This window comes from Calonectris borealis, chromosome 2 (assembly GCF_964195595.1).
Source record: "Calonectris borealis chromosome 2, bCalBor7.hap1.2, whole genome shotgun sequence".
Classification (NCBI taxonomy): domain Eukaryota; kingdom Metazoa; phylum Chordata; class Aves; order Procellariiformes; family Procellariidae; genus Calonectris; species Calonectris borealis.
In genome coordinates, this window is record NC_134313.1 from 293,879 (window position 1) to 569,591 (window position 275,713).

Below are 275,713 nucleotides of genomic sequence, written 5' to 3' on the forward strand. Positions count from 1 at the left end.
GCTGAAAGCCAGCCCAGCGACGCCGAGGACCGGTGCAGCCAGCCTCCGCCCCGGGGGCTCTTCGCCTTCACCCGCGAGAAGCGGCATCCGAAGGGAAAAATAACCCCAACTTTTATTTATATAGCGAGAGCTGTGATGGTTTCCTAAATACTTTATCTTTGCAGGCACACACACGCTCCTAACTGGCAGCTGCTGGATATCAACTTTATAATGTGAGACATTATTAGGAAAATACTTTGAAAAAAGCTTATGCCACTGTGTAAACTTCTGCGAGGCATAAACATTTCTCTTGACTAGTTAGACTAAAGACGGTATATGAAGGCAATCGGAAGTATGAGATGGGTTCTCTATAAAGAGCTCAAGCAATGCCTACATTCAGAAGAACATGAGTCAAGGGGGACAAAACAGGCTTGTAAAACACGTGCTGCGAAAGGAGGAATAAAGAACAGCAATTGCCATCTCCATCTCCCCCGCACACAGCAAGGCACGATCACGACAGTAGGTTTAACGTCTACATGTGCATTCAGTTCTGGGACATGTGGCCTGAAATGTTGCTTTGCGACAAAAGCTTGAAGTCCAAAGTAAGTTGTTACCTCTAAGTTGTCCTCCTTGTTCTCGTCCTGTATTGCTTTCACAGTTTCCTGGTCTCTTTATCACTCTTGATCTTCCTTGCCCAGTTATTTCCACTCATTTAGGTTTTTCACCCCTTAATTTCCCACTGCCAGCCCGGCTGTGTCACCCGGTCATTACACTCATCTCTCCAAACAAGATTCTCCATCCCAGCTGTCTTTGCCTTGCACACAGGTCTCCACCTCCACACCAGTTCTTAGAGCGGACATTTATCTCACAGTAAAACTTTTAAATTGTTCATTCCTCACTGTTTGCATGTGGCATGTCTTCACACACGCACTAGTGTGACACTGGGCAGAGCCCAGCACCCCGGGAACAGCCTTGGGCACCGACCAGCCCAAGGCAGTAGCCAGGCTCCTTCTGTATCCTCTGCTTTCCTCATACTGCAGAGTCAGAAATATTTCTGCAACAAATAGAAGAGTGAGGCACTGGCACTTGTGAAAAGCAGGAGGTGGTTATCCAAGCTACTGCAGGGTCTTTCAGCCTCACCATTAGTAATGGGCAATGGCTGTGAAATTCTGAAGGAAGGAATTTTTAAAATTTTAAATTTTGGGTTTATTAATCTTTCATTTGCGTCAATTGGAGTGTATTCTATAATAGAGAATCCATGCCGCATGACTTAACACAATTTTTTTTTTCTGGGCAAAAGTAAACTAGTGTAATGCATCAGTTGGGGTAGTACCCCATCGGAAATCACGAAGGTAGCTAGGAAAAAAATGGGGGTGACTACAGGAACTGTAAGATAGACGATGTATCAGCCATCAGGAAATAGAAAGATGAGATTTGAATTTTAGGACCAGCTCTTAGCATTTGTACCAAAATGTAGGAATGTCCCAGCTATGTTTCCTAGAAAATGGAGGGGCAGCACAACAAAGCAAAAACTGTGATATTTTGACGACGGTTTCATTAATAAGCCTGCCTAAATTTCAGCACAAGTGCAAGGTTGTGTTAGAGACAAAGAACAAGAATTTCCGTTATGCATAAGCTCACAGGTTAGACATGGTGTAGGAGAAACAGAAACAATTCACCCAGAACAGAAAGCAACCCAAAAAAGGTGCCTGTGAGGGAGCTGAAACTACGAGGACTGGATGTAGTCATTGGAGGTATCCAGTGACAGTAGACAGGTAAGCAACTGATCACAGAGGTACTTGTAGACATCTGAACTGCCTAGGTTCTGGTCACTTACAGTTCAAGAAAAAATGAGCTTACAAATCGTGTCCCTGTTCAGACTGTCTTCTAGAATGATCAGAATAACTGAAAACTCTTAAGGAAGGAGATTTTATAAATTTGATTCACCTAGCCTACTAAACCACCAATAATAGCAAGAAATCATATTCTATGAAAGTACACAAATAAGGGTAAAAACAAAACAAGACCCATCTAAGCTAAATGAAGATGTTAATACAAGAGCAGGTATGAAACTGGTTGCTCATGTGAGGTTTCCAACTTGAACAAGTTGGAAAAATCTATCTGTAAATCTCAGCATTTAGGATCATGAACTCTGCACATCTTCCCAGTGCTAACTTCATTTTGATACTATTCTCAAGGGCTCTGTAAGTGGGAAGAAGATGGTTTTATTAAAGAGTTAAAATCTTCAAGGTAGAGCAAAAATTCTGTAATGGCTTCAAGCAATGGAAGCCATTTAACAGCAGCTACCCCAACAGGAAAGCATTTGCAAGCCCAGTTATGGAAGCTCTGAATGCACCTAACATTGCTCGTCTTCCAAACCATTGAGAGATGGAGATGCCGCTGAACCTGATTGATCCTCAACAAAACAAGGATTTGATGTGCTTTTCTCTGGAAGCCTATCTTCCCTAATTGGTAAAGAAGGAAACTATTTTCTGTTTGAGCTTCTCTTGCTCTATCCAGCTGTTACAGGTGCAGCACTGAGCCAGCTCTGCCTCCCACACGCTGAACCGCTGTCAGGGTTTTATCATCCCACCACAGGAAGGCTCTGATGCTTTCACACACTGACTTGCAAACCAAACTGAGGATAAAGGTTATCAAAGATTACTGGAAAAGTCCACCACAGCCTTGTCCCCATCTCTGTGTGGTGCTGTCTTAATTTGCAGGACGAAGTTTCTGAGACAACCAGCGTTCTGTGACCATGCTTCATTATACCTGAATGCTTGGCTGCTGCAGAGCAGACACTGTGTAGAAGAACGCTGTTCCTCTGCCCTGCAGCGCTTGAAAATTCAAGCCATTCTGTTTTCTGTTTTCACGGGAAAACTGCACCCTATTTGCCACGCAATTTCATGAAATGACAGGTTCATCAGGAAGCTTGGACCTGGAGCACGTCCTGAAAAATAGCCAGACAGCTCTTTCTGTTGCAGACTGCTGCCCTGTATCCGCTGGTTTTGCGGGTACTCTCTTCCTTCAGCCTCGGAACCCCCATATAATGTTGTTAGATCTATCACCCATGGAGGCATCTGGAACAGCTTCAGTGGGAAGTCTACTGAAACAGGCCCAGAGGAAAAAACTCTTTTCTAAGAAGCCCCAAGTACTTCAGCTTCCTAGCCAACTGGAGGAAGTCAAAGAAAGTGGGAGAAGCCGAGCTGTGTACAAAGGGCTCTGACGACAGCCACCCTTGACTGCTTCAGGGGAACTTGCATCCCAGGGATTCACCAAGGGATTCACCAAGTCCAGTGCTGCAGTGGAAAACTGAGGATCTAGCTAGTGGTGCAGGGATTGACACAGCCTCTAATTTAGGAAAACTCTTACCTGTAAGTTGTTGGCATCGGAAGCATATTCATTCCACGCTTGCCCTATTCTACACTTTTGTCTAGGAACCTGCACAGGCCACTGCCTTGGGCGGGATGGGCCCTTCATCTGAACAGCAGAGCTGTCACCTGGTGCAAGTCCACTTGGTTTATTCGGTAGGAAGTAAGGACTGGGCTTTGGAAGAACAGAGGCAAACCTCAAGTGATACAGTCCCTTTTATGGAAAACTAACCAATTGTCCAGGCAGTTTTATCAACACTGTGGGGAAAAAGACTGTCAAGGTGAGATGAGCTGGGTCAAAGAGAATAGGAAGACCCACAGCTTCAAGGCTCAAGCTCTTCTGTGCCAGACCCCAGGAATTACAGGTTAGATCCAAGAGGAAATATGGGTACCCCCAGTGCAATATGCGCGTGCGAGAGAGAGATCTTTGCCAGCAGCAGCTGCACCAGGTCTTTGCAGGAAAGAAGTATCATCACCAAGAGGTCTAACGTCAATGGGAACAGAAGGGATAAAGCTGAAGCTCTACTTCAGGATGTGTGAGAGAGATCCAGGCATGGATTGTCAGGAAAGACTGACAGACTGCTTTGGTAGTAGCTCTCCACAGACTTGCCAATGAAGTCTGGTCATTAGCTCATACAAAAAATAAAGTAAAAAAAAAAAAAATCCTTGGCTGTAAATTCAGGTTATTTCAACTACTCTTGTGTTTAGCTAGAGATAAAGGACTATTGTTTTAGAAGCATGAATACTAAGCCTTCTACAGTACTATTAACTCCTCTTTTCTTGTTAGGCATGCTCTTTTAGAAGGATGGGACACTCCTGCCTGTGTTCGCAATATACAGTCCTGTCATTCTGGCTGTCTCCCTGAGAGCCCAATAGCCATAAAAATGAAGATCTACACAAGAGGCAGCACATACAGGAAAATGCTGACAAATCAGGATTTTACTTTATTCATCACTTTATGAACCATTTACCTGGCGTGAAGATGATATGGACAGATGGTCTATCCAAGTACTGACGAGATATGAAAAAAAACCTTCTTGTGTACCTATTTTGCCTCAGACTGCCACTTCCCAAATTATTTGGTCTCTTCCTGCTCATCTGCTCTGCAGGAATACACCAGTAATCCACCGGATTTACAGACTTTAAACTTGTACACCAGTCAACAACAGGAACTAGACGAAGAACAGCATCGCATGGGTTAAGCCCCTGAAACTTGAGGACCTGGGCCAAATAAAACATCAGTGGTATGCAGCTCTATAATTAGGTGTATATATGCAGGATTTAAGCTGGGGATTAGTTATCCCTTTTGCCCAAGCATTCAAATCTAAAGGGAGTCGGGAAAAAGTGTTTCAAAACTGGGGTAGGTAGGGTGGGGAGAAACAGAAGTGACAGATAGAGGAACGGCTGGAACCAGTTTAAGATGGATTTAGATGAAAGTCTCCCAGTATCATGAAATACCTGACTGAGCTCACTCGAGCACCTGTATCCACCGGGGTGAGACTCAAGCCTTGTTTGTCAGGGAAGCAGTCCTACGGAGGCAGGAGAGGTTTCTCAGCAGAGAGCATAGGTGCAGGAGCTCGCAAGCTCTCTTTTCTGTGTTACGCTGAAATGATCCAATGCAAAAACCTGAGAACCAATCCTGCACAGCTGGTACCAGGCTTCTGTGGTGCAGTTATTTTTCTCACCTCCTCTTAAAGCTGCATCCTCTTTAAACCAGTGCCTTTGGGCCTACAGAGAAGGCCCACAGTCTTACAAGAGCTAAAGTTTCTGACCTCTCTGCTGACAAGGAACCAGTGACAGAGTCAAGACGTGAAAACCCATCTAGAGCAGCCTGCTGGCCTCTACTTTCCACAAATGCTGTTTCCTTTAGGGATTAGAAAAGTTGAACTCTTTCCTGGTTGGGCCCATCTGTAAGCTCCAGCACTCAGGCAAAAAGGTTTCATCCTTACCCCAAACATTTTTGGGATGTTTTCAGTAAAACTTAGAGCCTCCTCTGACAGTTGCCACCAGACAGAGACATTCAATAGCTTGTGCAGCTGCACCCAAACAACTTGCTGCTATAAATACGGCAGCAAAGCATCCCAGCTGCTCAGTTCTGCTTCTGTTCCATCAATTCTGGTACTAGGTAAGTTACACACACTCTGCTTCAAGATATATATGGGCCTCTGCGACACACCACAGCTGCCAGTATGATTATCATTCCGTATCGGCATACCTGAACATACAGACTCCAGGAACTACGGGAAAACAAACTTGGACAGGTTAGGCCTTCTGTCCTTCGGGCAACTACTGCAGACCTGTGCCTGAATCTTAACGGGATCAGCATGGTTCTCTGTTGTAATTTAGGCTTGCAAACCTAGGAAAGTCCATTGGTGTGGAATCACGTGGCAAGGTTTCCAGATGTTGAGGTTGTTTCTGCAAAAAGACCATTCTGAATTGCCCACATTTTTCAAATAATTCACCCTGAAGACCAATGCTGTCAAAGGATCAGTTGAGAAAGCCCTACACAGATAAAGCTAGCTGAAAACTCTTACTCCGCAGAGGGGTGTATTCTGTCAATAGGAAAAGTCTGGAAAAGCCTGAAGGTGAAGTAACTTGAAGACACCTTGTTAGTTAGTCATCCTATCAGAAAACTGTTCAGACTACAACCATTTAAGAGGAGTATCAAGAAAGATTGAAGCCTGACTAATAGGCTAATGTAGAGGAACCCATTCTTCCGTCTATACTCCTACCAGATCCATGCTGCACCTGAAGACATCTACAACTTTTTCCAGTTTGCTGAGAAAGCATGACACGAAATACAATAGTTGGAAGAATACATGATGAAATGGGAGTTGCTGATTGCACAGACATCTCTGAAGCATCATATATGAGGGAACGGGGAAGGAATGGTGAGAGGCCATCAATAAATTCAGAGAAGGGTCCAACACGATCAGTGTTCCTGGGGACCAGCAGCCTGCCGGTTTCTCCAAAGGGAGGCTCTCACAGCGCAACTTTGTGCTCCTCTGGTCACACATGTCATCCTCTTAGTCACCGACAGCTTTAGGCTTGTACAGTCACCTAGAAGGCTAACTGTACGGATGGCGAAACCCCCAGAACTTGCCCCAAGAGATGAACGCCACAACATCCAACACCACATCGCACACCCACCGATTATCCCCGTAACCTTCTCATCCTTTTCCAAGTTACAGCTTTCCAAGTCAGAATCCCCCATTGCTGAATAAACCATTTTAAACACAAAACAAAGCAGACTATATCCATTTATGCCAAGCCTAACATGCTATTGACCTGCCATGCTAGCCTGATAAATGCGTATTTCTATACCTGCTTCAAAATCCTACATCATTAGAAACGTCTACATTTGGCCTAAATCAGATTTCTATTAAGATCTATTACGATATTTGGGTGTTGGACTGGATGACCTTTAAAGGTCCCTCCCAACCCAAACTGTTCTATGATTCTACGATCCCAGGGAAAAAAAGCCCTTCCTCATTCAATGGTTTGATTTTTTTTTTCTATTTAGGATTGTATTTTTTTGGTCAGCTATTCCTTATTAATTTGTGTTTAGCTCAGGCTATAGCATTTTAATTACAACATCTGATCTTAGATTCATAGAATCACAGAATGGCTTGGGTTGGAAGGGCCCTTTAAAGGTCACCTAGTCCAACTCCCCTGCCATGAGCAGGGACATCTTCCACTATATCAGGTTGCTCAGAGCCCCGTCCAACCTGGCCTTGAACACTTCCAGGGATGGGGCATCCACAACTTCTCTAGGCAACCTGGTCACCTGTATCACCACCCTCATTGTAAAAAATTTCTTCCTTATGTCTGATCTACGTCTCCCCTCTTTCAGTTTAAAACTGTGGCCCCTTGTCCTGGCACTACAGGCCTTGTCTTTCCTTGTCTGTCTTATAAGCTTCCTTTATATATTGAAAGGCCACAACAAGGTCTCCCCAAAGCCTTCCCTTCTGCAGGCTGAACCACCCCAACTCTCTCAGCCTTTCTTCACAGCAGGTGTTCCAGCCCTCCGACCATTTCTGTGGCCTCCTTTGGACCTGCTCTAACTGGTCCATGTCTGTCTTGTGCTGGGGACCCCAGAGCTGGATGCGCGATAGTGGAGTAGAGAGGGAGAAATCCTTCCTCGACCAGCTGGCCACACTGCTTTAGATGCAGCCCAGGTAACACTTGGCTGTCTGGGCTGCAAGCGCACACTGCCAGGTCATGTTGAGCTTCTCATCAATCAACACCCCCAAGTCCTTCTCCCCAGGGCTGCTCTCAATCCATTCCTCCCCCAGTCTGTACTGATACTGGGGATTGCCCCGACCCAGGTGCAGGACCTTGCACTTGGCTGTTGAACCTCATGTGCTTCACCCTGGCCCACTCCTCAAGCCTGTCAAGGTCCCTCTGGATGGCTTCCCGTACCTCCAGGGTATCAACTGCACCACTCGGCTTGGTGTGATCTGCAAACTTGCTGAGGGTGCGCTCAAGCCACTCTGTCATTAATAAAAATATTGTACAGCATCAGTGCCAGTATGGACCCCTGAGGGACACTGCTCATTACTGATCTCCATTTTGACATGGAGCTGTTGGCTGCAACTCTTTGGATGCGGCCATCCAGCCAATTCCTTATCCATCTGATAGTTCATCCACCAACCCCCTCTCTCTCCAATTTAGTTACAAGGGTGTTGAGGAGGACTGTGCCAAAGGCCACACAGAAGTCAAGATAGATGATCTTTTGTCAGACATGCGACTTGTCAAGACGTTTACGAAGTTACTTTTCTAAAATATTGTCTTGTCAGCCAAGTAGGATTAATCGTGCACAAAATCTTTTTGATTAACACTTAGGCTGTCATTCTTTAATCTATGTCTCCCCTTGCATCGTTTTTATCCACTTTGTTTTTTTAAACCATCAACACGACAAGGAAATTTCTAGTGCAGTCTTTATACTCCTAAATCCAGCCAACAGAACAGGAGCAAATAGCAGAAAATAGAACTAGACAGACCAACTAAGTCATGGGAGAGGTGTTTTGATTTTCTTTAGGAGGAATAATAAAATTCTGGAACAATTAAAAATAGTGAATTTTCTCCCGCATCACAAACAAAACCAGCAAAGAAGCTGTGCTGCATTGAGAAACTGGGGCAACTGTGAGCTACCAGTGTGCTGTGGCTGTGAGAGAGGTCAGTGGGATCACAGGTGGCTGATCATCCCTATCAGACGGGACGACGCGTTTCCAGCAGAGATAAGGACAAATGCCACTGTACAATATATTCAGCAGGTCTAACCAACTGCTTTCAAGAAAAGGAAATTCAAGCTAACAAATGCAAAGAAGGGCTGCGAGGGCAGATGACCAGGGAAAGAACAAGCTGATCCCAAGAGATTTCGGCTATCAAAAGACAAGTTGAAAACAACAGGCTTGCTATTAACTTAGAAGGGGTATAAAAACAGGGAAGAAAGGTTATTTAAACTAACAGGCCATATTAGTACAAAAAGAAGTAAACATAGATTAATCATAAATAAAGTTAAACTGCAAATAAAAATTTCTAACCTACAATAGAAGAAAGGTTCTTTTGAGTGTTTCAAACAAAACAAAAAAATTTAATTTTAAAAATATCTCCAAGCTTAGAAGCAACCCACAGCTGCAGGCTCAACTCAGAATTCCCTACTGAAGTTCCTTTGAGATCATTCTTCCTTTATTTAAATTTCTAAACTAAACCGATTATTTTCTTCAGACCAGTTATGCATAACAAGCAATATAATAGCCCCTTACATACTTAAAATATTTAAAATAATTAACATAAGCTAATTCTGTTCCTACTCATTAACTAGACAGAAAAATTACTAAAATAAATGCATTTAAGCTTTGTAAATATTACTAAAGCTTTGAGTCCTCAACAAAAAAACCACCCCAAACTTTCCTTTCAGGCAAGGCACGTGTTCCGTACCACTGTCCATAGTACAAGGGCTGGATGTTTATTTCGTAAATGCAGTTTAGGTGCTGCAAATCAACACTACTCTTATTCTCAACCCAGCTGCGATGCCTGCAGCCTGACTTGCTATTCATATTTTGGCACATTAAGGAAGGGTAGCTCTGACCCATCAATAAAACTGTGAGGTCCAAACTATGGTATCAGAACAAACATGACGTGAACACTGCAAAAAGGCTCAGCTGGTTCAGTTCTGGGCTCCGACCCGTATTTGGGCTCCTGAGTCCAAGCTCAACACGCAGATCCTCAGCAGAAAAGCTCCCTCCCAGCACCACCCAAGCTACCCTCCTTGTTGTCAATACAGCAGCATTCAGGGTGCTGCTGAAATACTCCATTCCAACCATTTATGGCCCATCTCTGAAGAGAACTGCTATTCCAGCCCCTAAAAGCTGCAGTGGGATCTTGACCTGAGTGTTTCTGAAGTGACCACAGTGTAAGCAGAAGCACAAGCTGCAACCCCTCTTCAGGCTCTGGCCCCGCTCTAGGTGGATGAGGCCAGACCCTCGCCAGACTCAGCTGACGAGATGTCAGCCCCTTTAACACACACACAGATGCACACAGCTTGCTTTGCACTTTTATCCAAACTACAAGTACATCACAGAGATTTGTGCCCACCCTGGAGCGTTCTTTACACATGGCTAAAAAAACCCCAGACAGGCAAAGGGGGCAGGGGCGAAGTCTTTCAAGTAGAGTTCATGCTGACAGGTCACTGTTGTCAAATCTCTCCTGGTCATACACCTCTGCTACCACCTTTCTTCCTGCAAACCAGCGCCCATTCAGAGCCTGAATGGCTTTGTGAGTCTCTGACGCCATGGAGAACTCCACAAAGATCTTGACAATGATCTCAGCATCCTCCTCTTCTCCTTGCTTCTCCTGGTAGATGATGACCCTGTTTACAGCCCCAAATTTGCCACATTCTTCTGTCACTTCTCCCTCTAGGTCGTCATCAATGTCCTTTGGATCCACCATGTTGCGAAGCACCATCACAGTGGACTGCAGAGAGAAGGCCAAGACAAATTAATTAATATGCCTAAGAGACATTGAGATTAAATTTGCAAAGCCACATCATATTATGCAGCATGCCTGAGCACCAACAGATATTCCAGTGCTATGTCATTACAAGCATATTCCATGAAACCACTAACGTCTGGAGTTCTCAGGGATAAATCAGTAAATTTTCTTCCCAGGCATCAGAAGCATGAACAGATCTCATTCACTGACAGCTGTGCTGTGGCGGGCCTCAGTCAAGAAAGCTGTGTGCCACCTCTTGGGCTTTTCTTAGACATATCTTTGAAGCACAAGTGACCTGGAGACCTCTGTAATTTCTTCTTGTGCTGTTCCTATCCAGTTATTTTTTTCTTTCTTATCTTCAATATCACTTCCATGCATTTTTTAAAAAATTTGTCCTCATCTCTAAATAAAGTAGAAGGATTAACCAGGTCTTTTACACCTCTGACAACTGATGGTTGACCAGGTACTTCCATTACAGGGGATAATGACATACGAGTCCGTCAGAGTGCCTGCAACATAGCCCTCATAGGCCTCCTCCCATCAAGCCCTTTTGTGACTGAGCATCTCTATCACAGAATGGTTGAGGTTGGAAGGGACCTCCGTAGGTCACCCGGTCCAAGCTGCCCTGCTCAAGCAGGGCCACCTAGAGTTGCCCAGGACCACGTCCAGATGACTTCTGAATGTCTCCACAACCTCTCTGGGCAGCTTCTGTTTTTGTGCATTACACTCAGCTCCACCACATCTCTTCCTCACAGCTCTCGCCGTGCCCAACATCATAGACCAGCAGACATGGCATTCCAGGCTCAGTATAATTTTAAAATACTTGTTCCAGTTCTTATTCACGTCTGTATAATTGCCTTTAACAGCCTACTAAAAGAACAGCAAAACCAGAAGGGTACTTATAGGTTGAGAATGCTAAGCAGCTTTGAGAATGGTGTAGTTTAAGACTCATTTTCGACACTGCTAAGCTTTTTTCAAGCAAGTATGCCAAATGAACTGGATTCTTTGGGAAGGGTACTTGTGACAGAGGAAAATTGGCAGAGGAAGTCAGAAGCTCAAAGATGTATTTAAAATTACGTACCCTTTGAAAGTAAAGGAGAACACTCACTAGCTAACTCATTGTCCTGGTCATTGTCTGGGATAGAGTTAATTTTCCTCCTAGTAGCTGGTAGAGTGCCGTGTTTTGGGTTTAGCATGAGAAGAATGTTGATAGCATGCTGATGTTTTAGCTGTTGCTCAGTAGTGCTTATGTAGTCAAGGACTTTTCAGCTCCCCATGCTCTGCCAGGTGCACAAGAAGCTGGGAGAGAGCATAGCCAGGACAGCTGACCCAACTGGCCAATGGGGTATTCCATACCATATGACATCATGCTCAGTATATAAACTGGGGGAAGTTGGCTGGGGGGCAGCAACTGCTGCTTGGGGACTGGCTGGGTATTGGTTGGTGGGTGGTGAGCAGTTGCATTGTGCATCACTTATCTTGTATATTCTTTTATCTTTATTATTATTATTATTATTTTCCCTTCCTTTTCTGTTCTATTAAACTGTCTTTATCTCAACCCCTGAATTTTACTTTTTTTTCTGATTCTCCCCCCATCCCACTGAGGTGGCAGTGAGCGAGCAGCTGTGTGGTGTTTAGCTGCCTGCCGGGTTAAACCCCAACACTCATTTGCGTCCTCCCTTATGAAATGCATGTCAGCATTATCCCTATTTAGCAAACACCGAAGAAACATTGAGTGTTAAATCTCAGGAAATCTGTGTGTCAGACAGGAAACTCAATCATGCACAGGAACAAACCTCTGGTCATGCCCAAACAAGAAGCCTGATGAGATTATCAATACAGCCCCCTCCCCCAAAAAATCTATGAATCTATTTTTCTGTTTCATGTTCTGACTTTTCTGTCATTCATTCTTGTCCTCTTTCCCACGGTAACTTCTGTGAAATTTTGTTTTATAAACACCTCAGAGTTTCATCCCACAGTAACAGGTTGTGGGGAAAAGGTGGACTCAACCGTTTGGAATAGATTGCCCCTGACCATGTGCCAGTCTCACTTCTTTAAATATAAGCCAAAAGGCCGTCATGGTTTGCTTTAATGATGCTAAGTAAACAGTTTAAGCAGAGACACTTCCTAGCCAAGCCTCTTCTGGCCTAGTGACTGGTCTGAATCCTCAGAGAAACTCCGAGAAGATCCTAAAGGAAGAATAAGAACCATCGCAAGCAGTTCATAAACAGGTAGCCTTTGTAGCCCCACATGAGCCCTGTGGGGTACCTACCATGTGTGCTGCAGGAAGCCTGTTCCACACACAAAACCGCATAGCTGTACTCACACTAAGACAGACCTAAACCTAGTAGTCTCATTTGCTGACAACTGGAACCGGCTCAGGGCAGTCACATCGCACTCACCTCCTGTTTACGAAGCAACTTCTGCATCACCATATGACGGGCACTGCTGCCAGATATGCTCATGTGCTCCTGTTCACTCAGCATCTCTGGCCTCTCCGACTCCTGGAATACCTCCTCTTCTTCCTTCTCCTTTTTGACCTCCATCAGGCCCAGTGCTGGGGGACTAGCCAGGATAGGATTCACAACTCCCACTTGTGGAATAGTAACAGGAATGGGGGGTCGGGCAGGGGTTACACCTGTAAGAGTACAAACTCTGTAGCATAAAGAAAAGAAATGATGTTCTGCAAGATTTGGGTACACACCAGCCAGTGATAAAGAGAACCTAGATGGTTTTATTTGCTCTGCACCGACAACAACCAGGGAGACACAAGCAGCAACTTAGTCAGCATATAGGACATAAGCACTCAATACACGCATCATATACTTGCCCAGAAGGGAGATAGAGTGCAGGGTTTTGCATGGAGTAACAACGATCCAGATTTTCACTCAGAGTGCCATGCACTCCTGCTGTGAAGTTCATGTCCCTGTCGTATCTATTATATACCAAAATACATTCCTGCTGTGCTGCATAAACAAAAAAGTTCTTGACAAAGCAGGGCAGGGAGGAGGATTTCAGCTTCAAATTCTCCTTAGTTGTGACCCTAGCTGTAGAGAACCGTGCTTTGGTAACAGGTACACAAATGACGAAATGAGGAGTAAACATACCTGTAATAACTCCTGGTGCTTGTGCTGCCATTACAGCCTGTGGCAACGCTCCTAATGGCTGGGCCAGAGTCAGTGCTGGAGATACCAGCCCAGGGGTTGCCAAAGTCCCAAGAACCGCAGCTCCTGCCACTGCTTCCTACAAGACAAAAAAACCCAACAAAAAACCCGTAAGTGTTAATTCTGCATCAAGAAGTCATACTATGGGTGCATTCATCTGAGGCTCAGCTTTTTTCACACCTAAGAAATATCAGATGTATAGATTCTGAGGATGACAGCTCTCCAGCGCTACTGTAAAAGAAAAAGAGTATGCCACCCAGCCCACCAGGGAAACATAGAAACTACAAGACACCAAGCCTTGAAGAAAAACGTTCTCTCTTGCAATTCAAATCCACCCATCCTCTCAAGCCGCTAGGTCAGTTACTGAATGAAAGACACCAAGGGATTCAATACATGGTTTGAAAGATACAGGCAATACCAGCGCAAGAGGAATCTCTACTTGCTTCTACCTTCTACACAAATAAAGCTTTTTATTCATGCCATGGAATATGATCCATTTAAAAAGATTGACGGGAGCTCCCATTCCACCCCCTGTGATGACAGCACCAGGACTCCGCGGCCATGTGACAAACCAGGTGAGGGAACTATTACAGCTTAAGTTTTTCCTAAGTGATGTGGTGGAAGGGTAATCCTTGGAAGACTGTATTTCAAGGAACACTGTAGTCAAACACACTACTGCAAGCACAAGGGACAGGGCAAAAGAGAGCACAATACTGCTATTTTCAAAAGCTGCACACTTTTAGAGCAGTTTAAACCAAAACTCTTATCTCTCTACTTCATCCTTTAGGTGCAGACAGCAACACAGCACTGAAATTGGCCTTCATGATCATGGCAGCTACAAACAATTACCACATTAGTAAATTTCTCAATGAGACAATCATGTAACTAACTTTTGCCACCACCGTTTTTACTGGTAAGACCCTACTGAACTTTATCGCTTTCGATGACTGGAAACTTTCTCAAACTTCCAGCCTTGATAACTGAAACATTTTAGAACCACTTCCTTTCGTCCGTGTTGTCTGTACCTCTTCTCCCATCCCATTACCTACTTGCGTCCATACAGACTGTACTTAAGCAAAAATCTGATGCACCTTTCAGCATTCTTCTACAGTGATACCAAGCCAAACTTTTCTAGTTTCTTCCTGTATTTCAGGTTTTCCAATGCTCCCAATAATTGCAGTACTTCTCTATACCTTCTATAATCCAAATAAACATCCTGACTCTAGATGACCAGAATTCAAACAACTTTTGAGAAGAACACTTAGTTAAATGATAAAACACTTCCATATAACTACTGAAAAGAATATGCCTAAAATATACCCTAGGATCCCATTTTTTTTTTGTTGCTTTAGTTACCCAGATCCTTCTCTTCATTGTTTTCATGGGGCTCCTATAAGCGCTGACACCATGAAGCAAAAAATTCTAAGTTTTTTTCCTTAAATGCAGTATCTTGTACTCTACTACTAAATTCTGCATATATTTCTTACTCCAATCTGCTGCGATATTCCAATTCTCTACATTAATAATGCATCTCACCTCTGTGTTGCCAACTAATTCCATTAGTATTATTCTCCTAATGCCTAGATTAAGGCCACTGATATTTTTATTGGAGATGAAGTAAGACCTATCTGTAAGTAATTTCACCAGCAGAGCAAAGGGTCAGCAATTTCCAGCATAGCTCATGGCCATCTCTTCTTCTCACTTCATTGTAATAGTGTTGGTCTCGTCTAACAGCTTCTCATAGGAGTCTCCACCAACTCCTGAACTGTTGATAGGATATGCTTTAATCTTTTTTTTTCCTAACGAAATATAACAGTAGCCTTATCAAAGAAACTTAAGTTCATCTAGCAGGGGTATTTCCCTAAAACACCCAAACATTTTGCATATCTGTTTCTTCTGAAAATTTTGTCCTTCCTTTAAAGCTTGTTTTCAATCTTTCCCTACCACTGGGGTGAGAACAAAGTCTGCAGATACCAGTTTTCCATGCTACCTTAAATGCAAGTTTGCTGTTCTTCAGCCATACAGCAATAGCCCTGACATGACAGACTTACTACAAAACCCCCCCCAAAACTATTAAGTGCACATCTGCACATGACAAACTCCAAGCTTCACACCCACCTAGGATGCATCATTAGCCAGTCTGCCTTATGCTTCTAATGAAGGGAGAAAATGCTTATGTAACCCTTCAGTGCTCTAACATGACCATCATAATTTTTGACCACACTGGTCATTAGCTGCCCCCACTTTTTACTTAAATGGCTAAAGAAACTTTTCCGAATAGCTTTAATTCCTTAACTTCTTTTGCAAGACTGACTTTTTTACTGTCATTGTCAAGACATTAACTATCTGTGCTACTCAATACTTCTCTCTCTTCATAGTTTCACTTAAGTGCAGAGACACGTGCTCCTTCCTTGGCTGGCATGCTAATTCCAGACTAAAGGTGCAGTTCTGATTGCAGATCCAAAGTTATATCTCTGACTTCAGTTTCTCATGTCCATGATTTCTTTAGCTGCGCTGAGTTTACTGATTAGCTTGTGTTTAAAAAAATTGTGACATTAAAGCCCTTGCAGACCATGACTGCGTATGTTCTCATTTAAAATAAGCTGCTCCATACAAGAACTATGCTAGGAGCATAAATAAGAGATATTGCCTTCTGTAACTGTTCTTACTCTTTTCCCTAGTCATTTACAACTACCCACATGGCAAACCAGAGAGGTTACCTAGATGTGTACCATGTCTAAGTAAAGGCAACAAGACTGCCGAGTATCTCTGAGGTCTTTCAGAACCTTTTTTCTATATATGGAATTTTAACTTTTCCTCACAGTAATAAATCATGCAGTATTTTGCAGAAAGAAACATGTCTGTAACAGATCTCTACCATTTCACTTAAGAGAAGAGTTAATAGTTCTTTCCCAAAGTGATTTTGATCCAAAAAATTCTTCTAGCCATGCTTCAACTTCCTTCCTTAGCTGACTGCAGAGGTTCCCAGACTTTGTGGACTTTTTACTGGGGACATACAAACCACCTGAGAGTTTCACATTAGAGGCAGCTCCTCCCACTTCTGCCTTTACCTTGTGATTCAGAGACATATTTTCAAAGAAAGAGCTGTTTACAAAACCATCAGTGCCTACTGGTCATAGTCAGGAGCTTCTGTTACTTCAAGCAAACTAAATTTGAGAATCCCTAGGCTCCTGCATCAACATCCAATTCTGCTCCATCACTGCATTTCCTTGATTCTGAACAGCCTAAAGCCATTACAGTCATCTTCCACCTTACTACACAGGCAGAGTCTTTTCAACAACAGAGAGTGCTGCTCATGCGACTATTACTGCCCTCCTTAGTCTGCCCCCTTTCATGTACTTTCATGCATTCTTTTAGCCTCTACTATAACCATTTCCCTAATCATTGGTTTGCCTATCCAGACAAGGAACCCCCTCCAATCTTCGCCCATCATTTCTTTAAATAAAGTCCTGATCCGCTGTGCCAGAATCCACTGCAAAATGCTGGTGTATCAGATCCTCACAAGTGTCAGGGGCAAGCTTCTACATGTGAAGTCCTGGGAACAGAGTAAGGTCTAGGCCAAGGGCTTTCATTCAAACTAGTGAATACAGCTGGCTGGAACAGTTTGTATGCTTGTTTCTAGCAGGGTCACAACAATCATCCGCTTGGTTGAGTCATACCAGCCCATGCCTTACCTGTGCCGTGATCTTTGCTGTAGCAGCTGCTGCAGCGACAGCGGCTGCTGGAGGTAGTCCTCCTGGCGTAGCAGGTGTCAGGAGAGGCATTGGAGGAGTCACAGCTTTACCAACTCGGAGATACTGACCCCCAAGGTCAAAGAGGTTCATAGAGGAAACAGCATCTTGAGAAGACTGTGCTTTCTCATATTCTGCAGTGAGAAAGAGGAGTATTTACAAATGATCCTTTTTACTCCTAAACTCAGCCGCTTCTCATCACATAGTTGTGATTTGTATTTGCACAAAACGACTGCTTAGGGTTCCAGTGAGAAGGGTTCCCCTCAGTGCTTAGCTCACTCATCTCACCCCTCTGATCACACAAGCATTGTTGAGAACAGTCAGAATAGCAAGATCTCTCAACCTACATAACAGTGAGTAAAAATACTGGCTATTAATTATATTTCTAAGTTCAGGCACAGATCTGCTCCAAATTTATTTCTATCCCATTGCTTAATGCAATTCTTCCACTAGAGTTTTTAAAAAAAAAAAAAAAAGAGCGCGATAAGGATGTTCCCAACCACTCTCCCTACCCCACAGCAAATACCAGACAGCCGTTTTACCAATGAAACCATAGCCTTTGTGTTTTCCTGTCGTGGGATCCCTGGCTAGTGTGCAGGATTTAATCTTCCCAAAGGCCTCAAACACACTCTTGATGTCATCATCTGAAAGGTCCTGATGAACAGATGCCACATAGATGCGGTTGAAAGCCCGTGCCTCTTCTGCTAGCTGGTCTATAATTGGTTGCGCCTGACCTATATTACTAGGTCTCCCAACCTACAGAGAACACAGCAAACAGTCCATTAAGCATTCTGAAGAGCAGCAGCATGACTCACCAAAGTTCCAGCAGACAAGCACTCCGCCACCTGACCGTCTTTTCAAACCAAGTAACACTTCATAAGGCCATAATTAGCAAAGGGCAACAGCTGACTCAGCTCTGGGATACAACCTGCACTGCAGGGGATTCTAGAAGTACCGAGAGCCTGGACAGACTCTGCTCTCTCTTCCACTATATTTCCCACATTTATGTTCCTTGACCTGCCAAAGACTAACTTCCAGGAATTGAAAGCAAAACTGATTGCTTCTACATCCTTCTTTCGAAGGTTCCTAAAACCCCCCTAGAAATCAGACACTGCAGATATGCAGAGGTATCAGAGATACAAATGCAAGATATAAAACACTTTGCAGAAAGTGCTAGTTTCCCCCTCAGTTTCAATCCCCAAAGTTTCACCTTTGCAAGATCCCCTCTTACTGCCTGAAAAAACACAGCTACAATCCTTTGTTCCTTTCCGTTTGTGCTAAGTGCCTCCTTTTTGTATGGCAAGGGTGGACCTCTACTTGAAGTCCCTCACACTATCGATAGGCACAACTTATGATACTTATCTACCATCCACACAATACAATATAAGAAGAAAGCGTTAAAATATCAAGAATCACCTTTGTTTCGTCCTCAAGAGACTTCCATTCTGTGTGTGGGCGGAAAAAACTGAGCTAGCTTACCAGAAAAGTTTCTCGGTTTTATTAGCATGCTGAGGGTTTCTCCTCAGGCAGAAAGGGACTCAGAGCCACTATGTACTCAATGGGCTGAATATCAAGGTCTATCAAGGGACAGACTTCAGGTTACCGTTCACATTACAGTGCTGAGGGAAGCACTTCTAGACATAAAATCATTATTCACAGTAAAGAGAACTAAGAATTTTCAGAACATGCCTACTACTCACCTTTATATTTCTTCCCCCCAGCATGACAGAATTCATCTGCTCCAAGGCCAGCTGAGCGGCTTCAGGTACCTCATATTCCACAAAAGCAAAACCCTAGGACAATAGGATACACTTGTTGAATCATACCAGCTGTATTTTGTCTCGAATCTAGTGCCAAGCTAACGCAGCCAAGACTTCCCACGTACCAGATTCCTACTATCATGGCCTGAGAAGATGTTTCCTTAAAGAGGCTTTTTATTAAAGCAGAAAATTGCATGCAGAAGCACTGACACAAGGCTACCTGCTTCCAGAGCCTCTCATACTTGGAGGCCTAATAGCAAAACGCCACCGCCTACAGGACTGCTAGCTGTTTGGCACCTTTCATGCACACCAACCCCTTGCACATCTGGTTCCCACTAAAGAATCCCGCAAAGCTAAGTAGAGCAGGCAGCTATGAACGTTTATTTCAAAGTTAAAGTGCTAAGAGCAGCCTGCTCTCTACAAGGATAAAGGCTCCTTCTTCTCCTGGATACATTCAGGAAGGCCTTGGAGAGAAGAAAAACACATCACTCAAGGGCTGTTAACCAACCTTGTGTTTCATCGTAACAGAGTCCCAGGACATATCAATGCTTTTTATAGGTCCAAATGGGGCAAAGGCCTGACGAATGGTATCTTCTCCCAGTTCATAGTATATGGAGCCCACATACACACGACACATGATGGCCAGGGCGCGCTGCCTCTGAGCTGCCATCTGTATTGGAAAGAAGAACTGGCTGGTTAGGTCAGGGGGTGGTCATGGATGTCAGGACCTCTTCCCCTTCCTCCTTCCCTCCCAGGAGCTATGACCCAACATCAGGTAGCTCCTCACTGGGCTGCAGCACAGCCTGGCACACGTAGTAATAAAGAAGTATTTTCCTGCTCAATGCACAGACTGCTGGAGCGGATAAGCAGTACAGCTCACTCCCAGGGGCAGTCAAATCTTTGATGGGGTCTGCCACCTCAGGAGCCTGAACTCCAACCCCACCGATAAGGTCTAGCCCTCCCCAGCCTGATCACATCTCCAGCAACACTTGCAGGAGGAGGAAATAACTTCATTCTAGGACAGCTTCCCCCTCCAGGCAGCAAAGGTCTCAATTCTAGACACTATTAGCAATCCCTCCCATTCCCTCCCGCAAGGGGCAGCAAGAGATCCAATATCGGGCACCACCTAGTCACTCCCTCCCCCCACCCCATCCTCCCAGGCAGCAAAGGATCTGGAATTGGGTACCTCCTCCCCGCTCCCTCAAGCATCACACACCGCCTCCTCCCCCACCCCACCCCAGGCAGTACGAGATCCAGTACTAGGCACCACTTCCACCGCACAGTTCAAAAGCAAAGCAAAAGAAATTAAATGGTTAAATGAAACTTCTTAGGTAAGTGTGTGGTGCTAGTACTTATCACTGCCTGTCGTTACTGGCTCAGATAGTGGTGCAGCCCCCAAAGGCTCCGCCCTTATCAGTTTCGGTGCAGAGAAGGTCTCTGTGCTACTTTCTCCTAAGTATGCCTGAAAACCTGTTTGCAAGACAAATCCAGAAATTTCTTACAGCAGGTATCCAAAAAAGCAGTTTTTCACCCTTATTGCAATTCTAGAATTGCTACTACTAATGAACATTATTCTAGGAAGACGCTGCCTGCGAAAAATCCCAGGTTTGGCCAGCATATCCTAGCAGCACGTCTTGGGACCAAGGCAGAAATTAGGTCTCTGTAGAGGCAGCTCCCTATGATCAGCAAGACTGAATTACAGTGCGTTGGAGATATGCACAGGGCTTCATTCCTGTTCTGCGTGGAACAGATGGAACAAATGTAAAGCAGTAAGGGCTACGGACTGTTGCAGAGTAGGCAAATGCAGCTTTAAGCTCGATGCCTCTCTCTTCCCAGCACCACAGTGCTTGGCACCAAAGCAGGGAGCTCTGAACAACCACCTCTTCCCCACCAACACTCTTTAAGAGGGTCTTTAATCAAGGCCTTTACAGGAGGCCTACTATTCAGAATCTGTAACAAGCATGAGCACAATGAGCTCTGACGTGTCCAGGGATGCTGCAACTCAAACGGCAAAATAGAAGGGACAGCATTTTATCTGTGATAGCCACAGAAGCGTGGACACAAACTGTACCTGAGGAAATCCTTCTCCCTCATAGCACCCACATGTGAGTGACACTGACCATAGGAGGAAACAAACTGTAAAGGTTCAACTCCTATTATTCAATACAGCAGGGATACTATAAACAGGAATGGTTCTCACCCCATACTGCTGCTCCTGAAGTGATATTAAGCTTGCCTCTTGACTGGGTTTAAGTATTTCACACAGTTAAAAATAAGCTGTTTTTCAATTTACTCTGCAATGCTGTGACTAGGAGGACTATGGCACGTGTACACGCAGGACAGCTGACGTGTTGTCTCCCAGGTTCTCCAACACATTCCCAGCTTTGGTGCAGGAAAGCCAGTGATCAGTAGCCCCTCAGTCTGTGTCGTGTGTCCATTTATGGGTTCAGAGCCATCACCGTTCTAACCCAAAGTGTCCGAGTGAAGTGCCTCACACCCATGGTGCCACAGACTGTGATAAAAATTTAGTGTTTTACTAGGAGTGCTTCTAGACAAGACACTGCAGCCTTCACCAGGCAGAGGGATTTTTTCACCTTCTGAAGGGTCTATATATACACAAAGAGGACATTCCCTTCTTTTCAGTTATCAATGCAACAGGTGCAAGAAAAATGGCATTTGTCCTCTCCCATGGCAGCAACCTTTACAGGAGGAAATCCACATCTTACCCTGCTGAAGAGATCCTAACAGAATAGGTGGGGTGGAGCTAGGAGGACTCTGTTACATCAGCAACATATTAGAAATTTGGACCTACAAAACGCAGAATTGAGGTGGACCATGATGCCTACAGGCATATGTGGATCACTAACAGGAATCAGTAGCATCAAGTTAGGGGAATGATGCAATGTACACCTGTGAACTAAGCAAATGACAGTGTCAGAAACTCATGACGAGAAATCTCATTGTTTTCACTAGCTACACTAAGTAGATTTTACTGGCCACTGGCCCTCTTTTTCCACTTATAAAATGGAGTTTAAAGCATCTGCAACCTTCATAAAGGCAGCAGCTAATAGTTGTATCTATGTAATGTTGCTGTTCAGTGCTTGTGAAGGTTATTTTAAGGACAGGCCAAAATATCATCTTGGAGTACTTCTTTAAACAAAGGAGGTGATGCAAAAACATAACCACTAGCTTCAATTTTAATACAACAACGCCAGGAAATTGTGCTCATCTTGCTGAAGTGACATGGAAATTTTGAGCTGTAATACTTGAAGGATTAAGTAGACAGGAAGCTTTAATCTCAGGCACTAAGATACCGCAATAGGAAATTCAGGCTGCACTTCCTTCATGTAGGAATTGATGAATCTTGTCAACAGGAAAAAGTGTTGGGCAGAGGTCTGTTTGCATTTTCTACATTCCTGATGGGCTTTGGGATAAAGCATTTGCTGAGGACAGGGTATCCTAACTACACTTGAACTGCACCATAGCCGAATGATTCGGAGCAAACTCCTGCTTCTAGGTTCTGTCCCATCAGCAGTAGTCTCTGATTCCCTAGAGAGGGAGGAATGTCTTAGGAAAAAGGATTCACAACACTGACTATGCCCTCGAGGCTAATGAGAAATTAAACATTTCCTGTTACATTATCAGTACATGCTTTTCATCTGTTGCCCAGCTGTGAATAATGAGCCAAAAATTTTTTTAAGCAAATTGATGGAGTTATGCTATTAAGTAAGCATCTACATTAATTGGTAGAAGTTTCTTGGGCATGAGGGTTCAGAAACCAGCTATGCCAAGTTCACATCAAGATATATGCTTCTATTCCATTCCAAACTTACACACCCCCATAAAATTTACTTTGGCTCCCCTGCTGACACACTACCTACTGTGGCAGTGTCAAAGGAGGGAAAACAGGTGACTTTAGTTTTAGTGCATCTTTCATTTTGGAGTACAAGCCTCCGGTTGCATTTTACACCAAGCAGAAGTATTATATTCCAGCACGACGGAAAAATATTTACAAATTTTCAAATGAATTTACAAATGAACGTTTGCATGCAGAGTGAAGCTTATAGGACACTTTCTGCAGTGGCCATCGTCCAACACGTCTAGGAAAATGGAGGGGATGGATAATCCCAGGTAATTAATTTGTGGCATCTGATTAGAAATTCCAGCACTAAAGGACTGCACAGGTTCTCTGAATAGTCCTGCAGTTCTGTTACTTCCATTCTGCTTTTACTTTACTTGAAACATGCCATATTCACCTAGTCTGGAAACATGCACAGTAAGAGCAGTCTTACACCTGGGCTACAGTATGTTCTGCAAACCTATAGTGCCCCAGTCCTCCCCAGCACCTCAGCTGCCAGGTCTCCAGTGCTGTGAGTTTGCTTCGTAAGAAATTGCCCATTTGTGAGTTACCTTGGCAGTTAGTTTTAGGTCAGGACCTCAGAACTGTAGCATCCCTAGAAATGCAGCTCCCACAATTTCACAGGTGTGTTCAGAACTGTTCGAAATCTAAAGCTTTCTTTGCCAACTGACTCCAGGACCCCGACTGCCAGTGTCACAGCAGACTGCACCCAGCCTAGGGTCTTCCTCTGGGGAGTTTACACTTTGCCTCTGCTTGTTGTGCTTGTCCATAACAGGTGGGTATGTGGGAGGGTTGTGCTGGGTTGAATTAAGAGCATTGTATTACCACTACATACTTCCCCACTCTAGGCCCTGACTAAGACAAAGTGCCCAAGAAGAAGTGAATATGTCTATTGACCGATTGTAAAGGTGAGAGAGGATCTCCAAAGCCCATTGTCACTGCTGCCATCTGAAAGACAGTAAAGACAGAGTTCAGTCTGTTGGAGCTGAGCATACTACGGCTGTTTGTAAAAACTCAAGCAGAGCGGCGGCACAGGGAACCTGCGAGAGAGGCCTCTCCTTCCTTGCCCCTCACTGCCTGGTCCCAAGGACTGTCCGGCGCTGGGACCCTGCAGATTCCAGTCCCACCAGGTCAGGGTGGAGTTGTGCTGCTGCCACTGCCTCAGGAAGCAGGGTCTTCTCCCAGGGGGGACTCAAGGCAATAGTAACCTCTGCAACCACTGTCGTTGATTCACCCCCAGCATTTAAAAAGGAGCCCCTCAACTAGGTCAGACACTCAGAAACATGCACAGCCCTGAAAGGCCAGAGCTGCCTAATGTGGCAAGCCCACCCACAGTGATTCTTCATTAAAAAAAATCCAACATCCCAAAGCCATTATTCTGGGTTTCCTAACTTTGAGTGGGAAGTAAGGCAGTGAGATGTGTTCAAGAAACCTCTGAAGGAAGGGAGATTTAAATATCAGTTAAGGGCTCTCCCACTACATAGGCATTCCAGCATTTGCAGGAATAGCCAACGCAACTTCTCTGAAATTGAGAGAGCACCTGGGTGAAGGGGAGGGACATGGGGTAGCACTGTCAATAACACAGGAGAGACAGGTACCCTCCCCTCAAGCAGAAGAGATGGTGAAAGGACACTGTTCCCAGTAACCCTAGACACCACCTTAAATCTAAGTTGAAAGTGAAATCCACAGCAAATCCTTTGGCTTCTGGCATTTCAAGAAGCATTTGCCAGCCAACAGGAGAGAAACTCTTAAAAATTTACTCTTTGAATGAGTGAAATTTGGGGGCAATTTGTGCAGGTCAGTAAACGGGGTTTTTTTAGTGGGCTGAAGACAGTATACTTCCATTTCACTGTGGAAACACCAGTGCATGTACCTGGCTCTGGGCAGGCCTCAGGGCTGTGCTCTGGTTCTAAGTGCAAAAAGAACTCCACCTTGTTGGGGAGAGTAAGACACAGAAGGAGCATCTCAGAGGGTCTCTCACCTGAAGGTTGGTGAGCTGCTGTTGCTGGTGGGCGATGGTTTGCTTCACCAGCACACTCTTGATACTCTGCTCCATCGCATACTTCTTTGCCTAGAAAGAAATACAGACTCTGTAGTCACGGGACAATACCACAGAGCGGGGAACGATGTTTGATTTTACACCACAGTTCCCCAGAACCACACAATGGGCTGCCAATGGAACTTTCCGGCGCTCCAGCCCTAAGCACTAACGCACTGTACATTAGCCAGCGGCCAACAGCTTACTAACATCTTGGTCTGCATCTCGGAGTCGTGAGCCCTGAAATACAGCATAATGCTTGAGCAGAGGATTGGATCTGCAGCAGACGCAATGTTAGGAAAGCAGCATGCACTACACACTTAGCATTTCCCCTCTTCCGCCCTCTGCCCCTTAGATCCCACCATAGCACCTTACCTGCTGGGATGAGGGCAGGACAGAAAGCCTCCTTCAAGTCCTTTCCACTCAGAGAACATCTGGACAAAGAGGTTCTACAAAAGGGAAGGGGGCTCCAAATCCCCATGTCCAGTGTCTTGACTGGGCACTTCCCCTCTCTTTTCTTACCACATCTGGCCTATTCTAGTTTGGAGAACCCACTGCTTTTGTTCACTAAAATACTCCAGCTCTCCTTCTCTGGTTCCTAGCCTGCAGACACAAGCCTGATTTGTCTTTTTCTTTCAGTCTTCTACAAATTTGACAAAGCCTGAGCTTTACACCCAGTGGTGTTGACGTGGAGGCTCTTTGTCAAGGGAAACCTAATACCCACATATGTGCCTATTCCCAGGGGACGGTACAAACACATTCAGCCAACCCCTCAGGCACCTGCTTTCCATGGCTGTACGTGTTTGGGAGGTGCCAGGGAACGGTAGGCTCTAAACCGTGGATTTGAGACGTGTGCTTCGGAAACCTGGAAACGGACAAGGGGATTTACATCTGTCAGCTACGGAGAAGCCAGAGGAAACGAGGCCGTTTCACACTGTGAGCCAAACAACACACACACAAGCAACTTCAACATTACGGGAACATTCACGCGAAGCCTACGTAGAACAATACTATACTTGCCTCACCAGAATACAGAAGACACCTAGCCCACAGTTCCCACATCCCCTGGTTTTGTTTTCTTTCCCCTCTTTTCCCAACTCTGCTCTCCTCTCAGTAAGCCAGGCCTCACTCACTCCCATCAGGAAAGTGGGGAAGAAGTCAGAATAACCTCCCCACCGGCTGCATAAAACAGGACCAACAACCAGAAATCAGAGCTGGACTGAAATTTTATCTACATTAAAACAGGTTGGCTCAAATGGGTTGAAAATACTTGCTACTGGGTCTCTTTACAGCAACATGGGAAAGAGCGTAAGGGAAAAACTGAGATATTTCGTGATGTGTTCTTGTGTGGACAGAATAAAAGACCAGCTGGAGCTTATCAGAAACCTATTCCTTGTGGAGTACAGGCTGCTCCTCGCAGTAACTTTGTGGCAGTTGCATATTGTCTTAGAATTACAGTGTGATCTTAAGATGTTATTTACTTATTATTCTGATTTTTTTTTTTTAATTAAAAACACTCTCCGCACCCCAACAGAAAATTCCGTATCATGCTCCCCAAAAGCATCTATAAACTCTAAACCGAAACAAATAGTTCTTGGGCACAAATTTGAAAGCCAGAATCCACACACAGCAAGGCCATTACCCCCAAACATATTCTTGGTAGGTGAGTTCCCTTTTATAACATCAGTAACAGATGCTCATTTGAAAAAAACAACAAACCAAAAAAACCCAAACAAACAAGAGTGCTAAGAAGCAAATTCACATCAAGTTTACTCACTTTCTGGAGAGCTTCCTGCTGTTCTGGTGTGAGGGGAGGAAGCCCCAGCTTAGCTGCCGTGCTTTGTCCATTTTCCATCTTAATGGACTCTGTACCCTGAGAAAATAAAAAATACTCATGAAAAAACTGTTCTCATGAAAGTGACCAATTTCTTCATTCCCAGAAACCCAAAACACTTAATGTCAGAATGTCATAGTTGGCTAAAAAGTCTTCCCAAACCTAGTAGTAATTAATGAAAACCTGTTAATATGCTAGCCACTCCTTATGGGAGAGTTATCCCATCAATTATACAAAGTGATGAACATGTTGGATACTTAAAGAGTTCCCTAACCACCAGATTTTCAGCTAAAAGAAAATTAAGTAATCCCCAGTCTTCACTCACATCATCTCCATCCTACCTCTCAACAGTCAAATGTACCCATCTATTTTCTCCTTCCATCTCTTCCTATACTGGTTTGTCACCCTTGGTTTCTCAAGTTCTCTTTTCAGAGATTTTAAAACTTTTCCAAATCTCACATACTGTTCCAGGTGCTGAGTAACATAGAAGAACTATTCTCATACTTAGTATAAGATGCACACTACTTGCCCAAGCAGATTCCCAAACCCAACATCGGAATAGGTCTAGAAATAAGCTTCTGGGCCACTGAACCGACTTGTAGCTAACAAATGTTAGCCCTCTTTGTGTTTTAGGTATTCTACTGACTTCTCTACCTCATGCTCACGTTTTACACTGAAGTGTAAAGTCCATTCCTGTGAAACAACTGGTCAATTATTCCTACCATGTTAAGTAACAGTAGGTTTCTCCAAGGTATACCTATCAACCTGGTTTTGGTTAAAGTGATTCAGCAGCTTATGTCTTTCTCGTAAGCATCCACTAACTTGTATCCTCAGGGTATTATTCTTTGGCATCCCCAAAAGTGCCATCACATTATTTCCAGTCAAAATAGGGTTCATCACTAAAAGCCTATGACAGATGTCTCAGTTCTCCAGTAAAAAAAAAGAGAGAGAGAGAAAAGTAAGCACTCTGTAACAAGCACAGTACAGAAAAAAGGAACAGACCCATTCAGATGGCAAAACAAAACCAGCTCTGCCGGCACAGGAACAAAGCTGTCACTTGGAAAAGATATAATATCAAAGTAATTGGCATTTTAGCAGAAGGAAAGCGAGTATTCCCTCTAATTTGGTTGCCATTCATTCAGAACAATCGCTTGCTCATGGCACTTGCGGTACTGGCTAATGACTTAGACATTTCCTGTGGGCACAAATGTCTCTGAAAGACCACTGATGATCTCCTCCAGGAAAAAAAAAAATCTTACAGGTACATCAAGGTCTTACGAATGTAATACCAAAATGCAGAACAGCAAAAAGCTATTTTTTGGCTATATCTGAAGCCTCAGAGAGAAAAACATGTCTTTCAGAAGCAAAAGATCCTACATCAAGGTTGCACACAAATTGCGTGTTTCACTGCATCCTCTTTATCCTACCACAAGGCAAAGGGGAACACACACTGATAAAAGAGATGAGCTGCTGCAACAACTCTCAACAAGACATAACAGAACTGTCAGATACACTTAGTGATAGCAGAATGATTCAGGTAAAAGTACACACACATTTCCACGAGGAGAGCCACATACTGTACATCTGACTCCTCAAGAGAACACCAGCCCAGTTCCTGCACTGTGTCTACTGCGGTAATAGCCAGTAGACAACAGACCAGTCACTCATTTCCTCCAGAATCGCAAGTTCCCTGACAGTCCAATTTTTCACTTACAGTATTTTCATATTTTTTCTATATATTGATATGTAGAATGTTCTGTTTGTGACGGGGGGGAAAGCGCAAAACAGTTAAGATACTTTAACCACATGAATTCTTTCCACAGTAAATGACAGCTACCACCTGAGTATAAATGAAGCTCAAGCACATTCACATGGTATTCTCAATTTAGAGTAATAATTTAGATTTTAAAAATTACTATGGAAATAACAGAAATTGCCAAGTTCAAGAAGTAAACAGCAGCAGAGAGGAGAAAAGCAGCAGCTTCTCAGAAGGCACCTTGGCCCAGGCCCAGGCCGAAAGTAACAATCCTCAAGTCCTCCCACTAAAAAGGAGGGGAACGCAGAGCACAAGAGCCCCAAAACTCAAGGCCTCCTAAGTGTCTGCTTTATCTATAGTAATTACAAGTTCTAGCTGTAAGAACAGAAGCTTCAATGTGACAGCCCTTCCATTCCAACACCATTAAGTCCCTACCATGAAGGCTACAATCCCCGGCTGTATCTACTGGCCCATGTGCTCTTGTTGCCCGTACACCGGACGCAGGACTGTGACATTATGGAGCTCTGCACAATAAACCTCCCCAGCTGACATCCCTCCAAGCTGCCAGAGGGACTCTGCACCTACTTTTCCCTCCAGGCAGGGCTGCCACCAATCGTTTCCCCCAACTGATCAGGGGGGATTAATGCTGAATCCTGCTCAGTCAGCTCATTAACCAAATTTTTTTTTTTTACTCACTGGGTATAAAGTAGGGTCCCATTCCTTTCAAACAGATAAACTCTAATTTGTGCATGCAGTAAAAAAAAAGCTATTTTACAACCTGTCACAGTGCACACATAATCAGTTTATTTTCCCCACCATACACAATTACTTTGTATGTTCTAACATGTTAAATGCAACATTTGCCACCACATTGCCGAGTCATTCTTTATCTTGAGATCCTCTGGCAATTAATTTACCTAAGTGGCAGTGACTACTGGACTAGAAACAACTTTTCATGAGGTAAACTGAATTCATCTTCCCAACAGAATCTTGTCCATTTCTTGTGAGGATGCAGAGCAGCACTGGTCTGACTGATTCACACACTGCACCATGGGGGAACTCTATTTTCCTACCAAATCAATGCAACAGAGGAAGAAGTGAGAGTGTGACTACAGCACGATGGTCCCATCGTTGGAACCATCCACTTCGCAACCTCACTGCCTTCTCAGCTTAAAGCAGCAGGACCTGGACCTGCCCTTGTTGTTCACGGTAAGTTCTGTCATCAACATCCATCAAAAGCAGAACTAATTTCTTCTGTCAACTCAGTGTTCACCGTCAACCACTTAAAATACCAGAATGGACAAATACCCTAATCTGGTCAATAGTAGACACAGATTAGGCTGAACAGACTTCTGTCTGTGAACACTACTGGTTTCAGTATAAAAATTATCATGGGAAAAACCTAAGTTAATAGTAGAAAACAAGAGTTTTTTGAGCACTTCCTTTACCAACTGCAAAGTTTCTCCCAGATTAGCCCACTTGTCTCAGCCTACTGGCGGCTGCAACCTGCATGCTGCCTCCTACCAGGCTACAATGCTTCCTTTGTTCTTTAGTCAGACTATTAAGGGTGAGGAGCAGGAGGAGCAGGAGCTCACCTACCTTGAAAGTAAAGAAAGCTGCAGGATGAGTTCGCTGATGTTCAGAGAGGTATGTCCTAGATCATTCTTACTCTCTATTTTATAGCAACAATTGAGACTTCTGGATTTATGCATTCAGTCTCAAGCTCACCATAAGGGGTTTGTGAGCATTTTCTAAGATCAATGAACATAGAGCAGATGCAAAATAAACCCCCCTAACATAAAAACATATTCTACAAGTATCTGCATACAATGTTCTAGAGTTGCAGTTACTTCACTGGTCCCTTCAGTTCATAGCTACACTGAGTAACACACAAGGACCTAAGGAGAATAAAAGTGCAACAAAAGCAAGCTGACACATGAATAAGAACAGAGGTAGTTGGAACCATTTAATGGCTGCAAATTGGGACACTCAAGTGCACACTACCAATCAAAAGATACTATTGCATAGTCCACATGCAAACTGGAAACAAGTATTAGCAAAACGATAATAGTGATGGTGATCTGTTTGGTACAGGAAGGCTACATCATCTCCAAGATTCATTTTGATTGTGGAATATTCCAAAAATAATTAAAAAAAAAGAGAATCATTCTTTTTCTTAACCAACTGGCTGGAAAAAAAAAGTTTTCTACCCAGCTCTCCTGGCTTCCCTTCCCATTTGTTTACATCTTACCTATATGCTATCATACAGTTAACTCCAGAGACTTCTTTAGTTTTCTGCAGACAATTTTAAAAGCCCACACCTTTTTCTATTGCTATTTCCATTTCCTCTCAGCTTTTAAAAATTGAATTATTGCAATTTAGGAGCTATGAGACTTGGGAGAAAAAAAACATAGTGGAAGGGCTATCAAATTTAACCATTCACAATAAAAAGAGCTACTCCATTTATTATAATTTGTTATGATTCTTTAAAAATAAAGACTATTACATATCTACATTTAATGTAATTTAGACATTCGAGCTCATTAAATGGCACAGCTTCCGAAAACTGGTTGATAACATCCAATCTCCAGCATGCAGGGTAAAATCAAAACTAGGGATGATGAAGTGATCTAGAAGTGACGAAGAATATCCAACCAGCCAGACCCAGGCCCTGCTGGTTCCAAGCTCTTTGCCACCATACAACCCTCTGGAAAGAAACCAAAGATACGTGCCTTTGCTGATCGATGGTACAGCTGTAACAGAAATTTATCATCATGTACCCTTTAACACCGAGTTTCTTCAAGGAAGACTACAACCCTCTGTTACTCCAGTCTATATGAAAAGCAACAGATTGTGTAAAATAATCCCAATCTCTAGTACCATTCACAGAGAACCGAGACTATTGCTTCTCTCTTCCCTGGCACCTTAGGGTAATACCACCACCAAGAAAAGGCCCAGCACAATTAATTTGAGTCTGCTAGGCAGTAATGTAACAGTAACAGTTGAAAAGCAGTTGGTGCTTTATACTAAGGCTGGCCGCCTTGAAAACTGCCTTACTTAAATGCACTATAACAGTTAGGAGGGAACAAAAAAAATGGGAGAGAAGTTGACAACAGAAGCAGGAGAACAGGGGCTTCTTTTGAAAGAGAAATAAATAGAAACTGTATACCTGTTGCTATGAACATTGCTTCTGACCGTTGCTTGGCCCTTTAAGGTGGTTTGAACTCCAAGAGTTCAGGCACATTCGTTGGAAATTTATTACATGGCTGAGAATTTCTCTGAAGTATAAACACACACAAGAGAAAGAAAAACACAGAATCTTGTTTATTTTAGGAACCATAACAAGCAAACAACACAAAGATCAAATAAAACAGAGGTGGAAAAAGGACTGATGAAGTACCTGGCCAGTATACTCAGTTTAATCCTTGCTCTACCACCTGCATCAGTGCTTCGGAACCTGTATTCATCTGAGCATTTTCATGCTACAACACCCCACATCAGTAGTGACGCTGGAGGAAGCATCACCTGAGCACCTGGTCAAAGGCAATGTTTTTACTTGCACAATAGGTTATTTTTCAGAAAAGGTCCTTCTTCATGTATATAAATACATTTAAGTATTTTTCCCCTATTTACTGTCTAAATCTTTGTGGATTCAGCTGTAAACTCTGTACCTTTGCAAGCCTTTCTGTGCACAATGACAGTTTACTATTCATGTAGTTCTTTAGCAACTGCTCCTTTCCACCCCCTATAGAATACTTTTTTTTTCAAATGGGAAAAGCAGTGTAGCAAGTTAATTCTTTTGTTATTGTTAGCATGTGCAACTAATGTACTGCCAAAATCTAGAGCATGGGGCACGTGCAAGTTTTTTCCACCATCCTACCAGATGTGTACTATAGAGAACAGGAAGGGGTTAAAACCTTTCAAAATGTGTCATTTTTCTAGCATCTCATGACCAAACCGTTTACATGCCTGCGTATTTGGCCAGTAACATCTCTTCTGTTTAAATGAACAAGGAGATTCTATGACAAATTTCACTAATGTTGTCCAGGAGCATAATGTAGTTCTTCCAGAGCACCAAATTCTATGCAAACCCAACATCTGAAAACATGAAGTCTTAAATACATGCACACAAGTAACCTATGTACCCTTGAAACAATTCCTTGTGATGCCTTTTTACCGCGTTTGACAGAACTCCTCCCCACTGGATCAGCACTGAGAAATTTAAAAAAAAAAAAAAAAATCTTCTGGACATTACCTTAATGCTTTGCATTATCACTTATCTGTCATGGAACTCAGAAATCACCTGCACCTCAATTTTCAACTCTCAAAGGAAGAAAATTACTGTTCCTGACAAACCACAACACAGTACTAAAATATATCAAGACACACATGATCCTCTGTCTCGATTACAAACAGGAAAGTAAGACACAAGGAAACATATTCCTCTCCCCCAAAAGGGATCACCACTTTCCCTCACCTTGTTACCGACGAACCCTTTAACTAAGCCTTCTCCATTTAATGCAGCAACAGACAACACAGTAAGCGCAGCGAGGCAGCTTGCATATAATTTCCATGCTGGGTTCCTGTAAACCACAAGTCCTCGCCATCACCTGCTCTTAGCAGAAGACAGCTCTCTTGCTGTTATTTGACACTGTCAGGCTCCAAATGACTTTTGCCAATGTGAAACACGATTGAAACTCTTGAGATTCCCAACACAGCTTATGTCGTACATATAAAAAATTTCTGCCAATAAAAAGCTAATGAAATCCAAGGAGGACAAATGCTACATCCTGCACCTGGGACAGACTAACCCCCCGCAATGGTCCAGGCCAAGGAGTAGCTCTGTGGAGAAGGAACTAGGGGTCCCAGTGGTCAGTAGGCTAAACATGAGCTAACCCTCCTTGCCGCCAGAGTGCACTAACAGCAGCACCCTGGGCTGCATCAACAGGACAGAGCCCACAGATAGAGGCAGTAGCCATTGCCCCTCCACTCAGCACTCCTTAGACCACACCTAGATACCGCATCACTTTTGGAGCCCCTAAGACAAAATACTGATCAACTGGAGCAAGTCCAGCAAAGGGCCACCAAGACTGTGGAGGGTTGAAGCGCCTGCCCTGTAAGGAGAGGCTGAGGGAACTGGATTGTTCAAATAACGCTCAGGATTGCCACAGTACCTGTGATGCTGCAGGCAAAAAGCCCATTAAGAAGTATCCAGTAACCATTTCCACAATTAATCCTTTTAGGACGAGAACCTCGTAAAGGGTGCTAAGTTAAAGCCTCACAAACAGCTGGTCCAGAACCCCCCCGGGCGGTGAGGGCAAGGAGGCGGCCTGAACACGCAGAGCAAGAAACTCCTCAGACTGACTGCAGGCTGCTCCTCTCTCCTGCTCACCCTCCAAGTGAAAGCTCCAGCCGTCTCTAGCGCCAAGCTGAGCCGGCAGGCACTACACCCATACACAATTTCCCCTCCTAATTAATTCTCAGCTCTGTTTAAAAATTAACCACCCTGATAAGGAGTATTCACAGTAATTTCATCTTAGCCTCATTAAAATACAAACACATTCAGTAGACAGATCTCTTTTCCCAAATCAGTTAAAAGAGAATCCTGCGGTTACATCAGTGCTCCAGAACTGCACAAAACATCTAAGTGAACTTAATTTTGGTTGATAAAACTTACTGTCACTGAAGTCACCAACAGAGAACATGCAGCCCTCCTGCGAGAAAGGACAAATTATCTAACTCACTTGGGATTTTAGGAATGCAAAAAGAAAGACAGGCAAGCAACCGCACGAGTGTATTATGCGATGGCAAAAAGGGCTAATAATACTACTGAATGCACAGAAATAACACTGTAGTGTTTTTATCCTTAAAAATGGAACTGGCAAGACAAATAGAGACATACTGTAACCATTTTTGGTGTGTATATATACATATTTTAAAGAATGTCAAGAGTCTAGAAAAAGTCTAAGGAAAAATACAGAAGTCATGCAAAAAAATTCACAAGACCAAGAAATCAGATAGATACCAAAACGAAAAGCACTGCACATCATCATTCTGAAGTACCATCACAGGGGGTGAGGAGGCTACCATGCACTAAAGGAGCATTTACAATGGAAGTGTATCAAGGACCAGTGCCTCAAGCTGTTACATACAGCACTTTCACCGTACTGATATCAAAGCAGTGGCACCAAATGTCTCAGACTATTTAATTGGTTTAAAAATATAAGTTTCTTTAGCAAGACATTAACGATTTAATCAGTTATAACAGGTGATTCCATTTCTAACACTAAAAGGTACCAATCAAGTTATTGAGAAATTTCATTGGAATTATATTAACTTACTTTCATAAGAATTTTGCATTGTTGCCCACTCAGTCGCCACAAGCAGCACATATAAAGAGTCCACTGCACGTTACAAGCATATCTTGCTTGTGGCAGTAATGCAGAAACGATGAACTATTTCAATCATGCAAGAGGTTTTAATTAGATGAGGTTTAAGGACTACTTCAGGTCAAAAGAACAAATATATGCAGTCTTGAAATAACTTGTACTGGTCCTCATAAGCTTCATGGGGAAGTTAATTACCTATTCCAGGCTAAGAAAATTTATCCCATAAATACCTTAGTTGAATTTTAGATCTCAAATGCAGATACACAACTACTTCCGGTAACACATGACTTTGCAGTCAAAATTAAGAATGGTTAGTTTAACTTTCACAGTTAAAAGTATTTGAGGATGGCCTATTGTTATTAACATCTTTATTGTAGCTGCTTGCTGCTGCTAATTGTTTTCTTGCTGAACAATGCACATGTGCATTGTTGATGTTCTTAAAAAAACCCCTCCAAATTCACATGCAATTAGTAAACTGCAAATTTGTTAATCTGTAAAATGTTAACTACTGGAAATATCTGTGCAGGATTGCCCTGCAGTAATTCTGATCGCTCTCAATATGGTGGACTTACTACAGAAAACAATCTTGCAGATGTTTCAATAAATTACTTGCGCTGCCTGCAGACTGCATGTTCCTTATACCAAAGGCAGCAGCAAGAGCAATCTAACAATGCAAAGGTGAAGTAATTTCAGTAATGTTAGGAGAAGGAAAAAAAGCTGAAGCTTAGCTCTCCCCCAGTCAAATCCTCTCCCAGACACGCTCTATCTTGTCTTACAGATTCCCTCAGCAACTAAATTAAATGTCTGCTACATTTGTCCTAGATGTACACTTTAACTGACTCCCACAGTTACTGATGAGAAGCAGATAAAATACTTACTTGTTGGGAAGATAAAGTTTGCGCTAGGAATAGCATATGGCAGTCCTTTCCCTAACTACATCCCTCACAGGGACACGGAAAGGTACTTCCTTTGCTCTGTGAATTAACCCACATACTCCCACTGACAATTGGGCAGTGGTGAGTGAGTGGCTATAAATTAAAAACAAAAAAATATCCCATGAAATGAAACAAAGAAAAAGACCCCTTGGAATTACTGAATTTGTATGTGTCCCCAAAAGGTAAACTTTATCATCATGATCATAGTTTCAGTGCCACTTAAGGACCGTGCTGGGAAAAAGAGAAGGGTGCTGAGAGTTCCACTTGGTTCTTGGCCCTACCTCTGTATGGCCTGGCACCTGCCACAATTACATACGTGGTTGATGATTACTTGGACGCTGAGGGCACGAGACACCAACAGGAAAGCAGCACATCCCGCAGATTTTTCGTGAGAGGTAGCTGTAGGTCCAATGGGGAGCCACTATCATGAAATAGCTCAGCAACTTGTTTCTCTTCCTCCTATCCTTAAGTAAACCAAACCACTGAACAGTGCATCAGATGCACCTGAGGTTGTCCAGATTTTAAGGAATACCTGGGAGGGGGACGGGTGGTATTGGGCATTGCACACCTTCATCTTACATGCACATACACTGCTCATGCAGACTGACTGGGTGTCCTGGTTCCGGCTGGGACAGAGTTAACTTTCTTCCCAGTAGCTTGGGGGGTGTGCTGTGTTTTGGGCTGGCCAATGGGGTATTCTATGCCATGTGACGTCATGCTCAGTATAAAAAATGGGGAGGGAGGGTCAGGCAGCGGTCGGCGAGTAGTTGCATTGTGCATTGCCTGCTTTGTGTATTCTGCTCTTGTTGTTGTTATCATTGTTATTATTACTGTTCTACTTTGTTTTATTTCAATTATTAAACTGGTTTTATCTCAACCCACGAGTTTTCCTACTTGTGCCCTCCCGATTCTCTCTCCCATCCCACTGGAGGCGGGGGGGTGAGCGAGCGGCTATGTGGGGTTTAGTTGCTGGCTGGGGTTAAACCACGACACTGGGCACATATGCAGACTACGTGCAGAGAGGAAAAAAAGTGTTACAGCTCTGACATCAGGAGGAAGAGAGCTTGCCATATGGGAAATCTGCCTGTATCGCAAGCTGAGGGGCACCGCCTATGGCAACAGTGTGGGATTCAAAAGCAAGTGTCGAGAAAAAACATGCAGGTGGAAGAACAGATATAGCCAGTAAAGCTAATGCAGGACAGCAATGCAGTGTGCCACAACTGGGCAACAAAACACAGTAGTACAGACCTGTTACTGTAATCAATAGCGTTTGGCACCAATTAAAATTATAGTTGCCAAACTACTTCAGAATAAAGTCTAATTCTACCTAAAATTCAAACGAGAAATAGGGACACTTTTTCTCAGTGGCAGGAGGACTAGAAAAAGAACAGGCCAGGTAAAGTAGTGATGATTCCCATCTTGTATTCTAATCAAACTGCATGGCTTTCCCATAAGATGCATTCAATAAATGTTTACTGATGGACTCAATGTAACGTAGATTTATGACACCTGATAAGCATATGCTACACTTGAAATGCATCAAACATTGTGGAACTCTGAATTATGATACTAAGACCCAACTCAGTCTCTTTACAAGATGCGCTCCTTTTGACAAACAAAAGCCCTCTGCTTCCTATTTTAATTATTTTTCCTATTTAACTGTTTCCAGTACAACAGCAGAGCCTGAACTGCAAACCTACTTTCAGAAAGTTAGCTGAAAGCAAAATCTAAGTCTACCAAATTCCAGAACTGGGTTCTTCTTAATTGAGGTTACTTTGACCTTAATTCTCAAGCTTTTCTAGCCAGCGTTCATGATTTAAATTGTCCCAGAACAAAGTAAATGTTGCAGTGTTGTGATAAAACTGCAGAAGCACTGGACTTTCTTTAGGCCAATTTCCTGGTCACATCATAGAGCAGCCAATTTTCTTTCCAGCATGGAAAGGAGATTTAAAACAGATGGAGGTACTTGTGTTGAACTCAAAAAGAAAGAAGCCAAGGATCATGCAAAAGGTGCTTCTGGGGACATTTGAATTGGGTCTTCATTTTAAGGACTATTAAGACTAAGACCACGTGTCAATTCTTCAAGCACAGCAAGGTAAAACACATAGTGGCAAAAATGCTGTTGAATTAACACATGATACTGGATGGTCAGATTCACCTTATTTCCAACAAGATGAGAACTAAACTCGCATAAAGAACACACAGTTTATGAAAGATCCTATTTGAAAAAAAAGTGTTTTAACTCATTGTGTGAAGCTGGCAAGAATGAATGCTCTATTTAAGATGTTTAACAGCCCTGAAGTTTAAAATAAACATCTTCCAGTCATACTACAAAAGCCCATATGGAATAAAAGCATGCAATACTCAGTCAAGCTGGAATTCTTGTTCCTGGGAGGCTGTCTCTTACACTATCTCATTTAAACACTGAGATACCACCTAGTCTGGGAGCAAGTGAAATAAAAAAGCTACTCCCTTCCATCTCATGGCTTGTATTCTAACACAATCTTTCGTCTAACTAATCCTTTTCATTTTCTTCGCTCCTGATATCTACTGCCTCTTGTCAAAACATGCTGGAAGTGACAGATGTACCAACAGAGACAGAGTTTACATCAGCTATTCTGAATTCTTTTGTAGCCAACGCTGCTGAATAACGTCAGCGTATTCAAAATATGCATCTTGTTCCTCACCTCCCGTATCTGTCACAGTACTTGCACACTTCCTTCAGTCATAGGACTGCTGCTGCCAATTTCTTGTGCTCATCTACAGGCCATCGCTACCTCCTTGCTCCTGCTGATACAGCCACCCACTACAGCCACACCAGCTCTGAAACTAAATTTCAAGTTCCTGGGGCCCGCATGACTCTTGCTTCTAGCCCCAAGAATAATCACAGGTCCCTCACAAAGGCGATCAGCTCCGGTGCAGGTGCGTTCCACAGCAGAGTGGGGGATCTCGGTGTACAGGGAAGTTTCCTGAGCCGGGGAAATCCCAGGGGAGCGCAGAGACGGGCCAGGAGCCAGCAGTTCTCATGCGAGGGGCTGACGAGGCATGCGCGAGGCCAGGAGTAACGGCGGCCGCCCCGCACTCACACAAAAGGCAGCCCCAGGGAGCACGGGCAACCAGGAGCGCTGCAACCAGGATGGGCAAACAGGGCGTGGCGCGTCAGCCAGGGCGTGGCGCAGCAGTTTGCGTGGCAGTTTGCGCAGGGAGGCGCCTCTCTGAAGGAGGGGCATTCTACTGGTCGAGTGGGAGACCTGAAGTACACATAACCCAGCAACCGGGCACCGTTCTGTGACCATCTGCACAGGTCAAGGGCACTCATCCTACCTGACCCTCAAGGCAGAATGGCGGGCACTCGTCTGAGAGCAAAGGCCACGGCTCCGGCTGGGTGGTCTGCGCCATCCACCCCAGCAGTGGCCGATGCCTCTGCCCAGACGGAGTCGCTGAAGGGAGAGGCTGCAGTGCAGAGCTCAGACTGCAGGAAGTGCCTACATCTTTCTCCTGGGGCAGGGACAGGCGGCAGACCTGCCTGCAAAAGGGTGCCCAGATGGAGGACCTCCTGCAGCAGGCGGCTGAGCTGCAGGAGGCGGTGAGAAGGCTGCATAACATCAGGAAGGCTGAGAAGGAGTTAGATAACTGGTTCCAAGCACAGTCTGCAGCGGACCCACAGCGCACGGCCAAACAGCCAAAAACTCCCCTGCCGGCACACACAGAAGGAAGGCGGGGCAATAATGCAGAAGAATGGATGGTTGCAACGGCAAGGACCAGCAGGAGGAAGAGACTTCCCCCGAAGCCTGAGGTGTCTTTGCAGAACCACTTCACCGCTCTGCAGGCTGAAGAGGAAAGACCTGTCACACCAGGAGAGACGCTGCAGCTGAGTAAGGCAGCCCGATCTGCCCCCGTGTAACAACCAGCGCAACTAAGAAAAGGCGATGGGTGATAGTGTAGGCAACTCTGTTCTGAGAGGTACAGAGGCACCCATTTGCCGACCTGACGCACTCTCTAGAGAGGTGTGCTGCTTTCTGGGGGCTCGTATCAGGAATGTCACCAAGAGACTATCAAGCCTCGTACAGTCCACTGACTATTATCTGCTGCTGTTGTCTCACGTGGGTACCAGTGATACAGCCAGGAGCAGTCTGAGGAGTATCAAGAAGGATTACAGAGCCCTGGGAGCAACGATAAGGGACTCTGGAGCGCAGGCAGTTTTTTCATCAATCCTCCTGGTCAAAGGGAAGGGGTTTGAAAGGGCCAGTCGAATCTGGTGAATCAACAAATGGTTACAGGACAGGCGCCACAGACAGGGGTTTGGCTACTTAAGAGCATGGGACTCGCTTTGAGAAACCTGGTCTACTAGGGGCTGATGGGGTCCATCTGTCAGAGAAGGGGAAGAGCATCTTCGGTCATAGGCTTGTCAAACTGGTGAAGAGGGCTTTAAGCTAAAGTTGCCGGGGGAGGGGAACCTCAACCCATCCCACTCCTACCAGTTTGATGCCAGTACCAGCAATAGATGCCCAGAGCCTGGAGGAGGATCACAGGTCAGCAGGAGAGCACCTGAAGAGCAGCACAAAGGAACTCCAGCCAGTAAGTCAGCTTCATGGGGGGCCCAACTTAAGTGCCTCTATGCAAACACACGTAGCATGGGGAATAAACGAGAGGAGTTAGAGACGTGCGCACGCAGACGTGGAGGGGCTCCTGTGACTGGAGTGTTGGAACGAAAGGATACAGGCTCTTTAGGAAGGACAGGCAGGGGAGACGAGGAGGGGGTGTTGCCCTCTATGTCGAGGACCAGCTGGAGTGCATGGCACTCTGCCTGGGGATGGATGAGGAGCTGACCAAGAGCTTATGGGTCAGGATTAAAGGGAGGGCAGGGACAGGTGACATTATAGTGGGGGTCTGCTACAGGCCACCCGACCAGGAAGACTGAGCGGATGAGGCCCTCTATCAACAGATAGGAGCAGCCTCATCTTCACAAGCCCTGGTCCTCATGGGGGACTTCAATCAGCCCGATATCTGTTGGAGGGACCACACGGCAGGGCAGAAGCAATCCGGGAGGTTCCTGGCATGCGTCAATGATAACTTCCTTCTCCATGTGACAGAGGAGCCAATGAGGAGAGGTGCTATGCTGGACCTTGTTCTCACCACCAAGGAGGGGCTGATGAAGCTCAAGGGCAGCCTTGGCTGCAGTGACCATGAAACGGTGGAGTTCAAGATCCCTAGGGCAGCGAGGAGGGCGCACAGCAAGCTCACTACCCTGGACTTCAGGAGAGCAGACTTTGGCCTCTGCAGGGATCTGCTTGGTAGAGTGGCACGGGATAAAGCCCTGGAGGGAAGAGGGGCCCAAGAAAGCTGGTTAATATTCAAGGATCACCTCCTCCAAGCTCAGGAGCGATGCACCCCAACAAAGAGGAAGCCAGGCAAAAACACCAGGAGGCCTGCATGGATGAACAAGGAGCTCCTGGACAAACTCAAACACAAAAAGGAAGCCTACAGAGGGTGGAAGCAAGGACAGGTAGCCTGGGAGGAACACAGACAAATTGTCCGAGCAGCCAGGAATCAGGTTAGGAAAGCTAAAGCCCTGATGGAATTAAATCTGGCCAGGGATGTGAAGGGCAACAAGAACAGCTTCTATAGGTCCGTTGGTAATAAAAAGACGACTAGGGAAAATGTGGGCCCTCTCCGGAAGGAAACAGGAGACCTGGTTACCTGGGATACGGAGAAGGCTGAGGTACTCAATGACTTTTTTGCTGTGGTCTTCACCGGCACGTGCTCAAGCCTCACCGCCCAAGTCGCAGAAGGCAAAGGCAGGGACCGGGAGAATGAAGAGCCGCCCACTGTAGGAGAAGATCAGGTTCGAGACCATCTAAGGAACCTGAAAGCGCACAAGTCCGTGGGACCTGATGAGATGCATCCGCAGGTCCTGAGGGAATTGGCAGATGAAGCTGCTAAGCCACTATCCATCACATTTGAGAAGTCATAGCAGTCCGGTGAAGTTCCCGCTGACTGGAAAAGGGGAAACAACCCCCATTTTTAAACAGGGGGAAAAAAGGGAAGACCTGGGGAACTCCAGGCCAATCAGTCTCACCTCTGTGCCCGGCAAGATCGTGGAGCAGATCCTCCTGGAAACTATGCTAAGGCACATGGAAAATAAAGAGGTGATTGGTGACAGCCAACATGCCTTCACTAAGGGCAAATTCTGCCTGACAAATTTGGTGGCCTTCTACAATGGGGTTACAGTGTTGGTGGATAAGGGAAGAGCAACTGACATCATCTACCTGGACTTGTGCAAAGCATTTGACACTGTACCGCACGACATCCTTGTCTCTAAATTGGAGAGACATGGATTTGATGGATGGACCGGTGGATAACAAGTTGGCTGGATGGTCGCACTCAAAGAGTTGCGGTCAACAGCTCGATGTCCAAGTGGAGACCAGTGATGAGTGGCATTCCTCAGGGGTCGGTATTGGGACCAGCGCTATTTAATACCTTCGTCAGCGACATGGACAGTGGGATTGAGTCGACCCTCAGCAAGTTTGCCAACAACACCAAATTGTGTGGTGCAGTCGACACACTGGAGGGAAGGGATGCCATCCAGAGGGACCTTGACAGGCTTGAGAGGTGGGCCCATGCAAACCTCATGAAGTTCAACAAGGCTAAGTGCAAGGTCCTGCACCTTGGGTTGGGGCAATCCCAAGCACAAATACAGGCTGGGTGGAGAATGGATTGAGAGCAGCCCTGGGGAGAAGGACTTGGGGGTGTTGATTGATGCGAAGCTCAACATGACCCGGCAATGTGCGCTTGCAGCCCAGAAAGCCAAGCATATCCTGGGCTGCATCCAAAGAAGCATGGCCAGCAGGTTGAGGGAGGTGATTCTCTCCCTCTACTCCGCTCTCGTGAGACCTCACCTGGAGTACTGTGCACAGCTCTGAGACCCCCCAACACAAGAAGGACATGGACCTGTTGGAGCGAGTCCAGAGGAGGGCCCCAAAGATGATCAGAGGGCTGGAGCACCTCTCCTATGAAGACAGGCTGAGAGAGCTGGGGTTGTTCAGCCTGGAGAAGAGAAGGGTCCAGGGAGCAGCCTTCCAGTACCTGAAGGGGGCCTATAAGAAAGCTGGAGAAGGGCTTTTTACAAAGGCATGTAGTGATAGGACAAGGGGTAATGACTTTAAGCTGAAAGAGGGTAGATTTAGATTAGATATAAGGAAGAAATTCTTCACTATGAGGGTAGTGAGGCACTGGGACAGGTTGCCCAGAGAAGTTGTGGATGCCCCATCCCTGGAAGTGTTCCAAGGCCAGGCCGGATGGGTCTTTGAGCAACCTGGTCTAGTGGAAGGTGTCCCTGACCATGGCAGGGGGGTTAGATCTAGATTATCTTTAAGGTCCCTTCAAACCCGAACCATTCTATGGTTCTATGATTCCATGATCAAGACTCGCTTGGACTCGATGCAATGCGAATGTTCATTTTAACGTGACAGTGTAAGCTAACATGTTTAAGCTTGAATGCCTGGTGTTTGAAGTCAATCAAACAAAAATAATCAAACTCCTTACTCTCACTGTACTCTGCTCAGCTCTTAATACTCAATCCGAATGGCAGATTTGTAGAAAAGTAACACAATAATTTCTTTTACAGTGTTGATTAAATTTGTTTATAATAGCTAATATACATAGATAAATAGAAATTCTGAAGCAAGCTCTTTATCTTTCTGTTTACGTTGTAAGGCCCTGATAATTTACTGTAAACACTCTTGCAACTCTGACAGGCACCGCATCATTTCACTCCCATGCAGCAAAACCATGCAGTGGCTGGCAGCTAATTATGTTGGTTTTGAAATGTACGCATTGTCATTTTTAAATACGCATATACCAAACTACACAGTGACAGTAAACAAACTGGCAGAAGCAGTGTGCTATGAAATAAAGGACAGACACTACCTTACCTTTGAGGAAAAACAAAATTCGATGTCCTCACACATCCTAAACAATATAACATTCCTTTGGTTTTGACGTCTTTGGAATGATATTTAAGCTCACATGCTCATTACTTGGAATACTCATTCCCAGCGTTAATCTGGCAAACCTCCTAACCTAATGAAGTCCTAATTAAGCAAAGATGAGATGGGAAACAAAGTGAGAGTGATTCATATTTGCTCCCAATTATGAGCACCAATATTTGTGAATTCAAAAAAGGAATACCGTGAAAGACAACTCCTTCAGGGTTCAAAGGCAGACCCTTAAAGAAAAACAGAGCATCTTTAGAATTAGATCTATTCATGAGAGAAATCCAATATTTTCTACGAAAACAATGATGGGGGGAAAAAAAAAGGTAGAAAACACAAACACATTAAGAAACATCCTGCTGTGTAACACCAATGGTCTATCCAACCCAGTACTCCATGTGCTCCTCCAAGTATCATCAGATGCTTATCAGCCTGGCCACCCCCCTTGTAGTTCCCTAGCATCCACAATTATATTACAGACTACCTTCCCTGGAGGCTTCACACTTAAGAGATCTCATATTTCCATTCTACACAATTCCATAGTTAGTCAAAAATAAAAGGACTGGTCCAAGGAAGGCTGAATAGCGCCCCAGTGAAGTACTTTAATTTCTTCTATTTAAGGCTAAGTCACAAAGAAAACAAACAAGCCTCTGAAATGAGAGTGGTGCACTGCTTTCTTACAACATTAGCAGTCCATTCAGGAAAGCTCTAAAGAATGTTCCCGAAAACACAAAGAACTCTTATAAAAATCAATACTGTTGGGATGCTTTCATGAATGCATAAAAGAAGCAATAGGAAATATAAAAATAACCACCACCCATTGGGCACCTAACCCGTTTTGTCAGGAAAGGTGACCAGCAGTTCACATTTTAACCTCACGCTACAAGGCTCTGGGAGAGAGAAGTCTCTGCTAAACACTTTTTAAAAAAGCCCCAGCACCTAGCCAGATCTTTTTAAACAAGTGAATTTTTGAAACCAGCAAACAAGACCCAAAAAAGTAACATGCACGTATCGTAGCACAGTGAAAACCTACTTCCTCAGCACCAGTGATGGTATGAAGCACGCGCTAGATACCGACGGTACCTGGAAAGCACACGGCCTGCGATGGTTAAACCCCAGCGGCCGCCCCGAGGAGCCCCGCACCGCTCGCTCGGGCCCGCCGCCGGGACCCCCCGGCTCCAGCCCATTTCAGCCAGTCACCCCGGCGAGCTCCGGCGGGTCGGCCGTCCAGGACAGGCCGCCCCGGGGCGCCCTCCCGGCAGAGAAGCCACCGCTAAGGCGAGGCAGAAGCCCCATCCGCTGCACCAGCGGGACCTTCAGCGACTCGGCCGCCAGAGGCGGAAAGCCGCGATCTCCCTTACTCGCGGGCCCCAGGAACGGGCCGGCACAGGCGGAAAGGCCGCCCGCGAACGACGAGAGGCCCGCAGCACCCCGCGGCAGCCGCCCCAGCCCCCCGCGCCCAGTGGAGCAGAGGCCCCGAGCGGCGGCCAGGCCCGACGGGACCCCAGCCTGCCGCACGCCCCCGCACCGCCAGCCCGCCCCACCGGTCCCCAGCGGGGCCGCAGGCGGGCCCAGCGGGGCCAAACGCACACGACGCCCCGCGGCCGAGACGAGCCGCCCCCCCACTTCCGGCCCTACCGACGCTGCCCAGAGCGGGTGGGCCTGAGCCCGCCACCCCGGCTCGCCCGCAAGAGGGCGGCGGCCGGCCTGCTCACCAGGGAGATGGTCGTCGTAGCCGCCATCTTGTCCACCCCGTCGGCAGTCGGCGCGGGACTCTCGCGAGAGCTCTGCAATGCGCGCGAAACGGGAAACTCTCGCGAGTGCTCCCGCGGCGGCGGGGAGAACGTCTCGCGAGAACCCCGGGGAGTCACGTGACGGGGGCGAGGCCCCGCCCCGCTGCCACCAGCGCCGTGGCGGGACGGGCCGGGGCGGCCGCGGGCGGGGCTCGGGGACCTGCGAGCGGGCGGAGACCCTCAGGTCAGCTCGGCTCGCTCGCTGCCGCCGTCAGTGCCCCGTGGGCTCGTCTGCCCCGCCGCCGGGGCGCGGCGGGAGCCCCGGGGGATCCCGGGCCGCCGTTGTAGACGCCTGTACGGCGCCGTTGTCACCCCCGTCGGCAGCAGGTGCGGGACTGGGGAGTCGGAGCCTGCAGCGATGCTGCTGCCGCGGCCGGAATCCCCTCGGCGGGGGAGGGTCCCGAAGCTGTTGCTGCTGCCAGCTGCAAGGCTGGCCCGTCCTGCGGGCAAAGGCTGTGTTGTAACGTGCTAGAGGCGCTAAACACGGGGCCCCGACTGTCACCGGGCGATCCTTGGTCGCCGCGGGGCATCCAGAGTTAAGAGCCCTAGTTACCTGCTGTGGGAGATGAGCAGTTCCTGAATATGCAACCTGAGCGCAGATCCAGGACCCATCTGCTGAGAACTGCTGAAGTGGAACGCCACGCCGGTATCTGGGTTTGTGCCCGGCCTGTCCCTGTTACGCGGTTCTTTTCAGGTTGGTCCAATCTCTGGCGTCCAAACTTCAAGGCAAAGGCAAGGCCAAACAGCCTGGCAGAGGTAATCTCTGTCAGAGGGGATGGAAGTGCTGCTCTGAAATAGGAAGAGCCCCAAAAAGACGTCACTTCCCAAGGTGCGTTTCTGCTTTGAAGAGAAAATGCCGCTAGTGACGGACAGATATATGTGCTGTTACACCTTGCACTTAATTAAACTGGCATGGGAATGTTGTGGCCTCTTGGCCCCACTACAGAAGAGATTCAAGACTGAGGAAAATCTATGAGAAGTTTACAGATTCTGAAAGCCTATCTTATAAAAGATTTAGAAAGTTCAGGCCAATAAAGCTTATCAAAAGCAGTTAAAAGATGACTTAACATCTAATTACCATTATGATAAGAAAGTCCTGCATTGCAAAAGTTCTTTTCATCTAGGAGATAAAGGTACAATATCTGAATCGGAACATAAAATGGTGTGCCTTATTTCTAGCCTAAATTTAAGTGACAGCAGTTAACCACTGGAAAACATTATTATTGAGACATAGTGGATTCCTACATATGCAGTCTTTAAAGTAAGACTGGATACTACTAAAAGGTGTGCATACGGCAATTACAATATATGGGCAGGAATTACAATCCTAATTAGCTGATCAGACTTGACTATCAGTGTCTGAGGACACATCCCCGTTCCTGTATGACAGGACTCCAAACAGTCGTGTCTGACTTGCAAGTGTGAGGGCAGGATTTCCATTCTTGTGCTGGTGCCAGCTTTGTGAAGAAGGACGTGTCGTGCCGGACACCAAGCTGACTGTGAGCCAGCAATGCACCCTTGTGGCAAGGAGGGTCACTGGCATCCTGGGCTGCACCAGGCAAAACCGTACCAGCTGGCTGAGGGGACTGATCCTTCCTTTGCTCAGCACTGGTGAGGAGGCCACATCTGGAGTGCTGAATCCAGTGCTGGGCTCCCCAGGACAAGACAGACATGGACTTACTGGAGCAAGTCCAGTGAAGGGCCACCAAGATGCTGAAGGGATTGGAGCATCTGTCATAGGAGAGGCTGAGAGAGCTGGGGCTGTTCAGCCTGGAGAAGCCTCGGGGAGGATCTCATCAATGTGTACAAATATCTGATGAGAGGGTAAAGAAGATGGAGCCAGGCTCTCCTCAGTGGTGCCCAGTGACAGGACGAGGCAATGGGCACACATAGAAAAACGGGAAATTCCACTTGAACGTAGGAAAACACTTTTTTTTTTTCTGTGAGAGTAGTTGAACACGGGAACAGGTTGTGCCCAGAGACACCCCATCTGTGGAGATACTCAAACCTGACTGGACATGGACCTCGGCAACCTGCTTTAGCTGACCCTGCTTGAGTAGGGGGGTTGGATTAGATGACTGCAGAGGCTGGAAGGGACCTCGTGAGATCTGGAGCGGTCCCATCCAACCTCAACTGTTCTGTGATTCTGCGAGAGCAGCCTGTCGTGTATTGGAAACACCCTGCGGTAGCTTGTTAATGAACGCATCATTGCTGAATGCAGCACAGCCATTAGCAGGGAAATCTATTGGTCAAACTGAGCTGTGACAATGTTAAATCAAACAAAGACTTCAGCCGGGTGAAATGTGTTAAAGAAGAGCTAACTAGCTCATCAGGGAAATGAAGCAGTTGGTATATGAAGGAATTTCTGTTTGCAGAGGCAAGTGCAAGCTTGTTCTGGAGAAAGAGTGATTTCTGATTCAAGCAGCTGTATGTTTCTCCACTGAATTCCTTCTCTACCCATTTGCCTGACTTTGTGGGTAAGTGTTGAACTCAGGGAAGCTATTTCACATCTTCTTAGTTTAACTGTAAGAGTGACTAAGAAATGATTGAGTGGTTTGCTGAGTGGAGTGCTCTGATGAGATAAGCTACTTTCAGTGGCTTTATTGATTTGTCAGTTTGTAGAGTTGGCACAGCATGGCACAGCATAGCACAACTGGGAAATACAGCACAAGTCGGCAGCTTAGCATCCTAGCATGGCAAACCCAGCCTGGCATGATACAGTTGGTGCAACACTGCAAAGCACGGGCAGCGTAACGCAGGCAGTACCACATGGAGGGCCTGGCACAGCGCAGAACACCAGCACAGCGCAGCATGGTACAGCGGGTTCCACATGGCACAGTGTGAACAGCATGGAGCAGCACTGCATGGCTTTTGCGACACAAATAATTCCTATTTGCACTTTTCACCAACTGAACTTGATGTGCGCAGCAGCTAAGATGATTGCCCCTTTCTCTGACTGAAGTTCCAAACACCACAGGAGAAACAGGGAAGGAAGAGACATCAGGGTTTTTCCCCTTAAGATGCCGTGAGATTTTGGAAGGCCGTAAGACAAACTGGGGAATGACAAAGGTTCTGTTCAGCACCAGTGAGGTTTCCGCTGATACGTATGTTTGGATCCAGCTAGTGGGTTTGGATTTCTGGAATTTCTTCTCATGCCATATCAAGTCCAGCTCACAAAGTCCTCTCTTTAGCTTACACCAAGATGTGCAATTCTAATTACAAGGCATCACAGTGGTTCATCTGTGCTGGGGAAGCCTTAACAAAACAGGAGAAACTGGGTATAAAGATTGGAATGTGGCAGATTGGAAACTGTGCCAGAGCTTTCCAAGCCTGCTCCTTTCCTCCCTTCCGCAAGTATTAACAGCTGGCAAAGAGGAAAAAATAGCTTTGGGACCTGCAGTGAAAAAAGCTATCATTCCCAGAGGGAAATTTATCAGTTTGGGCGATTCTTGCAGCAGCTTTGCATCTTCACAATCACCATGGGGAAGGGGCTGCAGGGGGTGCTACCCCACTCCCCCACACCTCACAACTCCCTTTGGCTTGCTGCTTCAGGAGTGGGGGCCAGAACACGTACTCCTGCTTGGTCCCGACTTCTCTTGATGCACATGTAATTTCTCGTGTTTGCTGATTACTCCTCCACTTGCTGTTGTCTTTTCACACCACAGCCCAGACGTGCACCTCTCATGTAAAGGTTCAGTCAGGAGTGAGTGCCCGGTCAGTCCTGCTGGAGGAATTTCGGTCAGGAGCCCTGCAGTTTCTTTTAGTCTGGTACACTTTCCGTCCCCTGGGGTACAGGGGGACCACTCTGTCCCAGACTGCAGTGAGGTGACTCACAAGGGAGGAGACCGGTATTTGTGGAAGGCATTTTCCAGGAAGTTCGCCAGCTTTTCACAGTCGTCCTAAAATAAAAGAAAAAACATGCCAACAGATCAGTTTGGCTTGGCTACCTTGGACATCTCCTTCCTTATATGATTGCATCCCAAGCCACCAATTTCACATCTGAGTTTTGGTATGGGAAGAGAACAACTCAGAAGCACATCTGGAACATACTACCAGTAAATATCATATTTACTGAATAATGCCAAATGACTAATGAAGAATGGAACCTTTTTGTGTCAGGTGCAATATAAAGGCAAAATAGCAGACAGTTCTTTGGAGCTTCCAATCTGAAGGAACAAAACAGGTCCAGCTTTTGTTTGGTTTAATTTCAACTTAATTAACTGACCACTGGATCTAAAGTTATTTTCTATGGCCATCTGTTTTATAATATCCTCACTGCTAACAAAAATAAAAATTAATGTCACTTTTTGTTGGTCTGGTAGCTATTTTGTACACAAATCTCTTTTCTGACACATTCAGGAGTAGGTGGTTTCTACATAATTAGAATGTTTATTCCTTAAGAAAGAAATGACTGAAATACACAATGATATGTAAAGGATGCAAAACACCTCCACCTTGTATCATAGAAGGGTTTTGGAATTGCCAGAAACAAACTCAAAATTCTCACTCAAGTGAAAATTGCAAAATCAGTTGTTTTCTTGTTGCTTAGAGGCACTCCTTTGTCACTACTGCTGCTAAATTACTACTTTTCTTTTAAGAAAAACCTTGGATTTTGAAGACAAGATTTGTACAGCATAGGTGGTATCTTTTGTTAGACCAACCACTATAGTTGGAAAACCAGATGAGCATTTGGGTACACAAGTCCTTCAGGTCAGAAACAAGCAGCATACTTCCAAGCTAAATACAGGCTCAGGACATTAGCTCAGAGTTTAATATGGCATGAATCAGTTATACCATCTGAGAGAAAAGGTAGTCGGTACCTGTGGAGTAGAAAAGATGTTAAGAGAGGGGAAGACATGTTAAAAAGAGGTTATCTCCTAGGAGAAAGAGAGAGAAAGGTAATTTACAGTCCATGGAACACGGACCTATGCGAGGTATATTCTACATACTAGGTTGCCCCAAATGCCATGTATTTTCCAGAGCACAGGAGAAAGCACCCCAGTGTGTCCGTGCCAAGCTGCACAGTCTCCATGCTCAGATGAAGAAAGGAAGAACGTCTAAGTGTACTTTTTTCCAGATGTTCTCACATAAGTTTTTCACTCAGTGAAGCTGACCCCTTCCTTGTGTAATGTCAGCAGCCAGAATGAGGAATTCTCCAGAACTTTGCCTACAGCCCCAGAATTCCTAACTTGTACAAAATAAAAATAAATGTATTTTTAATTCTCTCCATGCTGCCTTTCCTGGAGGCTATGCTGCTGAGTAGTCTGAATGACTGGGCTGCTCTGAATTATTTCTTGTGACTGCCTGCAAAAACCTAAGGGAGAGCCTGGAAGGTTGATACTGGGGTAGGCCATCTCTTCTGGCCGGCAGAAATGCAACGTGAGTTAAAAGCAGCTGTCCAGGCAACACCAGCTATTGGCACAATTCCTCTGGGAGATGGGAGGTAGCCTCAGCTTCCTTCCCTTGGCACTGCTGGTTCTCGCATTCAGAATCACTGCCAGGTTGAGGTAATTAACCCTGCCATCACAATATGACTGTGCCTCAAAACAGCAACCTGGAGTTAGGCATGAGCGAAGTATGGAGGAAAAAAAACCCACAATGAAAAAAGGATGCGTTGTCACTCCCTGCAAGGGGAGCGAGTACAGCACAGCGCTGCGGGCTGGCCTCTGTGACCGCTCCCGGGCTGCTAGATGGGGAGTGGGGGAGCGCTCACTCCTCGGAGGCATGAGGTGTCACACGGACTTGGGGACCGCACTGGGTAGCACGGTGCTTGCACACCAGATGAGAAGGAGTGGCAGGAGGCTTACCTCGTGGATGAATCCATAATGCACCAGCTCTGTGGCCAAGTCCTTGGAGTTATCGGCTGCAGAGACAAGGAACGGTGAGAACGTGAAAGTTCATACGTGTCAGTTCCTTCTCTACCAGAGCCCCCATCCCAACCCGTGGCACACCTGCGTTGTGCTTCACCATGCTCTAGGGGCACATGCTGTATAATTCTGGTTGGCTAAGTAATTGCTAAGTAATCCTGGGGCAAACAGAGCACAGAGGTGGACAGTGAATGGGAGTTGAACACGGTACTGGGCAGGAATGAGCTCCAGTCCCAAATCACACAAAGCACAACAGTCTTGGCAATGTGTCACTGCAAGATTTTTTGCTTGTTTTGGCTCAGCATAAAAAGCAGGCAGGCCACTACCTGTGGGCAGAGAAACACAAGGAGCTGGTGAAGCAGCAACTCCCAAGCAGCTTTATGCTTTAGCTTTGGCTGTAAGGCAGTCAAGGAACCCCAGCTGCGTGGCCTCCAGAAGGCTCCTGCATGTTTTTGGAAGGAGCCTGCTGGGCTAGACCTACTCTGAGGAGAAGCACACTTCCCCAGAGCCATGGGGCTTCCTCAGAGGAGAGGCCACTTTCTCCTTGGAAAGGTATTGCAGAGACTGCACCAGTGTTGGCAACGAGGGAAGAATTCACCAGTGTTACCCCACGAACTGCATGCCACATGTCCCAGGGTGAAATGCGTGTGCTTGATGGCTGCTCACTGGACGCCCAAAGTTCACTTTAGAGTGCAGGTTACTACCACATGCCAGAGGCTATAAGCTCAGTGTCCGAGTGGACATGAACTGGTACCAGATAGATATCAGGGTTTAGTCTGCTCTCCCAGTACAAAAAGGAAAGAAAAGCTGCCTGTAAATACAACCTGTATCTAACAAAATCTGAGCCTAAACCTGACCAGGGCCACCAGACAATACTTCTGCATTCAAGCACAAAAATTTACTAGCAAATAAACCTACTGGGCAGCAAGTCGTAGCTCAACTGTCGATGCAATTTGTCCTCCAGGATCAGCAGAAGAGTAAGCTGCAGAAAGAAGAGAGTGCTCTTTACAAACACCAGTTTCTCCATAGGAGAAAAAGGTGCTGACTTTTCCATCACACTAGAAACTGCTGGCAGTGGTGAGCAGGGATGATGTTGATAACTACCGAGATGCTGGCTGTCTTTGGCAGGGTAGTTTGAGTGTCTTATGACACTCAAATGTTCTCTCAACAGTTACAGCTAACCTGCAACTGTTAAACTAGAGAGAAGTAGAGTTAAAAGATGTCCAGACAAAGATATCAAGGTCTTCCTGTCCTGCAGCCAGAGAGGGCTGGTGGCTTCATTCTTCCTCAGGCTTCTTTGATTATAAAGGGACAAGAGTAAGTCCTTTGGGTACTGCAGCACACCGGCTGAGATGAAACTTTGTCCCAGTCAGATGCCAGAGATGGGTACAGAGAGCAGGTCTTGTAGTGCCTCATGTAGAATAGGAGCTGAATACTTACGTGCCACTGGGTCTTGTCTTCATTCAGCTCCATGTTACATTGCATTTGCACCACCTAGAAGAGGCCAAAATCAACATCAGCTTGGACACAGTCCCTCTGGCTCCCACAGGCCTGCTTTACTTCTGCTGTCCAAGCATGACTCTCAAATTCCTACTTAAACCAGCCTGACCTTCCACTTCTTCCCACATTTCTAGGAATTGTCCAGGTGGAGCAGCTGAGGGTTAATTTAGTCCAGTATCCAGCTATGAACCGTGGCCATCATCAGCTGATTGAGAGGTGGGCAAGGGAGTCCTGTGCAAGGTGCAGTTCTGGGAAAACTTTACAAACCAGGATGGATTTCTTCTGCTCCATTTGCCAGGGGTAGGCTTCCCCCTAAAGCTCTGCCCAAACTCTTGGGTTACGTTTTAATATTGTACTTGTTCATGTCCTTATGGGATGACCAATCCTTAAATCAGACAAAAGAGCAAAACTGAAATCTTGAATATTATTAAAATGACATACGGATTTTCTCTGGAAACCCCGCATTGCATCACAGAACATTCAAATGTGTTAGATAAATATGGCATTTTATTAGTATGTCAGCTTCAAGTTCCTATGAAGGAACTGGGTCAGCCTCAAGCTGGATCAGCTTCAAGTTCCCATGAAAATGGTTCACACCAGAAGTCGTGTTGTCTGGGCAAAGGAAAGCCAGAGAGAGCATGCAATTGGTCAGCCCAAAATACAGGAAACCCAGCGAAGAATCAACATCCCTGTTTTCTACGCAGAGTTTAACAGGGTTTCATTTATATTTCTCGATTTCAAGCTTATGCTCAGAGGTGAATTATGTGCTTGTTCCTTCCTCTGATCCAGCACCCCTCTACTACAGCTCCTCCCTGTGACAAACATCCCTGGGCATTTAGCTCTCTCCGTCAGGAAACTCGCTGTCCTCTGACCTTTATCATCTCCAGGCCATCCATCGCTCTGAGAAGAGCTGACCAGTGTGACTGTATGGCCAAGGTGGGTGCTCTGTCCTTACTCACTGTCTGGCCATGTGCTCCTTTATATACTGAATTACACTGAACTGCGCAGCATTTGCAGACATCATGTAGGTGGGAAGGGACATCAGGAGGCCTCTAGTCCAAGCCTCCGCTCAAAACAAGGCAAACAGTGAATTCAGACCAGGCTGTTTAGAGCTCTACCCAATGGGTTTTGAAAATCTCCAAGGAGATCCCATAACCTCTCTTAGCCCCTGGTCCACTGTTTAATTATCCTCACCATGAAAACAATTTCCTTGGATCCATCCAGCATCCGTATTCGGGTGCCTCCCAGAATAGACAAAGAGTCTGCACTGTAGCTACACTCATTTGGGACTTGCAGGTTTGTCCTGCTGCAAGCTTTTGCAAAATCTGTAGAAACTCAGTGCCTCTGAGATTACTAGTCCTTTGTCAAATCGGGTAAAAAATACACATTGGTCAGACAACGCACTTGCAGAACTCACCTTGGGGCACTAGGTGAAAAAGCAGCATATAAGAAATGCAAAGAGGAGGAAAGACATAACCGCGTAGGTTTACATTGATATTTCTCTAATGTCTCCGATTGATCACCACAGCACTCTCACTAAAAATAAGCACTGAGCAGTATGAATAAAGCATAAGTTAAGTGCACTGAAAGCTGATTCTCAGACAGATATGAAGAAACCACTGCGGACGTGCTTTTGAAGGGAGGCGTTTCACGGGATCTTGCAGAAATAAGAATTAGGTTTAACCCTACAGAGCAATTTTAACAATTCAATGCAAGTGTGAAATTGCATCCGTACCATCCGTGGTAACACAATGACAGTGCCACAGGTGATTAGTGATGAATGACTGCAAGTGTCGTTACAGGGAAATACCTGCACAGGGAAATACCCAGTCCAAAATGGGTTTTTAAGACAGAGAGATGCACACAGACCGATGAGTTGCTCTGACTGCTCTCAACGATGGCCGGCAGTTCAGGAGACAGAAGCTGTTGTAAGGAGTGCCATGCCTGAGGTATGCCCTGATGATGGTGGCCAACAACCTTGTCTCCCCACATGCATGTCAGCAAGGACAAATGCCAACTCCTGCCCTTGGAAAGGAATAATCCCTGGCAAGGACACAGGCTGGGACTGCCTGGCTGGCAGGAAAGTTTTACTAGCTCTGCTGGAAAGACTCTGGGGTCATGGTGGGCAGCAGGTGGGACATGAGCTGCAATGTGCCTTAGCAGCAAGGAAGGCCAACAGCATCCTTGGGCACAGCCAGGATATTGAGGGAAATAATTATTCCTCTCAGCACTCGTTAAACTACATCGAGCTACTGCATCTAATTTTGGGCCCCCAAAACAAGACAGACATTGATAAACTGAAGCAATGGAGGGCCATCAAAATGATCCTGGGCTGGAGTGCTTGCCCTCTGAGAAGAGGCGGAGGGAACAGGGCTTGTTCAGCCTGGAGAAGAGAAGGCTTTGGGGGCCGTAACGGCAGCCTGCCCATACCCATGAGGGGGTTAGACTGTAGCGTTGAACTGCTCTGTTCAGCAAGGGATTACACCATGCTTTTGGAAGGCTTCACTTCTGCTCCAACACCCCTGCACTGTGTCAGTCCTTCCCTGCCCTCCCTGCCTGGCACCCCCTCCACTCCCCTCGGGGGTCCATAAACCCACCTGCAATGACCTTCCTGCCCATGACTTCAGTGTCAGGGTGTGCAGTCCCACCCGTGCAGTGCCAGGCAGAACAGGGCCTGATCTCAGGTGGCATCTCAGCATGCCGCTGCAGCGTCAGGATCAAACAACGATGGGATTTCAGATCTACACCCCAGCAACGAGGCACAGAATACGCCGTGCCACAGAGCTGCCTGTGGATGCGCGAGGAGGGAAGGCAGGGCCAAAGAATCGGAGGCAATGGGGCTGCTCCAGAAGGTCTCAGGTGAAACGGACCTCGCTAGTTCAGCCAAAGGGATTGTCGCAGTCCTGGAGCAGCCAATGCAAGGAGAAGAGCTCTCACCTGGGCTGGAGTTCAGAGCACGGCTAAAGGGAGAGGCGTTCCTGCAGCAGGGTGTCAGGAATGGAGACCGTGCACCTACTCCCAGCAGAAACTCTGTCCCCACCTGATCTGACCTTACCTTCCTGGTCTCCACATCAAAGGGCTCTGGGGTGGGAGTCTTGGCTTTCTGAGGGTCCTCCTGGGGCTGGGAGAGTGCACGTGGGAGGGCATGGGGTCTGGAAACAGCGAAGTTCATCAGGGGATAAATCCCATTCCTGGTACAGACACAGAGGGAGGACAAACAGCTGAGCCCTGTCCCGCTACAGCCCTGGCAAAGGTCAGCTGTGGAGGGCCACGACCCAGACCCGGGATCTGCACCCGCAGAGGGGCAGCGCTGGCAGGCAGGCAGCATGTGAGGAGCTGGCAGGCCACAGAGCTCCTCTCGCCTGGCACTGCAGCCCAGGTCTGCTCGCCCCGCGGGGGGACCGCAGAGGGGATCACACACAACCGAGTACCGCTGTACAAACGGGACGCTCTACGTGTGCTGCAGCACAGTCCCTTGACCCGGGCTCCATGCGGCCCAGGGAGCCGAGGGCAGAGAGACGCTGGGGACCAGCGCTGGGTGGACACGTTACAGGTCAGCCAGCACCACCTTCACGTGTGCCATCAGGGCTATTTCTCTTCCTGGAGCTGAAGCAGTGCCAGGAGTGCTGCAACTCAATTGTCTGTGCTTTCAAAGGCTTAGCGTGGTCCCTGGCACGGCTGGTCCAGATCAGCTGCCGCCCTCCCAAACAGCCCCCAGGAGCTAGGAAGGAGCAGGGAACAGGCAATTCAGACGTAGGTGCTGTTCCGGAAAGAGAACTTCTCAGCAGGAACACAGGCCCAAAGAATGAGGTGAGTGAAGGAATCCCAGGGACATGCCCACCACCCACCTGACATCTTCTAAGAATTTGTCGAGTTCCAGGAAGGAGACCTCTGAGTACCTGGGAGAGAAACAGGACAGGAAGATTACTGGCGGAGGCAGGAGAGAAGAGCGGTGTGAAGGACTACTATGCCATGACACCGGGATCACCAGGCTGGGTGCAAGTCCTGGGCTCTTTGGCTGTGGCTGCTCTGAAATCTCGCCACTAATCCTCACCTCCACTGTGCTCCAGGCCGACCCTCTCTCCGGATCTCTGCCATCACCATGTTCAGGTCCAGTTCCTTTATCTTTTCCTCCACCACATTCTCTGGCATCAGATCTAGGGCAGAGGCAGAAAGGGGCGGTCAGCTAGGAGGTCCTGTAAAGTGGACTCTGCAGCACAGACCTCAGGGAAGGTCTGTGAGTCACTGCCTTTCTCCCAGGCTCTTCCACATCCCCAGCTCTGCTGGGCAGCAGTACAAGCTCAGATAGGACAGGGTGGTCTCATGGTTACTCACACTGGTTGTTGATGAAGCAGTGTGCTGCCAGCAGCTTAAGGGAATGGACCTCAAAGAGCACCCGGTGGAAGAGCAGGTTATTAGCTGTTGGTCGCTTGTCTGGGTTGAGCGTCAAACACGACAGAATGAACTCCTGAGGGTCAAAGAAAAGGCATAAACTGGAGGCAAAGCAGGACCTTCCCCTGCTTCATCCCCACTGCTGCCAGCCCCAGCTCCCTCTCACACTGCATTTCCCGGGAAGCAGATCTGAGTGGCTGTTTCTGCCAGTGGGCAGCCCCAGGGCAAGGCAGGCAGCGTACAGAGCGCCCAAGCTGAGGGAGGCAGCAGTGCTGCGGGCGGGCAGCATGCTGCTGGGTACCCACCAACAGCCTGGCCACAGGACCTCTGCTCCCTGCTTGTTCTCATCCAGGGAGGAGGCTGCAATGCAAGTCCAGCAAAAGGCTGTAAGGAGAACAGGCAGGGGTGCATCCCGGCTGCCACCCCGGATCAGCTCCGAGAGCAGCAACCCACCAGGAAAGAGGCCGGTGGGAGGAATTTCTGACAACGGCAGGATGGGAGGGACACATCTGCCCGTTTCTGCTCATTGATGGCAGAAAAGCAAGATCCTCTGCCTCTTCTGCATGCTGCATTCTGGGGCCTGTCCTCTTTAACTGCTCTGTACAGGTCTCTGGCTAGGGCTATTCAGAATAGATGGAAAGACCAAAAAATCATCAGAAGGAAGATGTCAGGGCGGGCACCCACACAACCTAACCCCTCCAGATCTGATGGCCCCGAAGACCATCAGAGGTGAACAGTGACACCGTTTACCCCTGGTGCTAAAGGCTCATCAGAAGGAACACTCTCTGGGACATCATGCAAACAAGGGGACTACTGCATCAAAGGGGTTAGGATTTACTGTGGGGGGCCTGGGGGAATTCTGAGATCAAACGAGAGCATTTGTGGAGTGTACAAACTTACGATGGGATGTTTTGGAGATGGGCCAAAAGAAGAGCAAGGGAGGGGTTGAGGTAGGTCAGGGAGGAAAATGGAGGGGGATAAAAGGTGCCAGCTGCCTGTAACCACGCTGCTGGTCAGTACACTTGTCTGGCTGAGCCCTGCGTCTGATCGCCTCAGTCTATCCTGCCTTCTTATTAAACGCTATTCCTAAGTATTTACAGTGTAAGTTTGCCCTCTATTCCCTGTGAGTGCACGTGGTCCTCTAGTGAATGTCAAGCTGGACCAGCTGGTAAGTGAGATGAAAGCTTGGGGAGGGGGCGTAGCTACCAGACAGACCATGGGTCTGATCGATAACAGGTAGACCCGTGAGACGGGGCCAGATGCCACAGTGACCTGTGAAAGGGATTGCCCTGAGCATCGATAGTTAGAAGCAGAACCCGGCTGTTCATGCTGCTGTGCCCACGGACACGGCACTCCCCTGTCTGTGCTGAACGGTCTGCAGCGGCCATGTCTGTACGGAGCATCTGCACATGCACGCGCGTGTGCACCTATTGGGAATTCGCACTCAGCCCTCCTGCTGGTAGGGCTGGCAAACAGGGGTGAGGACCAGCCTCTCATCTCGACCAGCCCAGGACGGGGCAAATCCCCCCGTCCTTCAGCCCACCAGATTCGGCTGCCCTGAGGTTTGCAGTAGGTTGTTGTCTCTGTTCCCCTTTCCCCAGCACTAGCGTAACCTGGAGCACGCAGGCATGCACACAGGCTGGCTCTGACGTTCCAGATACCAGCCAAGGGGAAGGGCGCTTATGGGGAGATTTACACCCCAGGAGGGACGCCTGACCCATCTGTGGGCCAGACTACAGCCCGGTGGCCCTGTCGCCGAGGCTCGGCCAGCTGCACTCACCCGCATGTTGGGATCGTCCAGAGAATGCCGTGCCCGCACTATTGCCTCCTCCGAGACCCGCGTGTCCCCGTTAGTCTGGATCTCCAGCACTGCCATCTGGGGAAGAAGGAGTGCAGCCATGTCTGCACACAGCCAAGCCCCGGGTCAGTCCTTGAGGGCTTCCCAAAGGGACATCCCTTGGCAGGGTGGCAGCCGTGGAGCTCCTCACCAAGACACACAGCCTGGCCAGGCCTGCCTCTGGCTCTGGCCACAACCCTGTCCAGAAGGTCCAGATCCCCTGGGCTCCCCAGGGCCCCCTGGCTGCCACGTCCCTGCCCTCGGGGCCCGTTTCTTGCCTACCACAGCGTTCCAGGCTGCTCACAGCTTCCCGGCAGGGCAGACACGGGAGGCTGCTCCCTGAGCATCGTGCAGACAGGGGGACAATGCAGACAGCACCAATAGCCCCACAGTCTGCCCCAGCAAGCTGTGCTTGGCAGAGCACGTTCTCTCGGAGCACCACCGTCTGTCCCTGCCCTCTGCGCCCTCCCCTTCCCAGGGCTGTCACAGCCCGAGGAGGAAGAGGAGGCACTGGCAGAGACGGACGAGAGGCACCAGCCGAGCATAGGAGAGGTGAGCTAAGCCTGTTACTGCACCCAGGGCAGGATGGGCCATGGCAGCAGAAAATGTTCTGCTGAACCCAGCAGAAATGTCTCCATCGCTGCAAGGGATCCCCACAGCTCACAGTGAGGTCTGGAAAAGGACAAGGAGACTCCTCGGGAAGCCCCCCAGGCCACTGCAATCCCCAGCAGGCTCAGCAAGAACAATCCTGCCCTGTAACCAGGGCGTCACTGCAGGTTCCCAGGTGCTGCAGCCACCCTGCTCCATACCTCCAGTGCACACATCCCGAAGGAGAAGATGTCCACAGCAGTCCCGTCAGCCTTTTCTGCAAAACCAAGCCAGAACGACATCAGGCCAGAGGTACAGGCCACCACTCACTCACTCTGGGAACAGCCCCCCGAACCCTGCCTCATCCCTACAGATGCCTCTGCCCGCACACCCCTGCCCTCACCCCTGCCCACGCCTGACCCCCCTCTGCCCACGCCTCTGCTTATGCCTGCTTCCCCCACCCCGGCACACATTTTCTCACAGTTCCCTGCACAAACCTTTCCCATTTATTCCCATCAAATTTGCACCAAAATATTCAAGATGGGGATCACAACATGAGTTTTCACATGGCAGAAAGATTCTTTACTCCTTTTTCCCTAATTGTAACATTTTACATGCTTTTGAGTGTTCCTGAGCCATAAGCTGACCTTTTCAGAGCTATCCGTGGTCATGCTGAGATCTCGTTCCTAACCAGTAATTGCTAACGCGGTCCATTCCCACGTAGGCACAGCTGTTTTCCCACGTGCATAGCTCTGCACTAATCAACACTAAATTCTACCTACAATGTTATCACGCAGTCATTCCTTATCACAAGATCTTCTATGACTCATGGCCAACGGCTTTAGTTATGAATGCACTGAATAATTCTATATTGCCGCAAACTGTGCCCGTGCCTTGCACAGGACCCCCCTCCACGCCCCTCTGGGCACCCCCGGCAGACAGACCCCGCACTCACGGCCATACTCTGGGGGAAAGAAATGCAAGTTGCGTAGCTCTTCCCTCTCAATCTTGATGGGGCTTCGCAGGTCGTCCGGGAGGGCTGCCTCGGGGAACGAGAAACGTTCTGCGTCACAGATCTAAGCTGTTTCCCCAGGGCCGTGAGCACAGACGGTGCTCCGAGGTAGCAGGGACGTCTGTGTGCGCTCCTGCCCACACAGAGCACCCGCGGGGCACTCGCTCCCCCCGGAGACCCCTCTGCTCCCACGACGGGAGCAGCAATTCCCTGGGGGACAAAGGTCGCCCCTGCCTGCAGAGCCCAGGACTGCTCCTCCGTGCCGCAGCGCCTCACTGGTGAGGGGTGCCCAGGGCCCACGGGGGGGGAAGATTGACCCAGGGACAGGACTGATATGCTGGGAGAGGTGACGGAGGGACACTCACCATTTGCAAACACCCTGTGCCAGACTGCCGGTCAGTGCCGATCCGGAAACAGACGAGTAAGGAGGCATGGAGCAGAGGACACAAACAGAAGAGAAGGTAACTCCGAGCCTTGCACAGGTGATCCCCTGAGGGACCCTGCAGCTCTCGCCTCTTCTGCCCAGCTGGAACCCCCTCGGCACACCACCCCGCGTGACCCCGCCTCGTCCCTCGGTGGGCAGCTTCCTCCTGCTGACTCTTCTCATCAGCACTTGGAGCCGCGGGCCTGCGGCTTCCTACCTGAACCAATCTTGATGAGCCCGTTGTGCTGGATGAAGATGGTGTCGCTGGTGAGGTTGCCGTGAATGATGGGAGGCTCACAGGAGTGCAGGAAGCTGGGGAAGGACAAGGCTGCCCTGAGCACGGTGCCTGTGCCCAGCCTGGCGAGAAGCAGGACAGCTGGCAGTGCAAGCGACGGCAAGCTTACCTGAGAGCAGACAGGATCTGCGTGCACCAGCGCTTCCAGGCCTAGAGCAGAGACCAGAGCTCTCCGTCAGATGAGACGCCCATCAGAGCCCAGCAGCCGGATCAGGTCATTCCTACCTATTAGCCAGTGACTAGGGAAATCAGCCCTCCACTAGCCCTGCAGAGACCTTTGCTCAAAGATGAGCCACACGCTGTCCCAGCCACAACAGTCTCCTTTCTAACCCCTGTTCAAAGAACACCATCAAAGCTGAGAATTCAACCTTACCGGCAGACAGAACTCTCCTGAGCCCCAAAACCCTGGTGGAAGCATGGACAGGCACACCACAGAGGGAGCAAAGCTAGCTATGGTTGTGGGGTCCATGCATATGGTTTTCTCTGTACACACCAACAGTGAGTCGCAATTCTAGGAGTGCCTAAATGCACTGGTGTGATACTGAGCTCAAACTTCATGGGAGGGCTTGCAAGGTCAAGCACAGGGCCCCCAGAACGGTCACGCAGCTCCTCAGTCACAGCCAGCTGAGACCTGCCTGCAAAACCATTAGTCAGACCATACTGCGTGGGTTTGCAGGTGCAACTGGTCCCTTCAACCCAAGTATTAACCTAGTCACAAGCCCACCGTCCCTCGTTGAGGGTGGTGGAGATGCAGGCCTCCCGAAGCATGATGCAGACCCAGAAGCAGTCAGCATCACGCAGCTGAACCTCGCTGCGGCAGCTTCCAGCAGGTTCCCCACCCTCGGGGTCAGATCCTGAAGCAGGATCCATTTCTGGGCTGTCCTGGTGAAGTTCTGCTCTCGCTCCGGCCCTCACCAAGATGCCATCTCCCTAGAGTGGAGTGTCCCTGGGTAACTCAGGGAGCAAGCATACCGACTTGCTGTGCCTTATAAGAGACCAGAGACCCCCGCTGTGCCAGCAGGCACAGAGCTACCCACTTCACCTGGGACATCCCGTGCTGCTCCCAGGGAACCTACCCTGGCATTCATGGCCTTGTGGTTTTTCTTGGTTTTCTTCAGGAACTGTTTCAGGCTCCCTGAGGACACATATTCTGTGATGAAGATGACCTGGGAGGGAAGAGAGGCGTCAGCCTCCCTGCAGAGCCAGCGCCGTGTGCAGCCCGGGGGCTGCAGCAGCCAGCAGCACGCAGCCAGCACCGGCCCCGCAGGCGGCTGAGAGCGGGCTGCTGGCAGCAGAGTCCTGGGGAAGGAAGAGGAGTCCTGGGGAGCGGAGAGAGGAGCAGAGCTGGGATCCCCACCTGGCTCCCACCGGCATCCCTCCCCCAGCCTGGGGACCCCCAGACATTTTGTCTCCCTGAGTCCTCCCTACCCGCGCCTTCGAGTCTTTCACATCCAGCCAGTATTTGTGGAGCTTTACAATGTTGGGATGATCCACAAGCACCAGCTGCTCAAACATGGTCTTGATCTTCTCCTGCGGGCAGAGAGAGGACAGGTGAGGTGGCAGGTCCTGGGACGTGGACGTGGCCGGACACCTCTGAGAGCAAGGGAACCCGGGGCTGGGGAGCAGGCTGTGCCCCTGGTCACAGGGAAAGCTCTTTTCAGGGTGCAGAGGACACAGGGAGCTGTCTTTGAGAGAGAAGCCAAGGGAAAGCACAATGCCACGCAGACAGGCGCACAGCACGACAGGCTGTGATTAGCTCTGCTGACCAAGGTGTGCTGCTGCCCACTGTCCTGGTTTCGGCTGGGGTAGAGTTAATTTTCCTCCCAGTAGCTGGTAGAGTGCCGTGTTTTGGGTTTAGCATGAGAAGACTGTTGATAGCACGCTGATGTTTTAGCTGTTGCTCAGTAGTGCTTACATAGTCAAGGACTTTCCAGCTCCCCATGCTCTGCCAGGTGCACAAGAAGCTGGGAGAGAGCATAGCCAGGACAGCTGACCCAACTGGCCAATGGGGTATTCTATACCGTATGACGTCATGCTCAGTATATAAACTGGGGGAGTTGGCCAGGGAGCAGTGACCGCTGCTCAGGAACTGGCTGGGCATCGGTCAGCAGGTGGTGAGCAGTTGCATTGTGCATCACTTATTTTGTATATTCTATTATTATTATTATTATTATTATTATTATTATTATTTTCCCTTCCTTTTCTGTCCTATTAAACTGTCTTTATCTCAACCCACGAATTTAACTTTTTTTTTTCCGATTCCCTCCCCCATCCCACTGTGGGGGGGCGCAGAGTGAGCGAACGGCTGTGTGATGTTTAGCTGCCTGCTGGGTTAAACCACAACACCCACGAACAGAGGGACTGGCGCTGCCGCCCAGGAAGGTGCAGTGGGTGGTCTCATGGGAGGTGGGCATGGTCCCGCCGGGGAGGGATAGCTCACCTCGTGTGCTTTAAATGCCTTCTTGTCAGTGAAGAGCAGCTCGTTCCACACCACCTCCACGCCCTCCTCTGTGTCCATGGCAAGGAAGGTACTCTGGATGCCCGGCATGTTCCCCTGATTCACCTGTGAGGCACGGGAAGGCATGAGACAGCCCGGCTGCAGCCCTGCCGATGGCTCCTAGCCCCACCAGCAGCCCCTTGCGGACGAACGTGCTGTGTGGACGGGTCTCTGCTACCGCTTCTGCGGAGGACTCCAGCCTGCAGGATGCTCTGGCCAGGACACAGCAAGTGGAGCAAACCCCCAGCCCGCTGCCTGTCCTGCCCTGCCCTCAGGACCTGCCTGCTTGGGAGCTCAGGCATCGCAGCAGCCAGCACCATTTCTCCAGGACGTGAGGGCACAGGAGAGAGCCAGCAATTCGGAGCAGTTCCCATGCCAGCCCCTCTCGACTCTTCTAGCCCAGTGAGAAGCTGGCAGTGATAGTCACCTGCTGGCTGCACTCCTGCACAGGGATGGGGACCCCCACGCAGACCCCACTTCCCAGCAGCTGTGGGGGAGCAACACACACCCACAGCTGATGGTCACACTCATGTTGGACAGGGCAAATTAGAAGGTCCAGACAAAACAAAGCCAAAACATCATCTCTTTCAACATCCCGAGGAGACTGGGGGCAAGCCCCCATGCCCCAGGGTCTGTCTGATGAGTTTCCATCCCCAGAGGCCACAGAGCTGCGTTCCAGGACCCCACGGAGAGCAGCTCTGCAGACATCACCTCCACAGGCCACGTCCAGCACAGACCCAGCCGTGGCAGCCCCGTCCCGCTGCTGGGTCTCCGCCGATCTGGATCTCTGCTCTTGAGGGCAGCACCAGACCACCGGTCCCCAGGCCAGCCAGGACTGCAGAGTCCCGGCTTCAGCCCCGGTAAAACCTGCTCAGAAGGAACCCGGTTCTGACAGGGGCTCAACAACACAGAGACGCCCCACGCCAGGACCGGGGGTCCTGCCTCCCGGGAGCGGCACCTGCTGCATCCCAAACCGCCGCCTGCACTGGGGTCTGCGCAGTCGCTGCCCTTGCTCTCCCCTCGCAAAAGCATCAATGCACGGGAGCAGGCCTGCAGCCCTCAACCTGCCCCCTCCCTCCTCCAGCGGGCCCGGGGGCCGCCCGGGGCTGGGGCCGTCCCCCGCTTCAGCCCCAGCAGCTTGGGCAGAGGCAGCGCTGCCGTGCGGCCGGGGCAGCGCGGAGCTGCCGGCAGCCAGATGAAAAGGGGGATTGTTCTGCTGCTTCCAGGGGCCGGTACGCAGCGTCCTGCTGCCGGGGCTTGGCCTGCTGCAGCACGGAGCAGCTGTGGGCGCAGGCGCGGGTATGCAGCACCCCCAGCTCGTTAGCAGGGCGCAGACGGGCAGCTCGTGGCCCAGTTCCTGCTGCAGACACACAAAGCACCTCTGTTACTTGTTCTCTCCACTCGCAGGCTCCACACGCTTCACACAAAGCCCAGCACGGACAGCCAGCGACGCGGCCAGCTGGCCTCACCGACCACAGCCTTCCCTGCAGGTCCCAGCAGCCTCCCGGCGCTCCCAGTGCAAACACGGCCAGCGCGGGAGCGCCCAGCAAGGGTACTGCTGGGGGAGCCACGGCCGGGGCGCAGCGGGGAGACGGCTCAGCCCTCACCCGGATGCCTCCACAGCAGGGCCGTCACACCAGTCGCTGTGAACCCCCAGCCACGGTCCTTCTGGAGAGGCTGACGCTGCTGGTGGGAAGCAAGGGTGGGCTGCGACAGGAGGGACTGCCTGGCCAAGGGGGGTCAAACCGCCCAGCGGGAGCTCTCAGCAGCTAGTGCCAGGCTGAGGCTCAGTAGAGGCTGTGCCGGGAGGCAGGGCGGCCGGGGGCAAGCGCCCGTGCACCACAAGGGTCCACTGGTCACAGGGCACTCTGTGAAGCTGCTCTTCCGTCTCTCCCCAAAAATGCCACTGGAAAATCAGCTCGTGAAAAATCCTGTCCTGAAACCAGTGAGTGGCCACAAGGCTAACAACAAGGAGTCAAATCATAGAATCATAGAATCACAGAATCATACAGGTTGGAAAAGACCTATATGATCATCGAGTCCAACCGTCAACCCAACACCACCATGCCCACTACACCATGTCCCTAAGCGCCTCATCTACACGGCTTTTAAATACTTCCAGGGATGGTGACTCCACCACTACCCTGGGCAGCCTGTTCCAAGGCCTGACCACTCTTTCAGTAAAGAAATTTCTCCTAATGTCCAATCTAAACCTCCCTTGGCGCAACTTGAGGCCATTTCCTCTCGTCCTAAATGGAGAGCACAGACCCAAACAGCCTTTCGGTTACCACAAGGACATGTGGGAGCAACATAGCTCTGCACAGAGGTTACTGATGCCCGGCTCGAAGGCACAGACAGGTCTGAAAACCTCAGGTGCCACCTCCTCACCTGCCTCGCTGCAGGACCACAGTGTTCCTGTGTGCAGACACTGAGCCTACGGCGGGACCCAACCTGCAGGGCCACCTCACCCCGTGCCTCCCGTCCCCACGCCTGGATGAACTGCGTACCTGCCAGCCCCCTCCCGTCCCTGGGCAGGCAATGCTGCCTCCGCTTCCTCAGACCTCGACGTGAGAACAGCCAGGCTGAATCGGACCAGCCGCCTGTCTGAGAGTGACCCACAGCAGAAGTCCGGGGTCGTCCCTCCGCCGCAGCCTCCCAGCTTTGAACAACCTGCTCTCTGCGCCCGAAGTGGTATCCTGGTGCTTAAGGCTCCAGACAGTGGATCTGCTGGTATCTGGGAGGCTCTGGTATGTGGCAAGGAGCATCAGACAGGCCTACAGGGGAGGAAACGTTCCCTCTTCCATGCAGACGTGAACATGCTCAGTCTTGTGCTGAATGACAATAAAACTGATACTGAACAGCTGTCTTGTGCACCGAGCTCTGAGACTGCATACATGAATAAACAAATGCTGCATTATAATCACAGAGGTGACTGGGGACAAAAGCAACCCGCCACAGGTCACCTTGATTATCTCACGCCAGGAGTTCCCGGCAGCTCCGCGTGCTGCTAATGGTGGACACCACGTGGAACAGGCAAAGCTCCAGAGCCAGACTGGGCAAACTCCCTGCTAGGCTGCTTCCAGAAAGCCCTTGGCAGGAGCTGAGGCCAGGCTGGAGACATCACTGGGGACAAGTAAGCGAAGGTTTACAAAATATCAGATTGCATCTTACAATGAATCGCTCCCTTTTGAGCTTTTCACGTCAGCAAGGACTGAAACAGTCCACAGAAAAAGGCTTAGTGATCCAGTCCTGGGGCCCTGGGAGAAGAGCTGTTAAACAAGGCAGGCGTGGGGCTGGAGAGCAACGGATAGGCACTTCTGCTGCCACTGGCATTTAGACCTGATTTGGAGAAGACAATAAGGACAAGGCGGGTTGTTACCTTTCTTGGGCTGCTCTGGGAGACTGGGGAAAAGGCATGGCCACGGTGCCTGGAGAAGAGGGCACTCTGCTGGTCCTCTGCTTCTCCCCAGACACCCGTACTCACATCCTCAGGAAAAGCACATCTCTCCGCAGGGACATCCTGCTGCCCTCCTGTTCCCCCCAGAGCACCCCTCCACACCCCTGGACCAGCACACCCCAGCCACCCATGGGACACTGAGGACAGAGCTGTCCCAGAGGCCTCCTCTGCTGGTGGCCTTGCTCCCGGGACCTCAGCTCGGGAGCAGGACCAGGGCAGACAGCTTCTGGGTGAGGGAAGCGGTCCAGCCCCCAGCACAGCTGTGGGGACCAACCACTGGACCAGGGCACTCTCCAGTGCCCAAGCCCCTGTCTCGCACCCTCAGCCCCCAGCACAGCTGAGGAGACCAACCACTGGACCAGGGCACTCTCCAGCGCCCAAGCCCCTGTCTCGCACCCTCAGCCCCCAGCACAGCTGTGGGGACCAACCACTGGACCAGGGCACTCTCCACTGCCCAAGCCCCTGTCTCGCACCCTCAGCCCCCAGCACAGCTGTGGGGACCAACCACTGGACCAGGGCACTCTCCAGCGCCCAAGCCCCTGTCTCGCACCCTCAGCCCCCAGCACAGCTGTGGGGACCAACCACTGGACCAGGGCACTCTCCAGCGCCCAAGCCCCTGCCTCGCACCCTCAGCCCCCAGCACAGCTGTGGGGACCAACCACTGGACCAGGGCACTCTCCAGCACCCAAGCCCCTGTCTCGCACCCTCAGCCCCCAGCACAGCTGTGGGGACCAACCACTGGACCAGGGCACTCTCCACTGCCCAAGCCCCTGTCTCGCACCCTCAGCCCCCAGCACAGCTGTGGGGACCAACCACTGGACCAGGGCACTCTCCAGCACCCAAGCCCCTGCCTCGCACCCTCAGCCCCCAGCACAGCTGTGGGGACCAACCACTGGACCAGGGCACTCTCCAGTGCCCAAGCCCCTGCCTCGCACCCTCAGCCCCCAGCACAGATGCCTTTCTCCTGCACCTGCCCCCCCCGCCCTCCTGCCTGCCAGAGGCAGGAGAAGCACCCAGCGCGGCTCCCACCCAACGGGCAGCCCCTCTGCGAGGCAGGCCAGTTCCTGCCTGCAGGTACTTCACCCAAATAATTTCCAAAGTCTGGTGTAAGTTTACTGCTCCAAGGCAGCCGAGCAGGCAAAGCCTCAGCCCTCGGCCCCCATGAACGCCAAGCAGCAGCGGGGTCACGTTACCAGCCCCGGCTCCCCGGGACCATTACAAGCCACACAGCAGGCCCTGCCTGGAAACCTGGCTTTGGATCGGGCGCCTCACTGTGCAGAGGAAGGACAACCTGGAGGTCGCTCAGGAACGAGGCAAAGGCACTGAAAAAGCTCCCTCGGCCTGGCTCGGCAGGGGCTGCTGGGGAAACGCAAGCGCAGACCACGCCATCGGCCGGGGCGAACGCCAGGAGGGAAGGCGGCTTCCCGCGGCACCGCAGGAGAGCCAGCGCAACGGTGCAGGCAGGGCAGGCAGGCTGGAAAGGGCGTGCCAGGCAGGGGGCTGCAGGGGCGAGCGGTGGGACAGCAACCCTCACCCCCCATTCCTGCAGGGTCCCTTTGCTCCCGCAGGGCTGTCGGTGCTGGGCAGGGGGTAAGATGCAAAGCAGCAGCGGGGAAGGGGAGGGAAACAGCGTGTTTCCTTCTCACCTCCTGAGCCCGGGCATCGCCGTCACATAACCATGCCAAAAAAGACTGTACCAACAGAAACACAGTAGGGCTGTTAGAGATGCCACCGGGAGACACCCGACCAGGCTGGAGGGTACACCAAGAGGCTGACCCACAGCCTCCGTGCATCCTGAGGCTGGAAGGAAGAGGACCAAACCTCTTCAGGGATTTTCTGGACTGGGGCTGACCCAGGGGCCAGGGGAAAGGTGAAGCTTTGGGATTCAAAGGTCCATGAATGGGCACAAGAGCAAGGCAGCTGCCAGCACTCTGCACACCTGCCTTGTCCACGCCAGAGCCGAGACGAGTTCACCTCCTGAGCTGCTGCCCACCTCCTGCCTGCCTGTGGCACACAGGGGCACGCAGCCCGTGCGGGACGGAGCCCTTCCTCACCCACTGCAGGCTGGCAGCAGCCCTGCAAGCACCCGTAGCCCTGCCGCCTGCCCGTCTGCTGCGTAGCTGTCCCTGGTGCAGCAGCCACCACCCCAGGTGCTGCGGATGGCCCTGGGGACAGAAGGCCAGGACATAAGAAATGGCACCATCTGGAGGACACAGGGCAAAGCCAAAGAGACACCCAAAGAGAGAGCCAAGCAAGAGGAGGAGCGGTTACCTGGATTACAGGGCCCCAGGCTCTTCAGGCTCACTGAGACCAGCCATGCCATGCTGGCAAGAGCACCAGGACCCATGTGGTCGTACGGCAACAGCAGACACGTGTTGATGCCACAGGTCACAACCCCCACGTGCTTCTGTCAGGGGAGCAGTGCCAGTACTGCTCTGCCACAGAGCAGAAACCCCTGGTTGCAGGTAACGAGAGGAGGGCTAGCAGGACATGAAGATGGTGATGCTCACGGCGTGCAGTTTACCTGACTCCTTGTGACACTGTGACGTTATCCCATTTGGCGCTGGGAACTGGCAGGATTTGCTGGGGCCACAAGGCTGAGCACGGAACACGATGTGCCTGGGAGAGCACTTTTGCAGAGTAAATCCCAACCTGGCTCTCCGCTCCAGTATCTCATAAGCCTGGGTGACAGTAAAGGCTGTGTCTGGGCTTCTCAAGGGACTCCTGTTCAGGTTACAGTTAGCAAGGGGGTGCGCTAAGGCACGGGGACGCACCCTAGGCAGCAGAGAGTGTCCTCCCAGAGCACTGTGCGCAAGCAGCAGAGACGGAGGGCTGTGCCTCTGCAGGGACTCCCTTTCCAGCCCGCTGCCTGAAGCTGGCCTCCCCTGCCTTCTCCAAACCACGTTCCCTGACAGAGGCCGCACTCCTCTCTCCACCCCCCATGCTATGCAACATGCAGGCAGGGGTGACCATTGCAACATGGAAATAATTTTTTAAAACATGTAAAACGAAAAAAAATGGGCTAAGAGGGCTGAGGCCCCACTCTGACAGCTGTGCTGCTTCCTTCAGCTTAGCAAGGGACAGGGACAACGAACAGCAGTGGCAGGCAGAGCCTGCCTGATCACCGCTGCGCCAAGGGGCAGAAGCTGGAGCAGGTCCCACAGAGGCAGCGGCGTGCAGGCAGCGGGCACCCAGGGGGCGAGGGGGCCTCATCCACAGTCCCGCGGGCACGTGTGATTCTCTGGGTGAAGGGCTGATACATCCCTGGGATCGCTGGGAGCGCTCTGCCCAGGGTCTGCGCCTCGGCAGCACGGCTCTGGGCGCTCTGCTTCCAGGGCCCCGTTTCAAGCACCAGACCTGCCACTAACAGCCCCTTTGTCCCCAGGACCGGCAGCAGCCCCGAGCAATTATGGAGCAATCTGCTCCCGAGCCTGGCTGGGCTGCTGGCTAGATTTCACCTCGTGGTACGCCAAAGGCTGTGACAGAAGAGCCAGCTGGGTGACATCCACCCATACTGCTATCTGCAGTCCACAGCAAAACAACAGATCGAGCCTACAATGTTCTGTGGCTCTGCAGGAGCAGGACGAGGGATCTGCAGTGCCAGATAAACCTGTTCTCTCTGTGTGATCGTGTTACACAATTAGCAGGTGAAGGGAACACACGAGACAGAAAATATTTTGATTCCAGTGAAGCATTTGATCCTACCTCTCACAAAAGCATATTCTCAGCACTAATTCAGACCGGTGTGGATACAGGGCTAATACACTACCAGCTGGAGAGACCTAGCGAGCAGGGATGGTGGCGTGCCACTTACAGAGCTGGGAGGCAACGGCACAGGTCAGGGCAAGCTCTGCTGCCGTTCAACATCAGTACAATCATGGGGAGAAGTGAGGCAGGTACAGGTGAACGGCACTCGTCCTGGACAACGCTGGAGGAGCGGTGAACCTCAACGAGGAGAGAAGGAGCAGAGCTATGGGCAGAAAGCAGAAGTGGAGTTCAGCCAATCAACCAGGAAAAATAACCAGCTGCGCTGCAGGCAGGGGAGACCGAGGGAGGGAACACAGCAGGATGTGCAGCGGCAGAGCTCTCCCATCCCAGGGCATGAGGGGCACCCACTTCATCCAGCCCTTTCCCATGAACTCTCCCTACCCATCTCCAGAAGATCCCCTGCCTGTCAGCAACAGCGGGGAGGTCATTGTTTAATACCTGTAGACAGGAAGAGGAAGCCTCTCCCAGCAGGACCTGGAGCAGGCCTCCGAAACGCAGCCACCCGCCAGCCTGTACCCTCTGCCGGTGGGAGGGAGGGCTGGAAGTCTTTCCTTTCCCTCCATACCCACGGTTGCCCTTCCCTCTTGCCCAGCAGCTGCTGGAGCAAACACTGTGATCCCTGTTCTCTTCTGGGACAGAAGAGTATTTTTCCACTGCCCAGACAAGAGCCAGAAGAGATCCTGCGTGCTGAAGGGAAGACCAGCGTTATTTCCCGGGCAGGAGACGCACCACTGCGCACAAGCCTGGCCCGCGGACGGGGCTGCTCAGGAAACGGCCTGACGGGAAGCCGGGGCAGGGAGCTGCTTGCTTTACCCCCAGGGCACCGCGAGCCCGCGGTCAGCCAAAGCTGCGCGCTGCCCAGCCCAGGCAGCTTCGCTCCCTGGCTAAACCGCACCTCGGAAATTCACCGGCAGTACCGCCGAAACCCGGCACGCCTGGCCAGCAGCCCAGCAGCTTCGCAGCGGGCGCTGCAGAAGGCTCCGCAGAATACAGCAGGAAAGGGAGAGGATCCCTGCCACCAGCCTGCACGTGGGCACCAGGCAGGCAAGCAGAGCCCGTACGGGTTGGGGTGGGAGGTGGGAGCAGGCGGTGCCCGAGGACACACTGGGCGTGCAGAACCCCCTCCCGCTGCTGCAGGCCCCCAGTGCCCGCCAGTCCGAACGGGGGACAAATGCCCAGGGAGAGGCTTTGCAGTGCTCATCCAGAAAGCAATGGACTGCGTTGGCTGGTCATCCAAGCCCAGCTGGAAAACAACAAACAGCAACCCTTTACGAGTCAGGCAGGAGACCGGTGACCAGTGTGACTTAGCCCAGTTAACAGGAATTTGGTGTGATTTACGCTGTTGACTGCGCCAGGAGGGGGATTTGCCCTCCTGCTGCGCTGGCACAGAGCAAACGCAAGCTGAACACTAAGCTGTCAGCAGTGCAGTTTCAGTGAAAACTAACAAAAACACCTTGCTGACCAGAATCTGACTGCTCCAGGGGAATGCTGAAACACTGCCTTTCACAGGCTTACTGTCGATGTTAACTTGTCCAATGGAAGAGCCAACCAACGTGCATTTCATCATTTTTTAATCCATTTTATAACACGACCGTGGGACACCTCCCTTGTCCCAGAGGTAAAATATAAAAGCCTCTGGGACTGTGCGTGTTCTCTGGTTACATCAGAAAAAACGGAGAAAGGAGACAAGGGACACAAAAGGTGTACAAGCCTCCAAGACTCATATACAATGTCTGGCCACGGTAAACAAAAATACCTGCACGGGGAAACCAATGAAAGAGCAAAAAAAGCTTGGTTAAAAACAGGAAAGGGAACAAAACATGGAGAATACCGGTAACTGTAATACTCCCCTTTCGTGTCTAGTTTGGAGGGAGCACAGAAGGAGCAGCCTGGGAAGCGCTGAGCTGCGCGCATTCGGGACATGGCGGAGAAGCTAGAGCAGACAGGTAGTACCTTAGGAGCACACCAAGTAGCCCGGGAGCAACGAGCTGCAAATAGAAGGGCATTCTTGGGGAGAGTATGAATGGGAATAAAAGAGCACGTTACCACATGAAAAAGGACAAGTCCCTGCACTAACCTTTACCACTCGCTGACGTCACCTCCCTCCCCAGCAGTGAGAACAAGGCAGAGGATTGTTATGACCGGGTAAGATCATGAAGGATTAAAGGATCCTTGAGATGGAGAAAGTAGCACAGGGAAAGCAGACCTGACGCAAAAGGCAAAACAGTCCCTGCGCATCGCCCACACGACGTGGAGGGGTAAGGAGGAGGACACGAAATCATTAGGACACTAATGGGAAGTCTTGTTTGTTGCCAGACCCACAGAATACATGCTGAGAAGAGGACTTCACTATCTGCTTCCAGCAAAGTTTATCTATTGGTGAGTTATGTCACCTTATTTCAAAGAATTTCACCTTGCTTTCACAAATATCCTCAATTAAAACCATCTGGGTTGCCCCACCTCCTATTTGGAGCACAGAGCAAAGCCTTATGTTATTAACTTGTCTGATCAGCTGACGTCAGCAGGTTCACAAGTAAACTCATCCTGGAAAATTAAACAGCAGCAAACAAAAGCTGTAAAACCAGTAAGGGGTAGGAAAAAATAGATGGCATGAAAAGAAAGAGCTAAGTCCTTCAGCTGATCCTCTCTGCTCTGGAAAAGCACTTCACAACAGAACACATTTCAAGTCCCAGTCTCCTGGGAGGGCTGGCAACAAAGCAGCTTTTAAAAATAACTCTGGTGGCAAATATTAAATAGTTGGATGCTGTCCAAATAATCTCTCACAGAACTGGTTATCCTCACTGCAAACTGCAAACATAATTAATACCTAAAAAAACGGAACCCCCTTGCACCTCAGTGTATTCAAATGCTTAGATTATTTTTCCGTATTTTGTTTTCATTTTCTGATCTGCGGGAACCTATACCAACACTTCAAAATCTCCCCCTCTTGCAGATTTTTTTAATATCACTTTATTTTCTTTAAATTCTGCTTCAGCACTTCTTCTCTTTCTTTCTATTATTGTCTCCCTTTTTCCTTTCTTTCATCCTGCTGGTTTTAGAAGTTAAAGCTCATAGTTCAAGGGCTCTGTATCACTACACATTCAGTCATTAACCCTTTTACTAAACAAGGTGACCAAAAGGGGAGCAACGGACTATTTCAAGCGCAAATGCAACCGGCCCTGTTTTAGCCACCAGCAGCTGTGCTAGAGCTGCCAGCACCGCAAAGCGGAACCCCGTGTCAGAAGCAGCGGCAGAGTTACAAGTGGAGAAGCAACTCTAAAATTTGGTCCCATGAAACACAGCTGAGCTTTGCCACAGCAAGCACACGCTCTCATCCAAAGGGAAAGGGCCCTGAGGAATACCAAAGGCAACCCAGAGCACGATCGGCCCAGGACATTCCTGCAGGGAGCACAACGGGCAGAACCGACAGGCGGGGGCACCCAGTGATGGACGGAAGAGATGCTGGAGAGGTTGTTTAAACAATAGCCTGAACCTGGTCTATGTTACAGATTAATGCGGGGGCACCAGTGCTCGTGAACAGCAGAATCAACAAATATCTACCGGTCGTAACAGTCCCCTTTCCAAATGGATAAAGGTTTTGCAAAAGCAAAGCAACATGGATAAAACCATGTTTGATCTTAGTAACAAGGTGCTAGGGTTCATTCAAGAAACTGTATTCAGGCAAGGAAAGTTGCAAAACTTTTCACATAAGCAGTAAACCAAGTTTCTTCTTCCTTGCTACTCTTACTCCACAGGGTGGATGGAAAAAGTCAATGAAGTCATCAAACCAATGCTGAAAAAAGCATATCTTCCTAAATGGAAAAGTCTACAACAGCAACATTCCTTTGCTGCACTTTCACACTAACAGCAGGGAGAGAGACCAAAGAAGCAGAACACGGGTTGTGCTGACACTGAACGTGAAGTTACCGAAGGATTCATGTGACTATTTCTCCACATAAGTTGCAGAGATACTGTAAGTGCTTTCATTTCCTGAACGGCTCGTTGAAATCTGTGACTTCATATCCATCATGAATATATGCATCATAAATAGGCAAAGGAAGTTGTGAAGGGAAATATTTTCTTCTTTGGTGGGCATGGCCAGAGCCAGCACAGCATTAAGATCTGGCACCGGAGCCACGGCACATTTTAGCTGTTGCGTCCATACCTGAAACTGGTGTAATGATGCACAGTAGGGTCATGAGCCACCGCTCTGCATTCTCCCAGCGGAGTACGGCTACAACGGCCATGTGTAAAACCAAAGGCATAGTCCTTGCGTACATGTAATTAATACATACACATTAGCAATTTATCATAACCTGCTTCTCAGCCTATACCACTGAGCACCACGGTTTAAGCATTAAAACACTGTACGGAGCGCTTGCCTCTGCCCGCTTCAGAGCCTGGGCTCTCCACCTGCCACAGGCAGCTCTCCCACCGCTCTGGACCCATTCTCGAACAGCAAGACCTTAGATCAAGCACAGCACTGTGGATCCCACACAGGACTCGACTGTTCTGGTAAAAGCAAATTAAGGAGAATAAATAATTATAATGAATCATCAGGATAGGGAGGGAAAATCCCTATTGGTAAAAATACTTGAAGTGCTTATGGCAATCAGAATGCGTGTTAAAGAGAATGGCTGTTCATCGATGTTAGAAGATACCATATCGACAGCTTGCAGACAGCAAACGGTGTTTTTTCTTCCTGGTACGTAACTAAGCATCTACGGATTTGCAACAACCTAGTCTCTTACACAAAACTTCCTTCACTTACATTTGCAATTTAGGCAGGGCTACCACTTCCCTGTTCAAGTTCATGTGCATTTTGTCACAGCAGCTTTACAGATCCTGGACCCTGAAACCGGCTTTTGCTAAACAGGCCACTCTCCTTCAGGTCCGTCACCTGAACGCTCGCTTCCCCGGGGGTACGCAACCCTGCCGCGGCACAGCAACACGGACCCGGCAGGCCTCTTGTATTGCCAAAGATGCGACTGCAGCACTGCAACTCATCGCTGTGATGTGCGACGTATCACAAACCACTGAGACTCATGAGCCTTCCTGCCACTGCCTGCTGTCCTGCGACACTCAGGAAAGGCCAACCCACCCTTCCCAGCTCTCCAGCAAGAAAAACTCCCTGCAGATGGATAGCACGGCACAACGACCAATTACCACAACGTCTCCGTGGAAATGTCACTGACGGGGCTGCGCTCTGCATTTGTTTCCACTTCGCCCACAAGCTGCACAAACCTCCGGGGGCCAGTTCCAGCCACTGGTACACCACTCCAGAAAGCTCCCTTGTCGAAATTAAATGTTAAAATACGAGTTATTAAATGTCACCATTAGGTCAAAATAGACAGAGATTGCTCAAATGAGAGATGACCTCCATGTCATTTCTTTGCGAAGGACAACTAGGCGTTTCAGGCTGTTTTGGTGGGTCACGGACTAAGACGCATCATCCAAGAACCATGTGAAAAAACATAATGCAACTACAGGTCAGATGCGATTAAATTACAGGGCCTTATCCAGTACCTACACCACATGTTTCCACCCTGGTGCTTGTTTCCAACATACAGTGGAGGTAATTTTAAGTCTGTAAATCTAATTACAGCAGCATCAGGGTATTCTCAGCTAAAAAACTAGTTTCTGCACAGCTTTCCTCACCTCTTCCGCTGTCCCGCAGAGCCACCCTGGCAGACAGACCACGGGAGAGACAGGGTCTGTCTGTCAGCTGTGCCTGTACCATTACCCCACGCCTCATCTGCGTCCAAAAAAGATAAATGAAACAACACAAGACAAAGATACAGCCGGCTCCAACACCTCGGATGTGCCACAGGGGTGGGATCTGATACTCTGGGAGCACCAAGAACAAGCAGGGGAAGGAGCCATGGGATTTTGAACGTGGTGTCCTGGCACTCACCACGTGGCATGCATGTGGGACAAGGCTCAGACAGCAGCCACGCGGCAGGTACACCCTGATGCAAGGCCCTGATGTAGAGAAGATGTGGGCAGAGGTGGTAAGGTAGTAGGAACGGAGATGGAAGGGTGATGTGTGGGTGTGGAAGCACAGAAAGCACAGAGGGACATAAGAAGGGCAGGTGCCGATGGCACTGACATTAGTAGGTTATCAAGACCTCAGCAAAGCCCAGACTGGGAAAACATCCTAAAACATGGACAGCCTGCAGCCAGACTAGAGCAGCTGATGGTGGGAAAATAAAGACAGGATTGGCCTTGGATGGGCCTTTGATGCCTGTCTCTCAGTGCTGTCCCAGCCCTGCCTGGGGTCAGGATTCACCCACTGACTTTGGTCCTGTTCCTGGGTGCCCTGACAGAGGCAGGGAGACTCAGGCTCCCCTTTCAGTGGAGATGGTCGTTACACTAATATGGGGGACACATCTGGAAGAGAGAAGGCAGTGAGTGATGATGGGAGCACTGCAAAACCCTGGTGGACATGCTGCAGGAGGGCTGTGCTGAGCCCTTGGGCTGGGAAGATAAGCTGAAACAGTCTAAACCCCTTGTCTGGAGAGGAGGAACCAGGTTCTCCAGCCCTGGAGGCAGTAGTGCAGGGGCCAGCACCCGTCACCACCATGCCCCACAATTTACCCGTCAAGTCCTCATTCCCACAGGAGCTGCTCTGCCAGTGATCCATGGTTACCGACCTGCCACCCGCACCGCTGCCACCAGGCACAGCTCAAAGACCGAGCCCAGAAAAAGCCTCCAGGACCAGGCTCAGCGCTGGCTCCAACAGCATCCGGTCTCCTTCTGACAGGGCCCACGAGTGGGCTGCGAGCGGGCGGCCCAGCACGGCTGGTCCCTCGGGTATCGGTGCCCTCTGCTGCAGGCTGCAGGCCTGGGACTCCCCTGCTCCCTCGGGGTACGGCCCAACTCCCTGCATCGGGACACCCCGCACCGGGGCACGGCGAGCCCGGCTCCCTGCACCGGGACACCCCGCACCGGGGCACAGCGAGCCCGGCTCCCCACACCGGGACACATCGAGCCCGGCTCCCTGCACCGGGACACCCCGCACCGGGACACCCTGCACCGGGACACGGCGAGCCCGGCTCCCTGCACCGGGACACCCCGCACCGGGACACATCGAGCCCGGCTCCCTGCACCGGGACACCCCGCACCGGGACACCCCGCACCGGGACACGGCGAGGCCGGCTCCCCGCACTGGGACATCCCGCACCAGGGCACGGCGAGCCCGGCTCCCTGCACCGGGACACCCCGCACCGGGACACCCCGCACCGGGACACGGCGAGGCCGGCTCCCCGCACTGGGACATCCCGCACCAGGGCACGGCAAGCCCGGCTCCCCGCACCGGGGCACCCCGCACCGGGACATCCCGCACCGGGACATCCCGCACCGGGACAGGCAAGCCCGGCTCCCTGCACCGGGGCACCCCGCGCCTCCGGCGCAGCTCTTCGCATCGGCCTCCGGCCATCGCCCTTGCCCTGGCCACCTGCGGGAGCCGACCGGGTCTCGGGAGGGCGCCCGGGTGATGCGGCCGCCGCGGTCCTGGCCCCGGCCGGCGGGACACGGTCTGCCGGCGCCGCCTGGCCCCGAGCAGGCTCCCGCGGGGCGGCCGCGGGCGAGGGGCAGCGCTCGGTGCCCCGCACAGCCCGGGGCTCCGCAGGGCCCGGCCGCGGCGGCGGCATCCGTCCCGCAGCGCCCCGCGCCCACCTGCTCGCGGCGCTTCTGCCAGCGCCCGCAGGGGCTCTCCTCCAGGATCTCGCTCTCCTCCTCGCTCTCCTCCTCCTTCTCCTGCGCCAGCCGCGCGTCCGGCTCCGGCACCGCCATCCCCGCGCCGAGCCGCCAAGCCGAGCCGAGCCGAGCCGAGTGGCGCCGAGCCCAGTGGCGCCGAGCCGCTCCGAGCCGCTCCGAGCCGAGCCGAGCCGTGCCGCGCCGAGCCGAGCCGCGCCGCGCCGAGCCGCGCCGAGCGGAGCGGAGCCGCGCCGCGCCGAGCGGAGCCGCGGGCTGACAGCGCCGCGCGGGGCCCGCCCGGGCTCAGCCCACCCCGCTCCGGACGTGCGGCCGCGCACGGCCCGCCCCGCCGGGAGGGGCCCCGCGCACCCCCGGCCCGGGGATGCGCCGCCGGGACACCGCGCCCCGCCCCGCGGCCGCCGCGCTGCTCCCGGCCGCCCCGCCCCGCCGTCGGGGCCGGCCGGCGCCCCCGCAGCCCCGCTTCCTGCAGGACCCGGCGCCGCCACCCCGCACCTGCAGGCTGCTCCCCGCACGTACCCCTGCCCGGGGAGGCTCGGAGCCCCGTCTCCCAGGCCTGACCCATCCGTCTCAGTGGCTGTCCCATCCCGGCCACCCGCCGGCTGGCCCTGTCTTTGCCCCAGCCTCCGTCCAGGCATCTGCCACCTTTCCAGTCCTCTCTCGGCGGGGCCTCCATGTTCCCCCGGTCTTCGCAGCAGCCCTTGCCTTTAGTCCCGTAGTGCCTCAACGCTGCCGCCTCGCCATCTTCCCTGAACAGCCGCTGCTCCATGCGGGGTGCCGGGGGCTGCACCCCAGGCGGGAGCAGCAAGCTGGGCTCCCATGCCCGCCCAGGCACTGTTCACCCAGAAACCGCTTCATGAGCTCCGAGCAAGAAGCCTTACAGATGTTTTCACTCCTCTGGAAAGTTTCCGGCTCCTCGTTTTTCTTCTCTTTCTGGACGTCTTTGGTTTCTTTTAGCGCGTTCATTATTTGTTTGACCCTGCTTCTGTGTAAGCACTGGTGCCTGCTTGCTGTTTTGGGAGACATTCTCTCGCCTCCAGACCGTTACTGCTTTTAGCCGGTGTGGTTAACCAAGAGGGACCACGGTGAGGGTGGCTATTGGACGAGGAGGCACTGATGGTGCACACCAGATATTGTACACAAAATCCTGTTCCCTGAAATACAGTATAAATGAGCAGGAGGCATGTCCTTGTAGGGGCCACCACCAGGTCCTGCCTGGCTGCTGACTGGGCTGCTCTGACAGTGGCACCAGGGTAACTGGTGCCATCAGCTACAGCCCTGTGCCACTGCCCTGGGCACTCTGACAGGGCTTGAGCTGCTGCTGCCAGCTCCCAGTGGCATACCCTCGCCTGAGCCCACCTGGGTAAATCCCTGCTGGAAGGCTGTTGGCTGTCAGTGTGAGCCCCGTGCTGACCCTGGCAGACCCTGTCACCACCTCCTGGACTGCGAAAGCACGTCCCGGGCCACAGCCACTTCCAGGCACACACACCCTTTACACCACCCTACTACCAGTCTGTAAGCCAGGTGCCACAAGCTCCCATGGTAGCCTTGTCCTGTGCCTACTGGCCAGGACTTGTAGGAAAGTAAACCACTGGTTCTTATCAGAGTGGAAGGCAAAAGTTCAGCTGGGAATAGGTACAAGGACAAAGAATAAAAAGGTTGGAACCAAACATAAAATACACAGCACACCCCAGGCGCCTTTCCTATCTGCCTATGTCTCCACAAGCCCCCGTGGCACTCCTGTGACAGCCTCCCATCTTCTGTGGACTCTGGTTCCCTGTTGCTGTGCCAGCTCTGCCAATTGTCGGCCAGTTTAGCTGTACCTGATGGGGAGATAGCCTGTACTGGGGGTGACCCGTCAGTTTTAAGAGACATCCTCTGCAAATAAAAGCTCTGCCCAAACAAGGAAGATAGGCCAAATGTACACCAGAGATTTTGACAAATAACTGGCCAAAAGGTAAAAAGCAGTGCTCAAAAACACTGAAGGCAAGAACCTGAGCAGAAGACACATAGAGCCCAAGGATGATGAGGGTGACTAGAGAGACAGGACTACAGTGAAAAAGCAAAGTTCCTTCTCTACTGTAGCATTTACTCTGTAGGAAGCCTTTCTTTACAGGACAGTCAGAGGAATTGTCTCAAAATGAGGTGACAAAAGAACAGATTATATAACAAATCAATAATATGAATGGTGACAAATTGCCAGGCTGAGATATTTGCCCAAGAGGTTTGGAGGAATGCAAATGTTAAATGGCCAGAGAATCTACTGTGGCACCTAAGGCAGGCTCAGTACCAGGCGCTGCTTTTCAACACGTTCATAAACAATCCAGAAAATGGATGAACAATGAGTTCGCAGAGTTTGCTGATGACACCAGCTATTCAGGACAGTCAGCTCTAAAGCTGGCTGTGAAGAGCTGCGGAGACTTTTGTGACAGAGGAAGGGGTAACAGAAGTGTGGACAAGCTTTCACATGAAACTAACTGCTCAGCTTGGGGAGCAACAGCTGAGCCGGGGATACACAGACTAAGAGCATCATGAACGGCATGGAGAGAGCACGTAGGAATGGTTATTCACCATTTCACACAAAACAGTAGTTGGGATGCGTGAGGAAAAGGCTAAGCAAGAGCTGTAAAACACATGAAAGAGTAATTTTTTACTGAGTGTTTCTTGGGGTAAAATGTTCATGGGTGACATATTGTGGAATTCACTGTCACAGGGTGTTTACAGCAGCCAAAGTAGAAAAGGATTTTAAAAGCCATTAGGCAAATTTGTAGGAGAAAAATTGATTAAGGGCTATTAAACACAGAGACGCAGATGTAGCCCCTGGCTCAAGAGGGCTCTAAGCTGCGGATTGTCAGAAGCCGTGAATCTGCAACAGATGATGCAACAGAGCTTGGTCCCTGCTCTGGTTCCTGTGCTCTTCCTCTTGGGATCCACTATTAGCAACTTGCAAAAATAGGATGCGGGGATATTCAGGGCTTATGTTTGACCCAGAGGAGTTACTCTCACACTGTCTGCTGCTCCATGCTTTCTGGGGAGGAAACACTTTTGGTCTTCAGATGTTCTTTGTGGACCTCTGCTGTTTTCATTTCACATGTGCTGGACATGTCCTTAGCTGGATGTTGCTGTGTCCCTGGACTGGCCACACTCTGTGCATAGGCAGCTCATACACAAATCTTTAAGGTCCTTTGAGGTATGTAAATTGCATCCAGCAGCATGAATTGGCTAGGTCCTAGGTCTCTGTGTTCAAACTCAGTCCTTTGAGTGCAGTGTTCTCAGCGTGTGATACCCTTGACTTCTTTAGACACATTACAGGAATGACAGGAGGCAGAGGTGATGCTGGATCAGTGGATGTTCCCACAGCAGTGATCGTCCTCTGTATCATCACTCCCTGCCCTCTCACCCCATCTGGACAATGCCCCTATATCCCACTACCTCTTTCCTCACCCCCTCATCCTCAATGCCTCATCCACATAGAATCACAGAATCATTTAGGTTGGAAAAGACCTTTAAGATCATCGAGTCCAACCGTAAACCTAACACTGCCAAGCCCACCACTAAACCATGTCCCTAAGCACCACGTCTACACGCCTTTTAAACACCTCCAGGGATGGTGACTCAACCACTTCCCTGGGCAGCCTGTTCCAAGGCTTGACAATCCATTCGGTGAAGAAATTTTTCCTAATATCCAATCTAAACCTCCCCTGGCGCAACTTGAGGCCGTTTCCTCTTGTCCTATCAGAGTAAACTTCTTTATCTTCCTTCTATGACTTCCTTTTTCTTTACTGGATAATACGTAGTAGAGCATATTTGTCTTGCCTGTTCATTTTCGGGCATAAGTCATATGGTCTTTCATTTGCTGGTTGTCCTGACTGTCACATAACCAGCAAGCAGGAGAAACCTGGTCCGTCCTGGTGGTCTCCACGTTTTTGTACTGACCGTGACCTCCTGAAACAGCTATCTGCCCTCGGCTGTGCTCCAGGGTTCAAGCTGTTAGCCGTTTAGCTGTGAAGTCCAACACTCACCAGTGGGTAGGGCAGTGCAGACACCCTCCCTTGCGCTCGGGCCCCTTCCCCGAGGTAGCTGTCCTGGGGAGATTCAACACGACAGGCTGGTGCACCTCCCAGCCTGCCTGTGCCCAGGAAACAGTAGGCTTGTGCCCACAATTCATCTTTCTGCAGAGCTCCGCTGTCCCGCTCAGGCTCAGACAAGCAGGCTGTGGTAAAGCAGGGGCCCAGACCTGGGTTTCTGCTGCCGAACACTGCCCATGGGATGCTATTGAAGTGTAACGCAGAGGCCCTCATCTCCACCAGAACAGTCAGGGCTCTGGTCCGTGCGTGCATTTGGAGCCCAGGTCTCTGCCTGCCTGGAGCCAGGTGCTCTGCAGCATAACCCTGCCCTTCTCCTGCCCTAAGAGCTGGCTGCCATTTCCTTCACCAGCCCCTAAAAGGCAGTTTCCATTGGGGATCCCCTGGTGTATGGCATGCTGCAGAGACCTTTTGTCACAGTCTTTGTCCTGTCCATCTGCCAGGCCTCTCTTAGGTTGGTCCTCTGCTTTGTCTCACCTCACCCTACCACCAGTTTGCAGTCACGGACGCTGGGGAAGGTCTGCATGCATCCTGCAGCACAGTGCCACGGAGGGAGTGCTGCTGGCAGTACAGCTCACGTGGCTTGCTGCTGCCTTTAACCCCTCTTTCCTTGAACTCCTCTTTGGTTGTCCTGAGCAAAGGAACACCTCTGGAGTGCCTCCATTTGGGCTGGGGCTCTTGGCTAAGGAGGTTAGGGATCTCAGGCAGTGAGATAACGGGTCTAAAGGTACAGGCTTCGGTTTCCATTCAGGATTCCTGCATGCGGGAGGTGAGGCAGGAAGGATTTGCTGCTCGGGGTGAGTTTTCCTTTTACACTGTCTGGAAAGGCCAACGGACTGGTTCTGCTTAACAGTTCCCCGGCAAGGGGGCACTTGGAGATGTGGAACTGGGGCTCCTTTCCAGTCTGATTCGGTTTCACCAGGTGACCTGGGCACCGCTGCCTCAAGGACTGTGGCTTGAACTGCACTGCTGTGCTCTTAGCCATGGTATGACTGGAAGAGTGCAGAGGATCTGAAAGCTGCTTTACAGGATGGCAGTCCTGAGGGGTTTGTCTTGCATCAACGTGCAGCTAGCCAGGAGCTCCTTGTTTTATTTAATGTGGGTCCCAGGTATGTATCATTGTGAGTGTGCTCCGACTTTAAATTGCCGGAGCCTGAGGGGATTTTTGAACCCCTGTCAGGGTTAGTTTGCTTTTATTCCTTTCCAGAATGCTCTGCAGGATCTGGGTTTTGCGGGAAAGCCCAGGTGACGCCGTGCAGCTGGGACCATCCCTCCCTGCAGGAGCAGGGCACCCACATTGTGCTGCCCAGCAAGCCGGCTCCAGGGCCAGGGGAGCGCGGGCTCCTGCAGGGCGCTGGTGTTTATGGTACCAAGGTCTGGGCTGAAGCTCCCTGTCTGCCTTCCTCCCCTCCCTGCTGGGAGGCCCCTCTTGGCTTGCTGTCTATTTTTATCCGCATTTGATGGATAGGGCTAGGATGTAATGACATCACATGTTTTTGCACAACTTGCACTTTGTTACGGTTTAAGGTTCAGTCTAGGTGCCAGACTGACTCTGTGAAGCCGACAAACATCTTCCCTGCTGCTTTGTCTTCTTTCAGCACATTTGTTAGTGGTTTCTGCAGGGCAAACATGTGGCCAGCACATAGCTTCTCAGGAATCTATTTGTGTTTACTGAGTTAATACATCAGGCTCTAACCTGAGGTCAGGCCAGAGAGCTTGGTGAGGGGCTGCAGACTTTTATACTGTCTAAGCCCTGCTCATTCCAGCTCTGCCTGTGTTCCCACTGGCAGCTCCCACACAGTGCAGGAAGCACATACCCAGCTCTTCCATAAGTGCTTCCATAAGTGGAAAGAAAGCCAGCGTGTGTAACAGTGCACCGCATAAACAGCGGTGAAGCTGACCACAGAAACAGACGCAGTGTGTGGGTATGTGCTGGGGTGAGGGCATTTGCTGTAACTGGTCACAGCTCAATGCTAAAAATGGGATAGTTTGAATCCTCTTGGGAAGGCCCATCCATCTGTGAGGGAGCAGGGCGATGCAGGGGACAGCAGCCAGGCTGATGGGCAGGGCAAAGCAGAGGGAGAGGCTGCTTGCAGTGGATGGGGCAGTGGCTGTGTGACCATCTGCAGATGTCACAGACGTGACATGGGCTGCAGGACAGGCTTTGGGTGATGGAGGAGCTGGACCTGGTGGTCAGAGGCAGAGGGGCATCGCCGGGAGGGAGGAAGGCATCCCTGTCTGACCAGAGGGGTGGAGGGAGGGAGCCCGGAGCTGTGGCACGGAGGGGCCAGGGTCGAGGGCAAGGATGACAGAGGGAGGTGGGGGTCAAAGCCCTGGGAGCACCATCAGTAATTGCCCTGCAAGAGCCAGCTGTCAGAGCGGGCTAGGCTGCTGCTCTGGCTGGTACTCCCACCAGAGAACGCTGATTTTACTTTGGTCGTTGCTTGTAGATGGTCATGCACAGAGGGTGCCTGGTTTATGTCAGACCTCATTGCCTGCTCTCCCTTTCTTGGCAGGCTCCTTCAGGCAGCTGGAAGGGGTCGGTGCTGCTCTGCAGCCTTGGCAGGGGATTTGATCAGAGTTTCCTGACTCCTGGCCTCTTTTGCAAAGAGGGGAGCCTGGCTGCAGGTAGTGCTCTTGGCGGAGGACAGCGTGTTCAGCGCAGCAGCACACCCTGTGCTGTGCGCGGCTGAGGTGGCCCCTGACCCCAGTGTTTCCATGTCCCAGCCTCCTGTGTTCGGCTGCCAGGGTATTTCCTGCTCTTCAGCCTGTGGTTTCCTTTTGTAAATCTCAGCAGGTTCCTTTAGGTTCCTTCCCGCTTTGCCTCCCTCTGCAGCCCCGCTGCTCCCCAGGACCTCCTGAAGGAGCCCCTTGTCCCTGGGCAGAGCTGGCCAGCTCTCAGGTGCTGGCCCTGCAGGACGCGGGTGGATGCAGGCGAGCAGGGACAGGCGGTTTCCATGGCTGCGCAGCGGTGAGATGTGCAGGCAATGTGAACAGTGCAATGAAATGCTTCAGCTGCTGGGGCCCTGCAGCCAGCTTGAACCTCTCCCCACCCTGCCCACATACAGCCCTGCAGCCGGTGTGGGGTGAGGAGAAAGGGTGCCTGCTGCTGTCTGGGTGGCTCCAGCCCAGAGGGCTCTGAGGTAAGTAACCCTACCTTTGCTGTTATAGCAGTAAGCAGTTAAGTATAGCTTGGGCTATCACATCATAGCTGAGGAGTTCCCTGTTCCAACAGCCTTTAAACACTTTTTTGACCTTTTATTAAGAAAAAGAAGTAGAACAGTTAAGTGGAAAATTAAGCAAGGCTTTCATCATAACAATATCTTTTGTTCCTTTTTCTCTTTAGGTTAAAAACTTGCATTAGGAGAAACTTACAGACTTTCAGCTGAGCATAAAGATGATGTTAGCTGTCATCTTTGGGGTGTGGGGGAAAAAGTTAGTGGAGACACCGTGGAGGTATGTTGCTAAAATCCCCTCTTTGTTCTGTTAAGACAAAACCAAGACAATTGCACACAACAGCAGATCATAGCTGTAGTGAGGACAAAGAAGTAACTTCTGTCTCCTGCAGCAGCCTTGCTGCTGTATAGATGTAGACAATCCCATGTCCTGTCTGCCACTAGGAGACTGAATTGTGCTGAAAGGGGAATTATAAGTGAGAATATGGGCTCTAAGAGCCAAATTAAATTAATATTAAAATAATAAGAGCCAAATTAATATTTTTATCAATGACTTTGTCATAAAATACCAGGTGCGGGTCAGTGAGCTTAGCTAACAGGTGAGGTAGTGAAATGGTAGAGCAAAGGGCTGGAGTAGCATTCAGGGGCAATGGGTGACATTGAAGGCTGAACTAACAGTCATGGGAAGAAACTGCATGGTACAAAATGCAAAGTCATGCCCTAGAGTCACTGAACAAACATTTATGCCATAAATTAGGCTCCCAGTTTGGAAGTAATTAAAGAGGAAAAGGCCTGCATGTGTTCAGCAGCCTCAGGATGAATGTAGGCTGCCAGGTAATGCAGCCACAAAGACCTGGTACATTCTTAACTCTATTGGGATGTATTTCCAGAAGAGGCAGATAGTGCCAGTGCTGTTCTACAGAGCATTATTTACAGACCATGCACCAGCCATGCTAAAAAACATGAATTCATTGTAGAAAAGGTGCAGAGAAGAGCAATGGAGATGGCTGAGGGAATGCAGAGAGGAGATGAAAGAAGCCCAGCTTGGTAGCTCGTCAAAACAGATGTTGAGGGCAGATAAGATTGCCCGGGGTAGCTTTATCAGTGAAAAACACTGGAGCAGGAGGAGATCTGCTTAAACTGATGGATGGGTTTTGCATAAGAGGAAATTGGTCTGAGCTGCCTGAAAACTAGGAGGACGTTTCTAGCTGCTGGAGGTGGCAGACTGGAATGAGGTCCCAGACCAGAGGTATAGGGAGCCTGCCCATTTTGCAGAAAGATTTCTATGGGAAGCTGCTGCCCAGAAGGGAGCAGGCATGCTGACCCAGGAGAGCCCTGCCAACCACATTTGCTTTGTTCAGGTGGGCTGATGTGCTCCAGCTGGGGTCATGGACCTGGCTGGCTCTGTGTCCCACAGTTTAGGGCACTGTCGTGGAGGTCTATGGCCCCCATGGGTGGGGAACACCATCACTCAGCAGGGAAAGCTGCTGTGCTGCAGGCACTCTACCTGCTTCCCCACTCATGGCTGTGGCTTCGCCTGGCCTGCGGGTACAGCGATGGGTTTGCTGGTTTCCTGTTCCTTTTCCAGCAGGTCAGGTCCCGGGGCTTTTGCTCTCAATCCCAGCCTTCTCCCATGAAACTGAGACGTTACCCAGCGCATCCACTGTGGTGCGATGTTCCCGCAGGGACTGGGCAGCAGACACTCGGACTGCCTGACCCTTTCTTTTCCCCTATTGCCCCCATGCCTCCGAAGAGTATTCAGATACTCTTCAGATGCATTCAGTTATGCAACCAGCTTTTAACTATGCAAATGTATGCAGCTTTTCCCTTACACAATGTCCTGTTTTCTTTCAGCTTCTTTTTTGGAAATTCAGCACTTCCTGTGGGAGTGCAATCTGAGTCCCGGCAAGCCATCTGGAACCCTCCCAGCTTCGGATCCCCAGGCAGGCTGGAGCTGGCACTGACTCCTTTCAGCAGCTTTATCACCCTGGCTGCTTGAGTCCTCCTGCCCACCACCCTCTGCCTGCCTACACAGTCCAGGCCTCTCAGTCCACCCCAGAGCCAGTGGCACAAGCTGGTGCCAATTCTCTGCAAGAAGCAAGAACACAGAGAGGGGCTACATCTGCACAGCCTGTACAACTCTGTAACCTGGCACCAGCCAACAGCAAGTGTGTAGGAAGAAGTGTGAGAAGGCGGCAAGTGTATACCAGCACTTCTCTGGTATGTCCTCACAGGCCCCAGGGGTTTGTGTCTCTGGGAGCTACTGAAACAACGATCTCTCTTGTTATTTAGTAGCCCGTGATGGATTTGTCCTCAATGGCTTACTCCAAATGCTTTTTGAATCCGTAGAAACTTTTAGCACCCAGAACATCCTGCAGCAGGGAGTTCCTCAGCTCAGCTACCCAGAGTATGCAGAATTACTTCTTTCCATCTGAACTGGCTTCATGCTGGATTCTGCAATAAGCCTCAATCCTTACGTTGGAAAAGGCAGTGAACACATCTCCCCACTGCCAACTAGCATGCCATCCACCTTGGTCATCTCTCCATCTGTGGAGTCTACTCTGTCCTTCCTCTTTCCTTCCCTATGTTTCATCATTCTTATGCTTCTCTGAGTCCTCACAAGATGGGACAATGAGATGGGACAATGAACACCTCAGGAGATGGTATTCTGTTCTCTGCTTCCTTCCTAGTAATTTCTAGCAACTCCAGTCCCTTTGTGAAACGGAGTGGGTAAGTCTGGGAAGTCCCTGTGCTGCTGCATGCCCATATTAGCCCTGTGTTAGTCTTTTTGTTAGTAAGTCTTTTCTTGTTAGTTAGTCTTTTTGTTAGTAAGCTTCCATTGATGGAGCGGCTCTGCTGCCCCTGGGACTGAAGCATCATGCCTCATGGGAACCTCTGCCAGCACCTTCCTATGCCTCCCCTGCTGCCGCAGGCCAAGACCCAGGGCTGTGGGCTCTGTGTGGCACACAGGGCTCCTATGGCTGTCCATGTGTGTAACGTGAGGGCGGCTGGGATGAGACCATTCAGCCAGCCCCAGGGACAGCCCGTGTGCCTGGCTCTCCTTGTGCTCTCGCATGGCTCCAGAGCTCTGTGCACATGGAACCCTCTCCAGAGGCACCCACAGCTGTGGTAGGCACATCCAGGGGTCCTCCCTTAGCCTCTCCCTGTGGGTGACACTCACTGTGGCTTTGGCCATGTGCCAGCCACACCATGGGCAGCAGAATGGCTGAATCTGCCCGCAGCTCTGGGGGAGGCTGCAGCCTTTGCAGCTCTCAGGATCTGAGCAGGCCCCAGAAACATGCCACCATCCCCTGGAGCAGTGTGACCTGGCGGTGGGCCTCATCCCTGCGAAGTTTCTCCCTGGCTAAAGGACTGGCTTGCATCCTCCCTGTCCCCTTGAGAGCGGAGAACTGACGAGGCAGTGGGCATGGTGTGGTGTGTGAGCTCCAGAGCAGAGCGTGGCCCTGCAGCGCAGTGGGGTGCTGCTCCCCATCTCCAGGTAGGGCTGGCAGGGCTGGAGCACACATCCCTGTGTGTACCAGAGCCCTGTGGAGCCCCTCGGCCCCAGTGCCATGACCCTGTGTGAATGGCAGGGGGTTTGGGGAGCCCCGACAGGCCCTGGCACTGGGGTGCACAGCAGGGAGGCCATGCCATGCCCAGTACCAAGCCCAGGGGCAGGGGTGCCTCAGGAGGGGGACTGTGGGGACCTGCTGGGTGGCTTGATGAGACCCTGCGGGATGGCAGGCCGAGGGCAGGCCTGCGTGCCCTGGTCAGGGCTGGAGCTATGCACCTTGGACTACGGGGTCTCTGAAGGCCCCATGATGTAGGAGAGTCTGTCGGTGGGACCCTGGTGGGCCTTGGGGTGCCCCCGGCTAGGGGGACCCATCCTGGGATGCCCAGGCTGGAGTGGCTGGGCTGGGGCCGGGGGCTGTCTGGGGGGCCCAGCTGGGGGGATCACTGTAGGGGCTACGCTGGGGTATCTGAGCTGCGGGGGGCCGTGCTGGGGGTCCCCACTCTGGGACTCAGACTGGGGGCAGCTAGCGAGTGGCACGGGTGTGCGAGCCCGCCCTGCCTCCACAGGCTGTGCAAGGTGTCACTGGTCAGAGCCGCCTCCCTGGCTGAGCAGTACCAAGGACTGCAGGTGGGCTGAGAGTGGGCCAGGCCCCTGCCCGCGAGGGGCTGACTCGGCCCAGCCAGGCGGGTTGGGGTGCCAAGGGGGAGGGCGGTTTTGCCCAGAAGAGTGGCGCAGGGCGGCCACGAGGCCCTGGCCTGAGGGCCGCGGCTGAGGCTCCGGCACGGCTGAGGCCCCAGCTGAGGGCTTGGCCTGGCTGAGGGGCGGGGTGAGGGCTCGGCCCCAGCTGAGGCCCTGGCTGACGGCCCTGGAGAGGCCCTGGCTGAGGGCCCGGCTGAGGGCCCGGCTGAGGCCTCCCGTGTCGGCAGGGGGCAGCAGCTGCGTCACACGCGGCGTCACAGCCAGAGGGCGCCGTGTGTTACACAGACAGACAGACAGACAGACACAGGCATGGGCACAGGCACGGGCACGGGCACGGGCACACACAGCCACACACACAGCCACAGGCACAGCCACAGGCACAGGCACGGGCACACACAGACACACACACAGCCACACACACAGCCACAGGCATGGACACAGGCACAGGCACGGGCACACGCAGACACACACACACAGCCACAGGCACGGGCACAGGCACAGGCACGGGCACACACAGACACACACACACAGCCACAGGCACGGACACAGGCACAGGCACGGGCACACGCAGACACACACACACAGCCACAGGCACGGACACAGGCACAGGCACGGGCACGCACAGACACACACACACAGCCACAGGCACGGACACAGGCACAGGCACGGGCACACACAGACACACACACAGCCACAGGCACGGACACAGGCACAGGCACGGGCACACACAGACACACACACAGAGCCACAGGCACGGACACAGGCACAGGCACGGGCACACACAGACACACACACAGAGCCACAGGCACGGGCACAGGCACAGGCACGGGCACACACAGACACACACACACAGCCACAGGCACAGCCACAGGCACAGGCACGGGCACACACAGACACACACACACAGCCACAGGCACACACAGAGCCCGGTAACAGGGACACACGGAGACACAGACACGCACACCGCGGGCTGTGTGCTCTGTGCCCCCCCCCAGCACCCCAACAGCACAGGGCTCCCCACTGCCAGCCCCGTTCGCGGCTCTGCGCACGTCTGTGTGTGACTGCGGCACGTGGCTCTGCGTACCTGCCCGCACAGCTTGGTGCACACTTTCTGTGGCACATGCGTGCACTGCTCTGCAGCGCGCACCCGTGTGGCACATGCGCATGGCCACAGAACATGGCTCTGCAGCACACGGCTCTGCACCACATACATGCACAGCTCTGCACATGGCTCTGTGCATGCACGCAGGGGTATGGGGCAGGGAGCCACGCTTGGCCCCCCCACTGCACTGAGCAGCATGGGGGTGCTCCCATGGGTGCTTCTCCCTCTGTGATGGGCAGTGACCTTCATGGGCACAGGGACTTGGGGTTCCCCTGGCATACACGGGAGCAGTCCTGCCCTGCGCGCGGTGTCCTTTCGCCCCGCAGAAGCACCACCGCTCCTGTGAGTGCACCCAGCAGCCCCTTATCTTTGCAGGCATCAGAGCCCTGGCACCAGAACGCCTCTCCCCCCAGTGCTCAAGTGCGGCGAGCTCTGGCAGCCCAGCAGACCCCCACGACCCCAGCCTGCAGCAGCAGAGCCAAAGGACAGGTCAGGGCTAAATGTCCCATGGGTGACCACAGCCACACATGCTGCCCCCGCTACTTGCTGTTCGGCAGGGCCAGGGTCCCAGCTATCTTGAGCAGAGGTTGTCTGTCCCTCTGCAGCTCTTCTGGGGCTGCCAGTTGTGCTGCCCACAGCTCCTGCTCTGGGGTTTCTGCCTGCTCCCGTTTGTGGCAGTCTCTAACCCATCTGGCTCAGGTCCTGCCTGGCATTTCCCTGTTCTTTGTCAGTGTCTGTGTGTGCACAGCAGAAAGCCGCAGTCACAAGCCTTCCTGGACCCTCCCCAGAACCCCTCCAGGAAAGCTTTGTTGGGCAAAAGAAATCTCAGCAAAGTGGTAGTTGAGACAGCAAGGAGTTTAACCAGGTGCCCACCCCGTTCCACACACAGGTTTGTAACCGCTCTTTCCTGCCCGTAATTGAGTTATGTGGAGAGCAAACTCTCACAAGAGCCCAGGCCATGCCTGCCCCAGGAGGCCGAGCTTGCTCCTCTTCTGGGGTGGGTGGTGCTAGTGGTCCTGGTGGTGTCTCTTACGCTGTGGGCCTGTGATGACGGTGGTGGTGATGGTGATCTTGTTCACAGTCAGCCCTCCTGTGCCGTAAGTGTCGAGATGTGCCTCTCGTTTGTACTCGGAGACTTGCTTGGTGGAGAGGAGCTCCCACACTGACACCCTCTGCTCCTGGAACGGGCCAAAAGTAATGTAGGAGCCCTCAGACTGGAGGAGATCCACTGTCTGCTGGGGAAGGGTTGCAAGATGCCTTTCTTTGCTGTGTGTTGCAATGCTGCTGGTGGTGTTGACCAGTTCCTGAACGGTGAGTGTCCCTGCACGGTACAGCTCCAGGAGCTCCTGCCTTTTGTCCTCAGGGATGTACCTGGAGAAGAGCAGGTCCCACACAGAGACCTGCCTCCCCTGGAACTCATCCACTGACATCTCAACGGTGGTGGACTTCAGGGTCTCTTCCCAGGTCCTGTCCTCCTGCAGGTGGGTGTGCTCAGCTTCTGCAACTGTCAACTCTGCTCTTGGACTACTTGCATTTGCCAATTGCTCTGCCCTTGCTGCTTCTGCCTTAGTTACAATAGTGCTGACAACGGTTTTCACCTGATCAAGTGTTAACTCTCCTGCCTGGTACAGCTCCAGCAGCTCCTTTCTGTTCTCCTCGGGAATATACTTGGAGTGAAGCAGGTCCCACACAGAGATCTTGTGGCCCTGAAACTCCCCAACTTCCATGTCAACGACTGTGGTTTTCAAGGCTGTTTCCCATGGTTCTTCTTTGGGGGAGTCATCATTCTTCTCTCCTGCTGCTGACACAGTGTCCTTATTGGAAGTCTTGACTGCAATTAGGAATTTCCTGCCTGTAGATTCTTTTTTCTTAATGAGAGTGGTAACAACAATTATTAACCGCTCCAAGGCCAATGTCCCCGCAGAGTATAATTCCAGAAGCTCCTGCCTTTTCTCTTCAGAGATGTACCTGGAGAAGAGCAGGTCCCACACAGAGACCTGCCTCCCCTGGAACTCATCCACTGACATCTCAACGGTGGTGGACTTCAGGGTCTCTTCCCAGGTCCTGTCCTCCTGCAGGTGGGTGTGCTCAGCTTCTGCAACTGTCAACTCTGCTCTTGGACTACTTGCATTTGCCAATTGCTCTGCCCTTGCTGCTTCTGCCTTAGTTACAATAGTGCTGACAACGGTTTTCACCTGATCAAGTGTTAACTCTCCTGCCTGGTACAGCTCCAGCAGCTCCTTTCTGTTCTCCTCGGGAATATACTTGGAGTGGAGCAGGTCCCACACAGAGATCTTGTGGCCCTGAAACTCCCCAACTTCCATGTCAACGACTGTGGTTTTCAAGGCTGTTTCCCATGGTTCTTCTTTGGGGGAGTCATCATCATTCTTCTCTCCTGCTGCTGACACAGTGTCCTTGTTGGAAGTCTTGACTGCAATTAGGAATTTTCTGCTTGTAGATTCTTTTTTCTTAATGACAGTGGTGACAACAGTTATCATCTGCTCCAGAGTTAATACCCTTTCACGGTACAGCTCCAGAAGCTCCTGCCTTTTCTCTTCAGGGATGTATCTGGAGAAGAGCAGGTCCCACACAGAGACCTGCCTCCCCTGCAACTCACCAGCTGGCACATCAAGGGTGGTAGACTTCAAGATGTTATCTAGTTCTGCATCTTGTGTTGAAAAATCATCTCCATTTTCCTCTGCCCTTGTCACCGCCTTGTGTGGACTTCTGGCATTTGCCATGAGCGCGGCATTTGCAGCTTCTGTTCTGTTTATGGTGGTGGTGACTGCAGTAGCCACCTGTTCTGGGGTCAGTATCCCTGCTCTGTACAGCTCCAGCAGCTCCTGCCGCTTCCCTTGAGGCATGTATTTGGAAAAGAGCAGATCCAACAAGGAAATGTTTTGCCCCTGGAACTCACCAGCAGTGACATAGATAGTTGCAGACTTTAGAGACTTTCTCAACTGTTGCTCCTGGGAGTGCATATCCTGAACAGGTTGTGATGCTCCCACCTCGTTGTTGGATATAACTGTGGATGAGCTCAGATCCCCGTTTTCCATTTCTGCCCTGGTGATGATGGTGGTGAGAATGGTGATCATCTCCGGGATGGTGACTGTCCCTGCCTTGTATTTCCTCAGCAGCTCCTCCCTCTGGTGATCAGGGATGTAGCGGGAGAAGAGGAGCTCCCAGACGGTGACGCTCTGGCCCTGGAAGAGCCCCACGCTGACGGTGGTGCGGGCGGCCTGCAGGGCTTTCCGTGCGTCCTTGTTCAGCTGGTAGAGCACGGAGCCCTTGTCCATCACATGGAGCATGAGCAGCCCCGTGTCCGGGTCGGGCACGCAGCGGCGGAGGAGCTGTGTATAAGTGAGGTTTTCATGCGTGTTGGGGTCGAAGCAACTTCTTGTTTGATTCTTGGGGTTAGAAAGAAACTGGCACATCTCCTGGTCAAAGTAGCCACGCTGGCAGGCCACCTCCACAGGGACGCGGTGGCAGTACACGGGGTCGATGATGCCGCCGGTGGCAATCTGGGCCTCGAGCAGGCGGATAGCATGCTCCTTCACGATGAACTCTTTCTTCATGGCCTGGAAGAGGGAGATCTTGTGTCCTGTGTACGGCTCTGTGTACCCTGTCACGGCTCCTTCTGCCGACAGCAGCTTCTCATAAAAATCTCTGCCTATGAGTCCTGCAGTCAGTGCCTCTTTCACCGATAGTTTTTCGTTCCTCACAGGGTCGGTGAGGAACCCTGAAGCAGCCTGCGCCTCCAGCAGCACCAGGGCCGTACCTGGTGTCAGGAGCCCCCTCATCATGGCATCATAGATACTCATCTTCTTATTCATGGCCTGGATGAAGACTCCAGCTATGAAGTTACTCCCACCCCCACCCGTCTCTTTGTGTCCACCTGCAATCAGGTTACTTCCCATGTTGCTTGACTTGTTGTTCTGAGGGCATCCACTCATCTTCTGCATTGTCCCTGGGGAACAGTCCTGCTACTGTGGGGCACTGTGTTTGTCTGAGGAGAGAGAAAAAAATGACTTGGTAAGACAAAGGTTCTTGTGCAGTTTTTATGGTGTGTGTGAAGAAAGCCATCTCCCCGGATGTGGTAGCAGAAGCCCAGAGAGAAGCGGTGAGTGGGGTCTGGGGCTTTGCTGCCATCCTCCTTTCTCAGCAGCAATCTCAGGGCCAAGAGTGCCCCTTGTCCAGCTCCCTCTCGAACAGTGGATGAGAACCCTCTGGAAGCAGCAGTGACAGCCCGGCCAGCGTGTTAGCCTGTTCAGCGTGCTGTGCACCTCCCAGCTGCAGTGGCGAGCTCTACACGTCTCTGTGCAGCTGGTAGTCTTGGCGCAGCAATGCAGCACTGTCATGACTAGAAGGCTTGATGCCTATGCCAAAGAGCTCCTGCACTCAGGGCAGGAAAACAAACAGTGCTGTGGAGGGGAGCGGACAAGGGAAGTGGAGCTGAGCAGCACCTCAGGCACTTGCTGCCAGAGAGGTCTGAGCACCGTGTCACAGAGTGGCAGGTTTAGTGAGAGACATGCGCTCTGCAAAGACGCATATCGGCAGCATGGATAAGTTGGCCCCACTCTGGGCCCCCTGGGAGCCGCCAGCACTGAGAAGGTGGCAGGCACGCCTAGCTCATGGCTGTCCGTGGAGATCTTTCTTATGCTGTGTGATCCCACACCACCCTGGCATGACACAGGACATGGGAATGGTCTTAGTGACAGAGGAGTGGCTGGTGAGATCCACATGCAGCAGTGTGTTTGAGCTGGCAGAGACCTTCTCTAAGGCTGTGCCTCTGCTGAAGTTGAGATGTGCCTAGGTCTCTGCTTGTTCTAAGGCCACTGGGTTGGCAGAGCTTCCAGCCCCCATCCTGTTACACTCTCCTGTCCTCCAAAACTGGGATCTGCTGCCACAGGCATGCTGGCACTAGTCTGGGCCCACGCTGACTTCTGAACTGCGCACGGGCATTGTCTGTGCTAGTTGGCTGGTGCCAGACACCATCCTGGGGACCATTCTAACCAGTTCCAGCAGGCAGAGTCAAAGTGAGGGTTCGTCTGATTGAGCGTTCTCTCTGCAGCAGGGCTAAGATGCTCTCTCCTGATATTTAGGGAAACTGCTCTAGGAACAGGATGGTAGAGAGAGATGCTCCCTCTGGCCGAGCCCTCTGGCACACAGCCCTCCGGCACACAGCCCTCCGGACATCCAGCTTGCCCTGGACCGCTGTCTATAGCCACCACAGGCTACAGACCTCCACGGACCTCTGCAGTCACGTCTGCGACTCCAGGTCTGGTGTCAGCCTCTACAACATCCTGTGGCAACAAGGCCTGTGATTTAATCACACTTCGCAGGGAAAGTACTTCACTGGGAGCTTCTAGCTCCTGAGCCACAGGAGGTCATGAATGATCAGTCTTTGTTATTAGCTAATTGTTATGTAGGTAAAATGGTAGATAAAATTTTTTATATATATATATTTATATATACACATATATATAAAAATTAGACAGTAGTGAGGGACTAGAGCAGGTACCGCAGGGAGCCTGCTGTAAGTGGCTGCTAGCAGCGGTCTCTCGCATTCAGGCATGTACTTTGCAATTAGTGTGACCAGTCACAGTCAACCCAGCGGGTGCCCTCGCCCCCTCACCCATAAAAATGCAGCACCCTTAACCAAGACACCAGTTGCGCTGTCTGAAGTGTTTCAGAGGAAGGCAGCCGTGTTCTCAAGCAGACATCAGAACAGCCGTGCAGAGTCAGGCGAAGGGGCTGTGTAGCCCAGAGTCTCGTTTCTATCTTGAGCCATAAGTGGACAACAGGGGAAGGATGAAGAATGGGGCAACGTGTGTAGTATTTCCCTGGTTTCTATGTCAACCTCTGACTATTTTCAGCTCAGTGGATTTCATGAGCTTGGCACATTTTGAGTCTGTGTAGTAATCCTGGGATGTCTCCCATGTGGTCACCTGGTGTCTTCTGGAAGCCCTGTAAACTTTCAGCATCCACAACTTTGTGTGGTGATGAGGCCACAGTCTCGTAAGAACAGCAAAAACAAAACCCAGAACATTTCTTTGGAAACACCCATCTCCCATAAACTGCAGTGACTGACGTTAATGATATGTTTAACTCGTTATCAGGGTCACAGCTTAATTCTCTGACTGTTTACCAAACTGGTCTAAAAGTCTCTGAGTCATTGCTTTTGATCCATTTAAATATTGGATTGATGCTGGTGTAGATAGATCACTTTAGGGGAGAGGTATAAGCCAGCAGTTACAGACCAGCCTCTGCCTCTTTGGGGACCCTGCCCATGGCTTCAGGCTCTTTTACAGCCAGTGGCTCTGGTCCACCTTGTGGCTCCAGCCATAGAGAGCAGATTCTCTGCCCTCCCCTGCCTGATGCAGCTGAAACCTCCCAGAAGGTGATGGGCTGGTTGTGCTGCCTGCTCCGGTGGCACTTGGTCCAGGACAAAGCGGAGTGCTGTGTCACGCCCTGGAGCAGGTGACACCTATATAGGACACAGATGTCGTGTAAACAACCTATACTGGAAAGACATTGCCCAACTGCAAGCTATCATTAGCTGGTTTCTAATCAGACCTCCTGATGCTGGGGCTTGGCTGCACACACAGCTCCCGGGGCAGGAGCTGGCTGTCCTTTCAAGTTGTTGCAGCAGCCCAGCCCAAGAGGCCTCAGTGGAAGCGGTTTTCCAGCCGGATTGAGCAGGGGTGGCCCGGCGGTGCCGTGGTCCTGAGCCCTGCCTGTGCCTCAGGGAGTGAAATCGCATCAGCCCCCCAGCCTGGCGCTCACCTTGCAGCCTCCTGCCGCCGAGCTCCCAGCCAAAACCCACCATGCGAGTCGGCAGCCTCCTGTCTCGGGTGCCTGCAGGCTCAGGCAGGTCCCACATCTCTGGTTGCTTCCCTCCCATATCCCAATGTCCCAATCTGCTCAGCTGAAGTGTTGAGGATACAAAGCGCATCGCATGGAGCAGCAGCTCCATCCAGCCCTGGTGCCACTCTGATGCTTTGTCCCTTCTTGGAAAGGACCAAGTCATGCCTGGAGACCTCCTGCTCACCAGTCCCCTGGGCCTCAGCAGCTGCCCTCCGAACACCAGGTTTTGGGGTAGAGGCAAGGTCCCCGCATACCTTGCAGGTCCCTGGTATCTGCATGGAGGGTGCCATGCTGAAGGGGGGCTGTGTGGTGGCCCAGGTGCCCCCTCCACATGGGCTCTGTCCTACCTGCTGGACACGTACCCAGAGTGGCTGGCTCCCCGGCGGGCTCTGGTCCTCCTCCTCCTCCTGCTGCCTCTCAGCCAAGATGAGCAGCCAAGACAAGCGCCCAATTTAAATCCTTCCCTTCCCCGCCCCTGGGGATGACACGGTAGCCCTGCCCTGTGCTGAAATACGGGAGCACAGCTGAAATGCAAACATCCGACCACTGCAGCATAGTGTCACGGGAGCCCCAGCCCCGGTAGCCCAGGTAGGGTGGCAGGGGCAGAGGCTGGGGCACAGTGACCGGCTCCGGTGAGAGATGTGGGGCATGTCTCTCACTGGAGCTTGGGCGAGTGATGGCTGTGGAGAGTGCAGAAGCACAGTGAAGCTTCTGGACTCTCTACCACCACTTTCTTCTGACAGATGCCCAGCATGACTGCTCGTGGACTGCCCTGGCCGTGGTCCCGGCTGCCATGGAGGTCTCCACGGATCTGGGCTTGTTTAATCTGTCTTTGCTCTGGCTGAGTCCCTTGGCTGGGGCTGGGAGCTGCAGCCACCCTCCTGCAACTGTCCCTGCTCCCCAGCTGGGACAGAGACCGAGCCTGTCCCTTGCTGAGGCCATGCCTGGGACGGTGCAGGCACCGGAGCTGTGGTGGCTGCTGGCATAGTTCGCAGTGCGTGGAGTGGGTGGTCAGTGCCTCCGGCTGAAGCAGCCCCAGAATGGAAACCTGTCATGCTCCTGGTGAGCAGGGAGGGCCAGCCCCATGTCGTGGCTAGTGTTTGCCGAGGAGGTTGGGGCACCCAATCAACTACTTGCTTGCAGAGGGCTTGCGCTGGCCAGCCAGCTGGCAGAGGCAGGCTTGTGGCTCTTGCCAGCTTTGGGCTGAGTCAGGCTGAAGCTCGGTCCCATGTTTGGGTCTGTTTCTGTGTCGGCGTAGGATGGGCCACATCCCATCAGACCACAGCCACAGCTCTGGTGAACAGGCTCCCCTGGTGCCCGCTTCCAGGACAAGCGTGGTTTTGGTGGGATTGTTCTGGTGTGCAATCATTTGTGTAGCTGTGTATGTGCTTGGCTGTTGACCATGTCTGTGGGTGAATGCATTTGTGACTGCGTATGTGCTCCCATCAGCCTGCACGTGTGTCTGTGCCTCTAAGTGTGTGTGACTGTATGTGCTCGTGTGACTCTGCGTGTGGGTGACTCCGTGTGAGTGTGTGCACATGTGACTCCGTGTGTGTGTGTGCAAGGGGGAGACTGTATATATGCGTGTGTGAGCCTGCGTGTGCAGCTGCACATACGCAGGTGTGTGCGACTCTGTGTGCTGGTGTGACTCTGGCTCTGTGTGGGTGTGCGTGACTTGGTGCCTCTGTGCGGAGGAGGTGCTGCCTGCCCCTGCCCTTTCTTCCCTGGGTGTCCTGCTTTGGGTGCACATTCCTGCCTGCGTAGGTGCTTGCCAGACTGGATGATCAGCACACAGAGGCATTTTCCGTCTGACTCACTGAGGTCGGTTTGGCTCTGGGGAACACACCTGGGCAGGAGGTCCCCCTCTTCACAGGGTGAAGGTGGACACAGGACCCATTTCTGCTGTCTTTACTCCCTCCTCAGAAGCCCTTCCTTGCCTGACATCTATTTTCAGCTTGCACTATGTTGGCTAGTTACTGATGCCACAAATTTACTGCTAATTGCACTTCACTGTAGGTTCAGCTATTCCGGTTGGGCTACAGCAAAAGCTTCATTCTGGGCTGCATCCCTGGCAGGAGTGGAGTGTAATGGGGTGCAAAGGGTACCTGGCCTGGGCCAGGCAGGAGGATCCCGTCTCTCTCTTCTCTCAGCAGCCTGCTCTGTGCAGCACAGACCCCGCGCGCAGTCCTGGCCAGATGAGTACCCGCAAGGCAGCGTTGATTTGCTCTGCGTTGGCCCCCCCACGCTCCTCAGGCATGGCACAGCACTGACCTCAACCAAGCAGGGCACTCCTCTGAGCTGTACCAGTGACACTGGGCCACTATCTGGAACTGGCCCAGCTCGTTTAGACACCTCTGAGGTGTTGGTAGTTGGCAGCTTCCCTTGAAGGTGCATTACTTTGCATTTGTCAAAACAGAGGCTGTGATTTATCTCCCCACAGTGGACGCCTCCCGCTGAACGGGAGCCCAAGTCCCGTTATAGCCGTGGAGAGCACATCAGGATGCTTGCCGGAGCCCAGAGCATGACTACTCTGACCACTTGCACATGTCTGCCATAGGATGTGTCCACAAAGCAACCACTGGCCACATGGACCTGCTCTCCCTTGGCTGCCCCGGGGCAGCCGGGGTGACCTGCACTGCACACAAACATCACCTGCAGTGAATCAGCCCTGAACGTCATCTTCTCCTGCACGTGCAGGTCTCTGAGCAGCCCCACCTCCCTCACAGGCACCAGCTGGCTTAAACAGAGTTGTACCACATGGAAACACTGGTGCCTCACCTCGACCCTGTTCCCAGATTGTCCCCTCTTTAGCGGAGAACAGAGCCCCCTCTCCCCCGACGAGGACCAAGTATTTAATCCTACTCTTCTCTCCCTACCTCCTCGCCTGTTTCTGAGACATGACAAAACTTCTTCTTTTCAGCCCTGAAGCAGCTTAGTTCTTTCACAGTCTTCTCTAAGGCGCTGTGAAAGGCTTTTTGGAGATGGATGAAGTGAGCTGAGCTCTGCTGTGTCCAGTACTGTATTCAAGAGGTATTTCCCCAGGGGAACAGGATGATGCTGCAAGTGAGCCCTGTGCCTGAGCCCCCGTGCCTGCCAGTTCCTGGAGCCACCAAGGGGCCTGCACCCACTGGCACAGGACAACCTGGCCCTCCACGGTCCCGGGGCTCACCTGCTCCTCTGCCACCCCCCTGAGAAGGGGTGATGAAGAAGGGTGCCCACAAGCACATCTCCAGGAAGGTGGCCATTCCTGTGTCCCATGGGTGACTCCAGTGCCTCCACCTCTTTCCCAGGGAAAGGGAGCACGGCAGAGACTGCTCTGAGCCTCTCACCTTTGTAAATTCCAATCCCTATGCTGCAGAGCTGAAACCCTGGTCCTCCTGGACAGGGTGGCATGTGTGCTGCGTGCCAGACCTTGGTCCTGTCTAGCTTGCTTACTGCTTTGGCCACCTGCTGTCAGACACACAGGGCATGTATCTCCTCCTGGCCCTTGTCTTTGTCTCTGTGGCTTGGGGTGAAATCCTTTCAGCCCGGTTCCCAAAGCTGCCGTGCACTGATGTGTTAAAGGCACAGGGACGCTTGCCCCTGCCCAGCAAGGCAGAGCCCAGCTGGAGTCTTGTGCAGCCAGTGCCTGGGTGTGGGTGACTGTGCTGCCTCCAGACCTGCCTCCATCCCTTCCCCCTGCTTCTGGGGCTCATAGTTAGACTTGAGACTTAAAGGAGGGCTCCTGTGTCTCTGTCTGCCACCTGAAAATATCACCAGCATCTTATTCGGTGACACTGATGTCATGGGGCCCATTCCCCATTCTCTTGGCACTGGAAGGCACCAGCCCAACTCTGACACTTGGCATTAGCAGCTGCAGCCAAGTACTGCTGACCACGAGGCCTCACAAGCAAACACGGGGGTTGTTCTTGATGACGGAGTCCTGATTGCAAAATTGGAAATGACCTGCAAACTTGGAAACAGAAGAACAGCGTAAGGAAGTTGTATGTCAGTTGTCTGTCCCTTGGGGAAGCTGTTCCTTAGAATCATGGAATTATAGAATGGTTTGGGTTGGAAGGCACCTTTAAAGGTCATCTAGTCCAACCCCCCTGCCGTGGGCAGGGACATCTTCAACCAGATCAGGTTGCTCAGAGCTCCGTCCAACCTGACCTTGAATGTTCCCAGGGATGGGGCATCCACCACCTCTCTGGGCAACCTGTGCCAGTGTTTCACCACCCTCATTGTAAAAAATTTCTTCCTTATATCTAGTCTAAATTTACCCTTTTTTAGTTTAAAATCATTCCCCCTTGTCCTGTCGCAATAGATCCTGCTAAAAAGTTTGTCACCCTATATCTTTCTTATAAGCTCCCTTTAAGTACTTATAGGCTGCAATAAGGTCTCCCCGAAGCCTTCTCTTCTCCAGGCTGAACAACCCCAACTCCCTCAGCCTTTCTTCATACGAGAGGCGTTCCACCCCCCTGATCATTTTTGTGGCCTCCTCTGGACCCGCTCCAACAGGTCCATGTCTTTCTTGTGGTGAGGGCTCCAGAGCTGGACACAGCACTGCAGGGGGGGTCTCACCAGAGCAGAGCAGAGGGGCAGAATCACCTCCCTTGAAATGCTGGCCACGTTTCTTTCGATGCAGCCCAGGGTACACTTGGCTTTCTGGGCTGCAAGTGCACGTTGTCGGCTCATGTCCAGCTTTTCATCCACCAGTGCCCCCAAGTCCTTCTCGGTGGGGCTGCTCTCAATCCCTTCGTCCCCCAGCCTGTACTGATAGCGGGGGTTGCCCCGACCCAGGTGCAGGACCTTGCACTTGGCCTTGTTGAACCTCATGAGGCCTGCTCCCAGTCTGCACCAAGTGCTGGAGACGTCTTGGAGAGGAGGCCTTTCGGGTCACCCCCAGCCTTGCCACTCCAGGTCCATCGCCAGGCGGATGGCATGGACCATCTTAGTGGTGTGCATGCTGTGTCCTTGCTGTAGCTGCGCAGTCTGCGAGAGCACTGGTGGAATATCTGCAAGTAATTTGGAAACTGGTATCCTTGCTGAGCAATGCCGATTGGTTCAGCCATTTTATCTTCTTGCTCTGGAAGACAGCTGATTTGCCACTGTAAGCTGATGCTGTACCTCTTGTGATTTGAATATGATCAGAGGCTTTTGAATTGGGCAGCAGTTCCTATTTTGATTTACAAGCCAAAACACAGTGACTTCACATTTCACTTTCCTTGAAGTGCCAGGAGCTGGATATTTGTGAGAACAAAAATGAAACTGCGCTCAGGTTGTCTCGAGGAGGAGCATTGGCTTCAGGCCTGGGGAGTTAATTGACCTGCAGTCTCCCCGGCTTCCCGCTTCCCAGACAGCTTGACCAGCAGTACAGACCTCCCGGGGCTTCACAGCACTGCCTCTTACATCTCACGGACCCATCATCCAGCCAGCATTTCTGGCTGTGCCGCACTGTGAGCTCTGGTAGGGGCTTGTTGGGGACACCACCTCCTTATTCAGTGAGTTGACAACTGGCTGCCGCCCTTCCCCTTTGACCAGAAGCAGGGGATGCAGTTGGCACGTACACGAGCAGCTGGAGCTGCACTGCCCGCGAAGCCCCGAGTCAGCTGCTGCGGCACCTACCAGCGCTCTGTGCTTCCATGCGTGGTAGGGCGTGCGGGTGTTCGAGTGACGACACGTCCTGCACTCAGCAGAAGGCAGGGAGGGGACAGCATCACCGTCTGGGGAGAGTTTGTGTCTCGTCAAGATCTGTACATGTGGCACTGGATTGCCGGGGCTGCCGCCCAGCTGCAGCCAGCCGTACGTCTGGCCTCAAAGCTGTTGGGTATTAAAAGGGCAGACGGGCTTTATACTAAAAAGAAGGAAAAAAAATCAGGCGAGTGTGCAGGTGTCGGGGAGCGTCTGAAACACAACGATGTGCTGCCTCCACCTCTCTAACTGCTCTACGGAGAGCAAAGCCAGGATGCAGACCTATGGGATGCCCCTGTCCTCCGCTGCGCTCGGTGACTCACCAGCTGGTCCTGCAGCTTCCCGGGAAGCCTGGCATGGAGATACCTGGGCTCAGGTATCTGCAGCCTGGTGGCTCAGCCTCACCTGCCGGAAGGTGTAGGTGTCCTTGGCTGAAGCAGCCATGAACCACATCAGAGAGCTGGGAGATGGCTTTCTCAAGGATGCTTCAGCACTGGGGTGTTTGGGGAGTGTTGTTTTCCTTCAGTGTTTGATTTGGGAAACCTCCTCTGCCAGGGCTCGGGTGCTGACACGACTCCCTTCCAGCCGGTCCCAGGAGCATCGGTTCCTGCAGCCGCGCAGCTGAGCCCCTGGACGCCTGGCTGCTGGCACCGAGCAGCTCAGGGATCACTGCAGAGGGGGGCGCACATGGCAGGCAGCAGCCTCGTGCCTGACGTGGGGAGGGCGGCCCCGGTGCCCGAGCAGCCCTCCTGGGACATCCGTGCACAGGCAGCCCCTGCACACGGCAGCGGACAACATCAACCAGAGAAAATCAGCAGCAGCCAGTGCCCCTCTGCCTGATGCGACCCACGGTGTGGAGCTCGCGCACTGGGGTTCCCCGCGGCAGAGGTGTGCTGAAGCTTGGAGCGGCCCATGCACCGTGTGGGTGCTCCTGGCAGGCGTGCAGCTGACTCGGGACTTGCAGGGCTGTGTGAGCTGGCGGTGTTGGACCTGAGGGGGAGCTTCCCTTTGACTGCAGGTACCTGATGCTGCCACACCTGCTCTGCCTGTTCTCGCTCAGCTGAGAGAAGCAATGCAATGTACTTTTGAAGGGAAGAATAACAAAAATGTCCTCTTTCAAAACCCACAATGAACCAGCCAAGCCCAGCACTCGAGGGATGGGCACAGGCAGGTAACCATGGACAAACAGAAAAGACAAAAATCTTTTTTATTCTGCCTTGGAGATATGTGATTGCACAACTCTGATCTCTGTGGGAAAGAAGCTCTCAAGCATTTTCTACCCTGACACGTGATTCCTGGGAAACAAGGATCGGCGAGACTTTCGCTGGTGCTTCAGGCCACCTGGTCCATGGCAGGAGCAGGGAGGAGGATAAGCCAGGGGCACTGGCGTGGTGCCAGGGGTGTACCATGGCAGCAACTGCTTCCTGCCACCCTTTCGAGGGAACTTGCTTATTGTTTGGCTTCCCAGCTTCCTGGCAGAAGAGTTTCCTTCTGCAGCTGGGCACAGCAAGGGGGAGGATGCATAGTTATGAACTGGCCCCGGTCCCCCCACCCACACTCCTGTCTTCCCCTGAGGGCACATTGGGAGATGGCACAGGTACAGCTCTCTGCTTGTGCAGCTCCTGCTCTGGTGGGGCCATGGGGTCCTCAATGCACCACAGCCTGTGCAGAGCAGAGCCTTGGCTGTTGGGATGTCCACAGAGCTGACCTTGGGGCACCGCTGGGATGTGCAGAGCTGAATGAGGCTGGTGGGGTCTGCCCTTCGGTCCATCTCCCAGCTGGCAGACAATGCAGCTCTGCTGCCCTTCTCTGAGAGTCAAGCATCTGTCCTCCCCCCCTGCTCCTTGGACACGGATGATGGATGGTGGTCACTGGCAGAACAGCCTGCTGAGAGCAGCAAGGGAAAAATCCTGCTCCAGAGACCATCGCTTGATGAATGGGCTCCTCGTAACATGAGTGCTCTGTCTCTGGGCTGGCTGAGCTGGTGCGCGCTCCCTCCTGCTGAGTCTGCCACCACCCGTGCTGTACAGTGGGATGCCCGGCTACCGACACCTTCAGGAAGATGGCACCACACACATGGCCACTGCTGCCAGACGAGACACGGACAGAGGCCTCTGGGGATTTGCAGCCACTGTGCTGATTGCTGCCATTCATGGTGCTCAGCCGAGCACTCCTGAAACGCGCCCACCAGGGCTGCACACAAAGCAAAAGCAGATGTCCCTCTGCCAGGAGCTGGGAAATCCAGGAGGTGCTCTGGGACATGGGGGCTGCTGTGCTATGGAGAGCCAGGGCACAGGGCGATCTGACTGCACCCCTCCATCAGAAGGCGTCCAGGGCTTCCCTAGCAGGTCCGCTTTTGGCTGTGGGTCTCTACCCGTCTACGCCGTCAGCAGGGTCTTCAGTTCTCATGTTTACCCCTTTCAGCTTTGCCAGCAGCTGATCCTCGAATGTGCCACTGGGCACTGTTGGGGCTGTTGGTTGGGTTGGGTATATTGAGGTTACAGAACTGCCCCCAGGCCCCAGGGCTGCTCGACCAGTGAAGGTGCAAGAGCTGCGAGTTCGGGGAGGGTGGGAGGGGTTGAGCACAGGCCCCACAGACCGTGGCATGGGGTCATATGGGCAGCTTCCACATAGGTGGTCAGGGCTATGAGCCCTCCTTGCAGGGGACAGGGAGCTGTCAGTTGGTGCTGCTGCCAGGACCAGCCAGGCGAGGGTGGTCCGGCACCGCCAAGCATGCGGCTGAGCTGGGTGGGGAAGGCTGGTCCCACCAAGGAGCCGCTGTGCCCTAATGGGGAAGAGGTGCTGGGGCGCTGGTGCAGGATGGCTCATCCCACCCAGCCGGGCCGGATGGCTCCCAGCTGACTCACAGGGCTCTTGTTCTGCAAGGTGGGTGTCCAGGGCGGGGGAAGTCCTGGCATGGAGACAGTCCCTATGCAGAGGGGCCAGGGAGCATGCGGGGGCTGTGACACCCAGGCTTCAGGTGAGAGACCAGCAGAGACCATGGTTCAGCCTGTAATGGGGCTGGGGGCAGCTCAAGGGGGCTGGGGAGGCAGCTGAATGGCTGAGCGGGTAGGACCCCTGGATCCACCCTGGCCAAGAGGAGGACAGATCTAGGAGGCACGAAGCTGTGCAGCAAACGTGCAGCCCTGGGCTGGGACGAGGAGCCCGATGGTGGTGGCCAATAGGCCAGTGTATGGGAAATGCTGCCAGTGCACATGGAGATGCTTGCTGCAGGACTGGAGATCTGACCACGAGTGAGACGGGGGGGCAGGAAGGCAGTGAGAGCTCAGGGGAGAGGACTGTTTGGACTAGGAAGGAAGGTGGGGAGGAAGGCAGGGCAGGAGGCAGCATGGAACAGAGGGCAGGGTACACAGCTCTGGAGGCAGTCAGGGCGCAGGCACACCTGGCTGCTGGCGGGTGCTTCGATCTCCTGGAGGCCACAGCTCAGCACGCTTCGGGCCCAGGGGCCAGCTTCAGGAGCTGCCAGAGACCAGTGTGGCCGGTGCACCATTCCTGCGTGCCTGAGGCCCTTCCCCAGGCGTGTGGTGCGCCGGACCACGGCACAACGCGGCTCTCCCAGCCCGAGGCAGGTGGCAGCTGCAGGGGCACCGTGCTGCTGCCAGCATAGTCGGATGTTACACCCAGAAATGTGGCTGCCTGCCTGGCGACCTGGCACTGGCTATTCCTGTCTGCCGTCGTGAAAGAGGAAGTCAAGCTTCCAGGAAGGGTAAAATGAACAAAAAGGGAGGGAGAGGCTTTGAACAAGCAGCCGAAAAAAGGCCAGTGGGAGCTGGTCTCCCAAGAAAGGCCACCCAACTTCCATCCTGGTCCCAAATAAAACATTTTGGGGCCCTCCAGCCTGAAGTGGGATGTGGCAGGAAGTGTGGCAGAGTGCTATGCTCATCGTCCATTGACGGTTGGACTCGATGATCTTAGAGGTCTTTTCCAACCTTAATGATTCTATGAGTCTATGATTCGCAGCTTTGGTGTCTAATTATCCACAGTAAGTGTTAATTACTGCTTGGGCATGTTCCTTGATGGAGTGTCTTTTGCAAGGCACTGGTTCAGCATGGTGAGCAGGGCCATACTGGTCCCCAGGTGGAGGAGAAGATGACCAGATGAGGCTGTGGCATGTCCTGGAGCAACAAGAGTGCTGCCATGCTTGGGCTGGAAGGCATGGGCCTTGGTGACGGGCAGGTGAGGTGTAGAGGCTGGAGCTGCTGGGACCACACAGTCCATTCTACTGTCTTAAAAAAAAAAACAACAGAAAAGTGGGATCATGGAATAATTTAGGTTGGAAGGGACCTTCAGATGCTCTCTGGTCCAACTCAGAGCAGTTCTGATCAGATCAGATTGCTCAGGGCTGTGTTCAGTCAGTGTTGATCACCTCCAAGGGGAGGGAAGGGACCTCTGGAGATCCGTCCCCTCTGCTTAAAGTAGGGTCAGCCACAACTAGCCTGAGGTCCTGAGGTTCCTCAGGACCATGTCCAGTTGGATTTTGAGTATTTCCAAGGACAGAGACTCTGCAAGATCTTTGGGCAACCTGTGCCAATGTTTGATCACCTTCACAGTAAAATAGTGTTCCTGATGTTCAGAGGGAACCTCCTGTCCTGTCTTGCCTCTTGGCCTGTCACTGGGCACCACTGACAAGAGCCTGGCTCCATCTTCTTTACTCCCTCCCTTCAGGTATTTATATACATTGATGAGATCCCCTGAACCTTGTCTTCTCCAGGATGAACAGTCCCAGCTGTCTCAGCCTTTCCTCATAGGAGAGAAGCTCCAGTCCCTTCATCATCTTCCTGCTGGGCTGTCTCCAGTATGCCCATGTCTGTTGCACTGGGGAGCCTAGAACTGGACCCAGTACTCCCGGTGTGGCCTCACCAGTGCTGAGCAGAGGGGAAGGATCACCTCCCTTGACCTGCTGGTCTAATGCAGCCTTTGCCTAATGCAGCCCAGGAGGGCTGCTGGCCGCCTTTGCTGCAGGAGCACATTGCTTCTTTTCCAGCAGGATGGCCAAGTCTTTTTCTGCAAAACTAGCTTCCAGGAGGCCACCCCACCCTGCACTGATGCCTGGGACTGTTTCTCCCCAGGGGCAGGACTGGGAATTTCCCTTTGTTCAACTGCATGAAGTTCTTTCTGAAGTTCGGCAAAGGGAAATGCGAAGTCCTCGCTCCTAGAGCTCTGTATCCACTGTTGATATCCTCCAGGTCTCTCCTGGCAGTATCATTGGTGCCCACATGAAAGGGAAGCAAGAGCTAATAGTCTGAGTCTGACAGATCTTGTTGGTATCTCTGCAGCATCCCAGATCCTGGCCCCAGGTCTCTGTGAAGACCCTGTAAATCTCCTCCTCATTTTCCCTGATGGTGCACAGTCTGCTCAGATGCCCCAGGCACTCTCAGCAGTCCCAGACCTTGATGGCAGCATCCACCCTCTGGAACTCTGGGCTGAGGCCTCCATTGTGCCAAGGGGATCAGCACCGGTCCGTGCAGGAGCGTGTGTCCTGCAATGCATTGAGAACATTGCTGCTGGGTCTTCAAGAAGCCCTCAGCAGAGATACTGGGCACTGTCATGACAACAGCTATGACTCCTGCTACATCCTTGCCAGCTACACTCTCCAGTGGACCCAAAGGCACCAGAAGCAGCTCCCAGCGCAAGTGGGAACAGAGCCAGAATTGCTGTGCAAACAGACAGCACCACCGGCAGCACCAGCCCTGGCAGCGTCCCCGCACCGTCCCGCCAGCTGCCCCACTAGCCACTGAGCATCTGCTTGCAACCCCTGTTTGCAGAGTACCTGCTAAGGGATGACTGGAGCAGCCACCACCTCCAGCCTGGCCACTGGAGCCCAGTAGTTCCCAGTACAGACCAGTAGCGCCCAGTGGGGTCCTGCCCAACTGCTGGAGCCCACCCGGGGTCTCTGCACAGGCTGAGGGACATGTCTGCTGCCCTCCCATTTGCAAGTTCAACCAGCTGCATGTGTATCCCAGACACGCAGACAGACACATACAGAGAACACTGACATGACTGGTCAGACTGCCGCAGAACAAGGCACTGCCGTCAGCAGCACCCACAGACAGGACCTACATCACTCACGAGCAGAGACAGCCACATCCCCTCCTCCTCTGGGGCTTGCAGAGGCAGGAGGGCACCGTGCAGGCACAGACACGAGACTGTCTGTGTTCACAAGCACACACACGCTCGCGGGTCCCCTGAGTACCAGCACAGCCCCTCTGTCTGCCTGGCACCCCTGCCCAGATCCTCGCCCATGGGTCCAGCTTGAAGTTTGCTGGTGAACACCCCTCCACACACACGCGCCAGGATTGGGAAAGACACTCTCTGCCCCCCCAGTAACTGGCACAAGGCACAAGCTGCCTGTGATTCACGGTCCTGCTCCATCTGCCAGCGTGGAGCCCTTCACTCACACCAGTCCCCCTCAGTAGCTGGTTTTTGGAACACAGTCTGTGGGACGCTCCCCAGATCCAGAGAGCTGAGACCCCTCCAGCTGCTGGTGCTGAGACCTTCAGGGTTACATCCATACCAGCTGCAAAGTCCTGGTGTGCCTGCAGTTTCTTGATAGCCCATCAATTAGTGCCACTGACGGGGTTTGTTTCTGGTTATTGTCTTCGTTAACACTAACGGGTTAGGTTTTATGTCTCTGTGTTTGCCTCTCTCCGTTTCCTTATGTCCTGGTTCCGGCTGGGACAGAGTTAACTTTCTTCCCAGTAGCTGGGGTAGTTAACTGCTGTCTCTTGGGTTTGGTATGAGAGGCATGTTGATGGCCCGTTGATGTTTTGGTTGTTGCTGAGTGGCGCTTGCACAGGGGACTTTTTGGCTTCTCATGCTCTGCCAGGTGCATGGGAAGCTGGGGTGGGGGGCATAGCCAGGGCGGCTGACCCGGCTGGTCAGTGGGGTACTCCATATCATGTGATGTCATTCTCAGTATATAATTAGGAGGCATGGTCCGGGAAAGGGGGGGCTCTTGCGCTCGGGACACGTGGGGCGCCGGTCAGCGGGTGGTGAGCAGTTGCATTGTGCATTGCCTGCTTTGTATATTTGTTATTGTTGTTGCTATCATTATTTTTATTACTGTTCTACTTTGTTTTATTTCAATTATTAAACTGGTTTTATCTCAGCCTGCGAGTTTTCCTACTTGTGCTCTCCTGATTCTCTCCCCCATCCTATTGGAGGGGAGGGCTGAGCAAGCAGCTGTGTGGTCTTTAGTTGCTGGCTGGGATTAAACCATGACACCTTATCATCTCAACAGAAGAACTAAACATCTTCTCACTCCACACATCCTGACCGATTGATGCGGCTGGCCAGGTTTGTTCCCATGACCGCCTCCCGTATCATTTGTCAATCAGGTTTGTCCCTGTATGTTCTTGTTGATGGCTCCCTTGACCAGATACCCTCAAAGGAGCAGGTGATCTCCTTCCACACTGCCTTACACCAAGGCTGGGCCACTGCTGAGATCCTGATTGCAGCCCCACCAAGGAGCTTGGTCTCCTCTCGGGGTATGTGGTGCCTTTGGATGGACACAGCCTGTGTGCCTTATCCTGGCATGGACACGTTCCTTCCCTAATCTTAACATTTGATTTATTCTAACTGCTGCTGAGCACACATCAAATAATCTGTTACAATTCTTGCTGCTAAACATTAACAGCTCAGAGCTGGGTATGTGGACACTAGGACTGCTTCTCCCCATGTGTGCCTTTTTACCTACCTTGAACATAATTTGCCATTTTTATTCCAGTCACTGTATGTTGCTTGGTCTTCCTGCAGTTTTTGCAGCTGGCACTTTTCTTTACTAAGCTGAATAATTTAATACCATCTGCTCCTTCACTGTTCACAGCATTTCCCAGACCATGCCTGCATGTGTTAAACAGCCCAGCTCTCACCATGGGTCCCTCTGGGCCCCACTGGTGACTCCCTCGCTGAGAAGAGAGCTCACGTTTTCTTGCCTTTTCTTTCCCTTGAGCATTTGCAGCTTTTGCCTCCATGACATCCCAGCAGCAACTGCCACAGTTTAACTGTGTGCAGAAATCTTTCCTGCTGTTTTCCCACAACCTAGCTCTTATGGAAAATAGCAAATATTCATTCCCCACTTGCCTTCTCCATGTTATTTATGGTTTTACGTTCCTTCTATGTCCCCGCTCAGGATCTGCCCTTCCTCCTGACTGCAGAGGACACTATCTACCTAGCTCAGACTCCACACAGACAGCCGCTGCCCCTTACGTCCGTCTGCTCACCTTCCCCTTGCCCTGCTCCCTGGAGCTGGGATTTCGGTCCAGGGTTCGCTGTTGATGCATTTGTGACTTTGACCCGACTCTAAGCTCTGTGATAACAGCCCCACGCTGCCACCAGCACACCCTCCTCTACGCTTTTATACTTTGGTGTCACAGTGTCCTCCTGGGGAGCCTCTACCAAGAAGCCCATGGCGTGCCGGTATTTCATTGAAGATGACAGATTCCAGTTCGTCAGCCCTATATATTATATTTATCTTGGTTCTCTACTTTATTTCTGTATTGTTTTCAAACAGGATTCTGCTTCTTTAAACTGCCTTTCCCTTTTCCTTTTCTCCATGCTGGTTTTCACCATATTTGAATGGTGCGAGTTTGGCCTCTCCTTTGCTTGGAGATGCAAAACTTTTATGACAATAGCTTTTCAACTTCTCAGTCCCATTTTATGAATTCATGTCTCTGCTTTACTATCTGACCTCCACGTGGTACCCGGACCGTTTCAGGGAATGCTGTCATGGAGGGCCTGGCTTTCATCTTCCTGCTTGAAGCCTACATTTTAACGCCAGAACCTCTTTCCTCCACCTTCCTCTGTGTGGGGCCCACAGTCACTGTCTCCTCCCCAGCACTTATTACAAGCCTTTCCAGAAACCTCCTGGGATCTGGCCACTGTGCGCCCTGCAGGTGAGTCACGATGTGACCCTGGATCACAGGCCCCAAAGTTTGTTTTGCCTCAGCTCGCTCTCTGGGTCCCTCATCAGGGAGAACTGTCACCGCCACCACATTCCTGTTAGGCTTCGCTGCCTGACCTGGGACAGGAATTTCTTACAGAGATACTGCTGGCTCATGGCTGTCCAGCAGGCTCCTGAAGTAAGCCAGGATGGTCCATATAGCCATGGAGGCCCCTGTTGCCTTGCCCAAGGAAGAACTGATTGCCCTTAGCCAGGCGGCTTCTGCACCTGCCCGTAGCCTCCAGCCCAGGGCCAGGCTAACCCGCCACCCGGGACGGCTGCTCCAGCCGCAGGACAACCCTTCAGGGCTGCCTCCAGCAACCTGCCGAGCAAAGCCGTCCGCTGCTCCCTGCACAGTCCTGGGAGCAGCACAGTGGGGAAGGCAGCCAAGCTTCGGTGCTGGGCCCATGCTGCAAGACTCTACCCTGTCTTCCTTGCCTAGGTGCATGCTTTTCATCCTGTGCAGTCCTCCTCCCATTCCTGTTCTCAGCGTGAGACTGGCTTTTTCTACGTCTGCAGTGCCACAAGGTGACAACAGCCAAGCTTTGAGGAGCTGACCGTTAGCCGATGATGCTCTGGCCCAGGGCTAGGAGACTGATAACTTCAGAATTCTAACCGAGAGGTTTCCTCTCGGTTCCTTTTCTCTTGTATATCCTAGCGGATATATAAAAAATAAGCCATTAGCTTTCAGTTAGATGTAGTTAAATGGCTTTTGGCTAGGTGTATGAGACTGAAGATCCTATCAAGAAATGGCCTTATAGTGGTTAGGTTTAGTACAAACATGGGACAGGAAGAGCTTATCACCAGAAAAGAGACCCTGGAAAGGGGAAGGGCTAAACCACAGCTGGAAGGTTGCAAGCATCCATCCTGCTTCACAGGGATTGCTGGGTCGCCATGGCTTTGCTAGCAAGGCACGAGCTAATGAACAAGAAGGCTGGGAAATGGGACACTTGGAGATCAAGTGACAAGTGTGGCGGAGGTTGAAAGATGTGGAACTAGAGACTGAGAGGAGACAGTCCGAGGGCAAGGGTTGTGGGCAGGAATATAGGAATGGCTGAGATGGAGCAGGACAAGAGCCTGTCCATCCGGGTGCTGTGTCTTGCGCAGCAGCCGGTAGCAAGCCCTCTTACACTGTAGTAGCATGCAGGGCTCTGAGATCTGGAGCTGGCACAAGGCTAGAGTGTGTGAAAGACACAGGTTGGCCATTCACCCTGGATTTGGCTAAAGCATTTTCTATCCATTTCCAGGAAAGAGCAAAAGTCTAGAGGATCAATATGAAGCCTCTTGGTTGACATGGGAGCCTGAATCATTGAGGCCCTCTGGAGATGGCATTACAGTGTCTGCAGGTCGGCGTGGGAAGAAGCTGAACTAACCCCAGTACGGAGTGTGGTGAGACCTGAGAGCTGTAAAACTTCCCCGTTACACTCTGGTCCTTTGGGTAAATTGTGGCATTTCTGATGCTTCCCCATGTTCGTAATGCAGATGGTGGTAGGACAGTCGCAGTTATACCAGCCCAGAGCAAAGGTCAATGTCTCCACTATGCTGCAGCCAGCTCTGTCCAGTATCAGAGTCTGCACTAAGCATGTAATAGGAGCGCAAGCCCATACCGACACCTCCCGGATCCATCTTCCAGTAACTTGCTGAGGGACCTCCTAAGACAGAGGTGTGTCTTTGCATTTAACAACCCTCAGTGGACTTCTCTCCCATTAATTTGTCCCATCACTTTTGAGCCCATGCAAAGCTCCAGGCTACACAGCAGGTTATGGTAAGGAGTTCCATAGCTAATCTACACTTGTTTCCAGTTAGCAGCTATACAAGCTGTGGCAAAATACCCATTTTCCAGGACATTACTGGGTTAATTAAGGCAAATAGCCTAAGGTAATGCATTTAAGGAGAGTACGTTTCCTTCTATTAAACAGCAGTAGAATTATTCAGCCCTGAACTCTGTGGCAGAGTGGTTCTGGGCTGCCTCCCCTCCAGGAGTGTGGCACGTGGGCTGAGTCAGCTCAGGACACAGGACGGCAGAAGGAGCTGAGAAATGCGCAGAGGCCCCAGCTAGAGGGAACGGATGCTCCGCTGCCAGCTCCCCTGACCGTGGGTGGATAGACTGAAAATACAGCATGACAAGGTACACTGTGGGCTCTCAGCTTTTGGGTGGACCCCACCGTACAGCTCTCTATAGAGGCTCCATGGAGAGCTGGAGAATTGGAGGGATGGAAAGCACAGCAAGCAAGTGAATTGAGTGTACATATCAGTGAGAGACCAAACCACTCTAAGCTGAGGGTGTACGTAGTCCAGACACCCCCAGAAAAATTAGACAGGCTGAGGCATTAAGAGCAAACACAGGTAATGTATTCTACTCCAGTAACACCTAACACCACTCTGACATAGTGCCTGCACAGAAATATACTCCCCATGCAAAATTCAGGTTTGAAAACGTTCAACTCTAGTAATGCCCTGCAAATATGCTAAGAAAAAGAAGTTCTTCATGCATAAGAAAACAGACTAGAAGGAGAATAAAAATACCATTCTGATTACACCTCACACAACACAAAAGACATACTTCCATTTAAACATGGATGAGGAAAAGGAGGGCAACATATTTCATGAAAATGACTTGCGATAACCGAGTCTGATTCCTGTGTTCATGAAGGACTACAGAAGACAAACGCTTAATACGCTATACCACGGTATTCGGGGGAGTCACTTAAAAGCTATACCTGATGTGGGTAGGTTATTGAAAGGGAAAGAGAACAATAAGGAAATTCTCTGAAAAGAATTAGAATTTTAAAATATAAGATTTAAAAAAAAAAAAAGGAAAATAACAGCAGCAAAAGAAATATTCACAATAGCTATATTCGTCACCAATGCAATACAAAACAAAAAAATGGAAAAGAATTAAAATTATTTTCTAAAAACATTAAGGAAATAAAGACCAGTGTCCGGGTCGGGCACGCAGCGGCGGAGGAGCTGCATGTAGGTGAGGTTCTCGTGGGTGTTGGGGTCGAAGAAGCCCTTGGTGTCGTCGGTGGGGTCGGAGAGGATCTGGTTCATCTCCTGGTCGAAGTAGCCGCGCCGGTAGGCCACCTCCACGGGGAGGCGGTGGCTGTGCACGGGGTCGATGATGCCGCCGGTGGCGATCTGGGCCTCGAGCAGGCGGATGCCGTGCTCCTTGACGATGAGCTCCTTCTTCATGGCCTGGAAGAGGGAGATCTGGCCGCCGGTGTAGGGGTCGGTGTAGCCCGTCACGGCCCTCTCGGCCGACAGGAGCTTCTCGTGCAGCTCGCTGCCCACCAGCCCGGACGAGACGGCCTCGTCCACGGAGAGCTTCTTGTTGGTGAGCGGGTCAACGACGAAGCCGGTGGCAGCCTGCGCCTCCAGCAGCACCAGGGCCGTGCCCTGCCTCAGGATGCCCTTCCACATGGCCTGGTAGATGCTCATCTTCTCCATCTTGGCGGGGTCGGCCTTGGAGGGCACCAGCACGCCGGCGATGCAGCCCGTGCCGTCCAGGTAGCGCTTGACGGAGGCCATTTCCGTCACCTCCTCCACCGTCTTGGAGCCCTGGACGAGGTCGGCCAGCGTGTCCTTGTCGATGATGCCCGAGTCCAGCAGGTCCGAGGCGGTCACCTGCCTCCTGAGGCCCGTGAATTTCACGTTGCTGCTCCGCTCCGCGGCCTCCTCGACGAGGACGGTGAGGAGCCTTGCCAGCTCGTCCAGCGCCAGGCTCCCGGCCCGGACCTCCCCCAGCAGCTCCTGCCTCTTTGCCTCGGGGGTGTACTTGGAGAAGAGGAGCTCCCACAGGGAGACCTTCCTGCCGTGGAAGCCGCCCGCCGAGACCTCGACGGTGCGGGACTTCAGGGACCGCTCCAGCTCCAGCTCCCGCTCCCGCTCCCGCTCCCGCTCCTGCTCCTGCTGGGAGTCGGCGGCTTCGCCATTCTCGGCTGGCGGCGGGGCCTCCCGCTGCGTCGGCTTGTGGGCCAGGGCAGCGCCGTGGCCCTGGCCCTCAGCCCCGGTGATGATGGCGGTGAGGAGGGCGATCATCTCGGAGATGGTGACCGTCCCCGCCTTGTACTTCCGGAGGAGGTCCTGGCGCCGGTGGTCGGGGACGTAGCGGGAGAAGAGGAGCTCCCAGACGGTGACGCTCTGGCCCTGGAAGAGCCCCACGCTGACGGTGGTGCGGGCGGCCTGCAGGGCTTTCCGTGCGTCCTCGGTCAGCTGGTAGAGCACGGAGCCCTTGTCCATCAGCTGGAGCATGAGCAGCCCCGTGTCCGGGTCGGGCACGCAGCGGCGGAGGAGCTGCATGTAGGTGAGGTTCTCGTGGGTGTTGGGGTCGAAGAAGCCCTTGGTGTCGTCGGTGGGGTCGGAGAGGATCTGGTTCATCTCCTGGTCGAAGTAGCCGCGCCGGTAGGCCACCTCCACGGGGAGGCGGTGGCTGTGCACGGGGTCGATGATGCCGCCGGTGGCGATCTGGGCCTCGAGCAGGCGGATGCCGTGCTCCTTGACGATGAGCTCCTTCTTCATGGCCTGGAAGAGGGAGATCTGGCCGCCGGTGTAGGGGTCGGTGTAGCCCGTCACGGCCCTCTCGGCCGACAGGAGCTTCTCGTGCAGCTCGCTGCCCACCAGCCCGGACGAGACGGCCTCGTCCACGGAGAGCTTCTTGTTGGTGAGCGGGTCAACGACGAAGCCGGTGGCAGCCTGCGCCTCCAGCAGCACCAGGGCCGTGCCCTGCCTCAGGATGCCCTTCCACATGGCCTGGTAGATGCTCATCTTCTCCATCTTGGCGGGGTCGGCCTTGGAGGGCACCAGCACGCCGGCGATGCAGCCCGTGCCGTCCAGGTAGCGCTTGACGGAGGCCATTTCCGTCACCTCCTCCACCGTCTTGGAGCCCTGGACGAGGTCGGCCAGCGTGTCCTTGTCGATGATGCCCGAGTCCAGCAGGTCCGAGGCGGTCACCTGCCTCCTGAGGCCCGTGAATTTCACGTTGCTGCTCCGCTCCGCGGCCTCCTCGACGAGGACGGTGAGGAGCCTTGCCAGCTCGTCCAGCGCCAGGCTCCCGGCCCGGACCTCCCCCAGCAGCTCCTGCCTCTTTGCCTCGGGGGTGTACTTGGAGAAGAGGAGCTCCCACAGGGAGACCTTCCTGCCGTGGAAGCCGCCCGCCGAGACCTCGACGGTGCGGGACTTCAGGGACCGCTCCAGCTCCAGCTCCCGCTCCCGCTCCCGCTCCCGCTCCTGCTCCTGCTGGGAGTCGGCGGCTTCGCCATTCTCGGCTGGCGGCGGGGCCTCCCGCTGCGTCGGCTTGTGGGCCAGGGCAGCGCCGTGGCCCTGGCCCTCAGCCCCGGTGATGATGGCGGTGAGGAGGGCGATCATCTCGGAGATGGTGACCGTCCCCGCCTTGTACTTCCGGAGGAGGTCCTGGCGCCGGTGGTCGGGGACGTAGCGGGAGAAGAGGAGCTCCCAGACGGTGACGCTCTGGCCCTGGAAGAGCCCCACGCTGACGGTGGTGCGGGCGGCCTGCAGGGCTTTCCGTGCGTCCTCGGTCAGCTGGTAGAGCACGGAGCCCTTGTCCATCAGCTGGAGCATGAGCAGCCCCGTGTCCGGGTCGGGCACGCAGCGGCGGAGGAGCTGCATGTAGGTGAGGTTCTCGTGGGTGTTGGGGTCGAAGAAGCCCTTGGTGTCGTCGGTGGGGTCGGAGAGGATCTGGTTCATCTCCTGGTCGAAGTAGCCGCGCCGGTAGGCCACCTCCACGGGGAGGCGGTGGCTGTGCACGGGGTCGATGATGCCGCCGGTGGCGATCTGGGCCTCGAGCAGGCGGATGCCGTGCTCCTTGACGATGAGCTCCTTCTTCATGGCCTGGAAGAGGGAGATCTGGCCGCCGGTGTAGGGGTCGGTGTAGCCCGTCACGGCCCTCTCGGCCGACAGGAGCTTCTCGTGCAGCTCGCTGCCCACCAGCCCGGACGAGACGGCCTCGTCCACGGAGAGCTTCTTGTTGGTGAGCGGGTCAACGACGAAGCCGGTGGCAGCCTGCGCCTCCAGCAGCACCAGGGCCGTGCCCTGCCTCAGGATGCCCTTCCACATGGCCTGGTAGATGCTCATCTTCTCCATCTTGGCGGGGTCGGCCTTGGAGGGCACCAGCACGCCGGCGATGCAGCCCGTGCCGTCCAGGTAGCGCTTGACGGAGGCCATTTCCGTCACCTCCTCCACCGTCTTGGAGCCCTGGACGAGGTCGGCCAGCGTGTCCTTGTCGATGATGCCCGAGTCCAGCAGGTCCGAGGCGGTCACCTGCCTCCTGAGGCCCGTGAATTTCACGTTGCTGCTCCGCTCCGCGGCCTCCTCGACGAGGACGGTGAGGAGCCTTGCCAGCTCGTCCAGCGCCAGGCTCCCGGCCCGGACCTCCCCCAGCAGCTCCTGCCTCTTTGCCTCGGGGGTGTACTTGGAGAAGAGGAGCTCCCACAGGGAGACCTTCCTGCCGTGGAAGCCGCCCGCCGAGACCTCGACGGTGCGGGACTTCAGGGACCGCTCCAGCTCCAGCTCCCGCTCCCGCTCCCGCTCCCGCTCCTGCTCCTGCTGGGAGTCGGCGGCTTCGCCATTCTCGGCTGGCGGCGGGGCCTCCCGCTGCGTCGGCTTGTGGGCCAGGGCAGCGCCGTGGCCCTGGCCCTCAGCCCCGGTGATGATGGCGGTGAGGAGGGCGATCATCTCGGAGATGGTGACCGTCCCCGCCTTGTACTTCCGGAGGAGGTCCTGGCGCCGGTGGTCGGGGACGTAGCGGGAGAAGAGGAGCTCCCAGACGGTGACGCTCTGGCCCTGGAAGAGCCCCACGCTGACGGTGGTGCGGGCGGCCTGCAGGGCTTTCCGTGCGTCCTCGGTCAGCTGGTAGAGCACGGAGCCCTTGTCCATCAGCTGGAGCATGAGCAGCCCCGTGTCCGGGTCGGGCACGCAGCGGCGGAGGAGCTGCATGTAGGTGAGGTTCTCGTGGGTGTTGGGGTCGAAGAAGCCCTTGGTGTCGTCGGTGGGGTCGGAGAGGATCTGGTTCATCTCCTGGTCGAAGTAGCCGCGCCGGTAGGCCACCTCCACGGGGAGGCGGTGGCTGTGCACGGGGTCGATGATGCCGCCGGTGGCGATCTGGGCCTCGAGCAGGCGGATGCCGTGCTCCTTGACGATGAGCTCCTTCTTCATGGCCTGGAAGAGGGAGATCTGGCCGCCGGTGTAGGGGTCGGTGTAGCCCGTCACGGCCCTCTCGGCCGACAGGAGCTTCTCGTGCAGCTCGCTGCCCACCAGCCCGGACGAGACGGCCTCGTCCACGGAGAGCTTCTTGTTGGTGAGCGGGTCAACGACGAAGCCGGTGGCAGCCTGCGCCTCCAGCAGCACCAGGGCCGTGCCCTGCCTCAGGATGCCCTTCCACATGGCCTGGTAGATGCTCATCTTCTCCATCTTGGCGGGGTCGGCCTTGGAGGGCACCAGCACGCCGGCGATGCAGCCCGTGCCGTCCAGGTAGCGCTTGACGGAGGCCATTTCCGTCACCTCCTCCACCGTCTTGGAGCCCTGGACGAGGTCGGCCAGCGTGTCCTTGTCGATGATGCCCGAGTCCAGCAGGTCCGAGGCGGTCACCTGCCTCCTGAGGCCCGTGAATTTCACGTTGCTGCTCCGCTCCGCGGCCTCCTCGACGAGGACGGTGAGGAGCCTTGCCAGCTCGTCCAGCGCCAGGCTCCCGGCCCGGACCTCCCCCAGCAGCTCCTGCCTCTTTGCCTCGGGGGTGTACTTGGAGAAGAGGAGCTCCCACAGGGAGACCTTCCTGCCGTGGAAGCCGCCCGCCGAGACCTCGACGGTGCGGGACTTCAGGGACCGCTCCAGCTCCAGCTCCCGCTCCCGCTCCCGCTCCCGCTCCTGCTCCTGCTGGGAGTCGGCGGCTTCGCCATTCTCGGCTGGCGGCGGGGCCTCCCGCTGCGTCGGCTTGTGGGCCAGGGCAGCGCCGTGGCCCTGGCCCTCAGCCCCGGTGATGATGGCGGTGAGGAGGGCGATCATCTCGGAGATGGTGACCGTCCCCGCCTTGTACTTCCGGAGGAGGTCCTGGCGCCGGTGGTCGGGGACGTAGCGGGAGAAGAGGAGCTCCCAGACGGTGACGCTCTGGCCCTGGAAGAGCCCCACGCTGACGGTGGTGCGGGCGGCCTGCAGGGCTTTCCGTGCGTCCTCGGTCAGCTGGTAGAGCACGGAGCCCTTGTCCATCAGCTGGAGCATGAGCAGCCCCGTGTCCGGGTCGGGCACGCAGCGGCGGAGGAGCTGCATGTAGGTGAGGTTCTCGTGGGTGTTGGGGTCGAAGAAGCCCTTGGTGTCGTCGGTGGGGTCGGAGAGGATCTGGTTCATCTCCTGGTCGAAGTAGCCGCGCCGGTAGGCCACCTCCACGGGGAGGCGGTGGCTGTGCACGGGGTCGATGATGCCGCCGGTGGCGATCTGGGCCTCGAGCAGGCGGATGCCGTGCTCCTTGACGATGAGCTCCTTCTTCATGGCCTGGAAGAGGGAGATCTGGCCGCCGGTGTAGGGGTCGGTGTAGCCCGTCACGGCCCTCTCGGCCGACAGGAGCTTCTCGTGCAGCTCGCTGCCCACCAGCCCGGACGAGACGGCCTCGTCCACGGAGAGCTTCTTGTTGGTGAGCGGGTCAACGACGAAGCCGGTGGCAGCCTGCGCCTCCAGCAGCACCAGGGCCGTGCCCTGCCTCAGGATGCCCTTCCACATGGCCTGGTAGATGCTCATCTTCTCCATCTTGGCGGGGTCGGCCTTGGAGGGCACCAGCACGCCGGCGATGCAGCCCGTGCCGTCCAGGTAGCGCTTGACGGAGGCCATTTCCGTCACCTCCTCCACCGTCTTGGAGCCCTGGACGAGGTCGGCCAGCGTGTCCTTGTCGATGATGCCCGAGTCCAGCAGGTCCGAGGCGGTCACCTGCCTCCTGAGGCCCGTGAATTTCACGTTGCTGCTCCGCTCCGCGGCCTCCTCGACGAGGACGGTGAGGAGCCTTGCCAGCTCGTCCAGCGCCAGGCTCCCGGCCCGGACCTCCCCCAGCAGCTCCTGCCTCTTTGCCTCGGGGGTGTACTTGGAGAAGAGGAGCTCCCACAGGGAGACCTTCCTGCCGTGGAAGCCGCCCGCCGAGACCTCGACGGTGCGGGACTTCAGGGACCGCTCCAGCTCCAGCTCCCGCTCCCGCTCCCGCTCCCGCTCCTGCTCCTGCTGGGAGTCGGCGGCTTCGCCATTCTCGGCTGGCGGCGGGGCCTCCCGCTGCGTCGGCTTGTGGGCCAGGGCAGCGCCGTGGCCCTGGCCCTCAGCCCCGGTGATGATGGCGGTGAGGAGGGCGATCATCTCGGAGATGGTGACCGTCCCCGCCTTGTACTTCCGGAGGAGGTCCTGGCGCCGGTGGTCGGGGACGTAGCGGGAGAAGAGGAGCTCCCAGACGGTGACGCTCTGGCCCTGGAAGAGCCCCACGCTGACGGTGGTGCGGGCGGCCTGCAGGGCTTTCCGTGCGTCCTCGGTCAGCTGGTAGAGCACGGAGCCCTTGTCCATCAGCTGGAGCATGAGCAGCCCCGTGTCCGGGTCGGGCACGCAGCGGCGGAGGAGCTGCATGTAGGTGAGGTTCTCGTGGGTGTTGGGGTCGAAGAAGCCCTTGGTGTCGTCGGTGGGGTCGGAGAGGATCTGGTTCATCTCCTGGTCGAAGTAGCCGCGCCGGTAGGCCACCTCCACGGGGAGGCGGTGGCTGTGCACGGGGTCGATGATGCCGCCGGTGGCGATCTGGGCCTCGAGCAGGCGGATGCCGTGCTCCTTGACGATGAGCTCCTTCTTCATGGCCTGGAAGAGGGAGATCTGGCCGCCGGTGTAGGGGTCGGTGTAGCCCGTCACGGCCCTCTCGGCCGACAGGAGCTTCTCGTGCAGCTCGCTGCCCACCAGCCCGGACGAGACGGCCTCGTCCACGGAGAGCTTCTTGTTGGTGAGCGGGTCAACGACGAAGCCGGTGGCAGCCTGCGCCTCCAGCAGCACCAGGGCCGTGCCCTGCCTCAGGATGCCCTTCCACATGGCCTGGTAGATGCTCATCTTCTCCATCTTGGCGGGGTCGGCCTTGGAGGGCACCAGCACGCCGGCGATGCAGCCCGTGCCGTCCAGGTAGCGCTTGACGGAGGCCATTTCCGTCACCTCCTCCACCGTCTTGGAGCCCTGGACGAGGTCGGCCAGCGTGTCCTTGTCGATGATGCCCGAGTCCAGCAGGTCCGAGGCGGTCACCTGCCTCCTGAGGCCCGTGAATTTCACGTTGCTGCTCCGCTCCGCGGCCTCCTCGACGAGGACGGTGAGGAGCCTTGCCAGCTCGTCCAGCGCCAGGCTCCCGGCCCGGACCTCCCCCAGCAGCTCCTGCCTCTTTGCCTCGGGGGTGTACTTGGAGAAGAGGAGCTCCCACAGGGAGACCTTCCTGCCGTGGAAGCCGCCCGCCGAGACCTCGACGGTGCGGGACTTCAGGGACCGCTCCAGCTCCAGCTCCCGCTCCCGCTCCCGCTCCCGCTCCTGCTCCTGCTGGGAGTCGGCGGCTTCGCCATTCTCGGCTGGCGGCGGGGCCTCCCGCTGCGTCGGCTTGTGGGCCAGGGCAGCGCCGTGGCCCTGGCCCTCAGCCCCGGTGATGATGGCGGTGAGGAGGGCGATCATCTCGGAGATGGTGACCGTCCCCGCCTTGTACTTCCGGAGGAGGTCCTGGCGCCGGTGGTCGGGGACGTAGCGGGAGAAGAGGAGCTCCCAGACGGTGACGCTCTGGCCCTGGAAGAGCCCCACGCTGACGGTGGTGCGGGCGGCCTGCAGGGCTTTCCGTGCGTCCTCGGTCAGCTGGTAGAGCACGGAGCCCTTGTCCATCAGCTGGAGCATGAGCAGCCCCGTGTCCGGGTCGGGCACGCAGCGGCGGAGGAGCTGCATGTAGGTGAGGTTCTCGTGGGTGTTGGGGTCGAAGAAGCCCTTGGTGTCGTCGGTGGGGTCGGAGAGGATCTGGTTCATCTCCTGGTCGAAGTAGCCGCGCCGGTAGGCCACCTCCACGGGGAGGCGGTGGCTGTGCACGGGGTCGATGATGCCGCCGGTGGCGATCTGGGCCTCGAGCAGGCGGATGCCGTGCTCCTTGACGATGAGCTCCTTCTTCATGGCCTGGAAGAGGGAGATCTGGCCGCCGGTGTAGGGGTCGGTGTAGCCCGTCACGGCCCTCTCGGCCGACAGGAGCTTCTCGTGCAGCTCGCTGCCCACCAGCCCGGACGAGACGGCCTCGTCCACGGAGAGCTTCTTGTTGGTGAGCGGGTCAACGACGAAGCCGGTGGCAGCCTGCGCCTCCAGCAGCACCAGGGCCGTGCCCTGCCTCAGGATGCCCTTCCACATGGCCTGGTAGATGCTCATCTTCTCCATCTTGGCGGGGTCGGCCTTGGAGGGCACCAGCACGCCGGCGATGCAGCCCGTGCCGTCCAGGTAGCGCTTGACGGAGGCCATTTCCGTCACCTCCTCCACCGTCTTGGAGCCCTGGACGAGGTCGGCCAGCGTGTCCTTGTCGATGATGCCCGAGTCCAGCAGGTCCGAGGCGGTCACCTGCCTCCTGAGGCCCGTGAATTTCACGTTGCTGCTCCGCTCCGCGGCCTCCTCGACGAGGACGGTGAGGAGCCTTGCCAGCTCGTCCAGCGCCAGGCTCCCGGCCCGGACCTCCCCCAGCAGCTCCTGCCTCTTTGCCTCGGGGGTGTACTTGGAGAAGAGGAGCTCCCACAGGGAGACCTTCCTGCCGTGGAAGCCGCCCGCCGAGACCTCGACGGTGCGGGACTTCAGGGACCGCTCCAGCTCCAGCTCCCGCTCCCGCTCCCGCTCCCGCTCCTGCTCCTGCTGGGAGTCGGCGGCTTCGCCATTCTCGGCTGGCGGCGGGGCCTCCCGCTGCGTCGGCTTGTGGGCCAGGGCAGCGCCGTGGCCCTGGCCCTCAGCCCCGGTGATGATGGCGGTGAGGAGGGCGATCATCTCGGAGATGGTGACCGTCCCCGCCTTGTACTTCCGGAGGAGGTCCTGGCGCCGGTGGTCGGGGACGTAGCGGGAGAAGAGGAGCTCCCAGACGGTGACGCTCTGGCCCTGGAAGAGCCCCACGCTGACGGTGGTGCGGGCGGCCTGCAGGGCTTTCCGTGCGTCCTCGGTCAGCTGGTAGAGCACGGAGCCCTTGTCCATCAGCTGGAGCATGAGCAGCCCCGTGTCCGGGTCGGGCACGCAGCGGCGGAGGAGCTGCATGTAGGTGAGGTTCTCGTGGGTGTTGGGGTCGAAGAAGCCCTTGGTGTCGTCGGTGGGGTCGGAGAGGATCTGGTTCATCTCCTGGTCGAAGTAGCCGCGCCGGTAGGCCACCTCCACGGGGAGGCGGTGGCTGTGCACGGGGTCGATGATGCCGCCGGTGGCGATCTGGGCCTCGAGCAGGCGGATGCCGTGCTCCTTGACGATGAGCTCCTTCTTCATGGCCTGGAAGAGGGAGATCTGGCCGCCGGTGTAGGGGTCGGTGTAGCCCGTCACGGCCCTCTCGGCCGACAGGAGCTTCTCGTGCAGCTCGCTGCCCACCAGCCCGGACGAGACGGCCTCGTCCACGGAGAGCTTCTTGTTGGTGAGCGGGTCAACGACGAAGCCGGTGGCAGCCTGCGCCTCCAGCAGCACCAGGGCCGTGCCCTGCCTCAGGATGCCCTTCCACATGGCCTGGTAGATGCTCATCTTCTCCATCTTGGCGGGGTCGGCCTTGGAGGGCACCAGCACGCCGGCGATGCAGCCCGTGCCGTCCAGGTAGCGCTTGACGGAGGCCATTTCCGTCACCTCCTCCACCGTCTTGGAGCCCTGGACGAGGTCGGCCAGCGTGTCCTTGTCGATGATGCCCGAGTCCAGCAGGTCCGAGGCGGTCACCTGCCTCCTGAGGCCCGTGAATTTCACGTTGCTGCTCCGCTCCGCGGCCTCCTCGACGAGGACGGTGAGGAGCCTTGCCAGCTCGTCCAGCGCCAGGCTCCCGGCCCGGACCTCCCCCAGCAGCTCCTGCCTCTTTGCCTCGGGGGTGTACTTGGAGAAGAGGAGCTCCCACAGGGAGACCTTCCTGCCGTGGAAGCCGCCCGCCGAGACCTCGACGGTGCGGGACTTCAGGGACCGCTCCAGCTCCAGCTCCCGCTCCCGCTCCCGCTCCCGCTCCTGCTCCTGCTGGGAGTCGGCGGCTTCGCCATTCTCGGCTGGCGGCGGGGCCTCCCGCTGCGTCGGCTTGTGGGCCAGGGCAGCGCCGTGGCCCTGGCCCTCAGCCCCGGTGATGATGGCGGTGAGGAGGGCGATCATCTCGGAGATGGTGACCGTCCCCGCCTTGTACTTCCGGAGGAGGTCCTGGCGCCGGTGGTCGGGGACGTAGCGGGAGAAGAGGAGCTCCCAGACGGTGACGCTCTGGCCCTGGAAGAGCCCCACGCTGACGGTGGTGCGGGCGGCCTGCAGGGCTTTCCGTGCGTCCTCGGTCAGCTGGTAGAGCACGGAGCCCTTGTCCATCAGCTGGAGCATGAGCAGCCCCGTGTCCGGGTCGGGCACGCAGCGGCGGAGGAGCTGCATGTAGGTGAGGTTCTCGTGGGTGTTGGGGTCGAAGAAGCCCTTGGTGTCGTCGGTGGGGTCGGAGAGGATCTGGTTCATCTCCTGGTCGAAGTAGCCGCGCCGGTAGGCCACCTCCACGGGGAGGCGGTGGCTGTGCACGGGGTCGATGATGCCGCCGGTGGCGATCTGGGCCTCGAGCAGGCGGATGCCGTGCTCCTTGACGATGAGCTCCTTCTTCATGGCCTGGAAGAGGGAGATCTGGCCGCCGGTGTAGGGGTCGGTGTAGCCCGTCACGGCCCTCTCGGCCGACAGGAGCTTCTCGTGCAGCTCGCTGCCCACCAGCCCGGACGAGACGGCCTCGTCCACGGAGAGCTTCTTGTTGGTGAGCGGGTCAACGACGAAGCCGGTGGCAGCCTGCGCCTCCAGCAGCACCAGGGCCGTGCCCTGCCTCAGGATGCCCTTCCACATGGCCTGGTAGATGCTCATCTTCTCCATCTTGGCGGGGTCGGCCTTGGAGGGCACCAGCACGCCGGCGATGCAGCCCGTGCCGTCCAGGTAGCGCTTGACGGAGGCCATTTCCGTCACCTCCTCCACCGTCTTGGAGCCCTGGACGAGGTCGGCCAGCGTGTCCTTGTCGATGATGCCCGAGTCCAGCAGGTCCGAGGCGGTCACCTGCCTCCTGAGGCCCGTGAATTTCACGTTGCTGCTCCGCTCCGCGGCCTCCTCGACGAGGACGGTGAGGAGCCTTGCCAGCTCGTCCAGCGCCAGGCTCCCGGCCCGGACCTCCCCCAGCAGCTCCTGCCTCTTTGCCTCGGGGGTGTACTTGGAGAAGAGGAGCTCCCACAGGGAGACCTTCCTGCCGTGGAAGCCGCCCGCCGAGACCTCGACGGTGCGGGACTTCAGGGACCGCTCCAGCTCCAGCTCCCGCTCCCGCTCCCGCTCCCGCTCCTGCTCCTGCTGGGAGTCGGCGGCTTCGCCATTCTCGGCTGGCGGCGGGGCCTCCCGCTGCGTCGGCTTGTGGGCCAGGGCAGCGCCGTGGCCCTGGCCCTCAGCCCCGGTGATGATGGCGGTGAGGAGGGCGATCATCTCGGAGATGGTGACCGTCCCCGCCTTGTACTTCCGGAGGAGGTCCTGGCGCCGGTGGTCGGGGACGTAGCGGGAGAAGAGGAGCTCCCAGACGGTGACGCTCTGGCCCTGGAAGAGCCCCACGCTGACGGTGGTGCGGGCGGCCTGCAGGGCTTTCCGTGCGTCCTCGGTCAGCTGGTAGAGCACGGAGCCCTTGTCCATCAGCTGGAGCATGAGCAGCCCCGTGTCCGGGTCGGGCACGCAGCGGCGGAGGAGCTGCATGTAGGTGAGGTTCTCGTGGGTGTTGGGGTCAAAGAAGCCCTTGGTGTCGTCGGTGGGGTCGGAGAGGATCTGGTTCATCTCCTGGTCGAAGTAGCCGCGCCGGTAGGCCACCTCCACGGGGAGGCGGTGGCTGTGCACGGGGTCGATGATGCCGCCGGTGGCGATCTGGGCCTCGAGCAGGCGGATGCCGTGCTCCTTGACGATGAGCTCCTTCTTCATGGCCTGGAAGAGGGAGATCTGGCCGCCGGTGTAGGGGTCGGTGTAGCCCGTCACGGCCCTCTCGGCCGACAGGAGCTTCTCGTGCAGCTCGCTGCCCACCAGCCCGGACGAGACGGCCTCGTCCACGGAGAGCTTCTTGTTGGTGAGCGGGTCAACGACGAAGCCGGTGGCAGCCTGCGCCTCCAGCAGCACCAGGGCCGTGCCCTGCCTCAGGATGCCCTTCCACATGGCCTGGTAGATGCTCATCTTCTCCATCTTGGCGGGGTCGGCCTTGGAGGGCACCAGCACGCCGGCGATGCAGCCCGTGCCGTCCAGGTAGCGCTTGACGGAGGCCATTTCCGTCACCTCCTCCACCGTCTTGGAGCCCTGGACGAGGTCGGCCAGCGTGTCCTTGTCGATGATGCCCGAGTCCAGCAGGTCCGAGGCGGTCACCTGCCTCCTGAGGCCCGTGAATTTCACGTTGCTGCTCCGCTCCGCGGCCTCCTCGACGAGGACGGTGAGGAGCCTTGCCAGCTCGTCCAGCGCCAGGCTCCCGGCCCGGACCTCCCCCAGCAGCTCCTGCCTCTTTGCCTCGGGGGTGTACTTGGAGAAGAGGAGCTCCCACAGGGAGACCTTCCTGCCGTGGAAGCCGCCCGCCGAGACCTCGACGGTGCGGGACTTCAGGGACCGCTCCAGCTCCAGCTCCCGCTCCCGCTCCCGCTCCCGCTCCTGCTCCTGCTGGGAGTCGGCGGCTTCGCCATTCTCGGCTGGCGGCGGGGCCTCCCGCTGCGTCGGCTTGTGGGCCAGGGCAGCGCCGTGGCCCTGGCCCTCAGCCCCGGTGATGATGGCGGTGAGGAGGGCGATCATCTCGGAGATGGTGACCGTCCCCGCCTTGTACTTCCGGAGGAGGTCCTGGCGCCGGTGGTCGGGGACGTAGCGGGAGAAGAGGAGCTCCCAGACGGTGACGCTCTGGCCCTGGAAGAGCCCCACGCTGACGGTGGTGCGGGCGGCCTGCAGGGCTTTCCGTGCGTCCTCGGTCAGCTGGTAGAGCACGGAGCCCTTGTCCATCAGCTGGAGCATGAGCAGCCCCGTGTCCGGGTCGGGCACGCAGCGGCGGAGGAGCTGCATGTAGGTGAGGTTCTCGTGGGTGTTGGGGTCGAAGAAGCCCTTGGTGTCGTCGGTGGGGTCGGAGAGGATCTGGTTCATCTCCTGGTCGAAGTAGCCGCGCCGGTAGGCCACCTCCACGGGGAGGCGGTGGCTGTGCACGGGGTCGATGATGCCGCCGGTGGCGATCTGGGCCTCGAGCAGGCGGATGCCGTGCTCCTTGACGATGAGCTCCTTCTTCATGGCCTGGAAGAGGGAGATCTGGCCGCCGGTGTAGGGGTCGGTGTAGCCCGTCACGGCCCTCTCGGCCGACAGGAGCTTCTCGTGCAGCTCGCTGCCCACCAGCCCGGACGAGACGGCCTCGTCCACGGAGAGCTTCTTGTTGGTGAGCGGGTCAACGACGAAGCCGGTGGCAGCCTGCGCCTCCAGCAGCACCAGGGCCGTGCCCTGCCTCAGGATGCCCTTCCACATGGCCTGGTAGATGCTCATCTTCTCCATCTTGGCGGGGTCGGCCTTGGAGGGCACCAGCACGCCGGCGATGCAGCCCGTGCCGTCCAGGTAGCGCTTGACGGAGGCCATTTCCGTCACCTCCTCCACCGTCTTGGAGCCCTGGACGAGGTCGGCCAGCGTGTCCTTGTCGATGATGCCCGAGTCCAGCAGGTCCGAGGCGGTCACCTGCCTCCTGAGGCCCGTGAATTTCACGTTGCTGCTCCGCTCCGCGGCCTCCTCGACGAGGACGGTGAGGAGCCTTGCCAGCTCGTCCAGCGCCAGGCTCCCGGCCCGGACCTCCCCCAGCAGCTCCTGCCTCTTTGCCTCGGGGGTGTACTTGGAGAAGAGGAGCTCCCACAGGGAGACCTTCCTGCCGTGGAAGCCGCCCGCCGAGACCTCGACGGTGCGGGACTTCAGGGACCGCTCCAGCTCCAGCTCCCGCTCCCGCTCCCGCTCCCGCTCCTGCTCCTGCTGGGAGTCGGCGGCTTCGCCATTCTCGGCTGGCGGCGGGGCCTCCCGCTGCGTCGGCTTGTGGGCCAGGGCAGCGCCGTGGCCCTGGCCCTCAGCCCCGGTGATGATGGCGGTGAGGAGGGCGATCATCTCGGAGATGGTGACCGTCCCCGCCTTGTACTTCCGGAGGAGGTCCTGGCGCCGGTGGTCGGGGACGTAGCGGGAGAAGAGGAGCTCCCAGACGGTGACGCTCTGGCCCTGGAAGAGCCCCACGCTGACGGTGGTGCGGGCGGCCTGCAGGGCTTTCCGTGCGTCCTCGGTCAGCTGGTAGAGCACGGAGCCCTTGTCCATCAGCTGGAGCATGAGCAGCCCCGTGTCCGGGTCGGGCACGCAGCGGCGGAGGAGCTGCATGTAGGTGAGGTTCTCGTGGGTGTTGGGGTCGAAGAAGCCCTTGGTGTCGTCGGTGGGGTCGGAGAGGATCTGGTTCATCTCCTGGTCGAAGTAGCCGCGCCGGTAGGCCACCTCCACGGGGAGGCGGTGGCTGTGCACGGGGTCGATGATGCCGCCGGTGGCGATCTGGGCCTCGAGCAGGCGGATGCCGTGCTCCTTGACGATGAGCTCCTTCTTCATGGCCTGGAAGAGGGAGATCTGGCCGCCGGTGTAGGGGTCGGTGTAGCCCGTCACGGCCCTCTCGGCCGACAGGAGCTTCTCGTGCAGCTCGCTGCCCACCAGCCCGGACGAGACGGCCTCGTCCACGGAGAGCTTCTTGTTGGTGAGCGGGTCAACGACGAAGCCGGTGGCAGCCTGCGCCTCCAGCAGCACCAGGGCCGTGCCCTGCCTCAGGATGCCCTTCCACATGGCCTGGTAGATGCTCATCTTCTCCATCTTGGCGGGGTCGGCCTTGGAGGGCACCAGCACGCCGGCGATGCAGCCCGTGCCGTCCAGGTAGCGCTTGACGGAGGCCATTTCCGTCACCTCCTCCACCGTCTTGGAGCCCTGGACGAGGTCGGCCAGCGTGTCCTTGTCGATGATGCCCGAGTCCAGCAGGTCCGAGGCGGTCACCTGCCTCCTGAGGCCCGTGAATTTCACGTTGCTGCTCCGCTCCGCGGCCTCCTCGACGAGGACGGTGAGGAGCCTTGCCAGCTCGTCCAGCGCCAGGCTCCCGGCCCGGACCTCCCCCAGCAGCTCCTGCCTCTTTGCCTCGGGGGTGTACTTGGAGAAGAGGAGCTCCCACAGGGAGACCTTCCTGCCGTGGAAGCCGCCCGCCGAGACCTCGACGGTGCGGGACTTCAGGGACCGCTCCAGCTCCAGCTCCCGCTCCCGCTCCCGCTCCCGCTCCTGCTCCTGCTGGGAGTCGGCGGCTTCGCCATTCTCGGCTGGCGGCGGGGCCTCCCGCTGCGTCGGCTTGTGGGCCAGGGCAGCGCCGTGGCCCTGGCCCTCAGCCCCGGTGATGATGGCGGTGAGGAGGGCGATCATCTCGGAGATGGTGACCGTCCCCGCCTTGTACTTCCGGAGGAGGTCCTGGCGCCGGTGGTCGGGGACGTAGCGGGAGAAGAGGAGCTCCCAGACGGTGACGCTCTGGCCCTGGAAGAGCCCCACGCTGACGGTGGTGCGGGCGGCCTGCAGGGCTTTCCGTGCGTCCTCGGTCAGCTGGTAGAGCACGGAGCCCTTGTCCATCAGCTGGAGCATGAGCAGCCCCGTGTCCGGGTCGGGCACGCAGCGGCGGAGGAGCTGCATGTAGGTGAGGTTCTCGTGGGTGTTGGGGTCGAAGAAGCCCTTGGTGTCGTCGGTGGGGTCGGAGAGGATCTGGTTCATCTCCTGGTCGAAGTAGCCGCGCCGGTAGGCCACCTCCACGGGGAGGCGGTGGCTGTGCACGGGGTCGATGATGCCGCCGGTGGCGATCTGGGCCTCGAGCAGGCGGATGCCGTGCTCCTTGACGATGAGCTCCTTCTTCATGGCCTGGAAGAGGGAGATCTTTTGTCCTGTACCAGGGTCGGTGTAGGCTGTCACGGCTTTCTCTGCACAAAGAAGTTTTTTTTGTAACTCGCTGCCCACCAGCCCGGACGAGACGGCCTCGTCCACGGAGAGCTTCTTGTTGGTGAGCGGGTCAACAATGAAGCCGGTGGCAGCCTGCGCCTCCAGCAGCACCAGTGCTGTTCCTGGTCTCAGGATGCCCTTCCACATGGCCTGGTAGATGCTCATCTTCTCCATCTTGGCGGGGTCAGCCTTGGAGGGCACCAACACACCAGCGATGCTTCCAGTTCCCTCAAGGTATCTTCTCACGCTATCCATTTGTGATATTTCTTGTGCCGTCTTTTTCCCTTCATGGAGTTTTTCCATTGTTTCTTCTGTAATTATCTGTGCACTGAGAAGTTCTGATGCTGTTATTTGTTGTCTGAGTCCCTGGAACCAGACATCACTTCTGCCCTCTTCTTTTTCTTTAATGATATTTAGTATTGTATCAATGATTCCTTGTATAATGTGATGGGATTCCTCTTTATATTTTTTCACCAGTTCTTTTCTTTTCTCTGCTGTGATGTACTCAGAACAGAGAAGTTCCCACAGTGATAATACATGTTCTTTGTATTTTCCAACAGGCACTTTTACTTTTGTGGATAATAAGGCATTTTTTGTTTGCTCATCAATGTAGAAATAGTCATCTTCTTTTTCCATGACCTGCAGCAGGTACAATCCAGTATCTCTGTCTTTGGAACATCTCTGTAGCAGCTGACTGTAACTGATTTTCTCATGAGTGTTTGGATCTATAAAACCTTTGCTACCATGATCTGGATCAGAAAGTAGGAGAAACATATCATCATCCAAGTAGCCGCGCCGGTAGGCCACCTCCACGGGGAGGCGGTGGCTGTGCACGGGGTCGATGATGCCGCCGGTGGCAAGCTGGGCCTCAAGCAGGTGGATGCCGTGCTCCTTGGCTGTTATCTTTTGCCTTATGGCCTGGAAGAGGGATATTTTATTTCCTCCCTGAGGATCTGTGTATCCTGTCACAGCTTTGTCTGCTGACAGTAGCTTCTTGTGCAAGTGGCTCCCCACCAGCCCAGATGAGACAGCCTCCTCCACAGAGAGCTGCTTATTTTTCAGTGGGTCTATAAGAAAACCGGTGGCAGCCTGTGCCTCCAGCAGCCCCAGTGCACATTGCTCTGTGAGGAGGCCCTTCTTCAGGGCCTGGTAGATGCTCAACTTCTCTTTCTTTGATGGGAGTAGAACCCCGGCAATGCATCCAGTGCCATCCAAGTACCTTTTGATGGTGTCCCTCTTTGTGAGGCTGGCAAGTGTGAGACTCCCATCCTGCAGCTGATCTAGAGTTTTCTTGTCAATTATCTCAGAGTTAAACAGTTCTGATATTGACACATCCCCCCGGAGTCCTTTAACCTTGAGGGCTTCTGCTTTTTGCTCTGTATCCTCAATTATCTTGAGGATGAGGGCTATAAGGTCTTCCAGTGTGAGGGTTTTGCATTTGTACTGCATCACTAGTTCTTTCCTTTTTTGCTCGGAGATGTAATGAGAGCAGAGAATTTCCCAGATGGAAACTGTTTGGTCCTTAAACTTTCCAACTTTCACTTCAAGGGGCTTTGAGCGCAAAACCTGTTTTGTAAACTCATCAATGTAGAAGTACTTTCCTCCTTCCTGTACAACTTGTAGCATGTACAACCCAGTCTCTGAATCTTGGACACATCTCTCCAGGAGCTGCATGTAGGTGAGGTTCTCGTGGGTATTGGGGTCGAAGAAGCCCTTGGTGTCATCGGTGGGGTCAGAAAGGATCTGGTTCATCTCCTGATTGAAGTAGCCACGCCGGTAGGCCACCTCCACAGGGATACGGTGGCTGTGCACGGGGTCGATGATGCCGCCGGTGGCGATCTGGGCCTCGAGCAGGCGGATGCCATGGCTCTTCACAATCAGTCCTTGGTTCATAGCTTCAAACAGGGACATCGGGGCTTTTGTGTAGGGGTCAGTGTAGCCTGTCACGGCTCTTTCTGCACAGAGTAACTTCTCAAAAATCTCCCCTCCAATTAGACCTGTAGTTAGTGCTTCCTCCACTGAAAACTTCTTGTTTTTCTCTGGGTCAATGATGTAGCCAGTGGCAGCCTGCGCCTCCAGCAGCACCAGTGCCGTCCCTGGCCTCAGGATGCCCTTCCTCATGGCCTGGTAGATGTTCATCTTCTCATTGCTTGGCTGTATAAGGACCCCTGCTATGAAATTGCTGCCCTCCAGGTACCTGCGGACAGAGTCCATTTCAGTGACTTCTTTGACTGTTTTCTTCCCCTGGTTGAGCTCATCGAGGGTTTTTTTGTCTATCAGTTGAGACTGGAAGAGGTCACTGGCGGATACTTTTTTCCGCAGGCCCTTGAATGCAAACTTCGTGCCTTGTGTCTCAGTCTCTTTGATGATTGTGGTGACAATTGTTATGATTTCATGTAGCACTTCAGTATTCTCATCTTTGTACTTTTGCACTAGCTCTCTCCTCTGGCTGTCTGAGAGGTATTCAGAGTTGAGAAGGTCCCAGACTGACACTGTCTGTCCTTTGAACCGCCCTATGTTGACACAAACAGTCACAGATTTCAGCACCTCCATGGTTTGTTCATCCACACAGAACATCGCGTTTTCTGACAGAGGAAGGAGCCAGAGACCTGACTCAGCCTCATGAATGCACTTGTCCTTCAGCTGCTGGTAGGTCATGTTCTCCTTTGTGTTTGGATCAAAAAAGATTTTGGTGCTCTCATTCAGCTGAGAGAGGGTTTGGTTCAGGTCCTCATCGTAGAAGCCATATCTGCACGCAGCCTGGAGGGGAAGGTGATGGTGGTGAATGGGATCAATGACCCCTCCTGTGGCCAGCTGGGCCTCTAGCAAGGGAACAGCATCTCCCAGGGGAATCAACTCTTTCCTTAGTGCTTGGCATAGTGAGATGGAGCTCCCCGTGTAGGGGTCCGTGTAGCCAGTCACTGCCCTCTCAGCTAGAAGGAGTTTCTCGGTGAGCTCTTCACCCACAACAGCTGCTTTCACAGCATCCCTCACGCTGAGTCTCTGGTTTGTTATCGGGTCAGTTAGGTATCCTGTGGCTGCCTGAGCTTCTAGCAGCCTCAGAGCAGCCCCAGGGAGGAGATGATTGTTTTTCATGGCATCGTAAAAGCTCATCTTCTTTTTAGATGCCTCTATGAATACCCCGGCAATGCTGCCTGTGCCCTGCAAGTACCTCTTCACACTCTCCATGGCAGCCACTTCCTCGGGAGTTTTTATGCCCTGAGCCAGTTCTTCAAACATCTTCTCGGTAATGATGCCAGCATCCAGCAGCCAGACTGCAGGGACACTGCCCCGCAAGCCTTCCAAGGTGACGTGGGTGTGGGCTTTCATTTCCATCTCCCCAACCAGTCTGAGCACGAGAGCAACCAGCTGCTGCAGCGACATTTCCTCAGACCGGAACCTCTCCACAAAGTCACTCCGCTGCTCCTCGGTGAAATACCCAGAATGGAGTAGCTCCCAGAGGGAGACCCCTTTTTCCTTCACCACAGTTTCCTTAAAAATCCGTTGGATTTGTTTGTCGGTGTAGGCAGGAGCAGCTGTCTGTGGCAGAGGCAGCAAGTGGAAGCCAGAGATCTCGTCCTTCTGGCAGCGCTTGATTAGCTCGGCATAGGTCATGGTCTCTTTGCTGTCTGGGGCACAGAAGGCTCTGTTATTGTCACTGGGCTTAGAAAGGGCCTTGCTTGTGTCCTCATCCAGGCACCCTCTCTTCTGGGCAGATTCAATGGGGATATAGTGGCCACATGCTGGGTCAATGATGCCTCCTGTAGCCACCTGCACCTCCATCAACTGCATGGCCTGTTTGTCAGCAATCAGGCCCTTCTTCATTGCCTGGAAGAGGGGTATCTTCTTGCCTGTGAAAGGATCTTTATAGCCTGTTACAGCCCCTTCTGCGTGCTGCAGCTTCTCGTGGACTTCTGGCCCAATGACTCCCTCCTTGATGGCATCATCCACACAGAGTTTCTGGTTGTTCACTGGGTCAATGATGAAGCCTGTGGCAGCCTGGGCCTCTAGCAGTGGGAGAGCGACTCCTGGTACCATGATGTTTTTCTTCATGGCCTCGTAAATGCTTATCCTCTGGTTTGATGGCTGCAGTACAATCCCCCCGATGCTGCCAGAGCCATAGAGGTACTTTCTGACAGAGTCCATGCGCTGGACTTCCTCTGGTGTGACGGATCCCTCCAACACCTTCTCAAACAGGGCCTTGTCAATGACACCTGTTTCCATGAGGTGATAAGCGCTGACGCTGCCTCTCATGGCTGGGAACTTGATGGGGGCCCATTTTTTCATTTCCTCCTCTAACATGATTCGAATTTGCTCCAGGTTGAGCTTCTTCAGCTGGTAGTGGTTGAATATCTCTCGGCGCCTCCCCTCGCTGAAGTACTGGGAGTTCAGCAGGTCCCAGACTGAGACCTTCTCTCCTCGTAACCGCCCAAACCTGACTGGCATCCAGGAGCTCCTGAACACTCGTCTGGTGGTGTCATTGATGAACTGACGCTTCCTGCTGTTCAGAGGAAGGAGGCAGAGCCCGGTGGATGGCTCTGTGATGCACTTCTCTTTCAGCTGCAGGTAGGTGAGGTTCTCATGTGTGTTGGGGTCAAAGAAGCCCTTGGTGTCATCACTGGGATCAGAAAGGATTAAGTTCATCTTCTTGTCAAAGTAGCCGCGCCGGTAGGCCACCTCCACAGGGATGCGGTGGCTGTGCACGGGGTCGATGATGCCGCCGGTGGCGATCTGGGCCTCGAGCAGGCGGATAGCATGCTCCTTGACGATGAGCTCCTTCTTCATGGCCTGGAAGAGGGAGATCTTGTTCCCTGAGTAAGGATCTCTGTAGCCGGTGACTGATTTCTCTGCAGTCAGTAGCTTGTCATAAACATCTGGGCCAATGACATTCGCTCTTAACGCCTCATCCACAGAATACTTTTTGTTGGCAGCTGGGTCAATGATAAATCCAGTAGCAGCCTGTGCCTCCAGGAGGATCAGTGATGTTCCTGGCCTTAAAAGTCCTTTCCGCTTTGCCTGGTAGATGCTGATCTTCTCCTGGGAGTCAGGAAGCAGGAGCCCACCAATGCTACCTGTCCCTTGCAGATACTTCTTGACAGTGTCCATGCTGACAACTTCTTTGGCTGATGTTTCTCCCTCCTTCAGTTTCTTAAACAAATCTTTGTTGATGATTTCCGAGCTCAGGAGCTGGTCAGCTGTCACACGGTCCCTCAGTCCTTCAAAGGTGACATTAGCAGCGGAAGCCATTTCCTCAATGGCGGCACTGACTGCCTTACCCAATTCTTGCGTAGAGAGCATTCCTGCAAGGTACTGCTGGGTGAGAGCAGCTCTTCGCTCACTCTGGATGTAGTCCGAGAAGAGGAGTTTCCAGAGAGACACCGACTTTCCCTTGAATTTACCTAAAGCAATGGGTACCTCTGTGTTTTCCAGAGCTGTTTGGGTCCTATGGTCAAAGAAGAGGTGGGTTCCCTCGGATCCTTCTCTGCTGTCTCCACCAAGTGGCAGCAGAAGAAGCCCCGTGTTGGGATCAGTGACACAGCGCTTGAGCAGGTCTGCGTAGATCAGCTTCTCCTTGGAGCTAGGGTCGAAGAACCCTTTCATGTCATCAGTAGTACTGGAGAGGAGCTGTCTTGTGGCCTCGTCCAGGTACCCCCACTTGCAAGCTGTCTCTGTGGGGACACGGAGGTGCCTGCCTGGAGCAATTATACCCCCTGTGGCCATCTGAGCCTCCAGAAGGCAAATGCCATGATCCCTGGGGATAAAGCCCTTCCTGATGGCTTGGAACAAAGAGAGCATTTCTCCAGTGCATGGGTCCCTGTATCCAGTGATGGTCCTCTCAGCTGAAGACAGTTTCTCATGAAGCTCTGGGCCGATGAGACCAACCCTGACAGCCTCATCAACTGAGTAGCTTTTGTTCTTTATGGGGTCTGTCAGGCTGCCAGTGGAGGCCTGGACTTGCAGGAGCATCAGAGCAGCACCAGGCATGAGGAGATGCTCTTTCAGTGCCTGGTAAAGGCTTTTCCGCTCACTGGAAGGCAGGACAACACCAGCCACGCTCCTTGTCCCATGCAGGAACTGCTGAACGGAGTCATTCTCTGCTACCTCCTGGGAAGAAACTCTTCCCTCCTCAAGATCTCTGAACATGTCAGGGCTGATGATGCCAGAGTCCAGCAGATCCTGGCTGCTCACCCTCCCTCCCAGCCCTGGGAACGTGATTTGCAGGGGCAAGAGGAGGAAGCCTGAGGCCGGATCAACAACACATCTTTTTATAAGCTCCATATAAGTGACTCTCTCCATAGTATTGGGGTTGAGGAACCCTTTGCTGTCCTCATTGCTGGGGTCAGAGAGGAGCCGAATCATCTCTTCATCTAAATATCCCCTCTCACAGGCAACATCTGCTGGGAGCCGGCAGCCAGTGGCTGGGTCAATGATGCCTCCAGTTGCAATCTGGGCCTCTAGCAGCCGAGTACCTTGCTCCCTCCCGATCAGGTCCTTCTGGATCGCCTGGTAGAGGGAGATTTTCTCTTCTGTGTAGGGGTCCACAAAGCCCGTAGCAGCTTTCTCTGCAGACAGCAGCTTCTCCTTCAGCTCCAGCCCCACTAGCCCCAGCTGCACGGCTTCTGCTACAGAGACATGCCTGTTCTTCACCGGGTCAGTGATGAAGCCCATGGCTGCCTGGGCCTCAAGAAGGCAGAGTGCCGCATCCAAACTCAGAAGATGCTCTCTGGTGGCATCATAAAATCTCATTATCTTCTTCGAAGCCTCTACATACACTCCAGCAATGCTGCTAGCTGCCTCCGAAGCATCCATCACCATCACATCCCCGTCAGCTGCTTTTTTCCGTTTGCAAGGCAATATGTCCTGGCACAAGTGGTTTGCTCCTGGCATGTCTTCCTGCTGAGAGATGGGGGCAGCATGGCCATTCACTGCGGGCTCGCTCTCCATCATCCCGCTGCACTCCTTTCACAGCTGGCAAGACTCTCTGGAGAGAAGGGAGAGAACGGGAAAGCTCAGTGAGAAATCAACTTTTCTATGGTTTGCATGCTAAATACGGGGGAAAAAAGATAAAGAAATACCTCACAGGCAGGAGGAAGTAACAGCCAAGGGCTGAGTATGTTCAGGGCAGTGTGCTTGTCCCTGTCCCTGACACCCTGAGCCAGATCTGCCAGAGGCAAGCACCCTCTGCGTTCTGAGCTAGACTTGCTGGGTGCACTAGGACATCTCAGCATGAGAGAGAGCCTGGAGTAGAAGCACCAGTGGGACCTGTGGAGCACTGGGCTGAGGCAGGCTTGGCTCCTGTGGGGAGTAAAGCCCCCATGAGCTGTCACGTGCATTTGACCACCAGTCTGTGCAGGGCTTGTCTCTGCACAGAAGCCTTCTGCAGTGCTTCAAAGGCCTGGAGGGCAGCTGGGCTTGTGACAAAGCACCAGCCAAAAACAGCAACCCCCAGGGAGTACCAGCACTCGCTCAGGCTGCTGCTGACACTGGCACAGGGATGCGCAAACCCTGAGCCAGCATGAAAAGGCTGCTCCCCTCTGCCAGGGACAGGGGGTCAGCCTGGTCCCCTGGCACGCTCCCCACAGCAGCACCGGTCAGGCGGGGGCTGGGAGCAGGTGCTGAAGCTGCCGTGCACGCAGAAGAAGCCCCGGAGGCCCTTTCCCTGGTGCCCACTACTGCACTGAGATGGGGTATCTGCCCTCCTTGCATTGCTTAGAGAGCATGGGAAGGGGCGCCAGCAGAAGGAGAAGCAGGCGGGTGCAGCAGGCCAACTAGGAGCACATGGATCTGCGTGCCTGCACTCATGTTTGAAAAGTTCCTGGGCACACTGGGATCAACCACGATACAGCTATTACAGAATCAATTTATGGTGCCGGAGGGAGTATGAGGCCATCAAGTGCTGGGCTGTGCCCACCAGAAGGCTGGAGGGCGCTTGTGGCTGAGCATGGGCTGTGCAGAGGTGTGGGAGCTGTGGTCAGCCACTGCCTCTGGGCTATGGCTGTGGCCCACGCTGCTGCAGAGGAGCCTGACTGCCCGCAGCCTTGCACAGCAGGGAGTCCATGCCTGGCACCCTTCAGTCCTCGGGCTGGAAGCCGGTCCTGCAGCAGGAGGCTTGGGGTTGAAGCAGGTTTGAGGAGAGGGGGCTGGCCCTGCTGTGCTGGGGCAGCAGAGGTGGCTCCTGTTCCCTCCTGAGTCCCATCCCTTAACGCAGAGCCCCTGGCACCAGTGCAGAGCGGGGTGTGCCAGGGCTGGACCAGCTGTGCTGGTTTTGGCTGGCATAAAGTTAATTTTCTTCATGGTAGTTAGTATGGGGCTATGTTTTGGATTTGTGCTGAAAACAGCGTTGGTAACACAGGGATGTTTTCATTACTGCTGAGCAGCGCTTGCACAGAGTCAAGGCCTTTTCTGCTCCTCACCCCACCCCACCAGCGAGCAGGCTGGGGGGGCACAAGAAGTTGGGAGGGGACACGGCTGGGACAGCTGACCCCAACTGACCAAAGGGACATTCCATACCATATGGCATCAGGCTCAGCATATAGAGCTGGGGGCAGAAGAAGGAAGGGGGGGATGTCTGGAGTGATGGCGTTTGTCTTCCCAAGTCACCGTTACGCGTGATGGAGCCCTGCTTTCCTGGAGATGGCTGAACACCCGCCTGCCGATGGGGAGTAGGGAATTCCTTGGTTTGCTTTGCTTGCGTGCGTGGCTTTTGCTTTACCTATTAAACTGTCTTTATCTCAACCCGTGAGTTTTCTCACTTTTACCCTTCCGATTCTCTCCCCCATCCCACCGGAGGGGAGTGAGCGAGCGGCTGGGTGGGGTTAAACCACAACACCGGCCCTACGGAGGCAGGTGAGACCAAACACGAAGCGCTGTGGCAGGCCGAGGAGACCCACTTGCCCAAACTCCCATGGCTGAGCCGTCTGGGCCACAGTGCTGCCTGCCAGCATCTCTGGACCCAGCTGCAAGGACACAGCCAGAGCAGGGCTACCCCGTGGTACAACCACTGTACGTGGAGGCGGAGGGGAAGGCGCTGGCACAGCCCTAAGGAGAGCCGGTACCACGCTGACCTCCTGCAGCCATCACACTGAGTGGGGACGGTGCGGACCAGCTCTATCTCACTGCCCTCACCGGCACTGGGGTGCAGATCCTGCCTGGGGCTCACAGACCCGCATCCTTCCCCACGCCACCAGTGCAAACACACCAGGGAGGGCAGAGCAGTGTGCTGGTGCTGGCGGGCGCTGTGCCCCAGGGCCCTGCCCACTGTGGGACCGGTCTCTCCAACAGGGCTCTGTGCATCCAGTTCTGTCCCTGTGTGCCCACTCCAGCTCATCCCCCGGCCAGGCCAGCACCTTTTCCTTGCGAGGGCTCCTCTGTCCCAGCCGTGCTCCAGGCTCGCTGTCCGTCCTGGGGGAGAGGTCCCAACAGGCGCTGGCTCCATCCGCCCCGTGATGTCAGTGCGAGTGCGGCCGCGCGGGCTTGGATCTGCCCAGGCAATGCTGTTTTGTTTTTGCAGGTTCAGGATTGCACCTGGGTCTGGTGCCAAGAGGTGGGGACGGCGGGTGGGATGGCCGTGGGGTGCTGCGCCTGCCTCTGGGAAGGGCTGTCCTGAGCCACGCTGGGTGAGAGGAGCAGGAGAGCGGAGTCGGGACTCGGGGGGTCTCTGCCTGGTGGGGGGGCTGCTGTGGGGGAGAGCGAGGCGGGGCTGAGTGGGGGGAGTCACTCTGTCCTGTGCTGTGGGCTGCGGGCTGGGAGCACAGGGGGTCCCCTGCCTTGCAGGGCTGTCTCCTCCACCCTGCAGGCTGATGCTGGGTGCATGCACCTGCACATGACGGTGCTGGGCAGCCCTGTGCCTGGCACCACACACGCAAAACACACGATGAGGCTGGCAGCACCTCACCACCGGCTCTGCCCACCCTAGTCCTGGGGCCGTGCCGCCTTGCAGGGCTGGGAAAGCTGCTCACGGCAGCGAGATGCCAGGTTAGATGGCGCAGGCTGTGCTGCACTTGGGAGGAGCTGGGCTCAGCCTGGGCATGCCGTGGGCACAGGGGTGGGCAGCGCTGATGTGGCTGCGGCATCCGAAGAGCCCCAGGCAGATCCCTGCACGTCTCAGACCTGAGCCGGCCACCGGCACCAGAGCGCAGAGGGGATTTGAGCACTGCCACCTGTAACGCTGTAGCAGCTTGAAACCCCAATTCCCAGCAGGGCTGGGGGCGAAGGGGCAGGAACCCCCTGGGGTTGAGGTGGAGCCCCCTGCCCTTCACGGGCAGGAGAGGAGGCAGCAGGCGAGCGGGCAGAGGAAGGACTCTTCTCCCTTTAGTCAGAAGGCGTCAGCCCCATGGAAACTTTTAGTAACCGACTCTGCCTACAAAGCCAGGGAGATTCCTGGCGGAGATTCAGGCGCTGGCACCTGCAGCCCTCCCTGGGGCCAATCCTGGGTCTCTCCCTGACGCGGGCAGCTCTCCCCGGCAGCAGCAATCCCTGCTCCGCACCTTTTGCTTCTGGCTGTGTCAGGAAATGTGCTGGCGCGGGTGTGAGCTGTGGCTCTGCTCTGCATGAGCCCCTTCGCAGCCACCAGTGCCGCGAGCCCGTGCACACCTCCCTGCCTGCGTGAGTCAGCGCGGGAGGCTCTTCCTCGTACACCCAGTGCACGGGCGAGCATTACAGTTACGCCTGCCCCGCGTCCTGTGGGACGACCCTGCACGTCTGCACCCGCAGGGTCCACCAACAGGCCGGCACCTGCTAGGGAGGGAGAGGCTGCTGGGGGCCATGGGGAGGGACTGGGAGAAGGGACAGGTTTTACTGGCGGAGTGGGGTGCATGGTTTCAGGGAGAGAGTGGCGGAGGAGATGTCTGCCGGGAAAGGGCAGCAGAGCATCGGGGAGGGGCTGGGGCTATGGGTGGGAGCCTGGCGGGGCCGGGGGAGGTCTGCGGGGTGGTCTCTGGTGGGACAGGCTGAAGCTGGGGTTGTTTCGGAGGAGGAAGAGCAGTAGAGAAGTTGCCTGGGGCAGTGACGGAAGGGTGATAGAGACAGGCACGGTAGCTGGGGCACTTTGGGGGGCCCTCCTCTGGGCGGGGCTGGGGGGGCAGCTCAGCACTCCTTCTCGGGCAGTGCTGCCTGCCCGGCTGCTGCGCAGCAGGGGACGCAGTGCCTGGGTCCCACCAATGGCCGGTGGCAGACGGGCTCCTGCCTGCTGACCTGCCCCGTTAGATGCCTGGAGCGGGGCTGCTCCTTCGCTGCAGCTGTGGGATGGGGTTGCACCCTGCCCATGGGGGGCAATCCCACAGCACTGTGTACCCACCTCGCTGGGTACCATGGAACAGTGCTGCCAGTCCCCCGTGTGCCCTGCCCCACTGCCTGCCCCTTCCTCAGCACCCGCTGCCCCGCTGTGCCCATCAGAGCCCCAAGGCAGCACAGGCTTTTCCCTGGGAGCCGTCCTGCTCACAAGGTCATCACCCCCCGTCCCACTCCTGGGGCATGCCGAGCCCCGCTGTGCCCATCGGAGCCCTGAGGCAGCACGGGCTTTTCCCCGGGAGCTGTCCTGCCTGGGCAGTCATCACCTCCCGTCCCACCCCCAGGGCACGCCTGGATCAGGGACCAGCATCCTCCTGCTGTGCTCAGCCACGACGGCCAGCGGTGCCCAGCGTGCCGCAGCACCGTGCGGCTGTTGCCCTACGCCCATTGTCTCACCCCAGCACCTGGCTGCAGCCCAGCCAGACTGGCGGGCGCGGGTAATGCCGCATTCCTTGCATACCTGGGACTGCGTGAGCGCCTCTGTCTGCCGTGGCCCCCCAGCACAGCCCCGCGACACCCAGCCAGGCCCCTCTCCGCCGGACCTCTCCTACCTGCCCGCGCTGGTGGCAGGACGGGCTCGCCTGGCAGGTGCCCGCAGTCCCGCTGCTTCGCCGCTGCTTCCTGCCTGGGACCAGAGCACGTTTAAAACCTTGCCCTTCCCCGCCCCTGGGGATGACACACCGGCCCAGCCCTGCCAGAAACATGCGGGCCAGCCCTCCCCACGGCTCCCCTCGGGTGCCCGGGTCCCCCCTTGCGCTCGGCCCCTGCGGCCCCATCACTGCCCTCCCTGCACCGTGCCTCTGCGAGCACAGGAGCGGGGCAGGGCTGTGAGCAGGGGCGAGGGGTTCACCAGTCCCGAAATGGCTGCGGTGTGGGCAGGTGGCCCTGTCCTGGCAGGCAACCATTTGCTTGGGCAGTGCCCTCCACAAAGGAGGTGAGAGAAAGGGGGGGAGACCTCCATGGGGCCAGTGTGCCTGCACCGCTCTCGTCCCCAGCAGCCTCTCATCTTTCTCCCCATCGCCCCATAGCCACCCCCTACGCCCGCAGCCCTAGCAATGCCCCTGCACCTCGTCCTGGTGGCGGCTCCCACCCAGCTCCTCTCCCACAGCAGCCCCTGCAGCCCTTGCCACCCATGCCTGCTGCGTGTCTGTTTCCCATCGCATGGGCTGTGCCGCCATGCCTATTTGGCCAGACCCCAGGCTGCAGCTGCAGGGCTGACGGGCCCCGGACTTCCAGCTGTGGGCCTGACCCTTCCCCACGGACCCTTCCCCATTCCCCCCAACCTTGCCCACATCCCTGGATGTGCACGTGGAGCCTGAATTGCCCAAAACGTGCCCGAGCCACCCAGTTGCCACCTGAGTCACCCAAACACCCCTGCCCTGTCTCTGTCACCAGCCCCACGCCCTCTCCCTGGACCCTGCCCCCAGCCCCACACCCAGCTCCCCACTTCACCCTGAGTACCCCCTCTCCTCTCTTCTGTGCCATGGGCGCTCGGTGGCCCCGAAAGAGCAGCGGGCACTAAACATGGGGAAGGGGACCTTCGGGGCCCCTGGGTGCTGTGGGGCTGCGCTGCAGCCCCTCCCAGTGCCAGCCCTGCGGGGCAATGTGCTGAGGAAGGGATGCACACTGCTTGGGCAAGATGTTTATGGTGTGTGGGAGTGTGTTGTCTGGAGAGCTGCCGGTATCCAGGCACAGGGCTGGCCGGGTGAGCCTGCGGCGTGGCATGGCATGGTCCGGTGGGCACACAGCCCTGGCGTCTGCTGCGGGTGCAGCTAAGCCGGCAGTGGTGGTGCACCCCATGTGGAGGGGCATTCCCCTGGGCAGGAGCCACTTCTGTGCCCGCTGCTTGGGCAGTGCCAAGCCGGTGGTCCCGGGAGGGCAGACAGACTCTCGCGAGGGTTTCATCCCAGAGCAGCCAGAGCTGCGGGGCCAAGAGAGGGGCTGGCTTGGATGATGCCCCGGACCGGTGGGGTGATGTCCGAACAGGGGCAGCGTCAGAGGGGCCAGTGAGAGGGGCAGGGGCTGCATCCACCCTGGCAGGGCTGGCAGCTGCCACCGTACCTGTCCCTGTTCCTGTGGCACATGGAGAGGAGGTTGCGTCCCAGAAACCAGCAGGGGTTTCCAATGGCTGCATAGGCATCGTCAACAGTTGTCGCAGAGCTGTCGCTCCTGGGAGGTGCTGAGGAGCCCTAATCCAAATGCAAACAGGGATGAGCGTTCGCCGCCACTGCAGAGGGCTTGGTACCAGCGTGCTGGAGCTGTGCCATCACCGCAGAGCTTCCCGCTGGTGAGGCTGCGGAGGCACTGACCTGCTTACCCTCCAGCGGGGTCTGGGCCAGCGGTGCCCCTCTGCAGCCTCCCCGGGGCCCTGCCAGCCCATGCGGGGAGCGAGGACAGCCTGGGGCCACAGCAGGGCCAGGCACAGGCACAGCTGACCAGTGACCAGGGAGCCTGGCATGGGTGGCTGGTGGGGCATCGTCTGCCTGCCTTGCTGCAGGGACAGGCGGGGGGGGACCTTGGGCCCCTGCCCCAGGCAGCACGGCTGCTCGCGCAGGAACCAGTGCACTGTGCTGGGCTGTGCTGGGCCGTGCTGGGCCATACTGGGCCGCAATGGGTTATTCTGTGCTACGCCTGCCGACACTGTTTTGCTTTTGCTTTCTTGGGCACGCCGCCCAAAGGCAGAGGAAAAGGTCTGGTTACGGTAATTAGCAGTAATGTGTGGTTGCAATTCGTGCGTATGCAGTTGAACTAACCACATGCGGCCTAACCAAAGCATTTCAGCTACGTACAGAGATAAGGAGTTGACCGGCCTGGGCACCTCTCCCCTGCCTGTGGGCGGCCATGGCTCAGGCTGGAGGTGGCTGCTGGCTCCCGGGAGCTTCGGTGACACCCCTGCTGTGCCAGCCGCAGAGCCAGTGCAGCCATGGGGCCGTTTGCTGTGGGGAAGGGGAAGCCCAGAGGCACGGACGTCAGGACGCGGTTGCTCGGTATTGCTGGAGTCGTCCCACAGCGGGAAAGCCCAGAAGCACAGGCATCGGGACGCGGTTGCTCGGTGTTGCAGGAGTCGTCCCACAGCGGGAAACCCCATGTGGGTGGGTCAGTGGGGATGGCCCACGGAGCCGGGTGTCACAGGGTGCACTGCCAGAGCCAGCCATGCCTGGCCGCCGGCGGAGGCTGCTGGAAGGGTGCTGCGCCCGAGCGGGAGCGGCAGGGGCTTGGGTTGAGCCGGTAGAGCACTGCGATGGGTCCCAGACAGGGGGCTTGCTGCCATCGCTGCACGCTGCTGTCACCAGGCCCAGCAGCTGCTGCTGTCCCCACCGCAAACGGCGCTGCTGCCGGCTGGGCTCCCTTCTAGCCAGGACATGCCATCCAACACCTCCAGCATAGCCCCTGCCGTGGGGCAGCCTGCTGCCTGGCATCACCAGGCTGCATGTCACCCCGCTGCCTGGCATCACCAGGCTGCATGTCACCTCGCTGCCTGGCATCACCAGGCTGCATGTCACCTCGCTGCCTGGCATCACCAGGCTGCATGTCACCCCTGCGCCGTGTCCGTCTGTCCCAGCTGCCAGCAGCCCGGGCCCACAGATGCGCCGAGGTCCAGCCCCTGCCCCACTGGCCTGGCTGTGCCCTGGGCCAGCAGCAAAGGGCACAGCCTTACAGCTCCAGGGGCGCTGGGGGGCCCCGAGAATCGCTGGTGGCACTGGTGGGATGGCAGTGGCAGCACGAGGAGGATGGGCCGGCTTGGGCGCGAGTTACCTTGCTCCCCGTCCCTCCGGGCATGCAACGAGGAAGGGGTGAGGTGATGCGGGAGCGCAGCCTATTGCTGGGACGAACCAGACGCTGAGCTCAGCGCAGGGAGATGCCTGCTGGGGCTTTGCTGCCCGATATCTGCGCCTGTACCCACAACCGCTCTCGCACAGGTGAACGCAGGTGCTCACACACAGCCATGGCTGTGCACACACGTCTGCCATGCAAGTGGCTCTGCGTGCTCACACGCATATGCTTGTACGCATGCTGCCCCAGCCCAAGAGCAGAGCAGGCATGCCGACACCGACCTGCGCGGCACCAAAGTCTCTGGCCCCTCCAGCCTCCGTTGCCACTGGGCCACTGCCTCTACCCCCCAGCCCGGAGTCCCAACCCCATGCCCGGACAGCGGCTTTGCACAGGGCAGGATGGGGGGCCTAGAAGGCTCTGGGCTGTGGGCTCTCGCCCCATGCCCAGCAGCACCGTACCCCAGGCGCTGGGCAAGGGCTTCGCGTGGGATGTGGGTGCAAACCGCAGGCAGGAGAGCCCCGTGCCTGCAGGTGGGAGCCAGAGCAGCCTGGGGACACCTCCGTGCTGGGAGCAGGAAAGCCAGGAGCAGAGCAGCGGGAGCTGGGGCTGTGCGCCCCGGGCCTGGAGGAACTGCCCCGGCACGGGCTGGGGGTCGCTCAGCAGGCTGGGACCCCTGGGGTTCACACCCCTCTCTGCCCCCTGAGAGGGGACGGGAGGTGTCTGGGGGGGACGTCTGAGAGCGCTCCCCTTTGCCAGCCCCCAGGCCCGGGGCGTGGCTCTTCACCCCTCGCATCACGGCCGGGCTCTGTCGGGCGGGATGAAGGAACTGCCGCCGACGCATGGCTCCAGTCTGGGGCTGGGGTGGCTGTGTGGGGCGTACAGGGTGGGCCCATCAGGCGGGGCAGGCCCCGCTCCCGGGTTCCCACAGCTGGGGCAAGTGCTGGGGGCGGTTGGGCAACAGGGCGGCACCCGCCTCCCCCTCCCTGCAGCGGGGGCCAGCTGGCTCCGCAGGGTGCCCGCCAGTGGGAGGGCTGCTCCTCCACGTGAGCGGAGCCCCACGCGACCCGGCTCCACTGGACGGCACAGCTGTGAGGGCTTGGATCCAAGGGCCCAGCCACGATGGTGCCCGTTTGGGGCCGAGCCGCCAGCCCCGCTCTCCCGCCGCCGCCTGCTCGCTCGCTGCCCCAGGAGCCGCTCCTGGAGCAAAGCAATGCGGCCGTGCGGTGCTCCTCTCCCAGCCCCGGCACAGCTGTTAGCCATGGAGGTTCTCCCAGGGCATCCCCCCTCTGCGCCACATCTCTCTGTGCAGCCTCACTTGGACCCTGTGCCCCAACCCACGTGCTCCTGGTCTGTGTCTCTGTCCATCGTGCCACCCCCATCCCCAGGTCCAGCCCTGATGAAGCTGAATTGTTAGGGTTTGCGTGGCTGTGCAAACACTTTGCAAATAGTTTGCTTATGCGCCCGGGCCGCCGCGCGCCTGTTGTCTTTGCTTCCCGGGCCAGAGTCGTTGCTCGGGGCTCTGGATGCGGCTGACACAGGCCAGTGGTACCGGTGGTGCCGGGTGTGTTCCCGCAGCTGGGAGTGGTGGATGAGATTTCCATAGGCAGAGGAATGTGCAACGCAACCCGTGTCGGCGGTCCCAGCCCGTGCCGGCAGCACTGCACGGACCGTCCCAGGACGTGTTGGCAGACGCTCTGCTCTGTGGAGAGCGGTGGGGCTCAGCGCTGCTCTTGGGAGCATTTGCAGGGCTCCTCCGTCTGTGGACATGCCCCGGCATAGGCTCTCTGGTGCGTTTCCAGACCTGGCCCCCTTTGGCTGCTGTCTGCAGAAGTGTTTGTTCAGAAAAAAAATGAGCGCGGAGACAGTTTTAGGGGACACCAGTGCAGAAATGGGACTGAAATCCAGGAAGGCATGGGGCACGGCCAGCCAACAGGACTGAGATGAGGGAGGAGGCAGCCAGGCAAAGCCCCAGTGCTAGCGGGGGGATCAGAGGAGGACTGCAGCAGCCCCGGTACGCGGGGGTCTTGGACTTCCCCAAGGCGGGGAGGTGCAGGGCAAGGGCCGTGCTGCTGCGATGCCTGGGGTCAGTTCCTGTGCACGAGGTGTCCCCACCTCCTGGAGTGAGGACACAGCTGGTTTCTCCTGATGCCCCATCCCTCCCCGACCTGCAGCCATGCCCCATCCCAACCGTCCCCCGGCTGCCCCGGCATGGGACCGGGCAGGCGGGCGGATGGATGCACTGCTGCAGGGGACCACGCTGGCCGGGGACCGTGTGAATGCTCCCAGTGCCCTCAGGGCTGCGGGGTGGCAGAAGGGCAGCCAGCACACGGGGATGGGCACACGGTGTCTCCCAGTGCTGCCTGCCGTGGGTGTGGGCTCTCGGCCCTGGACGGAGACGCTGGGGCACAGCAGGAATCCCAGCAATGCTTTCCTCGGAAAGGAGGTAACACGGCACAGTGCCCGCTGGCACACACTGAAACGCCCCAGGCTTGCCAGCCACGGCTCTGGCGCCGGGTGTCTCTGCCGGTGGCACCCAGCTGGAGGCACACCCAGCCGTGCCCGGCCACCGCATGCCACCATGCCGGGCTGTGTGTGCACCAGCTTTGGTGATGCCACGTCCCCCCGCACCGCCCGGCCACGGCAGTCCCTCGCCCCGACAGTGGGGTGAGCGGACAGACAGACTGACAGGCTGCAGCGAGCCCCAGGTGCTCATAGAAAAAGAAACCTACTCTTTATTGTGGCTGGCAGGGCCGTGCCCCGCCAGGGTTACATTCAGCTCTACTGCTGTCCGGTTAGCGGGGTGACGTGAGCATGCTTCAGCAGGGCAGGGGTCCCGCCGCCTGCGGGTGCTGCAGGCGGGACGGGGGCGTGGGCGTGAGGGACCCCCCGCCCATGGCAGCCCCAGCGCTGCCGGGGTGGGGGGCAGCTGTAGCCGGGGCCCTGTGCGCACGCACCGAAGGCCCAAGGGGTAAGGGTTAGCACCAGAAATGGGGCTCTGCATCCGGCGAGGGGCCCCGGTGCCCGGGTACTGAGCCTGGCCACCACCCACCAGGGCGCAGGCAGCAGGACGGGGGACGCCCGCCAGCACTGCCAAATGCCCGGGGGCACCGGCAGCCACCCCAACAGCACGGGAGCCTGGGGGAGAAGGGTAGGGCCCAGCCCAGGAGCATCTGGGCTGCCGCAGCCCTGGCTGACCCTACGGCTGCAGGATGCTCCCAGCAGCCTGCAGCTGCCCCACGCGCTCGGAGCAGGGCATCGGGGCTCGGCCCCCCACGCGCTCCCTGGTGGGGCGGTGGGGTAGGGGGCCGTGCCAGCCAGAGCCAAGGGGCGGTTTGGTGTCTGTTGGGGGATGCTTGCATATACGCTGGGGCCAGGTCCAGCGGGATCGGTGACGGACAGACAGCTCAGCCCTTGCAGGTGGGCGCCTGCTTGGGGGGCCGCAGCGCTGGGCCAGAGACCCGTGGGGCGCACGGCTACGGCTTTGCCATCCTCCAGTCTTGGGGCGGGCAGCCGCCGGGGAGGAGAGTCCTGAGTGGGGCCGGCCGAGGGTGCTGGGCGCAGGGCGGGCAGCGGGGGGGGCTCAGCGGCAGGGGCTGCAGCGCTCCGGGGGGGACCCTTCAGGTGGCTCTGCAAGGGCACGGAGGGGCTGGAGCGGCGTGCTCTCCTGCACCCCTGCACTGGTGCTCCCGGGGCCAGGGGCCAGCCCCACTGCCCTGCCCCACACCTCCCCACCAACGCCAGCTCCCCTGTGCTTCCCCAGCCCTGTCAGGCCCCCTCCAGCCCCGCAGTCTCCTGCCCCGTGGGGCAGGCAGGGTGCAGCCTGCAGCAGGCTGCCCAGGACGGGCAGGGGACCCCCTGCAGCGGCACGGCCTTCACCTGGGGGGGCCATGGCCAGGCTCTCCTCGGCTGCGGCGAACTGCAGCTCAGCTCCGTCAGGCAGCAGGGAGCCGCGGGAGCGGGGGCACCGGTCTCCGGAGCGCGTCCTCCGCAGCACTGACTGGGGAGGGAGAGGGTCAGCACCCATGGCGGTAGGGCTGAGGGCGTCGGGACTTCTGGGGGGGCTCCCCAGCCCTTACCTTCCTGGCCAGCGGGCTGCTGGGGGCCGAGGCGCTGCTGTAGAGGCTGAGGCTGGAGTTGGAGCGGCTGGGGGACAGCACTTTGGAGGAGGGGGCCGACTGGTTCCCCATGCACTTGGCCACAGCAGCCCCAAAGGCGTCTGGGGACAGGTACTTCTCATTGATCTTCAGGTTGGTCCTTCCCTTCACTGGGGACGACAGAGGCAGTGAGCGGGGCTGGCGCTGGGGGTCCCGCAGCCCCGGGCCAGGCAGTGCAAGACCCTGAGGAGCCCAGTGGGCTGCGTCCCACATGGGCACCACCGACCCACACAGCCCCGCAGGCACCGCACCCGGGCACAGGGATGCCCACCACACCAATGCCAGGGCTCTCCTGGCCTCAGCCCACTGCAGATCCTGTTGGCTGCAGAGCTGTGGGCACCCCGTGCCCAGCGCCTGGCGTGGGACATCCACACCCACCTCTGCAGGGGTCGTTCTTCACCAGGAACTCGTCCAGTGCGATCCAGCCCCCGCCGACCCGCACCATCAGGGTGCTGCGCAGGATCCGCACCATCCGCAGCTGCTGGGACTCCCCAAACTGCGGGGCAGAGGGATGTCAGGGCAAGGCGGGGGCCGGGGGGGTGCGGCAGGGCTGGGAGCCAGGGAGGGGGTGCCAGAGCAGGTATCAGCTCCCAGATCTGCCACCACCAGGCTATCGGGTCCCCTGCGGCCCCTCCATCCCCGCCAGCACTGCCCTCCCTGCCATGCCACATCACGCAGTGTCTGGGGCCAGGGGTCCCGCAGGACATGGGGACGTGCCCTCTCCCTGCCGCTGCAAAGGGTGTGGGGCAGGGAGCCATGGGGGCTGCGGGACATCTGCATGGTGCAGGCTGTGCACGGGTGTCGGAGCCTGGGACCCCGGCCTGGGGAACAGGGGCCGCTGGCCACGGCAGCAGGGCAGGAGGCGGCGGTGGCGGTGTGGGTCAGCACTTACCCGGTACCTGTTGGCGCTGATCTGCTCCACCTGGAAGCGCTTGGCACAGTTGCACTGGGCCACTTGCCTGTTCACCTGGGGATGGCACACTTGGCTCAGGCCCACAGCAGGGCCCCCCACCTGCCCGGCCCCAACCGCGTGGCCCCCCCACCATACCTCATCCTGTATCTGGTCGGCGTCGGCAGTCCGGCGCAGCGGGTCCCGGTTGGGATGCAAGGCGCTGACAAATTCGTAATAGTCAATGAAGCCGTCGCCATTCATGTCGAAGATGCTCGCCACGGCATTCATCTCCAAGACATTGGTGGGAAACTCTGGGGAGGAAAGGGGACCCTCAGCCCGCCATGCCCTCTGCACCCCTGCACCCGGCGCTGGCACGAAACCTTGGCCCCCCTCCAAGGGGAATCCCAGCTGGCAGACCCTGTCCCTCCCCATCTCTGCTAGCTCTGCCCCACCTCTCCCCAAACTGCCCTCTCCCCGGCTCTCGGGGTGGGGGGAGCCCTGTGGGGTGTGCCAGCCCCAGAAGCCAGCCCCAGCCCCGGGGGCACTCACTGGAGGAGAGGACGCTCTCAATGAACTCCCGCTGGCTGATGCGCCCATCCTGGTCCCTGTCGATGCCTCGGAAAACATCCAGGACACGGGACTTCATTTGGCTGATCCACTGCATGTAACGCTTTCTCCAGACCCCGAAGTCAAAGTGAGCAAACTCCTCCAGCTCGGAGAGGCACAGACGGGAATTAACGCACCGGCAGGAAAGCTCCCCCAAGCCCCCCCATCACGTCAGCCTGGGGGATCATGCTTTGCCCCGCATTTGGGCTCAGCCCAGCTGCCGTGCAGCCAGCTTGCTCCCACCCCTGCCCCGCTGAGGCTGGCAAAAGGGTCTCTGCCCAGCATCCCCAGATCCGGGTTGCAAGGGGAGCCACAGGCTCCAGCAGCCGGCTCTTGGCTGTCGGGGATGCCCCTGCCCCTGCCCGCAGGGCTGCGCGGGGACTCCTGGTTGCAGGGAAGGGTCTGGGAAAGCTCCCAGGTGCTGCCAGCTCCATCCCACCGACCCCTGGGGACCGTCCCCATCCGCATCTGACCCAGGGCCAGGGGCTCCTGTCGGCAGAAGGCGAGGCGAGCTGCCCAGGGTTGCGGCACCGCCGGGGCTGCCCCTACCTCTCGCAGGCGCTGCATGGCCGTCTCCAGCCGGTACTGCCGGTCCAGGGCCAGAAGCCAGAGCTGCTGCCAGCGGTGCAAGAGCTGGGCCATGAGGGGCGTCTGGGGCTCCAGCCCCCCGAGCGGCACCGCCGGCGCACCCTGTGCCTTCCCCGTGCTGCGGCGCCCTGCAGCCAGAGGAGATGGGCAGTGAGGGCACAGCCGGGGGTCCCGGGGCATGGCACAGTATGGCAATGGGGGCCCTTACGTGTGGCCAGCCGGCGGGCAGCCGGTGGGCCCAGCTCTGTGGCCAGCTTCCGCTTGCAGCTCTTGGTGACCTTCTCCACGTCGGGCTGCTTGCGGTTCAGCTCCTCCATGAACACCTGCCACAGAGCGCCGGCACTGAGCGCCCGCCAGCCACGCCAGCAGGTCCCCCAGGCGTGCCCTGCCGCCCTTGCCGGCACAGCTGGGGCAGGGGGCTGAAGCCGGGAGCGCGGCCACCCTCAGACCAGCCTGCTGCCCCTCTCCCTGGGACCCTCCTGCATCAGCAGCCCGTGCAGCAGACCCGGTGGGCTTGGGCTGCAGCTGCCAGCGTGTGTGAAAGGTGCTGCTGCGTTGCTGCTGCATGCACGAGCTCACCCATGGCCTCAGCCTGGGGCACCCGCAAGTCCTCAGTCGGGTCGAGCACGCACCCGGGGCCAGGCAGGGTTGGGGGGACAGCATGGCCCCTGGCGAGGGGGGAGCTTGGGTGCAGGGTCCCTCACCATGTGCTGGGCATTGAGCTCCTCCAGCTGCTCAGCCTCCTCCGGCAGCGGCTCCTGGTCCCGCAGGCTCAGCGCCTCCTCGGCGGCCGTGATCCAGTCGATGAGCTGGGCCATCTCCTCCCGCTCGGCCGTGAGGCTGGCTGTCTGCGCCTGCAGTCGCTCGCCCTGCTGCTGGGCCCAGCTCAGCACCTGCGGGCACGGCGAGGAGAGCTGGGCTGCAGGGGCTGGCGGGGGGGCGTGGGGCTGGTCTGCAGCCCTGACCAGGCACCACAGGGCCATTGCTTCAGGAGGAACGAGTCTCTGCACGGGGAGCCACCTCCCACCCCTGCCATGGGGCAGGCACACGGACCCCCGGCCAGCAGCCCTAATGACTATGGGGCAGGAACACAGGGCAGGCCCAAGTTCCCACTGGGCGGCTGAGGCAGGGCTGACAGTGCTGCCCCTCGTGTGCCGAGGGGCCTTTGCCGCTCCTGGGTGCTGCCGCCGGCACTTTCAGCACCGGTCCTCAGTCTGTCCGCGCAGGCAGCGGCTGAGCGTGCCAGTACCCAGGCCCGCGCCACTGCGGACATGCTTGCTGCCCTTGCAGCAGGGCTGGGCTGCGTCCTCACTATCCGGGGCGAGAGGCCGAGGGGGGCAGCTCCGAGGGCGGCAGGACCCCAGAGCAGATCCAGATCAGATACCAAAGGTCTCTGTTCTCCAAGGGCTTTGTGCAGACAGGGGTGAGGGATCGGCCAAACCTGTCAGACCTGTTCAGGGAGAGCCAGGAGCGGGAACGCTCTCGCCTGCAAATCTCGCCTGTAAACCTATGCTAGGGAGCGTCCGAGCCGCTGTGGAGTGGGGTCTGGGATGGGGATCCCCGGGACACTGCTCCCCGGGGACTGCCTGCCTGGGCTGCATGGCAGCTCCCATCTCAAGAGTGTGGAGTGAGTCACCACCATCCAGGTGGGTCTGGAGAGGCCTGGGTGACCCCCTCATGGCCCCAGGATGGGGGAGCAGGGCTGGGAGCGAGGGGATGGCCAGGGCTGGCCGGGGCAGTGTGTCCTGGCAGCTCACGGAGGGCCAGGTCTGTGCAGGAGGAGCTGGGCCAGGGCCGTCTGGTCACTGGCAAGACCAAGACCAAGACCGTCTGTGTCGGCCAGGGACTGGGCTGAGCATCCCCAGCTTCCCGCAATGCACCGGTCAGGAGGGCTGCACCAAAGAGGCACTGGTGGTGGGAAAGGCGTGGGGCCGTGCTCGTCCCAGGCACGCCTGCAGGTCTGCTCTGGGCCCAGGGAGGGATGGAGAAGGGGCGCCCAGCTCACCTCCTGGAAGCGGCTCTTGACGACCGTGACCCAGGACTTGATGGTGATGACAGAGTCCGGGTGGCAGGTGGAGAGGATCTCCTCCCCCAGCGAGGTGATGCATTCCAGCTCCAGCTGCTGGCACTGCAGGGACTTCATCAGCTCCTGGAGGAGCGCATGGACCGTGGTACTGCCGGGTCTCAGCCCCCTGCAACCCACTGCACACCCCAGCGCCGCAGGGACCAGCCGGGTGTGCAGGTGGGGGAAGGACGCTGGGTGGAGCAAGCACGGCCGCCGAGCACAGCTGTTTTTGCATGGGGTGCTTGGGACCCCAAACCTCCAAGCCTCAGGGTGCTTGGGGCCCCGAACCCCGTGTCTTGGTGTGATGGGACCCGACATCCCGTGTCTCGGTGTGGTGCCGGCTGACCCCGGCAATGGGACGTCCCAAGGCAAGGATGGAGCCACCCTGGAGGCAGGGGCTGGCAGGGGCTGGCGGGGGCTGGTGGGAACTGGCAGGGACAGGCACTGACCTGCAGCTGGTTCTGGCACTCCTGCACGGCCAGCTCCTCCTCAGGGAGGACACTGTACTTGAGGGTTTTCTCTGACTCGGAGAGGCGACCCAGGAAGGAGTGCACCAGGGTGTGAAACTCCTCTGCCTGCCACGGACAGCCAGGACCTGCTCAGCACCCACCTTGTGGCTGCGGCCCCAGGTCCTGGCCCCCCAGCCCACTGGCCAGACCCTGAGCCCTGCAGCTGCTGCTCCTTCCCCGGAGCCGCACAAGCACCCGCTGCAGCTCCAAGCCCCCAAGGGAGAGCTGCTGCCAGCCCAGCTCAAACCCACGGCAGGGCAGAGAGGATGCTCTTCACCCCAGCTTGAGACCTGGGACACGATTTTCCCTGACCCGCATCAGTACCTCCCCACCGAGCAGAGCACCCCACACAGCACCCTGCAACACATGCAACCCTCCTGCCCTGGGCGCCCTGCACGCAGGCACACCTGCAACAGGCGCCCACAGCACCCAGCCTGGCACCCAGCCATTGCACCTTGCGACACGGCCACACAGAGCCCCACAGCCCCACACAGCGCCCTGCAACGCACGGCCACCCACCGCCCGGGCACCCCATGCAGCACCCTGCAACACGTGGCCACACACGGAGCCCAGGCACCCCACGCAGCACCCTGCAACACGTGGCCACTCACAGAGCCCAGGCACCCCACGCAGCACCCTGCAGCACAGCCACACGCAGCCCTGGGCACCCCACACGCCCACAGCCACCTGCAGAGCCTTCCCACAAGGATGCACCGGCTGCAGACCCCCATCTTTCCGCCCGGGAGGCCCTGGGCCGGCTGCTGCTCCCCAGCCAGCCCCCCCCTCACCTGCCGCAGCGCAGCCTCCAGCCGGGCCTGCTTGGAGACGGAGAGCTTGCAGACCAGCTCCCAGCGGGTGCTCAGCTCCTCCATCTGCTTCTGCAGCCACTGGGAGTCGACGCTGCTGCTGCCGCGGGTCAGGTCCCGCACCGAGCGCTTCAGCATCTTGATGCAGCTGGCTCGCTTGCCCAGCTCCTTCTGGAAGACCTGGAGAGAGGACAGGAGGGGGTGGAAAATGCTGGAGGGGTCCCAGCCCGCTGCCTGGAACCCGTCACTGTGCAGGGCCCCCCCGCGCCCCAGGGCCCCTTGCAGCAGTGGGGTACATGGGGCGCCCCAGCACTGCCCCAAGGACTGGGAGTGCAGGCTCCAGAGAAGTGGGGGCTGCTCTGGTGGGCAAAGCCCCATCCTGCCCCGGGATGGAGGGTGGGCAGGGCTGGTGCAGAGCCTGCGGCTCCCCAGGGACCAATGCAGGGCAGGGACCTCCCCGCGTGGCTGGGGACACCCACCTTGTGCTTGTCCATGAGGTCACTGACCAGGTCCTGGTCCCCTCCAACAGGCACATCCTCACTGAGCTGTGGCTCAGCCCGGTACAGCCAGTCCATGAGGGCCTGCAGCGCGTCCGTGAACTTGCCCGAGAAGAGTAGATTCTCCTCCAGCTTGTGCTGCCTGCAAGGAAGGGCGCAGGCAATGCCCGGCAGTGCCCAGGTGCAGGAGCTCAGCCCCGGGCTGCAGGGAATGGCCGCCCCACAGGGAGCCTGGCAGCGCGGCTGTAAGTGCCTGGGCTTGCCTCTGGCTGGGGACGGATCCTGGCTGCACACCCAGGGTCCCGAAGCAGGGAGCAGGATGCCCAGGGAGGAAGGGCAATGCCATGCCCCTGCCTGGGACCCGCATGGCAAGCGGAGCACAGGCATCCCACCCCATCCCACCCCATCCCACCCCGTCCCACCCCGTCCCTGCGTCACCTCTCCACAGCCCGGCTGCACAGCGCGTCCCAACGCTCCTTCAACTCCCCCAGCAGCTCCTCCAGCGGCTGCAGGTCCTCGGGGAGCTGGGCTCTCTCCCTCAGCGCCCGCCCGCTCCGCAGCGTGGCCTCGTACACCGGCCGCTTCAAGCGCAGCACCTTCTGGAAAGCCTGCGGGCAGAGGGGGTGAGCCCACCCGGACCCCCAGGACATGGGTGCCTCGCCCAGGGCAGGCGGGCTGCAGGGAGACTCCTGCCTCCCCCGAGTGCCACGGGCCAGCTTGGGGTGCCAATGCCCCCTGGCCGGGGGCTCCCCCCACCCCAGCTCTCCTCGCTCTGCAGAGATGGCCCTGGAAAGGCATCCGACCGCCATGGCACTGAGTGCATCGGGGCACTGCTGTCCCGCTGGGAGCTGGGGAGCCCCCTCCCCTGCCACCCCACAGCCCCTGAGCTCTTCTCCCCACTGCCATGGCTGGGCAGCCGCCCCTGCTGGGACCCCCCTCCCCACAGGGCTGGGGAGCAGGGCAGGCCCCCCACCTTGTGCTCAGCCAGCTGGCACTTGATCTCCTCCTGGCTCGTGGCAGTGTCCTGCGGCACCTCCAAGCTCTGCTCCACCTCGTCCATCCAGTCCAGGAGCAGCCGCCGGGACTCGCTGAACTGAAAGGGAGGGGAGGGGTGTATAGCGGGGGGCCTTGGGCGCAAAGCACGGGCCGGGGAGATCTGGACAATGAGCCACAGCAGCCACGCAACAGAGCTGCATGGCCCGTGTACCACCGCAGCGCAATCCACGGGCCAGGGCGGCACAGTCCCTGTGCACCGGCACAGCTCCTCGCAGGACCCGTGACCCCTGGCACCGTGGCCGAGTACCTGCTTGGTGCGCTTGCGGGCCTCTTCCAGTGCCGCCCCTCGCTCCGACGTCCGCCGCAGCACCTTGCCCAGCCGCTCCCTGGCCGTCAGCACCAGGTTCTGGATGACGGCGCCGTCCTGCTTCCTGCTGAAGTCCTTCAAGCGAGACGCCACAGCCTCCAGGCCGCTGAGCTTTTCCCCGTGGGCATTCGCCTCCTTCACCAGGGCCTGCAGGGGAGCGGAGGCAGCTGGGGGCGTGTGGACGGCCCCGGGGCAGGAGCGGAGCCTCTGAGCGCAGCCCGCACTGGGACGGGTGCAGGACCGGCTTGCTCCGCTGCTGCAGGGAGAGACATCCCGCTGGCAGCCCAGGGGAGATTTCCCCTGCCGGTGCCACTGCCGGTGCCGATGCCACCCAGGACCCCTCTGGACAGACCCCAGCCCCATGGAATCAGCCCCAGCTTCAGGGTGTGCTGCCGGCTGGCACGGGGGCACACCTGGGCGGCAAGCGGGAGGCCACCGCGCTGGCTCAGCCCACGCTTGCCTTGTGCTCCTGGATCTGCGCAGTGACGGTGTCCAGGACGAAGCTGGGCGGTGCAGGGGAGCCAAGGAGCTCCTCTGCGTGAGCCACCCAGCGCAGCAGCTCCTGCACGGTGCCGTGAAACTCGGTGGTGACCGTCAGCCCCTCGGCCAGGCGCTCCTGTGGGCAGGGCGGGAGGCGCTGGCAGGGACGGGCACCTGCAGCCCCAGGAGCTAGGGCAGGGTCGGCACCCCTGGGCGGGCAGCGCGCCCCCACCCCGCACACCTTCCTCTCCTGGGCCTCGGCGTGGACGCTCTCCCACTTCTGCTCCAGGATGCGGAGGCTGTGCTCGGTGCTGCAGGGCCGGCCGGCACGGGAGGAGGCCAGCAGCTGCTGCAGCCGCTCCCGCACGCCGCTGTACGCCTCCTGCTTGGACTCCATCTCCTTGCATAGCTCCTGCCAAGAGGCCGCGGGGAGCCCCGCGGTCACTGCCCCGAAGCGGAATAGGGACAGGGACAGGGATGGGGATGGGGATGGGGAGGGCTCCCGCGCTGTCCCAGGGGAGCTGGAGGGGACAGGGGAGGGGTGCAGGAGGGCTCTGCCCGGTCAGGGAGGCGAGAAGGCAGAGAAGGGTCCCGGCACCTGGGTGCAGAGAGGGGCGGATTTGGGGCACACATATACCCCCCAAGGGACACTCAGGGACAGCCCTGCGGCAGGGAGGGGCCGGGGCAGTGCCGGTGCTCACCAGGTGCGTGGTGAGCTTCTCTTTGGTGGTGTCCGGGTGGCCCCATGCCGGCTTGGAGAAGAAGAGCTGCAGCTCCACCTGCTCCAGCCACTGCAGCAGCTCCGTGATCTCCAGCGTGATGTCCTGCACCTGGGGGTGGCACGGGGGCTCAGTGCCACCCCTGCCAGCGGGCAGTGCTGCAGCAGGCAGCCCCGGCACGCGGGCGCATGGTGTCCCGTACCTGGCTGAGGTTGTTCTCCAGCTCCAGCTGGCGGCTCTCGGTCTCGCTCTGCACCAGGTCCCAGCGCTGGTTGAGCTGCTGCAGGCTGCGCTGGAGCCCCTCCACGCTCTCCCCCAGGCTGGAGAGCAGCAAGCCCTGCCCGGCCTCGTTGACGGACTGCACCGTGCGGGCATGGGACATCACGTCGTTCCTCAGCACCTGGGGACGGGATGCCGCAGTCACAGCCAGCACCCTGGCAGGGGGCACCCCACATCCCTGTCCGGCTACGCCATGCAAAACCCCTCACCCCGGGCGCCCGGGCCACCTCTGCTGCCCAAGTCAACGCTGCCACCACGGTGCCAGCAGCCCTGCAGGACTGGGGTCCAGGTAGTGCCATGCCAGGGGAGGCCGGCACACGGGGATGCCCCAGAGCTGCCACCCTGGCTCTTGTCCTCAGCGTGGCACGGGGCAGGTGCGAGGCACCAGATTTGCCGGTTTGTAGCAGGGAGGTTGCCAGGACGGGGCACAGAGGAGGCCAGAGCCATCCCCCGTGCACAGCCCCCCCGGCCGTGGGGCCAGCCCGCACCTCACAGCACCTCGCCTGTGTCAGACGCAGCGCGAGCGTGCCCAGGCAAGGGGAAGCCGCTCTGGGCTGGCCGCGGCCTCAGCTGCCTCCCGGCAGGCGTGGAGACAGCTCATTCCTTCCATGCTGTCACCGCGGGAGGGGACGCGTTCTCACGCCGCCTGTCTCAAGCCGCAGCCTGCCCGACCCAGCCACCATCGCCCGGGGGCTCGACCGCAGCACTGGGAGGAAGGGGCTGAACCGCCCAGGAGGGGGCTGGGCAGCACCCTGTGGCCAGGATGCGGCCCCACAGCAGGACCACGACTGGGACCTCCTGTGCAATGGGACACAGTGCCATGTCCCTCCCGAGGGACGTCCCCATGAGGGCGCCCGGCTCTCGGAGCAGGCAGCCGAGGGCCAGGGCAGGGGTTGTGTAGCCCGGGACACGGTGCGCAGGCAGCCCCGTCCCGCTGCTGCCCTCACCTTGTGCTTGGCCAGCTCAATCTCGCAGCTCTGCAGGTCGAGGCGCAGCAGCGTCGGGCCCTGCAGCTGCTCGGCGGTGCGGGACAGCCACTGCAGCAGCTCCTCCAGCTGGTGCTGGAACTGCCCCAGGCCCAGCAGAGCCGCCTCCAGCTGGTGCTGCCCCGGCAAGGGTGGAGTCAGGCACCCGTTCGGTGGGAGCAATTGGGACCCTGACCATGCGCCCAGCACCCGCGTGCGCCCAGCACCCGCATGGCCTCACACACCCACGGTGCCTCAGGCACAGCCCCATATACCCACCCAGCACCACGCACCCAGCACCCACATGGCACCCCAAGCACCCACACACCCCCACATCCCACACAGCACTCACATGGCTCCCTACGTACCCACACAGCACCATGCACTCAGCACCCACCCAGCACCCCGTGCACCCACCCTGCCGTGGCTCTTGCCTCGTGCCGGTGGCAGATCTGGTTGACAGCTCGGGTGCCACCACCACCTCCCAGCGCCCCCAAGGCCCTGTGCCCAGGACAGCAGCGCCCACACAGTCCTGCCCCATGCCCGGGACTGCCCCCGCACCATCCAGGCCCGCTCCCTACCTGGCGGCTGACGATCTCCTCCTCCAGGCGGTCCCAGCGCTGGCGGAAGTCACTGAGTGGGGCCGGGGGGTCCCCCTGCCCCGTGCCCCCCAGGTTGGCCTGGTGCCGCAGGCTCTCCACGTCCACCTTGCACTGGTAGAGCTCTCTCTTGAACTCCTGCGGGGCAGTGGTGAGCAGGTGACCCCCAGCCGCCAGCCCCACCCACGGAGACAGGGGTCTGCCATGCCCCTGTCCAGGCATGGCATAGCACGGCACGGCACGACATGGCATGGCATGGCAGACCTGGGTCTGTTTTGGCATGGCACAGCATGGCATGGCATGGCAGAGCTGGGTCTGGCACACACTGCATGGTTTGGCACAGCACAGCATGGCATGGGATGGCATGGCACAGCATGGCAGAGCTGGGTCTGGCATGCACTGCATGGCTTGGTGTGGCAGAGCACATCATGGCATGGCATGGCAGAACTCGGTCCGGTTGGGCACAGCATGGCATGGCATGGCAGAGCTGGGTCTGGCATGCACTGTACGGTTTGGCATGGCAAAGCAGAGCACGGCACATCTTGGCATGGGCACCTGGGCCCAGAGGTCCTCCTCGTGGAGAGCGGGGAGCCCTGCCCCCTCAGGGCACCTTGGCGGGGCAGGATTTGGCCACCCCGGGCAGGACTTGGCAGCCCAGCACTCACCATGAGCGGGTGCCATGGGGGCACCAGCCCCGTCCAGTGTGCCACACTTTCATCCCACTGCTGCCCCGAGCACCCCACGTGCCCACCCCTGCTGCCCCCCGCCTGACCCCCATCCTGCGGCACGGCCACCTTCAGCTCCGCCAGCTGCTGCTGCACCATGTCCAGGTCCCCGCCGACAAGGAACTCCTCTGCGATGCGCAGCTCGGCCGTGTCCAGCCACTCGAACAGCCGCTGGGGACAGAGAGGGACCGCGGGGCTGGGGAGAGCGGGGGGGCCAGGCCCCCCGCCCTGTCCCCGTCCGTGTCCCCGCATGCCAGACACGTCAGCCCCGCCAGACCGCCGGGACAGCTGTGTCCCTGGGGGCACAGGCATGCTCGGCCCTGCGCTCTGTAGCCCCGTGGCCAGGAGTGGGGCTGGGACCCGCTGTGGTCCCCAGGGAGGGCCGGAGCACAGGGCAGCCCCACCCCTGCCAAGGGGCACCTGATGTGGGCATGCCGCACGGGGGCAGGACACGGGCACGGCCAGCCCCACCGCCCCCTGCCCCACTGCCCTAGAGTCCTACAGCCCTGCCAGCCCTATTTCCCCCCACAGCCCAGCCAGCCCCCCACCCAAGGCAGCATTATGGCCCTATAGCCCAGCTAGCCCCGCGCCCCTATAGTCCTGCACCCCCGCACATCCCCGCTGCCCAGCCAGCCCCTCTGCCGGCCCCGCTGCCCAGTCCTGCCTTTAGCCATGCCCAGGGACCACCACAGTGGCCCCGTGGCCCCTCACACCCCTGAGCGGGGATGGGAGGGTGACGCAGGTTGGGGGGCAGGTCCCTGTGTGGGGTGTCTGCCTGAGTGGGGCCCCACATCCCACCTGCATGGTCTCCTGGTAGCTGACGGAGGCCTGGAGCTGCTCCTCGAGGCGGGTGTACCGCTCCGTCCACGCCTTGTTCAGGCTGTGCCAGGAGGAGTAGAGCTGCGGCAGGGCGCGAGGGTCAGCGGCACCGCGCGGGGGGCCGGGCACGGGGATCAGCAGCACCGCGCGGGGGTCGAGGGCGCAAGGGTCAGCGGCACCGCGTGGGGGGCTGGGCGTGAGGGTCAGCAACACCGTGTGGGGGCTGGGGCGCAGGGGTCAGCGGCACTGCATTGGGGGCCGGGTGCGGGGGTCAGCGGCACCACGCGGGGGTCGGGGTGCGAGGGTCAGGAGCACCGCGTGGGGGTCGGTGGGCACCGGCACAGGGTGCAAGAGCCAGCCAGCACTGCTGCGGGGTGCAAGGGGTGGTGGGCACCGGCATGGGGTGGGAGGCTTGGCAGACACATGCTCCCTTGCACAGGGACGCCAGCCCGGGACGGGCGCCCTCCATCCAGCCCAGCCCTGGGACACCCAGGGGACGCTGGGTCTGGGGAGCACTCCTGCCCCTTCTCCAGGGTCCCGCTGCAGCTCAGCTCTGGGGACATCCCACCCCTCTGAGCAGCATCCCCACGCCCCCAGGACTCCGTCCCTTGCTGGACCCGCACCCACTGGCACTCACATCGTCCAGGCTCTTGGTGACATCAGGCTTGTCGGGGTCCCCGCAGGAGGACATCAGCTCCACGCCCAGGCTGCCCAGCGTGTCCAGCTCACCTTGCAGCGAGTCAATCTCCTCCCGCAGCGCCTGCAGGCCAGGAGGGGGGCTCGGCGCTGCCCATGCCGCAGGGCTGCCTGTGCCATGGGGCTGCCCGTGCCATGGGGCTGCCCGTGCCAGGCCCCCTCCCCACCCCGTACCTGCATGGTGCGGAGCTGCGTGCGGATGGCCTCGGGCTCGCCGCCGGCCTCCTCCAGCCCTAGCACCAGCTGCTGGGTGTCGCTCAGCGTCAGGGCCAGCTCAGAGAGGCCATGCCAGAAGCGATCGGCCAGCGCCAGCAGCTCCCGCAGCCAGCGCTCCTGCTCCTGGCAGCGGCCCCGCAGGCAGCCCCACTGGGACAGCAGCTGCGCTGTCCGCTCCTGGATCCCTGCGGGGCAGGAGAGGGACAGGGCTTGGCCCAGGGCCTCTCCGGGCGCTGCGAAGGACCCAGCCCTGAACAGGGACCCAGCCCCGCCGGGATGCCCCATGCGCAGGGATGCACTGCCGTGCGTGCACACCTGCCTGCGGGGCCATGTCTGCCCCTCCGTGCCGGTACCTCTGGCAGCAGCGTCAGAGTTTGCTGCCTGCATGCTGGCCAGCAGCTCGTTGCCCTGCGCCTGGACGGTCTCCAGGGCCACCCCCAGCTTCTCCAGCTCGCCCAGGGCCAGGCTGTTCTCACGGATCTGCTCCCGGAGGTGGGCCACGTCGCCACGGATGGAGGGCTGGCTCTGCAGGCGGCTCTGCAGCCGCTCCAGGCACTCCAGCAGCAGGTCCATGCGCTCAGTCAGCTGGGGAAGGTGCGTGGGGACGAGCCCGGTCACTTGAGGGGAAGCCCCGGGGAACACCATCGCTCCGGTGCCGGCCCCATACCTGGCTGTAACGTGGCAGGGCGTCCTCCAGTAGGGCAGCCGCCTGGCGCACGCGCTCGCGGATGCAGCAGTACTGCTCCTCTGCCTCCCGCCAGCGCTGCTGGAACGGGGCACCCTGCTCCGGGCTCAGCTCCACCAGCTGCACCGAGACACGCTGTAGCTTCCCCATCAGGGGCCGGTGCTCTGCGATGGCCTCCCGCAGGCACTGAGGGCGGAGAAAAGGCCGTGGGCGCATACGGGACCAGGACAGGGCACACGGGGATGTACCCCGGTGCACCCTGGTGCTGCTGCTGGGCTGACCCCGCACCCACGCCCCGGCTCTGCTCCCGGCGGACGGTGCTCGTGCGCGTTGGGTGCAGTCCCTGCAGCGGTGCCCCCTCCATCCTGTCGCAGACCGCACGCTGCACTGCCGCCTCTCTGCTCCCGACCCCGGGGGGTGCAGAGCGTGTCCCTGCCTTCGCCTTCCCCTTTCCCATGCCCCAGCTGGGGCCACCCTGCCCTCACCTGCAGCAGCGCCTGCTGTTCCTTGAAGGCCTCGTAGCTGATGGCGTTGGGGGAAAGCTGCACCCCGACGACCTGCGTCTCCTCCAGCCAGGGCAACAGCTCCTCGTGGGCCTCGGAGAACTGGGCGAGGAGGGACTGGGCGTGCTCCAGCTGCACAGCGCAGGCTCCGCTGCGCAGGAAGAGCTGCTCCGTGTGCTCCCGCAGTGCCTGCACCGAGGGCTGCGGAGACGGGCAGCTCACTGGGGTGCCCTGCTGCCCAGGGCCGGGTACACAGGGCACGGCCATCCCCTGGTGCAAGAGGGCCCTGCTGCAGCAGCATCCCATCCAGCACCCACTGGCACGGCTGTTCACCTGGAGGTGCTGCCGCAGGGGCTCGGCGCAGGAGCGGAGCAGTGGGTCCGAGATCCCCAGCAGACACTCCACCAGTCCTCGGTGGTGCAGGATCTCAGCCGAGAGCAGCTGGAAGATAGAGGCGTGTGGGTGCCAGGTCCTGCAGAAACGTTGGCAGGTCCACGCACGCGTGACTGGGTGTCAGTGCAGGAGCCCAGCAGAGTGGGGACGCAGAGCCAGTGTCCTTGGGGACTTCTAGGCACCCCTTCGGGGTCTGGGTACCGCTGGGGCGCACCCCAGCCCGGAGCAGCACCGCAGACCCACCTTCTGATCAGAGAGCTGCGAGCGGAGGGCCTGGGCATCCAGCTGCACCCGGCTGATCTCCTCCAGCCGCTCGCCGAGCCCAGCCAAGCGGGCGAGCTGGGAGTCCAGGATCTGCTCGAACTGCAGCGGAGAGGAGAGCCGTCAGCCGTGCCAGCAGGGAGGGCAGGCGCGCCGGGGCAGCCTCTCCAGGACACAGGGCGCATCTGCTGCTGGTCTGCAGGGACCTTCTGCCATAACCTGGCGTATTCCATCCAGCTGCGTCCCTCCAGACCCGACTCCCCCCCGTCTCCCGCTGCAGGTAGCAACACCGCAGGGCCGGGGAGTGGTGAAGGGGGCAGAGGGTGACGGTCCCCAGAGCCCCGTGTCCCGCACCTTTTCCCTGTCGCTTGTGCTGACCGGGGGTTCCTGGCCACCATGCTGGCTGTCCCAGGAGGCCAGCTCCTTCTCCATGCGGCCCAGCCAAAGCGCCAGGTCCTCCTGGGCAGTGCCCAGGTGGGACGAGGCCTCCAGGGTCTGCCCCAGCCGGTGCATGGTGTCGGCGCTGCTCTGGCCCACGATGAGATACCGCATCCTCAGGGACTCCATCTTCTCCTGCGCCAGCTGGGCCTCCTCCCCTGCGGCAGCACCACGGCCGGCATCACCGCTGCTGCAGCCGGTGTCCCCGGGGCCGGGGACCTGCCGCACCGACGCCTTCCCTCCCTCGTGACAGTCGCTCTGTCCCCATCTTCCCCTGTGCCTGCCCCTCTCCTGCTTCTCCTGGACCCACCTCTGGCCCCTCGTTCCTGCCAGAGGCGAAATTCAGCTCCCTGGTCACCCCCCCGCTGCAGGTGCACCCTGTCCCACCACACCCCTGACCCCACAGGCCAGGCTCTTCCCCAGCCCCTCTCCATCCAGCGGGATGCTGCATGCCCCATCACGCGACGCCATGCTCCCGCAGCCTCTGGCAGCCGCCGTGGGGAGCGGAGCACCCAAGGACGCCCAGCACCCGGGGGTCCCCTCGGTGCTGGCACAGCCCAGGGCAGCAGGCTACGCTCATTCCCTCCCACGTCCCAACCCTGCAGCCGCTGCTTCCAGCCAAGCCCGCTCACCTGTCACCATCTCCAGGACCCGCTGCCCGCTCTCCAGCGCGCCATCCAGCTCTCCCAGCCGGCCACGAATCTCCTCACAGAGGGCCTGGGTGAGAGGCTGTCGTGGCAGCGACTGCTGCGGACGCCACTCCCCCTGTTCCCGCTGCACCCACGGGCGTCCCCCCGTCCCCATTGCCACCCCCAGCCCTCGCCATGGCCCCGCTCGCGGCTCCCCCCGCCCCACCGTGCCCCGCTCACCCTGCCCACCCGACCGCCCCGTGCTGTGGCGGGTGCCCGAGCCCACCCCGCGCCCAGCCCAGCCCCGACCTGGGTTTGCCGGTAGGCGTCCTGCACACGGCTGACGCAGCCGTTGGCATGCCAGAGCTGGGCCAGCTGCCGCTCTGTGGCACCGAGCCACTCCTGGAAGGAGTCCACGGCCTCCTGAAAGCCCTGTGCTGCCGGCAGGATCCGCTCCAGGCGGCCGTACCTGTGCCGGGAAGGCTGGGTGAGCCGGGGAGGGCGACAGCCCCCGCCCCCAGGGGCCTCGCAGGCGCAAGACCAAGGTCCTGGCTGGAAAAGCCTCCTCTCCCCCTGCCACCGAGGCTGCGTGGCCAGTCCCCACATCTGGGGTCCCCCTGCCCTGTGCTCCCCACCCCAAAGCTTCCCACCCCGAATGCGAGGGACGAGGCAAGGCCAGCATCCCCTGCCCAGTCCAGGCAGCACCGGGAGCATCCCGAGGACAGGCTGCAGGTGCCCTGGGCTGAGGGTCCCACTTCGTCCCAGCGAGGGCTGGGGACGTGGGGATGCAGGACGAGGCAGCCCCTACCAGGCTGCGCCAGGCCCAGCCCCGCTGTGTGACCCATCGACTGCCCGTTCTCTGCAGGGCAGGACCCCTCCTGCCCTGGCATCATCCTGCCAACCAGGCTGGGCGCTGGCACGGCCACGCAGGGGCACCCGGCCACACTGCTCTGCTCCAAGCCCAGCGGGACCCCAGCGAGCTCCCCTGCCGTTGGCAGCGAAGGGCCAGCTCTTGCCCCAGTGCTCCGCAGCCTCGTGCCGGGGCAGCCGCAGAGCCACAGACCCGCTGACCCCAGCGCTAGGAAGGAGGGGAAAGACACGGCGAGAGCCTGTCCCAAAGCAGAGCCCTCGCCTGCTGCTCTGCACCGTGCCTGCCTGAACCGCTCCGGATTGAGCCCCTCACTTGCTGGCAGCGGGGAGGGCCGGGTGATGGTGCATCCCCGGCCGGCAGAGCCCCAGGGAGGCTGCAGGGACCAACCCTGCACCACACACGGCTGGAGCAGTGTGGTCTGCGGGGCACGGTGCAGCCCCGGCACCTGGGCTGGGGACAGTCCCTGGCCCAAGCGGGGCAGGGAACGCTGCTGCAGGCAGGTCGCAGCACCGCAGCCCGCTGCTGGCTGTCAGGAGAGCCTGTGCAGGCGGGGATGGAGCTGCCGACCCCACCGACCAAGGTCTCAGCCCTGACCCACCTGGTTTCAGCCTCCTGCATCAGCTTGCCCCACTTCTCCGCGAGGCCGGAGAGGCTGCCACTCCCCGCGAGCGCCACCGTGCCGGAGCCGTGCATGGGCAGCCCAGGTCTGTCCTGCAGGACGAGCTCCACCCGCGGCCTCCGCTCCTCCAGCAGCCGCTTCAGGAGCTGCAAGGCAGTGGGGCACGGCGCTGTGCCGGGGACACCCCTTCCTCCCACACCGCCTCAGCACAGCCCAGTGCCGCGGGCAGAGTCGGCAGCCCCAGAACAGCCGCTCTGCCCCCGGTCCCCCAGCCTCCTAATCCCTGGCTGGAGAGCAGCGTGGGTGGGACGCGCCAGCCCGGATCTGCTGACCTTCTGCTCCTCCAGTTGGGCCTTCGTCACCTTCACCTCCGCCGAGGGCGGCTTCTGGTTGCTCACCAGCTCCTCCATGTCCGCCACCCAGGCCAGCAAGCTCTCCAGCGTATCCTGGGCTCGCTCCGCGCCCGCCGCCTCCTCCAGATCAGCGACAGCCCGCAGGGACACCTGGGGAGAGAGATGGCTGAGTCGCCCGGGCAGGCGGGGGGCAGTGTGGGGCAGCCGTGGGGCTGGGGTGTGCCCCTCCCCACCATGCCCTATCTGGGAGGCAATGCCGGCGACGGAGGACCCGGCCCTGCCCAGGTCCTGCCCCGCGTCCCCTGCTCGCCCCATTGGCAGGGCTGTGCCAGGATGGGCTCTCCTCGGGGCCGAAGGACTGGGCGCTGCCTGCGGGGCTCCCCAAAGCAAGGGCTGCACACCCCAGGTGCACCCCACGCCGTGCATACCCCCTCCAAACACGCAGCAGGGTTGAGTCCCCACCAGCCGCAGCAGAGGGGAGGGGGCTGGCCCCATCTTCCAGCACCCGGTGCACCCAGCGCCGCGCTGAAGCGCTGGGGCCAGGGGCCGCCAACCCTGCCCGTACAGGAGCCCCGGCCGGGGGAGACAAAGGCCAAGACTCGCTTGCGGAGACAACCGTGCTGGCAGAGCAGCCCTGCCGGGGACGGCGTGTGGCGTGGGGCCGGCACAGCATCCTCTGCAGCGAGGGTCCCTGCCCGGCAGTCACCTCTGCGGCATCCGTGTGTCCAGAGCGGCTGCCGGCCACCAGCTCCCCCGCGCACTCTGTCAGCACCGTGACCGTCCGGGTGACCAGGGGCTCCCCGCCCTTCTCGCTGGCTGGGTACTCAGTCACCTCCACGATCTCCGTCACGATGGTCTCGGTCACCTCCGTCACCTCCGTCACCTCCCGGGTGGTGACAGGTTTCCACGACCAGGCACTCCGCGGGGCACTGGCCCGGGGGGGCGTCCAGGCTGCGCCCGCCGCCTGCCCCTGCCCCTTGAGCGGGATGCAGGCCATGCTCCCGTTCTGTACCGCCACCTCCGACTGGCTGCGCTTCAGCACGGGACTGCCCGGACGGCTCCGGATGGCACCGGGCACCGGGCTCCAGCCGTTCTCCACCGGTGCCAGCGGCTTCTCCAGCGGCCCCGGCCAAGCCTCCGTGATGCTCCTGCCGGGCGGCTGCCCCGTGTCCAGCCCCAGGTCCTGGAGCTGCGGCTCCCGGAGGAGCTCCTCTGACCGCCGGCTCTTCTCGCCCAGGCAGCTGGGCCGGCTCACCGAGTTCCCCATGGCACAGGCACGGGCACCAGGCCCCCACCTCAGATCCCGGCCTGAAACAAGCCAGGAGGACGCGCGTTATCGGAGCCACCGTGGGGCTGCATGGCACCCAGACCCCGTCCTGCGCCCAGGGCCACCCCCTCCCGCCCCCACTCCCAGCTGTGCCTTTGCCCTGGGTGGCTGCTGGTGCTGCCCAAATTCCTGCACAGGCTTTGGGGGGGTCCCAGCCTCCCTGAGCAAAGGGCTGCTGAGAACCGGGGCACTGGGGACAGGGAGGGACGAGGCACTGGCCGTCACCTAGGGCCAAGCAGAGGGAGGGGATCCTGAGGAATATGTGGCGTTGCCACCCCTCGGCTGGCAGTGCGTGGGGCACCGGCGGGCATGTTTCGTTAACAGACATGTAAATAAAGGGTACTGGGAGGCAGCGCAGGGCACCCAGCAGACAGGCAGATGCTCCCGACCGGCATCGCTTTGTGCCATTAGATTAACTCGGAGGCCAGCGGAGCAGGGAGAAAAGAGCCATCTGTCTGCAGGGCCTGACAAAGGCAGCCCCGGGGATCTGCTGGGGGGAGCGGGGCTGGGCACCATCCATCTGGGAGCACCCACCCAGCAGGCAGGCAGGCAGGCAGCATCCCCACCCTGCCGCAGCCATAAATCCCCCACGCCACCCAGCAAGACCCTCCCACGCCAGCCCCTGGCCAGAGCTCCACCGCAGCTGCAGCACTGCTTGCGCCCAGGCCCACCGCTGCCTGCGCCCGGACCCACCACCCAGACCCTCCTGGCCGGCACTGGGCGCACACCCCTGTGCACGCACACACCTCCGTGCACGCACACACATACCCCACGGGCTTCCACAGGCACACACACATCTGCACCCACCCACATCGGGTTGGGGCACTGACACTCCCCCACCCAGGCTGGGCTCTGCATGCACGCGTACCTCCTCACACCATGGACCCTTCTGCTCACACCCCTCTGGCTGGGCATCCCACACCCGGTGCGGGCCTGGGTGCTGCGGGCACCCACCAAAGGCCATGCAGCGTGCACACACTCTGCACACACACACATGACCACGCACACCGCAGCAGGACCGCGCTCCTCACATGGACACCACGCTTCACACCCCCCCACCCTGCTCTGCCACACACACACCGCCGCCGCACACCGAGCAACAGGCAGAGACCCCACGCCACCGCACGCCTGCATCAACAGGGCTACACGAGACATGCAAACATGCCCACGTCAGCTGCGTGCACACGCAACAGGAGCACACAGGCTCCACGCGTACGCGCAGCCACAGCAGCCGCGCACCCCGGGGTGCACACTCCTCCGTGGCCAGAGCACCTCCGAGCAGTGCGCACCCACCGAGCCCCCGCACGCACACCGTGGCACACGCCACGGGCAGAGTCCCTGTGCACGGGGTTGCTGTGCACACTTATACGCGGCTGCACCTCGCAGCGGGGCCCTGACACGTTTGCCCAGGAGGTCGTGCAGCCCCACGCGCAGCATCCCGCAGCCCCAGCAGTGTCCCCGTCACCCCCCACTCGACCTGCGTGGACGGGCTCCCACAGGGCAGAACGGGTGGAGGGCCACGCCAGGGCCAGCAGGCGGGCGAGGGGTGATTCGCGGCGACCTCTGCACCAGCACCACACGCTCCGGGGATCCCCGGCCTCCCCTCGCCGGCAACCAGCCCCGGCCGCGGGGACACAGCTGCCCCCGGGGCGGGCTGTCCCCGCGGCGGGGATGCCCTGCCCGTAGCCCCGCACCCGCCCGCCCGGCCCGGCCCCACGCACCCCCGCGGTCTCTCCGCCGGCCCTCGGCTCCCGCCCGCGCAGGGTCCGGGGCCACGGACACGGGCACGGACGCGGGCGCGGACACGGAGACGCACCGGAGCCTCCCCGGCGCCCCCCGCCCCGCCGGGCTGTCCCGACACTCACCCGTCGGCGGAGCCGGGCGTCCATGGGGCCGGGCCGGGCCGGGGGGGCTCCACCGCCCCCGCTACCCGCCGCGCCGCCGGGCCATCGCGGGGGCCGAGCCGGCGGGCGGAGCCGGGGCGCGGGGACGCGCGGGGGAACCCGGCTCGGCCCGGCCCGTGCGGAGCGGCGGAGCGGAGCGGAGCGGAGCGGAGCTCGGACCCCGTTACCGGCGCCCGGGCATCGCCCGCCCCGGTCCCGCCGCCGCCTTTGTGCGCTGCGCCCCGCGGCCGGGCGGTGCGGGGGGACGCGGCGGCCCCGGGCGGCCCCGGGCGGCCCCGGGCGGGCGGGACCCTCCGGCGCGGCTTGGCACGGCTCGGCTCGGCACGGCACCGGCACGGCTCGGCTCGGCGCGGCGGGGCTGACCCCGCCGCACACCCCGCTGGTACAATACGGCCGCCCGCGTTAACCCTTTGCGCGCCGAACGGCGCCGTTACCGGGGAAACCCCCGGGGACTCGCAGCCATCCCGCGCGGGGGGAGGGGAGCAGCGCCGTTCCCACCACCCGCCCCGCGCGGCGCTGCCCCCGGGGGAGCAGCCCGGCCCCCCCGCACCTGCCGCCGCCCGCACCTGCTCCCGCACCGGCACCGGCTGGAGAGGGCAGGATCCGTCCCTGACCCGGGCGGCGCCTGCCCCGCACCCGTGCACGCACTGCATCCCCTGCGTGCCTGCACCCGCAGCCCCACGGCAGCACAGCCCCACGGCGGCACAGCCCACGGCAGCACAGCCCCACGGCAGCACAGCCCCACGGCGGCACAGCCCACGGCAGCACAGCCCCACGGCGGCACAGCCCCACGGCGGCACAGCCCACGGCAGCACAGCCCCACGGTGGCACAGCCCCACGGCGGCACAGCCCACGGCAGCACAGCCCCACGACGGCACAGCCCCACGGCGGCACAGCCCACGGCAGCACAGCCCCACGGCGGCACAGCCCCACGGCAGCACAGCCCCACGGCAGCACAGCCCCACGGCGGCACAGCCCCACGGCGGCACAGCCCCACGGCGGCACAGCCCCACCGCGGCACAGCCCCACGGCGGCACAGCCCCACGGCAGCACAGGCCCGTACCGGCGCAGCCCCACAGCGGCACAGCCCCTCAGTAGCACAGCCCCTCCGGGGTGCACGCACACCCCGCCCCAGCTTCGGCCCCCCAGATCATGGCGCTGCCAGCCAGAGCTGCAGGCATGGCCCCACGCCCCGGCTGCTTTGCGGGTGCGGGGTGTCCTCAGCCGGGGCGGGTGGGCTCGGCGGAGCAGGGCAGGGATGGGGCTGGGCTGCAGAGATGCTACGGCAAAGCCCACCACCCGCCTCCCCCGGAGAGCCAGGGCCCTCCAGGCCTGGAGCTCAGGGACCCCCTCCTGCCTCTGCCCTGGATGCAGGAGGGGCTGGGGGGGCAAGGGGCTGCCAGAGGTGCCAGGGTGGGGGTCTGCTCCTCTCCGTGGTGCACGTGGTGCGAGCCCCATCCTCAGCTTGCCTGGACCCAGGTCCGGCACAGGGGCCCCACAGCTGGCGAGACGACCTCCAGGGCGGGTGTCCTGCCCCGCACAAAGGAGCAGGTGCCCCTTGCCGGGCCCCGGGGAGCCCAGGGGCCGCTGCAAGGAGCGTCGCACTGCGCTGATGGATGGGGCTCCCTTGGGCTTTCCTGAAAGCAGCCAGGGGCTTTGTCTGTTTGGCTGCTGGAGACGCTGCAGGGAATTAGCATATCCTGGGCTCTCCTGCAGCACCGCATCATCTTCCCGGCTTGGCTCCAGTGACTTCCTGCTGCCAGCAGCGAGGAGCTCAGCACCCAGCGCTGGATGCATGCACGGGTGCCCTGCCGAGGTGTGGGCTCCCCTGCGTGCTCTGGGCATCCCCACCGGGCTGACCAGGCAGGAGCTGGGCCTGGCTGATAGTGCTGAGCACCTAGGTGCTCCCGGTTGCTTCTATGCTGGGGGAGATGTTGGTCCGCTGAGCACCACACAGAGGGGCTGGCCTGGGGGGCTGCTCCCCTTGCCTGCTGCCTTGAGCCCCATGGCTCTGTCCACCACCTCCAGCAGCGCAGCTCCCACCCTCCTCCCTGCTGCCCCACGGGGAGCACACACAAGCCTCGGGACTGCCAGGCTCAGCCACTGCACTGGCGAGGCACCCCGGGCACCCCACAGCACCCGGCCAGGAGCCCGCATGGCAGGGGCTGGGCAGGGGGCAATGAGCCGGCTCCTTCGGTGGAGCAACTTGCTGCCTCCTGTCCTGCGCGCCTGCCAGGAGCTCGCCTGGCACGCTCCGCAGCCCCAGGTACCGGGCTGGGGGTGGCACGGGCGCCCCGGGCAGAGGGAGCCCAGCGCGGGGCACTGGGCGAGAGCGGTCGGCTGGAATCCGCAGCCTCAGATCCCGGGAGCCGGGTGGGTTTCTCCTCGGCCTCGGCTTTGTCTGTGCCGGGGCCGGGATGAATGGCCCTTTCAGTTTGTGCTGTCATGTGTGCGGAGGGAGCCCGTGTGCTGGCCAGGCCCAGAACAAAAGGAGCCGGCGAGGGACTGTTCGCAGGGCGGCGAGGAGGGGCTGGCCAGGGCAGCCCCCGCCGCCGGGTGCTCCCGCTACTGCTCCGCGCAGACGAGGTGGCGGGAGCTGGCGGCCTGTGCCGGCCGGAGGCTGGGGAAGGACACACACTCGCTAGCGCTCTCCTGGCTCCAGGCAGGGGGGCGGCGAGCAGAGGGGCACGAGGTCTGGACAGCGGGGACACCATTGCACATGCCTGGGCAGGGGGATACCCCTCGAATGGCTGCACACACTTCGCCTGGGCAGAGGGACATGGCTGCACACACCTTGCATGGCCACATGCCCCGTGCATGGTTGCACACTCCTTGCATGGCTGCACACCCCTCACCTGGGCAGGGGGACACGGCTGCACACAGCCTGTGCACGGCTGCACACCCTGTGCATGGCTGTACACCCCTCGCATGGATGCATACTCCTCAGCTGGGCAGGGGGACACGGCTGCACACCCCCCGTGCACGGCTGCACACCCCGGGCATGGCTGTACACCCCTCGCATGGATGCATACTCCTCAGCTGGGCAGGGGGACACGGCTGCACACACCCCGTGCATGGCTGTACACCCCTCGCATGGATGCATACTCCTCACCTGGGCAGGAGGACACGGCTGCACACCCCCCGTGCATGGCTGCACACCCCGTGCACGGCTGGGCGAGCAGTCGGGCTGGGGAGCAGGAACGGGGACATGGGACCCTGCCTGGCCCGCGGGTATCACCAGCAGGTTTGCAGGGCTGTGCCGAAGGGTCTCCCAGCTGGCCATGGCCAGGCACCATCCTCCCTTCCAGGGACTAAGACCTCACCAGCCTCGGTGGAGACGTGGGCTAGGTCCTGCCTGGCTCTGAGCAGTTCTGCCGGCTGCTGCGCACCCAGGGACGAGCCCATTACCTGCAGGGCAGGGTCGGGCTCCGGCAGGGTGGGCAGCCTCTTCTCCATAGCATCCAGCCAGTGCCGCAGGGCCAGCAGCTGCTCGTGCACTTCCAGCCTCCGCTCTGTCCACTCGCCCTGCTGCCACGCTCTGGGGAGACAGCGGGGACACGCTGGGCTGCAGGGCTGCACAGCCGCCACCTCCCCTGCCTGGCACCGCACTGAGCCCCAGCCTCTGCCGCCTGCCCTGCTCGGACCTCTGCCAAGGGGCATCTCTGCCCGGGACCCCCTCGGCTGCTCTTGCATGGGAGAGGGATGAAATGGTGCCCAGGGCTGCCAGCACCTCTCTGCCTGCAGCGCCTGCCTCTCCCCCGCGCTGCTCTGGGGAGAGGGTGGCTCTACGAGTCTGGGGACCAGGGAACCAGGGGCATAAGGACCCCACAGGCAACCCCACCATGAGCACCCCATGCACCCGACCGGCCGGCCAGTGTGGACGCCAGGGCAGGCAGCTCTGCGGCTCTGCTCCCAGGAGACTCCGGACACCCCTCGCAGGCTCCATGCTCCATAACCAGCCTTGCATCCCAGCCTGCCGGCGCGGCCGGTGCCCACTCAGCCACATCTGCCCCTGCCTTGCCCAGCACCAGTCCCCGCACACCGGGGGCAGGCACCCCCGAGCCGCCCCCAGCCCCGTGTGCCCCTTGGCAGGGGACGCCTGGCAAGGGGAGTGCTCCCGGGGCTGACGGCCTCGGCCGGGTTCACTGCTGGCGCCTCTCCCCGAGTCCGTGCCATTGGCGAGATAAACCCAGCACCATCCCCATGGCCCCCAGCTCCCCATGCCCGCACCCAGTGCTCGCGGCTGTGCCTGGTCCCATCCCTGCTCGCCCTGGGGGGGATGTTTCCCTGCACCCTCCCCATCCCGGTGGCTGACCCAGACCCCTGGGGCAGTGCAGGATTCATCCCCGCTCCCATCATCGTGGTGCAGATGCCCACGCACGCACATGCAGACCCCAGCCCTGACCTGCCCTGACAAGGCGCCTCGGCTTGTTGCGCTGCACCCAGCGGCACCCGTACCTCTCCATCTCCCTGTCCGGCGACGACCCCTCCATGCTCTTTCCGGAGAGACCGGCATCATCCACAGCACAGCACTTCTGCAAGGAGAGCAGAGGGACGGGCGTGACGGGGTGTCAGGACCTGGCAGAGGGGCAGGAGGACGAGGCTCCGCCAGGCCCCCCTGGCACACCCGCGCAGACGTCTCGGGGTGTCGCTGTATCCCCCTCACAGACTGCCCTTCCCACAGAGGGGCAGCCGCCGGCCCACCCTCACCAGCCAGGGCAGAGCACCCCTGGCCGGGACCCCTGACCCTTCCAGCCGTCGCCTGCCAGCCATTGCCGGTACCTGCGGGTTTTGGCTCTGCTCGTCTCGGTCTCCTCTGCTGGGATGAGCACCACTCGACGCAGCAGCTCCCGCAGCACTCCCGAATTTCCCCAACCCTTTTTTACCCGGGATTGCTCCCAGATCTCACTTGCTGCCAGCTACACCTGCCAGTCCCTTCGGCCCGTTTGGGTCACTGGTCCCCAATGTCCCTACATCTGCCCCTCGCAGGGCCATGTGCTGCAGAGCCCATGGTCCGGTACCTGGCTGAGCCCAAACTGGGCCACGGCAAACTGACCCACAGCGCTTCCCAGCCTGACCAGGGGCTCCACCGCTTGCCTGCTTCGTACTTCCACCGTCCCCACAACCACCCCATTCCCCCAGCCCCACGCACAGGATCAGGCCCCTCTGCCCCAGCACGGCTGGAGGCCAGGCAGTATCTGCCGGAGGCAGCAGGTCTCGGGGAGGCAGGACGTGGGAGCCGGCGAGAGAGGATCATCCTGGTTTTGGGGCTTTTCCAGCATTATGGGTTGAACCCGAATCAGCCTCAGGCACCCTGTGCACCCTCGGAGCACCCTGGACAGTGGAGCCGGCCCACTGCAGAGGCACAGAGCAACGGCATCTCGGACACAAAGAAAAGGCACGGGGATGGGCAGCGCCCCTCGAACCACGGCAGCCAGCGCCCCGGAGCAGCCCGCAGAGCCCGTTGCACGTGGCCGTGCACAGACAGCACACGTGGCCCCGTGGCATGTTTCTGGGCACACATGACCACCTGCGGCACCCTGCTCCTGCACGTGCTGGGGCAAACAAGGGGCTGCATTAACAGAGCCCTGTGGGGAGCGTGGCGTGCCAAGGCCATTCACCACGGTTTGCCAAGAGCCTGCAGGTACGGCAGGAGCTGCCGCCCTCAGGCACCGGCAGCGGGGCTCAGCCTGCTCCAGGCTGGGACACCAGCAGAGCTGAGCCAGGGCACCCCAGGGAGGTCCAGCCACGGCACGGGTGCCGCGTGGGGCTGGCAGGGGCAAAGCCACGCTGCGCAGGAGAGGCAGTCCCCCCAGCACCTTCGAGCTGCACCCTTTCTCCCCCTCTCTCTTCCCCAAGATGCAGCCCAGCTTAGGGAGACGCGGTGCCGCGGGCGCCTGCCCTCTGACTCCCCCCGCCGCCTCCCCCCCCAGCTCCCTCGGGGACCAGCGTTTCCCAGCAGAAACCTCCTTTGCTTCTGTGCCAGCACCAGAAGGGCCGGGATGGCACGGCTGCAGTCGTAAAGATAACGTTATCAGCCCTGCGAGCCTTTCTCTTGCAGCACTGCGGGGAGAGGCACCTGCCGGAGCTCGCCAACCCAGGAACCATGTTTGCGGAAGACACCCCCAAGGTCACCTCTGGCTGCGCCTCCTGCTGCGAGCAGCCGCCCAAGCCGTTGGAGGCTTCCCAGGGCCCTGGCTCTGCCACCAGCCGGCTCGGAGCCCGCGCACCTTGTGCAGAGCCTGCAGCCGTTCCAGGCTCCGGTGCTGCGAGCCCAGCTGCTTTGCTGCAACAAGGAGAACGAGATGCCCCGTAAAAACAAGGCTAGGAGCAATGCCTCTCTGCACGGGCACGGAGACAGGGGGAGGATGAAGATGCCAGCGGCTGCCCCGTGCCCCAGCAGAGAAGCCGGGTTTGCAGGAGGGTTCACACTGTGCCTGTACCTGAAGGCCGAGGGAGATGCACACCCCCCCACACAGTCCTGGGAGTCCTGCTGTTAATTAACCTGTTATTAACCTTGGTAGCACTTTGCCAGGTCACCTGGGTGAGGATAACGAGGGGGAGCAGTCCACGATGCTGCAGATGCCGCTGGGAATCCCACAGAGGGAAACGGGAAAGTGCACGGTGCCAGCGGCCGGAGCCCTGGAGAGGCTGGAGGAGCCCAGCGCGGGTGATGCACGTGCTGCAGCAAGCAGCAGGGTCTGGGACGGGCTCCAGGCTGCAGCAAGGCACCGCATGCAGCAGGAGGAGGAAGGGGAGATGCAGCCAGCTCTGACGCTTTCGTCGGAGGACCAAGGGAGGCGACGTGAGCGGACCCCTGGTTCGTTTTAGCCAGGGCACTGCGAGGGCGGCTGCTGAGGTGTGGGAACGAAAGTGCAGGTACTGCCAGAAAGGCTGCGGGAGCAGGAGGTAAAGCGTGAACACGGGTTACGGTGGTGCCACGAAGATGGTGATGAGCACAAGACCTGAGCAAGGACAGGTTGACCACATGGCCAAGACGTTGTGCACAGCTGAGGACCACAGGCTTGATAAACGGGAGATAAAACCAATTTGATGCAGAAGCCACGCAGCGATGCTGCCCCAGCCGGCCCCAGTGGCAGCCCTGGACAAGGTGCCAGTAACGTGGCGGGGCAGGACCAGCAGCGCGCCCAGTGCTTGGCAGAAAAGGGGGCTGGACGGGCCTGGGGGTCTCTGGGAGGAAGCAGTGACTGATGCAGCTGCTGAGGAAGGCGCAGCGGGCAGGGGTCTGGTCAGAAACTGTGCCAGAAGCGGCAGCAAATTGCCAAGAAAAGGGGAAGCAGAGTCGGGCTGGTGCCTGGTGCCTGCTCCTGCAGCCCGCCCATGCCAGCCTTGGCTGCGCACGGAGAGGCTCCCGAGCCTCGTGCTGTGCCCGTCTGCGCTGGAGCGCAGGTCGCAGCCTCACGAGCCTCCCCATGGCTGCAGGGTTCGGGATCCGGGCTGCAGCGCACCGTTACGGCTCCGCGGTGCGTGTAAGCAAGCAATTTGCTTCACACCGGCTGCAGCCGCAGAGCCGCAGCATCGGGCCCCAATAAACCTGCACTTCTTGGCCTCGTGCTGCGGGCAGGTCCCACTAAGCACCGTCAGGGCCCTGGGGACGCACACCAGGGATGGCGCGTCCTCACGGGGACAGGATAGGACCCCTCTGCACTGCAAGGGGATGCGAGGACACATCCTGGCAAGGCTTTTCCTCCCGTAGGCACAAACCAGGTTCCCGGGGCAGGAGCGAGACCTGCTGCTGGGCATGCAGGGGAGCAAGAGTGAGGGCAGTGCAGCAGCGGGGGGTATGGGGCAAACGGGGGTGTGGGGCGAACGAGGTCACAGCAAAAGGCAGCGTTTGTCCTCAGGGCTGCAGAGTCAGAGCTGAACAGAGCTGTGAAAGGGGCTGCCTGGGCAGAGAGGAGCCAGGAGGGATGAGCTCCCCAGGGATTAAGGGTATCAGACACTGGGGGATGCTCACCCAGAAGGTCAAGAAGAGATGGACTTGTTCACGCCCCGAAAACTGAGTAAATACAGAAAAAGGACCATATTCCACCGTGCTGGAAAGGGAGAGTGGCAGTCTCTGCTCGGCTGAAGTGCCAGCAAGGCTCCGGCACATCAGAGGTGCTCCCCAGCACGTGCGCTCGCTGCAGACCCTGTGTGCATGATGCCATCTGCCACAGTGGGACTCCACAGGCCCACGCACGCCACAGACGGGGCCACTTGCCCCCGGAGCTGGTGCTGGTGCCCCTCACCAGCTGGCCAAGCCACAGGCTGCATTTCAGCTCCCTCCTCCCCCGGGACCAGGCGAGCGTCCAGGGGAGGGACTGGGACGGTGCGGCTGGGGGCACCGAGGCACCCAGGGTCATGGCAGCTCCGGTGCAGACCGGTGCAGTTATCCACAGAGCGGCACCCATGGTCCCGCAGCCCTCCTGCCCCACACCGCTGGTCCCTGGCCGCGTGTGCCCTGCGTATGAGCCCTCATCCCGGGCAGGGCTGCAATGCCCGCAGCACATGGCACCAGCCCTGTTGCCGGAACCCACGCCGCTGGGGAGCTGGAGGATGCTGCCGCAGGTGGGTGGCGGACAACAGGACAGGGAGGCCTGACCACAGCGTCTGCGGTGAGAAAAGCTCTTCCAGCAACAGAGCTCAAACCCAGCCTGGGCTGGCAGGGCTGGAGCCCCAGCTATTGCTGCCAGCCTGTCCCAGACATGGCATGGCGTCACGCCTGCACAGGCAGGACTGGCCGCCCGAGTTCTGGGGACATGCCGAGAGACACGAGACAACGAGGAGCAGCAAACCCCAAACCAGTGCAGGGGTGCCCGCGCGCTGGGTGCTGCACGCGCCTGCAACGGCAACAGCCGCGAGGGTCCCCGCAGCCACCGCCTACCCCAGCACATTGGGGGTGGATCCGGAGCAGCCCCCAGCCCCAGCTCGGCTGCCGTCCCGGGACAGCCACCAGGCACAGCGGGCTGCGCCGGCTACACCCTGGGACACGACAGCTGGAACAAACGGATTTGGAGCTGCCTGACAGCAGCGACGCGGTGCCTCAGGAGGGAGGCACCGGTCCCCGCACCGCGCTGCCTGCACGGCCCCACCATGGCTGCATGGCTTGGAGCGACCCGAGGCTGCTCGGCACCACCACCATTCCCACCGTGGACACCCTGGCTGCGCGCCCAGCGGTGCCCCAGCCTGCAGAGCTGCCCGGTGCCCAGTGGGATGGGCGATGCGCTGGCTGCAGCTCTGGAGCAGGCTCCCGGGCAAGCAGCACCATTGCCCGGCTCGCACCCCCGGGACCTGCAGCAAGGACAGAGGTGGATTCACCAGCCCAGCCGACACCAGCCTCCCGCGCAGACCGCGCCGGGCCATTCAACAGCACAGAGATGCGGGCGTGTTACCACCGGGCAGTGCTGCCCTTGGCACACATCGGGATTTCGCTGGGGCGAGGCGGGCACCTGCCTGCAGCGATGCGGGCTCCGTGCCCCACGGCAGCGGTGGGGCCTGGGGGTGTCTCGAGGTCCCTGCACACGTGGAGGAAGCGGAGCTGGGCAGCTTATCTCCCCAAAAAAAGGTTCAGTGCCCCAGCGAGGGGGGGGCGTGGGAGAGGCTGGTTCGGCTTTGTGGCTGCTGGGTAAGCTGTACGGAGAGTTCCCAGAGCGGCGCACTGCGGGCTGGAGCCAGCAGTGCCCGGGGCTGGCAGCTGGTGTGTGCCAGCAGGGCCAAGTCAGCTGCCACGGCCCCGCTTGGGATGGCAGCTACGGGTCCCACACGCTCAGAGGTGGCTACTGTGGCAGTATGGGGCGCTACGGTTGACGGTGCCGCCGTTCATGCAGTGACGGGCGAGGACCCACTCACTCAGGCCGTGAGAAACCATCCCCACCGCAGGGCCGTGGCACGCACGGTGCCTGGGCATAGCCCAACTCAGCCACAGCACACCTGGGAGCGCCGCGCAGCGCACCCACCCAGCAAGCATCCTGACGGTCCCGCCAGCGCCGTGTGTGAGCCGGTGACAGGCTGTTTGCAAATGCCTGTGTGTGCTGGGTGGCTGCTGGGGGTCAAGGGAGCCCTTCCAGGGCTAAGAGCCACGACCAGCGCAGCGTTCAGCACTTCGCATGCCACCGCCCCACGGCTTTAACGCTACGCGACAGTTTAGCTCGGAGGGCCTGCAAGGGGTGAACTCTGGCCCGCGCGTCAGCAGGGTGAGCTAAGCTGCAGTGCATTAAAAACGGGAATATAATAGAGTTATCCATCATAATTAGCCTGGCCCAATTACACGCTCGCTCAGCACGCAGTGCAGCTCCGTGGCAGCTGACGCTGCTCATGGCCGAGCTGCTGCTCTGCCTCGCCCGGCTGCCGCCCCGTCACTCCCTCACGCAGTGCGCGGGCTCAGCCAGCCGTGCCAAGGCCGACAGGGCGGCAGAGACCGGCCCTCTCCACCGCGTCAACCAGGAGGGCGCGACGGGATGGGGCAGCCCTGCCAGCCCCTGCCGCGGCTCTGCCCCAGCCCCGCTGCTCGCTCACCACCCCGGCGCAGCAGGGCTGGAGCTCACGGGGCTTGGCCAAATCCTGCCCCACAGACCCCAGCTCCCCTTGCAACCGGCCCTCTACTGCCCAGGGGTACGGCAGCACGGGGACGGGGGGCTGTTTCCCCTACACAGCGCATTTCTCCTCCCTGAGCCCTCGGCAGCACCATGCTGCGTGATTTGGCTGTGACTGCTTTGGGGACCAGCTAAAGGCTGAGCCACTGCCAGCCCCGGGGCAGGTCCCCAGCTCCCCGCTTGCCATCGTACCGCCTGTGCCGAGCCCGGCTGATGCCCAGTCCAGCCACGTGCCGCCTGTCAGCTCCACACCAACACCGCCCGTGCCCATGGGAAGCCAGGCGGCTCTGGGGCGAGTGCACGGGAGGCAGATGCTGCCCACGGGAAGGGGCTTTGGGAGGGCCGGGGCGTCCTGGGGGAGCAGGAGGGTGACGTGGAGTGGCACGAGGCAGCTGGAACGGCTCCACAGATGAGGGAGGCCACGCCAGGCAGGAGGACAGGCCTTCCCCACGTGCTGCGCAGCTCGCCCCACGGCCGGCCCCACGGCACCGGGCTGCAGGCAGCCCCGTGTGCCCGGCAGGCACCTGGGAGCAGACAGCTTGGATGCACGGGGCGTCCCTCCCCACCTTGCCCCTTGCGCCCCACACCGGGGCCCGTCCCTTTGCCAGGCACCGCAGTGGGATCCCACCGCCCTGGCTCGCCCATCACCCCGGCCGGCGGAGCAGCTCCTGCCCGGTGCCAGCCCAGCACACCCAGCATCTCACCACGCCGGGGAGACTCCCCGCGCCAGGGCCAACATGGGCACAGGGCTCAGGGGCATGTGGGGGGGAAGGGGGTCCCCTCCAGCAAACTGGCACTGGTCCCAAAGCCTGGGCCCAGGGGATTCGCCCAGGAGCCGGGGGGTTTTCACCTCGGGAAGGGGAGCTGGACCCCACAGATGTCGTGGGGAGGCGAGGGGTTTCTAGCCCATGGAGTGGGGCTGGGCCACGGAGTTTAGCCCTGGATGCAGAGGGGTCTCGGTGGTCTCATGGGGTTTGTGAGAGGTGTCTGAGGGGGGATCAGGAATGTGGGGGGGAGCAGGGAATATCTGAGGGGACAGTGAGGTGGAGCACGGCCCCGGGCTGCCCATGCCACCCCAGGGTGCAGTCCTTGCTGCCCTCCCTGGGACCCCTCCTGAGCCCCGCTGCTGGGCACAGCAGCCTGTGACTGCCCCCAGCCCAGGGGACGCTGCCCCACACCGTCCCCCCACCCCGGCTGTGTCCAATGGCCGCATCCCGGTGCAGCCCACTGCAGGCAGGCAGGCCGGCGGGAGGGACGCTGCTGTTAATTGCAGACGCACAATGCAATTAACGTGCTCCCAAGCTGCTGCCATCTGCCCAGGCCAGCCCGGGCTCTCCCTGCTGCTACAGGGGCCGACACACTCCCAGCACAGTCCTGCTGCTCCCGGGCAGACCCCACCGGCCCCCAGACGTTGCATGGCGCAGGCGCTGCCCCTACGAGGTCCTGCGCAGCTCCGGTGCTCCCGGCGCGGTGCCTAGCGGGAGGCACTGCCGCAGGACGAGCCTCCCGGCTCGGGGAAACCCAGCCTGGGCAGAGCAGTGGCACATGGCTCGCAGGGCTGGAAAGACTCCTTGAGCTGTCCCAGTCCGTGCCAGCGAATCTCCTGAGTGGGCGCCTGCACCGACATCTCCCAGGTTTGCCCAGGCTGACCATAACGAATCCCGCTGTCTCACCGCCGGCCGGCTGCCTGGCCAGCTCACCCTCATCCCCCCCAGCCCCTCGTCCTCACAGCTGATCAGGGCCCCCGACCGCTGCCATCCCAGACGCGATGGCTCCTGCACTACCCGGCTAAGGGAGCACCCACGGCACAGCCTGCCCGCTCCGGGCAGCAGCACAGGGACGCGCGGCACAGAGCCCAAGGCACCGGTGTGCACAGCCCCGGCTCGCCCCGCTCGGACAGCAGCAGCACACATTGGCACAGGGTACGAGCACCTTGGGGGACAGTGGGCACTGCCCTGCCCAGAGCCCCGCCGCTGGCGGGACGGATCTGTCCCCGAGTGAAGGATGCAGCCTCAGAAGCCTCCACACCACCAGCTCTGCCCGCACACTGCTGCTCCCCATCCCCAAAACCAGGGACCCGCTGGCACAGGGCTGCAGCCTCCCGGGACAGGAGAGACCCCGGCCCCACTGCACCCACGCTCACCGCCACGCAAGGCAAACCCCGGGGCCGGGAGCACTGCCAGCCCAGGGCCCGTGAGCAGCTCTGGGGACAACCCCGCAGCCCTGCTCTGCGCCCGGCGGCGTGGCGCTGAGGGGATGGCTGGGCATGGCTGTGCACGAGCCTGGCATGCCGCTGCAGCGCCCTGGCATGCTCCACCACGACTCGCGCCAGCACGCACCCCGGACGGTACGGCCCACGGCACGAAGGTGCGGGAAGTGACCGGGAGCCCCCAGCCCACACCCGCAGAGGTGAGGCCGGGGCACGGCCACCCACGGGGAGCAGTGAGGGCGAACAGACCACGCGGAGCTGCCGGCTGGTTTCATAGGATCTCTTTTACTGACCTCGCTGGGGAGAGCCATGGGTCCATACTGCATGTTTTACAAACACTTCATGGTATATACAAGTCAGGTTTTAGTGTTTTGCCCCCAAAAAGAGATGCTTTTGGATTATTGATCAGCCCCAGCTGCCCTGATGAGAAATGATTGGGAAATCAGGGGAGCGCAGGGCCCCGAGGGAGTGGGAGCCCCAGCTCAGGCTGGGCTATGGTACAGAGTCGCCCACATTAGCATGTCATGCAAAAGCAAAACTGGATAATGAGAATAATAATAACGAATGCTGAGGAATAACATGACTCGATTTACATGTGGCAAATGAGAGCAGGTGGGAAGGAGGAGAGGCGCTGTGGAGATCCGCGGGTGAGCCGTGGCACCGTGCCGGGAGGCCGTCCCTCGGGAGGAGGGGGTGCACCACGGGGCACGCTAGCATGGGGCAAGGGGAGGGCCAGGCAAAACTGCACAGGTGCCTTTTGGGGGCTACGGCCCCGTGGGGGGCTGAGCGTGGGGGCTACGGCCCTGACAGCCCAAGCCGGCGTGGCCCTGCCACCGCTGCTTCACTTATTGCTTCAGCCCCTGCCCGGGGCCCCGGTGGAGCGTGGCGGGAGACGGGGGCTGTGTGCTGCCAGGGGGCAGGGGCAGCGGGTGGGCAGGGCACCCCACTGCCAGTCGGGGGGCCCTGGTGCCGCGGGGCAGCCCCCGCGCCTGGGCAGCGCGGCCCCCGGTCTCTGCCCAGGGACTCTGGCACGTGCAAAGGGAGAGGGAGCATGTCCCAGTGTCCTCAAGTGCGGTCCCACTTGCCCCAGGACGGGGGTACGGGCTCCATGGCAGCGGTGAGGGGAGTTGGGATGGACATCCAGCAACGCTAAAACAAAGTGAACAGAAAAGATGGGATGAGACACGGAGACTGGTCCATGAGATGAAGCCATCGAGCCCAGCCGGCAGTGCCGCGTGCCCGCCCCGCGCCAGCCTGCTCGTCCCGCGCTGCCTCAGCGAGCGACACCTCCTGACCGGGGCCAGCCCTCCCGCGGGTGGAGCAGCGGGGCACAGCACTGGTCTAGCACAACCACGGCTGGAAAGCCTTCACTGGGGGCAACTGTACCCAAACTCTACTTGGAGGAAAACAATGCCCGCTGGACATCTCAGTGTCACCGCCTGGAGAACGCAGCACCCAGCTAAAGCCCCAGCACCAGCCCAGCGAGCCGCAGGATGGCGGGGAACCCCGGCTCCAAAGAGAGAGACTGGAAAGGTTGGCGTTACCTGCGCTGGCAAGCACGGCCGAGAAGCTGCCACATCCCGGGCTCCTCTCGAGCCCATCCACGACTTGCTGATGTCGGAGACCCAGCTAAGGAACTCGCCCAGCGGCAAGGGGACTTCTTTGGTGGGACTGGAAAAAGACGTCTGCCAGAGAGAGAGCGCGTTATTGCGGGAGAAGGGAAGGAGAGGAAAACCAAGAGGAAAAGGATTACCACAAGGAAGAAAAGAGGAGTCCAGTTTTAGAGAGATCCGCCTTTTTCCTAACAAGAGAGCACGCCGGGCTGCTGCAGCATCCCACGACCCACCCTGCGCACGGAGGGTCCTGCGGCTTCCACACCCCTCAAGAGGGTCTGGAGAACCCCCGTGGTGAGGGGGGGGCGCGGCCGGGCAGTGGCTGGGGTCTGGGCACAGGAACCGCGCACGGAGCCGGGCTGGCTTTGGCAGAGCAGGCTCTGCTGAGCTCGGGCGCAGGCTCTGGCGGAGGCCTGTCAATTCGTTAAGCTACATCAGTGTTAAGAAATCAACCTTATCCAGAGCACTTCCCAGATACACAGAGAGACAGACAGACAGACAGGCAGCAGCAGGCACGGCCGCCGGCTAGAGGCGACACGAGCCACGCAGGCGGGGAGAGCCAGGCGCGGCGGGTGCGTCCCAGCAGGCGGGCGGGCTGGCGGAGGCAGCGGCGGACGCGCAGCGAAGCACCTCAGCGGGCGAAGCGGCGGAGCGGAGGCAGGTCCCTCCGCGCGGCGCGGAAGCACCAGGCAGCGCCAGCGCGCACTTACGGTCAGGGCACCAGCTCCGCGGCGCAGGGGTGGGGATGTGCTGGGAGGCCGAGCCAGGGAGCTGGGGCAGCTTGGGAGCCGGAGTGCAGAGCCCCCTCCTCGTTGCGCCAGGCCGAAGGCGGGTGGAAGGGGTCCAGGCAACAGCTCCGGGGCCGGTGTGGAGTGTTTGGCTGTCTGGCGCTGAGAGGCGGGGAGCCGCGATGTCCTCCTCCGTCCTGCCGGCACACCGGCTGTTGCGTGCCACGGGAACAGGGTCATCTCCTCCTTCGGGGTGCGGGGATGAAGCCGGCAAGGTTAATTACAAACGAGTTGCTAAGTGGTTAGATCAAAAAGATGGAACTGTTTTCCTGTTTTCCAGCTCTGCCTCGCGGTGTCCGAGCGGCTGGGTGGGATTGGCTCTGCAGAGGGCAGGAACGGCAGCAGGCTCCCGGGGCGGCAGATCTGGGAGGGTAGTGTGTTTTCTCTCTCATCTCTTAATATACAAATACTGTCAGAACAATCGTATATATTAATATATTAGTCTAGTCTTTTTGGTTAAACTTTAGGCACTGCTTTGGAAGAAGAATGGAGTTTAAAAATTAAAAAAAATACTAGTGATTAGCCAGCAGCGTTGCCACATGCGGAGCAGGCGAGGTGGCGGGTTCCTTGGGAAGGGGCCGGCAGGTTTCAGGCCACGCGGAGCGGGGGCCCGCACAGCCCGGGGCGCTCCCCACTCGCTTCCCACCCGCAGCTCCTGCTCGGGAGGGACAAGGCGAGGGCTGCTGCCTCCACAGTGCTCCGGGGACCCACGGCGTATCTGCGCCCAAAGCTTGAGGAAGAGTAGGAGGAGGAAGAGAAGGTCATGGAGAAGCCAGAGCCAGTGGCGTCGAAGCTACCTCGCCTGGAGCCCGACCGGGACCCGGTCCGGGAGCCTGACCGCGAGCCGGAGGTGGAGCCGGCACTGCTGACATTGTAGGGACTGTAGTAGCCCTTGCTGGACTGGGAGGAGGCCTCCAGCAGCCGCAGGCCGGTCCCGTCCTCGATCATGCTTCGGTCCATCGCGTCCTTGTAGGAGATCTTGAGCTTGGTTTTGGGGCAGGTGAGGTACTTGGAGTAGGTGTTCACGTCCCGCAGCTTCTGGGCCGTGCGTGTGTCGATGGTGCCCTTCTGCAGCGCCTCGTCCAATGAGACGCGGCCCTCGATGTCGGGCTCGATCAGGCCCCCTGTCAGGTACTGCACCTCCAGGAAGCGCTGCCCGGCCTCGTAGTACAGCCAGCCCTTCTTCAGGGCCTGGGCCGCCGACATCTTCGTCTTGGTCCGTGGGTCCTCGAAGCCGTAGAAGGCCTTCTGTGCCAGGTTTATGCGGTCCACCATGATTTTGTCGACCAGGCCCTTGTTCACCGCATCGGCAACGGAGCACTTATCCCCGGTGTTGGGGTCGATGATGCCCCCGGTACAGGCCTGGGCTTCCAGCAGCCTCTGCCCCGTGATGTTATCCACAAGGTTGCGGCGCATTGCCTCAGTGATGGACACCTTTTCCAGAGTGTCCGTGTCCAGGATGCCTGCCACCGGCCCGGTCTCCTCGGTTGGGTCACTCCACATAGATATCTGCGTTCGCGTGGGGGCCGGGCTGACGGTGTAGGAGGAGGATGATCCCACAGAGGACGATCGCGACCGGAAGCCACTCATGTTGCCGGAGAGCATGTCTGCAAACTCAGTGATGGAGAGGGTGCCCGAGCGGTACTGGTCCAGGGCCGACTGGTCGATCAGGCCCTTGCCGATGGCATCGTCGATGTCGTACTGGCGCCCTGAGCGCCTGTCGATGATCATTGACTTCACCACGCCATCAGAGGAGGAGGTGGTGATCTCCTCCCACTCGCACTCCTGCTCCGACAACTCCAGGTAGGTCTGGTGGTCGATGAGGCCCTTGCGATAGGCTTCATACACAGACATCTCCTTGCCCGTCTCTGGGTCGACTATCACCACCCTGCGCTTGCGGACGGAGGACTTGGAGGAGGTCTTCCTCTCCCGCTTCTTCTCCTTCAGGGGCAGGAGGCAGAGGCCGGTCTCTGGGTCAGTGATGCACCGCTCCATGAGCTGCAGGTAGGTGAGGTTCTCCTCTGTGTTGGGGTCGAAGAAGCCCTTGGTGTCATCGCTTGGATCCAGCAGGATCTCATTCATCTCCTCATCGAAGAGGCCTCTCTTGTAGGCAATCTCCACAGGGAGGCGGTGGCTCTCCTCGGGATCGATTATGCCTCCCGTTGCAATCTGGGCCTCGAGCAAGCGGATCCCGTGGTCCTTCAGGATCAGACCCTTTTTCATGGCCTGGAAGAGGGAGATGAGCTTTCCAGAGTAGGGATCCCGGTAGCCGGTGACCGCCCTCTCAGCAGAGAGCAGCTTGTCCTTGAACTCAGGGCCCACAATGCCCATCCGCACAGCCTCCTCCACTGTCAGCTTGAGGCCCTTAATGGGGTCAATCACGTACCCCGTGGCTGCCTGCGCTTCCAGGAGCTCAAACGCGGTGCCTGGCCTGATGATACCTTTCTTCATCGCCTGGTACACGGAGAGCCGCTCCTTCGTGGAGTCCACAAAGACACCAGCAATGCAGCTGGTGCCCTCCAGGAACTTCTTCAGGTTCTTAGAGACCTCCTCAATGGAGGTGAGGCCCTCCTGGAGGCGCTGGGCCGTGGCTTCGTCCATCACCTGCGAACGGACCAGCTCCTCCACAGTGATCTGCTTTCGCAGCCCCCGGAAGGTGAGCTTCCTTGTGTCGCAGAGTGGGAGCAGGAGGAGCCCGCTGTTCTCGTCCTTCCGGCACCGCTTCAGGAGCTGCGTGTAGCTGAGCTTCTCCTCCGTGGATGGGTCCATGTAGCTTCGCACCTCGCTGGGCTCGGACAGCATGTCGTACGTGTCCTTGTTGATGAAGCCCCGCTGGTAGGCCACCTCCAGGGGCAGATGGAAGCCCAGGTGCGGGTCGATGATGCCACCGGTGGCTATCTGAGCGTCCAGGAGCTTGAGGGCCTCTTCACTGGGAATGAGGTCTTTCTTCATGGCCTGGAAGATGGAAATCTTCTGTTCACTATATGGGTCTCTGTAACCGGTGACGGCCCTCTCTGCGGACAGGAGCCGGTCATGGATTTCAGGCCCCACCACGCCTTTCCTGACGGCTTCATCGACGGTCAGCATCTCATTCTTTGTGGGATCAATCATGAAACCGGTGGCGGCCTGGGCCTCCAGGAGGGAGCGGGCCACTTCGGAGTTGATCAGCCCCTTCTTCAGCGCCTGGTAGATACTGAGCTTCTGCTTGGAAGAGGGGATGTAGATGCCAGCCACACAGCCCGACCCGTAGAGGTACTTCCAGACAGTCTCCACGTCCAGGAGCTCCCGGAAGGTTTTGGAGCCCTGCTTCAGCAGGTTGTAGATGTCCAGAGAGATGATCTTGGCCTCATAGAGGTCTTGGGCTGTGATGCGGCGCCGGACGTAGTCATAGGACGTGAGATTCTGCTGCCTGATGATCTCAGTCTTTTCGATGATCTCAATGATGATGATGATCATGCGCTCCTTGGACACACGGCCTGACTGGAACTCCTCCATGAGCTGCTTCCGCTGCTCCTCAGGCAGCAGGTCTGAGTGCATGATCTCCCACAGCGACATGGAGGAGCCTGCCCTGCTGCCCACGGGGATGTCCACCTGCGTCTCCTCAAACACCTTCCGCGTCTCTGCCTCTGTGTACACCTGGGTGGTCTCCACCACTGTAGGCTTCTCAGGCTCCCGCAGAGGCAGCAGATACAGGCCCGTCTCAGGATCCTCGATGCACTTCTCCTTCAGCTGCCTGTAGGTGAGGTTCTCGTGGGTGTTGGGGTCGAAGAAGCCCTTGGTGTCATCAGTGGGGTCAGAGAGGGTCTGGTTCATTTCCTCGTCGAAGTAGCCCCGCTTGTAGGCCACCTCCACGGGGAGGCGATGGCTGTGTACGGGGTCGATGATGCCGCCAGTGGCAATCTGGGCCTCAAGCAGGCGGATGCCGTGCTCCTTGACAATGAGTCCTTTCTTCATGGCCTGGAAGATGGAGATGGTGTTGCCCGAGTAGGGGTCCTTGTACCCAGTGACAGCCTTCTCAGCAGAGAGCAGCTTCTCATGCAGTTCAGGCCCGACAACACCAGCCTTCACGGCCTCGTTGACATACAGTTTCCGGTTCTTCACGGGGTCAATCAAGAACCCGGTCGCTGCCTGGGCCTCCAGGAGGACCACAGCGGTGCTGGGCCTCAGTAGATTCCTCTTCATGGCCTCGTAGATGTTCAGCTTCTCCTTGGTCGCCTCCACATAGACGCCGGCAATGCAGTCGCTGCCATGCAGGAATCTCCTCACCGCATCTGTCTCAGAGAGGTCCTTCACTGATTTCTTGCCTTCCTTCAGCTGCTCGTACTGGGCTTTGCTGATGATGCGGGACTCCACCAGCTCGCTGGCGGCTACAGGTGCCCGGAGACCGCTGAACGTTAGCTTCTCCTGCTTTTTGGTCTCTGCCTCCTCGATGATGGTGATCACAATCTTGATGATCTTCTCAATGGTCACCTTGCCAGTCTTGTACTGTCGGAGGAGCTCCCGCCTGTGCTCCTCCGTGAAGTATTCGGAGTGGATCAGCTCCCAGATGGTCATTGTCTGGCCCTTCATGCTGCCCACTGGGACCTCTATGGTTGCCTTGTCAAAGCACTCCTTCGCCTGGCTGTCTGTGTAGACCTCCTCCTGCTGCGACTGGATGGCTTTGTCTGACAGGGGCAGCAGGCAGAAGCCAGTCTGCTTGTCACGGTGGCAGTTCTTCTGCAACTGGGTGTAGGTGAGGTGCTCTTGCGTGTTGGGACAATAGAAAGCCTTGGCGTCATCTCGGAGCTCGGACAGAGCCTCATTTATTTCTGGGTCCAAGTAGCCCCGCTTGTAGGCGACCTCGAGTGGGAGCCGGTGGCTGTTCACAGGATCGATGATGCCTCCAGTGGCGAGCTGGACATCCAGCAGACGAACCCCGGTATCACTGGGGATGAGACCCTTCTTGAGCGCTTGGAAGAGGGAAACCGTCTGGCCCGTATAGGGATCCTTGTAGCCAGTCACTGCCTTCTCTGCGGACAGCAGCTTCTCATGAAACTCCGGCCCTACCACCTCGGCCTTCACCGCCTCGTCAACGGAGAACAGCTTGTTCCTCACGGGGTCGATGATGTAGCCAGTGGCTGCCTGCGCTTCCAGCAGGGACAGGGCAATCTCTGGCTTCAGCAGGTTTCTCTTCAGGGCGTCATAGAAGGTGAACTTCTGGCCGGTCGACTCCACTAGGACACCGGCAATGGCACCTGTGCCCTTCAGGTACTGCCGCACAGACTCCATCTCCGCCACGTCCTTCACAGACTTCTTGCCCTGGTGCAGCTGGTTGTAGAGGTCCTTGTTGATGATTTTGCTTTCCAGCAGCTCAGTGGCAGGCACAGGGGCCCGGAGGCCCTCGAAGCACATCTGGCTCTTTTTCTCGCTTTCCTCCACAACCGTGATGATGATCTTAATGATCTTCTCCACTGTGATCTTGCCAGTCCTGTACTGCTGGATCAGGTCCCGCCTTTGGTCCTCAGTAAAGTATTCAGAGTTGATGATCTCCCAGATGGTCACCGTCTTGCCTTGGAACTTGCCAAATGGTGCCGTCACTGTGGCCTTCTTAAAGACGTCCTTAGCTTCTTTGTCAGTGTAGACCAGCTCTCTTGCTTTGGCTGCCTGGTCAGTGAGCGGCAGGAGGCATAGTCCTGTGTCCGGGTCAGTCACACACCTCTCCATGAGCTGCAGGTAGGTGAGGTTCTCCTGTGTGTTGGGGTCGAAGAAGCCCTTGGTGTCATCAGTGGGGTCAGAGAGGACCTGGTTCATCTCCTCATCGAAGTAGCCCCGTTTGTAGGCAGCTTCTACGGGCAGGCGGTGGCTGTTGACAGGATCGATGATGCCTCCGGTGGCGATCTGGGCCTCGAGCAGGCGGATGCCGTGCTCCCTGACGATAAGCTCCTTCGTCATGGCCTGGAAGAGGGAGATCTTGTCGCCCGTGTAAGGATCCTTGTAGCCAGTTACTGCCCTTTCAGCAGACAGCATCTTATTGTGCAGTTCTGGCCCAATCACTCCCTCTCTCACTGCCTCGTTCACCGAGAGCCTCGCGTTGCGCACAGGGTCAATTATGAAGCCGGAGGCAGCCTGTGCTTCCAGGAGGACCAGTGCGGTGCCTGGGCTGAGCAGCTTCTTCTTCATGGCTTCATAGATGCTCATCTTTTGATTGGTGGGTTTGATTAACAAACCGGCGATGCTGCTCTTGCCCTGCAGGTACTTCTTGATGTCTTCCCTCTGCGAGAGCTCGCTAACACTCACGACGCCCTTCACCAACTTGTCTAAGCTATCCTTGCTCAAAATGCCGGCATCAGCCAGCTTCTCTGCAGATACCTTCTGACGGATGCCGTCAAACGCAAACTCTGGCTCTCCGTTCTGTGCTAAGCCATCCACCGCATCTCTGCCGTTGGGCACAGCTTTGATATCTGGCAGCTGTGTCATCGTAACCGTTGCCTCCTCGGGCAGGTCATCTGTCTGAATCATGATCTCTCGTGTCTGGGCCAGGGCGGCCTTGTACTCTTCCTGCATCTGCTCGAGCCTCTCCCTGAGCTTCTTGTTCTCCTCTTCCAGGAGTTTCTCCTGCTGCTGCCGCTGTCTCTCCAGCTGCTGCAGCTCCTCCTGCTTGTGCCGGACGTTTTCCTCCGCTTCTTGCTGATGCTTCTTGGCTTCGTCCAGCATGGCTTTCAGCTGCTGCTTCTCCTGCTCCATCTCCTTCTGCTGCCGCTCCTGCTCTGCCTTCAGGTTCTGGGCTTTGTTCACCTCATCTTCAAAGAGCTTCTCCAGCTTCGTTTTCTCCTCCTCGATGAACTTCTCCTTCTGCAGCAGGGCGTCCTTCTCCGTCAGGAAGGTCTGCTGGAGGAGCTGTGTCTCCTGGCGGAGCTGCGCCTGCTGGGCCACCTGCATCTGGGGTGGGAGAGAGGACAGCATGGTCAGATGGCACCATTTGCCCAGGAGGGCAGCACCGGTGGGGCAGCGGGGGTGGGCGGGGGCGGGAGGACAGGCAGCGGGGGTGGTACTGTGCTGGCAGGGGTGCACTCTGCTACACCAGTTAAGAGTTAAGGCAGCAGAGCTGGGGTTAGGGAGCCACAGCAAACAACACGTGGGTGGAACAAGCAGGGAAAAGACACGCGCTCTTCTGCAAGGGTCAAGGACTCCCCACCTGGTGCCGAGGCTGGGAGCTGGGGACAGCTCTTGTCTATGGAGAGGAATAAGGCAGGAATGCGCCATGGGGTTGGAAAGTGGCACAGGTGGTGGGGATTGCCCCTCCATAGCAGGAGCTGCCAGCAGCAGGAGAGGGCAGGGGGTGAGAGGTCCTGCTCCAACACCTCCCCGCTGGCTTTGCCTCGCTGCACCTGATGCTGACTGCGCACGCCCTTGACCCGCATGTGGGGGTCCTGCCCCACAAGCAACTGCTTGCTGTCACCCCTAGCAGGGGGGACCCTGGGGCAGAGGGCTGAGTGATGCCTCTGCCTCCCGGATGGTGCCAGCAGCCAGCTCCGTGCCCACGTCCGCTGGGTGCAGGCTGCAGCCCCAGGGCTGGAGGCTGCATGCCCGTGCTGCAGCAACAGTCCTCGGGGACCGGCCAGCGTGGCTCCCAGAGCCTGGCCAGCCGCCTGTGTGCCTGCTGTCCTGGGACAGGGCACAGGGCGGCTGGGGCGAGGGAAGGACTCCCTGCGTACCACCACTGCTAAGGGGGACCCATAGCCCAGTACCTCCTCCGCCTTCTGCTGCAGCAACGCCGCCTCCTGCTTCAGCTTCTCCTTCTCCTGTTCCAGGTCAGCGATGGCCCTCCGCAGCTTCTCCGCATCCTGGTCGCTCTGGTGCCGCTGGATCTCCAAAGTGTGTACCAGCGTCATCTTCTCCTGTGTGGCCAGCTCAGTCTCGTGCAGCCTTTCGCTGATCTCCTCTGCCTGCTTCTTGAACCGCTTGGCTTCCTCCTCGGCCTTGGCCTGGGCCGTGCTCATCTCCGCCACGTGCAGCTTGAGGCGCTCGGCCTCGGCTGTGATCTCCAGCTGCCGCCGGCGCTCAGCCTCCAGGGTTTTCTGGAAACCCTCGGTCTCCTCGGCCAGGCGTTGCTGCATCTGCTCCTTGTCTTCCTGCAGCCGCTTGGCATGCTCCTGCGCCAGGTCCTTCTGCTTCTGCAGCATCTCCGCCTCGGCCTTCAGCCGCGTGGCCTCTTGCACCGCCTGCATCTTCTCCTTGAGCATCTTCTCTGCCAGTGCCCGCTGCTGCGCCAGGTCATCCTCAGCCAGCTTCCGCATGCGGGCGGCCTCCTGGGCCTCCACACTGAGCCGGGCGACCTCCTCTGCCACCTGCTTCATCTTCTCAGCCTCCTCCGCCAGGAACTTCTGTGTGTTGTCCTTGTCCTTGAGGATCAGCACCTTGTTCTCCTCCTCGATCCGGCTCTTCAGCTTTGCCAGCTCCTCCATCTGCACCCGGACTTTGAAGAGCTCCTCCTCCACCTGGGCCTTCTGCCGGACGGCGTCAGTCACCTCCTCCTTCAGCCGCTGCAGCTCCTCGTCCAGAATGCCCTTCTGGTGGTCCGTCTCATCCAGCTGCAGCTTCACCTTCGTCAGCTCCTGCTCCACCTGTGCCTTCTGCCGCAGCGTCTGCTCGGCAAACTTCTTGTGCTTCTCCATCTCGGCATCTGCCAGCTGCTTCTGCCGCAGGGCTGCCTGCTCTGCCTGCGCCCGCTTTGCCGCCTCCAGCTCAGCCTCCTTTCGCAGCTTCTCCGCATCCGCCTGCGCCTGAGCTTTGGCCTGCGCCTCCTCCTCCGCCTGCTGCTTCAGCCGCTCAGCCTCCTCCACCCGCTGCTGGGAGAGGCTAGCGTCCTGCTCGGCCTTGCTGCGGGCAAACTCAGCCTCCTCCGCCGCCCGCCTGGCCCGCTCGGCCTCCTCCCGCAGCCGGTCCAGGAGGCTCTGCTCATGCTGCCGCGTCTGCAGCAGCTCCTGCTCCTTCTGCTGCACAGCAGCCAGGTGGGCCTTCTCCTCTGCCGCGATCCGCTTCTGCGCCGCCTCCCGCGCCAGCTGGATCTGCCGCTCCGACTCCTTCTCTGACAGCTCTTTCTGCCGCCTGGCCTCCTCCACCATGGCCTTCAGCCGCTCTACCTCCTCCAGGGCCAGCCGCCTCTGCCGCGCAGCCTCCTCCTCGGCTGCCAGGATGGCCTGCACCTTCTCCTCAGCCTCCCGCCGGCGGCCCTCCTCCTCCAGTGCCAGTGCCCGCTGCCGCTCGGCCTCCCGCTCGGCCTGCTCCCGGCTGCGTTGCACCTCCTCTGCCTCCCCGCGGATGCGGCTCAGCTCCCGCTCCAGGTCGGTCTTGCCTGCCGAGGCCTTCTCAAAGCTGGCCTTCAGGGCGCGGATCTCCTCCTCCACCTGGCGCCGCTGCCGCAGCGTGTCCTCCACCAGGCCCTTCTGCCGCTCCAGCTCGCTCTCCGAGGAGCGCTTCAGCAGGGCAATCTTCTCCTCAATGTCCTGCTTGTGCTGGGCGGCCTGCTCCTCCAGCAGCTTGCGCTGGTAGGCCTCATCCTCCGCCAGCCGCCGCAGCCGCTCGTTCTCTGCCTCCTTCTCTTTCAGGGCAATCTCCGCCTCCGCCTTCAGCCGCGAGGCCTCATTGATGGCCGCCAGCTTCTCCTTCAGGATGCGCTCGGCTTCGGCCCGCTGCCGGCCAGCCTCATCCTCTGCCAGCTGCCGCTGCCTCTTGGCCTCCTCGGAAAGGGCCCGCAGCCGGGCGGCCTCCTCGGCCAGCTCCCGCAGCTTGCTGGCCTCGGCCTCCAGCCGCTGCTTGGACTTCTCACTGGTGGAACGCGATTCCTCCTCCGTCTTGGCCTTGCTCTCCAGCAGAATCTCCATCTCAGCCCGCAGCTTGGCCAGCTCCTCCTCCACCTCCTTTCTCTTCTGGATGGCCTCGCTCACTTCCTTCTTCAGCCGGAAGAGCTCCTCCTCCAGGAGCAGGCGCTGCTGCTCCCCATTGTCCATCTCCGCCTTCAGCCGGATCAGCTCATGCTCTGCTGCCAGCTTCTGCTGGGCCGTGCCCTCCGCCAGCTCACGCTGCTTCTCCAGCTCCTCCTCCGCCAGCTCCTTCTGCCGCAGGGCCAACTCCTCTGCCTTGGCGCGCTTGCGGGCCTCCCGCTCTGCGTCCTCCTTCTGCTTCTCTGCCTCCTCCTGCGCCAGAGCCTTCTTGTGGGCCACCTCCTCTGCCTGCAGCCGCAGCCGCAGTGCCTCGTTGGCCTTCTGCTGCCAGCGCTCCAGCTCCTTCTCAGCCTCCTCCCGCGACCGCTCGGCTTCCAGCTGCTGCTTCTTCAGCCGCTCGGCCTCCTCCTGCAGGTGGGCCACTGTGATGTGCTCCTGCTGCAGCGACAGCTCCAGCTGCGCCGTCTTCTCGGCAAAGGACAGCCGCTTGCTCTGCAGCTCAGCCTCAGCGCTCCGCTGGGCCACCTCCTGGGCCACCTGGATCTGCCGCTCCTTCTCGGCCTCTGCCTGCCGCATCCGCCGCTCGGCCTCCTCCGCCTGCAGCCTCAGCTTCTCCAGGTCCGCCACTGCCTTCTGCTTCTCCCGTGCCGCGTCCCGCTCGGCCTGCACCTTGCGCTTCAGCTCCTCCTCGGCCTCCCGCTTCTTCTGGCTCTCCTCCTTCACCTGCCGGCGCAGGCGCTCAGCCTCCTCCTGCGCCTGCCTCTTCTGCCGCTCGGCATCCTCGGCGCGTGCCCGCAGCTCCTGCAGCTCTGTCTCGGCACCTGCCCGCTGCTTCTCAGTGCTCTCCAGCTGAAGTCGGATGAGGCGGATCTCCTCCTCCACCTTCTTGCGGTTGTACTCAGCCTCCTCAATCAGCTTGACCTTGGATTTGATCTGGTGGTCGGAGTTCTGCCGCAGCTGCATCAGCTCCTGCTGGATGTTCTGCTTCTGCTGCTCAGCATCCACAGCCACCACCTCCCGCCGGGTGACCTCTTCCTGCATGCGGAGCTGCAGCTCTCGCGCCTCCGCCTCTGCCTGTGCCTTGGCTTTGGCGTGGGCCTCGGCCAGCTGCCGCTGCTTCTCCAGCTGGGCCTCCACCTCCGCCAGCCGCTTCCTCTCCTCCTCCTTCAGCTTCTCGGCAGCTTTCTGGAGGGGAAAGAGGGTGCAGAGAAAACAGGAAGGGGAGAGAGAGAGAAATCACAAGGGATGCGACCGAGCCGCGGCGTTAACGCCAGCTACAACCACGCACCACTGAGAGACAGGACGGTCCGGGGCGGAGGGGTGGAGGATGCGCATGGAATGGCTTCGGGTCCCTGGGCCTCCCCACGAGCTGGAGGCGGTGACGCCAGCTTCCAGAAGACGTATGGCAGACAGGGGACACACAACTACTGTGTCTCACTTAGCACAGCGTGGGCGACAGGACCAAGACAGCAGTGCAAGAAGCGGGATGGCCCACGTACCACAGAGAAGGGATGGGGCGCGAGCAAAGCCCGAGGCGATGGAGACAGATGTGAGCAGCTTGCACACCACCACCATGCCCACTGCCCTCCAGGGAGAGCTCTGCCCCAGCCCCCGCAGAGGGGAGCCTCCTCCCGTGCTCGCTGGAGCTCCCCATGCAAGAGGGGCTGGCATGGAGAGCCATCACCTTGCGGAAACGAGAGACCCAGCCGGAGCACCAGGGTGAGCAGGACAGAGGAGAGCGGGTGGCGAGGGAGGTAGCAGCAGAGCTTTCCCTGCCAGGAAAGCCTCAATGATGTGGAGAGCAATCCAAGCTCCGGCCCACGCTGCCCCAGCCACTGGCCTGCTCCAGGCAACCCGGCCAGCCAGTCATCTGCCGAAGGGCTGACACGGCTCGTGCGTGGCTCGGGGCCGTGCCGCAGAGCGCTCGTGCTGCATGCACCGTGAGCAAGGCAGGCGCACGCTCCGTGCAGGGCCTGGGCTCAGGCAGTGCACATGCGGGTGAGCCGGACCCCCGCATTGCGGGGCTGGATCCCTTCATGCCACCCCAAGAGGTGCAGCGAGGGCCCGGGAGCAGAGGCAGAGGAGGGTGAGGAGCGTGAGGGCGAGCGGCTCTCCGGAGGGCAGGGGTGCAGTGGGCAGGAGGGGCGCGCAGGCTGCTGGCGGCCATGGGGTGAGGCGGGGGGGGTGCCGTGGGGAGGGGAACATGCGCAGAGTGAGTACCTGGTGCAGGGATGCCAGAGTCATCCTGGTTTTTTACCCTCCATTAGATCCCCACCAACACAAACATCCCCCAAGACAAAGCACTGGCAAAGCAGCTCGACTTCCAAGGGCAGAAACCAAGAGTTAGAAAGGTTACCAAGACAGAACACCCGAGGGCTCCAGTCCCGCGGCGCCCGAGCACAGCGTTCATGCGGAAGGCAGATGCTGACTGCACTACGTGTATCTGGGAAGTGCCTCCTACCACCAGTCACACCAGAGCCCAGCAGCGCCTGGAGCTGGCTCTGCGCGCCGCCCCGGCCGGCCCTCTTGGCTCAGAGACCCGCTGCACCCGGAGCCAGCAGCTTCGGTCCCGGGAGCCCGGATCAGAGCGGGGTTAGAGGCCGTGGGCCAGCGTTAGTGATGGGGGGCCAGCAATCATCATGAACCATGTTCCCCATTGTTATGCAGGAGAGAGAATGCAGCCGGAGTCATGCCACCCCACGTGCCCGCACGCCACTCCCCTACCTCCTCCTCCTCCAGCCGCCGCAGCGTCTCTGTGATGAACTTGATGTACTGGCTCGTGAGCGTGGTCAGCTCGCTGTACCGTGTCCGCAAGTCCACGTACTGCAGCAGATGGCAGGGGTCAGCAGAGGGGAGCATGCCCGCGGCAGCCCCCGGCCCAGCTGCCCGGCACTCCAGCGGCGGAGGGGCCGGACGGAGATGAGCCTGCGCGCCAGCCCCCCCGTGCCCACGCCTTCGGCAAAGGGCTGCACCGCTCTGCTCCTGGGGAAGGAGCTGCCCGGGCTCAGCCACACGCCGGGACCCGTGGGGCACCCCAGGCCCACACGCGGAAGGGCCCCCCCTCACCTCCTGGATGATGCTGTCAGACGCAGACTGCACTTTGGGCTTCTTGGCTGGAGAGGCCATCGGCTCCACCTGCGCCTTGAAGCTCACCAGCTGCAGCTCGTAATCCTGCCAGAGAGAGGGGTCCTCAGCACGCTGGCCAGCATCCCCAGCGAGCTCCCCAGGCCCTTCGGGGCTGCCCAGCACTGGGCTGCCCCTCCCCAGCCTGCCCGCCCCGGCACTCCCGGGGAGGCCAGCCTGGAGCGGGCAGGCACAGCCAGCAGGCGCACCTTGATGGCATCAATGTACTGCTTGGCGTAGCGCTGGCACTCCTCCACCTTCTCCTTGTTGCGGTCGCACTCCTCCAGGAGTTTCTGGGGATACATGCTGGGGTGAGCTCAGGTGCCCTGTGGCCGCCCCACCACAGCCAGGGACGGCCGAGAGCACCGGTCAGGCCAGCCCCATTCGCCCTGCAGCGGACGCTACCTTCTCCTGCAGCAGCTGCTCCCGCACAGTCTTGCTGTCGGTGATGGGCACCGCCTGGATTTTCTCCTGCCGCTGCTTTGCATCCTGGATCCACTGGAGCAGCCCATCACAGCTCTCGCGGTAGTACCGCAGCTGGCGGCCCAGCTGGTCCAGCTCGCGCTGGCGCAGGTCTGTCTGGGTCAGGACGGCCTGCCAGCGCTCCAGCAGCTGCTGGACCCTCTCCCGGTAGCGGTCCAGGTCCACGTCACGCTCGCTGTGGCCCCTGACCATCCGCTCGTTGACATCCTTGGCCTTGCTCAGGTCGGTCTCCAGCGTGCTGAAGAAGGGCTGGTGCCCCTCCGCCTGTGCGCGCAGCCGCTGCGGCAGACAGAGCAGGGGTCAGCCCTGGCCCCGACCCCCCCCGGCTCCCCCCCCCGCACGGTGCTGCCCCAGCCATTACCTTCAGCTCGGCCTTGCTGGCCTCCAGCTCCTTGAGGTCAGCCGGCACGGTCTGCACGTCCTTCAGCTGGTCCTCGTACTTCTTGACCAGCTCCTCTGCCCCCTGAGTGCTGCGGATCACCAGGTTGATGGTCTTCAGCCTGCGGAGAGAGGAGATGGGCTCAGTCGGTGCCAGAGCCCAGGCAGGCAGCAGCGTCAGTGGGCACACAGCTGACGGGAAGGAAAGGACACGCTGGCACAGCCAGCTTCCTCCAGACCTCATCAGCCCACCCCTGGCCAGACCAGGCTCATCCCAGCTGATGCAGCGGTTTTCCCCAGCCCGGGATGACCAAGGAGCCACGCAGGGGCTGGGCACTCACTTCTCCAGGTAGATGCTGGAAAGGCTGTACACCTGGTCCATCTTCTGCAGGGTGATCTCCAGCTCCGAGCGCAAGACGGGGGCCGAGCTAGCCTGCTCTGGCTGGGCCAGCACCTTCTTTGTCTTCTCACTGACTTTGTCCAGGTTCTTCTTGATACCCTCCAGCTCCAGGTGGATTTGCTGCAGGGAGAGGAGGGTCCCTCACTCCCTGCCTGGCGCCCGTCAGCTACAGTTTGGGGCCGAGCCCCGCCTGTGGCTGATCCCCCATATAACACCATGCCAAACGCCGTGTCCTGCCAGCCAGGACCCGGCCTGCCGGGCCCCCGGCCACCCCCAACCCCGGAGCAGAAGGAGCAGAGAAGGGGAAGGAGTCTGCAGCCCACCAGTGTGGGTGGACAGACACCAGTCCCATTCTGGGTGCCGAGATCCCTGTCCGCATGCATTGCATCCCTGCACAGGCGCACGTGCACGCGTACCTGCTGCTCGCTGATGCGCTGGGCGCACTCCTTGACCGGGTCCTTGTCGAGGGGCAGGCGGATCTTGTGGATGGTGCGGGTCTCGCAGCCCTCCAGCTGCAGACGGATGTCCTTCAGCTGGGAGATGTAGTTCTTGCACAGGGACTCGTCCTGCTCTCCTGTGGGGACACCGGGGGTGGGTTAACGCCTTCCCACTCCGTTCACCCCGTCCCCGTCCCCGGGGACAGAGGGAACGCCCCAGGGAGCACGGGGCGACAGGGAGGAGGGGCCTCACCTTTCTCCTGGCTGCGCAGCAGTAGCTCGTACTTCTGGGTGCAGGCGTTGTACTCGCGCTCCACGTGCAGCCGGTCATCAGGCTGGAAGCTCTGCGAGTCCTGGCTGTCCCGCAGGAACTCCTGGTAGTGGGTCTCCAGGCTGCGCAGGACCTGCCGGCACTCCTCCACCTGCATTGTGCGGAACTGCGGGGGCAAAGGGTGCCGTCAGCCCCCGCCACCGGAGCGGGACCCCCAGGGACCTCGCCAGGCTGGGCGCTGCCCCGTGCCGGCGCCGGGGGGGCACTCACCGTCAGGTGAGACCAGGACTGGATCTGCTGGATGTCACGGAGCAGATACTGCCAGGACAGGAGGCTCCTCATGTCCAGGTGCAGCTGGTGCCAGAGCACGAGGAGGTGCTGGTGGGCGGCCTCCAGCCTGGGGAGAGGGGGCGTGAGTGAACGGGGAGCTGAGGGCGGAGAGCGGCAGGGACCCCACGGCAGAGGACAGTGCTGCCGAGCCACCGGCGCGGCCCGGGAGGGGGACAGCCAGCACTCACCTGTGCACGGCATCCAGTGCCTCCTTGTTGGGGGGCGGCACGAGGAAGCAGACGGAGGGGACGATGGCCTCGCTGCCGGCGGCACTCAGCACCCTCCACTTGTAGGGCTGGGCGTTGCTGAGCAGGGTGCACTCGTCGTTCTTGTGCACCGTGATCTGTGGAGCCAAGGCGGCGTGAGCCCGAGGAGGGGGGTCCCCGCATGTCCCCCCCTGGCCCCCCCTGCTACCCGCTCCCCCTCGCACCTCCATTTGCTTGTAGTCGCAGACGGCCTGGATGGGCGGGCGGCCCTGGAGGGGGGTGCCGGGGCTGCGGGGCTTCAGCTGGACGATGGCCTTGGCGCGGCGGGCCAGCCCCGCCAGCTGCCCCCCGTACTCCGTCAGCTGGTCCTTCTGCTCCTGCAGGCACAGCAGGGTCAGGGGGACCCGGGGGGGCTCCCCCCACTGTGCCCCGCTGAGTGCGGGGAGCCCTGCGGCAGGGCGGGGTCCGGGGAGCGGGCAGCAGGGTGGGGGTGGAAGGCTCCGTGGGAGGTTCGCCCACTCCCACGGAGGCCCCAGGGTGCGGAGGGGGGTCACTGCGAAGGGCAGCGAGAGGAGGGTCTGCAGTGGGGAGGGGGATTATTGGGAGGGTCACTGGAGGGGAGTGTGGAGGGGTTCGCTCCTGCAGCGGGGTCTGCATGTTGGGAGGAGGTCACTGCAGTGGAGCGGGTCACCTTGGGATGCTGCAGCGGGGTGCACGTGTTAGGCATCACCCCTAAGGCTCTGCAGGGGGGTGCACATGTGGGGATGTCACCCCGGCACCCTGCAGCTGCACACACATGGGAGGGTCACCCCTGGGTCTGCAGTGGGGCTCATGTGTTAGGTGGGGGTCACCCTAGGGGCTGCAGCAGGGCTGCGGGTCACCCCTGGGGCTGCAGGGGGGCTCATGTGTTGCGGGGGGTCACCCCGGAGGCTGCAGCAGGCGGGGGTCACTCACCACGCAGTCCTGCAGCAGGTCCTCCAGGCGCGTGACCGTGATGCTGCGATCGCACGAGTATTTCTTCTTCATGTTCTCCTGTGTCTTCCTCAGGAACTCCTCAGCCTCCTTCACGTCGGCAAAGAACTAGGGGGACAGGAGGGGTCAGCCGGGGCGGGTGCCCGGCAGGCCGTGGGCGCGTGGGTGGCGGCACCCCCTCCCACCCCACCTTACCTGGAAGTAGGCGCTGTTCTCCTTCAGGTGGGCCTCGATGCAGCAGCAGAGCTGGAGCATCCAGCTCCACTGGGTCTGCAGGGCCGCCTGGAAGGCCTGAAAGGGGACGCGTCACCTTGCCCTGCCCGCAGTGTGCCAGCACCGGCACCGGCCAGCCCCGGCCCTGCTGCTTCTGCCCACTGCCAGCCCCTGCCCAGCCCCGGCAGCTGCCTGCACTGCCACAGCCCATCCGTGCACTGCCCACCACCCCACGCACTGTGCCCCACACCAGTGACCCGCAGTGCCCACTGTCCCACGCACCGCACCCCACACCAGCGACCCGCAGTGCCCACCGCCCCACGCACTGTGCCCCACACCAGCGACCCGCAGTGCCCACCGCCCCACGCACTGTGCCCCACACCAGTGACCCGCAGTGCCCACTGTCCCACGCACCGCACCCCACACCAGCGACCCGCAGTGCCCACCGCCCCACGCACTGTGCCCCACACCAGCGACCCGCAGTGCCCACCGCCCCACGCACTGTGCCCCACACCAGCGACCCGCAGTGCCCACTGTCCCACGCACCGCACCCCACACCAGCGACCCGCAGTGCCCACCGTCCCACACACTATGGCCCACACCGGCAACCCGCAGTGCCCGCCGCCCCACGCACTGTCCCCACACCAGCGACCCGCAGTGCCCACTGTCCTGCGCACCGCGCTCCACACCGGCGACCCGCAGTGCCCACCGCCCCACACACCGCGCCCCACACCGGCGACCCGCAGCGCCCACTGCCCCACACACTATGGCCCACACCGGCGACCCGCAGTGCCCACCGCCCCACGCACAGCACCCCACACTGGCGACCCACAGCGCCCACCGCCCCACGCACAGCACCCCACACCGGCGACCCGCAGTGCCCAGGCCCAGCCCCGCCGCCTCTCACCTCCAGGGTCTGCCTGCCCGGGTGCTCCTCCCGCACCAGCCGGTCCCCCGTGCTCTGCAGCTCTTTGATCCTGCGCTCCCGCAGCTCCAGCTCCCGCATCAGCCCCTGGCACAGCCCGGGAGGGGGGTGAGCGCCCGGCCCCCAGCAGGGCCAGCACACGTGTGTGCATGTCTGCGTGTGCCTGTGCACCGCTGCGGGCACCTCCGCGTATGCCCGGGGCTGAGGCACCTTCCCGCCCCCACCCCGGGCACTCTGCAGCTGCCAGGGGCTGTTGGGGACAAGCTGGGGGGGATGCTCGGGGCGGGGTATTGGGTCCAGCACCCACCACAGGAGCCTGCTAGGGTGGGGAGTGGGGCGGCATGGGAGGGGGGGCAGGGGTAGGGGCACTGGGGGACAGGGTGGGGGGGCTGAGGGATGGGGCTGGGGGTGCTCAGGGAGGGGAGACCAGGGCTGGCAGTTCTCACACTGTGGGCTGGGGGTCCTCAGGGATGGGGACATGGGGACTGGGGTGCTCAGGGGTGGGATATGGGTGCAGGGGCTGCTCAGGGAGGGGGACACGGGGCCTGGGGGGCTGAGGGTCAGGGCTGGGGGTGCTCAGAGACTGTGAGGCGGGACGGGGGTGCAGAGGTTTGCAACACCCCAAGTCCAGTTCGGGGGATGTGTGAGCATAAATAGGTGTGCAAGCGCAGCAGAAGATGCAGCAGAAGCAGCGTTAAGGGGCTGGGGGTGCTCAGCTGCAGAGCACGGATGTGGTTTCAGTCAATCCATAGCGACAGCGAGAGGGGAAGAGCGACTCCAGCCCCAGATTAGACAGCGGAAGCGATAATGAGCAGAGCTGGCATGAGGAGGCGATAAGAGCAGGGCTGGAGCCTTGGCAAGCAGCACGGCACAGCGGGGCCGTGGCAGCACAGCACGGCAGGGGCGCGGTGGCCAAAGAGCATCCTCTGCCACAGGTGCAGGAGGCACCTTCAAAAATCTGTCACTGCCAGTCCAGAGGGATGGGGACCGTGCAAGACAGCCACATGCAGGGACAAGGAGGGATGGGGACCATGCAGAACAGTCACATGCAGGGACAGGGAGAGATGGGGACCGTGCAGAACAGTCACATGCAGGGACAGGGACCGTGCAGGACAGCTGTGTGCAGGGATGGGGACCGTGCAGGATGGCACGTCCCAGGCTCTCTCCGTACCGAGTAGTTCTCCTTCTTGGCCATCATGTTCGGGTTGTGGTCGCTCCAGTCGAAGTTCACCTCCTCCTCCTCCTTCTCGTTCAGCCACATCAGCTCCTTGGTGGCGGCACTGACGAAGGCGTGGAGGCTCTCCAGGTGCCGCAGCCGGGACTTGGAGGAGTTCTGGGGACGGGCACAGGGATGGGCCGTGTCCGCATGTCTCCCCCCTGCATCCTCCTCCTTACATGTCTCCCCCATGTCCTGCACCCTCCTCCCTGCACATCTCCCCCATGTCCTGCACCCTCCTCCCCGCACATCTCCCCCATGTCCTGCACCCTCCTCCCCGCACATCTCCCCCATGTCCTGCACCCTCCTCCCCACACATCGCCCCCTCCATGTCCTCCTCCCCGCACATCTCGCCCACGTCCTGCATCTCCTCCCCGCACGTCTCCCCCATGTCACACATCCTCCCCCCTGCAGGTCTCCCCCATCTCATGTCCTGCACGTCCCCGCCGCCCCCTGCCCCAGCCCGGAGCCTCACCAGCAGCTTGGCGTACTGCAGGTCCAGCTTGCCCAGGCACTCCCGGTAGGCGTTGCGGGGTCCGGGGGAGAGCTGTGCCTGCGGGAGACGTGCCATGAGCACGGGCACCTCCCGTCCCACCCCTGGGGACAGCAGCACCCCGTCCTCCCGAAGGCGGGATCCGGGGAGAGGCCTTAACGCCGAGGAGTGCCGGGGCAGGGCTGCGGGGCAGGGTGAGAGCCGTGCACGGAGGGAGCAGTGCCAGCTCCGGCAGCCCCTCTGTGCTGGGGGCAGCGCCTGCTCCCACTGCTGATCCCCCCCCCGTGGGGAGGGCAGCAGGCAGCCTGGGAAGCCAGCCCTGGGGCATGGAGTGGGGGGGGGCAGCGGGGTGCCGTCGGGGCGCCGTGCCCCCTACCCATCCAGGACGTCCCAGGGCACAGAGGTGCTCCAGAGCGGGCAGCTGGCAGGGGCAGAGCTGGGGCCGGGGCAGCCGAGGGGGGCTGGGATGGGCTGCTCTCCCTGGAGCCCCCTGCCAGCCTGCGCGCAGCCCTGGGGCCTCAGGGACCCCCGGGAGCAGGGGTGAGGGCAGCCACAGCACCTCAGGGACCACTGAGAGCAGGGGCGGGGGCAGCCCCGGGGGTCCCTGCGTGGGCGGCTCACCTCGTCAGCCCGCGCCCGCTCGATCTTGGTGCGGAACTCCTCAATGGAGTGGTGGAGGCCACGGTGGCTGCCCAGGTGGGACTCCACGGTGGGCAGGTCCATGCCCCACTCGGCTGCCCCCAGCCGCCGCTGGTTCTCCTCCACCCAGGCCAGCAGGTCCTGCAGGTACCGCAGCGTGGCCTCATCCAGCTCCTGCCGCGGCCGCTGCCCCAGCGGCACTGTCACCGCCGCTGCTGGCGCGCCTGACTTGAGCCGCAGGTTGTACTCGGTACGGATGCCCACCAGGCGCTCGTGCAGGCGGTACACCCTGCAGGCAGGAGGCGCATCGGCATGGCGGGCACGGGGGTCATGAGGGACATGGGGGGCACAGGGAGTTTGGGGGACATGGGGGGCACAGGGAACATGAGGGACATGGGGGGCACGGGGGGCACGGGGAACATGAGGGACATGGGGGGCACAGGGAGTTCAGGGGGCAGGGGGGACATGGGGGGCGTGGGGGACATGGAGGGTACAGGTCATGGGCTGTTCCTGCAGCCAGGCGAGCGCCAGGCGCCCTACGTGGGGCACGCAGCGTGGAGCACGCCGCAGCAGCACCAGCCCCCAGCGCGGCCATACCTGCGGTACATCTGCTCCCCCTGCGGGTGCCGGCCGTCCTTAAGGGTCTGCACGTCGTTGAAGAGCAGCCGGATCATGGCGTCTGCCTTGTCCAGGTCCCGCTCAATCTCGGCCGCCTTCTGTGGCGGCTTCCCTGCATTCAGCAATCGGACGTCCTGGGGATGGAGCATGGTCAGGGGCATGGTCAGGGCCCCGCATGCCGCCCGGCCCCCCCTGCCACGCTCCCGCAGCCTGAGCCGCCGCTCACCGACTGGAGCAGGGTGTCAGCCTGGTTGAGCTGCTCCTCGCAGAGCCCCGACTCCATCTGCAGCTTGCTGACGATGCGCTGCAGCCGCTCCAGCCTGCGCGGGGAGACGGCGGGGCTGGGGTCGGCACATGGGCACCGATCCCGTCCGCACACAGCACGGGTCCTGCCCCATGGGGCACCGATCCCGTCTGTGCATGGCATGGATCCTGCCCCTTGGGGCACAGATCCCGTCCATGCATAGCACAGATCCCACCTATGCACAGCACAGATCCTGGCCATGCAAGGTACAGATCCTGCCCCATGTGGCATAGATCCCATGCATGCATAGCACAGATCTTGTCCTTGCACAGCACAGATCCTGTTCCTGCACATCCAGCAGGGATTTTGTGCCAGCATGGATCCCATTCCCTGCACAGCATGGATCCCGTTCCCTGCACAGCACGGATCCTGTCCCTGCACAGCCCAGACCCCATCCCACACAGCACGGATCCATCCCGCACGCCCAGCAGACTCTGCGCCAGCCCAGCTCTGATCCCGCCCCTGCAGACCTGGATCCCATCCCTGCGCAGTGAGGAGCCTCATCCCACTCTCTGTCCCACTCCCCATTCCCATCCCATTCCCCATCCCCATCCCGCTCCCCATCCTGATCCCCATCCCCATCCCGCTCCTCATCTCACTCCCCATCCTGCTACCCATCCCCATCCCAATCCCCATTCCCATCCCACTCCTCATCCAGGACCCCATCACAATGCCGCTCCCCATCCCGCTCCCTATCCCACTCCCCACTCCCCACCCCCACCCCACTCCCTGTCCTGCTCCCCATCCCCATCGCACTCCCCATCCTGCTCCCCATCCCACTCCCGGTCCCACTCCCTGTCCCCATCCCGCTCCCGCCCACCCGCGGGCAGGGCTCCAGCCCCACCCTGCTCTGGCTGCCCGCCCGCCTGCCCGGCCCCGCTGCCCTCTCCTGCCTGCGCTGCCAGCCCCGGCCCCGCTCCCTGCCTGCGCTGCCGGCCCCAGTGAGGCCCGCTCTCCCCTGCTGCGGTGCGAGCCCCCCCGGGGGGCCGGGGCGCGGAGCCGGCGGCACGGCAGAGCCCAGCCCGCGGCGCGACCACCAGCGCCCGGCTGCTGTGCCGCGCTCAAGGCTGGCGGCTGCGCCGGCTTCCCGGAGGCGGGCAATGACTCATGCACCGTGCGGTTCCACCGCCGGCGGGACGGGGGGGCCGGGACACCCCACCCCGGCCCAGCCCAGCGGCTCGGCAGCACGGAGGGGGAAGCAGATTCCAGCCCCCCTGGCGCCGCGCACAGGCCCGGCAGCCCCCACCGCCCCGGCCGGTCCCCCCCCCCCGCACCGCTCACCTCTCGAACTCGGCCCGCAGCAGCTTCTCCCGCTCCAGCACAGCCACGTGCAGCTTGCCCCATTCCTTCTCCACGTCCAGCGGGTGGTACCCGGGGGGCACCTTCAGCTGCCCGGACTGCACAGCGCCCTGCGCCCCACCAGGCTCGTCAGACCGCGGGCCACGGGACCCCCGGGCAGCCGGCGGGGGGTGGGCAGGGCCGAGCCGGCAGCGGGGGGCAGCCCCGGCTGCGGGTGCCACGTCTCAGCCGCCCCACGCCGGAGGCAAAGCCTCGCGGGAGCCGTGAGATGGGAGAGGCACGGGACGGCCTCCGCCCCGGCAGGCGCATGGCAGGGCGCGCCGAGGACTGGTGCGGGACCCCCAGCGCTCCGGGAGCCCCAGGACCCCAGCCCCCCACGACCCCTGTCCCTTGGTACTCCCAGCCCCTTGGGACCCCGGCCCCCCAGGCACGGCCGGCAGCGGGGGCCGCTCACCTCCAGGGACTGGAAGATGGCCTTGGAGCGGTTCTTGTCCGCCTCCTTGGCCGGGAGCTCCGTCTCCTTGAACTTCAGGAACTGGCGCCAGAGGATCTGCCGAGAGGGGGTGGCTAAGGTGGGCAGCACGGACCCCCGGGCGCTGTGACCCCCTGCTCAAGCAATCCCCCCCCCCCATTTTCCATGCGTGTGGAGCTGGCGGGAAGGAAGGGGCTGGGCGGGGAGCTGGTGTTTGCCACCGGTGACTCACCCGGAGCCTGGAAAGAGTGAGTCAGAGGGGCCCTCCCTGCCCGGGGCGCCCCAGCTCTGCCGCGGCACAGCCCCCCGATCCCCGGTGCCTCCCAGCACCAGCACCAGCACCTCCCCCCTGCCCACAGCCCCCCAGGGCAGGGCTGCATGGACCCAGCTGGGGCTGGGACTGGCAGCAGGCTCAGGGACAGGCAGTGCCATGGCTGCGGCCGGGTCTCCCTGTTCCCTGTGGAACCGCATAGCCCCGAGGCCGGCATGAGCTTGCAGTGCGGCGGCGCTGGGTGCATGCTGGTCCGGGGTTGCCCACACCAGGAGGACTCGCCGCGGCATGAGGCAGCCCACGGCCGGGCCACCAGCCAGCTGGGCCACCACCAAGCACCTCCCCGGGCACCGGCACAGCTCACCGGGCCCTTTCATCCCCTGCCAGCGCCGCGGCACCGCCCTGGCTCCCTCACCTCGATCTCCTCGTAGCTGGCGGGGAAGCGGCGCTCCTCGAAGAGGACGGTGTGCTGGCGGATCCACTGCAGCAGCAGCGTCACCACCTCGTAGTACTCCTGCCAGCGCAGCTGCAGCTCCTGGGCGGAGGAAAAGGCGTGGGGCCGGGCGCCCGCCATGGGGGGAGGCCGACACCCACTGGCCCCAGACTCACGTTAGCCTTGACGCCGTCCTGCACCTCGGGCACGCGAGGCATGGCGTCGTAGAGCGAGGAGACGTAGGTGATGATGGACTTCTCGTCCGGCTGGGGCACGTCTACATCTGCGGAGAGGGAGAGTGGTTGGGCGGGGGGACGTGGGACCCAGGGCAGGGAGGGACAGGGGGGCTCTGCAGGGTGGCCCCCCCCGGGATGCTGTCCCCTCGCAGCCGCGTCCCCCTGCCCATACCTTCGGGGTCCAGCAGGCGCGTCACCCCCAGGTCCCGCTCGGCCACGGTGAAGGCCTGGTCCAGGTTCTCCAGGTTGCTCTGGCGGTACACCCGGTTCATGTCGATCAGCATGGGCCTGCGGGCAGTGGGGACGGGTCAGCGGGGGTCCCGCCGGGGACCCCGCAGCACCTGGGGCCAGGGTCCGTGCCAGTGGCCGCTCTCCCACCAGGCCTGGCAGACGGCAGCGCCGGGGACCGCAGGCAGCGCCCTGCGCCCACCCTGCCCCACAGCGCAGGTTTCTGGCAGGCGTGGGCACCGATTGTTTGGAGAAACCCCAGGGATGGTTAGTCCACCCCCCCCGGGGGCTGCCTGCACTGCCTGCACCTCTGCGAGCCACCCCACACCCTGCACACCCACACCGTGCTCCAGGGGCACCGGTGGCTGATGAGACCCCCGCACCCGGACCACGGGCACTTGGGAGCCAGGGACACCCCGACAGCCCCGAGCACGGACTCCGGAGCAGGCAGCGTCCCCATGTCCCCGTGAGCACCCCGGCCCCACCACGGGGCAGGCAGCAGCCCCAGCCCCCCCAGCCCAGCGGGGGGCCCCAGCCCCCAGCCCAGCCCGGTGCCTACAGCTCCCTGAGGCGCAGGCTGTGCTGGATGGAGTAGAAGGAGCCGCTGATGCTGGGGGCTGCTGGGTGCTCAGGAACGTCTTCGCAGACCATCACCACCCCGTCCTCCGCCCCCGGCAGAGCCCGCGCCGAGCTCCCCGCGCCGTGGTGCCGTGGCTGCTTCCTGGCCCGACGCCGCCCGCTCCGCTCCATGGTGGGACCGAGCTCGGTGCAGCGGTCGGTGAGCTCCTGCCGCAGCGGCGGCTTGGTGCAGAGTGCGGCACGGTGTGGTGCAGCACGGCGCGGGTGCCTCCTCCCACCCTGCTCAGGCGCGGCACGCCTGCACGTACTCGCGCTCCCCAAAGGCGCGCGGCAGCCCCGGCAGGGCCCGCGGGGGCCTGCCTGCCTGCGCCCCGGCACGCCATGGAGGGCATGGTGCCCACAGCCTGGGGGGGTGAGCGCCCACCTGCCCACGCAGGCAGCGGGTCGGCAGGTTGGGCGGGAGCGTGGGAAGGTGGCTAAGCTGCGCGGCTCCCTGTGCCGCCACGGCGCTGCCGGCACAGGCCGATGGGCTGGGACTTGTCGGGAGCACGTGCCTGAGTCGCCCCAAAGCGGGATCGACATGGCTGGCCCCGCCGGCGGCTGGTCCCAGCGAGCACGCGCCTGCCCCGTGCATGGCATTACCCTGCACCGCCAGCTGCTACAAGGGGCCAAATTCTGCCAGCACCGGAGCCGGGTCCTCTGCAGCCCCCAGGGCTGCTCTCCCCACCATGGAGGCTGGGAGCCCCTGCTCACCCAGGAGCCCGAACCAGGGAAGGTTGTGCCAAGGGAGGCTCGGCGCCGTGGGGACGGGACTGGGGGTGCCGGGTCCCTGCCAGGGAGACGGGAGCTCTGTGCCCGCAGGCAGGCACAGCGCGCTGCCCCGACACGCGGCGGCGAGGAGCAGACCTGGCTCCGCTCCACCTACTTGTGCCGGTGGATGATGGCATTGAAGAGGCGCCCGTCCCGCCAGCTGGTGGTGAAGTTGTCGCAGCGCAGGCCCTGGTAGTCCTCCACCATCCGCTGGGACCAGAGCAGCAGCTTCTCTTTGGCCGTCATGTCCTCCGACTGCCCCATCACCTGGATGTCCGAGATCTGCCAGGACAGGGGGTTACGCTGGCCCATCCGCTGGCTCCCACCGTCTACGGGCGCGCTTGCTCCGTGGCGGCTGCCACTTTCTCCACCGCAGCCTTTGCCAGGGATGCCCCGGCCTCACCACTGCTCCACTCCTGCCCCGTGGGGACCAACCCCCCAGTGCTGCACAGCGCCAGCCTCCCGGCACCGCCGGCACCGCCCTCAGCCCCGCCACCGCCCCATTCCCCCAGACCGCGGCACGGGGCTCTGGCCTCTGGGCGCACCTGGAAGTGGAGGATGATGGTCCAGATGAGCCCCAGCGTCAGCTTGGGGTTGCCATCGGCAATGTCATCGTTGCGGATGTTGACCAGCTTCACCTGCAAGGCCGAAGCACACGGTGGCTGCAGGGAGGATGGGGAGCACGCCCCAGCCCCGGAGGTCTCCAGGGGGTCCCGCCAGCCCGGCAGCCCCACGACCCCCCCTTACCTGGCGATGCTTCAGGTAGTTGAGGGCGATCTGCACGTTCTGCAGCTTGTGGAAGCGCATCCTGCCCTTCTCCCGGGGCTGCGGGGAGAGCGAGGGGTGATGAGCCGCGGCCCTCACCCGGCACGGCCCCGCGGGGACCCAGCCCTGCCATCCCCCGGCTCACCCGGCACCGAGCACTGCGGTCCACCCCGTGCACCGGCCTGGCCCCTCCCGGCACCACACATGCCGATGCCGCATGCCCTCCGCACTTTGTCCCCACCGGGGAGGGGATGGCCCCTGCCTCTCCCCCCACAAAGCCGCCGGCCCAGCCCAAACTGTCCCGGCCCCAGCAGGGTCACGCCGCCCGCGCAGCGTCGGCTGCCATGCCAAGGGAAGCCAAGCGCCAGGCACGGTGCGAGAGCAGTGCCCGCTGCACCCCTGCGTGGTGGCCCTGCTCCCCACGGCGTCTGTCCCAGGGGCCCAGCGCCTCCCCACACCACCCTGCTGAGCACCAGCCCCTGCCCAAAATGCGGCAGCTGCCTGTGCAGGCAGGACAGGCAAGAAGATCACAGGCGCTGAGCACCCCATCACCACGGGGAGTTGGTGCCGGGACCGGGGCCTGTGCCCCTGGCACCGTGCGTGGGCATCGCAGCCGCTGTCCGGGGCAGCTCTGCAGAGCCGGTCCCGGCCAAGGTGCCACTGCGCCCTGTGCTCCGCGCCCCTGTCCGGGCAGCACCCGCGCATGAGGGAGCGGGCAGCACGGACCCGCCAGGAAATCCTCTGCCTGTCCCACGGGGCTGTGGGCAGGAAGCGCTGCCGGACTGAACAATGGCGAGCGCAGCCGGCCTCGCCGCCAGATCCTGCTCCCGCTCTTCCTCGGCCACGCAGCAGCACTGGCCCCACGGCATGGGCACAGCCCAGCCCTGCTCTGCCCCTGCCCACGGCATCCCGGCAGCACCGCTCGTCCTGCCCTCGCCAGCTCCTCGCAGCCCGTCCTGCCCGCGCGCATGCGGCAGGGCCGTGCCGGAGGCGGCACGCAGCTGGCTCCCTGGCACGCTCCAGTCTCACCCCACGGCAGGGACCAGGTGCCGCCGTGCTGGGCAACCCCCCCAGCAGGAACCTCCCCACCACTGCGGATCCCTGGCCGGGGTCCCCTGGGCAGCCCCCCCGGGCAGCTCCTGCCTGGGCAGACCCCCCACACACCCGCCAGCCCCGTGGCGAGGCCCCTCGCTCCACTGGCAGTGGCTGTGCCCGACCCTGGCTGCCGGAAGGGCCAGGGAGCCCCTGAGCCCCCCACGTGCCGCGCAGGGATGGACCAGGGACTCTCCCAGCCCATGGCCGCGGGGCACAAGGGAAATGCAGCCAGTCGGGGCAGGGTCCGGCCCCAGCGGCAGAGCCGGGCGGCTCAGCGGCCACGGTGCCATCCCCCTCGCCAGGTGCCCCAGCCCTCCAGCAGTCCCGAGAAGACGGGGAGCGGCACGGCACATCTTGCCGCAGCGCCAGGAGCCACAGCCCAGCTCCGGCCTCACGGGCGTCCCAGCCTCGTGGCAGCGCTCCCGGTGATGCCGCGCTCCTATCTCGCCACTGCAGGCAAGGCCCGGACCAGGGAAACCTGCCCTAGCCAGCGTTCAGCCTCGGCGGCCCCGGCTGACCCCGCTGCCAGAGCACCCCAGGGTGCCGACGCGCCTCCCCCCCGGCACAGGACGCGGTGACACCTCTCCTCCACACCCGCACCGGAACGGGCCGGTACAGCCGCGCCAGTGGCGGAGCGTCTCCCGGTCGCTGCGGCGGGCGCTTGCCACGCGGGGCCATGCGGAGAGCAAAGGGCAGAACCACTCACCAACCGCAAGTTCCTGATCACGTCGCGCTCCCTCGGCTGCCCGGCCAGAGCAGTGCAAAGAGAGGAAGGAGGCAAAGGCCGGAGGGGGACGGTCAGGGCAGACCCGCCGACAGGAGCCCAGCGCGGAGAAGCAGAGAGTTCACCAAAGCAAAGAGACGTCCGGGCGTTAGAGGCCGCGGTGGGGGCGGGGGGGCTGCAGGACGGAGGGGGGTGGCCGTGCCGGCAGGGCTCGGGCCGCTCCGGCATGGTGCCAGGCAGCTCTCCGGGACGGGACTGAAGCCGGGGCAGAGGCCAAGCGGGAGAGGGGTGGGAGGCAGATGCGGGAAGCAGAGGATGGGATGGCCGGCAGCCGGGGGTGCCGGCACGCGGAGCCGGCACGGGGGAGCGGGGCGGCAGCGGTACGGCAGCGGGGTCGGCGCGGCACCTACCAGTGTGTCCCCCGAGAGCACCTCCAACAGCGAGATGAGGTTGTGTCCATCCCGCAGGTCCTCGTAGAGGTCGTTGACGTGACGCTGTGCCTGTGGAGACGGGGACGGCGTTATGGGGGTGCCGGGGGGCAGCCGAGCCCTGCAGAGCCCCAGTGCCCCTCCTCTCCTGCCCCCCTACCCCATGCCAGCTGGCACCAAAATGGGGCAGCCGGGCTGGGAGCCCAGTGACACCCATCCCCGTGCAGTGGGTGCTCACACACGTCCCCAAGCACAGCCCGGTGCCCCCAACCCCGTGCATCCCCCGCCGGCACACGTGGGCAGCTCCCCCCGTGCCCCATGGAGCAGCAGCTGGGCCGGGTCCGGCACCACGCCACCATGCTGGCAGCCACAGCGGGTCAGACCCACTGCCCACCATGCTGGCAGCCGCGGGCGGTTGGCGTGAGAAGAGAAAGAGGATGGCGGAGGCAGCCGGAGAGGGAGAGACCTACCTCTGCTCGCCAGTGCTGCGCAGGGAGAGGCAGAGAGAAGAGAGAGAGGTTAGGAGAGGCAGCAGAGAGGAGACAGCCCCGGGGTGGGCAGGGGGCGGCCAGGACCTGCCCCAGGGGGCGGCACCCTGCACCGGCACCGATGCCACAGCACCGATGCCACAGAGCCTGGCGCCCAGCATGCGAGGACACGTCCGTCTGTGGGGGCCGGGAAGACGTCCCGGCGCGTGCCAGGTACTGACGTGGGGCTCTGCCCGCCGCGTGGCAGGGACAGGCACCAGCATGCTGGCGGGGCCCTGGCGGGGTTCGGCTGGGCGCATGGCACGGGCGGCACGGGGAAGGAGCAGGGAGAAGGGCACTACTGGAGACGGGAGCGCGGGACGGAATGGGAGGGCGCGGGGGAGGCGCTGCCAAACGCAGGCGGCACAGTGGACATGGCACCCCCGGGGCAGGCAGGAAGGACGTGGGCACCCCCAAGCCCAAAGGAAGCCGTGGCGGTGCCGGGGAGGAGGGGGTGCGGGCAGGGAGCCAGGCAGAGCTACCAGGCTCCGCAGCAAAAGGTCCCCTCCTGCCCGGGGCCAGAGCATCATCCCCTCCCGGAGCCGGCGCTGCGTGGGAGGGGGCGGCTGGCAGCTCCCAGCCTGGCCTGACGCCCAGCACAGCCACGGGACGGCACAGCCTTCCGGCACGGCTGGGCAGGGGAAGCCCCGCTGCAGGCTGGAGCAGAGCCCCCCGACAGAGGCAGCCGATCGGCCTCAACCACTGCCCGCCTGCCACCGAGGCGTCAGGAGCACCGGCACGGGCAGCCGGGAGAGGGGGGATGCGGCTGGGGATGCTGCAGTGCCAGGGGCCTGGCACTGCCGCCGGCACAGCCTCCCCGGGACGTTCCGCCAGGATGGCTGGGGTCTGCGGGAGGCGGCGCGTGCCCGTACCTTGATGAGGTGCTTGTTGACCCATTTGGTGAAGGTTTTCTTCTGGACCCGGTCTCGCTCATCTGCAAGACAGGAGGGGGCAGGGTGAGCAGGCGGTACAGGGGTTCCTAGCGTGGCAGCACAGCTGGCGGGAGCTCCGGCGGAGGAAGCAATGAGCCAACCGCTCTGGGGAGCCGCAGTGAGTCACCGGGCATGCAAGGGGAAGGAAACAGTTAACGTGGATCGGCCCCGGCGTGCCTGCACCTCTGCAGCCCCAGCAATGCAGAGCAATGCCTGCAAGGAGCAACGCCTGGAGCTGCCCAGCCCTGCCCCGAGCCCCGGTACCGTGGTGGGGAGCCCGGGGAGCCGCCCCAGCACCGCCCCAGGTGCCGTGTCCACTGCCTGCGCGGGACGGGTACAGCACAGGGACCGGCCCCCGGGGCGTCTGCCTCGGCGCGGCCCCAGGCGCTGCACGTTTGCCCCGAGTGGGAGGTGTACAGGACCAGGATGAGCCCCTGGGGTGTCTGCACTAACACAGCCCCAGGCACTGTGTGCCCACCCCAAGCGGGACGTGTCCAGGATGGGGCTGAGCCCACCGGGCGTCTGCCCCGGCACAGCCCAGTGCCGCCTGCCCAGCCCCGGCCGTAGCTGTCTGGGGCAGACCCGGCCACTGCTGCCGGCTGCTGCTCCCAGCGCTGCTCTGCGGGGTGGGGAGAGGCCCGGGGGCTGCCCAGCCCCGTCCCTGGGGCCGCTCCTCCGGGGGCACCCGCAGGGACCCCCCAGGCCCCGTCCCAGGGCCCCGGCGGCTCTCCAGCCTGCTCCCGCAGGCAGCTGCGGGCAGAGCCCCGGCACGCCCGCAGGGCTGCCCACGCTGCAGGCAGGGTGTCCCCCGCGGGCAGGCAGGGCTGAGGGGCTCTGAGTCACAGGCACTCCCTGCCCGCTGCCCTGTCATTAGGGGACAGCTGACGCACCCGCGCTGGGCATCCGGGCTGGCGCTGCCCGCAGCCAGTGGCCCCGCCCCGCGCCCCCCTGCTACCGAGCACCCGTCCTGGTCATCCCGCTAACGAGCACCCACCCCAGCCATCCCCGCTCCCTACAGGGGGCAGCTCGCCCTCCTCGCCCCGCTCCCCCCCAAGCCCCGAGCATCACCGCCGAGCCACGGATGGCCGGTGCCAGGCTCAGCCCGGCGCCAAGGAGGGTTTGGTGGCAGGAAGGGATGCCCTGGGCATGTGGGGCGATGCCACCGGCCCCATGGCCGCCCCTCTGCAATGCCCCCCCCCCCCCGCCCATGCCGCGGCGACCCACGGGGCCAGGGTGGCGCGTGCCGGGTCTCGTCCCACCGGAGCATGCCGGGATCTGCCCACGCAGCGCCCAGCGCCCCGCGGCCGGCGCCCGGCCCAGCCCACACACGCCCTTCCCAGGTGAGCACACCAGCACTTGGCAACGCCGGGCACCCCGTCCCCACGGCACCTACGGGTGGCTCGGCAGCAGGGCCGGGGCGCGCCGGGCAGGGAAGTGAGGGCCGGGGAGCGGCAGCAGCGCGGGAGGAAGGAAGGAAGCGTGGGGCACGCTCGCCCGGCGAGTACGTGCACATCGAAGGGGGAGCACTCCCACGCCGCGCGCCCCGGCACGACCCGCACCCGAAAAGTCCTTGACACCCAGGTGAGCCCCGGCCGACGGCACCCGCGGCGGGCAGAGCGACGGGCCGCGGCCACGCCACAGGCAGGACGGGCAGGGCGTGGGAGGAAGTGCTCGCGCCCGCCGCAGGCAGGGCTGGCGGGCAGCGCCCGCACCCGGCGCTGACACAGCGTGGATGGGGACAGGCGCCGGCGTGGGACACGGGGACCCCGCGCCCCAACTGCCCGGCTGTGGGAGGCTGCCGGTCCCGGCCCCAATGACCAGCTCCAGCCCCACGGTGCTGCCCCATAGCCCGCCCGGGGACACCGCCCCAGCGTGGGGGTCTGCCCCGTAGCCTGCCCGGGGACACCGCCCCAGCGTGGGGATCCGCCCTGGTGCGGGGTGCGGGGACCAGCCCTGCTGCAGGATAGGGCCCACGCCAATGCGATGGCGGGGTGGCCCCACGGAGGGCGGCTGCCGCGCCTCACGCCGTCCCCATTGCCGTGGGATCCCGCTACCTTTCTTGCCCTCGGAGGCCCTCAGCACGGCCAGGTAGAGGTTGTCCTCCGAGCCCGTCCTCTGCCCCACGGTCAGACCCTCCTCCTGGCTGCGCAGCCGCTGCCGGGACATGGTGGCCACTGCTGCTGCCCGCACTGAGCACCGACGCAGCTCGGCTCGCCTCCCGCTCTGCCCGTGCTACCAGCCTGGTCCCTGCCGATGCCTCCTCTCCCCGAGGTGTGGGGCGGCCCCAGGGAGGAGACTGGGGTTCCCCTCCCTCCCTCCCCACGCCCGGGCAGGGATCCTGCCCACAGGAAACCTCCCCGAGCCCACGGCTCTGCTTAACCGTTTCCTCCCCACGCCCCGGGAGCTGCCCAGGGGCCGTGAGGATGGGGCAGGGACCTCACGCACCCGCCCAGGGGGACCCCGCAGCACACCCCAGGGAGCCGGCACCCCCCAGCCCCACACCCCGCTGCCTCGGGACCCCCAGGTCTGCAAGCCCGGTGGGTTTGGGACCCCCAGCGCCATGCCTGGGAGCTGCAGAACCCGAGATCCCACACCCCGGGGCCTCAGGACCCCCAGGTTTCCAAGCCCAGGAGGCTCAGGACCCCCAGGTTCACAAGCTCAGGACTTCCTGTCCCACTGCTGAGGGTCCTCAGGACACCCCTGTCCCCATGCTCAGGGGCCACAGCCCCCCAGTCCCCAAACCCCCAGTTAGGACCTCCAAGAGCCCCCAGGCCCCATCCCCAGGGGTCTTGGCACCACTCGGTTCCTAAGTCCAGGGTCCTCAGGACCCCCCAGCCTCATATCCCCAGAGCTGTAGGACCCACGGTCCCCTCAACCTGGGGGTTCAGGACCCCCAGGTTTGCAAGCCCTGGTCCCAGGTCCCACACAGGTGGGACTCAGAGCCCCAGTGCCCCTCCTGGGGGGTTTGGGTTCCCAATCCCTGGGGCTGCAGGACCCCCAGGCCGGGGGCTGAGACCCGCGGACCCCCCGGGCGGGGAGGTGCCGTCCCCACGCCCACGCCGGCTCGGGGAGCCAGGCCAGGCTCCTCCGCCCCAGCCGGCGCTGCCGGCGATGCATTCCGGGCGCTCCTGTGCCGCCTCCAGCACGGCCGGACCCACGCCTCCTGCCAGCAGGTCTGCTCCCGGCTGAGCACCCTGGGAGAGCAGCCCACGCCCTGGGTGTGGCCGAGCCCCCAGCGCCGAGCCCCCCACCCCTGCACCCCACGGGCACCCATGGGGGCACAGGCAGCACTGGTGTGGGATTCCAGGAGGAATCCCCCTCCCTAGGGACACACCAGGGAGCATCTCCTGCCGCACGGCCGTCAGGCACGCATCACGCTGACCGGTGACACCGCCAGCCTTGGCCACCGCAGGAAGGATTCAGGGTTCGCGCCCCACCAGCTGCCACGTCCCGCTTGGGACCGTGCAGGACCCAGCCCGGCCGCACGTCCCTCCTTGGGGAGCCCAGCTCTGGGGACCCCCGAGCCGGGGGGTGGCACAGGATGGGAGCCCACGGTCACTCTCCTCCCTGCCCTGCGCACCCCACCGCTCGGCGACCTCGGGGTGGCACAGGGACCTCGGGGCGGCACGGGGCCGGCAGCCCTGCCTGTGGCACCCGCGGCACCCATGTCATCCATCACAGGGGCCAGCGCCCACGTCCCGCACACGCAACGCCAGTGCCAACGCCAACGCCAACGGGCGCAGCCCGACCCTTGCATGGAGTCCAAGGGACACGGGGGCCGGTGCATCGTCCCGCCGTGACTCACGGCCCGATCGGCACGCCCTGCCCGAGGCTCCTGCACGGTGAGCGGCGCCACGGGGAGCGCCTGCTGGCACCCACCTCTGCAGGCAGGAGGGGCTGCCGGGGGCTCAGCCCTGCCCGGCTTCGGCGGTGCTGGCAGCGAGCGGCCGGACTGTGGGAACTGTGGCACAGGAGGCCGGCAGGGTTTGGGGTGCGCGGTGAGCCCAGGGCAGAGGGGGTCCTGCTCCCCAGACATGGGGGTGTGGCAGGGTTTGGGGTGCACGGCAAGGCTGGGGCAGAGGGGCCCTGCTCCCTGGAGAGGGGGTGCTGATGCCGCAGCCCCTCCCAGGTTTGCTGGGCAGCAGGAGACCCCCCCTCGCTCCTGCGCCCCTTTGCCCGGAACAGCGCTGGGAGCGCCGGGACCCCCCAGGCGGCAGCGTGGGGGTAGCAGGGGGGTTGTGGACGGGCAGGCCTGGCAGGGGCCGGGCTGCAGGCAGAGGCTGCCGCTGCCGGGAAGGAGGCAGCCCGGCACAGGCAGTGCCGCTCTGCCAGCCCGCTGCCCGCTGGGGCAGGGCCAGGATGGCCGCTGAGGAATGCGGGCGGCAACGGGCTCCACACGCACATTTTCCGCCGAGAGCACATCTGGCGCAGAGCACATCTGGCACGCGGAGCCGCGGCGGCGGGAGCCCGACTGACGCCAGTGCGCGTCAGAGGGCAGGGACATACCGGAGCTACAGCTCACCGCACCGCGGCCAGCACGTGGGCACTGGCACTGAAACAAGGGGCGAGAGCATCGCAGGCGGGGCGACGTGGGGCAGGAGAGGGGCTGGAGCGACAGCACTCCTGGGGCGCCGACGCAGGGCAGCACCGCGCTGAGCCAGCGGTGCCTCGTGCTCCCTCATGCTCCTCCACTTGCACCTGGGCGCTGGCACGGCGGGGCCAGGGCTGGCACTGCGCTACACACTGCCAGCTGAGCCGCTCCTCTTCCGTCTGCGCAGACGACGTGCCGTACCGGCGCCGGCTCCGGAGGGATCCGGTCAGCACGGCCAAGAGCTCTCCCTGCTGGAGCAGTGAACCCTGAGGGCTGTGGCCCAGACGGGCACCCCAGCAGCCACCGGCACCACTCCCGCCGTGGCCCCCTCCAGCACAACGTCGACAGCCCGGGCACTACGTGGCAGCAGAGCAGCAAGACCCGAGCGGTGCAGGCTGCCAGCGAGGGCCGGACAGGAGGCTGGAGGCACCGCTGGCTCCGGCACACCCCGGCACGGCCAGCGCTTCCCATGGTGAGGCACCGGGGTGGATCCCCGCACCCGCGCTCGGTCACGCAGCGGCCGCCGGTGTCCCTTCCCACCCCGCTGCCACCACGCTGGCACGCCCCGGCCCACAGCCCTGGCACCGCATCCCCAAGCCGATGGCAGCGCCGCAGCTGCACACAGGCCCCACCCGTGTCCCCGGGGCTGCCTCAGCTCCTGGCAGAGCCGAGCCGCCTGGGTTGCCGGATCCCTGGGGACAGCCACCGCCCTCGGCATGGGGACACGGGCTCCTCTCCATGCCGCCGCCACCGCAGGCAGGAGGCAGCCGGGGCCCGCGGGCAGGCCGGTGGGCAGCGTGGGAGGGGACGCAGCAGACAGCAGCGCGGGGGCTTTGAAGATCTGAAGAGGCGGAAGCGCCAGCGCAGCCCCTGGGAGAGGCAGGGCTCCCGACGCAGGCACTGCCAGCCCGGACGGGCCTGACGGGCAGGAGCTACCTCAGCCTCTGGCTCCGAGGCCCCGCGGGTGCCGGCACCCAGCCGGGCTGGCCCAGCTCCCTCCCACGGCATCTCCCCGCCGGCCAGGAGCAGGCAGGGGCTGCGGCGCCCACCGGGGCCGGCAGTCCTCAGCGCCCGTCCCAGCGGCAGGACAGGCTGCCCCCACAAACCTCCAGCCCCCGGAGCACGCCAGCACCACCGGCACCACGGGGTCGGCACCACCCTCTGCAGGCGACGGGACAGAGAGGGGCTCTGCGGGAGCACCCTGGGACCCTGCCAAGCACCAGCACACACGGTCCGACCGAGCTGACTTCTTCCCCTCTGCACCCAGACACCCCCTCCCCTCTGCACCCAGGCACCCCCTCCCATCCACAGCCAGTGTCCCTGCACCCAGACACCCCTTCCCCTCTGCACCCAATGCCCCTGCACCCAGACACCCCTTCCCCTCTGCACCCAGTGTCCCTGCACCCAGACACCCCTTCCCCTCTGCACCCAGTGCCCCTGCACCGAGGCACCCCCTCCCTTCTGCAGCCAGTGCCTCTACACCCAGACACCCCCTCCCCTCTGCACCCAGGCACCCCCTCCCATCCACAGCCAGTGTCCCTGCACCCAGACACCCCTTCCCCTCTGCACCCAGTGCCCCTGCACCCAGACACCCCTTCCCCTCTGCACCCAGTGCCCCTGCACCCAGACACCCCTTCCCCTCTGCACCCAGTGCCCCTGCACCCAGGCACCCCCTCCCATCCACAGCCAGTGTCCCTGCACCCAGACACCCCTTCCCCTCTGCACCCAGTGCCCCTGCACCCAGACACCCCCTCCCCTCTGCACCCAGGCACCCCCTCCCATCCACAGCCAGTGTCCCTGCACCCAGACACCCCTTCCCCTCTGCACCCAGTGCCCCTGCACCCAGGCACCCCCTCCCCTCTGCACCCAGGCACCCCCTCCCATCCACAGCCAGTGTCCCTGCACCCAGACACCCCTTCCCCTCTGCACCCAGTGCCCCTGCACCCAGGCACCCCCTTCCCCTCTGCACCCAGTGTCCCTGCACCCAGACACCCCTTCCCCTCTGCACCCAGTGCCCCTGCACCCAGGCACCCCCTTCCCCTCTGCACCCAGTGACCCTGCACCCAGGCACCCCCTTCCCCTCTGCACCCAGTGTCCCTGCACCCAGACACCCCTTCCCCTCTGCACCCAGTGCCCCTGCACCGAGGCACCCCCTCCCTTCTGCAGCCAGTGCCTCTACACCCAGACACCCCCTCCCCTCTGCACCCAGGCACCCCCTCCCATCCACAGCCAGTGTCCCTGCACCCAGACACCCCTTCCCCTCTGCACCCAGTGCCCCTGCACCCAGGCACCCCCTTCCCCTCTGCACCCAGGCACCCCCTCCCATCCACAGCCAGTGTCCCTGCACCCAGACACCCCTTCCCCTCTGCACCCAGTGTCCCTGCACCCAGACACCCCTTCCCCTCTGCACCCAGTATCCCTGCACCCAGACACCCCTTCCCCTCTGCACCCAGTGCCCCTGCACCCAGACACCCCTTCCCCTCTGCACCCAGTATCCCTGCACCTAGGCACCCCTTCCCCTCTGCACGCAGTGCTCCTGCACCCAGGCACCCCCTCCCATCTGCACCCAGTATCCCTGCACCCAGGCACCCCTTCCCCTCTGCATGCAGTGCTCCTGCACCCAGGCACCCCCTCCCTTCTGCACCCAGTACCCCTGCACCCAGCCACCCTCTCCCCTCTGCATGCAGTGCTCCTGCACCCAGGCACCCCCTCCCCTCTGCACCCAGTATCCCTGCACCCAGGCACCCCCTCCCCTCTGCACCCAGTGCCCCTGCACCCAGGCACCCCCTCCCCTCTGCACCCAGTACCCCTGTCCCCAGGCACCCCCCTCCCCTGCACCCAGGCACCCCCAAGCACCCAGTGCCTTTCTCCCCACTGCACCCAGCCACCCCAGGCCTCCCTGTCCCTGCTCTCTGCCGCACCCAGACCCCCCTGCCCCTGCACCGGAGCCAGGCTCCCCCCGTGCGCTGCGACGGGCAGCTCCCCTGCCTGCACCAGCTGCCTGCGGGCCGGAAACGGGCGCTGCCACCAGACGGCTGCCAGCACCCAAAGCCGCAGGGGGATTACCAGCACGGCCGAGGGCGGGAGGCCCCTGCCAGCCCCGGGGCCCTGCACCCGCTGCTGCCTCCATGTTTGGCACAGGCAGCTGGTGGGAAGGAGCTCCGCGCCCCGCCGAGCCGACGCGACGCGCCCCAACTGGGAAGACGAGGTCGGGCGCGCGGAGGCAGTGAAAGCGCCGCGAAACGCCGCGGGTGCTTCCCGCCGCTGGCCCAGGAGGAACCCAGCTGCACCTGGGGGTGGGGGGTCCCCGAGCCGGTCCCACCAGCAGCCTCACCCCTGATTGGGAAGCCACGGCTGCGCGTGGGGATGCTGGCAGGGCGCAGAGGGCTGCAAGCACCCAGCACCGGGGTCTCGGTGCCACCGCCTGGGTCACCTTGCCGTGGCCCATGAGGGGCGGCCTAACATTGGCAGGACGGTGCCGGCAGGGTGGGTAGCCCAGCCACGGGCACCGCAGCGGGGCACCGATGGGGGCTGGGATGTCTGCGCAGGCAGCGCCAGGGATCGGGGTCCACCCGCGTGCCAGGGGTCACCGCAGCCCAGCGAGGTGCGGCGCAGGACCCCTCCTCGGGGTGCGGCGGGGGCACGGGCAGCCACGCGTCCACACACACACGGCACGCACACACACCCCTGCGCACACAGGCACAAACCTACGGGCCAGCACTCCCCTGCGCAGGGGTGCGCACACACGGACACACGGACACCGGCATGCACACGGGCAGGCGCACACGTGGGGTGCGCACACACGCAGGCAGGCGTGCACCGGCACTCACACGCGTGCACATGCACACACGCAGCCCCCCCGCAGTGCACGGGCACACACGGCCCCATCCTCAGCCCAGCTCCGGCTCAGCTCAGCTCGGCTTAGTCCGGCTCGGCTCGGCTCGGCTCAGCTCAGCTCGGCTTAGGCCGGCTCGGCTCGGCTCAGCTCAGCTCAGCCCGGCTCAGCCCGGCCCAGTTCAGCTTAGCTCAGTCCAGCTCAGCTCAGCCCGGCTCGGCTCAGCCCAGCCCAGCCCAGCTCAGCTCGGCTCGGCCCGGCTCCCGGGGGTGGGGCTCCCAGGGCCAGGCCCCGCCCCTCCCCGCCTCCCCCACCCCCCCCGTCCCGGGGCTCCCGCCCGTCCCCAGGGTCCGCTTCGACCCGCAGCGGCCCCGGTCCCCCCCAGGAGCGAGGCCCGGCCCGGCCCCGCGGGGCTCCCCCCCTCCGGCACGGCCCGGCCCAGCCCCGCCGGCCCCCCCGCCCCAGCGCTCCCGCTCCCGGCTCCCTCCCGCCGCCCGGCCATGCTCCCGCCCCGCTCCCGCTCCCGGTGCCGGTCCCGGTGCCGCCCCACGCACCGGCGCAGCAGAGCCGGGCGCTCAGGTACCGCCGCCTCTCGGGCTCGGAGCCGCCGCTCAGCCAGCCCCCGCCGGGGCAGGGGGCGGCCGCGCTGCCCGCCATGCTCGCTCCGCACCCGGCGGCACCCGACGGGACGGGACGGGACGGGACGGGGCCCGACTCGGACCCGCCCCGCGCCGCCGCCCCGCCCCGCCCGCGGGCGGCCCCGGCTCCGCCGGCCCGGGAACCCCGGGGGACCCGCGGCCCCTGTCTCCGCGCAGCCGGGGATCCCCCGCGCGGGACCCCTTCTCCTCCTGCCCTGGGGACCTGCGCCCCGTGCAGCAAGCACCCAGAGTCCTTCTCCTCTGCACCCCTTCCCCTACACCCAGGCACCCCTAATCCTGTGCACCCCCTCCCCTGCACCCAGGCACCTCTAATCCTGTGCACCCCTTCCCCTGCACCCAGGCACCCCTAATCCTGTGTACCCCTTCCCTTGCGCCCAGATGCCCCTAATCCTGTGTACCCCTTCCCCTGCACCCAGGCACCCCCTCCCGTCTGCACCCATGTCCCCCAGCACCCGGTGCCTTTCTCCCCACTGCACCCAGCCACCCCCCATCCCTGCTCCCGGCTGCACTCCCTGCACCCCACACCCCTGCCCCCCCACGCACCCCTCTGCCCAGGCAAGGCACCAGCCCCCTCCTTCCCGCTGCTGCAGCTGCCTGCACCTTCCTGAGCCTTGTGCCAGCCCCCAGGAGCCCCCACTACTGCAGCCTCGGGGCACCCCAACATCTCCAGCACCCACATCCTGACCCCCTCCCCACACACGGAGCTCCCGGGGCGACTGGGGAGCAGCTCCTGCCCCCCGGCGCTGCCACTGCAGGCAGGCTGTGCCCCGGCTGCCTCCCCAGCACCCATCCCTCCCCAGCATCACCCCTCCCGCCTCGTGCCCTGCAGGTGCCGCAGACCCGGCGAGGCCACGGCAAGGGGAGCTGGGCAGCCCTGGCGGGGGGCACCCGCAGAGTCCCCGTGCAGAGGAGAGCCCTCAGCGCGTTTTCTGGTGGGTGCCCACGGCGCTGACCCCCCAGGGAGCAGCCGGGACTCCCTGCGCCAACACCCGCGCAGCAGCTCGCGCCCCGTGCCACGTCCAACAGCCCCCCCGAGCACCGCGGGCAAGCGGAGCTGTGCTGGGAAGGAGCCTCCGGCAGGGACGGTGGTCCCGGGGATGCCACCGCGGGGGCACCCCACGCCGGGCCCCCGGCACGCATGGGACACCTGCCTCCTCGCCCGCAGCAGCAGCAGCAGCAGAGCTCAAACAGCATGGCGCCGTCCCGGCAGGGCCCTGGCTCCGGCTCCCACCGCTCCGCTCGGCGTTCAGCCGCATCTGGAGGGGAGCCGTGCCGCGGCCGGTGACTCAGACAGCCCACGGCCTCTGCCAGGCCCGGCTCTTCCTGCTCCCAGCCCTGCTCCCGGCCCCGCTCCCAGCCAGGGACGGAGCCCACCCCCGGGGCGCTCCGTTGGGATCCCCTCTGCCCCGGAGCGGCCGTGGGCAGAGCACGCGGCCAGCCAGGCCAAGCAGGAGCAGAGAGGGGGCTCGGACCACCGGGCACAGGCATCCGCATGGCACAGGCCCCCCAGGCAGAGAGAAGCCCGGGTGGTTCGGGGTCTGCCGCAGCCCCTGGCAGCACTCTGGGTGCCGGGGGGGTACCGGAGCTCGGCACACCCCTGTCAGCCTGCGCCCCCCCGGGGTGGGGGGTCTCATGTCAAAACCCAGCTGTGGTGCAACTCAGACGGGACACGCCAGGCCGGCCACAAGCACCCGGGTGTGGGGGCTGGGCACGGTGCGGCACGGCACGGCATGGTGCCATCCCCTGGCTCTGCCCCATGGCGCGGCGCGTCCCATCTGTACTGCAAAGATAAGGAGCTGGGGGGGGGCGGAGAGAGCCGGGCTGGGGCGATTAGCACCCGGCGAGCAGGAAATGCCGCCTGGAACTGGGACATGTTTCCTTCGGGATGTGTGCGCTGGTCCCGCCACGTTTGCCATGGCTGGCCCCCAGCCGCCAGGCAGCCTGGCCCGAGGGGGAGCCCCTCAAACGCAGGCAGAAACATGGAGTCTGTGGGGCAGTGCCGGGAAGAGCTTCCCCATGCCGGCGGGGGCCATGGCGGGGGGCCCGCCTGCTGCCAGCCTCGGCCCCAAGCCGCAGCCCGGCCATTTCCCCCGAGGCCGGTGAGTCACCGGCCAGGCTACAGCCAGTGGCAGCTTCCGACCCCCCCGGCCCCCGGCCTGGCACAGCCAGAACCGCCAGCGCGGTGGAAAAGCTGAGTGGAGCGGGCGGGGGGAGGACGGGGGGTTCCCAAACCTCTGGGGGCCTCCCCCGCCCACCGCTGCCGCCACGTCTCTGGCCACGATTCTGGCAGCCTTGGAAACCGGAGCGGGGCCCAAACAAACAGCCAGCATCCTGCTGCCGAAACAGCTCGCGCTGCCGCCGCCGAAACCAGGCGGCTCTGCTGCCGCCAGCCCACCGCGCTCTGCTGCAGCCGCCGCGCCACGGCCCCCGGCTCTCCCCTCCCAACCCCTCTGCAGCCCCAGACCTGCCACCGTTCCCAGTCCCTGCTGCATCCCTCCCCCCCCCCAGCTCCACAGCACCCAGGGGGGCAGCACTGGGGGGGTCTGGCCTCGCCCGGGGACGAGCCAGGGGTCCCCCTACGCTGCCGCCTCCGAGTGTCCCTGCTTGGGGCATGGGGAGCGGGGGGTACCGAGCCCGCGGCAGCACCCCACGCTCTCCTGGAGCATCCCCCCAGGGACCCTGGCTTCTCCCCAGGGCGGCTGCAGGACGGTGATGGCCCCCCCTGCCGCGGCCGGGCGCAGCCGGAGGCCCAGCTGGGGATGGGGAGAAATTGGACACGAGCACCGGCCAGGCTGCGGTGCCCAAGGTAAACACGCGCCCCGACACTGTGCCGAAACTACAACCGAGAGCAGCCGGGTGCAGAGCCTGGGCTGCACCGAGGCAGTCCCCTCGCCCCTCGCATATTCTAGGAACAATGCGCCAAAATAACCCCCCTTCACCGCCCCACGTCCCCCCCCACCTGCCTGCCACACTGCCACGGCACAGCACGGCACGCGGACCACGGGCAGAAACCCCCCCCGAGCCCAGGAGGGACCAGGGAGGTGCAGAACTGGGCAGGGACGAGTGTGGTCAGCGCTGCCGGAGCCCCCTGGGATCCCCCAGCTCGGGGGGGTCACGGCAGAGCGCGGCACGGCGGGGATGACAGGCCCCGGCAGGTGCGACCTTGGGGGTGCCCTTCGGACAGCCCTGGGCAGGCGCCAGGGACAGTGGCCCCCCCGGCGGGGAACAGCCCGGGGCCCCCGTCAAGGTGCCCTGCCCGCCTTATCTGGCACCGGGATGGCTGCGGGCAGAGGCAGGCAGTGGCACGGGCAGGCCAGGCCGCTCGCCGCCGGGGTGCCTGCAGCATCTCCCACCAGCGCAGCTCACCGCGGCGAGCGGGAGCGCGCGGCTGAGGTTTCCCCAGCACGCGCAGCCGTGGCGGAGGGGCCGGGGCCGTCCTGGAGCAGGCAGCACGAAGCAGGCAGCACAAAGCAGGCAGCGTGACAGCTCCCAATGCCGCACACAGATCGACGGAAACCGCAGCCAACGCCCTGGAAAGCGCCAGGGGGGGCTGGGACCACGGTGGCTTGCCCCACAGCTGCCACCGTCGCGGCGGACGCGGATGCGGCCCTGGCAGAAGGGACGCACGTGGCCACGGCCACCCCGGCTCTGGGCGTGAGGGGTCTCGTGGGACCCCGGGATCCGGCTCTGCCTGCGGGGATGGCGGCAAGCGCCACAGGGGCTGCGTGGGGATCCCCAGTGCTCAGCCACAGCCGCGCTCCGACCGCAGCCCCTGACCAGCCTGGCCCTTCTGCGGCACAAGCGTGCCGCACTGCGGGCAGCCCCTGCCCACACCCCTGCAGCAGGCAGCTTTGCCCCTCCACTGCTGCCTGTGCTGGGCGCGCTGCCCCGGCAGCCATCGCTCACCCTGAGTTTCGGGGGGGACGCTGCCGTCACAGAGGTGAAGACAACAGTGTGGGAAGGGGGGGCTCTGTGAACCCACAAAATAACCTGCCCACATCGACAGCTACCTGCCCGCCCTTTTCCCGCAAGGACACACATCCCTGCCAACACCAGGATCCGCACCGAGGTTCCTGCTGTGGCGTCCCTCCCCGGCCCCCACCGCCTCTCCTGTCACCAGATCCCTGTCCCCAAAAATATTTAGCACCTTCACGCCTCGGGAAAACACCTGCTGCTCCCCAGCAGGGAGATTTCGGCTGTCGGCTACCCGAAAATGATGGGGAACAGGGCTGGGGATGCTGGAGGGGCTTGGGCAGCAGCCCCCCACGGCGCGGGTGCCTCAAGGCACCCGCGCCGTGGGGGGCTGCTGCCGGGACCCCCACTCCTAATAGTGTCGGGTGGGGGGGTCACACTCTGGTGGTGCTGAGTCACCGTGGGTACCAGGATGCTCTGCATCCCGCCCCGGGATGCTCCCCCACGGCAGGTGAGTCCCCCCTAAAGCCCCCCAGGACCACCCATCCACCTCCCGCCCCATCGGGGCAGCCGGTCCCTCCCCCCTCCCTCCCCCCTCCCGGGATGGGCGGGGCGAGGGGTCGAGCCGAGCCGAGCCGAGCCGAGCCGAACTCACCTGCATCCCCCGGTTCGGCACGCCGCCGCCAGTACCAGACCAGAGCGAGGGATGCTGCGTGTCCCACGGCCACGAGCGAAGGGAAAAGGGAACCGGTGTCCTCCATGGGGACACGGCACGGCTCGGCACGGCTCGGCACGGCTCGGCGCGGCTCGGCGGGGCAGGGACGCACCAGCGCCCGCCCCCCCCGGGGCAGCTCCCGCTCCGCCTTAACCCCTCCCGGTCCGCGGCGAGGAGACGCCTTCCTGCCTGCTGTACCGGCAGGATCGGGCCCCCCCCCCCCCCCCGTGTCCGTCCCTCCCCCCCGCCGTCCGCTCGCCCCATCACTCACATCCCGGCTTTTTATATCCCGGGACGCCCCGGCCGGCCGGCGCCAGCCCCCCCCCTTCCCGGCCCGGCGGGTCTCACCTACCCGGCACGACCTTCATGGGCAGGCAGGGCGCAGGCAGGGTGCAGGCAGGGTGCAGGCAGGGCGCGGGCAGGGTGCAGGCAGCGCGGACGCAGCGCGGCTCCGCCGGTGGCGGGGGCCGGGGGGGGGGGCGGGCAGGGAGCGGGCGCCGATATAAATAACCGGGGCCCGTCACCCGTCACCCAGCCCGAGTTAGAACATGACACGGGTGGGGGCGGGACGGGGCGGCCGCGGCTCCCCGGGACCCCCGGCACCGGGAGGGTTAAGCCGGCCGCCATCTCGAGGAGTTAATTACACCGGCACTAATGGCCTAGAAAGCCCCGCCGCCGCAGGAAGCCGCCCCGCCGGGCCAGGGGTCGGGCTGGGGGGACTGGGGGAGCGGCGGGACCCGCTCTGCCCCGCGGGGACCCCCGCAGCCTCCACGCCGCCGGCGCGACCCCGTCCCGCCAGCCCGGAATCCAGGCCTGGTTTTCCCGCAGCGGCTCCCCGGAGCAGAGGGAAAACCCGGACCCGGATCCCCCGGAGCGACGGGACGGCTGAATGCCGGGAGGGGCCGGGGCTCCGCGGCGGCGCCCCACGGGGACCCCCTCACGCGGGACCGGGCAGGGACTCGGGCAGCACCCAGCCCCACGGCCGGTCCCCCCGCGCCGCAGCGGGGCCGCAGCCCAGCGCGGGATGCGACCCCCGGGGTAGAGATCGGGGGAACCCCCCCCGGGACGTGCGGCGTGGGCGCACGGCGCCCGCGGGGCTGTGGGAGGGAGCGAGCGGGGCAGACCCGGGAGCGAGCAGAGGGATGCGCGGCGCAGGGGATGCGGTGAGTGGGACGGGGATGCTGGGGCAGGGCCGGTCCACGCAGGACCACGCGGCCCACGGGTGCAGCAGGACCCGTGGGCCTGGCCCCCCCGTCGGCCCGGTGACTCACGGCGCTGGCAGGGAGCGGGCCCGGCGCCTTCGTGCTGGAAACTTGGCTGCGGGGCTGAGTCACGGCCGGCAGCGGGGGCGGGGGGGCCCTCACCGCGGCCTCGGGGCGCCGGCCGCAACTGCGCCGCCCGGGGGGGGGGACACGGACGCCCCGCAGCCCCCGCCGGATCCAGCTGCCGCCGATCGTGTGTCGGGATCGCGTGTCGCTGGGGGGGCCGGGGAGGGGGGCAGGGGCGGGTACGTCCCCCCGCAGCCGCCGGCTGCGGGCAGCCCCCTCCCCACCAACAGCCCTGCCCGCCCCAGCTGCCGCTGTCTGTCTGTCCGTCCGGACCCACCCTGCGCTCAGCAGGGTCCTCGGGGCGCAGCCCCCCCACGGCACAGCCACCCCACGGCGCAGCCACCCCACGGTGCAGCCCCCCCCACGGCGCAGCCCCCCCACGGCGCAGCCCCCCCACGGCACGACCACCCCCACGGCGCAGCCCCTGCCTGCCATGGGGAGCCCCGGGGGGCCGGCAGCAGTGAGACCCCCAGCAGCACCGAGGGTCCCCAGCAGCCCAACCACCCCTTGGGCATCACGGGGAGCCGCCCCGCTGCACCCCAGCACATCCAGCCCTGGGGGAACACCACGGCCCCCCCAGGGACCACCCCGGCCCCAGCACTGCATGCCCCCCCCCGTGCCCAGCCCACGGGCAGGGCCCAGCCTCCCCCTGCCCCACGGGACACCCGGAGTTCTGCTGCAGTCCCTGTGGCTGCACGGGGGCATGGCGGTCCCCAAGCCCCCCCAGCACCCCTCCACCCCCAGGCAGTGCAGGGGCTGCAGGTGCCCCCTGCCCCTGACCTGGGCTGGGCAGGGAGGGCACTAGGGGAGTCCTGCCCCCGGGGCTGGGGAGGGGGGACATGGCATCAGCTCAGCGCCAGGGGCTCGCTGCAGACCCCCTGGGGAGCAGAAGGCATAAGGTGCCCCCACGCACCCCCACCCACAAGAGCACCCCGGGCACCCAGGGCTGAGGGACCCTCCTCCTGCCCAGCCCGGGGGTCCCCCCTCCCATGGCTGCTGGTTGATACCTGGGGCCGGGCCGGGCTGGGGGGGCGGCTGGGACACTCCCCCCGCAGCGGTGGCGGCGACGGTGACGGGCTCCACGTGCCGCTCGCCCTCCTCCTTCCTGCGGTAGAGCCGGTCACCGCCGGCGGGACGCGCCCTACCGGGGCCGGTGTCACCGGTGTCGGCCGGGCGGTGGGCGGGGGCGGCGGGGCGGCGGGTGCGCTGCAGGGAGAGCGGGACGATCTCGGGCGGCAGGCGCAGGTACCGGCGCAGGTAGGTGATGCCCTCGTCCGTCAGGTACCAGTAGAAGTGGCGCCAGGCAAAGGTCTCCCGCACCAGCCGGCGGGAGCGCAGCGAGGCCATGGCGCGCAGCACCTCCACGTTGGGGACGCCGGGCAGCTGCGGGTGGGTGCGCCGCGGCCGGGGGTCCTTCTCGGCCACCAGCACGCCCTCGCGGAACAGCAGCTCCAGGATGGCGCGGAGCCGCTCCAGCGGCATCAGCATCCCGGCCACCATGGCGCGGCGCGGCTTGGCACGGCACCCAGCACGGCACGCCTCCGCTCAGCTCGGTTATGCCTCGGCACAGCCCGGTATGTCTGGCACGGCTCACCACTGCTCGGCACGGCTCGGTACGGCCCGACACAGTTCGGTATGGTGTGGCACAGCTCAGTATGGCCCGGCACGGCTCGGTATGGTCGGGCACAGCTCAGTATGGCCCGGCACGGCTCGGTATGGTCCGGCACGGCTCAGTATGACCCGGTACGGCTCGGTACGGCCCGGCACGGCTCGGTACGGCCCGGCACAGCTCGGCACAGCCCAGTATGGCCCGGCACAGCCCGGCGCAGCGCTGGCTGCCTGCAGCGGGCAGACTGGCGGCAGCTCCACCCCCGGGCCGGGGGGGCCGGGGGGCCGGGGGGGGCCGGGGGGGCCGGGGCACACGCCGCTCGGCCCAGCCCTGACTCAGCGGCCCCTCCCCGGCCTCGCCACCCGCCCGGGGGGGCCACGGCTCCCCCCTCCCGCCACCACCGCTCCGGGGCGGGGACGCGCCCGCCCCGACCCACCCGGCCGGTTCCCGCGTGGGAACCCCCGCGGGCCCCGCCCCGGGCCCGGGGACCGCCCCCCCGCCCCGCCCCGCCGCCGACCGGGGGGGGACCGGGAGCGGCCGCCACCTGCCCGGGGACGTGGCCCCCGCGCCCCCCCGGAGCATCGCCGGCCACAGGCAGGGCTGCAGGCAGAACAGCAGGCAGGGCTGTAGGCAGGACTACAGGCAGGGCTCCAGCGGCCGCATCCTGCCAACGTCAATATTTGCTCTGCTCCTGCCCCTGTTTGCACGGGGGGGGCCGGGCTGGGCGGGGGGGCTGCAGCCTCCGGGGGACCACACGTCCCCGCATCCCAGGGGACCGCGACGTGACAGCCCTGGCGCTGGCACAGCTTCGCCTCCCCCCCACGCCCCCTGGCCGCTTGTCCCCAGGGCTGGCAGGTGGGGGACGAGGCAGCTGCCACCCGCGGCCCCCCCAGCGCCCCACTGGGACTGGCAACTGCCTGCCACCCGCGGACCACCACCACCACAGAGACCCCAGCTCGCCGGCTGCTGCGGGGAGAGCCCCTGCTCCTGGCACCCAGGGCTCCCGGCACCCAGGGCTCCCGCCCTGCGGGCACACCCAGGTCCCGTGGCAGGGTGAGTGGGTGCGTGGGTGCCAGCAGCTGTCCCGTGGGCACCCAGACCATCTCCTCTTCCCGTCACGTGCTAGCACCAGTGCCAAGAGCAGGAGGGACTCTGGGGTGGCCTGGGGTGCCCAGGGTGCCCAGGCTCGCGGCAGCCCCCAGGGAGCCCCTGATTGAAGAGGTCCCACAGCAAAGCGACTGGGGGCTCCCCCAGGCTGGGGGGATCCCGGCCCCACGGCCCTGAAACGAGAGGACCACTGCCGCCATGCCTGGCCCGCTCCGGCCAGGGCTCCTGCGGCCCCCCCAGCCCCGCGGGGGGGGCACAGGGATCTCCAGTAAAAACGAGAGCTGCAGCTAGAGCTGTTCTTTCCTGTAGGGCTACACAAGAAGTCACCTCTCCCTCTGACTTCCATACCACTTCCTACGCCTGTACATTGCTCTGAGAGGGCCCGGGGATCCTCCGACCGCCGCAGCGCCCAGTGCAGGAGGGACCCCCAGCAGCAGTAGGGGGACAGGGGGGCCTGGGGGACACTGCGGCCTTTGGGGACAGTGTCAGCTGCAGAAGTGGCACCAATCCCAGGACTCCCTTCCCTGCTGATGGCGCTACCGGGAGTGGAGCAGCGATGGGGTGTGCTGAGATTTACCAGCAAGGCGGCAGGGGGGAGCGATGGGGAGCGGAGACCCCGGCACGGGGGGGTGCACAGCCCCCAGCACTGGTGGGGCACCCACCCCAGAGCTGCCGGGCCCCGCGTGCCCCACACCCGCAGGAACAGGTGATGTAAGCCGCGCCAGCGCTGCCAGGAGGGGACCCGCACCGGGACTTGCACAACTTCCCCTGTTTCGGGGGGGAAGCTGGGGGGGGGAGCAGAGCCCCCATTCCTGTCCTCCGAGGGCCCCCACCATGGGGCACCCTCAGCACAGGCGCCGAGGGGCCGGGAGCAGCGGGGGCACCGGGGCTCCCACCCACCCCAGCACAGGAGCACGGTGCCCACTCCCCCCAGCAAGAGCATCAGCCACGTGCCCAAGCCCCCTCTCAGTGTGCCGGCCCCACAGAGCACACCCGCCCCACGGCCCCACGGCACCAAGACCTCTGCGGTGCCCCCGGCACACGGCACCCCAGCAACCCCCCAGGTTCAGGAAGGGTGGGGACAGCGATGGGGACGGCAATGGGGACAGCGAGGGGGACAGCCCAGGATGTGGGGAGGGCCCAAGTTCACCAACGCCAGCCCAGGGCACCCCCAGCCGCAGACCCCCGGTGCGGGGGGACACAGGACCCCCAGCTGCAGCATTCCCAGCGCCGCCCAGCCGGGCCCCCCCAGGCAGGGATGGTGACAGGAGCGATCACACCCCGAGTCACCCCGGACCCCCGCGCACTCCCCACCCTGCAGCCCCGGGGGGGCCCGGAGGGCAGGGAGGGGCAGGGGACGCGCTGTCCCACCTAGGACACACAGACAGACAGACAGCGCCTGTGGGGACGCAGCTCCCCCAGTGCCTGCACCAACTGGTCCCCCCTCGGGAGTGGGGCTGAGGCTCCCCGGAGGGAGTGGAGACCTGGGGCCCCTGCACCCACGGGAGGGGGACAGCCGGGGGGCACAGCTTGGGGGGGTGACAGCCGGAGGGGACACCGAGGCCGTGGTGTGGGCCCGGTGCAGCTAGCGCGGTGCTCCCCGTGCCTGGCCACAGCCACGACCTGGCTCCCTGCGGGTGGGGGGACCCTCGTCCCCCCATGCCGCCACCTCCTGCCCCATGCGTCCCCCAGCACCGTCCCCCCACCCCGCTGCCCCCAGCCAGCCCTCTGCAGCACCAGGTCCCCATCCCCATGTTGGTGGGTGCAGGGATGGCGCAGGGACATGAGCGTGGGCACGGCCGGGGCACCTCCCTGTGAGGATGGCCCCCCCCAGGACATCGCACCCCGCCGCACCCCCGGGCCCCGCAGCCGGGTCACGGCCGCGCTGTCCGGCCGCCCATTGGGAAGTGCCGAGTCAGCGCCCGCTGCAGTGATCCAACACGATGTGACAGTGGAGCCGGCTCCGGCATCCAGCCGCTCCCCCCACGCCGCCCGTCCGCCAGGGACGCCGGGCACGGTGCCGGCACCCTCCCTGCACCCCCCATTCACCGCCCGGGAGCATCGGGTGCACTTCAGGGGCCGCTCTGCCCTCCCCGGTGCCTCCAGCTCCGCCGCAGCCGGTACCGGCCCCACAGCTCGCACCTCCTCCCCACCGCATCCTCCTGGCTGCGGCATGCGGCCCATGAAGGCCCCACCGTCACACCTCTGGGGGCCCAGGGGGGCACCGGCTGCCGGCATGCGGCACTGGGCTCGCCCCCCCAGCCCTGCTGTGCCCCCTGTGCCCCTCACCCTGCACCCCTCTGACCCACGGCCTGGGGGTCCGACCCACGGAGACCTCGGGCAGCGGGGCAGGTTGCAGGATCTCGGGGCAGGTGGGCGGGCAGCGGTGGAGGCAGGGCCCTGCGGGGGGGGCAGCAGCTCCTGGCCGTGGGCTCCTCGCTCGCCCGGTGCCGGTGCCGGGGTCCATAAGGGCTGGCGCTGGTGGGGCCGGAGAGCTCCCTGTGCCGAGGCAGGAACAAAGGCGCGGCTGTTTGCGGAGGGCACCGCGGTCAGAGCCGGGGGGCCGGGGGGCACCGTGGGCCGGGGCCAGGCCTGGTTATTAATGAGGCCGGGGCCGGCGGGGGTCCGCTGGCCATGCCTGTTCTCACCATAAATCAGCCCGGCCGGCAGCCCGGGCTCTGCGGGAGGGGGCACCTAGGCTCCTCCCGGCTGGGCCCACAGCAGCACCACTGCACCCCCACGGCTGCCGGCCGCCTGCCCCGAGATGTGGGGGTCTGCAACCTGCAACCGGCCCCAGAGCGAGCCCCCACCTGGCTGCGCCCTGACCCTTGCCGGGGTCTGCGCCAGCCCGGCCCCAGCCCCGCGGCTCGTCAGGGTAACGGGCCCTGCGGTGGCTGCCTGCCCGCCGCGGTCACACGCGGGCCGGTGGCGGCCAGCATCCCCATGACCAGCATCCATGGGCGCCCGTTACTCACGCCCCAGCGCCCTGGCTTCTGCGGCACAGCACGGCACAGCTCCCCGGCATGTCCCCCCAGCCCAGCAGTGCCTGGCAGGGGCTGGGTGATGCTGGGGCAGCCCCCGGCCCTGCTGAGATGAGTGACTACCGCTCCTCCTGCCTGCGCTGCAGGCAGCAGGCTGCCGGCAGCTGCCCGCACGGCCAAGCCAACACCGGCACAGGAGGGATGCGGCCGGAGCCCCTCGGTATGAGGTTGGAGTCCCGCGGGATGTGGCAGGAGCCCCCCGGGATGAGGTTGGAGCCCCCCAGGATGTGGTTGGAGCCCCCCAGGATGCAGCCGGAGCCCCCCGGAATGCGGTTGGAGCCTCCCAGGGTGCGGCAGTGGCCGGAGCCCCTCGGCCGTCACCCATCATGGGTGGGCTCGGGCTCCCGGGAGCTGGGGCTGCCCCCCCGCAGGGCCAAGCCCCGGGGCGGCCGTGCCCCCCCGGCGGTCCCGCAGCCCCCGGTACCTTTCAGGGAGATGATCTCGTGGTGGATGGAGCGGGACGCCTCCATGGCTGCTCCCTCCGGTCCCCTCCCGCTCCCGCTGGGTCCCGCAGCCCCGGGCCGGCCCCGCAGCCCCGGGCCGGCCCCGCCCCCCCGCCCCGCCCTGCCCCGCCCCCCCCGCCGCAGCCCACCCGCCGCTGCGGCACCGCGCCCGCCCCCGGCCCCGCACCGCCCCCGCACCGCCCCCCCGCACCGGCCACCCCTCCCGCACCTGCTGGGGACCGGCCCCGCATCCCGGCCCCGCCCGGCATGGCCCCGCACAGCACAGACCCCCCACACCAGCGCGGACCCCCCAGTACAGCACAGACCCCCCCATTATAGCACAGACCCCCTCCCACAGCGCAGACCCCCCCATCCCCATCTAGTACAGCACAGACCCCCCCATTATAGTACAGACCCCCTCCCACAGCACAGAACCCCCCATCCACACAGCTCCAGTACAGCTCCCGCATCAGCACGGCCCTCCCCCAGTACCGCCCCCCCATCAACACGGACCCCCCATCCCCACCCACTCCAGCTCGGACCCCCACATACACAGTCCCCCATTCCACCCAATACAGCACCCCCCCCATCAGCACAGCCCCCCATCCCCCCTCGTACAGCACAGCCCCCCCATGAACAGCCCCCCATCCCCTCCCCATCCAGCACAGCCCCCCCATTCTCACCCAGTCCAGCCCAGCCCCCCGCCCCCCCCGCCAGCCCTGGCTCGCACAGCCCTGGCAGCGGGGCCCATCACCATGGCATCGGGCCTGAGAGCCAGCTCTGCCCGCGCTGGCAGCCTGGTGGGACAAGGGACAAAGGGGGCAGAGACAGAGCAGACCCCCCCGCACCCCTCGGGGCAGTGCCAGAGACAGGGGACGCCTGTCCTTGGGGGGGGCAGGGGACAGGAGACGCCTGTCCTTGGGGGCGGGGGATTCCTGTCCTCGGGGGGGGGACAACAGGGTTGCCTGTCCTCGGGGGGGGGACACGGGACAGGGGATGCCTGTCCCTGGGGGAGGACACGGGACAGCAGACGCCTGTCCTGGGGGAGAGCCAACCTATCCCCCCCCGGCCTGGACACGGGTCCAGGTCTCCCTGCAGCATCGCCCTCCCCCCAGCATCCCCCCCCTCAGCATCCCCCCCCAGCTGGGGGGGGCAGAGCCTGCAGCTGCCCCAACCCCCCTGGGGGGACGCAGCCACCACTGCCTCCCGCAGCCCTCGGCACCAGCACCCGGAAAAGCATCAGCTGCCTCCGCCGGGACCCCCAGTCCTGCTCCCCCCCCAGGCCAGAGGGGCTGGCACCCACAGGGAGAGCACCGGCACCCTGAGGGCCGGCAGCGGGGGCACCATCCGGGCCCCCCCGGCACCCTGCTCCTCCTGCCGTCGCTGGCACCACTGCTCTGCCCTGGCTGCTCTGCCCGGCGGCAGTGGGGGGCTCGGGGGCAGCCCCCCAGCATGGTGGCAGCGCCAAGCCCCGGCCTCCCGGCTCCGCGTGGCCGCACCAGCCCCGGGCCCTGCCAGGAACTGCCGCTGCCTGCGCCGCACTGCGGCCAGCCCCGGCCACCGGCCAGCCCGGGCCCGAGCCCCCCGCCACTGCCGGGAGGGACCCCCGGCTCAGCCCCGGCACACCCGGCTGCCCGGCGGGGCTGTCCCTGTGGCCAGGGGGTCTCAGGGGTCTGGATGCCCCCGACATGGGTGACGTTTGCCAGATGGAGCCGGCCCCAGAGCACCGTGCTGAGCCTGGCTGGAAAGCCCCGGTTGTCGGCGGTGGCGGCGGCAGTGGCGGTGGCGCTGGCCCCCAGCCAGGTTTCGGTTCCTTCCGGGCGCGCTCCTGGCGCTGCGCAACGATAACGTCTCTAATCGGGAAGCCACGAGGCGGCCCGGCAAACGCCCGCCAGCCCGCTGCAACAGCCGGCTCCTGCCCGCCTTGCCCAGGGACACCGGCACCCAGCACCCCTGACACCCCAGCACCCTGCCCTGCTGCCAGGGCTGCTGCCGGCTCTGCCGGCCCCCTGCCCCACGCTGCCTGCCCCATGAGTGGTGGCCGGGCATCCCGCGTGGAGCTCTCCCTGCAATGGCTGCCTCCCGCTCCTACCCAGCACCGGGCAGACGCCGGTGCAGCACAACCACCCACCGCAACCTGTTCACCGCGGCAGCTAAGACCCCTGCTTGCCTGGGGTCCATCCTGCCGCCGACGCACGGCAGCTCGTCCCCTCACCCAGCCACCGCCAGCCCCCGCTGCCGCAGGACATCAGTGCTCCATGCTGTGGGTGCAGACCGTGCCCCCCGGCACAGCCCCTGGCAAAGCCCCTGTTGCTGGGCCTTGGCACCGGCCAGCCCGCGGCAGAGTGGGTGCTGGATCCCACAGGGCTCTGGAGACTTGGGGCCGGCACGTGCCGGTGGCGCCAGCCCAGGCGGAGCCGACAGGTACCGGCTGCTCCGACGGGCTCCCCGCCAACCGTCTCCTCTCTGCGGTGGCGTCACCTCGTTTTGCAGAGCCCCGATGCTGAGTTGATGCTTCCCGGCGCACCCGGCTCAGCCCCAGCATTGCCCGTCCCTTCCCAGCAGAACGCAAGCCTGCCGTCACCTGCAGCTTGCCGGGCTGTGGCTGTGGCACTGCTGCCAGAGCCCCCCATGTGTCCCCTTCCCCAAGTGTCCCCTTCCCCACGTGTCCCCTTCCCCGCCGGCTCCTCCGCCGACCCCGGCATGGCCAGGCAGGACCTCCTCTGCCTCTGAGCCTGCCCAAACCTGGCACCGGCAGCCACACCGGGCTGTGCACATCCAGCCCTGGCCGCACCCCAGCCAGGCACCCGAACCTGCCCCGCAGGGCCCATGGCACCAAACCCGCCAGCTGATGGGACCGGCCCTGCTGTGGGGACCCCCCCCATGCCCATGGCCCTACCAGCCCCTGGGGAGGCCCAGCTGGGACGGCCCGGTGCCCCCAAGCCCCTGGCATGCGCTCAGCGCTCACCAGCCCAGCGGCATGGAGTCATGTTCGGGCACTGACCCACCCACGGTGCCCCAGCCCCGCCGAGGGACACCCGCTCCCCAAACCATGTGCCGCCCCCAGCAGCGGCACCCGGCGCTTCGTGGGGCCCTGGCAGGCTCAGACGGGCGAGCTCCTTCCGGCACCCACCGGCGGCACCGAGCGCACGATGGTCCCTCGGCCAGGGGACAGCCCGGCCAAGGCCTTGGCACCAACCTGCTGTGGCACAGCCCGGCGGCAGGGGCTGCAGGCTGGCAGGCGCCCACTCCCGCTGCCCACCCTGCCTCTCGGTGGGGGTCCCACCTGGCGGGGCCAGCACGTCCCACCCACCTCATGTGCTGGGACACTGCGGCAGGAGCAGCAGGGACCATCCGGCATCGGGGCCGGGGCCAGCCCGTGACGGCGCACACGCGCACACACACACGCATGTGCATACACACACACGCGTGGGCACACACACGCACACGCACCCCTCCACGGTGCCGTGGCACCACACCAGAGCTCACCTGCCCTGCCACCTTCAACACGGCTGCTCGTGGCACAGTGGGCTCAGCCCCAGGGCTCCAGCGCTGGCGGCACCAGGCACCCCCAGCGACCAGCTGCACGGGCGAACGGGTGGGGGGTCGCACCCACGGAGCCCCCGGGGCAGCCCCCCCAGGGCGAGAGTCTCCCTGCACCCGGGGCAGGTCCTCCGGCACGGATGCCGAACACCCCCCAGCACCCCCAGCCCCACGCACGCCCTGGCACCGGCGGGGGCTGCCCCCCCAGGCAGCTACTGCCACGCAAGGGCAGGGGCAGGCAGGGGCAGGCAGAGCGCAGGCAGAGCACAGGCAGCTCTTGCTCCCCTTGTAAGGGCATGGCTGTCAGAGGCTGCCGGCCCCACGCGGAGCCACCCTGTGCCCCCCCCGGCCACGTGCCAGCCCCGCCATCCCAGGGGGCACCACAGGAGACCGGGGGAGCCGCAGAGCTGCCGAGGTGCCAATGCCACCGATGTCACCGCCAAGCGCTGGAGCTCATGCCCTGAGATGCCAATGCCACCGCTGACCACTGGTGCCTGTGCCCAGCCCCCTGCACCCCTCCTGGGCTGCCAGGCGGCCCCGGCCCTGGCCCCCACCCCCTGTGCCAGGCAGGCCCAGCTGCCGTGGCCCCCCTCACCCCAGACGCAGACCCCACGTTGCCCGTGCCTGCTCCCTGCCACCCCCCCCGCACTCACCCCAGCCCCCCGGGAGGCACCCTCTGGCCCCAGCCCACCGAGCAGGACCCCCCACCCCAGCATGCTGCCCCGAGCACCGCAGACCCCGCTGGCAGCCTCCAGCCGGCCCGGGGGGCCACGGCCCAGACCCCTGCCCGTCCACGCCGAGAGCCTGGCACGGGGCTGCTCCAGGGGCCCATGTGCCTGCAGCTCCCCGGGCACCAACACCCCAGGGGGAGTGGCAGCTGGGGGGCACCCGGAGGGGTCCCCGCTCCCCGGTGCCGGGACCTGGCCCCCAGCAGCGCCCCGCGGGTGCCGGCAGGGCTGAGCCGGGTGCTGGCAGGGGCCTCGGCGGCGCCTGACGTGCCCTATTATGGGAATGAGCTGCCGAGCCTTCCCCGGGCGGTCCCTCTGCACCGGCTGCCCCCCTAGGCTCCCCCCGGCACGGACCCCCGCATGGGGCAGGGTCCGGGGGGGTCGGTACCTTTGTATCGCTCCCGCACGTCCTCATAGGCTTGGATGAAGTCCTGTTCCTCGGCGTTGGGGGGCAGGCGCCCCAGGTCATAGGTGGCCATGGCAGGCAGGGGCCAGGGCGGCAGCGGGCGGCGGCGGCGGGCAGGGGCCGGGGGCTGCCGGCGTGTCCGGTGGCCGGCGTGTCCGGCCACTGCGCAGCCCCGCACAGCCCAGCCCAGCACAGACACAGACACGGGACACGGCGGGACATTCCAGCCCGCCCAACCCTTAAAGGAACAGCCCGACGCCGCCCCGATGCACACCCGGACTGCCAGCCACGGCACCCCAGGGGGCACAGCACCCCCATGGGCCACAGCACCCCATGGGGCATGGCCACCCTATGGGGCATGGCACCCCGTGGGGCACACCCACCCCGGGGGGCACACCCACCCCACGGGGAACGCCACCCCCATGGGGCACAGCATCCCCATGAGCCACAGCACCCCACAGGCCACCCTGCAGGGCACGGCATCGCCATGGGGCATGGCACCCCACGGGGCACGGCACCCCATGGGGCAGGCAGGAGCACCCCGCACCACCTGGACAGGACAAACCGTGCCGGGGATCATAGAATCATAGAATCGTTAAGGTTGGAGAAGACCTCTGAGAGTCCAACCGTCAACCCAACACCCCCATGCCCACCACACCATGTCCCGCAGCGCCTCATCCACATCTTTTAAATACCCCAGGGACGGGACTCCCCCCTGCCCTGGGCAGCGGCTCCAAGGCCTGACCACGCTTTCAGTATGGAAATTTTTCCCAATGTCCAATCTAAACCTCCCTTGGCGCAACTTGAGGCCGTTTCCTCTCGTCCTGAAACGCAGCACTGCCCGCGGCCCCACAGCACCCCGGGGCAGGGACCACCAGCCCCAGCCATGGGCACCCACATGCGCCCCGAGGAGCACGGCGAGGTGGGGAGCGGGTGACGAGGGACGTGACGGGGGGGCAGGTGACAAGGGACAGTGTGGGGCTGGGGGCGCAGGTGAGGAGGGATGGGACAGGGGGTGCCAGATAAAATCCCCGGCCGGCACAGGAACCCCCCCAGCTCCCATCCTGGCGTGCCCACCCACCGCCCCCTTCCCACCCTCGCTCTGGGGGGAGCAGATGGGGTGCCCCCTCCTCCAGCGGGTGCTCAGCCCCACACAGAGACCCCCGGGTCCTGCCCCGGCTTCTCCAGGAGCTGCAGTGCATCCCCTCCCCGGCTCTCCGGTCGGTGGGGACAGGGACGTCACGGGGCCGCCCGCCCTCCGGCTGCCGGCACCATGAGAACAAGGGGTATTTTTAAAGCTCCTTCTCCGAAACCGGCCCCAGCTGCCACCGGCTCAAACCCCCCCCGCACCACTGCGGCCACCCACGGCCACCCACCGCCCCGCTCCAGGCAGAGAGCCGCCCCCCCACCGGGGGCCCGTCCGGGCCGTGGGGCTGACCCCCAGCCCTGCCCCACGGCACAGCACAGCTGGGGGATGCGCGGGTGGCCCCGGGCAAGCTGCGGGCAGGCAACACCGGCCCCCGCAGGACCGAGCTTCCTCAGCCCTAAATATAGAGGCCCAAAGCCCCCGGGAAACCCAATCCGCGGCCAGGGCTGCCGGGAGCCGGGCCCGACACAGAAATAGCCCGGGGTGCTGGGCGCTGCCTGGGGGGAATGCTGGGCACCCCATGGGGACACGCTGGGTGTGCCACGGGGACACACTGGGTGTGCCACGGGGACACACTGGGTCCTGTACGGGGACACGCTGGGCGTGCCACGGGGACGCACTGGGTCCTGTACGGGGACACGCTGGGCGTGCCACGGGGACACACTGGGTCCTGTACGGGGACACGCTGCGTGTGCCACGGGGGCACACTGGGTGCTGTACGGGGACACGCTGGGTGTGCCACGGGGGCACACTCGGTCCTGTACGGGGACACGCTGAGTGTGCCATGGGGACGCACTGGGTCCTGTACGGGGACACGCTGGGTGTGCCACGGGGACACACTGGGTCCTGTACGGGGACACGCTGGGTGTGCCACGGGGACACACTGGGTGCTGTACGGGGACACGCTGCGTGTGCCATGGGGACACGCTGGGTGTGCCATGGGGGCGCACTGGGAGCTGTATGGGGACACGCTGGGTGTGCCACGGGGACACACTGGGTCCTGTACGGGGACACGCTGGGCGCCCATGGGGACACACTGGGAGCTGTATGGGGACACGCTGGGTGTGCCACGGGGACACACTGGGTCCTGTACGGGGACACGCTGGGTGTGCCACGGGGACACACTGGGTCCTGTACGGGGACACGCTGCGTGTGCCATGGGGGCACACTGGGTCCTGTACGGGGACACGCTGGGCGCCCCATGGGGACACACTGGGTGCTGTACGGGGACACGCTGGGTGTGCCATGGGGGCACACTGGGTCCTGTACGGGGACACGCTGGGCGCCTCATGGGGACACACTGGGAGCTGTATGGGGACACACTGGGTGTGCCACGGGGACACACTGGGTCCTGTACGGGGACACGCTGGGTGTGCCATGGGGACACACTGGGTCCTGTACGGGGACACACTGGGTGCTGTACGGGGACACGCTGGGTGTGCCACGGGGGCACACTGGGTCCTGTACGGGGACACGCTGGGTGTGCCATGGGGACACACTGGGTGCTGTACGGGGACGCGCTGGGTTTGCCACGGGGGCACACTGGGTCCTGTACGGGGACACGCTGGGCACCCCATGGGGACACACTGGGTGCTGTACGGGGACACGCTGGGTGTGCCATGGGGACACACTGGGTGCTGTACGGGGACACGCTGCGTGTGCCATGGGGGCGCACTGGGAGCTGTACGGGGACACACTGGGTGTGCCATGGGGACACACTGGGTCCTGTACAGGGACACACTGGGTGCTGTACGGGGACACGCTGGGTGTGCCATGGGGACACACTGGGTCCTGTACGGGGACACACTGGGTGCTGTACGGGGACACACTGGGTGTGCCATGGGGACGCACTGGGTCCTGTACGGGGACACACTGGGTGTGCCATGGGGACACACTGGGTCCTGTACGGGGACACGCTGGGTGTGCCATGGGGACACACTGGGTCCTGTACGGGGACACACTGGGCGCCCCATGGGGACACACTGGGAGCTGTACGGGGACACGCTGGGCGCCCCATGGGGACACGCTGGGTGTGCCATGGGGACACGCTGTGTCCTGTACGGGGACATACTGGGCACCCCATGGGGACACGCTGGGTGCTGTATGGGGACACGTTGGGCGCCCCATGAGGACACGCTGGGTGCTGTACAGGGACACCCTTGGCACTCCATGGGGACACGCTGGGTGCTGTATGGGGACACGCTGGGCGCCCCATGGGAACACGCTGGGTGCTGTATGGGAACACGCTGGGCGCCCCATGGGAACACGCTGGGTGCTGTATGGGGACACACTGGGTGCTGTACAGGGAGACGCTGGGACCCCATTGGGACCCGCTGGGTGCTGTATGGGGACACGCTGGGCACCCCATGGGGACAGACTGGGTGCTGTATGGGGACACGTTGGGTGCTCAGCCCTTGCAAGGACAGCGAGTCCAGGGGCCGCGCTGGCAGCTGCGCTCAGTCCCCACCCCACACCGCGGCATGAGGGGCTGACACAGCCCCCGGCCAGCTGGCACGTGGCCCAGCCGGCACACGGCCACCCTGCGCCCTCACTGGGTGCTGGCATCCATGGCACGTGCCGGGACACCCCTCCCGTGCCGGGGATAGCCGGGCTCCAGGGGCAGAGGCACACACACGTGCACATGCACCCCCCCCCCCACGCACCCAATCGTGCCGGCAGCACCGCCCTGCTCTGCCCCACACCCCCCACTCTGCTGCCCCCCATGTGCACCCCTCTCGCCCCACACGTACACGCAGCTTCACACCGGCTCGGCCAACCCCCACCGCAGGCGCCCCACCCCGTGACTCAGCACCGCGGTGTCACCGGGCCAGGCTGCGCCAGATGCCACCACCGCTCCTGCGCCGTCCCAACACACCCCACAGCCCCCACGGGGCCCTGAGCCTCCAGCCCCGCTGTCCCCCAGCTCCAGGACCCTCCAGACCCCCAATGTCCCCGAGCAGAGACTCACAGATCTGCAGCCCAGCCCTGTGCCCCAGCAGGGGTGGACCTGTGAGGTGGGACCCCAGGGACCCGCTTGGGGGGGACAGCAGGGTCCCCTCACCGGCTGGGTCCCCCTCACCAGCTGGGACCCCCATCAAGCTGGACTGTGGGGACCCCATCACTCCAGGGACCCCACCAGCAGCAGGGTCCCCCTCACCAGCTGGGACTCCAGGGGCCGTGGGGACCCCCACTAGGCTGGCACCCCCGGTCCCCATTGCTGGCTGGGGAGCAGGGAGGGCGGAGGGACAGGGTGGCCGGGCAGGGTCGCGGTGGCCAGGGACTGCCCGTGTCCCCCAACCCCAAACCCCACAGGGGGCTGTAAGGTCCCAGCTGCCCCAGGAAAGGGGGGCTGGGGGTCACCCACACCGGCCAGAGGGACGCAGGCGCTGCAGGGCTGGGGGGACGGTGGGGCCCCCCCAGCGCGGGGCCGCGGTGCTAAATCGGGGAGAGGACGGGCGGTGGAAACAATCCCGGCCAGAGCGGGGGCGGGGGCACGGCCCCGGCACAGCACAGCCACAGCCAGCCCGCGGCCCATGCCGGGCAGTGGGGCACAGCCCCACGGCGGGGGTGGAAGGGGCACACATCTCCCCTGAGCATGGGGGGGGGCACAGGGCCCCACTGCCGGGGACACGGGGCTGGAGGGGGCACAGCCCCTCCCGAGGGCATGGGGCAGGAGTGGGACCCCGGGTACTGGGCACAGAGGGGGACGCTGCACCCCGCAGTGGGCGCGGGGGGGGGACGGGGGAGGCACGAAGCTCCACCAGCAAGGGCAAGGGCAGGAGGTGGGGAGGCGGGACCCCTCACCAAGGGGCTGGGGAGGTCCCGTGAGTGCCCCACTGGGGGCTGCACCACAGACTGCTGTCCCTGGGGTGTCCCCGGGGTGTCCCCGGGGTGTCCCCACGGCCCCGGTCCCCATGGGACCCCCAGCAGCAGCAGAGCCGGGGCATCGAGGGGCTGCATGGGTCTGCCCCGCCCGGACGGGGGGACGCTCCATGGGCACCCCACCACAGGCCCCCCAGCTGCTGGGGCCACCGCGGCCCCCCCTGGGGACAGCCACGGCCCTGGGGGCCCTCTGATGGCCACCGCTGTCACTGCACAGCCCTGGGGACAGCCCGGCCCAGCACACGTCCTGAGTGCTGCAGGGACACCCTGGGGACACGGCCACACAGGGACATCCCAGGGATGTGTCCTGGGTGCTGCAGGGACACCCCGGGGACACGGCCACACGGGGACACCCTGGAGATGTGTCCTGGGTGGTGCAGGGACATCCTGGGGACACGGCCACGCAGGGACACCCCGGGGACATGACCGCACAGGGACATCCCAGGGATGTGTCCTGGGTGCTGCAGGGACATGGCCACATGGGGACACCCCAGGAACACGTCCCCAGGGACCCTTTGATGGCACCCACCTCCACTGCAGAGCCCAGGGACAGCCCAGCCCTGTCCCCAGCAAGTGGCCCTGCTGCCCCCAAGGGACCCAGCCCCGGCGTCCCCCTTAGCGGACGAGGACCCCGCAGCACTCGGCCCCGGTGCCAGCGGAGACCCCCGGCGCCCCTGGCCACCCCGCGGCACCAACCAGGGCCCTGCGGGAGCCACGAGAGCCCCCAGCCCCGCGCGCCCCTGCAGCCGGATCCGCACCTCGGCACGGCGCAGCCGGACCCGCACCCACCCGTCCCCCCAAGCCACGTCCTGCCCCGACACCGGCCCTGCATGGGGACACCGCAGGCACCCCGCTGCCGACGGGCACGACACGGTCCTTGCTGTGGCAGCACCACCGTCCCGACCGCGGCGCAGCTCCCAGCGGCGGTGTCACCCCTGGGCTCCCCGGCCCAGCGCAGGGCTCCCAGTCACACCTATGGCCCCAAGCACACGCCCAGGCTCTCCCCACAGCATCGCCCCACAGCATCGCCCCACAGCATCGCCCCTCGGCTGCCCCGCAGCCCTCCGGACGCCGCCGGCACAGCCAGGACACCCGACCGCAGCGCTGGCCACGCCAGCCCCTCCCCAGCCCTGCCCTGGGACCCCCCTGCTGCCAGGGGGGCTTCACCTGCCCCTCACCTCCCCGGGACCTCTCCCTGCCCCACGGCCCCCTGCGAGGGCTGCGTGGGGCCACGGGCGCGCACCGACAGGGCTCCTCGGCATCTGCCTCCTCCCCGGCATCACCGTCCTGCCCCGGCACAGCCCCGCTCTCCCCGGCGCACGTGCCCACGGGCTCCGCAGCACCCCTTGGCCGGACACGCTGCCCCGCAGCTGGGGACACACGTGACGGCGCACGGTCCCCGTGCCCGCGGGGGTGGGGGGCCTGGGTGGCCGTGGGGGCTGCCGGAGCAGAGCCCACCACGATGGCTCCCGGCTCGCAGGAACCCCCTCCCCGCGTGTCCCGAGCTGCCACCCCCCGGGACAGACCGCCGGCACGGTGCCCGCCGCCAGCCCTACCTGCGATCCTGATGACGGCCCTCTCGGCGGGGTCCAGCACCGTGCCGTTGCCGGCGGCCGCCTTGGTGCGCTTGGAGCGCTGGTGCTTGGCCAGGTTCCAGGGCAGCGTGTCCCCAGGGCCGGGGGAGCCACTGCTGCCACTTGAGCTCTCCTCCGCCATCGCCGCCGGCTCCCGGCACCCCACCGACATCAGCTCCTGCGGCAGAGGGACCGTGTCAGAGCCCCTGCGGCACCGTTCGCCGGCACCCGGCGAGTACCGGTCCCAGCGCTGGCCTTCGGGCACGCCCCAACCGTCCCGGCTCACACCTGTCGCCGGGTTCCACCGCAGCCGGCAGCGCTGGTGGCACCCGCACCACACCCGGCCCTGCCGCAGCACCAAGGGGCCCCGGGAAGCACCGCGAGCCCCACGGGATGGGCGCCTGGCCAAGGCCTCGTGCACGCGACACCCCGGGGAAACAGGTTCTGTGCCGGGGGTGCTGCACCGAACTGCACCGGTCGGTGCTGCCGAGGCCTCAGTCCCCCCGGAAGGGGACGGGCAGGAGCCACGGCGATGCCCGGGGTGGGGGGCGAGCGGGGAGGAGGATGCACCGAGGACAGAGCCGCGGCCTGGCTGGGGCAGACGAGGAGCTGGTGTGGGTCCCGCACCGGGAACGGCCACGGGAGCACTGGGCACTCGTCTGCAGGAACCCCCCACCGGTGACGCCCCGAAAGCCCGTCCCCGTGGCTTGGGGCAGGAGGCACGGGCAGACCTGCCAGACAGGAGCCGCAGGGGACAAGGCCACGCCAGCATCAGGGGCACCAGAGACTGGGCAAGGTGCCGCGGACCCGCCGGCCGGTTCGGCTCCGCAGCCAGGAGAGGCTGCCCAGGGCCTGGCTGAGCCGGCGGCCCCGTGGTGCCGGCCCCAGCCCCGCACCGGGAGCGCTCCCGGGGGAACATGACGGACGTTGCCAAGCAAAACCGCACGTCAGAGCCGGCAGCGGCACGGATGCCTCCGCCATCCCGCCTCCGCCATCCCGCCTCCGTGCGTGGCACCGCCGCGAGCCGCCCGCCGTTACACCAGCTCGGGCTATTTTTTCCCACCAGACCCTGCACCGCTCGGTGCCAGAAAGCACTGGGCAGCGAGGCCGGGCCACCACCGCCGGGACAGCCGGTCCCAGGGGGGCAGGGGACAGGGCCCGGCCGAGCCCCCGGCCCAGCACCCCCCTGGGGCGTTTGCTGCTGCTGAGGCGCCATTTGCAGAAGCTGCAAACCCGGCAGATTCACTGGCCCCGGCCCTTGCAGGGGCTCGTGCCAACGCGCAGCAGCCCCCTGGCACAACGGCACCGGCAGCAGGTGCCGGTAGCAGGAGAATTTTCTCCTAGCCTCCAGCCGTTGGGCCATTTTAGCCAAAACCCTTCCCGAAGGTGCCCCCGTGTCCAGCCCCGGCCCACGAGCCACCGGCTGCAGCGCCCGCCGTGGCTGGGACCAGGAACGGAGCCAGCCCGGCCCCCCCGGGCCCCCACCACGGCCCAGCCAGGTCCCATGGGGCCGCAGTGGCCCCAAGCCCCTCCAGCCAAGCATCTGAGCATGGGGCACGTGTGGGGCACATGTGGAGTGAGCAGGGGGTGGGCACACGCGTGTGGGGCGAGCAGGGGGTGGGCAGCGCGGCACGTGCCTGTGCCAGGCCTGACTCACCGGCTCCATCACCCACGCCTCCCCTGCAGCCCCCAACCCTGCAGCCCACCTGCACCCCAGGCCTGACGCGCCGCCTCCCCCCAACCCGCAGGCACCCACAGCAGCCCCAGCCTGAGCTCCCCCCACCCCACACGCTGCCCGCCCCCAGGGACGTGGTGCCTCAGCCAGAAACACCCTCAAACGCCTCCCAGTCCCCCCAGCACAGCCCCCTGCCCCATGCACCCCCCCGTGCTGCACGGCCCCCCCATGCCCTGCACCCCCGGACCCCACACTCGCTGCACAGCCCCCCCGCCCTGCGCCCCACGGATCCCACACTCACAGCACAGACCACCCACCGTGCACCCCACAGGCCCCACGCTCTCACAGCACCGATCCCCCACGCACCCCCCGCTCCTGCAGCACAGCCCCCTCGCACCCCAGCCCCCCCCCTCCCCGCAGCAGCACCGCAGCCCCCGCCCCGGCCCCGCCGCGCCCCCCCTGCGGCTCCCCGCAGCTCCCCGGCCCCACGCTGCGGGCCCGCCGCGCCTCTGCCGGCCGCGGGGGGTCCCACGCGTGGGCCGGCCCCTGCCGCCGCCCGGACTCACCAAGCGCCGCGCTGTCCGCCGGGGCGCGCCGGGCGGGCATGACCGGGGGGCTGCGACCAGCGGCGGGGGTCCGCCAGCGGCGGGGGTCCACCCGCACCGGGGCTCCACCCGCACCGGCACCGGCTCCCGCTCCCGCGGCGGCGCGGCGGGGCCCGGCAGGCGGGGGAGGCGGGGCGGGGCGGGGCGGGAAGGGGGGGGCGCCTATCTCACCTCCCCACCCGCACCCGCCCCCGCCCGCAGGGCCGCTGCACCCAGCGGGAGGGTTAACCCTCACCGGTGCACCCACTGCACCCAGCGGGAGGGTTAACCCTCACCGGTGCACCCACTGCACCCAGCGGGGCGGTTAACCCTCACCGGTGCACCCACTGCACCCAGCGGGGCGGTTAACCCTCACCGGTGCACCCACTGCACCCAGCGGGGCGGTTAACCCTCACCGGTGCACCCACTGCACCCAGCAGGAGGGTTAACCCTCACCGGTGCACCCGGCGGGGAAAGGGTTAACGCTGACCGCTGCACCCACTGCACCCAGCGGGAGGGTTAACCCTCACCAGTGCACCCACTGCACCCAGCGGGAGGGTTAACCCTCACCAGTGCACCCACTGCACCCAGCAGGAGGGTTAACCCTCACCGGTGCACCCGGCGGGGAAAGGGTTAACGCTGACCGCTGCACCCACTGCACCACTGCACCCACTGCACCACTGCACCCACTGCACCCAGTGCATCCAGCAGGAGGGTTAACCCTCACCAGTGCACCCGGCGTGGAAAGGGTTAACGCTGACCGCTGCACCCACTGCACCCAGCAGGACGGTTAACCCTCACTGGTGCATCCACTGCACCCAGCAGGAGCGTTAACCCCCTGGTGCACCCGGTGTGGAAAGGGTTAACCCTGACCACTGCACCCACAGCACCCAGCGTGGCAGGGGTTAACCCTGACCAGCGCACCCAGTGCAACCAGTGCACCCAGCACGTCAGGGGTTAACCACGACCACTGCACCCAGCCTGCAGGGGTTAAACCTAACCACTGCACCCAGTGTACCCAGCACATCAGGGGTTAACCGCACCCAGTGCACCCAGTGCGGAAAGGGTTAACCCTGACCACTGCACCCAGTGCGCCCATGGCACCCAGCACGCCAGAGGTTAACCCTGACCAGCACACCCAGTGCAGCCAGTGCGGTAAGGGTTAACCCTGACCAGTGCAGCCAGGGTTACCGGCCCCAGTGCACCCAGCAGGGCGAGAGTCTCCACCACCCTCAGGTGCAGGCACGGTCCTGCCCGGGCTCCTCTCCCAGCACTGCCCAGGGCTGCACCCTGGGGCTCCCCTCCCCCCTCCCCCAGCCCCCTATACTCCCCCAGCCCCATAGACCCCATCCCCACAGCCCCCTATATCCCCCCATCCCCACGCCCCCATCCCCACACACCCCGGATCCCCGGGGTGGGCACCCGCCTGCTGCAGCCCCCCGCAGCCGGCACTGCCTGCCTGCACTGGCCAGCGCTGGCAGCGGCAGGCAGCGGCAGGCAGCAGCAGGCAGCAGCAGGCAGCAGCAGGAGGCTGGAGGCAGGGGCAGCCATGGCCCCTCGCCCGGCTGCTTTCCCTGCGTGGGCAGCACCCACCAGCGCGGCCCGCCCGCAACCACCGGATGAGCGGTGCCAGGCACGGGCAGCACTGGGAGCCGCGGGGCACGGGCAGAGCACTGCGCACTGCCTGCCACACCGGCCGGACCCCCGGGAGCTGCCTTGTGCCAGGGCCAGGGGCAGCAGGAGGCCCTGGCCTTGCCGGCACCAGGGATATGCCAGGCCTTGTGCCGGTTACTCCGGCACCAGTGCCACCCTCCACGGCACTGCCACCACCCACCCGCACCCCCCAACCCCAGCACAGCCCCTCCGCCTGCCAGCGCCCCGTTACCCACGCACTGTGATCACCGCCGGGACAGGCAGCGCGCCCTGCCCGCCGCTCCCGGGCATCTGCACCCCCTCCCAGTGCCACGGCGGCCGGCGCGGCACCGCGCGGCATCAGCCACCCTTCACATGACCCAGTTCCTCCCGGCCCGGCGCAGCCGCCCTCAGCTCCTGGCTTGTTTACACCACCGTGGCACCGGCGCTGCTTGGCTGAGCGTCACCGGGAGGCTGGGGACACCCTGCCCGGCGGGTGGCACCGCAGGGACGCCCCGCCAGCCTGAGGGACCCATGGACGGCGATGCCGGTTGGCGATGCCAGCCCATGGTGTGGGTGCGGCAGGGGTGCTGGCTCCATCCCCCGCACCCAGTCCCGGCTGCGGGCAGCCGCGGGCAGGGCTCCGAGGCGGCAGGAAGGTGCCGCAGGCAGGCGTGCAGGCAGCACGTTTGCTAGCTGCCGGCCTCAGCGGGAGCGCATGCTGCTGCTGTCTGCCGCATCCAGAGACCACGTGAGCTGCGGCGGCGGAGGCATGACGCCAGGATCCCCGGCTCGCCCACTGCATGGCCTCCACAGCCGCTCCCCGGCACGGGCCCGGCCCCGCTGCCCACACCCTGCCTGCCTGCCTGCCTGCCTGCCTGCCTGCCTGCCTCTCCTCCGCTGCCTCTTCTCCAGCTGCAGCCGCCGGCGGGGCCGGGCAGGCCAGAGCGGCTCCAGCAGCGGGGATGGAGCTCGGCTCCAGCCGCCGGCGCTGCAGGAGGGGCCGGCCAGCCCCTGGCAGCCGGTGAGCCCTCGGGAGCTGGCGAGCCCCTTGGCAGCCGGCGAGCCCCTTGGCAGCCGGCACGCCTGTCCGGAATCGGAGACGGTGCTGGGAACCGGAGACGGTGCTGGCTGCCGGCCTCAGCCCCGCAGGTCGGCCACCGCCGCGGTGCCTGGGAGCCCTGCAGTGACGGTGCCATGGGACAGAGCCAGCGGCCCCCGGGTGCCCGAAGGCACGCACGGGTGTGGATGCCCGTGACACAGGCGTGCAGGCTCTCCTGAAGGTACCTGTGTGTGCACACCAATGAACGGATCTGCGTGTATGTACAGGCACACACACACAGACACGCGCACGCGTGCACACACACGCGCCGCCCATCTGCCCCATGCACGTACACACACGTCATTAACACGTGAATGCACATACACGAGAGTGCACGCGCGTATCTGCCCAAACACGTGTGTGCAAACCCCCCTGCTGTGTGTGCACACATGTGCAGAAGCAGGCACACACGGGCATGGACACACATGAACACGCGTGTGCCCACACCTGCCCGGCTGCATGCACACACAGTGCACCCTGGCACGCAGACGCAAACACCCACACATACGAACACACACGTGTGCACATGTGTACGCACGCACACCTGCAAAACGCACACGCACACACACTGGGGCTGCTCAGGGGCTCAGCACCCACAGCCCTGACCCCCCGCGGCGTGGCAGTGCCAGGAGGCAATGGGGCTGGCAGGGTGCCGGGGGTGCCCAAGGGATGCCGGAGGGTACCTGGGATGTTGGGGGGTGCCAGGGGGTGCCCGGGGTCTCTGCTCAGCCCTGTTCCTGTGCTGGGTCTCATCCAGCTGGGCACCGCGCCCCGACCAGCCCCGCTGGCGGCACAGCACCCCACACACCCGGGTGCCCTGCGGCACCGTGCCCACACCTGCCAGCCACCCCACGGCGTCCACCCCCACGGGTGGCCAAGCTCTGCCCCACGGTGCCAGGGGAGGCCAGGCCGTGGCCGCTTTCCCTGCCGTGCTGTCACACCGGCACTTTGACCTCGTGGCTCCCGGTGCCTCCCGGTGCCTCCCAGTGCCTCCCAGCCACATCTGGCTGCCCGGCCGCAGCACAGCGCGGCACAGCACCCACCCCAGCCCCACAGTGCCACGGCGTCGGGGCCGACATGTGCCAAACTAACCCTGCAAACCCGGCGCAGCTGGCACCCACAGTGGCCCTGCTGGGTGTGGGGACCCCCAGGGACCCCAGACCGGGGCAGCGTGATGCGGCAGCCGGCAGCACCGGGAGCAGGGTGGCGCAGGGTGGGGTCCCCCTCCCAGCTCCGCGGGGACCCCGGGGTCCCTACCGTGGTGCGTGCCGCCGGCGTGCGCTGGCCTCCGACCTCTGCCGGGCGCTGGGCTCAGCTTCGGGCCCCTCCTCTGGCCCCTCTGCAATGCAAAGACGCGACCCCATGAGACCCCCTGGTGCAGGGGCCCACAGCCCACAGCACCCGCCCCCCACCCCCTGCCTGCAGCCTGCCTACAGCCGGGTGCCTGCCTGCAGCTGGGCGCCTGCCTGCAGTCTGCCTGCAGCTGGGCGCCTGCCTGCAGCTGGGCGCCTGCCTGCAGTCTGCCCGCAGCCGGTGCGTGCCCCGACGGGGCAGGCAGTCTTAACCTCCCCCTGCCCGGTTTCGCTGCCGGCAGAACCAGGAAGGCAGCGCTGCTGCCCAGGGCTGCCGGTCCCTCCGGTAGGCAGGCAGGACTCCGTGCTTGGCACAGCTGCCCTCACCGCGATCATGTGCCGGTCCCGGCACGGGAGCAGCGAGCAACTCCCCTCGCCAGGAGCCCAGACAAAGGGCCCCTTTCAGCCCCGGGCTCAGCCCCACGGGCCCCTCGGGGCCAGGGGACAAAGGTCCAGCATGCTTGGCACCGGCAGCACCGAGTTCTTCCCGCTCAAGGCTGGCAGCTGGCACAGCACCCGCAGGGCTGGGGGTGCAGCCGGGACCCCCCAGCATCACTAGGGCACCCCCTTTGCACCCCCCGGCACCAGACGCGGGAACCTGCCGAGGCACCGGCACGTCCCTCTCAGCTCTTACCTCCGCGTCCGCCAGCGGCTTCGCGCTTTTGGCAGCTTCCCCGGGGGAGCAGAGCGAGCGGCTCAGCACCGACACGTGTGCCGGGGCCTGGCACGCCACCCCCGCCGGGGATCCCGGGGCTCACCGTCCCACGCCGTCCCCGGGTGCAGCATCACGTCACGCTGGGGCTGGTGCACATTGGTGCGGTGCCGCGTGCCAGCCCTGTCCCGGAGCCCCCCCTGCTCACCCTGAGCCTGTGGTGCTGGTGGTGGCGCCGGCGGTGCAGCACTTGGCACACACCGCCATGCGCTCTCTCAACAGGCACGTGTGCCGCCGAGAGCCCGCGGCACCATGCCGGCTCTGCCCCCAGCCGCATACCCACGTGTGCCCTGGTGCCTCTTGGCGGGTACCCTCGGCGAGTGGGGATACGGTGGGGTTGGCCGTGCCCCCCACTGCCTGCCGCCTGCCCGCTGTTTGCCCACAGGGAGGGTGAGCCACACTGCGGCGGCTGCCATCGCCCCGTGGCGTGGGGGGTCCCCAGCGCCGGGGGCCGGTCACCTCCCGGCTGCGTTGCTGGGCTCCAGCACCTGGGGTCTCCACAGCACAGGGGTATCCAGCAGGGGACATGGGGGACCCTGTGGGAACCGTCCTGCCCCGAGCCATCCCCCGACGCGTGGCGGCGTCCCCCAGGACCTCCCTGGGGGGACAGGCAGCAGGCAGTGGGTCCGGAGGCAGACGCAGTACCGTGGGTAGGACCCCTGGCACCCACCGCCATGAGGGGTCACCAGCTGTCCCCCACTCAGCTGCGGCCAGGCTGTGCCGGGGGCTACGTGCCGGGCCGGGCCCGTTACCCCCCCACGCCCCAGCCCAGCTGTGGGACGATGAGCTCCAGATGTGCAGCCCCTCCCACTGACTCACCCGCTGGGCTCGGGGACGCTCTCAGCCCCGCTCCCCCTCTGGGGTCCACGCCTGCCACGGGATGGGGACAGCCCCCCCGGCCCCCGCACCCCATCCCCAGGCACTCCTGGTCCCACCGGACCCTCCGGCTGGGGAAGGAGTGGGACACAGCAGAGCAGGCGCGATGCCAGGATCTGGCCCAGCCACAGCGGGGGACAGCACTGGGGGGACAGGGCGGTCCCCGGCCAAGCCATGGCTCCAGCTCTGCCACAGGGCTCTGCCACCCCGTCCCCTGTGTCTCCTGCATCCCCTTTGTCCCCTGTGCCTCCCACATCCCCTGGGTCCCCTGCATCCCCCTTGTCCAGTGCGCCCCTGTGTCCCCCTGCACCCCCGTGTCCCCTGCACACCCCATGCCCCCTGCACCTCCTGTGCCCCCTGCACCCCTGTGTCCCCTGCACCTCCTGTGCCCCCTGCACCTCCTGTGTCCTCCTGCACCCCGTGTCCCCCGCATCCCCTGTGTCCCCCATATTCCCTGTGTCCTCTGCATCCCCCGTGTCCCCTGCATCTCCCTTGTCCACTGCACCTCCTGTGTCCCCCTGCAACCCCCGTGTCCCCTGCACCCCCCCGTCCCCTGCACCCCCTTGTCCCCCGCATCCTCCTTGTTCCCCACATCCCCCGTGTCCCCTGCACTCCCATGCCCCTTGTGTCCCCCATGCCCACTGGGCACCCCCGCAAGCAGTGGGGCAATGCCGTGGGGTGTCCCCCGTCCCCGCTCAGCCGGTGGACGTGTCCCCAGGCAGGCAGGCTGCCTGCTGCCCCCCGGCCCCCCTGGCCGGCTCCAGCGGATTCCACGGCCCCGGCACTTCCCCTGCCTGACTCATCCCTGCCTGCGGCTCCCGCTGCCTGCCCCAACCAGCCTGGGCCGGGGCCAGGTCACAGCAGCAGGCAGCTGCCTGCAGGGCCTTAACCCTCTCGGGGAGCGGGATGGGGCCACAGCTGCCCTGGCCAGGAGGTCCCGCCATGTGCCACCCCTGGCTCCGAGGGTCCCCACCGCGGGCACCGGACAGGGCACGACCATGGCCCCAAGGCTGCCGCTGCCAGTTCCTGGCAGGGTGAGGCAGGATGGAAGCGCCCGTGGCTCCCCGCGTCTCTCCCCAGCACAGCTCAGGTGAGGGGGCCAGGGGAGCAGAGGAGCCCTCCTGCACCCCCATGGTGCCCACCAGTGACCTGCCTGCAGCTGGGGCTGGGCTTGGGGCGGGCAGTGCAGGCAGAGCAGGCAGCGTGCAGCACAGGCAGGATGCAGTGCAGGCAGCTGCAGCACAGGCAGGTGAACTGCAGGCAGGTGCAGAGCAGGCAGGGTGCACAGCACAGGCAGGATGCAGCACAGGCAGAATCCTGTGCAGGCAGGGTGCAGCACAGGCCGGGTGCGCTGCAGGCAGGATGCGGTGCAGGCAGGATGTGGTGCAGGCAGCTGCAGGACAGGCAGGATGCAGTGCAGGCAGGTGCAGCATTGGCACGGTGCAGCACGGGCAGGTGAACTGCAGGCAGGGTGCACTGCAGGCAGGGTGCAGTGTAGGCAGGTGAACTGCAGGCAGGGTGCACTGCAGGCAGTGCAGCACAGGCAGGGAGCAGAGCTGGCAGCGTGCAGTGCAGGCAGGCTGCAGCACAGGCAGGGTTAACAGCAGGCAGAGGAAGGAACGCTCTGGAGCGTTTTCTGGTGGCTGACACCATGGCGGTGCCAAACCGCAGGCCTGGCAGGGCCGCGCTGCCGCTCCCGATCTGCCGGCGGCTCCCGGCCCCTCGACGCCCCACGGGAAGGGGGAGCGGGAGCGGGGCCAGATCCAACCCCGGGGTCCGGATGTTCCCAGCGCCGGGGCTCGGGGGCCCCCGCAAATCTGCTGCCTGGCAAAGAGAGCCCGCGGGGGAGGACGGAGCAGCCACGGCACAGCCTGCCCCCCCGCCTGCCCTCAGCTCTGCCTGCACCCCAGCTCTGCCCATCCCCGCTCCCAGCTCCGTCCCCGCGCCCCGGCAGCCCTGGCGCAGGATCTGCTCAGAGGCCGTGGGAACAGCCTCATCCCGAGCAGACCAGACCGGCAGCAGCGGCACCGCCGCGTTGAAACCCCGCCGGAGCACGCCACGGCCCCGCAGCCGCTCCCACCAGCAGCCTCCGGCCCCACACTGCCCACCCGCCCGCTGGCATGGGGTGGGCAATGCCAGCGTGAGGGGCAGCACTGGCACGGGTGGGCGATGCCGTAAGCCTGTCCCTTGCGCCAGGCCAGGCACGGGCACCCTGGGCGCCGGCGTCCCCGGGGCTGGCAGGGAGCACAGAGGGCTCCTGGCGCCGGCACCAGCCCGGGACCGTGCGTGCCCCCAGCTGGTGCCCAGCCGTGCAGAGGAGCAGAAATGCCGTCGCTGCCCGGCTGCCAGCGGGCCCGAGGCTGAGCCGGGGTGCCCGGCAGTGCCCGTAGCGGTGCCATGGCACCCTCGAGTGCCACTGGCACCAGCACCGGGCTGGAACCCCACGACCCCCAGCACAGCCAGCACCGCATGGCTGCGGGCACGGCCTGTGCAGGCAATGGGGCAGCAGTCCCACGGCGTCCCCGACACCCCACGGACCCCACACGTGTGCCCCTCACCGCCCCCCATCCTTCCCCCCCCACATCCATCTGCAGCCCCCGCGGCCCCCTGAGCCCACCCTGGTCCCGGGGGACGTCTCCCCTCCCAGCCCCGGGGGCTCTGGCAGGGGGGACCCCGAGGGCCCCAGCCTGGGCAGAGGCGGGGGGAGCGGCTGAGCCCCCAGCGTGGGCAGACGAGACCACGGCTCCGCTCTCAGCCCCCCAGGACCGGTAGGTGTCGGGTGGTCCCGGCACCGCATCCTGCACCCCACACCAGAGCCAGCCCAGAGGGGGTCTGGTCCCAGGGGGCGGGGATGAGCCTGGGGGGGACCCCATCAGGGGGACCCCATCTCTAGGACAGGGTGGGGTGAGCCCAAAGGGACCCCAAGCCAAGGATGGGGGGAGGATGAGCCCAAAGGGACCCCATCCCCAGGACGGGGGGGGATGAGCCTGGGGGGGACCCCATCCCCAGATCAGGGGGGACAAACCTGGGGGGGACCATGTCCCCCAGACAGGCAGGGTAAGCCCCAAGGGGACCGTGTCCCTAGGATGGGGGGGGACGAGCTGGGGGGGGCTGTGCCCCAGCTCGGAGCCCTGCACAGCTGCCAGCCCACCCAGGATTGCGGCCCCAGAGCCATGGGGCAGCTCCGGGACCCCTGAACCGCAGCCCCCCGGCAGCCCTGGCCCCCCCCAGCCACAGCCCCCCCCCCCTCCAGCCACAGGGAAAGGCTCCAACTTTATTCCAGATTTGCTCTTATTGCGCTAGTGACCCCGAGTCCTCCCGCACCCCCCCACTTCCCAGGGGCTGGAAGGGGGGGGCGAGGAGTGTCCCCTGGGTAGGGACCCCCCACGCTCCGAGCCCCGAGGGCAGGGACCCCCCCAGACCCTGAGCCCCCTGGGGCAGGGCTGGTGGGCTGGATGGTGGGTGCCGGCAAGCCAGGGGGCTCAGGGGGGGGCCCCGCGGCGGCGGCAGGTGATGAGGTACTGGGGGTAGGCCTGGGTGTCGTTGAAGATGACGAAGATGGCGGGCTGCAGGGGGTTGTCCACCACGCTGTCATACCGCAGGGGGGCCCCGGCCCCCTCCCGCAGTGGGGGGGCCCGCAGCCCCTGACGCCCCACTGCATACTCCCCGGTCAGCACCTTGGCCACGAAGACGTACTTGCTGCCGTCGGCACTGCTCGGCGAGTACTGCTCCTGCACCGAGACCGCCGCGTGCACCGCAAAGTACACGCCCAGCCCGTAGAGAGCGGCTGCGGGGCGAGGGGGGGGTCAGCCCGCAGCACCGGGGCCGGGGGGAAGCGCATGCCAGCGGCACCGTGCCCGGATCAGCACCCCACGCCAGCGCTCACCGTTCTTGCCGCAGAAGCTGCGGTTGAAGCCGTGCAAGCAGATCTCACGGCTGGAGGTCTCGGTGGTGCCGTGGAAGAGGACCCGCTCCACCACGCCGCCGGCACAGGCCTTCTCCATGCTGGCCTTCTTCAGCTGGTACTGCTTGTACAGCAGCGGGTGGATCAGCTTCTCCACCTGCCGGGCAGCACCGCAGCGTCCGGGGCTCTGCCGCAGGGACACCCCCGGCCGGGGTCCTGTGTCCCCCCGGCGCCACCAGGCCCCACCTTGACAACGCTGATCTTGCCGTGCAGCTCCTCCAGCATCTCGTAGAAATGGCGCACGGTGTCACAGAACTCCTCCGAGTCCTCGGCCAGCGGCATCAGCCTCACCTCCTCCTCCAGGCTCAGCGCCTCCGGCCCTGCCGGACACAGCCCCGGTGAGCACCGGCGCGGCACAGCACCTCCCCGGGCAGGGAACCCCGCAGCGGGGCAGGACTGGCCCCACGGCACCATCCTGCTTCAAGCCGCAGCAGCGGCGGCACCGCACCGGCAATGCTGGGGGCAGCGGCACGCACCGAGCAGGCGGTGGGCGCTCTCCGTGGGGGGCCGGCTGCGGGAGACGGCCAAGGCGCAGGCGTTGCTGATGTCATACTCCTCCATCCGCTCAAAGTCGACAGTGAAGGGCCGGCCGTCCAGCAGCAGGTCCACCCGGCGCTCCCGGCGCAGCCAGGCCCGCTCCAGCAGCGCGGCGGCCTCAGGGGCATAGGGGACGGCGGTGCCGGAGGGGTCCCAGCGCACCCAGTGCACGGCGGCGGCGGCAGGGGTGGCGGGGTCGCGCTCCAACTGTGGCAGCCGCTGGAGCAAGAGGGCGAGGTCGCGGGCGGCGGCGGCGGTGTACTCGGCGAAGCCGTGCAGCGTGGCGGTGCTGCCGCGCAGGCAGAGGCGCACAGCGTGCTTGCGCTGCAGGAAGGTCAGGCAGCGGCGGCAGGCGGCCGGCAGCGCCCGCAGGCGCTCGCTCTCCACCTCCTCCGCCCGCAGCCACCCCTCCAGCGCCTGCTCCAGCTCCCGCGGCACCGCGGCCACGTCCCGCTCGAAGGAGGAGAACAGCGTCACTCGCGCCGTGTCCGCCGCTGGCAGAGCCTCCTCCAGGGAGGCCTCCAGCGCGGCCAGGAGACCGGCATCTTCCTCCTCCTCCTCCTCCTCCCGCGCGCCGGGCGCTGCCCGCTGCTCCTGGCAGTAGGAGCGGAGGGAGAGCGCGGTGGCGCGTGCCAGCTCCTCCTCCTCGCGCCGCGTGTTGTCCATGGAGCGCTGGATGGCCAGCACCATCTGCGCCTCCTCCTCCACCCTGGCCCCCTGCCCACCCAACAGCGTCTCCCCAGTGCCCTCCCCATCGGCCGCGGCGGGGGGCTTGGCGGCAGGGTCCTGCTCCCAGCCGGGGACGTCACCGTGCTGTGGCGCGGGCTCCCCATCACCCGTGGCCTCGCCAGGGCGCAGCGCCGCCAGCAGCTCCTTGATCTCCTCTGCAGGGAGCAGCGAGGCGTCAACTGTGAGTCCCGACCATGGCGCGGGGGTGGAACCGGTGTCCGCAGCCCCTTCCCACTGCGGCGCTGGGAGAGCAGGCGCCGGAGCAGCCCCCTCGCCCCACACCACCCCTCACCTATGTTGGAGTGAAGGCCGTCTCCATCGGCATCGTCAGCACCAGCAGCACCGTCGGCATCACCAGGCAGGTTCCGGTGCCAGGAGCGCAGCGCCGTGGGCAGGGGATCCCGGCGGCAGCTCGGGGGGAGCAGCTCCACCAGTTCTGGCTGCAGGACGGAGGGGCAGGGCGCTGTCACCGGAGCTGCATGTGTGGCAGGGACTGGCACGACGGCACCCGCCTCCCGGCAGCTCCGGTGCCGGCCCCCCTGCCCTGCCCGGAGGGTGGGCGCTGGCTGCACCTGGGGGTCGGGGGGGCTCCAGTGGACGCCGTCCAGGTCGATGACGCACTGGAAGCGGCTCTCCAGCTGCCGGAGGATGCTCTGCCCACCCTCGTCCCGCAGGAAGCGGGCGACGCCGGGGAACCGCAGTGTAACCGGCTGCGAGCCCACGGTGCCCAGCAGACTCTGCAGGAAATCGGCTGCTGCCCGGCACCGGCCCGTTTCCCCGCTCACCTGCCGGCGAGGGCTGGGCGGTCAGGGCCCGCCCGCTGCATCGGCACCGCGGTGCCAGCAGCCCTCGCCGCCAGGCGCCGCGGACTTGCCGCCGGCCTGTGTGGCGAGCAAGGGGAGGTGGGAGCCGCAGGCACGGACCACTGCCTGCACCCCTGCCCACAGCTCACCCGGAAGCCGGCGACGTCCTCCCCCTCCAGCGGCAGCAGGGAGACCTCGGGGATGCTGGCCAGCAGGTCCTGGTAGTGCCGCTGCAGGTAGCGCAGCGCGCCCGGCTCCGCCGGCACCAGCGCCTCGTCCTGCGCCGACCCCGCCAACACCAACGCCGCCTGCTCCTGGCGCTGCCCCCGGCCGGCCGCGTCCTCGTCCCGCTCTGCGTCCTTGTCCCCCCCGGGGAAGGCAGCCGACAGCTCCCCCGGCACCCGGCTCAACGCCTGCAGCCCTGCCGGCTCTGCCACCTCCAGGCGGGCATCCGGGCTGGCAGGGGCCGGGGGGGCCACGTCTGGCGGGGCTGCCATGTCCGGCGGGAGGTCCGCGTCTGGCGGGGGGGCCGTGTCCAGTGAGGGGGCCGTGTCTGGCGGGGGGGCCGGGGCCGTGTCCAGTGAGGGGGCCGTGTCTGGTGGGGGGGCCGGGGCCGTGTCCAGCAGGGGGGCTGTGTCTGGTGGGATTGCCATGTCCGGTCGGGGGTCCGCGTCCCCCTCCAGCCGCTCCAGGAAGGGGTAGTGGGGGGTGAGGGCCAGTGCCATGTCCTGCAGCCGGTGGGGCCTCTGCAGCACCCGCTCCGCCGCTGCAGGGGGACAGGATGGGCAGCCGGCGGCTGAGCGCAGCCCCCCCCGGCGCCCGGCCCTGCCCTCGCCCCAGCCACGGCACCGGCAGCCGGCCGGGGCAGCGCCCGTGGGGGACCCGTTCGCCTCCACCCGTGTCCCCGTTCACCTGCCAGCTCCTGGAAGGTGACGACGGCCGCCCGGCCGCCCGGCAGCAGCCGCACCGCCCGCACGCTGCCGCCCCCGCTGCGCCAGTTCTCGAAGTAGAGCTCCAGCAGGTCGCGGTTCAGCCCCGGCGCCTTCGCCCGCACCAGTACGCTGGCGGTCTGCGGCAGCCGCAGCAGGGCCAGCGCGGGCCCCTCCAGCCCCTGCTGCTGTGCCCGCTGCTCCGCTGCCGCGAACTCTGCCGGGACAGGGGCGGCGGTGATGCCGGGGGGCACCCTGGGGACCCTGTGGCAACCCCTCCACAGCCCCAGCAGCGGCCAGGGACTGGAAGCCCCTTCAGCCGCCCTGGCCACGCCAACGGCACCGTTTGTCACCGCCGGGTCTGGCGGGAGGGAACCACGAGCACCCCCAGGGCGATTCACCCCCCGGCAGGACCCCACCAGCGACCGTCCCCGTTTCACCAGTGATCCCGGTCACCCACAGCTGGGAAAGGGGCTGCAGCACCCAGCAGCACCGGCCCTGGGCCGAGCTGGCCACCCCAAAACACCGCCCCGGTGCTCCCGGCCACTGAGGAGCACCGCGAACCCCGCACCCCGAAATGCCGCCCCGGTGCTCCCGGCCACTGAGGAGCACCGCGGACCCCGCACCCCAAAATGCCACCCCAGTGCTCCCGGCCACTGAGGAGCACCGCGAACCCCGCACCCCGAAATGCTGCCCTGGTGCTCCCGGCCACTGAGGAGCACCGCGGACCCTGCACCCCGAAACGCTGCCCTGGTGCTCCCGGCCACTGAGGAGCACCACGGACCCCGCACCCCGAAATGCCGCCCCGGTGCTCCCGGCCACTGAAGAGCATCGCAGACCCCGCACCCCGAAATGCCGCCCCAGTGCTCCCGGCCACTGAGGAGCACCGCGGACCCCGCACCCCGAAACGCTGCCCCGGTGCTCCCGGCCACTGAAGAGCATCGCAGACCCCGCACCCCGAAATGCCGCCCCGGTGCTCCCGGCCACTGAGGAGCACCGCGGACCCCGCACCCCGAAACGCTGCCCCGGTGCTCCCGGCCACTGAAGAGCATCACAGACCCCGCACCCCGAAATGCTGCCCCGGTGCTCCCGGCCACTGAGGAGCACCGCGGACCCCGCACCCCGAAATGCCGCCCCAGTGCTCCCGGCCACTGAGGAGCACCGCGAACCCCGCACCCCGAAACGCTGCCCTGGTGCTCCCGGCACCGGCGCTGCACCGCAGCAAGGGGCCCGCCCCCCTGCACCCACCTCGGGGGGTGATGGGCTCCCACAGGCGCAGCAGCGCCCAGCCAGGCGCGGGGCCCCGACACAGGCCGAAGGCGCCGCGGGGGCGTCTCAGCAGCGTCTCCAGGTGCAGCTCCAGCAGCTCGGGGGGGGTCTGGGGGCCCAGGCCCTGCACCAGCAGGCGGCCGGGGTCCCAGGGCGGGGCAGGGCGCACCCCCAGCTCGACCCCCCCCAGCCGGTGGCTGCCGCGAGCCAGGACGTTCTGGGCGTCTGCATGGGGGGGTGGGCGTCACCGGGGGGGGGGGGCAGCACCTGAGCCCACCCCACACCCTGCCCCGCACCCAGGCCCCCCTGGGGGGCACAGCACCGCTCACCAGTGCTCCCAGTGGGACTGGGACCCCCCCCACCCCAACCCAATGCTCCCAGTGGGACTGGGACCCCCACTCACCCCAACCCAGTGCTCCCAGTGGGGCTGGGACCCCCAGTGGGACTGGGAACCCCCTGCACCCCAACCCAGTACTCCCAGTGGGGCTGGGGGTGCCCCCACACCCCAACCCAGTGCTCCCAATGGGGATCAGGGTCCCACCGCATGCCAATCCCAGTGCTCCCAGTTGGGACTGGGACCCCCCCCACCCCAATCCCAGTCCTCCCAGCTGGGTCTGGCCCCCCCATACCCTGATCCCAGTGCTCCCAGCCGCGCCGCCCCCCTGCCCCACACTCACCCTGGGCATTCTCGAAGGTGAGGAAGAGGAGGGGGCCGAGGCGCTGGCAGCTCTGGACGGGGCCCCCCCCCGAGCGCCGCCGGCTCTCGAAGTAGAGAACCACCAGCTCCTCCTCGGTGGTGGGGGGGACGCCCTCCACCTCCAGCACCCCCTCCGCCATCCTGCCCGGGCACACACAGGTTGAGGGGGGGACCCCTTCGGCTCCCCCGGCCCCCATTCCTGCCCACCCAGCCAGGTCGCCCCACATCCCCCTGGCTGCATCACCCCCAGTGAGGGTCTGCCCCCCCCAGCCCCCGCATGTCCCCCCGGACCAGGGACCCACACACACCCCACTCGTGACCCCAAGCCCCACATGCCCCCACACATTCCCGGGCCAAGGACGCCCTGGTGCCCCCACACCTGCCCCGGCCCAGGGCCCCCACCAGCCCCACATCCGCGGGGCAGGACCCCCCTCTGCCTGGGGCAGGACTCCCCACAGCCCCAGGCCCCGGGGCAGGACCCACGCAGCCCCATGCCCCCGGGGCAGGACCCCCGTAACCCCGGGGCAGGACCCCCCTAGCCCCGGGGCAGGCCTCACGCAGTCCCACACCCCCGGGGCAGGACCCACGTAGTCCCAGGACAGGACCCACGCAGCCCCACGCCCCGGGGCAGGACCCCCCAGCCCCTGAGCAGGACCCACGCAGCCCCACGCCCCCGGGGCAGGACCCTCCTAGCCCCGGGGCAGGCCCCACGCAGCCCCACGCCCCCGGGACAGGATCCCCCACGCACCGGGCTGCTCGGCTCCGCCCCGGCAAAGGAACGAAACCGAAACCGGCCGGGGGGGGCCGGGGCGGGAACGGAACGGGAAGAGGAAGTGAGGGGGGGGCGGGGCCTCGTGGGGGGGGGCCGGGGACCGGCCCCACGCGTGACACAGGGACACGGGACCGGCCTTCACGCGTGACGGGGGGGAGCAGGAGAAAACCCCTCCCCCGACGGGGGGACGAAGCGAGGGGCGGGGCCGGGCAGGGGCTGCCCGCGCCCGGCTCCGCCTCACCGCGCCGAATCCGCGCTGCCACCACACGGGGGCGCTCTGCCGCGCGGCCCCTCCCCGCAGGCCCCGCCTCTCCCCACAGGCCCCGGCCCGGCCTGTCGGAGAGGGCGGAGCGAAGTGGAGCCAGCGCTTGCAGTACGGCCCCGCCCCTCCCCCAGGCCCCGCCCAGTGAGGGCGGAGCGGGGCCAGCCCCGCCCCTACAGGAGCCCCGCCCCTTCCCGTGGCCCCGCCCGGAACGGAGCGGAGGCAGCGCTGCCGCACGGCCCGGTGAGTGGGGGTACCGGGGGGGTCCCGGTGCACCGGGGGGGCTGCGGGGGGGGGGGGGGGGGGGGGACATGGAGGTTCCTCGCCGCCCCTGAGCGCGGTTGCCCCCCGCTCCCCGCCCCGCGCTGCCGCATTCCGCAGCGGACTGGGCCGGGCCGGGGCGGGGGCAACGGGGTGGCGGGAGCGGGGCCCCGAGCGGGGCCGCACTGCGGCCCGGCCCGGCCCGGCCCGGCCCGCTCGGGGCCCCGCTCCCGTGAGCACGGGGGGGCCCCCACGCTGCCCCCCCCCTCCCGAGGAGGATTAGGATTGCTGCTGCCGTAAATAGGCCGCGCTGGGGCATTACCGGGCGTCAGGGCAAAGCCGCTTACGGGGGCTCCCGGGAAAAACCAGCGGCGGGCACCCCCTGCTGCCTGCACCCCCTGCACCCCATGCTGCATGCGCCCCGTACCCCCCATGCAGGGTGCACCCCCTGCGGCCTGCCCCCCCATTGCCGTACGCACCCTGCGCCCCCCGTGCATTCCATATAGGGTGCACCCTGTGCCGCATGCACCCCCTGCGGTGTGCCCCCCATGCTGCATGCGCCCCGTGCCCCCTGTGCTAGGTGCACCCTGTGCGGTGTGCCCCCCCATACTGCTCGTGCCCCGTGCACCCCGTGCCCCCCACGTGGGGTGCCCCCCGTGCCGCATGCACCCCCTGCGGTGTGCCACCCATGCCACATGCACCCCATACGGGGTGCACCCTGTGCCACATGCACCCCCTGCCCCCCCTGCAGTGTGCCCCCCATGCCGCATGCACCGTGTGCCCCCCATGCTGCGTGCACCCTGTGCAGTGTGCCCCCCATACTGCTCGTAGCCCGTGCCCCCCATGTGGGGTGCCCCTCATGCCGTATTCACCCTGTGCCCTCCATGCAGTATGCCCCCGCTGTGGTGCGTCCCCCGTGCCGGTGCGGTCTGCAGCCCGGGGTGCTCTGACCACCCGCGGCGCTGCCCACGAGGGGGTCCCTGCCCTCCCCCGGGGGTGCCCGTGCGGGGGGGTCTGGGCTGGCGGCTCTTTGCCGAGCCAGGGGGCATGTCCCCACAGCCGCAGTGCCACAGGGCAGAACCCCCCGTCCCTCCGCGAGGCCCGTGGCACCGGGCCGGGGTGTCACGCGTCTGGCCGCTTTCGGTTGCGCCACCGGCCGGGCGGGCTGTCACACGGCCGGGCCCTGGCGCTGGTGCTGGCTGCAGGCAGCCCCGTGCCCGGGGACACCGGTGCTTCGCTGCGGCACCGGCTCTGGCACGTCCCGCCTGCCGTGGCACGGGATTGCGCAGGGCTGGCCGGGGGCTCTGCCTGCCAGCTGCCAGCCCTGTGGGCAGCTGCCTGTCCCCGCTGCGTGCCAGGCCGCATTTATCGCCGCGGCGGCAGCACCGGCGGCGGGTGATCACCGCGCAGGGCCGCAGCCGCCATTCCCACAGCCGCCTGGTTTTGTAATCGGCATCCGCTGGCGGCTGGGCCCGGCGCTCCGGAGCGGGGGCAGCCCCGGTGCCTGAGGCAAAGCCCCACCGCCGCGGCCCCGCTCACCGGCCGGCTGCCGGCGGTAGGGCCGTGGGTCACGGCACAGCACCGCTGCTGGTCCCGCTCCTCCACCAGCGGTCTCCTCTGGCAAGGGGAGCCCACGCCACCAGTGGGTGCCGGGTCCGGTTGGACCCCAGAGCTCTGGCAGCGGGGCTGGCGGGACGCTGGCAGCTGGCCATGGCAGTCCTGGGGGAGGCGGCGGTGGCGGCCGAAAGTGGGGCAGGGAGCGAGGCTGGTGACGAAGGGCGGCCAGGCAGCGCCGGGGCTCCCGTCACCACTGCCGGCAGCCGCCGCGAGGCACCGGGCCCGCACACTGGCCCCCGCCGCCATGGCCGAGGCCTCCCCGCAGGGCCCGGGCCGGGGCAGCCATGGGGGGGGGGTGTCGCCATGGCAACGGCCCTGCCGCCGGGGCGGCCATCTTGTGCGGGCCTGGGGAGCGAGCGGGGCCGGGACCCCCCGCCGTGGGGCTGCACCAGGGCCGGGACCACCCCACCGTGGGGCAGTGCTGGGGACGGGGACCCCCAGGACTGACTGGGGACAGGAGAGAGCGGCCGTGGGTGGTGGTGGGGTGATGGCCACGGGGGGTGATGGCCACGGGGTATGATGGCCGCGGGGGGGTGATGGTGGCGGAGGGGTGATGGCGAGGGGGAGCGATGGCTGTGGGGGGGTGATGGCGGCGGGGGAGTGATGGCAAGGGGGAATGATGGCTGTCGGGGGTGATGGCAAGGAGGGTGATGGCGAGAGGGGGTGATGGCAAGGGGGGGTGATGGCGAGGGGGGTGATGGTGAGGGGGGATGATGGCCGCGGGGGGGTGATGGCTGTCGGGGGTGATGGCTGTCGGGGGTGATGATGGGGGGGGTGATGGCGAGGGGGGGTGATGGCGAGGGGGGTGATGGTGAGGGGGGATGATGGCCGCGGGGGGGTGATGGCTGTCGGGGGTGATGGCGGGGGGGGGTGATGGCAAGGGGGGGTGATGGCGGGGGGGGTGATGGCCACCATGTCTGACCACCCCTCTCCCTCCTCCCCGCAGCAGAGAGGCGGCAGCCAGCCGGGGGGGAAGATGTCCCACGAGAAGAGCTTCCTGGTGACGGGCGAGGACTTCCCGGGGCAGCAGCCGATGGCCCCCCCGGCCTACGCGCAGCCCCCCTACCCCACCGCCCCCTACCCCCAGCCCCAGTTCGCCCCGGCGCCCTACAACCAGCCGGGCTTCCCGCAGGGGCCAGGGCCGTACCCTCCCGCGGGGCCATACCCCCCCGGCCCGTACCCCCCCGCGGGGCCGTACCCGCCCGGGCCGTACCCGCCGGCGGGGCCGTACCCCCAGGGCCCCTACGCCCAGCCGCCGTATGCCCAGCCACAGCCCATGGTCCCCGGGGACCAAGACTGTAAGTACCGGGGCTCGGGGGGGGCGCGGGGGCTCCATCCCGGGGTGCAGTCCCCTCTCCACAGCTGAAGAGGGGGTTGCCCCCCGCAGCGGGCGATGCTGGGGTGCTGATGTTGGCCCTGGGGGGGTCGACTGGAGGGAGGGCCCCCTTTCACCGGCACTGGCCCCGTTTCAGCCGGGCAGGGGCAGGTCCGGCCGCATGGCCAGTGTGGGCGGGTGAGGGGGGGTCCAGCTGGTAGCGCAGCTCAGGATGCCCGAGCAGGGCTGCGGGGCCCCCAGGGAAGGGGTCCTGTCCCGCAAGCCCCCAGACATGAGCCCAGCCCCGGGGGCACCTGGGGTGCCTCTGCCTGCCAGAGGAGGGTGCTGGCTGTGGCCCAGGGAGGGGGGACACCGCCTGGAGCTGTCGGCTCGGTGGGCATGCTGGCGTGAAGCCCAGCTTTGGGGGGCACAGAGCTCCGCTCTCCCCGGCCCCTGGGGCCCCCCTGGCCCCCTCAGCCCCGTCTCTCCTCTTCCCTCGCCGCTATCAGCCGGAGCTGGGCCCCACCGCGGGCTGTGGAGACCGGGCATCGTGGTCATCCGAGTCGGTGAGCGGCCGCCCTGGCGGGCAGGGGCAGGCAGGCCTTAGGACAGGGACTCAGCGTGGCGGTGCAGGCAGCCCCCCCCAGTCCCCTTCACCTGCCCCCCCCTCTCCCCGCAGCCCCCCTGCACAGCACCTACCACGAGGACGGGCCACCCTCCTACTATGACAACCAGGACTTCCCCACCGCGCACTGGGACGACAAGAGCATCCGGCAGGCCTTCATCCGCAAGGTGGGACTCGGCCAGGGGCGCTCCCCGGGGGGGGGCGGGGGTTTCAGGCGCCCCACCGTGACCCGTCCCCGTCCCCCAGGTCTTCCTGGTGCTCACCCTGCAGCTGACCGTCACCTTCGCATTCGTGGCCGTCTTCACCTTCGTGAAAGGCGTGAAAGGCTTCGTGCAGCGCAACGTCTGGACATACTATGTCTCCTACGCCGTCTTCTTCATCTCCCTCATCGTCCTCAGCTGCTGTGGGGATTTCCGCCGCAAGCACCCCTGGAACCTGGTGGCCCTGGTAAGCGCCGTGCCAGGGCAGCGGCGGGCTCAGCTGCTGCGGCGGCAGCCCCAGCCCCACACCCCGTGGCCCTGGGGATGCCCGAGGTCCTTGTGGGGACTGGGAGGGACAGGGGGCATGGCTGGGTGGGTTCGGGGGGTGCAGGGGGAACGACTGCCTGGCCTGGCGAGAGCAGAGCCTGCTCCGGACTTGGCAAAGCCAAGAGCCCGGCGCAAAGGGCATTGGGCACCACAGAGGTGCGGCGTCACCAGGCCTGGCTGGACCCAGAGGTGGGCAGCAAAGGGGGAGCGCGGCTGAGCTGGCATGACATGGTGCTCGTCTGCCCCCCAGTCCATCCTGACCGTCAGCCTGTCCTACATGGTGGGGATGATCGCCAGCTTCTACAACACCGATGCCGTCATCATGGCCGTGGGCATCACCGTCGTCGTCTGTTTCACCGTCGTCATCTTCTCCCTGCAGGTCAGCTCCAGGGGTGGGCAGGCAGCTGTGCGACCCCCCCCGGCTCCCTGCTGAGGGGCTCCGAACCGGGCATACAATCCCCCCGGGGCTCCCTGCTGGGGCTGGGGCCTCTGAACCGGGTGTACGACCCCCCCCCCGGCTCGCTGCTGGGGGTGGGGGCTCCGACCTGGGTGTATGAGCCCCCCAAGGCTCCCTGCTGGGGTTGGGGGCTCTGAATTGGGTCTACGACCCCCCGGGGCTCCCTGCTGGGGCTGGGGCCTCTGAACCAGGTGTACGACACCCCCCCCGGCTCGCTGCTGGGGGTGGGGGCTCCGACCCGGGTATATGAGCCCCCCAAGGCTCCCTGCTGGGGTTGGGGGCTCTGAATCGGGTGTACGAGCCCCCCTGGCTGCCGGCTCACTCCCCCCTGTCCCACAGACCAAGTACGACTTCACCTCCTGCCGGGGCGTGCTCATCATCTGCCTCGTCGTCCTCATCATCTTCTCCATCCTCTGCATCTTCATCCGGAACCGCATCATGGACATCATCTACGCTTCCCTGGGGGCCCTGCTCTTCACCTGCGTAAGTGCCGGGGGGCTCATCCGCCCCTGTTCCTGCTGCTGCCCCTTCCCCGGGGGGGGCCAAGCCGTCTGCGGGATCCCAGGAGGCGCAGGGACCCAGGCCCAGCTGGGAGGACGAGGGGCAAGAGCCCCTTTCGTGGGGCGGCTGCTGGGTTGTGTGGGGCGTGGGGTGCTGCTAGCCTGCCCCCCACCCCCTGCCCGGCTCCGTGTCCCCCCCCCAACATCCCCTCTCTCACAGTTCCTGGCGGTGGACACGCAGATGATCCTGGGGAACAAGCAGCTGGCGCTCAGCCCCGAGGAGTACATCTTCGCCGCCCTCAATCTCTACACAGACATCATCAACATCTTCCTCTACATCCTGGCCATCATCGGCAGGGCCAAGGAGTAGCGGCCCCACCGCTGCCGCCGTGGCCCCCCCTGCCGCCCCACGGCGCACGTCACGGTTCGTGTCCCCCCTCCCCGTAGCTGGTTTTGTTCGGTGTTCTCATCGCACCCCCTCGTCAGTTCTCCCGTTAGACTTTCTTTCCCCCCGGCCACCTCCCCGGCTCCTGCCGGGAGCGGCTGGCAGGGGCTCGCTGGGCCAGGGGGGCCCCGGGGGGCCCCTGAGGTGGGAGGGTCCCCGGGTGGCAGCTCTGTCCCCCGGGTGCAGCTCTGTCCCCCTACCAGGGTGCCGCAGCTGCCCGCTGCCCCTCCTGCCCCCCCCGCGGCCCCCTGCCCAGACCCTCCGCTTCCCCCCCGCTGTGAATACGGCCTTTCCCCCCACTTGCGTTGAACAAGGACTGGAAGCACTTTCCCCCCCGCCTGCGGTGGAGCTCGCCCCCTCCGTCCCGCTCCCCCTGCGCACGCGCTGCCCTCGCCGCCCCCCGGCCGCGCAGGCAGGATCAGCGCCAGCGGCCCCCCGGCCCCCCCTCGGGCTGCGGGCAGGGCTGAGGGCAGGGTCCCGCCACCGGGGCGGGCAGGAGGGTTCCCCACGATGGGCACCGGTCACTGCCAGAGCGTCCCTGCAGGGACCCGGCCCCCTCCCAGGGCTCGAGCCGCCGTCCCTGCCCATCCCTGCCTGTCCCTGCCCATCCCTGCCCAGGCAGTGGGGGGCCCTGGCCCCCTCCCCGCGCGGCCAAAGCTCCATTCTTGCCCTGTTCTGTGGCTCCAGCTCCTGCTGTTAATAAACCTCTGCCTAGTTCATCTCCGCCAGCTCCGGCTCTCCTTTCCTGGCGGACGCTGGCAGGCACCGGCACAGCCGAGCCCGGGGCTGCCGGCTCCCTGCTGCAGGCAGGGCCCTCCCCCCCACCTCTCTGGGGGTCGTGGGGACCCTCTGGGGATGGGGTTGTCCCTGCGGCCGCTGTCCCCATGGCTCTCCCTGCCCTCCTGCCCCTCCAATAAAGAGTGAATGTGCTGAGCTCTTGGAGGGGCAGGCAGGCCTGCCTGTGCCCTGCCTCCACCCTGCCTGTGCCCTGCCTGTGCCCTGCCTGCACCCTGCCTGCACCCTGCCTGGGGCTGCCCCCCCGGCCTGCAGTCCCTGGCTGCTCCCAGGGGCAGGCAGCAGCGGCCAGGGTGGAGAAGCACCCGCCGAGGGTGCTGCAGCCTTGTAGGGCTGGGGGCTCAGGGTGTCACCGGCGGGCAGGGGACCCATGTCACCCATCTCCCCGTGTCCCCGGGACGTTCCAGCCTCGGCAGCGCGCGACACTCGGGGTCGGCCACCGGCAGGGATTTATTCAGCGCCGGGGAGCTCAGCTGCGTCCACCGCGCCGCCTGCCCTCCTCGCCATCACGGCCCCTGGCTGGGCTGCTGCCTGTGCCCTGGCTGCGCCGCGCTCCATGGCCTCTGCTGGCAGCCAGCCCTGGCCCCGGGAGCAGCCGGGGGGGCCGTGAGGCTCCGGGGGGGGCTGTCGGCAATCCTGGCCGCCTGGCAGCACCGGGCCTGCCGCTCCCTCAGCTCCCGCCGTGTCCCGCTGGGCCCTGAGCTCAAAGGACCTGGCAATGAGCCGCACCCTGTTCGTGGTGCCCAGGCAGGGGCTGGGGTCCCGCTCCGGGGAAGCCCCTGGTCTGGGGTGGGGGGCCGCTGGCTGGCGTCTTCCTGCCGCTGCCCGCTGGGGGGGGCCGGGCTCCCAGCCCTGCTCCTGCCCCCGGCTCCAGCTCTCCAGCACCAGCATCTCCTCCTGCTCGCGGCGGCCGTGGTGGCTCCAAGCCGCTGCCCGCTGTCCTGCTTGCTCCCGGGAGCGCGGATCTCCCTGCCACCGCCCTGGCTCCGCGCGCCTGGCGGAAAACCCAACACTGAGCCGCAGCCGCAGCCGTGTGCCAGCTCGCCGTCGCAGCAGCGCAGCGTCCCGGTGGGGCCCCGCAGCCAGGAGGGAAGAGGCAGGGAACTGTGGGCGCTGCGGCACAGGGCTCCCGTGCTGGAGGGCGAGGGTTGTGCCCGGCCACGGTCAGGTCCGCACGAGGCCGGCGCACCGATGCCTACCTGGTGGGCACGGGGCTGCTGGGTGGGCTCCGGCTCCCCAGGGGGCTCCCTGCCTGCCCTGGGCTTGGGGCGGGTGGCTCCCTGGCAGTGCCAGGGCTCGGGGCTCAGCGTGGCACAGGCGGTGCCAGTGCAGGAGAGTTGGCCATGCCCGGGGACACCCGTGGTGCCCTGGGCTGGCCAGCGGCCGGCACATCCCACGGGGAGCCCCAGCACTTCTCTGGGCACTGCCGGGCGGAGGGGGGCTCACTCCGGGCCAGTGGCCAGGTGCCAGGGCAGGGCGGGGGGAGCTGGTCTGTGCCCGTGCTTGCCACAGGGCTTGCAGAAGGGATGGGAGATGGCACCCCGGTCCCCATCCCACGAGC

At 61.5% G+C, this 275,713-nt stretch overlaps 6 protein-coding genes and 2 long non-coding RNA genes across 26 annotated transcripts; 2 read left to right on the forward strand and 6 right to left on the reverse strand.

Moving 5' to 3' along the window:
* Positions 1-8,601: 8,601 nt before the first annotated feature.
* PUF60 (poly(U) binding splicing factor 60) lies at positions 8,602-45,669 on the reverse strand. 9 transcript variants are annotated; one of them, XM_075140945.1, is made up of 14 exons: positions 45,543-45,622; positions 31,679-31,787; positions 26,697-26,792; positions 25,940-26,098; positions 25,700-25,784; positions 24,863-24,952; positions 23,779-23,829; positions 19,531-19,692; positions 18,963-19,055; positions 17,805-18,018; positions 17,206-17,396; positions 13,454-13,589; positions 12,749-12,984; positions 8,602-10,328 (listed from the first exon to the last, which is right to left on the reverse strand). In XM_075140945.1, the coding sequence occupies exons 3-14, from the start codon at positions 26,765-26,767 to the stop codon at positions 10,029-10,031; spliced, it is 1,788 nt and encodes a 595-aa protein (XP_074997046.1). In that variant the 5' UTR covers positions 26,768-26,792; positions 31,679-31,787; positions 45,543-45,622; the 3' UTR covers positions 8,602-10,028. The 9 variants fall into 9 exon arrangements, with proteins under 9 accessions (XP_074997046.1, XP_074997048.1, XP_074997047.1 ...); XM_075140947.1 differs by lacking the exon at positions 25,940-26,098; XM_075140946.1 differs by lacking the exons at positions 25,940-26,098; positions 31,679-31,787 and having other exon boundaries at positions 45,543-45,669.
* LOC142078443 (uncharacterized) lies at positions 45,642-48,456 on the forward strand. Its single transcript, XR_012672199.1, has 2 exons — positions 45,642-48,097; positions 48,236-48,456. It is a non-coding gene; the product is annotated as an uncharacterized LOC142078443 (long non-coding RNA).
* On the reverse strand, positions 48,207-79,249 carry NRBP2 (nuclear receptor binding protein 2). 8 transcript variants are annotated; one of them, XR_012672198.1, is made up of 20 exons: positions 78,935-79,249; positions 63,976-64,098; positions 62,964-63,065; positions 62,612-62,701; positions 61,645-61,685; positions 61,458-61,552; positions 61,182-61,205; positions 60,760-60,843; positions 60,026-60,081; positions 59,160-59,255; positions 57,323-57,455; positions 57,042-57,144; positions 56,836-56,886; positions 56,043-56,178; positions 53,097-53,372; positions 52,928-52,981; positions 52,406-52,469; positions 51,428-51,483; positions 49,455-49,519; positions 48,207-49,341 (listed from the first exon to the last, which is right to left on the reverse strand). XR_012672198.1 is itself a non-coding variant. In XM_075140960.1 (19 exons), the coding sequence occupies exons 1-19, from the start codon at positions 79,049-79,051 to the stop codon at positions 49,314-49,316; spliced, it is 1,518 nt and encodes a 505-aa protein (XP_074997061.1). In that variant the 5' UTR covers positions 79,052-79,249; the 3' UTR covers positions 48,207-49,313. The 8 variants fall into 8 exon arrangements, 7 of the variants coding, with proteins under 7 accessions (XP_074997061.1, XP_074997064.1, XP_074997063.1 ...); XM_075140960.1 differs by lacking the exon at positions 53,097-53,372; XM_075140961.1 differs by lacking the exons at positions 48,207-49,341; positions 49,455-49,519; positions 53,097-53,372 and adding exons at positions 51,572-51,809; positions 71,304-71,459 and having other exon boundaries at positions 52,402-52,469; positions 78,935-79,010.
* A 14,328-nt stretch (positions 79,250-93,577) lies between these two features.
* On the reverse strand, positions 93,578-139,574 carry EPPK1 (epiplakin 1). Its single transcript, XM_075144517.1, has 4 exons — positions 123,864-139,574; positions 115,964-123,530; positions 93,675-95,516; positions 93,578-93,621 (listed from the first exon to the last, which is right to left on the reverse strand). The coding sequence occupies exons 1-4, from the start codon at positions 139,182-139,184 to the stop codon at positions 93,578-93,580; spliced, it is 24,774 nt and encodes an 8,257-aa protein (XP_075000618.1). The 5' UTR covers positions 139,185-139,574.
* A 10,434-nt stretch (positions 139,575-150,008) lies between these two features.
* On the reverse strand, positions 150,009-234,057 carry PLEC (plectin). Its single transcript, XM_075144518.1, has 72 exons — positions 233,243-234,057; positions 217,136-217,197; positions 215,719-215,808; positions 213,472-213,549; positions 213,270-213,362; positions 212,840-213,006; positions 211,280-211,395; positions 211,048-211,154; positions 210,854-210,973; positions 210,150-210,245; positions 209,678-209,805; positions 208,319-208,412; positions 208,072-208,226; positions 207,457-207,763; positions 206,818-206,895; positions 206,298-206,459; positions 205,109-205,213; positions 204,184-204,279; positions 203,971-204,096; positions 203,241-203,393; positions 202,999-203,153; positions 202,751-202,877; positions 202,463-202,646; positions 202,189-202,346; positions 201,714-201,892; positions 201,356-201,494; positions 200,917-201,273; positions 200,721-200,804; positions 200,455-200,559; positions 200,113-200,211; positions 195,193-198,573; positions 188,056-194,383; positions 178,491-178,546; positions 176,719-176,795; positions 175,584-175,798; positions 169,736-170,337; positions 169,009-169,179; positions 168,656-168,822; positions 167,496-167,655; positions 167,190-167,274; positions 166,474-166,883; positions 166,102-166,221; positions 165,799-165,906; positions 165,448-165,666; positions 164,945-165,148; positions 164,631-164,862; positions 164,236-164,462; positions 164,003-164,125; positions 163,345-163,446; positions 162,616-162,717; positions 161,804-161,959; positions 161,205-161,360; positions 160,181-160,378; positions 159,961-160,089; positions 159,501-159,671; positions 159,240-159,395; positions 158,720-158,926; positions 158,390-158,509; positions 157,855-158,024; positions 157,399-157,558; positions 156,902-157,099; positions 156,054-156,179; positions 155,545-155,688; positions 154,244-154,432; positions 153,748-153,862; positions 153,501-153,667; positions 152,895-153,057; positions 152,502-152,656; positions 152,346-152,420; positions 151,832-151,949; positions 151,376-151,563; positions 150,009-151,296 (listed from the first exon to the last, which is right to left on the reverse strand). Exons 1-72 carry the CDS (start codon positions 233,733-233,735, stop codon positions 150,880-150,882), a joined length of 21,180 nt encoding a protein of 7,059 aa, XP_075000619.1. The 5' UTR covers positions 233,736-234,057; the 3' UTR covers positions 150,009-150,879.
* On the reverse strand, positions 185,331-187,530 carry LOC142078459 (uncharacterized). The gene is made up of 3 exons (XR_012672200.1): positions 187,388-187,530; positions 186,609-186,749; positions 185,331-186,213 (listed from the first exon to the last, which is right to left on the reverse strand). It is a non-coding gene; the product is annotated as an uncharacterized LOC142078459 (long non-coding RNA).
* Positions 234,058-260,921: 26,864 nt separating the features above from the next.
* Positions 260,922-267,381, reverse strand: PARP10 (poly(ADP-ribose) polymerase family member 10). Of its 4 annotated transcripts, none has more exons than XM_075140976.1 (11): positions 267,325-267,381; positions 266,557-266,717; positions 265,859-266,104; positions 264,594-264,827; positions 263,831-264,447; positions 263,451-263,663; positions 263,171-263,318; positions 262,089-263,033; positions 261,799-261,932; positions 261,535-261,673; positions 260,922-261,435 (listed from the first exon to the last, which is right to left on the reverse strand). In XM_075140976.1, the coding sequence occupies exons 2-11, from the start codon at positions 266,714-266,716 to the stop codon at positions 261,131-261,133; spliced, it is 3,141 nt and encodes a 1,046-aa protein (XP_074997077.1). In that variant the 5' UTR covers position 266,717; positions 267,325-267,381; the 3' UTR covers positions 260,922-261,130. The 4 variants fall into 4 exon arrangements, with proteins under 4 accessions (XP_074997077.1, XP_074997076.1, XP_074997079.1 ...); XM_075140975.1 differs by having other exon boundaries at positions 261,535-261,709; XM_075140978.1 differs by lacking the exon at positions 265,859-266,104 and having other exon boundaries at positions 261,535-261,709.
* A 110-nt stretch (positions 267,382-267,491) lies between these two features.
* GRINA (glutamate ionotropic receptor NMDA type subunit associated protein 1) lies at positions 267,492-274,076 on the forward strand. Its single transcript, XM_075140998.1, has 7 exons — positions 267,492-267,853; positions 270,435-270,786; positions 271,483-271,595; positions 271,675-271,875; positions 272,206-272,334; positions 272,752-272,895; positions 273,133-274,076. The coding sequence occupies exons 2-7, from the start codon at positions 270,465-270,467 to the stop codon at positions 273,280-273,282; spliced, it is 1,059 nt and encodes a 352-aa protein (XP_074997099.1). The 5' UTR covers positions 267,492-267,853; positions 270,435-270,464; the 3' UTR covers positions 273,283-274,076.
* The last annotated feature ends 1,637 nt before the right edge of the window (positions 274,077-275,713 follow it).

Excerpts from the sequence above, each read along its gene's own strand:
- NRBP2 (XM_075140965.1), bottom strand. The coding sequence starts at position 79,051 with ATGGCGGTGCCGGAGCCGGACGCGCGGCTGGCGCAGGAGAAGGAGGAG. Across the intron at positions 63,066-63,975 it reads AGGCATTTAAAGCACACGAG|GAGAAGATCAAGACCATGTT; the intron begins GTGAGCTATCCC and ends CTCTGCCCGCAG. Across the intron at positions 56,887-57,041 it reads CGGCCTGGAGCACAGTGGAG|GTACTCAGAGGTCTCCTTCC; the intron begins GTGAGGATTAGT and ends TTTCTCTCCCAG.
- PLEC (XM_075144518.1), bottom strand. The coding sequence starts at position 233,735 with ATGGTGGCCGGGATGCTGATGCCGCTGGAGCGGCTCCGCGCCATCCTG. Across the intron at positions 213,550-215,718 it reads TGCTCTCGGGGGACACACTG|CCCCGGGAGAAGGGCAGGAT; the intron begins GTAGGTGCCGCG and ends CTCTCCCCGCAG. Across the intron at positions 165,907-166,101 it reads CGCAGCTCTCTGATCAGAAG|CTGCTCTCGGCTGAGATCCT; the intron begins GTGGGTCTGCGG and ends TCTATCTTCCAG.
- PUF60 (XM_075140945.1), bottom strand. The coding sequence starts at position 26,767 with ATGGACAAAGCACGGCAGCTAAGCTGGGGCTTCCTCCCCTCACACCAG. Across the intron at positions 18,019-18,962 it reads TGGGGGGAAGAAATATAAAG|GTTGGGAGACCTAGTAATAT; the intron begins GTGAGTAGTAGG and ends TGTTCTCTGTAG. Across the intron at positions 17,397-17,804 it reads CAAAGGCTATGGTTTCATTG|AATATGAGAAAGCACAGTCT; the intron begins GTAAAACGGCTG and ends TTCTCACTGCAG.
- GRINA (XM_075140998.1), top strand. The coding sequence starts at position 270,465 with ATGTCCCACGAGAAGAGCTTCCTGGTGACGGGCGAGGACTTCCCGGGG. Across the intron at positions 272,335-272,751 it reads TCGTCATCTTCTCCCTGCAG|ACCAAGTACGACTTCACCTC; the intron begins GTCAGCTCCAGG and ends CCTGTCCCACAG. Across the intron at positions 272,896-273,132 it reads GGGCCCTGCTCTTCACCTGC|TTCCTGGCGGTGGACACGCA; the intron begins GTAAGTGCCGGG and ends CCTCTCTCACAG.
- PARP10 (XM_075140975.1), bottom strand. The coding sequence starts at position 266,716 with ATGGCGGAGGGGGTGCTGGAGGTGGAGGGCGTCCCCCCCACCACCGAG. Across the intron at positions 263,319-263,450 it reads GGAGCCCCCCCGACCCCCAG|CCAGAACTGGTGGAGCTGCT; the intron begins GTGCAGCCAGCG and ends TCCGTCCTGCAG. Across the intron at positions 261,933-262,088 it reads GAGCGCCCACCGCCTGCTCG|GGCCGGAGGCGCTGAGCCTG; the intron begins GTGCGTGCCGCT and ends TGTGTCCGGCAG.
- EPPK1 (XM_075144517.1), bottom strand. The coding sequence starts at position 139,184 with ATGATGGAGAGCGAGCCCGCAGTGAATGGCCATGCTGCCCCCATCTCT. Across the intron at positions 123,531-123,863 it reads ACGCACGGAAAGCCCTGCAG|TCCCGCACCGTCGAGGTCTC; the intron begins GCCGCCCGCACC and ends CGGTCCCTGAAG. Across the intron at positions 93,622-93,674 it reads AGAGCAATTGGCAAATGCAA|GAGGACAGGACCTGGGAAGA; the intron begins GTAGTCCAAGAG and ends ACCCACCTGCAG.